At 39.2% G+C, this 231,001-nt stretch overlaps 4 protein-coding genes across 5 annotated transcripts; 3 read left to right on the plus strand and 1 right to left on the minus strand.

Annotated features, from left to right (window-relative positions):
* Window positions 1–4,243: 4,243 nt before the first annotated feature.
* Window positions 4,244–16,424, plus strand: LOC108432361 (hormonally up-regulated neu tumor-associated kinase homolog A). The gene is made up of 10 exons (XM_037541474.1): window positions 4,244–4,459; window positions 6,671–6,963; window positions 9,466–9,521; window positions 10,292–10,430; window positions 12,188–12,315; window positions 13,432–13,567; window positions 13,653–13,830; window positions 13,923–14,003; window positions 15,013–15,244; window positions 15,544–16,424. Exons 1-10 carry the CDS (start codon window positions 4,244–4,246, stop codon window positions 16,296–16,298), a joined length of 2,214 nt encoding a protein of 737 aa, XP_037397371.1. The 3' UTR covers window positions 16,299–16,424.
* Window positions 16,425–26,648: 10,224 nt separating this feature from the next.
* On the minus strand, window positions 26,649–109,287 carry adcy6b (adenylate cyclase 6b). Its single transcript, XM_017707493.2, has 23 exons — window positions 109,149–109,287; window positions 105,686–105,888; window positions 102,418–103,297; window positions 55,662–55,811; window positions 53,672–53,793; window positions 51,276–51,387; window positions 49,750–49,877; window positions 48,322–48,480; window positions 45,837–45,978; window positions 45,444–45,572; window positions 42,130–42,158; window positions 41,610–41,757; window positions 40,360–40,457; window positions 40,126–40,213; window positions 39,889–40,005; window positions 38,358–38,516; window positions 38,048–38,223; window positions 35,890–35,913; window positions 35,133–35,265; window positions 32,584–32,847; window positions 31,580–31,784; window positions 29,924–30,048; window positions 26,649–28,276 (listed from the first exon to the last, which is right to left on the minus strand). Exons 3-23 carry the CDS (start codon window positions 103,294–103,296, stop codon window positions 28,148–28,150), a joined length of 3,516 nt encoding a protein of 1,171 aa, XP_017562982.1. The 5' UTR covers window position 103,297; window positions 105,686–105,888; window positions 109,149–109,287; the 3' UTR covers window positions 26,649–28,147.
* A 9,002-nt stretch (window positions 109,288–118,289) lies between these two features.
* Window positions 118,290–161,218, plus strand: cacnb3b (calcium channel, voltage-dependent, beta 3b). 2 transcript variants are annotated; one of them, XM_037541614.1, is made up of 14 exons: window positions 118,290–118,545; window positions 149,259–149,378; window positions 149,460–149,582; window positions 150,298–150,419; window positions 152,557–152,591; window positions 152,726–152,745; window positions 153,005–153,085; window positions 155,573–155,631; window positions 155,716–155,816; window positions 156,975–157,126; window positions 157,434–157,529; window positions 157,612–157,782; window positions 158,668–158,715; window positions 158,864–161,218. In XM_037541614.1, the coding sequence occupies exons 1-13, from the start codon at window positions 118,507–118,509 to the stop codon at window positions 158,695–158,697; spliced, it is 1,149 nt and encodes a 382-aa protein (XP_037397511.1). In that variant the 5' UTR covers window positions 118,290–118,506; the 3' UTR covers window positions 158,698–158,715; window positions 158,864–161,218. The 2 variants fall into 2 exon arrangements, with proteins under 2 accessions (XP_037397511.1, XP_017561634.1); XM_017706145.2 differs by lacking the exon at window positions 118,290–118,545 and adding an exon at window positions 136,481–136,835.
* A 13,662-nt stretch (window positions 161,219–174,880) lies between these two features.
* rnd1b (Rho family GTPase 1b) lies at window positions 174,881–193,960 on the plus strand. The gene is made up of 5 exons (XM_017707506.2): window positions 174,881–175,110; window positions 175,525–175,612; window positions 187,910–188,019; window positions 188,747–188,881; window positions 190,964–193,960. The coding sequence occupies exons 1-5, from the start codon at window positions 174,991–174,993 to the stop codon at window positions 191,207–191,209; spliced, it is 699 nt and encodes a 232-aa protein (XP_017562995.1). The 5' UTR covers window positions 174,881–174,990; the 3' UTR covers window positions 191,210–193,960.
* Window positions 193,961–231,001: the final 37,041 nt, after the last annotated feature.

Consider the following 231,001-nt stretch of genomic DNA (forward strand, 5'->3'; position numbering starts at 1 on the left):
CCCACATACAGACCCTTTTAAGATATTAATGTTATAGTCTCTATGTTCATATGTATATTTTCTTTATATGTGTTTTTGTTTTACTTCTTCATCTTCATCTTTTATCTTGATAGCCAGAGTGGGATGTGTTTGCTTTTTGTCATTAGAATTGGTTTTGCATCACTGGAACCTGAGATGAAAGAGTGTGTGGTGCTGTTGTTGGCCTCACTGCCCAGTGAACGGTAGTGAGCCATGTCTCTGACCACGGACACAATCTCCCATCAAAAAACATAGAGATTCAGCTCATCAAATCTAGAGAGATCTACTTCAAAGCAAGGGTAATCCCAGCTAAAAGAGAGAGAGAAAGCGGGGGCAGAGTGGGGGAAGCAGAGAGACATGAGTATGAGAAAAGGTGGAAGTGAGTAAGAGAGACTAAAGGACCAGAAAAGGGGATTTATTTTTTTGTTGTAGTAAGAGAGGGAAGGAAAAGTGTCAGGGGCAATATAGGAGGCGGGAGAGGGAGAGAGAGATAGAGAGGGGAGTGAAAGAGAGAGAAAACAGTGGGAAAAAAGATGATCATTGGGAGGTAAAAGTTGAAAGAGAGGTGAAGAGCATTTTTATCAGAAAGCAAAGGGCTGTGTCAGCTGTCTCTGACAACGTGTTGTGGGCGTTTTGTGTTGTTTTAGGTATGTGCGTGCTGAGGTGCTATTTATAATTGAGATGACTGGGTCGTGTTCCGATCACTGTTTTAAATGTCAGTTATAGTTCTGAGCGGGCAGTATCAGCTTGGTTCTGTCCTGTTTTGTGGAGATGGGACATTATTAGTAGTAATCACATTAATCTAGTGCAGGGGTTGCAACCCAAATGTAAAGAAGATCCATTTTGTCCTCTCAAAAAAATCCAAACACCTTAGGAGCCACAACATGTTATGTTCATTTTACCATCTTGGCTGTAAATATGTCTCAGTACTAGTATCTACTACTATAGGCTGAAAATGTAATATAAACAAAACGCAGACTTACTTTGCTCTGCTTTAAACTTTACCTACAGCTGCATTTCACATCTTCATGTGAAACGCACATTTTGCTTTCACATCAAAATTTTTGTTCCACCTTAAATGGTGCAGCAGTTACATTCTGGCACCTCAGCCATCATTTAAGGGGGAACGGGTAAATTAGAGCAAGAAGTTGACTTCAGCTTCACAAATGTTCAGTGTACAGTTTCTCATTGCAGATTAAATATATAAGAAAACCAGCTGACTGCTTATAAATGCAAGTAAGTCCATTCATCTCCAAATTATTGATGTTCACCTTAAATCTCTCTTTGCCATTTCATTAGCTACTAGTTAGGCTAGACTGTTCTCTGTGTTGCTATGGAGACCAGCAGTCAGCAAGCCATCCTTCAGGGTTAAAGGGTGAATTAGCAGTTACATATTAACTCCAGCATTTGAGATCATTTATTGTTAAAACTGTGTTTGAATGATCAGCAGAGCTTTGTTTTACTGCAAAGTAGGATCATTTTATTTTTAACTAAAAATCTAATTCTGATATGGAGTTGCAAGAGGGTAAAAAAGCTGCATGTTGCCGACTCTTCGTCTGTGCCACATAGGCTGCAGTTTAAATGGGTTTTTCTCAGTAAAGACCGAAGGACTAATGAATAAGTTCATCTAGTTCATCTTACTATTAGGACTCTTAATCCAGAGTCTCTGTAGCTATTGCACTGATGTAGCGTGTACTCCAAAATTCAATGGAAACCTCAGCACAGGTTGGAGAAAAGTGACTGAAGAGTTATTTTGACAGTTAATGTCCTTAAATATATTAGCAAACCTATGACGATGGGTTGTTATAACTCTCCAAAGATAATGTCAACTAATAGTCGACTTAAATTGTTTCGAATTTATTGAATTTTAGCATTATTACCATCAGGCAGTCAATTTAGCCTGTCAGACTGTCTGAGGACATCTTCTGTAGTTACATACTGTGGTAGGTTTTAACTCTCAGGAGGTTGTTAAGTTTCATTTGGATATTTGAAAGGCAGTGGTGCAGTACATTAGCAAGTAAGTCTTAAATTAGACTGGTAAATTAGTTATTAACTCTGTACAAGCAACGTTAGGCTGTTAGCTTGTGTCTACTAGTTTGAATTCACTCTTAAAAATCAATGTATAGAACCAGTTTATGACTAAATGGTTCTTTTCATGGTGAAATGGTCCTTCAGATTGATGGAGGATGTAGTGTAACATTATATGATTCTTTAGGGAACAATTTTTTAAAAAACAGTTCTATATAGAACCAAACAGGGTTTATCTGTTGTTATGATGTCAAGCTTGTAACAATAGAAGAAGCTTGACATTGTAACAATAGAACAAAAGTGTTCTATATAGAACCACATACAACACATTCCCCAGCTGAAGACTTTTTCATCATGCAAAGAACCATTTAAGCATGAAATGGTTCTACATAAAACCATTCCTTTTACTAAAGAATCCTTAAAGAGATATTGTCTTTAAGGGTGTATCCATTACTCCAGAAGTGCCTTGGAAGTTAACCCATTCCAACAACTAAATTCAGTATATTAAGGAAATATGTGATATTTGTTCTGAACATGGAACCGCTCCACAGTAAAAATGATTTAGTTAATGACATGGTTGCCTTAAAACTTTCATTTCAAATATTTAATATATTGTTTCATATATTTAAATATGCCATAGAATGGAAAACTGGCACTGGCATTGTTTTGAATTGAGGAGAGTTCAGCATATGGAACCAGCATACCGTGAACCTCAAACACCGTTGTCTCCTTCAAATACAAATGCTGCACTTGTAAAAGATGGTGGTATTATGGGCCAATTCCACAATCCTAAACTGTTACATAGTTGCCAATATTGACTCATTAATATTCATGGCCCCAAATATGCATAAACCAGCCCTCCATCTAACCCTGCGAAACAACAACAGCAGAGCGACAGCAATGCAAATGGTGGACAGTTCGCAGAAATCGCCCTGATCCAGGCTGTGAAGATATGCTGGCACTTTTCATAACTTTCCCAGTGGACATGGCTAATGTTCATCTTTAAACAAGGCTGAAGTTGCCTTCCTATTTACCAGCTTTTTAATCGAATATTCTATTCCACCTTAAATGCTACAGCTTGTAAGTAGCTAGCCACAGTGTCTGAGTTTATCCACTTTTCCATGGTTGAAGCCTAACTAAATAGTACCTAGCTTATTTACATAGAGGTTCCTTTTAGTTTCCTGCCTGTTTCTACTTTAACATTTTGCCTCTGTGTGAGACATCAAGGTGCCTCTCTGTAAACCAGCAAATCGGAGCAGAGCCCATCAAATTATTCATGAGCCCACCAAAAAAGGGAAAAACTTTTTGTTTCATTCTAGGGGCAGATCACAGGGTTGAAAATTGCTGTGCAAAATGATCAGCAAAGATAGTAAATAAACAAGAAAAAGATACTTTGTGATTGCTCTGCATGTCACTCTGTCTAAAGCAGGATTGTCATTGTGAGCCTGTGTGTGTGTGTTGGTATGGGGTTATTATGGTGTAGTATGTCCTGTCTGTACTCTAAGCTGACTGCACTAACCTGAGACCAGATACGGTTAATTATCCACCACACAGACACACACGCGTCCACACACACACACACAAGCACATGAGGGGTGCATAATCCAACCAGACTGACAGTGGAACCTTCCCCTGGAGAAAAAATAGAGAGTGAGGAGCCAGTAGACGAAAGAGAGAGATTGAGAGTGAGAGGACCACACACCGAAGAAAAAATGTGGAGATTTGGTTCTTGTCACTGAAAGATACAGAGAGGAGCTACAAGAACTACGTCTAGAATTTGGACAGCGTAACTAAAAGACGCAACATCAATCAAGGGAATGGATTTTTTAACATCAGAGAAGGAATGAAAAATGGCAAACTAGGGACATTGGGCCATGCTCACCCATCCATCCTTTTGCCTGTCAGTCCCATTTGCCTTGTTCCTTTTTCTCCTTTCTTCCATCTGTTTTGCCACCTTAAAAGGCTGAGAACTGATGGGTGCAGGTGCGCTCTCAAAACAGATGTGTTAAAAACAAGATAGTTACAACACATTTAATGTTACTTTTAACACAGCCAACGTATGTTAAGATGTGTTGTAGTCACATAGCCTGTGTCAGAGGTATGCTGTGTTCTTGCAGCCTGACCCAAAACGTGTTAAAATAACAATAGCATAAAAAAAGTGTTGTTAATTAACACACTCTTTTGAGACTTTGGCACCATGCCAGCTGCAGTGAAGACATCTCTGGACAGTGTGATGTTGGACTCTGGGGAGCTGGAACGGGCTGTGCCCCCCTGTTTGGGGAAGTTGCCCAGAGAACTGGTCAGAAACTTCCCACACACTAAACGTGTGGGCAGCTACCTGGTGGGCAAGATGATCAACAAAGGTTCATTCGCCAAGGTGATGGAAGGAATGCACATTAGCACGGGGGAGAAGGTGAGAAGATGCACACATAAAATCATAAACAGAACAGAATAGAGTACTTTTAATGTCATTGTACATTTTATTGTCAGTGCAACCAGTTTCAATTTATGACTCCCTGAGTTTAATAATAAAAGATCTCACTGAAAATGTGCAGCTTTGAATTTATCTGATTTAAGTGTGTGTATAATTTTCACGTAAGTAAAATACACAGTACATATAACACAGTTATTGCCAAAAGTAAGTAAACTGAAATATAAACTTCTGTTGATCTAATACATTTTATTCATGTAGAAAAATGAAGTACATATTTGAATTTAATTATATTCCATACATCATTTTTTCAGTGCACAAACAAATTACAAAACTACAGCGTGTGTAACAACGTGTGCAGCAGCAGATTCAGGCAAAAGTAACAGTAAAACAGCAAAACACACACACACACACACACACACACACACACATCTCTGTCAATCAGAGTAGTAGCGTCAGGTAGTGAGAGGTGCCACTCATCACTGTATTGAAGGGCTGTCATCCATATTTTATGCTGTGTGTCTCTCAGTTTACGGTGAGGCTCACTCTGTCTACCTTCACGGCTGATACATAAAGCATTAATAAAGCAAGGCTAGACTGATGCTGAGAAAGACATTGATCAGATTCTTCTGATGTCAATTCTACTTTTACTGATAAGTAAAAAATAAATTCAGTTGGGTGGTAATAAATACAAATGCAAAAATGTTATATATTCCTCTTTCATTTTCCCTTATTACTTTTAGATATAATCTTCAGTATCTGCTATGAAATTAATATGTAAGCTCTGTACTTATGAACGAAGAAGTTATGTCTGGACCTGGTGATGGGTCCCTTACAGTTCAAGAGGTTAAAACCTTGCATAAATGTGGCATATAGATTTTTTGCCAATCTAGTTCATTCTCAAATTTTTAACATTCACCATCATTAAAGTTCACCAAAAAATGAGACAAAGTACATAGTCTCAGTAAAGATGATTTCTGGTCAGCTGGAGGACTGGATGACTGAATAATGGTTCTCTTGGGTGGCACTGGGTCACTGTAGTTTATGGTCAGTCTAGACTTCTGTGGTCTAAAGTGGATTTTGGATGATTTGTGGTGGAGTTGGGGTAAATTGGCTTGGCGGAGATTAGACAGCGGTTTAAATTACTTTGCGAGTTTTTTATATGACTGAGTTTGGGCACAGTCTGAAATAAGGTCATGCTTGTATCCTTAAATAACTTAAAGAACTTTACAGTGAAAACAGAACTGTAAGTTAAGAACATCTCTCATGCACATTGTGTCCGTGTCTAAAAGAATATGGAATATGAATGTGTGTCTTTCTCCTGATGCCCCTTTAGCTCACCTTGGTAATCATCTGTTTCATGGGTCACTGAATCCACTCATTATATCCTTGTGGGAACGTGTGTGTGTCAGTCCACCTCTAGCATGGGTCATTGAGTCCTCTCTGACCACTTTGTTTACCTGCCCAAGTTGCTATAGCGATGACCAAGAGTTTGATTGAAGAGCATGCATCACTTTCCTCTTTAGTCTGTTGGCTTCTACCCCCACCCCTTAACTGCCTAATACCCATCATTAATTTTGCATCCATAGCAACACAAATATATAGCAAAAATGCTGATTCATAGTGGTTTAATCATAATGTATGCTCAGCCCTGAGAGGCTGGGAAGGATCAGATGGTTCTCAGAGCCTCTACAGGGCTGTGTCCAATGTTCCAGACAGTCCCTTTAAGGTAAACTGCTTGACCTTAGAGGAAGTTTTTTTCTGCAATAAAGAGCCTAAATCAGAACTATATGGACTTGCAGGTCAAAAGTTTGAGTATGACTACCTTTTTACAAGGTTTTTCATACAAATATACTTGTACACTTCTTTCTTAGTTTGCAATACCTGTTTAGGACCAAAGCCAATGCATCCTCTTGTGATATCAGCACTCATCATCACTCCAGCCACTTTTAGGTCAAATGTGATTCAGTATGTGCTTTTTAACAACATTATGAAAAACGAAACTGTCAAGGCTACTCCTCATACCAAGGAAGACACTTTAATGAATGCATTAAAGTTTATTGTTTATTGGATATTTATTGGATAATAACAATGAAAAAGAAACATTACTTGGAATTACTTGAATCTTTCAATTGGAAGTGTTTGTCTGGTTTGTTGGACAGATTTTCATTTATTTGTCTTTCTGTGCATCAGGTAGCGATTAAAGTAATCGACAAGAAGAAAGCGCGGCAGGACTCATATGTGTTGAAGAACATGAAGCGTGAGCCGAGAATCCACCAGATGATTCGTCACCCCAACATTGTCTTGCTGCTGGAGACGCTGGAGACTGAGAATTGTTATTACATGGCCATGGAGCTGTGCTCTGGGGGGGATCTGATGGATAGAATCTGTGAGCGCAAACGTCTGGATGAGAGAGAGGTCCGCAGATACACTCGTCAGATACTGTCTGCTGTGGACCATCTACACACACATGGCATAGTGCACAGGTAAAGATGGAAGTGGAGTGCATACATACATAAGCTTGATCATACACACTGAACATCATGCACACATATACACATATGGTAGATAAATGGAATAGGTAAAGATGGGTATTGTCAGGTGTGTCTGCCTTGTAGCTACATGCATTCGCCATTTTATCAGATGCATCTCCTGTATAGGTACATTTAGGTAGGTTTGTAATAACTGACTGTAGTCTATATGTTACTTTACAATTTAGCAGCAGTCCTGTTTAGAGGGACCTTGTTGGTACACCTTGCTGGTGTACACTTACAGACCAAGGTGTGCCTGTTTCATGCACAGTTTGTATTAATCACCATCTAGCCCTTCATCTGCGGTATGTTTCTGACCACAGGGAACCGTGGGCTGGATATTTTTAGTTGGCAGGTTCTGACTTTTGCACTGATGTGTGTAAAAACCCCAGCAACACCACTGTGCCTGATAACATTTGTACCTGCACCACATACACTTACATCCCACTACAGCCTTTTTAATGCATTTTCGTGAAATAGATTTTATCAATCTGGTGGTTGCACCACATGATTGCAAGCAGTTGCCTTTCAGAGCTTGACAGTTGCTAGATTTCAAAATAGGTTTTTGTGATACATCACATCTTTAAAAGTTATTCAAGAGTTTTCTTTGAATCATTTAGTAGCTTTCAGTTTTGGCAATTTTGGCAAAATGCACCAGACTCTCTGAATGCAGACAGAAGTATAGCTTCTGAGTCTAGATCACCTCCCATATATCATCTGGTCAACACTGGTCATGTGGTAGTCCCTTTCCATGAATGGATGGGGTAAATGGCAGCTGGTAATAACCAACATCAAGTGTATACAAAAGAGCAGAGAATAATAGAAAAAGAAACAGTGAAAATGTTCACATTATGAGAAAGTAAAAATGAAGAAAATACATGAAAATAGAGTTGGGTTGTTGAGCTGTTTAACTGCAGAAATGGGCCTGAGGTGCTGTGTGGTGAAAGTGAATGTGTGTTTTAGGAATAAAGCTATGTGTGAACTGTGCTTGCAGTGTGTGTGTGGGCATGAGGCTGTTGGCTTTTGCAGAAGGCTCCACAGGGCGCCAGAGTTGGAATACTCTGAGCTTTTCAATGACCTCATCACTATGTGCCGCTATGGTTAACACATCATTCACACACTTCTGCACTAATGGAGTCCCACGATGAAGCCATGTAATGCAAAAATCAGATACACACTCTCTCTTTAATGAGACTGACAGAGTCCTCAGTTCTATAAGAAGACTCCTTAGTTCAAAGCATACACACACACACACACACTCACCACATTATTGGCTGTAGATCCATCAATATGGAGCAAAGGTTCCTGTCACACTGCAGGACAGGTCAGCACACATATTGCCTCCATAGTAACAGTGGTGTATGTTGAGGGCAAACCACAGGCAGGTCGATTTGACACTGATAAAGCCATAGCCAAGTTTGCTAACCTATGTAAACTCATTCTTATACACATGTACACAGACACATTCACAAAAGACCAAACCTTACAGTTAGGTCTTTTGGTTGTATTAGGCTCTACTATCTCTATGATAAAGTAAGGCGTTGTTTATACTCTTTAAGTTACTTTTAGGTTTCTTTTTTATTTTTGTGTGACATATGAGAAAGAGAGAGAAAGGAAGAGAGAAATGAGAAAGCCACTCAGCATGTTCTGAGATGTTGTTCGTGAGATTTAAAATATCTATTTATATATAGCGTCAGTGGTGGATGAAGTACACAAATTGTGTACTTGAGTTAAAGTAGAGATACCCAAGGTAAAATATTCCTCCAGTAAAAGTAGAAGTCCTCCACTTGAGCAAACATACAGAAGTATTTGCCTTCAAATCTGCTTAAGTATCGAAAGTCAAAGTACTAAAAGATTAATTATGACTCTAATGTCCTATTACTATTGCTGTAACAAGACTTTGGCTTCATTAACTCATTTTAGGTGAAAAGTGTCACACTTGGTAAACCAGTCTTTTAATAGAATGTCATTAAATAGTCTGACACTGATGTCTATTAAAATGATCATGAGCATAAAATGCTGAAAGCAAACAATTTCCATTAGATAGAACTGAGTGGCTGAAATAACTTTTTTCAAACAAGTAAAGTTTCAGTTTAAGATTTATTTGCAGTTACAAGTTTAAGTTTAATAAAAACTTGCTTTAAACCCAGCTTCACAAAATTTGTTTTGCTGTACCATATTGCATCCTGCTTCTTTCATTTGGACATTACGTTTTTATGCACACATAAGCCAAAAAAAACAACAGATTTTGCATAATGTAGTGCAGTAAAAAGTAAGATATTTGGCTTTGAAATGTAGTGGAGTGAAAGTAAATAGTCACCCAAAATGGAAATACTTCAGTAAAGATACAAAAATAAACTACTTAAGTACAGTAACACATTACATTTACTTAGTGGCTGTCCACCACCATATATAAAGCATTTTAACTATGCTCTGCTGTTTTCAATACTTGTGCAGAGACCTGAAGATTGAGAACTTCCTTCTGGATGAACACAACAACATTAAAATTGTTGGTAAGTGTGTTTTGCTGTGATCAGAGGCTTATAATAGTTGCTGTTTGGGGGTTTTGGAACCTTTTTTTGCAGAATTTACACTCCATGGGCCTGAATTTTGACCATATGTTCCAGCAATTATAGGAGTTACAGACCAATATAACCTCACACACATTTCCATATAAATAATAATCCAGACATGGCAGTATTATATTGTCAATAATATTCCACCTGTATATTCGACAAATCTTTTACAATGAAGAGATTGATTAGTAAACTAGCTTCTGTCAACTGTTCCATATCAGCCAATATTGTCCATAATGGGAAAACCAGGTCACAATACCTATACAGCAGGCAGGCAACAGTAGCAGTTTTCCAGTTTTAGCTATTTCAAGAACAGACTTAGTTTACCTCAGATGATCCACTAGACTGACAAAAATATAACCCATGAAAATGTATAATTTTTCAAGATCATGGGCTGAGAGAGGTGAAAAAAGGCATAATTATAGAACATAACAATAATTACATTATATTTTCCCCTTTATTGGCAAATAACATCAGCTATTTACATTTCCATATGTATGTGTGTGTCTGTGTGTGTGTGTGTGTGTGTGTGTGCGTGCGTGTGTGTGTGTGTGTGTGTGTGTGTGTGTGCATTTGCATAGGGCAGTTTAGCATAGGGCACTTTACTCTGTTTTCTGTTTCTTTTTTTTGTTGGGCACTGAGACAAATGCCTCTCCACAAGCCTTTCATTAAGAAAACAGAAATCCGTATTTGTGTGTTTCTAACAGATTTTGGTCTGAGTAACACTCTGAAGATAGATTCCCTCTCTCCGGAGCTGCTGAACACTCAGTGTGGAAGTCCAGCATATGCTGCCCCTGAGCTGCTGGCCCACAGAAAGTACGGCCCTAAAGTGGATGTATGGTCTGTGTGAGTACACATCAAGTGTGGGTTAGGGCTGTGGGTGAGATCAGCAAGAACTGTTTAAAAACTAAATTTACCTGCTTATAGTATTTACACATTTCTGTTTGAAGGCAAAGTAGACATGCAAAAATAGAGAAATCCTATTTGATCAAAATTGTCATGATTTGATAACTGATGTATGGCAGATACGCATTTTGACATCAAAGTACGCTGATACAGTTTGTCAAGAGGCAGCAGCATCTAGCTTTCTGAAAAACAAAAGAAAAAGAAGAGTTCTACTAATCATAGTGCTGGATTCATTCTCCTGGGATAACAAATGCGTAATGTCAATCATTTTAAGAGATTGCAAATCGATAGCAACACAAAATGTTTTCGTTCGCCCTTCTTGCTCCATCTAAAAGGATGGTGCTTTTAACTACTTTGCAAAGGTAAACATGCTGAAGTGAGTGTGGATGTTAGCCTAACCTTACATAATTTGCAAGTAAGTTTGCTTGTTCACCTGGTATTTAAGTTGGCAGAGTAATGTAAGGTTATATTGCAATATGTCGCACAAAGTTAAACGTGACTTTTCACAGTACTGTGTTCATTATTATTATTGCAGCCAAACCCATAGTTGTAATGAGCAGATTGTGGCAGTGAGTGAACGTGCCACAGAAATAACGTTACCTAGAAAGTTACAGGGTGTGTATGAGTTAAAACAAACAAGACTTCAGATGAGGAGGACACTGACAGGAAGGGGATAGAAAGCAGCTGACCCTGTTGAATAAGCAAATTTGATATAGTGGCGAGTGGAAAAATACCTTGTGTTAAGCAAAGTTTAATGGATGGATGTTTTGAAGCATTACGCTATTGTGCTATGCTAAACATTTTTCCAAGTTAGACAGGTCTGATGATGACAAAACAACAGTATGTTTCAAATCGGTTTTCAAGCTCATTTTACAAAAAGACATATAAAGTGCTATTTACAAATCGCTTTGAGTGCAGTAATCCTGTTGTAGCATCATCGTGTGACCACTGGAGAAAAACGACTTAAAATACTGCAGTACTTAGATCTACGTAAAAGATAGGTACTGATAAACAAGGTAATGCATATTACAGTCATATGAAGACAAATCTTCCATTGTTGAAAGGAAAAACCTACTAGCTATGATGCCAGCTAGACAGTGGGTTTGCAAAATAAAGTGTTGAAACTGCTCCCAAGTGGCACAACCGTCTAAGCGTTGGCCCTATCATCAGGAGATGGCGAGTTCGATCCCTGGTGATGCTACAGCCATCCGTAGCCAGGAGTCCAAGAGAGCACAATTGGCCTCACTCTCTCTGGGTGGGTAGGATGTTCCCTCTTCTCCCCCCATCACTTAATGTGATGCTAGTCAGCGCAGGCATCTGTTAGCTGACGTAACAGATCTGGCGATTGCTGCTCTCCTACGAGCACGTTCAGCTGTCCCATGACATTGGGTGAGCGATAGTTCGAAAAGAAGCGGTGGTTGGTTTCACAGGTCTCTGAGGAACCTTGTGCTAGCCTTCATCCTCCTAGTATTGGTAGTATCGTGTGATTGGGGGAGTCCTAACTAATGGGTGGAATTGGAAACAACTAAATTGGGGAGAAAATTGGGTAAAAACAACAACAAAAATAAAAGGTTGGAAATAAGAAATAAGGTGTCTGGCTTATTTTAGTTTAGTCTTGTGATGGGTTTATTGGGAATAAAAGTGTGTAAAAGTATAATCATGTCCTGTATTGATTGGGGTTTTGTTTGTGTGTGTAGGGGTGTGAGTATGTTTGCCATGCTGACTGGTACGCTGCCCTTCACAGTGGAGCCCTTCAACATAAAACAGCTTTATCAAAAAATGGTTAATGGAGAAATCAGCACTATTCCATCTGACATCAGTAAAGGTAAGTGCTGTTCCACACAACTATAAATATTTCAGTTAGACACATGAGGATATCCTAATATTCCATACAGCAGAATAGTCTTGTAAAGTGGAACAGATGTAATATATAGTATAAGTCTGGATTTACAAACTTGCTCCTAGACATAATTCATGGTTGCTTGTAACTGCAGTATTAAAATATCACATCACCATAAAAAAAAGTCACAGATGTTATACACTCATTTAAGTTTGTGTACCCAGGGAAAAAAAGGATTTCAGATACAAACAGAGAGAGAGAGAGAGAGAGAGAGAGAGAGAGACAGACAGAGTGGTGAGAGGTACTGGCAAGAGATAAGACAGTGCCAACTTCTTCACTGAGATTATCTGATCATTTGATACAACACATTAAATATTGATTAGGCCACAGTGGAGATTTAGCAATCACAATCACTCAGACACACCCTCACACACCCCGCTGTTTGCGTAACGGCCCACGAGGAACCTTTTTCCAGAACGGCACTGAAGATAATGAAATATTTATGGCAATGCTACAAATCAGCACAAACAAATTAACACATAGCTGGCCTTTGGGTTAAATCCTTAATTAGTGTAATACACTGAAAAAGAGGACACTCTTTTTATTTGGATATTAATTGTTCCTACATTTAAATGTATGTAAAAAGATACAGTGTGTCTTTAAAGGCCTAAACTTGTTTGCACCCAGAGGGTGTGTGTAGCACCCTAAGTGAATGAGTAAATGTGATCGTCACTGTCTTCTGACACTAACAGCACCTTCACCTGACCACACACGGGCACACACACAGACACACACACACACACACAACTGAGACAGCATGTGCAGTGCCAAGCTGACACACTGATCCTGGGTCATCCCTGGGCTGGTGATGGTAGTAAGAGAGAGGATTGCACCACTTTAATCTGATCTGCCATGATGCAAGAGAACTAAAGCCAGTAGACCTTAGAGAGAGACAAAAACACAGAGACAGAGGTCAAATGAGAGAAACAGACAGAGTATACACTGAGTTTCCAGTTTATTAGGGACAGTGAATGAAATTCACTGAAAAAAGGTGCAAATGAAATGTTGTAAATCCATCTGTCTGTCCTTCTTTATATATAGGGGCCATACAGTTTGTTTTGTCCCTGTTGGAGTCAGATCCAGTGAAAAGGCCAACAGTGAAAGCAGCCATGGAGGAGAAATGGCTCAATGAGGGCTATGCCAAGAGACCACTACATACTGTGGTTTACAAGAACAGGTCTGCATTATAAAGAGGTAAACCAGCTTTAAAGCATCATTCTACACACGGCAAAAGATTATAGCACATGTATGCATTTGCTTAGGTTGCGTCCTGAAGATCTCAACTCATCAGTACTAAACTACATGACCGAGTCTCTTGGCTTTGGTCTCTCAGACATCATCCACACTGTGATCACCAACAAACCCTCTGCCATCTTAGCTACCTACCAGCTACTGCTGAAAAAACTGATCAGGCACCAGAAAGGAGTCAAGACTATGAAGGTAATGTACCAAAACACACAAAAAAAAATATTACTAACACCAGCAAGTGCATATACATATAGATGAAATATGATCCATTATGATTCTTCCAGAGAGTGGACACCAGTGAGTGGAACCAAAATAAGCCTGTGTGGAAAGAGAGGAACAACACACCAGCAAAGGTTCAGCAACAGGTAATCTAGCAGTGGATGTTTAAAGCAATGGTTTGGCCAAAAATCTAATTTACAAATCTTTTTACGTCAAATGTAGGTGATCAACTAAGACATGTTTGACATCCTAAATTTCACTGATGTCGGAACAAAACCTTTTCATTTTTCAGTTTTTGGCATAATTTGAAAATGTATGTTGGCCTTTACATTGTATGTAAATCTCATGAAGGATGGATCAAAATAAATGGCCAAAAATGATGTGGAAAAAGTTCTGGTTCCATTGACTTACATTGAAAGTAAAGTAGGTTTTTTCCTTCTCCTGTAAAGTTGTCATTTTTGGATACACAAGGTTTTGTTCCAACAGAAGCGATTTGCTTCTTTAGTGTTGTATAGGAGCTGTTTCTAACTAGTAATGTGAGCCACCAGGTTGGCATAATGCAAAATGTATGCTTGAGTTATCGCTCAAGTTCTTCAGTCCTCAGAGTAATCTCAAACAGACTTGCTGATGTGATATCAGTTACTGCATGACATCTCAGAAGAAAATCATGTAATGCTGTGGCCAGATCATTGCACTAAGAACTTGCTGGTGCATAGTTTCATAGTCCAGATCTTCACCCACATGGACTGTTAGGAAACCTGCTAGGAAGTATGGTTTTTAAATTAGCTGCAAAATGTAGAAAGCCAAATCTTAGTTTGACTCGAGTTGACTCAGCTGAGTTTAGTTTGACTCAGTTGACTTGAGTTTAGATAGATTGCTTTGATGATCAGGAGCATTTAGCAGATAACTGTCACTTGAGAGACAACAAAGAACTAAGTGTCTTCCCTGGATGAGTTTGAGTCAATTTTATTGAATTTTGGAAATTTGAGTCTTGTTACAGTGACATAAGAATTCAAGTTCACCATGAAAGCACACAAACCATAGTTACATGTGAAAGAAAAACCAAACCATCAAAAGTAGGAACTTCCTCTGGATGAAGAGGGATAATTTTTTGCATCTTGGATTTATATGCATAAATAGTTTTTTGTCCCACAGAGTGAAACTACCAGTGACAGCCAGAGCCAGAGACAGTCTAGTAAAACTCATCATGTCCAGTCACAAGATAGAGATTCCCTCAGTGGCAGAAGGAGACCAGAGGTGGCCAGCAGACAGAAGCTGCCAAGCCCAGAGCACAGAGCATCTTTCCCATCCTCTCCACGTGCAGACACATTCAATGACGATGGCCTTGCAATCACCACAGAGACAAGAGATGGGCTATTTCCTGAAGGTAGCATAACCAGACTCTGTGTATTTCAAGGCGAAGGGGGCTACTTTGAAGAGTCTAAAACAAACTTGTTTCACTACATATCTCATCATATTGATGTCTTTGCTGTTTCATAGACCCTTTTATCACTGTAAATTTTGTAACGGTCACAGTACAAATAATAAGTAAAAATACAATGCAGACACAAAGCAATTTAAAAGTAGGAGTAGGAATTTTCTTAGCCTTATTTCAGTCTTATTATTCTTTTATCAGTGTACGTTTTTATTAATCATTTACTGTTTATGTCTTTGTGTGGGTTTCAGTCTCTGTGTTTGGTGAAAGGGAGCTCGTCCATGCTTCACCCCCAAAATGTTCTTGCAGGGAAGGGAGTGGCTCAAAGCTGTGTGACTCCACCCCCTGTGATGTTCCAGTAACTATGGAAAATAAAAAGGACTCCCAGTCCACCAAACCACCACCAAAACCTCATGACCTGAAAGCCACACACTCTGAAAACTATTCAGAGGAAGAACTAACACATCACCATGACAACAAGCTGGAGAAGTTACAGACGTTCTACTCAGAAAAAGGCGTGTCACCCAGAACGCACTTGGAGAGTAGAGCAGGGCAGCGGTTTAAGGACCTCCTGTTGGCCATAGAGGAAAAGTCCCACCCTGCCCATCACCTAAAAGTCGCAGAAACCACAGCACAAACCTCTCCGTTACCACGACTACGTCATGGAACTGTGTCGCCAAGGAAAGTAACTTGGGTGGGGCTTAAACATCAAGCTGGGACAAGCACAGGCTCCTCCCCCTTTCTGATCAATGGTTCAAAGCCACCCGTGTTTCCATCCCAAAGGCAGCAGGCTCTGGTCATCAAGACCCTGAGACATGCAAAAGAAAAGAGGAACGCAGGAGGAGCAGCAATTAGTGTCCCAGGAAACACAGTGAAAAGGAACTCAGTGCAGTTGCGGACATTCATCCAGCGCAGAGACAGAGACTTAAACCTGCCCATGCTGCCCTCCACATTCCCCAGCAAGGCTGACAAGAAAACAGAAATACTCAGGATGGACTTTGGTTAATAGAGGGATAGAGGGAGAGGGGAACAGAGGGTAATTTAATAATTCACAAATTTAAACTCTGGTGGCAAATTGTTCAATATGCATTTTACAAGACCCCCCCACCAAACTAATGAAAGTACTTTTGTACAATAGGAGCTGTTTAGTTGATGCTGGGTTAATATTTTAAAATATTTGTGTTTTATTTATTTTACTGCATTTGTAACCCTGCAGAAATAAGCGTTATTCTTCTGTAATGTTAGCTCATGTGGATCTAGCCCCAACTACATTTTAGAAATGCTTATGTACCGGCATCAGCATCAGCAGCTATATACGTGAAAAATGTCATCAGCCTACAATTCCCAGGTCAACCCTAAGCGATACCTCAGAACCAGTCAGCTGATGGCTCTTTAACACAGTGGCTTTGAAACTGGTCCTTAGGACTTTCTAAGTGGTCCTCACTTTAGCTTTGTTTATATGTGTTGGGAGTTAGGATCAAGCAAACATGTGGACTGTTTGAGGGGGTTCTGGGAACTGGTTTGTGAGCTTGTGCTTTAAAAACTTTAACAAACCTTCTGCATAACGTAAATGGTTCTAAACCATTTTTTCCAGAATTGTACGTCCATACCAGAACCACATAACCTTTATTTGTAAGAGAGTAAGGGCTGCATGTGAATATGCTCATCAGCTCATCAGCTCATCAGCTGTCTGTCAGACCCATGATTCTACTTTTCAAGCTTGATGAGGGTGCTTAGCTCATACCTGTCAAATCAGGGATAACAGGATTTTTTCAATAGTATTTCCTTACTTTATGCTCCAAATTTACACTACATCAACAGTCTCTTTCCTGCATGATCAGGGTTATTTTTATTGCATGTAGGAAATTTGAGTGCAGGAGAATGACATAACTAAACAAACTCCCTCTGAAAGTACACAGACTAAAGTCTAAAGAAACCGAACTCACTAGGAACATCTGTCGAGAATGAGACATTAGCTCTTTTGTTCCACTAGGATTATCCAAGCAAGCAATTAAAAGCTCTCCTCCCCTTCTCTCTGATCATTTACTCTTAAGCCAATTTAATTGTACTTGAGCTTCTTCATTATCTGCTCAGGGTCTGACTGATGCCTATTGTTTTCTTAAGCCTGTATCATGTTGCTGTTTATGAATGAATGTTGCTGAATGGCATCAATCAGTTGTGCCAGTCAGTGCCAAAAGGTGACGTTCCAATTGTTATTCCATGACATTGGATAATAAACAAGATTATACCACTGAGTGCCTGGGTAACACCCAATACTAGGACAGAGTTCAGCAAGCAAGCATTCTTTCAGAGCACAATGGCCTCTTGGCCTGTTTGTTCCTGTGTTAGAGATATCAGTAACTGTAGCCAAGTCATATTTAAATTCTGCTGATCTTAAAGAAAAGAGGAGATATAAGAATCTTCCACCTGCGGAAAAATAAAGATATTGTATAAATAAGTAAAATAAGTATATTGTTTCTCTCATAACAAAATGTTTTACCATCAAAATAGAAAATATAGTAGAGATGCTCCAAATATGAGAATTGTGTACTGATACTGATATTCAATAGTTGTCATGTACGTTCCTGCTGATGCCGATGCGTATAAAATGTAGAAACTGGGACTCTATCTACCTGGGTTAGCATTACAGAGAGTTACAGAGTGTTACAACTGCAGTAAAATGAATAAAATGTAAACATTTAGCACAGTAGCTTAGCATCACCTAAATCTGTTCTTCTGGAGTACAACATCAAATATAATACAAAATTAATACAAAACTAAACACTACTCCAATGCCAATCATTTGTTTAAATCATTTGCCATTATGATATGATATTATTGTGCAACCCAAAAATTACAAAATTTGCACAGCTCTGTGCTGACATTGATATAAAATTATACAGTCCACTGATGCGGCCCATTTTTATAATTTTCTGTAATCATTTTCATTATTGTTTTCTAGATTTTTTTCTATATTCTCATTTATGATTAAAATGTCTAAAAGTTCATTGCTGAGGCTGTATTTGTTTTTTTTTGTGCATTAGGATATGTGATGATTCCAAGCTTGCCTCGCTGACCAAGGTCCAGCATGTATGTGTGCAAGTGCATGTGTGTGTTATTGTGATGGGCATTACACATCAGCTCATAATACTCCATTGTAAATAATAGACGGGTAAAGGAATCTTTCCCTCTTTTCAGCCTATGAGAAGCTAATGAATAATTGAAAGCGTGTTGTGCTACTAGATACTGTGCTGAGTGGGCCTGGTGCGTGTATGAGAGTGTATGTGTGCGTATGGGTGTGTGTGTGTGTGTGTGTGTGTGTGTGTAATGATGGAGACAGACTGAGTAAGACTGACTGAGATGTCTCTGAGCAAGTTACTGTGGAAAAATGCACTTAAGACCGTATTGAAGGTACAATTAGAAACTTATACTCAACATATACAGTAGTCACTGCCTCATCTACGTCTGGACAAAGGACTTTTTATGATTAATTGATATTGTCTTAAACAGCCTATTCTGTATATTTTCAGTGTTTGTAGTATGCAGCTTTTTCAGATCCATGAGCTGCTGATGTTTATTTTAATTATTGTACCAAGAAAAAAAATTAACATGCAAAAGAAAACTTCTGTATCATAACTGGCCTAAAGACATACTGCTCTTACCTCGCGCTGTCAGCTATCAGTCAAATAAGCTAACTTAGCAACTGTTTTCTAGCTAATGCTAAAGCCTCTGAGTGCAGGGGCCAGTTGCACCAGCTGTACGCAAGTTCAAACTGTCTGTTATAACATAAGTGTTTACTAAGTTCAGTTTCAGACATCACTAAATCAAAACTGGTTGCACCACACAAACCAATATTCAGCTTAGTAGTTAGTCAACTTAACCACAACGCCTCTTTCATCAAAAGGAGAACTGTCACTTTCTGAGTGGCTACATCATCATCATCATCATCATCATCATAGAATGTAATATAATTGATCATTTACTGTTATTTCTTAAAATTAAGTTGTATTTTGCCATTTTAAAACTTTTTTCCTCTGGTTGGCTACAGTCAGGGACCACTCAGCCACTATTAGTCAGTCAGAAATGTAGGCGGACTCTGTTTACTGGAAACGGCCTTTTGGCTCTGTAGAAGTCGTTATGTTTAACATGCTGAAAGCAGTATTTTAATACCAGAGAAAATATGAAAGAGAGAATATTTTAATATGAAAGATTTGACAAAATGAGCTAAAATTGTGACTACTGAATCAGTCATTACTGAAACAGTCTCAGTGCTGTTAGGATTGTTTTAGTAGCGACAAATAGAATGTTGAGTGATTTATTTTATAAATTATTTTAACCATAATGAAGGTGGTCACTCAAAGCTAAAAGATTTAGTCTAAAGTCCAGTTAGTTAAGCTTTTTTAAATGTTAAAATCTGACTTGAATTCTCTTGAATATGACGACTGATTCATTCTGGCTAATGAGGTGAAACTGCACAAGTACTAAAGCTTGTCTTAAACATGCATATGAAGGGCACACACTTTGAGCACTGTTTCACTATGAGGCTGGCATTGTGAAAATAAGTTGGTTCATTTTATGTGTGTAAATGTAAAATGGCTAACAGCTGAGTCGGCGTGTCTAAGTGCTGAGTTATGGCAGAGGAGCGAGTTATTAACTCTGAGCTATCTCGTTGGTCTCTAAATAAACACTGGACACACTAAAAAAGGAGATGAGAGACAAGAAACATTAGAGCAGCAGAGAGATTTCAACAGAGCAAAGCAGAAACGGGTCTCCTTTAATCAACAGTTCAGTGATGAAGTACATCACTGAAGTGCATTACAATTTTAAAAAATGATTTTTTTATCTAATCCCCAAAATTGTACATTGAAAGGACATTAGTGACGTTTTCTCCTATAGCCTTGATTTCCAAAAGCCTGTACTGTGCACAGAGCACCACTGCGAGGGAATCTGAGAAAATAAAAACACCATCACCAACACACTGAATCTAAATGTTACTATGAACCTGTAACAATAGTGAAGTGTTACATAAAGCAGTTAACCTGAAGAAAATATGTATATGAAATTTTGAATTTATGCATATAAACATAAAGTATATGAAACATACCTTAAATGTCTCCTCTAGACTGTTACCACAGACACATGAACATTCAGCAACCAGTAACACGGGGCCGGATTCACCAAACGTTTTTAAGAAATTTCTTAAAATACACTTTTTAACTACACTACATTTTTCAATAAGATTCTGTCATACACCAGTGTTTTCCTATTCACGATTTGTTCTCACGTGAATCTACAAACACTCACGAGCAGGAAGAACATCAAGAATCTGACTTTTTCTTAGGACCTTCCTCAAAAACACATTCAGGAGGAAATTTGTGTTCTTAACCATTACATCTAAACATATACTTCCTACAGTCTAATGAACATTTCTAATGAATATACCTGCAACTTTAGTGAAAACCTTAATACCAGTAATGCTAAAATGGACAGCACTGACCAGGAAAGAAGAATAGAAACCTCTGCAGTGGTCACGTCAGTGGAAAAGGAAACCCAAATGAAGTCATCTCATTGCTGGCCCAAATATTATTCCAGGGTAAACTCATTTTAAATGCATGCTCTATGAATATGAGATTATTTATTATTATTATTTTACATTTTTTGGCAGTATATGCCAAATGACCAGTGGAATTTAATATATTTTGAATATATGTTTGCCTTGCGATTGACTGGCAACCCATCCAGGGTGTTTTATGCCTTCCTCCCATTGACCGCTGGGATAGGCTCCAAAGAGAATGTGTGTATCTGAATATATTTTGTTTTTTTTTTACTACCAACAATGATCTAAATGTCTGTAAGTTTTTTAAACAAATGAAAATGCGAATCAGGCTCACTAGTGAGGGTTTAAAGGGGAATTCCACTGATTGTTTTCATTTCTGCATAATTCAATCACTGAGATGATTTTAACAAACAAAGCCATTCAGGGTGGCTTACTGTGAAATGGTTCATTGTAGAGAAACTACATAGGAACCTGGTGTTGCAATGTCTACAACACAAATATAGCCATCTAATTTACTATCCAGGATGACCAGTGAACCTCCACATATCGTTTTTATATGTAGTGTTGATGGTAAAATAAATAGGCTTTATTTGGAAGGCATTTGCCTTGTAATAACCTCCATATACATCTCCACCATGAATGTGGTTATAATGTGGTTTAAGCCAAAAGCTTATTGCAAAACTATTGTTAAACCAATGCAATTTTCTTTACAGAGGTAGTGATAGGAACCAGGGGTCAACACACATATAACCATTTACTACCTATAACCAACCTGCGTGTCTTCTGAGTTGTTACATGTAACATTGATGTTGGTAAAGTAGAGGTCAGTTTTCTCTGGCATTATTTTGCCTTACAACACCCTGCATGTACCTCTCCACCAATAATATGTCTCAGGCACTAGACAGTGTATTCGTATGCACTTCATGTAATTGGTACCTAGCTTTGAAGAACATTACACTCTTCAGATGTCCGGTTCCTATCACCAACACTGTGAACAATTCTGACTGATTAAGTGTCTCTAGAACAGAGTGTTTTACACCAAACCGCTCTGAATGACTTTGTTTACATCTTAACAATGTAATTATGCAGACATTTCGAAAAATAATTGGAATTCCCCTTTAAGTAGCCACTCATTAGTTTCTGACCAGTGCAGCATGTTGACCAGGGCATGTCTGAACCTGCTTGTGACATCTCACTAAACTCAAGGACTTGAAAGAACGCAGACGCTTACATATTAAACCAAAAGATCATAATTTAGAGCTGATTCCATTCATGATTTATGCACAAGTAAAATGTCAGTTTAATGCAGAGACGTCTCCTAGTAACTAAACCCACAAGAAACCTAAAACTCATTTACTGCCATACAGACAGACTTATTAAAAAACAGGCCCAGTGGCTGCTTAAATGACCACAGTGGCTGTCCTCTGGCTGACTGCGAGCTACATTGCTAAACTGACCCAAATGTTCTGGCCCCTGTTTACAAAACACCGCACACAACCATGATCAGATAGAGCAGTGAGATTCAAAGCCCACTTGTTTGAGAATAGGGGCACAGTGTGTTTGAGCTGTTATTAACCACCCGTATCGGTGGATCGCCGGTGCCAGTGCTGCGCAGGCTGCAAATCCCCACTTAAATAAAAGATGAGGCTTTGACTTCTGGGTCAAGTAGAAGTGACACCAGTGACGCCTCTGCTCAGGGCTAAAAGCCACTCGTAGGCCATGACAGGGTAGAACGTTTAGCACTTCTCACCTGTCCTAAGTTATTGTCCTCAACTAGGCCGAATATGTCTTATGAGTTAGCAAAGCATGAACGAGTGGGGAATCATCTAATCTAGCTCAGCCATCTCATCTGTGCTCGACTCTCTCAATCTCCAAAGATTGCTGTGTGTAATGTGAGGTGCACCAAGCACAGGGCTGTCATCACCTCGCCCTGACTCGCATTTCCCAGGAAATAACAGTGAACTAACGGGCCCTCTCTGGTTTCTAATGACGCTCATGCATTATTGAGCAAGCCCTCCCAGGCAGCGCAGTGTGGTGGCACTGAGGGCCCACTGGACGCACAGGGTCAGTCGTGCACTAAACGGTCCAGCAGCGGCGCACTGACAATGACTCACTTTATATTCATGCAGCCGGGTTGGTAAAGATGACCGCTCATAACTTTAATGCATAGGGACACGGTCCCAATTAAGCATGCACAGCTTACACGTTTTAATTAAAAATCGAAATAATACTCAACATTAATTAGGTAATAGTAAAGAATTATTTATTTCAATTGTGTCATTATTATGTTTTATATTTTTTATTTCTAGCTTTTCTGTAAGTTTTCCATTTTGCATTGGCAAATCATTATTCATCACTTGTTTCGTCTCATTATTGTCATTATTAGCATCTTTATTTATTAATTAGCCTACCAGTTATTGTTTTTATAGCATGTCCATTAACAGACAGTAAAATGGAATTGAAAACTTCATTTGTGTTGGGATTTGCGTGTAAGATTATTCAGGGAAAAAATGAAAAACCACTGAAGAGTCATGGTTTTCCTCCTTTTTTCCTCTCAATTTTGAACCTGTCCACAGAGCACTTTCAGTACTGAATGTTTATTTCCCTACCAACAGCAGTCTGTTTGATTTTGTTAAGACTGTACATTGTTTGGTCTTAGAGCGCCTCCTACTGTCAGATAATTTACATGTTTTTAATCTTTAGGACTTTGTCCCTGTGAGTACATGAAAACCTACCCTGAATCAGGATTTTCAGCACCTCTGTCGTGAAATTCACACTGGAGCACTATTAGCTGTCAAACATTCATAAAATTCCCTGCAAGAATGAACTTAATCTACATGTGCCAAAAGGAACATTGTCTGTTGTAGTGTGTCATGACAAGGGACGTTAGACTGGCTTTACACAATGAACCTTTCATGCAACTTTACTGGCTCAATGATATATGAAACTAAATTGCACCAGAGGCGCCTCATGTTTTGTAGACCTACCTGCAACTCACTTGCAACTGTGTGAGTTTCATGAAACAACCCATCAAAATGCCAATAATGCATCACATGATCACTTTGCACAACATAACTTTCAATTGACTGGATCAGTGGACAAGCTGGTCATTTTTCATTTCGTCACCCCGAATTTCACACAGAGCTCAGATTTATTTGCGATGCAAACAATGAAAATTAGAAAAGGAGATCAAGTGGTCCTCAATGAACTTCAGCGTCTGTTAGCACAGGAGGAAGGAGACATCTAGAAGCCTATACTAAAAAGTTACACTATGTAACATTTGTGGATTTGGAGACCTCTCTGGTGGAAATGTGTAACTGCGAAATTTTTGTGAATTTTGTAACGCTGGTTGTGCTTCAGACCTCTACCTCAGGCGGATGAACCCGATGACTGAAGGGTGTTGAAAGAGAATTCAAAGAGAACTTTATAAAGAACTTCGCAGAATGTGAGAGATATCACAGGTGTTTGGTTCAAAAGTTAATGTGGTTTGTTCATCTGTAATAACGTCTTTAATCAACAACCACATAAATAAATGAATGACTGCATAAACAAAATAACTACACAAAACTCATTTGGAACAAACAACCTGGAATAAAGCGCACAGTTTATTGATCTGTCTTGTGGAAAATGTCCTGAATGTGGGACTCTAATGCTTTAACTTAAAGAGGACCATGTGCTTTATATGACGGAGAAAAGGATGTAAAATGGACATTTACATGGAAACCTGTTGAAAATGATGAGAATTGGGATCATGAGTCACCTTTTAATAGCACTATTACAAAGACACAGTCACGACTGCAGCAGCCCTAATCCTATGTGGTAATGGTAAATCCGTCCTGACGGCAACAGCTCGCAGAAATGATGAACACATCCGTGATTTGTCCACTGCTAGATCACATCATCACTTTAACACACTCTAAAACATGAAGCTGCTGAAAATGGAATGATTTTTTTTTTTCAAAATTTCTACATAATTCAGCCATTGAAACATAAACAAGGCATTTCAGGGTGATTTAAAACGGTTGATTGTAGAGAAATTTAGCAGTTCAGATTTCTTGACAGTGGTGGCAATAGGAACCAGGAATTACCACGTCTGCATATAAATACAGCCATTTTACTTACTTATACTGTGGTCATTAAAAAAAGCGCTCAGCTCATTTGTTTCGGCGTGGTTTGCTAACCGTATTCGGGACCACAGAACCGTTTGGTGGGATGACGTAGCTATGTAGCTATTGACTGACTGGTTCTGCGTTTATAGAGGAATTGCTCCACAGTATCCTGTGCATTATTTTAAACCAGAAAACAATCAAATAAGTTCTGTTCGCTCACACTGACGCCAAATAAATGAAAGCAGTGCATGACTTTAAATCCACCATTCAACAAACACCAAAGCTTCAATCTAACACCACTGTCTAATTTTCAAACAGCGCTGCTAACCAGGAGAGAGCGGCTGGTGAGCGTTAGGTTAGCTAGCATGCTGCCAGCTCTGCTCAGCACAGCTAACTTAGCTTAGCTAAAGAGATCCAAACACACCAGCATAGTTTCAATTTGACTAAGTATAGATGATAAAAACTTACTGCAGTGAGCAAAGGTTTGATTGATTGGCGGTGGAGTGACAGAAAGCTGAACTTGTACCGGTTCTGTAGTGCTTTAAGGTGTGGACTGCTAAGCTAAGCTAAGTGTACGGTGCCTCCCACTGTGGTACAGACTCGGTTCCCGAACCGATATTTAAAAATCACCTTGGACTATAAAGACTCATACATGAGAACACAAATTTGACAAGTGTTAAATTGAAGAAAATCCAAAAAAATATATAGAAAAGAAATAAAAATAGACTTAGAAAAAGAACAGGCTTTGTGGTGTTTTGAGCCGTACCCCGCTTGGTTACGCTAATTAAGATTAAATTACCCTTATTAGTCCCACAACGGGGAAATTTCACCTCCGCATTTAACCCATCCGTGAAACACTACAAACACTCTAGTGAGCACACTTGCCCAGAGCGGTGAGCAGACCAATCCACAGCGCCCGGGGAGCAGTTGGGGGTTAGGTGTCTTACTCTACACCTCAGTCATGTGCTGTCGGCTCCAGCGATCGAACCGGTGACCTTCTGGTAACGAGACTGGTTCCCTAACCTCCAGCCCATGACTGCCCCCTAATGCTAGTGTAGTTAGATGGCTACAGGTGTAACTCGCTGTAATACAGCCTCAGTTTCAGTAACTGATGCTCAAATAAAACCCATTTAGAGGGTAAAGAATCTGAGAGCATGGCATGAGACTGGAGTTGGAGTCACAGACGGAATAAATTTTTGTGGAGGGTGGTGTGTGTAGCTATTAACCTGTTGTGGCAGATAGCCACTCATTTGTGTAGATTTCTGGTTTAGTGGCACAACAGATGAAAAAAATGTAATCTGCCTTATGAGTCCCAACCAGCACAGAACGGCACAGTACAGCCCTGAGAAGCACCAGTCTGTCTGTCTGTCTGTCTGTCTATCTAATCTACGCTAAGCAGCTTTTACGGAATTAGGAGATTTCTTCGTGGAAATGTCTTCAAAATATGTCATTCTGATTAACAGAGATGAGTTTTTAGGGATTTCATCGATGCCTGAAAAGGGACAAATGTCAAAGGGACAACAATGTCTCAGACATCAGCCAGCGTATTCATAACCAGTTCATGGTTCCTTTTACCACTGTCAACAACTGTGACACATTCCCAATTCCACAAACAATTCTAGTTTTGCGTCAGACCTCTCAGAATGGCTTTGTTTACATCTCAATGATTTAATGAGGCAGAAACTTTGAATTAATGTTTCAAATGGGTTTAATTATGCCTAATGCCTTAACACTGGTTTGTTTACATTAAAGATTTTTACCAGCAACCATCTGCTAGGAACATAGTTACAAATGTTGGGCCTCATTCACCAATATCTTCCTAAATTTCCTCTTAAATGTGTTCTTGAGGAAAGTCCTAAGTAAAAGCCTTCGTCAGATTCATGACATGTTCTTAAATCGCAGAATTATTTGCACCTTTGCACTCTTGAGTGTGCGTAGGTTCTGTTCTTGCCTAAGAACAAACATTGGTGAATGTCAAAATCTTTGTAAAAACTGTTTATGTTTTAAGAAGAAATTTCTTCTTGAGAACAGTTGGTGAATGACACCCATTGTGAGGGCTTTCGGCATTAAAGCTGTATCTATTAAAGCAACACCTCCGCTCTGTCCCTACTAGAAATTTCTTTTGGAATGGAGGAAGGTGTTGGCATAAAACCATCAACTTTGGTGAGAGGGGAATTAAATCATTAAACCATTTAAGAGGAATGAACAAAAAATTATATATAGAAATATTGATAACAAAAGTCAGACATGCCTGGGAGCAGTCAATTTGGCAAGAAAGTGATTGCACATAGATTATAGAAACCTCACAGTGAGCAGTTTTGCCCTTTAAAGAAGACAGTATATTCTCTCAGACGCGTCAGCCCACTCTCTCTCTCTCTCTCTCTCTCTCTCTCTGTCTCTCTCACACACACACACACACACACACACACACACACACACACACACACACACACACACACACACACTTAACTTACAGGTTCAATAATAACATAAACAGTAAAATACATTTCTTGTGTCCAATGCCAACGCTCATCCTTCATAATTTCTTCACACCACTTCATCAAAACTCTTCAAAAACAATAAGAAGCATTGATAAGCTGTACGAATAAAAGTCATTACAGCCCCTCTCTGGTCTCTGAAGCCTTGATGGTATGTGGCGGGAACAAAAAGAAAAAAGTCTTAAGTGCCCATCAAAGAAAGCAGATCTTCAAGAGTTATAGAAAAAAGAAAAAGAAATCAGACAATAGCTCTGACATATCAAACACGCATGTAGTGTTCCTATATCAAACTTGTTTGTTCTTTGGTCATCTGCATTCTTATTCTTCATCCTTGCATATATATTTGTGTGTTGTGTGTCTTTAAAAATCAGTCAAACAGAAAATAAATAAAGAATCCACAATTTGGTGTTGAAACAAAAGAAATGAAAATGTAGCCTCTTCTGAAGTCACTTCCATCTAAGGCCAGTGCGCTTAGACAACTCGCTCTTTCAGACAGTCTATGAGAGCAGCTAAGAATGAGAACACGTTCTCAGTGTGTGCATATATTAAATACAATACCACCGTCAGGCTACTCATATCTGTGAGTCTCTCAGTGGTTTTAATCTGGAACGGCAAGAAAACATATTTCATTTACGCTCCGGAGCGCATCCTCCTCTTTCACTTCAGTGCAAACGGAGGCATTTGGTCAGTGTTAACTGCTAGAAGGGCCGGTGTTGAGAAAGTAAGTGGTCATTTCTCCTTTCCCCTTGACTTTGACAAGGCCACGGCACTCCAGCTGGTAGCCCTTGTTGGCCAGAACGTGGTACAGATCAGTCGTCACCTATGAGGAACACAGTGAAAGTGGGATTGTTATTTTAATGCTTGCGTGTTGGTTTTTTTCGGTGATAACAAAAGCATGGTGTCAATATTTATCACACTTCTTGTTACAAGAAAGCTTGTGTTTTATACATACTTTTGCATGTTACATTGAAATAATCAGTTTTGCTCTATTACACAAATCCACACACAGATTTAGTTGTTAAACATTTTTGTAATTTTCTGTTAAGTACAGCTGTACGCAAATGTTTGAACACCCTTGCCTGATTTCCTAAGTGCAAATAAGTCAAATAAAATACAATAAAAATAAACTAAATATAAAATGTACCATATCTTTTGCACTGGCCACACATTATGTTTTTATACCAATATGTTAAACTGAGTAAATAAACAGTAATCATGCATTAAAATGTGCAGAAGTTGTAAGGGTTGAGGCTGTGCCAACAGCTGCCTGCAGAGGGCAACAGCACCACCAGTTCCTAGAAGCCCTCTGGCTGATTAGGGCCAATCTGGCACAGCTGTGGGGTCCTCTACTCAAGGCATGGCAAACAACAGCCCTTTGTCACACCTTTGTACCGCGGTGCCACTTCAATCCCAACGTGCAGAAACTAATTTGCCCTGCATTAGTTCATTAGTACATTAGGCATCAGCTGCCCTGCGATGGACTGAGGACCTGTCCAGGGTGTATCCTGCCTTTCGCCTGATGACCGCTGGAATAGGCTCCAGCAAAAATTAATAGTGTCACCTACAGGCTTGAGAAAACAGGCTAACATCAATTATGAATTTCTAATGGGTGAGCATGTTACTGACAGAGGGTCTTGATTGAACTAAAAGGCTGACTGACCACGACACTTCTAGTACTTTTTCAGCACAAACTAAAGATTTATATTTTCTGGCAGTTAGTTAAGTGACAGTTAAGCAATGCAAGCCTAGTCATTAAATGAGCAGTTTTACTATTCAATTAATGTATAATTTCTTTAATGTGCGTATTGCTGTGTGGGGCGACCTGCAGGGCAAAGGAAGGGGGGTCACAAAGTAAAAATTGGCACACTGAAAAAAGGTTAATAACGCCTGCTGTAGAGGAATTAATATATTTTCACTTAGATTATTATTCATTCATTTTCACTTAAAAAAATTAACAAAATTAAGCCACACTTTTGCATATTATTTGCATGTATATGGATTCTTTTTTTTTCTCTCTGAAAATTGAACAGTTTATAGTAACATAATGGCAACTTACAGTTCATGAAAAAGATCTTCACTTTGATGAGAAAATTTAATCCTTAATTTACTATTAAATTATATAATTCTATTTGAACAGCACGCCAAAATGACAATAACAGCTCTCTACTTAATCTAAACCTTCCTGAAATATTCCAAGATTGCAGTTGCACTCAGAGGACATCAGATGGCAGTGTAACCTGCATGAAAATCACTGCCTGTAATCTGTATCTTCATTTTTTTGCCTGTTTCATTATCTACAGAATGCTATAATCAGACATTGGTATTAGACCTCTGTACAGTATTTTTTTGTATGAATGTTACTTTCTGTGGACATTTTATATGTTAATTGAACGATCCTTCAGAATGTGTCTATGCAGAGAATGTGCAGATGGCTTTGTGTACATAGAGGTTTTAACAGAAATGGTACCTGGATGCAGTCAGGTACTCCTGTGCTGTCCATGCGACTGGCCACATTCACTGTGTTCCCCCAGATGTCGTACTGAGGCTTTCTAGCTCCGATGACCCCAGCAACCACAGGCCCAATATTCAGACCTGTAGGGCACATACATGATCACTGCCTGCTTTCACACTTTCATAAGGTAAAGCCACAGCTGGCCTATTACAATGCCAGAGAGAAAATTAAATTATTTTTTCTTGGTCCCTAGGGGTGGGCTTGGTCTCTAGCGGTGGGTCACTTCAAAATACACTAGGATGCAAGTTACTGTTTCACATGAAGCACAATGGTGACATCTAACCCCAACTGCATATGGAAACAGATTTGTATAGTTCAAGTCTGTGACTCTGAGTTGTCAAACTAAAAGTCAACTGGTGCTGTTTAAGCAAATACACCCCAAAACACAAAGATAAATCACTAAATCAACCAAATGATCTGATACAGCTCTCTCATACCAATCTAATTTCTAACCAATAACCAATACTAATCTCTCATACCAGTGCTGGAGTGGGTAATCGGGAGTGTCAGAAGAATTGACATTTTGGGCCAGTTACTGTGACCTATTGTGTAAACTTATACATATAAGCACAAGAACGCTCAGATAATACATGTTTCTTCAATACATGTCAATACATGTTAATTCTCTTCACCCATTCCACCTTAAATGACACAGTAGTTAAATTCAGATGCTTTTACAAGCAGTTGTTTGTGACTATTTAAGGCAGAATGAAAATTCAAGTAAGAATCTAATATCTGCCTCAGGATGTTAGTGTATCAAATTCAGTGTAATGGTGTGAATCTGGTACTGACTGACACTGATGCTCTACAGAATTCATTACTTTTTCATTACCACTGTAGCATCTGTCATGGGTGAGTCATGTGAAGACGGACAGCAGTGGCAAAAACGATAAAAAAAAAAATATGGCCGTGTTAATGATAAAACTACTTCAGGAAGATGAGTACATATCTGAGCAGGGGTAGTGAGAAATGCTGACCTTAAACTAGACAGCATTTGTAGGACATTACCTGCGATGATTATGTCACATTTAAGATGAAAGCTTGATGTTTTTTCATATTTTAACACTAGCTAGCCACCAAGATTATCTTCTCCAATGTAGAGTAACAAACAAGAGTAAGGAATGAAGAAGATAAAAACAGGCAGATTTTGGAAAAAGTTATTTTGGACAAAGGCTATGCTGTAGGTGTGTGTGTGTGTGTGTGTGTGTAGGCCCTGTCATATACATATATATATATACACATATACAAAGTCATATTGCCCAGCCCTACCATACAGTCAAAAAAGTGGGTGCCTCTAGTCAAAGTTCTTCAAAACGCCTCTATTCACTCTGTTCATTTTTGGTTAATTTTAACAAATGAACACACATTTTAATACAAAATTGCACAGTATTTGTATTGTTATTTGTTTAAGTGGCACATTTTCTATATGCAAACACAACAAATAAACAGAATGCTCTAGAATTTGACATAGTTATTTTTGTTTTCCATAGAGAATGTGTCATCTTTATTTAAAAATAATATGACTCGGGGGTTTAAACATTTGCATACAACTGCATACAACTGAAATTACAAGCTGCTTTCTGGACACATCAGTTGAGGAGAGCTACTGACCGATCTTCATCTGGAAGTTGTTGAAGGAGTGCTCATTAATGTACTTCATCTGCTCACGGAGTCTCATGGCGTAGTCAGCCAGCGCTAAGATGTGTGAGCGGCCCTCTCTGTCATATGTAGAGTCGTTCAGCCCTGAAGCTGCCATGTAAGTGCTGCCTATTGTTTTGATCTTCTCCAGCTGCTTGAACTGGTCCTCGCTGATGATCTGAAAGTAAATGGGAAAATAATAAAAACATGAATGACAATCATAAGGAACACTTGAAAAAATTAATTTAGACAATTTCTCACTCACCCCAGATGTACCTGATCAGTCTAGACATGTTTGCTAACAAATAATAGAAGCTTTTTCCCTACCAATTGTAAAACTAAAGATAACTTGGGACATTAAACTTTAACTGATTGACATTTTGGCAAGAGGAAAATTACATCTTGTATCTGCTCTATGCAACACTTACATCCTTTGTGAGGTTTATGTACCAAAAAATTCATTTTTCAGTCCTTAGAATTAAACAGGCTGTTTTCTTACTTTGCCTTTAAGACTGATAAATGTGAATTATCTCTGTTCTGATTGGCTGGTTCTTTTTATTTTGATCAAAAAAAAGTCTGGGCTGAAACACTGCTTATAACTTAAGCATTAATGGACAGAGCTGAACTGCCGGCTGAATACGTGGATATATGTAAAAGCGAAAATTAAGTCCAAACGAGCTGTTATTGTTATATGAAGGGGAATATGTTATATGAACTGTGGCTTAACAGTAAGTTTTGAAACTTGTTTAATGTTTACACAATACATTACAAACATATGTATTTAAAAAAAGATAGGGATGATTCAGTTCTTCAGAAATATGGGCCCTTTAAGTCATAAAAACAGTTTTACATACTACAGTGATCAGAGTTGATGAAAAAGAAATGTTGATGCTAGTACAAAGGCTGTCATGCACCACACAGTCACCATCACTTTAGTCAATAAAGCTAACCATGGTGTCCTCATTTCCCCTCCTTACCTCATCAAAGTCAGCGATGATTTCGTTGAGTAGTCTCAGGCACTCCACGCCCTCATTATTAGCCTCCAGCTCTGTGTAGAACTCAGAGAAGTTACTGATGGAGGCAAACATCACAGCCACACACTCACATGACTGGTAGTAAAGCTCGTCATTGCGTCGCTCTCGGGCCAGGAAGTGGGCAGCCACGTCTTTTGGCAGGATGTTGTGAAGGAGACGACGGTTGTAGGCCTGCAGCTCCTCCATCTCCTCTTTCTCTTCAGTAGCCTAGGCAGCAGAACACAGCCATTAGTGAGGACTACTAGACGATGACATGCTGCAAGAAGGCATTTTAATAATAGTCTTAAATACTGCAGTAAAAAGTAAGTTTTAGTACTGGAAAACACTTTGAACTGTTCTAGTTTTTAAATATACTTTTTCACTGGTTGTACTTTAGTTGCTTTTCTCTTACTGTTTTAAAGCTGAGCTATTATGTTGTGAGTTACATTGTCAAAAGGTTTCAACACTTCTAATTAGAGACCTCTAGTGAGCTTCTTTCAGTTGCACCTATTACTGACACAGGTGTTCAACTGTGTATATAAAACGTAATCTCCATTTAAACAGCATCTACCAATAGAATAGGATGCTCTGTAGAAGTTACCAGGTAACTAGTCTAGCGCCAAGCCTCAGCTAGTGGAAATGGAGTGATGGAGCTCCAACCAGTACTACTGGAAGGGCTGGAGTGGAGTTTGTCACTAATGCTCTTGTGGCTGAATGCAATAAAATCCTCACAGAAATGTTTCAACATCCAATTTAAAGTCTTCTCAGAAGAGTAACAGCTGTTATAGCAGCAAAGAGGGACAAACTCTCTATTAATACCCTTCATTTCAGATGAAATACTGAACAAGCTCATGTCTAAACACCACCACGTCCGCCTTCCCTCTGTATTTGTGTATGTTGTATTAGACAGTGTCTCAGCCAAAGGGTTGTTATGACACAAATGAGGATTTGCACACAGATTTGTGTGCAATATTAATGAAAGTAAAGGCTAACTGACCACTTCATGTTTGCACAACTGTAGATGATGTAACAATGTACTCTTCCTTCCTTCTCAGTCACTAAGTTTCTTGAAATGACAGCTTTGTGACAGAATTGACAGGAACATGACTACAAACTGAAGCACAAACAAAGCCTTCGATTCCCAACACTCAGTTATGCAATCCTTTTGATTCTTACACAATTACGATGGCACCCACCAGTCTGTTTGTACTGGGCTGATACCAGCAGAAAATGCTGGACTGGAGAGAAAAAGCCAATTCTGTACCATATCTAGGAAATATTACAGAAAATAAATTAAGCCCTGAGACAAAAGCAGCCATGTGTATCTTAATGTTAATATAAAGCAAGGCAGGTTTGTATAACACAGATGCAAATGCAAGTGCTTTACATAATCAGAAAAGGAAAAATTGAGTGCTAAACATATAGAAAAATACAAGTATGCAATAAAAGCAATAAATTATTAGCAATCTAAAATTAAATTGGTTCAAAGTAAAATTAAATAAACGTCAATGCAGAAAGAAAATGTAATACAAACCAAAAGCAAGTTCTATGAGTTTAATGGAAGGTTTTAAAAGTTTTAACCTGATTTTTCTCTGTAAAGCTATACATTCTTTAAATATGGATCTGTATCTCTGTTTATGTACATTAAAAATGAGCAATTTTAAGCAGTTTGAGGATTCTATTTTTAGAAGACTATTTCAAGTAACACACTTCAATTAAAGACAAGATTAATAACTTCATATGTTTTTAAAGAAAAAACATTGGATCTGTTTTGGATCAAATTATCAAGGTTTAATTTGGGGATCAGAAATTGAACAGTAAGTGTAGTAAATGTTTTATATGCAAATTAGCTTCTCTAACTTTGCTTGTCCTGATGTTGAATATTGAATCAGATGAACTTTGAGCTCAGTGTTAAACCTGCATCTTACATATTGGTCAGTTTCTCATCTGTTTGGTCTGAAGAAGGATGAACAGAAAGACCACTGCAGCCAGCCGAAAGCTACCACAGACCAGAGGAGAAGCTCTGTGACATTAAGGCAGAGGGGCTCTGGGTCTTTAGGGTAGCAGCTAGAACAAAGTATGGCTACAGCACATAGCATTTAACACTCTACTTAAAAAGATTTAATGGAGTACACGTTGAACATTCTTTAATAAATGTATTACATTTGGTATCAGCTAATTCTTCATAAACCAGCTGTTTTGGAGCTAAAAGTTACAAGGTGAAATACAGTGTGTCTAGTAACTGTTAGCTGAGGTGAAAACAGACATTTAACATCTGTCTGTTCTTCAATCCACTATGTTCACTACTATGGATTTGAGGTCCAGTCTGTAAACGTAGTAGAATATTATGTAGTAGAGAATTCTTACGAATTAGAATATGATATGAATATACTGCCCATCACTAGCTTCATTATTGGTCTTGGTACTGGAAAAGGGAAAGTGGTTATCATGCCATCTCTACTCTTACACAGCTAAAGGACAATGTAATTCACAGCAACATGAGTATGGTCTACCTGAAGTTTCCACAGGAAGTCCAGGCGTGCAGTGGACTCAACCTGCTGGGCATGCAGATAGAGCGCCAACACAAACACAGTGAGGATTACTGGAGTCATCACCTTCAAGGACACCTTACTCATTCTTTCATGGCTATATGGAGAACAGGAAGCAGACATGAGCATGGACTCCGAGTCAATATACTGGCAGAAGTAGACACTGTTTGACAGCCACACTGATATTATCACTGTCCTAAAAAAACAAATATCTCACTTTTTCAAGTTTTCATTGTTTGACATAATGTGATCAAATCAGTTGCCTTTTAAATTGTGTGAAATTTTCATGACAGCAACAATAGATGTGCTCCACAACCAGTTGGAATAAAACCTCTTTACCTTAATTTATTTAAAAATTAAAATAAAATTAAAATTTTAATTCAATTTTTTAATTTTAAAGGTTTTGTCATCTCGTTGTCATGTGAAGTTCCATTTTGGAGTTTTTTTGGAAGTTTTCTTTGGACAGCAACAATAAGTAATAAAATGTATGTCCGTGTTTCTTGTCACCCAGTTACATTTTATCAGTCACTTCATCTCCTTATATGTCAGAGTTTTATGGGTGTTTATAAATGTGCAAACCTTTTAGACGGCAGGAGACAATAAAAAATGCCAAGATCAAATTAGATTCAAGGTTAGCTGGAACAACCTGGGCTCATTCTATCATTCTATCACTTTGACTTTGAACCATTTTTCACAATCAACGTTGGTGTCATGAACTTACCAATGTGTTTCATTGAAACTGGACCTGTATACAAAAATAGAAATATTCCCATTAGTGGCCAACATGACCCACAAAGAACACACAGACACGCAAAGCTAAGAACACAGCAGAGGCTCCTTTCCCTCAGAAAAGGAACTGAAAGGGAAGAACAAAATCACATGAAACAAAGCTACTTTGTGTGAACACAAAAATTTTTGTCTGTCTACAATGAAGGACATATTGGTGTAGCTACAACATGGAGAACTAACAGGTTCTCTAACAGTGTATGTAGTATATGTCTTTCTAACTTGTCTAGTGGAGAGCTAGTCTCAGTACCAGATGCAGTTCTGCAGTTACTCTGAAACTCAACATCCACTTCCGATGAGATTCCACTCTGGAAATGATGTTGCTAAAAGAGTAATATTAGCTTTAACAAAGACATTTACTTTATATTAAGGATTAGTATAAATGAATGTATTAAAGTGAAATGAATGCATCTGTTCAGAGTAGTGGCCAACCAACATATTACTTGAATGATACTGACGACCAGCTTTTTTAATGGTATCAGCAAAAATAACCGTGATAATTAAGGATTTTCTTTTGGCCAAAATACTGTCTTGGTTAGTATTACAAAAACAATTAAAATGTATCCAAACCAAACTTGAATATGAGAATAACACACACACACACACACACACACACACACACACACACACACACGTATACATGTTTATGAACAGAGCTAATGAAAAATAAGAAAAACAAGAAGAACAAGAGGAAAATAACAAAAAAACAAACAACTATGAGCAGCTGCAATTACAATATTTATGTTAGGTATTACTGTGGGATTCTGCTGTTTACTTGCAAACTTGCTCATTTCCCACCAACTGCTCCAGTGTAAAGCTAAAGAAGCAACTCAAACATGCCGACTGGCAACACTGAGGCAAAAAAAACAAAAACATTTTGTCAGTCCAGCTAAGCTGTTTCTTTAATTTTCTCCTATGTCCTACATTTACCTGTTTTGTTGAGATCCAAGCTTGTGTGATTTTATGTATCACAAACAGGGATTTTTACATGATCATTTTTCAACCTCTCTTTATCCCTTAGAATTAAAGAGGCAGTGTTTGTCATTGTGCTGTCCTATAATGTGTTTCATTCAAAACGTTTGGGCTGAAACGCTCAGTGAGAATAGGCAGGGCTAAACTGCTATAGGTTGAATAAGCATTAGCACAAATGCGTGAGTTTCAGTAACATCATAAAGACATATTCAAAAGGAACTGTAAACATGTTTACAACATACACTTAAATTCTTCAAAACTCTTCTTTTAAATTTTATACATTTTCATGGGCCCTTAAAGTAGCATGAGAACTGAGAACTTACAGCCACACTTGTTTATCTAGAAATACTGGAGTACAAAATTTTGCACAAATTTTGTTCATTTGCCCCAGTCAAATCACATTTTGTTGAATTGCAGTGATCAATGACCTGTTTTGTTGATTTTCTACATACAAATATGTTAACCCATCCTCTACAGAGAACACACACCCGCACGTTTTAATACAGACTTACTGATTATTTATTTGTTTGCTGCATTTAACATATTGGGAAAAAATGCACTTAAAATGTGGCCTGTGAATAAGTTATGGTACGTTTTTATATTTTAGGTCTACCCTTTTTTACATTATGTTAAACTCAGCTAATACTGCTATTGTTTTATTATAAATATTCAAATATTGAACAATGTCATATATAACTTTGTTCCCTGTAGCGGCTTTTTAACTTGATAAATATTATCTGACTGTGCATATTGAAACTTTTGCATACAACTTTAGGAGCCCTATTTCCAAGGTATTTACGATTATTTCAACTGACTTAAAAAGACAGATTAAACACCATCGTTTGCAGTTACTGCTTTTCTAAAAGAAAATTACATACCTGCATTTAAATTTCCTGTTTTTTTAACATGTCCTATCTGGTTGTGATATCCTAGCAAATTGAGACTCCCCTCAAGAAGGACAGCGGATTCTGCAGTAGTGCCTGTAGTATATGAATCTGAGACTGGTGGAGAGCTAACAAGCCCACTGTGTCTTTCTCCAGTGCTGTGTCTGCAGTGTGTATTTCTCCAGTGGAGAACTAGCCAATGTATCTTACATTAAAAAGATCTAATGGTGAACTCACAGAGCGTTAGCGGTGACCAGCAGGTCAGCGTTATCGAAAAGGACCACCAGAGGCCACTCGAGCAGCAGCAGGAAGGTGAGCTGAATGAGCAGCATCAGGGCCAGCTTGCCTATACTGCTGATGTGCAGGAACACAGAGCAGGCCAGCAGAGTCAGCAGCACACTGTAGGTGAAGTACTGGAGAAGAAAACACAACCATGAGCAGTCAGACCCTGGAGACTCTTCCAGACATGAACGTGCAAATATGAATGCAAAACTGAAGGCTACACATCAACACGCTCATTCAGTTTCATACACACACGTACACTGACCTCGGGGAAAGGACACGGGGTTTTCTGGCTTTGACAGAGTGATAGTGTGTCTCCTGCTGAGTGTGTGAGGTTGTGCAGCACACACAGCGTCACTGTGCTCTCTGAGATGTTCAGCTCCTCAGCTACACATTCAATCACACCCTCCTTCTCGCACATAAACTGCCAACAGATAAACCAGCACACTTTATCAGAGGCTAATAGAATTTAAATCCACATGCAGGAAGAAACGTCGAATTACACCATATTACTGCTAACATTAATAGCATTACACTGTCATACTGCAGTGAGACGTATTACTACTATTCAATATGAGTTAGTAAATGCTCGTTTACAATTCTGAAAACGGCCAAACTGGCTCATCCTGACTGAAGAGATTAATCAATTATTAGTTAATTAAGTTGATAATGACAAAATGTTGACTATTTTCTATTATTTGCATTAAAAATACATGTAATGATACACGTGGCCATTCTGACACAATTGCAGCAAGCTACAGGAAAAGTATTGGGTGACATGATTTCTACTGATTTAGAAAAGAAAAAAGAACTGGCAAGACGGCTGCACAAGCAACCAAAGAAACCCACACAGGTAAGTACTTTCTCCATTAAGAAATATGATAACCACTGTCTTAGTTTAACGTTGTTTTAATGCATAACAACAACCTAAAAAAATCTCGAATAGCATGCTATTGTCTCGGTAGCTCACTAGCTAAATTTCCTGTTCCACCTTAAATGGTCCAGCAGTACTACATCTGAAGGGCCAGAATGTAACCGCTGCTCCATTTAAGGTGGAATGTGAAAATTCAAACAAGAAGCTTGCGAACATCTGACTTCAGCATCATATCACTGAAGAATCAGGGGTGGGCGCTAGTAAATAGATAAAATAGATAAAAAATAAAAACCACCCCCCCCCCCTTTCTGAAGGCTTATGATGCCCTAAATGCAACTAAAGCCCAGCAGTGAGTAGCTGAACTTTACCCTCCTCTGCTGTCACTGCAGGCTGGCAGGGTCGTCTACAGAGCAGCACTGGTAGCTGTTAATGAAGTGATGCTCTATTTTATGTGAGCGTTGTCCCATTTCATAGGGGAAGATTTCACCCACTACTTGTTGTAAAAAAAAAAAAAAGACAGTCAGAATGTCTTTAGGTGATAAAGATATCCTTTGCTCCTCACAAAAAGACCAAAAAAGCCTGGATTGGCTACTTTCCGTTTTGGAAAAGCAAAAGGAGCACAGGGAGTTTCAGCTCCTAAATCAGGAGAGTAAACTTTGAGTGTTTCACACATGGCTGTAGTCCAATTTGAGCTGCTTTTGGAGATGTTGAATGAGAAAGCAGAGGACAAAGAAATACTTCTGTTAAAAAAACTCTTATTGCTGGGACGTGACCGTCCAGCTATGCCAGCTACAGACACAACAGTGATGCATTTAGTGAATTCATGTCACCTGTGAAAGTTTGCAAAAAAAGGGCAAATAATCAAAAAGGGGCCAAGCACAATTCAAATGCCATCCTAAGACTGAACAACAGCAGTACCCACCATGTTGGCAAAAGCAGAGATGAACAAAAGTAGGACAGTGAAGACCCCCACTAATGTGCTGTTGGTACGAGACTCCACTATCTTCTTCGACACGGTCTGCAAGGCAACAGGGAAGAGCTGAGAGAAAGAGAGAGAGAGAAAGAAAGAGTAAGCTTACCTCAATGACCCAAATAAACCATTTTAATGCAACGAAAATTCAACATTTTAAGGCTGACTGACTGATACTGCAGCACTAACCTTAACACAGGAGTAGATGGCACATATGAAAAGGATGTTGGCAAGAATTATAAAGATACTGATGAAGATGCCAAGCATTAGTGTTGTGCTGAAAGAGAGCAAAAATATGTAAGCATCATGTCTTTTACATAAAAGCTTATTATATATGTTTTTATATTATTACATATTAAGCTATAGGTAGCTTACATGTGGGATCATGATATATAATAATGATCAACCATTTTATGTACATACTGTGGAAGGACAGTGAGTTGAATGAAGCATATGAAGAAAAAGACCAGCAGGGTACAGGCCACATATCCCCCGAAGCGATCGTCCACCTTTTTAGAATACTATTGGAAAAAAGAGAACATGTTGAATTATATAATACAATTCAATTATAGTGTTGTGAGATTTTGGCTGGTTAGTACACAAACATGCTTTTGTTATAACAAGAAGTGATGAAGTGCTGTCGCTATGCCGACCAAGCTTGTGACATAGTAGGCTAATTTGAAACTACCCCCAGATTTAAGCAAAAAAAGTTTTGTCCTAGACTTCTTGGGTTGTTTTTGGAGCTGCTGTAGTTGCAATCATAGGTTTCCAGTCATGAACAGCTTCTCCCTCTCATTATGGAACTAATCTAAGCATGTATGTTTGATATTCTGGGTATACTCAGACACCTGTGAATAGACTACATAGTGTACAGTCAAAAAAACAGCTCCACTTGGTGTTTACAATGAAAAATGTGCACTGAATTGACTTGATTCAAATGTTTTACATTTCCACATTAATGAAATTATATTTTGGTGTGCGTTTGCCTTCTGACAACTGTAGTAGTCTTTCTATGTTTCCCTCTTTGAACTGAACAGACTAGAACCTCTAACCAAAATGTAAGACGCAGGCTCTACACTGCCCTCTGATGAAGTATATAATTCAGACTTCAGACTTCTATATTACATCAATTGTGTTGATCTAATATACTTTATTCAAGTACAAATTATTTTAATTAAAGATTAAATTACAGATTTTTTAGTGGTTAAATGTTCTACAGAACAGTCAGACTAGGAACTAGTGGTGATCATCATTCTTGGCTCTAAAAGATACCTCAAAAAAGTTATTACAGGAAATGGTTACGCTGCCACTGAATATGCTGCCTGTGTTTATGCTCCTTCATGCCTGAGACAATGTTTTAGAAGGTTTTGGCCTAAAAAATATATTTTTAAAATATATTCTTGCCATTGAGATAAATAAAATGGCTATATTTGTATTGTAGACACTGTGACCCCTGACTCCTATCACCATCACTGTTTATTTACAAAAAAAAACACTCTGGACGATGTTTATATCTTAGTGATTTTAATAATGTAGAAATTTGGAAAAATCTGTGAAATTTAAGCAAATTCAGTACATATTTTTTTCAGTGTGGCATCTGACTAGAATTCAGCATTAGCGGCTCAACTTATCTGCATCTGTTTTAAATGATGCACTATGAACTTTCTATGAACCTTTCTCTCCAGAAACGGCGCCTGAAATGTGAGCAGGAACTTTTTGACGTGGTCTTTTCGTAGTTGGTCGATGCTGCGGGCATCAATGGCACGTCCCAAAAACTCATCAACCTCATCCTCGGGATTCAGAGCCTCTTGAGCACAGTGACTAGAGAAATCAGAGCACACACAGACACCTCAGAGAGAGCAACAGGTCACACAGCTGTAGTGTAGGGTTTAAAGAGAGCTGTCAGAAACACTTCGTATGCAGCACATAGGGATCAAATAATGATCCCTCTCTGCATGGCAGCATAGTTTAAATCACTGTTCTGACATATCGCTAAAGCTTTTTAACTATTAATAGCAGTCAGCTCGGCTCTACCCAAAGCCACACAAAGGAAGGCTTTATTGGCCTTAACTTCCAACATGAATATTCACATCATGCAGGCTCCGCGCTATAGAGAGATGACCTGCTACTGTAAGAGCAGAGAAATCTAACCCAGTGTCTACAGCAAGGAGTACTAATAAAAGCACTACTCACTTGTCTTTGCTGGAGGCCTCGTCGATGCCCTGGGGACAAGCAGGACGCAGAGATTATTAGTTATTAGCGGCCAGTGCAAACAGAGCGAATAACAAAAACACAGATAACTTCAGCACAGCCAAGAAGACCTTTTCAGTCTGCCGCTTTAATTAGCAGTCCAGACTTCAAAATTCACCCAGAAAGAAAATAACAGAGAGACAGAGAGACACAACGACAGGGAGAGAATCTCAGACAGAAAAGAAATAACAGTCTAAAGCTGATTAGGATTACCACTGATAGGATGCCAGGTTTTGGTGTTGGGATGATATCAGCAGAAAATGCTGTAGTGGATGTTGGAGGGAAAAACAAATAAATCTGATCCAATCCTGTAACAAATCTGTCATGAAGTTGCTTCAATTAAAACAGCCCATATCTGAAATGCCTCATTTATTTTGTATAGAAATCGTTAATGACATTTGTGTCATTTTTAAATGACAATTTTCCAACTTCTCTTAAAATGAAACAGGATGTTTTTGTTACTGTGCCTTTAAGCCTGATATACACTACTCACAAAAAGTTAGAGATGTTTGGCTTTTGGGTGAAATTTATGGAAAACATAAAAAGTTCACACTACAGTGATATTGTATCATGAAAGTGGGGCATTTAAGTAGAAGCATGCAGTGGTGATTTCCTCATCTCAAACAATTTATTGAAACAAAAGCCAACAACAGTGGTGGGTGCAACGTTACCCCAACAAAAAATGTCAATGTCTCAGTAACTTGTCATGTGTCCTTGAGCATCAATTACAGCTTGACAACGACGTCTCATGCTGTTCACAAGTCGACTCATTGTCTGCTGAGGCATGGCATCCCACTCATCTTGAAGGGCGGCCCTCAGGTCATTGAGGTTCTGGGGTACAGAGTTACGAGCCTCTACACAGCAACTCAGCTGATCCCATAGGTTTTCTATGGGATTCAGGTCTGGAGAAAGTGCAGACCACTCCATTTGAGGTACCCCAGTCTCTAGCAGCTGTTCCCTATGATGCGACCTCGATGAGCTGGAGCATTGTCGTCCATGAAGATGTAATTAGGCCTGTGTTGTTCATGCAGAGGCACAGTGACTGGATTAGTGATGTTATTCAAGTAGTGTGGGCTTGTCACTGCACCATTCACAAAGTTAAGGGCAGTTCTGTATTGACTAAACACACCTGCCCACACTGTAACACCAACATCACCACCTTGCCGTTAAGGTCCTTGTTAGAGAACAGCCAGTTGTACAAAAAGTACTGAAACATTGAACAGTTGGACATGTGCATTCAAAGGTTTAGAGAAAGTCACATTAAGTTCACCTGTAAAGGTTAGAGTGTATTTTAGGTTCATCCTGAAATTTCACCCGAAAGCCAAACATCCCTAACTTTTTGTGAGTTGTGTATAATTATCTCTGTTCTGAATGGCTGCCCTGTATTGTACCTCCTTGGGAATGCAGCTCAGCTCGAAACACTCATAATTTCAGTGTAAATGAGCGGAGCTAAATCGCTAAAGTATGAACCGGCGAATGTATGTAAATACACTGGTTTTCATGATATTGCAAAAAGAATGAATTCAAAACAAGTTCAGTTTCCCTAAATGGACTGTGTGTACTTTGAAATTAACTTTTTCATTTTAAGTGATATGGTCCCTTTTTGTAAATGTTTCAAAAAAAAAAAAAAAAAGATTCAAGAGCAAAAAAAAAAAAAAAAAGCTAAAATATGGTGTCCAAATTTTATGGTGCAAGTTGCAGTGAAGCCTGAAATAGTAATTCGTTGGGAATTACAAATAGACTCATTAAGAAGGCTTGACTCGATGTTTAAGCCTCAAATGCAAGTTTAACAATATACTGATGAAGATGTGATGACAAGAGTAATTCACATAGATCCTCAGAAGACACATTCTTCAACAAGTTTTGACTGAGTTCTCTTTGAATTTCTTTTTCAATGCATTCACAATCAGATTCTTCCACTTGATGAAGGAGTCTGAAGCACAACCCATGTTATAAAATATTCTTCTACACCTTGCGCATTATACACTTTCACCAGAGAGATCCAAAATCCCCAAAACTTACATAGTGTAGCTTTAATCTTAATTCAGGTATTTGTATTCTTTTATTTTAATATACATGGACCACTCGACCAGATTAGATTGCTGTCCCACTGTAAGAAAATATTTTTGAAAAAGTATTCGGACTTCAGTTATTTACAATGATTATATCATGATTTATTTCTTACTAAGTAAAGCATTAACTGATACAGTAAAAAGTTAAATTTTCTTCTTAATTAAGAAGGTCATTTCTATTGTTTTTTGTATTTTTTCCCATTTTTAAAAGAGCTTTTTGATTTATTTCACAGTGGAGTAAATATTTATATTTATTATTAACATTTTTTAAATATTTAAATGTATTATTATTTATTAAAAAACTGTACTAAAAATACTGCCCCACATTTTCCTGTTTTAGTTCATAGGCAGAGCTTTATTGTGGCCATGCCCCTGAATTTTAAAGCAGGAAGTGAGACTGTACCCCTGTCCCTCTTGTGCACATGGTGAACAGTTAGAGTCCATTGTTTTGAATGTGTCCCAAATTCTGAAAATCAGTTTGTAACATTAAGAACGCTAATAATTGCTGAAACATATTTTTGCAGTCAAGTAACCTTTTTGGTTTTATAATACAATATTATGATTTTATGTGTGTACAGTTGTTCAAAGCTGTGTGTGCTAGTCATGTACTGGCTAGCATTTTTGAGCAAAATTAGCTAAATAGAATGTTCAATCGTTTATTTTAATAAAATGAACATAATGAAGGTATAGGTTCACTCAAAGCAAAAGACTTTAGCCTAAAGCCCATGTCAGTTAAAAGTCCAAAATGTGAAGTTTGACTTTGAAGCAGTTCAGTATAACGATCCATATACTTCCCTTTATTGTACCTAGTGTCTCTTGTCTGCTGATTTTACATTATTTACAGTTTAATATTTTGTAAAGATGCCTTGCCATACAGAACTCACTATCTAAATAAGGTCGAGTCCAACTGGGTTATCTGTTCTGTCATTGTGTCTCAGCTCACTGTTGGAGAGCCCCAGTGCTGATATAAGCCAGGATCCAGCAGAGGTAATTCACACTTAGGAACTGACTCAGAGCTGATGCAATTACAGCTTGTTGCTATCACTTCTGTTATTGCAAAATGCAGAAACATCATTCAACCGTGTGTGTGTGTGTGTGTGTGTGTGTGTGCGTGTGTGTGTGTGTGTGTGTGTGTGTGCGTGTGTGTGTTGAGGCTGAGTGTGTGAGTGGAGTGTGCAGGTTTACCATCTGTCTGAAGACTTTGGAGTCTTTGGTCCTGGAAAAGGATCGATCAGGCACCCAGCGGGGCATTAACCCATCAGAGGAGTTGGCTCTGGCACGCTGCATCTTAGCCATCATGGCCTTTTCCTCTTTCTGCAGGGTGTACACACACATACAAACACACACACACACACACATACAACACACACAAACAAACAAATTACACACTGCTACATACAGTACTAAACTAACATACATGTGACTAGAATAATAGAAGAACTATTAGAAAGTTGTGGAAACACTAACTTTAAAATCAATATATAATGCAATACACTGTGATATAATGCAGTTAAATAACCACATGCAGATCAATGCACCACAATGAATTCATAGCTGTGGTGTTTGTGCATAACTGACCCGTTTCTGGCTGCAGCCGAGCACCAGAAAGGTCTCTATGTTGTTGTCTTTGAGGTACACGTTCCTTTCTCCTCCGAAACCTGGCTCCACCTCATAGTCTCCATTCAGATACTGCAGTGTAGCTTTAGTGATGTGGATGCGCCTGTGGACAAAACTTAGGTTAACTGTTTCTTTATTAATTTCTTATTATTCATTATTCACCCTTTAAGAGTAGTGTCCATTTACAGTAAAAGTTAAACCATATCTGTTTGTGATTTTATCATGTACAGAAGGATGATGTATAAACATTTAAAAATAAACTGAAACAGTAGACAATTCTTGCCCCAAAAAGAAGCCGGGGGTATGAAGCCCCATGGTAAATCTGCCAGTTCGCAGAACTTAATCAAATTATCTTAATAAGTCCACTTCATTTGAGTAGTTCACTGTGTTTTTATGGTGAAACTTTAACTAAATAATATTTCTAATGAGAAAATACCTGAAAGAAATGAAACACATGCATATTTTTTAAATTTATTATCCCATTATTGTGATTACATGAATTAATTATATTATGTTAGTTAACTTTACTATTATTAATATTATTTTTATTATTATAATAATTATTATTATTGCAAACAATAATAGTGAAAAGTTAATGAAGCAACAGTCTTCAATGTTAAATTGTTCAGTGTAAATGATTATTGGACATTAAGCAGATAAAGAGTGGACAGAACTGAAAAACTCAGCAGGATGCTTAAAAATGCATATTAATTCTAGCTAACAAGTGCTGCAGCTAGCATGTAATGCTAATGCTACCTAGTCAGTGAGATGTCAGAGAAAAACTTGTTAGGTCTGAGGAAAAAAAATTAGAGGAGGCTTTTGCACCCTGTCTGGCAGGACGTCTCACCCCAAAGTTTACATTTTCAAGTTAAGCTGTCCTCTCGTAACCAAATGTACTAATCTTTACACAACCCCCATAATCACATATGTTTAAATCCCAGGAATGCAGACCAGATGTTCTGATGAACAGTGCTGAGATTATATTATCCCTATCATTTTCATCAGGACTCCCTCAATCATCAGGATACAATTAAGGGGAGGACTTCTTACCTTTGTCTTCCCCCAAATTATATATGTAATAGTTTAAGCGACAATCAAGTTACACTATATTTCCAAAAGTATTTGCTCATCTGCCTTCTCAAGCATATGTTCTTGAGTGACATCCCATTCTTAATCCATAGTGTTTAATATGATGTCAGTCCACCCTTTGCAGCTATAACAGTTTCAGCTTTTCTGGGAAGGCTTTCAAGAAGGTTTTTGAAAGTGTTTATGGGAATTTTTGACCATTCTTCCTGAATCGGATTTTTGAGGTCTGACACTGATGTTGGACGAGGAGTCCTGGCTCACTAATTCATCCCAAAGGTGTTCTGTCGGGCTGAGGTCAGGACTCTGTGCAGGCCAGTGAAGTTGTTCCACACCAAATTAGCTCACCAATGTCTTTATGCACCTTGCTTTGTGCAGTTTCAGTCATGTTGGAACAGGGAGGGGCAGTCCCCAAACTGTTCCCACAAAGTTGGGAGCATGAAATTGTCCAAAATCTCTTGGTCTGCTGAAGCATTAAGAGTTCCTTTCACTGGAACTAAGGGGCTGAGCCCAACTCCTGAAAAACAACACCACACCATAATCCCCCTCCACCAAACTTTACACTCGGCACAATGAAGTCAGACAAGTACTGTTCTCCTGGCAACCGCCAAACCCAGATCTGTCCATCGGATTGCCAGATGGGGAGGTGTGATTCGTCACTCCAGAGAACTTGTCTCCCCTGTTCTAGAGTCCAATGGCGGTGCTTTACACCACTGCATTCGACTCTTTGCACTGCGCTTGGTGATGTAAGGCTTGGATGCAGCTGCTTGGCCATGGAAATCCATTCCATGAAGCTCTCTACGCTGTTCTTGAGCTAATCTGAAGGCCACATGAAGTTTGGAGGTATTTGTAGTGACTGACTCTTGAGAAAGTTGGTGACCTCTGTGCATTATGTGCCTCAGCATCGGCTGTCATGTTACATGGCCTACCACTTCGTGGCTGAGTTGCTGTCATTCCCAGTCGCTTCAACTTTATTAAAATACCACTGACAGTTGACTGTGGAATATTTAGTAGCGAGGAAATTTCACGACTGGTCTTGTTGCGCAGGTGGCATCCTATCACAGTACCACGCTGGAATTCACTGAGCCCCTGAGAGTGACCCATTCTTTCACCAATGTTTGTAGAAGCAGTCTGCATGCGTAGGTGCTTGGTTTTATACACCTGTGGCCACAGAAGTGATTGGAACACCTGAATTCAATGATTTGGATGGGTGAGTGAATACTTTTGGCAATATAGTGTATATCAAGTATTATCATTCTTCAATATAAATGTTGTCCACAAGTGTCAGCCTGTTCAGAATGATCCATCACAGCACTGTAATGTGTCAGCGAGTCTGTTTTGGGTGGACGGTGCTAAGGCTCACCCTGCCTTGCCTCCAGCCTCCATCTGGTTGGCCAATGTGACGTCGTTGGACCACACATCAAACTGCCATTTACGCAGTCCCAGCACCCCGCAGTGCACACGCCCGCTGTGGATGCCCACCCGCATATTCACGTTCACGCCTGTTACCTCTCTCACCAAGCTACACACACACACACACACACACACATAAAGCATTCATTTATAAGAAGGGAAATAAGAACATATTAGCGATGCCATGATGTATTGATCTGAAGTTGGTAATTCAACTGCACTGAATTTAGAATATTAGAATTGATCGTGATTATAAATGATTTCTGCAAAATCAAAAGGAGTGTGTGCTAATTTTTTCACCCCACAAAAAATTGATTCCAATATATGTCCAGTATATTCCATTACACTCTTAACAAGAATGGTTTTACATGACAGTGGTTCTGAAACCAGTCATTAGGCACCCCCAGAGAGTCCACATTTTTGCTCTATTCCTATGTGTTGTAAGTAAGATTGGAGCAATAATCTCGATTATCAGTGGGTCTCTGGGGACTGGTTTGAGAATCATGGCTATTAAGTGCTAAAAAGTGTAAATAGTGGAACCCTTTCTTGGTGCTAGAGCTGGGCAATACTGGCAAAAATTTTATCACAAAAAAAAATTCATATAATTTGATATCGATATATATCGCGATAAATGTCAAATCGTTATTTCTTGCAAGTTTGAATCTGTCATGAGTGAGTGGGAGAAAGTTTCTGGTCAGCTGTTTTTACCAGTTGTAGAAGCATGGCATTCATAATTTAAGAAAGAAAACTGATTATTTTAGTTGTCTGGTGACGACTGTTAGGCTACCTGGTTACAAGTGCTAAACTGTTTCGTTTCTCAACAACATCAGCTTAATATGATATCTCGTCACTCACACTTGGTCACAAGAGAATAGACCACCGGTCGCTCCACTCAAACAGGGAATATATAACTGCACGTTTCAGATGTTGCTAAAGTACATATCTAATATTTATCCATTCATGCGAAAAACTCAGAAGTGCGAAAGCATAGTGTCGCTTTCCTTGCAGTAGAAAATGCCATGGCTGTCGGTAGAAGGTGGAAGTGTGAGAATGCTCTATTATATCAAACATTTATTGAAGATTTCTTACAGTTCTATCGAGAAAAGTTATGTCACGATAGTTATCATTATCTTTTTATCACACAGCCCTACTTGGTGCTAAATCAATCCATTTATAAAAGGTTCATTAACCCTTTTATGCAGGTTTCCTAGTGGCCATTTAAACATTCAGATGTTTCTTTGTCACCCCTTCTTTTAAACCTTTAAAGAACTACTTTTTTAAGATTGGACTGTGAACATAATAACCTCCATCATATTTGAGTACTTGTTTTTTTTTTTTTTTATTCATAAATTCAATAAAAGAAAAGCAGCAGACTCACGAGATGGCCTCAATCATGTCCACTCCCATCTCCACACAGCAGTGAGCATGGTCAGCTCTGGGCTCAGGTAAGCCTGACACACAGTAGTAACAGTCCCCCAGAATCTTTATCCTCAGACAGTGGTTCTCCTAACAACACACACACATACACAAGCACAAATGAGAACCTTTAAAGGGGAATTGTACCAATTTTTCCAAATGTCTGCATAATTACAGGGTTAAAATATAAACCAAGTCATTCAGAGTGGTTTGGTGTGAAATGCTTTGTTCTAGAAAAACTTAAAGTTTTCACTGTTTTCACAGTTGTTCACAGTGGTGACGACGGGAGGCAGACGTCTGAAGAGTTTCATGCTTCTAAAAGCTCCCTCGCTCAAAGGTTATTACAAAAAATGGTTAAGAATATGTTGCCTGATGCCTGAGATGTTGTTTTACAACAGTTTCGATGTAAGATTTTGGCCTTTACCTTCTATTTTAAAAGCCATTCATGGAGAGGTAGTGCATGCAGAGGGTTGTGAGCCAAAATACTCCCTGAAAAACATTCTTTCAGCTTTACCACTAATTTTATACTGATATTATATGTAAAGACTCAAAAGACGTGAAGGTTCACTGTTAGTTCTGGATTGCTAATAACATGAATATGTCTGTGTTGCAGACATTGCGACCCCCTAGTTCCTATCACCAACACTATAAAGAAATCTGTTTTTCTCCATAATCAAACCACTCTGAATCACTTAACATCTCAACCATTAAATTATGCAGAATGTTGAAAAATCCACTGAACGTCATTACAGGTCTTGAAGAGAACAGCTATTAACCCCTTAAAGTGCAGGTTCACTATTCAGTTATCAGTCTTAAAACTAAATCCTAATATTCATTACCTGCTATATAACAAATATACAAGTTCCTAGAGAAAGTTACTGACGTGTGGGATCTTGCAGTGGAAGTGATGATAATTTTGTTTAGATGTATTTCTGGTCTGCTGTAGATACTAATGCTGCTGACCAACCCACAGTAGCTGTAACTTTCTCCATAGCAGCCTTTCCAGTATCTTGTAGTCCTGTGCTGCTTCTCAGATATGCACAACACGTACAAACCTGTTTGTTTTTTTTTCCAGAAAGGCTATGTACTCTCAAATAAAGGCAGTAAAAGGCCGATGTGACCAGCTCAGAGCTTCACATACTAAAGGTTTAGCTCATATTAGCAACAGCTGAGCGAGTTATAACACAAAGCAGAAGTTCCTGCAAAAATAAGCCTCTTTTTACATGATATCAATAAGAAATTAGATCATCCTTTTCAAGTGATCCCTTAAAATGAAAACACTGGGCGAGCATATTGTATTTCAAGCACTGCGGCCATAACAACTATCAATACTGCATCAAGGAAAATGTTCAGGCTTGGATGTTGAATCATGAATTTGTAATAAAAGATGGATTTAATGGAGTAAAACCCACAGGACGAAAATATGGCAGCGTTAGAAGCTCAGCTCAGGCTTGTGGGCTTAATTGGGATTTGATGGCATTTGCTTACCCAGGCTAATTTGTCGAAACGAGCGAAAAGTTCATTAAGCGTCATCACCAGCTCCTGGGCAGTGCACTGCGATGCCAAACTCGTGAAGCCTTCAATGTCTGCAAAGAGGATGCTGCAAAAAAAGGGAAATAAAAACATGAAAAAGACAAGGACAAAAGACAGACAGAGGGACAAACTGGATCAATAACGGCACAAGTCCCTTGTCTGGGTCATGGTGGTTGGTGTGAAGGGTCTAATTGGAAAATCATAATTTCGGCTGTGGTACAGATTGGGGACGGGTCATTCTCAACGAAACGCTCCATTCCTCAATCAGGAAAAAAAAGGGACTGGCCGGCCTCTTTAAAGACCTCATATACACTGAGCCTGGAGGTGCTCATCAACAACAATTTAAAGGTGACAGAATGAAGCCAATGAGAGCACGGTTTGCTGAGGGGCAACAGATGGCACTGTTCCCTTCCTGCAGCCTGCTGCTGGGAAACTTTAAAACATTTGGCGAGAAGTGTCTCTGCCCTCGGAGTAAAACTGGCCAATTTTACACATTCGACTCTTCCTGAGCAAATGTGACACAGATGCTTCGAGCTGGAGTGGATAATATGGGCTCTCTCTTTACTCTCAAACAACTGCTGGATGTCTGTTCTTGAGGCTCGTAGCTCAAACTCACACTGCTGTTTTACTCGGCTCAGAACATTAGTCACTTAACTGACGAGTTAACACGAGAAGACAAAATATGGAGATATTGAAGGTACACATACTAAAAAAAGGACTCTCCAAAAAAAGGACTCTTAAATATACACTGAGAACTGCAGCCAAGTCTTTTAACTCTTTAATGCTGTTAAATATGCTCTTCTGTGATTTATGTGACTTCTCATAGCTCTTGTGTCAGTTATTTGATACATAAAAAATGCGAAACTTCTTATTTCACATTTCTAAACAAGTAAGTACAGTTAGGAATATATCTCACACATCAGTTGTAATCTATCATTACTCTGATTAACATCACAGCGCACTCAGCAATAAAGGGTATCTCATGCATCTTTTAAACAGTAATAGAAAATTACACAGACAACAGATTCTAGACATTGATATATTTTATTGATATATGCATGTACATCAGGCCGCAAATCTGAGGTATATATAGAGGACAAATCCTTTGGTATCACCAACAAGATGCTCAGTTAGTGCTAGATGCTCTAGTGTTAAGATGGAATAAATGTTAAAAAGAGACATTGTGTCCTTTCAACAAAAGACAAACCACTTTGGGAGCCACAACATTGTGGCTATAAATATGTCTCAGCATGAACTAATATCCTAGTATAGGCTGGAAATATAAATGAGAACACAGACTTACTTTGCTCTGCTTTAAGCTTTAGCTCAGCTATAGCCGCTTTTCTTTTCTTTTTCAAATTTTCCTGTTCCACCTTAAATGGTGCCAGAGGCACCAGGATGTAACTGCTATAACATTTAAGGTGGAACGGGAAAATTCGAAAAAGAAGCTGGCGAATGACAATCTGGCTACAATTTCATTACTTTTTAGTTTCTTGTTGCATTTTAAATCTACTGGAGTTAGAAATGCAAGTAAGTCCATTCATCCCTCCAGCGTTTAAGGCCATTTATTGTGAAAACTGTGTTTGAACAATCAGATGAGCTTTAACTTACTGCAAAGGAAGATTATTTGTTTTTACTTAAAATGAAGCCTCTGTGGAGCCACAACAGGGCAGTAAAAGAGCCGCATGCAGCGCCAAAGCCACATGTTGCCGACCCCAAGATAGCTAGACAAATGCTAAGTGTCTGTTCTGAAAGTGCTGCATTGCATCCAACAAAAAAGGCAGCCTGGAACATCTTTTATACAGTAATAGGAAACACAGCAGCACACAGACTCTTCCAATTCCCAAAGCTGGTCTATTTCCACATGAATGTTCACCAACTACACTGTAGACAGATTTTAATTAAAGGAGACAAATCGCTGTATCGCTGGAGAGACGTTGGGTAAGATAGGGTTAAAGTCACTGTCCAACTAGTTTCCATCTCTGGATGATTTCATTACTTATGCCATCTGGATACAACTAGCATTTTTGTCTGAGGTACAAAGCCTCAAATCACTCGATTTACAACATAACTGACTCAACGCTAACATAAAAACCAGATGTATTTCAAACAACTCAACTGGGTATCTGAGAACCCGTTTCCATTAGTGATTTGTGAGGAATACAGCAGTATTTACTTCTGTGAAGTGGATGGAACTGGTGTTCATGAGCCAATGTTTCCACCTATAGCCCTAGTCACCTTGACTGTGCCAACAGACTGAATAACGCCACACTCTTTCCTCTTACTCAGATGTAATGATATTAATGTTCCTTTTCCACAGCTGTGTCCTGCTCTCGAATAATTGTATTTACCTGACATTGTCGTGTTTCTGGATGTAGATCTTGTGGAACATCATATCTTCCTTCTTGGCATTGATATCTGCCTTCATCTCCATGGCAACATGCCTTGGCAACACTGAAAGCAGCAGGCGTTCCTGGAAAGAGTTACAGAGGGATCCTCAGTGAGCATGTGCTGATGCATATGGGAGCAGTTGGGTGAGAGTCCGGGAGTTTGAAATGTTTTCGTACTCTATGAGCTCCTGCTAAGGACTGCATTTGTTTGGGTTAGAAAATTATGGAGAGGAATTTTTGCTAAATCGGAAAGCAATTACTACAGTGGAAAACGTAAAATGCAATGTACACGTGACATAATTCCATAGTGACATGCAAAACGTGCGCCAAAATGAAAAACAATCCCTCTGTTACACTGTTTACACATCACTTGACCTCCTTAGTGAAAAACAGTGCATGATGGAGTTTAAAAAGGAAATGTTGAATTTATGTCACAACTGAATACAATCCACACTGAAATAGAAATAAAGGCACAACTATACTTTTTTCCACTGTGCAGTACTTCAAACTATGCTAAATCAACGTAATAGATCCTTTACTATTCATTTTGGCACGTTTTCCGTATGTTACTGTTTAAATGCAAGCAGCTGGGTGAGAGTCCGGGAGTTTGAATTGTTTTCGTACTCTATGAGCTCCTGCAAGGACTGCATGCATTTGTATGCAATGCATTTCAATGTTTTGGTTGCATTTCAATGATCAGATACAAAAAAGAGGTCAAATGACATGAAAACAATGTACTAGAGGGTTTGTTTTTCATTCTGGCATATTTTCTGCATGTCACTATGGAACAGCAATGTCATGTGTGCACTGAATTTCATGTTTTTCCACTGCAGCGGCTGCTATTCAATTTTGCATGAATTCCTCTACAAAAATACAGAGAGAAAGTGATGACATATGGAGTCAATGATTACTAAGCCTTTAAACCTTCAGCTGTATACAGTGTGGGAGTGCAGAGAAACAACATAAAATTAGGACTTTGAGATCAAAGTGTTTTTGAAAAAAGATTCATGCTACAATTTCTTTTTAATAAGGTGTTTTTGTTTACTGAGGTTAATTTTAGGATTAGGCTTAGATCATATTGATACTGACATATAAATACTACATATGAGACACACAGTATTGTGCAAAAGTCAGAGAACACCAACTCATGTTCAGACAAAATTGAGTACGAGTTATTCATTTGTCAGCCTCAAGAAGAAAGCAGAACACATTTATAACAGAAAATTGCACAGAAGCCTCAGTGACTAAAATATAATATTAAAAGTTGCATCTTTTTTGAGATTTGCTTTCAGGTTTTCAAAGAAACCTTCAGGGATATTCTTCCACAGCTCCAAAGTTCAGTCTCAGAAGTTGATTGCTTTGCTTCTCAACATCCAATTAAACTAAATCACATTCAGTGATGTTGACATCTGGACTCTGGGGTGGTCTGAGAACACCAGCAGCTTCTTTGTTTGATCTGCAAATTTCTTCTATTTCTCAGTAAGAGCTTCTTGGCAGCTACACATCCTTTCAGACTCATAGTGCTGAGTCGACATCTCACAGTGGAAGGATAGCTGTGTATTGTTTCAGATCTGAAGCCAGAGTGGGGTTTGATTTTTTTCTTCTTTCTCAAAGATGACAGCTTTAAGTGCTGTTTATCTGATAGGGACATCAGAGTGGTCTACTAGGTCTTGCATGGTTGTTAGGAGTCCCATTTTCTCTATTTGGAAACTCCTGGTTTTTTCAGTTATTTTTCTCTGACTTTCATCTTCCTTTCATCTCATCTACTTAGTACTACAAAAATCAAATAAACAATTTGTACTCATGGATATTTTGACTTAAAATTAAATAAATGAAGGGTCTCTGACTTCAGCACAGTCTTGTAATACTATTACATATAGTTATTATATATACTTGTATACACATGTACATATATATGACCTGTACGGCTCCATGTCCTGTTGTCATGTACCTGCTGCTGGTTCTCCCTCTGCAGGTGTATTCTGGCCTGTATGTATCCTCTGGTCTCTTTAAAGGCCTGTCTCTGAGACACCTCAGCTGGGTAGTGTGTGCAGATCCCGATGATGTTAGTACACAGAAAAACCAGTCCATTTGCACATAACTGCAGTCCAGCAGGCAGAATGAGAGAAAGAAAGAGAGGATGATAAGTAAATATGAGGCAACATGTTCTCTGAGTTTGTACTACTTTACATGTATGTTTACTGACAAAACATTAGTAGTGACATTTAGACTGCCAGTTAAATGTTTGAGAACAAGCAGCTTTCCAAACTGTTTCTACTAAATGAGCATGTTTTTTGTTGGTTCATGTCCACATCATGGAAAACCTTTCTCATTATTTTAGATCATTTTTTTAGATAATGCTAGTACTTTGTACTGCACTCCCCAGTCCACACAGTCCATATAGGGAAACTAGCCTGCAAAAACAGACTCTTTTGAATTAATTGATTCTGTGATGTCACAAAAACCAATACATTTACATGCGTCCACCTACTCAGTCTATAGCAGTTTATCCTTGCCCATGCTCGTTGAGGTTTGAGCCACAATACAGAGCAGCCAATCAGAGCATATATACATACACCATATTTCCAAAAGTATTCGGTCGTCTGCCGTCACACACATGAAATTGAGTGACATCCCATTCTTAATCCATAGGGTTTAATATGGTGTTGGCCCACCCTTTGCAGCTATAACAGCTTCAACTCTTCTGGGAAGGCTTTCCACAAGGTTTAGGAGTGTGTTTACGGGAATTTGTCTTCCAGAGGCGCATTTGTGAGGTCAGACACTGATGTTGGACGAGAAGACCTGGCACGCAGTCTCCACTCTAATTCATCCCAAAGGTGTTCTATCGGGTTGAGGTCAGGACTCTGTGCAGCCCACTCAAGTTCTTCTACACAAAACTCACTCATCCATGTCTTTATAGACCTTGCTTTGAGCACTGGTGCACAGTCATGTTGGAACAGGAAGGGGCCGTCCCCAAACTGTTCCCACAAAGTCGGGAGCATGAAATTGTCCAAAATCTCTTGGTCTAATGAAGCATAAAGAGTTCCTTTCACGGGAATCAAGGGGCCACATCTCATCCATCGGATTGCTCTAGAGTCCAGTGGCAGCGCTTTACACCACTGCATTAGATGCTTTGCTTTGCGCTTGGTGGTGTAAAGCTTGGATGCAGCTGCTTGGCTATCGAAACCTGTTCTATGACGTTGTCTACACTGTTCTTGAGCTAATCTGAAGGCCACGTGAAGTTTGGAGGTCTGTAGTGATTGACTCTGCAGAAAGTTGGTGACCTCTGCGCACTATGTGCCTCAGCATCCGCTTGTTGCACAGGTGGCATCCTATCATGGCACCATGTTGGAATTCACTGAGCCCCTGAGAGTGACCCATTCTTTCACAAATGTTTGTAGAAGTTTGTAGAAGCAGTCTGCATGTCTACGCGCTTGGTTTTATACACCTGTGGCCAAGGAAGTGATTGGAACACCTGAATTCAATGATTTGGATGGGTGACTGAATACTTTTGACAGTATAGTGTATATCAGTCTTAAAGGCACAGTCTCAAAACAACTTGTTTAACTCTAAAGGATGAAGAGAAGTTGGAAAATGATCCTGTAAAAATGAATTACATGAAACCACACTAATGTTTAAGGGCTCAGGAGTTAAAAAGAAAATGTAAGAAAAATGTAGCATGTGTGCCCTTTAACATTTTAAAGAACAGCTTTATTTAGAGCAGTGTTACATTACAACATTTACACTCCCGTTTAGATGCTCAGCTCTTTAAGGTCAACACAAAATATGGTTATTTTAACTGTTTAGACACCTTCACAGTGCATCTAGCAATAAAGACAGCATGGAGCTTCTTTAATACAGTGATAGGAAACTCATCAGCACACAGAAAGCTCCACATGCTGATCCATTTTACTATGGACATGCATGCACATCATCTGCTCTCTGGCAGTGGTGTACAGTAACGAAGTAAATGTAATTTTAGTTTTAGTAGTTTTCATTTTTGCTAGTTTATGTTCATGAACAGAGACCTACAGATGGAATATAGTAAAAGAAAACTCATTTGTGATCCTGAGTTTAAAGCCAGTTTTTAACTAATTTGCAAATAAATCTTAAACTGAAACTTTGCTTGTTTGCAAAAAGTTATTTCAGCCATTCGGTTCTACCAAATGGAAACTGTTTGCCTTCAATGTTTTGGTTTATGAGATTTTAATAGACGTCAGCGTCACTAATTAATGACATTCTATTAAAAGACTGGTTTACCAAGAATGATATTAGGGTATTTCCACCTAAAATGAGTTAATGAAGCAAGAGTCTTGTTACAACAATAGTAATAGGACATTAGAGTCATAATTAATCTTTTAGACTTGTAAGACTTTTATTTTCGATACTGAAGCACATTTGAAGGCAAATACTTTTGTACTTTTACTCAAGCAGAGGTCTAAAGGAGGAACTTCTACTTTTACTGGAGTAATATTTTACCTTGGGTATCTCTACTTTAACTCAAGTACATGATTTGTGTACTTCACCCAATACTGCTCTCTGGGTAGATTTTAATGAGTAAAAGTGGACACAGACGAACACTGAATCTATTTCAGGTGAGATAGATTATTGTTATTCTGCATTTACATGTTAGCTGTAGACAGATGATGGCAACCCGGATATTCTATTGTTTTCAATAATTCTGTGATGGTGATGTCTGCCACCTCCATCTGCAACTACACTACTGCAACTACAGCGGTGAGCAGAACACTGTCAAGAAATCAATTTCAATTCAACAGCAGTGGTGAAATAAATTGTAAGATGTTTTTTTGGGAGCCATGGATGTCAAATGTCTTGTTGTTGAAGTCCAGACAAATCCAGCATTATACAGCAAAATAAAAGAGTACGCTCTCAGAAAAAAGGTACTGAACTCTCACAAGTCCACACACCCTGTCTTGACTCCAGGGTTTTTGTTATGGATGGATGGATGGATGGATGGATGGATGGATAGATAGATAGATAGATAGATAGATAGATAGATGTTGTACATTTGAAAGCGCATTTACACACTGTTTGTGTATGACAAACCTCCAAAGTACCTTTTGTCTGACAGTATACAGAGCATCAGCTTGTCTTTTTCCACCTTAAATGAAAATGGTTGTGTACTGCTATGAGTCATGGAATGATGTTTTTTCCAACACTAATATGTGAACATAGCATTATGTTTCATAGAGTTAAACCACTTCTTTGCTGCTTTCATAAATTTTTGGAAGAGAAATGACCGTTTAGGCAAAACCTACTCAAAAAAGAAAGATGCCTTAAAGAACCAAAAGCTCTGAAACTCTCCTGCCTTTTTTTTTTAATTACAAAATAATAGCCCGAAAATTCAGACAGCAAAATAAAGCAAAGTGTGACAGGCAGTGTAGCTATGAAAGCACGGTCACTGAGACAGGCTAAACTGTCTGTGCACACTGGCTGTCAGGATGAAAAGTCACTTTCTTTGCTTAGATAAAAGCCCCAGTGCACAACACTAATAGGTGCTGACCTGGTTATCCACTAGAGCACTTGTAAACACAGTGAGCCTATTGGATTGAGAGTCGTGAGTATACAGAGTCAGTCAGGTGGAAAAAAAACTTGTTACACTGGTTCTATGACCCGGATCAGCACCTGCTGATGTCTATCAGCTTGAAGAGTTTGTTGCAGAGAAGGGAGGATCCAAGAAACTAACAGAAGGCTAACAGAGTAATGCTGGATGGTCTGTTAGCACTATATGAGTCAGTAAAAAGCTCCCTTTCCACTGCTAGATAAGACTACGACTACACACTGTCCTGGAGGCAAATATATTTCTAGCTCACATGGTGGAGAATTCAGAAGGCCACACGCAGCACAGGTTCTTCATCACAGGTGTATAGTGAGTGTCGGACAGCTGGTCGGTAGTGATTTTGATCCATTTGTATGCATGCGCTGTCTTTGTCCTGATGTACAGTATGACTTGCCTTTTTTGGTTGTGGACAACCATTAAAAAACACTGGATGACTTCCAGTGATAGCATACAGCACCAGCCTAAAGGTCTGGACACCTACTTATAGAAATGCTTTCCTTATTCTTATCATTTTGCACATTTTAGAATAAAACAGAACACATCAAAGCTTTTGAATAACACATACAGTGGCTAAAAAGTGTTAAACCAAAACAATCTTTTATTTTCGATTGCTCACTTTGCCTTCAAGCAACTTTACAAACTCTTGGCATTCTCTCAAGCTTCATGAGGAGCCACTGGAGATGATTTTCCAACAAGGTTGAAGAAGATGCTGAAACCTCGCTGGCTGCTGAAAACAACTTGAGGGCACTTTTAAAATTGTTGTTCTGGAAATAAATTAATAAATTCTCAGTGAATAGAACTTCACTGTTTTTCTATTTGTCTTTCAGACATAATTAAATCTTTAAGATGTAAACAAACTTTTTGATGTGAAATACACCATTCTAGAGAAACTCCTCAAGTCTGAAGTGTCCACACTGCTGGTGAATGGAACCAGACATCTGAAACGTTTAATGTCTGTAAAAGCTATACCACAGAAAGTAATTACATGAAATCATTATACTAATACTGGCCATAAATGTAAAAAACAGGGGAAAAGAAATGTCCTCAGCAATGCTAATTTCGGCTAGCGCCCCTATGAGATTGTAAATGTATGTAGGCACTAAACTAAATGTGATTTACATAACGTTGTTGGCTGCTGTAGTTTAAACATACACACATTTTTTTTATATATATCCAGCAGTTTTACAGTCTTTGAAAAGAGTTGTCGCTGCTGTTGCCGTTTCAAAAAAATTGACAGAAATCCACTTCATATTCACAGTCAGTGTATCTAGGATGTATCTAGGTCAAGGCCAAGTGTGCAGTTTTCTCACAAAATTGGTCTCACCCGCCATAATCCAAGAAATAACTGGTTGATTTACATTACAGTATAGTAGTAGTTAAACTCATATGTTCAGCTACTGAAGGCCTAACCACTGGAAGAGCTTGCATAACTGTATCTACCACAGAGAAAAAGAATCTGATTGGATCATTTCTGTTGGTAGATTTTTAGATTTTTTCTTTTCTTTTCTTTTTTAGAATTTTATCCCTTTATGTTTCCAACCAAAATGTAACATTAAAAGACATCATTTTTTTATTTCACAGAAAAAATCAGGCCTTCTCTGAAGTCCTAGAAGGGCCCCAGGGTCTGCATGAAGTGCTTATAAATATGCAGCAAGATGCCTTAGACATTGTTGTGCAATAGTTTTGAGAGAAGGCTTTGACCTAAAGGGTATTTCTTTAAAAATACATTCTTAGCAAAGAGGTACAATTTTTTTGTACTGTTGTCAGTGTTACATACAAACACATACGCTTATAGACACTTAGACTTGTGTAGATTCACTGGTGGTTTTGAAATTGAAATTGAATTTGAAATCATTAAAAACCCTGGTTCCTATCACCACCACTGTTCTCTACAATGAACCATCAAACCTCTCTGTAAGACTGAGTTATGCACAGAATTGGCTGAACTCTGCTTTAAGCACAGGCCTTTAGATCGAGAAGCCTTTATATCTGTCAAAAATATACATTATATCTGTTTTATCAGATGTGTCCAAATATTTGTAGATTTTGCATTTGTGACTAAATGTTTGCACTCTCTCTGTCTGACACTACAGCTTGGGAACAAACGTTTCCTCTGGGTGTAGAAGAAACCCTTTCCTATAAAAATGATATTGTCAGTATCATTTAATATCACGTGTGAAGAGCAAACAAATTCACATGTTTCAGTTTCCAGAGGCAGGGAAGGCCTCTATCGGATCAAATCTGACTGTCTGTCTGCATCTGACTGATTGTCTTTTAATCTATTTGGACTTTAATCAGGTGAAAAATTAACCCCTTCAGGACTGAGCGAATGTAAAATTCTCCTTGTATTTGTAGAATGTAAGGGGCCATGAGGGTGTCAGCTTCTCTCATCTCAGGCTTATTCCTTCTTTTCATTTCCTCTGCAGTGCTATTCATTATTCAGCATGTCAGTGTCCAACCCGTTGGAATTAGCACTTCATATAAACTTCAAACCCTGCACAGTATGTCCACTGAGAGCTGGCAGAAAAGAGGCCCTTCAGCTTCATGCACACAAACACAGAGGAGTAGAAAGCATAGCAGCAGGATGAGGTCATTCGGAATATAGCAGGGAAAAAGAGCCAACAGCAGTTCTTCTCCACCACTAAAGAACTTTCATTTAAGTGTATTACTGCAGTTTCAACCTTCGCATTTCCTGCTGCTGTGAAAGAGGTACAGGCTACAGCGAGCGAAACACAAAACCATTATCAGGCAGAGGAAGAATCACATTACTGAATAAACCAGAGAACTGTTATGCTGTAGATTCTTTAACGCAGTTTCCTTCCAGATGCACCACTGTTGTATACTACTGTGTGATAAAAACTATTCACAGCCCAGGGTGTCACCATATCTGCTCAATTCTACTGAAATCTATTGAAAGCACAAAAATGACGTAATGAGAAATGCACTTTAGCATTGCACACTGCTTCTTATCTGACTGCTAGCGTTTGGAGCGGTGAGATGGTGAGATGTTATGCAGCCGAACCTGTGAGTTTTGACAAAAAAAACGTTTGTGTGCATCTGCGTAGCTCCCAGGCTGAACAAATAGAGAGAACAGAGTTAAAGGTTACAATTTAGTGCTGCCCAGTGTTTTATTTATAGTTAATTCTTACCACATTTATTTAAATATATCGCACATATCCGTCTTTTTTTGAAGTCAAAGGGTTTGTTGTAGCATGTAAACCCAGTTTTAAAACACACCACTAACACCATTCAGTCCAAACAGGCCCTATTTAGATACTGTACAGAAACAGACCATTTTGACTATGTGTTGTTTCTGTGATGTCACAAAAAACAAAGCATTTACATGTTCTTCCCTCTTCAGGTTACAGCAGTTTAGCCCTGTCCATTCACAGTGAAGATGTAAGGAGTGTTTCAGCCCTAACTGCTTTCTGAGCACAGAGCACAGCTCATTTACATACATCAGGCTTCAAGGTACAGTAATAAAAACAGTATGTTTAATTGGAAGGAATAAAACCATGTTGAAAATTGGTCACGTAAAAATGTAAAAACACCATAACTGGACGTGAGGTGTTAAAATAACAAAACAAATATTTGCAGTATATGGGCTCTTTAAGTGACATTTTCATTGGATTTGTGCTTCTGAGTGGCACAACCATCAAGAGATCACAAGGTCAATGTCCTAGCCAACTGTGGTGAGAGCCCCGAGTGCATAATTATCCTAACTCTCACTTAGCATAACGTAAGCCAACGTGGGCATCTAACAGAGCTGCCTGTTAGTGTTATCCTTCAAGCATGTTGAGCTGGCCAGTGGTGTAGCATTAAAACATGTGGTGGAGCTTCACGTAACTCAGAGGACACATGTGCAAGCCTTCACCTTCCCAACTAGGTTGCACTGTGTGATGGGCAGACCTGGCCAATGGGCAGACGTAAACTGGAGGAAACCTGAACAAAATTCCTCTAGAAAGAAAATTACCTATGAATGTTTTTGTGACCAAAAACAGCACTATAAAGAAAATATTATCCTAGCAGCCACATAATAATCTAGTATCTTCCATGATGTGATTATGCGGCTAGACATTGAGATTACATTTCTAGATACCCTACAATACATTAAATCAACCTGCATTATTAATTGTTAGTTACATTTCAACTGTAACCCATATTGTTATAAAATACATACACTGTACATCCCTGTGCATAACCTTCATTTTATGTAATGACACATACACAAATAATTCAGACTGAGACAGTAAATCTCAAGCAGGCGACCTTTTCTGAGAGACAGCAGAGAAAAACATACCTCCTTTCTCTTTTAACAGCAGAAAAGTTTTTTTGGGTGGGTGTGAATAGGCAGGGGTGGGGGATGCCCCTTACACTCATTTCCTTTGGTTATTATTTTGGTGCTTTTGAAATTCTCTACACATTTTGGTCAGACTTTTGTTCTTATGTAGAATAAACTTTCTTTGTCTCTTTCTTTGACTTTTATATATATATATACATCAGCCCTGTAACTGTTTATGAGTAAACAGAGTTAATAGTCAGTGCTAGACTGAATATACCATCTATCCACATTGTTTCTGGGCCTGAGGATCAGCAACATTAAACATTCTTATAAAAATACGGGTGGCACAGAGGTTTCTTTGAATGGTGCCATAGAAGAACCTCTTTTCTTTCCTTAAAGAACCATGAAGAACTATTTAATGGTTTGAAGAACATTCAAATGAAGTAAAGTTCTTTAGATTAATGGTTCTTTCTAGAATCTTTATATTATATGAATAATGTTTAACCTTTGAAAAGTTTCTTCACACTCACATCTCATTTACAAACAATGGTTCTCTGAAGAATCATCCACTGAAAGGTGATTTAGGGAACCAAACATGGTTCTTCTATTTTCCTTGCACTAAGAATATTTTTGGCGCCTTTATTTTTAAGCGTGTAGGGCTAATTGATATTGATAAAAATATCTAATACAAATCTTAATTTGAGTGACAATGTCTAAGCTTTGAGAGCCTTTAAGTTCTGCACTAGGGCTGCAACAACGACTAATTTGACAGTAGAATAATCTATCAATTACTGAAACTAATAATTAATTATTCAGATTATGAACTATGGATTACTAGTCCCTACATTACCAAATAACTCATATGTAGCTATAAGCTTTTAAATGCTTTATGCATTTGCTAACAATAAAATGAAGATGAATAACTTATTTAAAAATTCAGTGTTTTAAAGAACCTTCCTGCAAATACAAAAGATAAACAAAACTCCAAAACCTTTTTCCTGTCAAAATTTTAAACCAAGGATGTGCAAAGAGCGACAGAGAGAGACGCGTAATGACGTCAACAACTAACTGACTATCAAATTAGTTGCAAACTAATTTGGTCACTGTTTTTAGTCAACTGAGTTATTCTGCTCTATTTCAGCACTGATAATTTGTTGGTATTTGTTGGCAGCACTCTGCTAAGATGGTCAACCTACTCTAATGAGGACAGAATATAATCCAATTACAGAAAAACAGAGTACAAACCCATTAAAATAGCCTGTTATCAGTAACCAGCGGTGCCACACTGCAAAATTCTTCACTTGGTTAACAGCTACAGGTAAAGAAAATGAAGTGAATAAAATGAGTGACAGGAATCTTTTACCATCAGTTACTCTTGAGCTTGTAAGACTATGTACAACCCCAATTCCAATGAAGTTGGGACATTGTGTAAAACATAAATAAAAACTGAATACGATGATTTGCAAATCCTTTTCAACCTATATTTAACTGAATACACTACAAATATATTTAATGTTCAAATGGATAACCTTTGTTTTTTGCAAATATTCACTTATTTTGAATTTGTTGCCTGCAACACGTTCCAAAGAAGTTGGGACAGGGGCAAAAAAAAAATGTTTGGTACATTCCACAGGTGAACAGGTTTATTGGAAACAGGTGAGTGTCATGATTGGGTATAAAGGGAGAACCCCTGAAAGTCATTCGCAATCAAGGATGAGGCAAGGTTCACCACTTTGTGAACAACTGCGTGAGCAAATAGTCCAACAGTTTAAGAACGTTTCTCAACATGTATTTTGCAAGGAATTTAGGGATTTCATCATCTACAGTCCATAAAATCATCAAAAGATTCAGAGAATCTGCCGAAATCTCTGCAAGTAAGCGACAAGGCAGAAAACCAACATTGAATGCCGATGACCTTCGATCCCTCAGGCGGCACTGCATTAAAAACCGACATCATTCTGTAACGGATATTACCACATGGGCTCAGGAACACTTCAGACAACCACTGTCAGTGAACACAGTTTGTCGCTCCGTCTAAAAGTGCAAGTTAAAACTGCCATGCAAAGCGAAAGCCATATATCAACACCACCCAGAAACGCTGCCGGCTTCTCTGGGCCCGAGCTCATCTGAGATCGACTGACGCAAAGTGGAAAAGTGTCCTGTGGTCTGACGAGTCCACATTTCAAATTGTTTTTGGAAATCATGGACATCGTGTCCTCCAGGCCAAAGAGGAAAAGGACTGTCCAGATTGTTATCAGTGCAAAGTTCAAAAGCCAGCATATCTGATGGTGTGGGGGTGTGTTAGTGCCCATGGCATGGGTAACTTGCACATCTGTGAAGGCATCATTAATGCTGAAAGGTACATACAGGTTTTGGAGCAACATATGCTGCCATCCAACCAATGTCTTTTTCAGGGACATCCCTGCTTATTTCAGCAAGACAATGCCAAGCCACAATCTGCACGTGTTACGACAGCATGGCATCGTAGTAAAAGAGTGTGGGTACTAGACTGGCCTGCCTGCAGTCCAGACCTGTCTCCCATTGAAAACGTGTGGCACATTATGAAGCACAAAATACGACAAAGGAGACCCCGGACTGTTGATCAACTGAAGTTGTACATCAAGCAAGAATGGGAAAGAATTCCACCTACAAAGCTTCAACAATTAGTGTCGTCCAAACACTTATTGAGTGTTGTTAAAAGGAAAGGTGATGTAACACAGTGGTAAACATGCCTCTGTCCCAACTTCTTTGGAATGTGTTGCAGGCATCAAATTCAAAATGAGTGAATATTTGCAAAAAACAATAAAGTTTATCCATTTGAACATGAAATATCTTCTCTTTGTAGTGTATTCAATTGAATATAGGTTGAAAAGGATGTGCAAATCATCGTATTCTGGTTTTATTTATGTTTTACACAACGTCCCAACTTCACTGGAATTGGGGCTGTACTGTTTCATTTACATTTATGGAATTTGGCTGACGCTCTTATCCAGAGCGACTTACAATTTGATCATTTTACACAGGCAGGCCAAGGTGGTGTTAGGAGTCTTGCCCAAGGACTCTTATTGGTATAGTGTAGGGTGTTTGCCCAGGTGAAAAACTTATTCAAGGTACCCAGTTTGACCTTAAAACCACCACTGTACCTTTGAGAGAACATTTTACATTGTTTGTGCCTTGATGATATTTTTTTGAGGCCAGTCAAAGAAAAATCTGATTTACTATGATTCATACGTATATGTCTTAGAGATCCAGGTCCACTATGATGGAAGGAAAGAAATAAGGAAACTGCACGTAGGAGCTCAGCAACGACCCAGTCTTACACAGCAGCCTCAATTTATCCCCTTGACAACTAATGACACAGCATTGAGTTCGGACAGAAAGCCTTGCTTTGGAAAAAATATATAGTGCACAAACATCTTCAGAGTTAAGGGTCCACGCAGGCAGGCAGAAGAGCAAAGCTCATCAGGCATCCATTTAGCTGAGATGACGCATTTGGCTCTCATAATCCCATCACGACCGTGGCTCGTGTTGTTCGAATTCTCTCTGGGCTTTTTCCGAAAAAAATCTCAATCAAGGAGCCTTCACTGAAGTAAACATGCGTAATTGGTGAGGGAAGCAGAAATTAGCTAAGATTCAAACTGCTTAAGAAGAGAAAGTGCTGCTTGATAGTTTGATGTTACTGGACGGAAGACACAACAAACAGCTGAATGAAAGATCTTTCTCAACAGTGGCTCGAGAAAGCTGGCAGGACTCTAATTAATCAGAGGCATGTTCTTCACAGCTGCAGTGAAAAAGAGTTTTCATTCATCCTCTTCAGCTGCAGAGAACCTTTAATATGCAAAGAATTCAAATATTTAGCACTCATTTATTTAAACATTGTAAAGACCACAGCTAGACCAATATATCAGGCCTTCTGAATATATCAGCATTGGTAAGATTCCCACAGATAAAGCGCCTGCATGATAACTGAACTGCAAAAGAGCTGTCAGACATCAATTATTATGAAACTGTTAATTTCAGTTTGAAACATTTTAACCACAAATAGTTGAGTCAGTAGTGACAAAAAGAAAAAAAACCACTAACCTGACCTGGAATCCGTTTCAACACTGTTATTATCAAATTGTAAGTCGCTCTGGATAAGAGCATCAGCCAAATGCCATAAATGTAAATGTATTATGATTGTATGATTTTGCAAGAACATCCAGATCAAAGTAAGAAATTTATGATGCAATACAAAAATGAAAAGATAAAAATAGATTCTCTATACAGTATATGTATGAAATTATCAGTCCTGTTATAATATAAAATAATATATTTTTTTAATGTTTTGCTATTGACAAACAAAGCGTGAAATATGAGTATGATAAGCATAATTGTAGGTTCACTTTGTTTACACAGTTTTATGTTTGAAATGCTGTATGTAAGATTTAGCCTCCTGATGTTGGTTTCTGACAACTGTCACACCAAATTTGCATCTCTGACTTAATGGACTGTTTGATGTTGTTATATTTTTTTGATATGTAAAAAAAGAAAAAAAGACAGTTTTATGGATCCGGTAATTTCTTAGTCTTTCTAAAGACAGCAATACAGCCTGAAATCAAAAAACACTGCAATGGATAAAAAATATTCAGTGCATTCAAATATAATGTCTTTTTATAAATATAACTGAAACTGAATGAATTCTGAGAAGCTATAATACTCACTGAGTTGTAAACATTCCTCCCACAGTTCAAAGACATGCAGTCAGACTGACCGGACACAGAAATAGAACCATTTTAAAACAATGTGTCAGACATCGGGTGTTGTACTCATAACCATTTTGTGCTTTTTAGGCACTGTGAACAATTTTGACTCAGTAAGTTTCTCCAGAATGGAGTATTTCACACCAAGCTACTCTGAATAAGTTTGTTTGTTTGAAGAAATTCAAGAAATGCGACAACTGACCGAGAATCATGTTAGCGATTAAAGTAGTCAGTTAAGTGAATTTTATGAACGGAACATTCTTGGTTGAAGACACAGTGCCCAAAAATTCAAAGTTGCAACCCTTTTTGATGCTCAACACAAAGAGTGAATATAAACGGATTGTCTTATGTCACAGAAACCAAAAAACTGTTTAACACAGACCGTATATTCACTGTTGGTCTGCTGTCACTCTGACTGTGTTTTTCATCAAAATATATTTCTAAAGTCTTACAATACACTGTGCTGTAGACATATTTAATCTTTTGGGGTTTTGGGCCAAAATGTTCTTTTTTCTTTTTTGAAAGTGGCATCACTTCTGTCTCATTTTCAGTGGCTTAAACTTAAAAAATAATTATAAATATACAATATATAGGGCGGCATGGCTTAGAAGAAGTGTGTGTGTTCAAGTGTAAAAAGTGTAATATAAATATTTATGATTAATTATTTATATTTTTATTCACTGTATGAAACTATGAAATCTGTGAAGTTGTATATTAGTAGCGCCACCTTACAATAATTTTATACTTTTACCTCCAACAAATTTGGTCACACCTTATTGATTCCAAACTTTTAAATGGTGATTCCAAAATTCAGACTGTATCAAACAAATTGAATCAGTTAATTCATTTTTCCTTCTTAAAATCAATATCAATATTGTTGTATCGCATGGGCTCCAATACAGACTAACTGACAACTTTCTGGAAGACAGCTGACATTCTGTCTTGTGCAAATTAAAATCATACACCTCTGAGCAAGACAGATTAAAAGAGATTTGTTTGGTGTTTTGTTTGTTTGTTTTGTAGCAGAGAGTCACATTCAGGTCAGTCAGCTGGTTGGTGTCAGTGGTGTTTTACCAGTTACCTGATCTTTCATCATGTTCTTTCTTAAATGTTTCATAATTTTATATTTAATTTGACAGTCATTTTAAACATGACTGCTGTTTTGCTTGTGCCACTTCTACCACTTCCAATTTTGGTAGAATAATTAAATATTGTAAATTCTAGCAGAATTCAATCAGTTAAATGTAAAAAAAGTAACTCATGGTGGTTTGATGTGAAGTAGTTAATTGTAATCAAACTCACAACCAGTTGTCGTGATGTCTATAACAGAAATAGAACCATTTTGCTATCCAAAATGACCAATGACCTGACACATCTCTGTAAACATAGTGATAAATCTGAAAACAAACAAAAGGTGCCCTGCATGCACCTTTACACCATGACTGGATTTAATAATACTAACATAAAACAATGCGTCTGTTGTAACTAATTCATATCACAGCTTTCTGTGAAGGAGCTTTTAGAGGCACTAAATGCTTCAGGCGTCTGATCCCTGTTACAACCACTGTGAACATTTCTGAGAGCTTTTCTAGAGCAGAACATTTCAAATCAAACCACCCTGAATGACTCTGTTTCCATCTTAACCATTTAAATATGCTACAATTTAGAAAAACTGATGGAATTCCACTTTAAATCTCATTTTGGAATTATATTCTTACACAATACAATTCAATATGGCTTTACCGTGTATGTATGGTGTGGTCTTAAGAAAACCTCATGCCTTTAACAAAAACATACCAAAGTGCATGAATGCCTGTGATTCAGAAGAGTTATTGGGAACTGTTCCCACAGTACACAATGCATCAGTCTGTTGTGCGTTACAGCACTCATTTTCTCTTGGTTTTTATGCCCAAGGCAAACTCCTAAAAAGAACTTTCACAGTATCACAAGGCACAGTCTTTAAAATAAAGGTGCTGAAAAGAGTTCTTTGGAGTGATGCTGTATAGCCCTAAAGCTTTAACCCTAAACCTTTCAATTAGTAGCTTTTTGTAAACAAGAACCTTTGTGAAGTTTAAAGATCCTCCATTTAACGTAACCTCTGAAAAACCAATTACAAACCACTGCTGAGAGTGTTATTTTGATAATGTTGCAATTTATGGTACATGCATAATAACACGCTGTCCCAGCTGAAGTGTTTTAAAGCAAATCTGTACAGGAGAGAGCAGAAATAGACGTAGGGTGTGGGTAATTCATTAGACAGGATAGAGGGAAAATGGTCCACAGCTTTGTTTATAATCGCACTGCGTCTAGGCCAGATTTTTTTGTCCTTCTGCATGATGTTGGATCAGTATTTACTTTTAGCAGAGCATCAATGACAGAACCATACAGAGAGTCCAACTCCAAACATCGACATATAAGGTGGTCAAAACTAACCTTGAACTACCATCAGTTAGAAACAACAGAGCCAAAGAACAGAGGAGGGTATTTTAGGAAAGAAGAGCTCAAAATAGAAGGTAAATGTTTCTTTCCAAATGGACAAATGCTGCATTGACTGAGAGCCTGCACTCAACCGCACAACTCATAACTACACTGAAAACAGTAAAGCATTAAAGCTTGATTTGAATGTACATAATTACATCAATGAAATACATCAACACAGTTTTGTCTTTCAGTTTACTTTCCTTTGAAAACAACTGGGTTGATGTAATATAAAATATTCAGGGGGGTAGTAAATAGATAATTTTACTCAAGTACATTGAGTACATGTACTTCAAGCAGCATTAAGCAAAAAATCTGTATTTTTTTGCTGCACTGCTCACACCACTGTCGTAAATACAAATCATGCTTTAAGCCTCCCTCCTGGACAGCTGTACAGAACCAGACAACAACAACAACAACGTCAAAGAACCACATCGACTGAAAAGGTGGAGTAATATTACAGGATTTTACTAAAATATGACTCTGCATAGTTTCATTTATTATGACATGGAAAATGAACACTAACATAAAAAGAATTAAAAAAACTGAATGACAAAGTTTAAGTTTTGCTGAAATACTGCTTTAAACCTACACAGGCTACACTGTTTGCTAAACATTTGAATGTGGAGAATGTGTGTAATCAAATAAAATCTTACTGAAGAAATGATAAAATAATAATATGTATTTTGCACAGTGTGATTTGGCGTGAGATTATTTCTGTGCATGCTGGCCTGAAACAGGGCTGAGGAAAAACTACAAAACTGTGAGACAGGGATGACACAGATAAGGTTACAGCCTACATCTTAGTCTTTTATAAATAACACTGGCAGGGATGAACACTCTGCTTTCAGATTTTCTTTGTTCCCCCGTTAGCCATGAAACAGATCACTACAGCTAACATGACCCATAGTTGTTGGTGTGTGATGTGGTGCCGTAAAGTGTTACACAGTTCTCACGAGAGGTCTAGTGCACGTCTCTCCAAAGTTACATAGTACTATAGCAGAGAAGAGATGCCATTATAAGAGTACCATCAAAAATGATGAAAATGGTAAACTGTTATTGACTTATTACTAATTTGTTATTAATTTCATTATGTTTTGTTGGTGACAACATTTGTACTACTCTGAGATTGGTCTCATCTTTGATTCCTTATTTAATTTAGTACTTAATTTTACACCAAAGGAACCCTAAAAAGAGAAGAATAGCACGCAACTTTCACTTCCTCTGCTGATAGATGCTGGATCTGCTAAGTTCCAGTGCAATTCTATGTTATTCAGGGCTTAGTTTTTGACCCAGTATGTGTGTACTTCTACTTAAGTTGTTTTTTGGGAATATCCTTTATCCTATTACTTAAGTCCTTACATTTTAAGATTTACAATTTACTTTACAATTGCCAGACAATTATTCAGAGCAACTTAAAATTTGATCTTTTTACACATGTAGGCGAATGCACTGTTAGTCTTGCCCAAGAATTCTTACTGATATAGTGTAGGATGCTTGAACCACAGTCTACAGTGTAGAAGACAAAGGTGTTACACTATAACAATGATCATTATTACACCAACTAAATCAATTTTCAGCCTTAAACACCTTATCAGCAAAGAAAAATCATAGATAAAGCCACACTTCTCTATGATAAGAAGCAAAGCCATCGTAGAAAAAGTATTACATTAGTTTTAGTGCCGGCACTTTTTCTAGCACGGCTTGGCCTGAACGTGCAATCTGAGTTTTTACAGGATGCATGTGTGAGAGTGCAATGTGGAGTGTGAGGTGGGGAGGGGGGGTGAGTGCGAGGGTGTCCAACCTGGACATGGGCCATCTGGAAGCTAAGCTAAGTTTAAGTCATGGTTTGGCTCAAACCAGACGTGGCCTCAGCCGAGTGGTAAGGCAGCGGAGCGGTCTTTGGGGAAAACTGCGTGTAATTCCAAGCGCTCAGCACACTTGGACCACAACCTCACAGTACATCTGTCATTGGAGCTGCAGAGGGAAAAGCAAGCTTTTCGAAACAAGTGGAAAAGCTCCAAGCTAATGATCGTCAAAATAAAGTCCTGACAGGACTAACCTTCAGTTATTAATATCACTGGGACTGAAACAATTTTCTGACAGTGCCAATATTGGCAATAATAAAAAGTCGTCAACAGATATTTCCTTTCTCTTATTTTTTGTGTTTACATTTTTAAAATGAGGACCCACCTAGACTGAGTTAACAACTGAACCTGAATCAACTACAGTGTCGTACCAGCGTGAGCAGTCAGCAAAACAAAAAGGACAAGAGTACAAAAAGGACAAAAGTAGAACAATCTGGACGCATTTTCTTAAAATGAAGAATAAATTACTCATATTGTCGCTGTTGAGATTGAAAACTCTAGTTATCATTTGAATTGTGTCAAAATTTCACCATGAACAGATCAACAGAAATGGTCCCAAATGACTTGAAAATTGCACTCATTTTCATCAAATGTTACAAGGTTTTTCCTTCTCTTGCGATGTTGCCATCTTGAAGATGCAGGGCATAATCTCAAACCGACAGAAAAGAAAATACACTGGCGTCGAGAGTTTGCATATTAGAGCATGTAAGTGCTCTGTCAAAACAAACTACTGTACACTAAGTGATTTGTCGGAAGGAGCAAAGGTTCCTTTAAAAAAAATCACTGCAGCTCATCATGTCACATTAGTAACATTTGTTATTGGAATATTCTATCAGTCATTGTTAATTAGCCATGTTTAGCAGCTTCTTCAAAACACCACTGAATATTTAGCAGTTTGTCTTGTCCCAGCGTTACATATATTAGCTAGCTAACAACACCAGACCTAATAATCTTAAAATACAACATGGACAGAGATTTCATGGGAAACACTGCACTCTGCTTGTCGTGGAAACATACTCACACAGCGCTTATCCAGTGAACTGGCACACTAAAATGATAAGCTGGTTAATTGATGTTGCAGCCTGAAGAGGTGTGATGTTAATCTACATATTTACTATTATGTCACTTATTTTCAGCTAATGCTTATAACTTACTGTAGCTCAAAATTATCATTATGTTTTTCTGTAATGAAAATTTGACTGTAGGTGAACGGTACCTCAGCTCGGCAAAACACTGCCAAATACTGCACTGTTACAGATTTCACAGTTTCAGGCCACATTTAAGCCAAATAATCTATTATAGGTCGCACATGAATTGATTCAAAAAACTGTTCATATGTGCAATAACAACAATTGTGTGTGTAGAGTACTTAAATCTGGTGTACATACTGTAAATTCTATATATTGTCTTAAATTATTAGTAAAGTGTTTATTTTTACATAAATGGCTGCAACTGTAACAACTGCAATTTCCCCCTGGGATCAATAAAGGAATCTGAATCTGAATCTGAATGAATAATCAAATATGAAAATATTCCATTTTTGCAAAACTAACTTGGTTGTTTCTGTGTGCTCAGCAATTTGGGATGATCTGGCAGTGACAATTTATAAGTGAAAATATATATACAGTCTATAGGCAGGTGGAACAGATGACAAAGGGGCAAGACCAAGGAAGAGACAGATGAAAACCATAGCACAATGCACAAGAAAACAAAGGTACAAGGAAAAAGAGGAAACAAAGGCAAATACAAAGCACGACATGGACAAGGCACAAGAGGATGTTACAGTACTGCTCTCAGAACCTGAAATGAGATGTTCAACTCTATTGTAAATATTAAAAATACCTCAGTGATACCAAAGAAATACGACTTGATGATCATTAATGTCTTTATAAATATCTGGCTACATTTGGACAAACAATGGAACTGGATCAACTACAGAAATGGTATTAATTACACAATATCAAGCCATGCTGAGACTTTTCAGGCTCATGTAATTGATTCCATCTGTCCAGACTGTTTCTTATTGAAAGTAGTAGGAAATTTAAACTATGCATTATTACCATGCACCGCATCCCTATCTAGACAAAGCGGTTAACGATGATGATGGTGATGATGATGATTATTATTATTATCACCATGCAAACTGCACAAAATTTTGAATTTATAATTGAGTTCAATTAAGTAATTGAGTTGAACTGTTCAATCGTAACAGGAAAGAATAGTCAGTGCCAATCATGCTATATTCAACACAATAATCCATCTCAAGCAGTAAAGCAATCCCACCATTAGACCCCATGGGAAAGAACATGCCTTCGATCTATTCCTCTCCAAGCTAAGGCATGCAGAAAACTCCCCATTCAGCCCCTAATAAGGCCTCTGGTCACACTCACCAACTGTCCTCTCGCTCTGAAATTCACCCAAATAATAAATCTGCTTCTACAAAATGTCAAAACATGGAATGTACAGCTAACATGGATCTGAAACAGTACCAGTTCAGTTTCCCAGCAGGGGTCAGAAGCTGACTGTTTTGCTTAAAGCGTGCTGTCACTATCCTCCCCTTCCCCTCCCCTTGTGTCCGCCCTCTATCCCCTCCAGTTGGCTCATTCCACACGTTATACCTGATTAAAACTCTACCCTTTTTGGATGAGACATAACAGAAATATTCTTGCCTGCTTTCTGTCAGCTGTCCCAGCATCAGCTCTCTCGCTCTCCCTCACTGAACTGCGCTGTAGATATATGTTCAGTGTATCTAGAACCCGAATGATATGAACATTGATATGAACATGGCCGATATAGATATTGATTTTAAGGGGCTAAAATATAAATGATAAAATCAGCCAATTTTCTACGTATAGTTTAATTTACTCCAACATTAATCATTAAATCCACTCAAATAACCAGCAGAAAGTCACAGGGTTAAATATAATAAATGTTGCAGCACTGGAGGTGGAGCTACCCAGAATTCCTTTAAATCAATGTTTTATTTTTCTTTTTTTCCCATCTGTTTTTATTCATTTTTTGTGTGTTAACATGTTGCTGTCTTAAAGGTGTGGCTTATGAAAATGTTACATGTCTTTATGATATTTAGTGTTCAGATTCAGCAGATCTGCCTGTATCGCTGTCGCACAGTTAGAGATACCTCAGCTAATCATTAGGAGAAAATTCAGTAATTACTGCACATTTTGTCTGATATTTTTGTTGATACAGATAAAGCTGTGATTCATCAATATCAGTTGATATTTATAGCTATAATGAAGATAAAACGAAGTCCACTGAGACTGTCCACTGAGTTGAGAGTTATTACTTTTTTACGCTGCTATACTGGCATACAGTATACAGGGTGGGCCATTTATATGGATACACCCAAATAAAATGGGAATGGTTGGTGATATTAACCATGGTGGCCATTTTGAAGTCGTCATTTTGGATCCAACTTTAGTTTTTTCAATGGGAAGAGGGTCATGTGACAGATCAAATTTATTGAGAATTACACAAGAAAAACAATGGTGTGCTTGGTTTTAATGTAACGTTATTCTTTCATGAGTTATTTACAAGTTTCTGACCACTTATAAAATGTGTTCAATGTGCTGCCCATTGTGTTGGATTGTCAGCGCAACCCTCTTATCCCACTCTTCACACACTGATAGCAACACCACAGAAGAAATGCTAGCACAGGCTTCCAGGATCCATAGTTTCAGGTGCTGCACATCTCGTATCTTCACAGCATAGACAACTGCCTTCAGATGACCCCAAAGATAAAAGTGTAAGGGGGTCAGATCGGGAGACCTTGGGGGCCATTCAACCGGCCCACGACGACCAATCCACTTTCCAGGAAACTGTTCATATAGGAATGCTCGGACTTGACATCCATAATGTGGTGGTGCACCATCTTGCTGGAAAAACTCAGGGAACGTGCCAGCTTCCAAAGTGGATTGGTCGTCGTGGGCCAGTTGAATGGCCCCCAAGGTCTCCCAATCTGACCCCCTTAGACTTTTATCTTTGGGGTCATCTGAAGGCAATTGTCTATGCTGTGAAGATACGAGATCCATATAAATGGCCCACCCTGTACATTATCTACTTATTAAATTACGTACTCACACAAAATACTTTTTACATTCAATTTGCATTCTATACAAAACAAGACAAGCTAACAGTGAGCTGCTAATCAACATAATCAAATATCACAATCATATAAAAAGGTGCCAATACTGTGCAAATGTTTATTTGTTTTGTTTTACTTTTTTACTTTTTATTTTAGGGCTTTGCCTTTATAAACTGTTCCATTTGTTCAGTCATACTAATCTATAAATAGTTCAAAACATATATGTTAGGAGTGCGCTGATCTCATAGCACTTATTTAAAAGCATATACAAACAAAACATCACAAACAAATTAATAGATTTTTAGCCTGGCAAAGAATGCTGGGGAATACTCAAATTAAACAAAGAGACTTCATTGCACAGCTGTGTTCCAATTCAGGGGCTACACTCTACAGAGGCTGAATTTGATGGCCGATTGCGTCACAGCGGCGCGACTATGCTGTCCCATTTCAAAGCATCCTTCATAGGCGGCCGAGAAACGTGTCCTTTTTTCCACGCTAATGGAACCAACCAACATATTCCAAGATTCATTGCATGCCGGCAAGGATTTTAGGAACGGCGGACAGTTTACAATACAAATGTTGAAAAAAGACAATGTGGTCTGAAGCAAAACACTAATCCACAGGTGCCAGTGGTGAAGCATCTCCAGCTCTAATAAATCAAAAAATAAAAAAAGAATAAAATCAAAGTTTTTGGTTCAATCTTTAAATAACTAGACAGGAGCGGTGTTTTGTGATGCAACAGTAAGGAGAGGAAATCTGCCATAGAGCAGACCGTCTCATTTCAGATCAGCCTTCATGGGTCTTTGCAGCCTTCAAAGGACACACTTTTGTAGACCTCGTCCTTCGAAGGATGCAGCCCCTGAATTGGGACGCAGACCTACTATCCGGTAGAGAGCAAAAAATGGAAAAAAGCACCAGTGTGTCAGTTTGGCAATATTTTGGTTTCTAACCAAATGAACATGGGAAGCAAGTTAACTGTGTTAGATGCCATCTGAGCAGAATATGGTGTTTATTGTCGACAGTTACGTAATAGCAGAAGCTTGTCCAGTTGGTAATGATATGGTAATTATATTACCATCAGGATAAGGCTGTGTACCGCCTCACATGCTGTATTCGATAACCAAATTTGGATTGCAATGATATTGTTTATCTCAATAATTCTGACAATCACACATCCAAATTTTCATTTTTGGCCATTCCATTTTGTGGTATTGATTGAGAGTTTAGAAACTGCAATTTCAACAGAATTCCTCTGCTTGATTCAGCGAACTAAGAGTGAGAAATAATTCATAGCACGCTTTTGTTATCTCTGACATTACCTGTAAATTCTAAGAGTTAGCAAAACTCCATATAAAGATACTATATTTTCTACATTCCAAGCCTTCAATGTACCAAGCCGCTGCTGTACCGAGTAAAGAAAAGAAAAGAGCAGGTAAGAAGAGAGGGAGAGGTAAAGTTGAGAGGGAAGGAGAGGATAAACTAGATCAATAGATAAGTAGAACAGAGAGTCAGGTTCTGGGAAGCCAGGGTTGTTAGAGAGCTCTTGTTTCACAGCTCTTTTACAGAAGAGATTAAGCACTCTACTCACTAAAGTGCACCCAGACAAGGAGTAGCATAGCCACAACTCTATATGCACAGCAATGCACTAGCAAAGCTCAACAGTTTTCCCTTAATGAGCAAGAAATCCCCTATGCTTTAAAACCTTCCACCCACATGTAAGAGGAGACTTTAGCATGTTCAATGCTGACATTAAATCAACTATGAAATCAACTTGCTGGTCCAGGCACAAAACTTTCTTATTCTGACAGCAAATTCATCTGTTTATGGCAAATAAAATGCTGTTTTTGCCCCATGAGGAATGCACAGAGGCCAGCTGATCCATCTGATAAAGCCACAGCATTCAGCAGAAAGATAAGAGACATACAGGACTGAGGAGAAATCCTGAGCTCCTTTGGGAAAGTTCTCGTACAACGACGAAGACCTACTTTGCCGGACCATTTAATATCAAGGCTCTCTTCATTCATCTCAACTTATTTCTCTTTCTGTGTTTTCCACTCTAGAAAGGCTTATTTCTTCATCATTCACAGCAGTTTAAGCCCGGGGGGCTGCTGATAAATTACCATGTCATTGAGAGGGAAAGAGCAAATGTACAAACAGGCCATGGACTCTCTGATTGTAGACTATAATACAGCCTTCAGCATCGCAACAGTTGCATTTCTTCTTTATAGCACTATAATTAGCTCTTCCTTGGGAATATCAAAACAAACAGGCGCATTCAAAAATGGTGTTTGGTTCAGCCTTCAGGCTAACGCCATGTGAGGAGTAGGGCAGGCCAATTATGATCATTCATGACCGACACAGATTTTTTAATTTCCAACAAGCACTGGCACTATTATAAGGAGTTTGTGGATTTGATCTCCGGGCATGCCACAGCCATCTGAGGTCAGGAGTCCAGGAGAGTCACCCCATCACTCAGAACTATGTTAGCCAACATCTGCTAGCTGAGGTAACAGAAATGGCAGTTAGTGTTCTCCTCCAAGCGTGAACAGCTGTCCAATAACGCTCCATTAGCAGCAGTTTGAAAAGATACAGTGTTGCCTCATGTGATTCAGCAACGCTCACCTTCTCCCTTCAAACTTGCCATTTCTGTGATAAGTGGAGACCTAGTTAGTGGGTTGGATTTTACATACCTAAATTGGAGAGAAAATTGGGTGAAAAAGAAAACAGTTTCATCCAATGTAAACTCAGTGCCTTTATGAAATAATCTTTAAACCCAAATAAACAGAAACTTTCATTTATTTGTAGGTTTTGTAGTGTTAAGTGCTGAGCTACCCAGAGTAATTATCAGTTTTGCTATTCTCTGTTAACAAACCCTTATTGCATCAAAACTTTAGATCCTCCAAAGTGAAGATTTCCTCACATCAGATTAGTCTGGTCGAAAACAGGTCACAACATGTTGATGCACAGGAAGAAATCAGAAAACACATTTAACAAAAAATTCAACAGAAGCATTACAGCTAAATATAGTACCACATTTTCAGCATTCAGTGTGTCCACTCTTTGCCTTTATTATCACTTCCATTCTTTTCAAGAGGCTAACATCCACTTTGTCAAAGGAATCTGCAGGGCTATTTTTCCACACCTCCAAAGTTCAGTCTTAGAAGTTGACTACATTATCTGCTTCACTCAAGCTAATTAATATGGACTCATTACTGCACATCTCAGATGTTCCTCTTTTTCATATCACTGTTGTCAGATCAAAACCTCCAAAACAGTAACTTTACAGGAGAAGGCAAAAACATACAGCAGTTTTAATGTAAGTCAATGGAACCAGGCATCTTTCCAAGTCATTTTAGGCCGTTTCTTTTGGTTCGTTCATAATGAAATTTACAGAAAATGTAAAGAGCAACATGTCCTTTGAAATTATGCCAGAAACTGAAAAATGACAAAAATGGAGATACAAGGTTTTCTTCTGAAAGCAGCGATATGTTTCTTTCCACAATACCAACTTCTTGACAGTTGCACATCCTTTTGGACTCATAGTCCTCACAGTGGAAGGATGGACAGAAACACCTGTGGATTGTTTCAGATCTGAAGCAGCTTGATTTTCTCCTCTTTCTCACAGATGAAAGCTTTAAGTGCTGCTTATCTGATGGGGACAGTCTTTTGGTCTACCAGGTCCTGCATGGTTGTAGTCCCATTTTCTCTACGTCTTGTAATGATTTTTTGAACTCTAGTTTTGGAAACTTTTTTTTTTAAACTTATGTCTCATGAAATGCATAGCTGTGATACAGCCGAGGCTGATATGTGCTGATAAATGTAAATCACAATTATTATTACTGGCCTGATACTGAAATTATGACCGCTATTTGTATTTGTAGTTGCATTTGTCGTAATTTAGACAGCCAATCAGCAGTCTAGATTTTGGGGAAAAAAAATACTTGCTTATTGGCTCAGTAACTCATTTTTTTGTTAGTTTTTGTTGCGGGTATTTTCTCCCCAATTTAGTCATCTCCAATTCCACCCACTAGATAGGACTCCCCCAATCAAACGATGCTATCAACGTTAGGACGTTAGTCATCTAACAGACACCTGCGCTGACTAGAATTGTGTTGAGTGATGGGGGGGCGAAGGGGGGCCATCCTACCCACCCAGAGAGAGCTAGGCCAATTGTGCTCTCTTGGACTCCTGGCTACGGATGGCTGTAGCATCACCAGGGATCGAACTCACAATCTCCTGGTGATAGGGCCAACCCTTAGACGGTTCCGCCACTCGGCAGCCCTGGCTCAGTAACTAAGAATACTGACCACTTAGCTACTGAAATTTGGTACTGAATAGTATATACTTTTTCAATGCTTGTAGGTACTGAAGGAAGTAAACTGAATCATGATACAAAGTTGTAATACCAAAGGGCCCCAACATCAGCTAATATTACTGGCCAACCGATATATTGGTGGTTTCATGTCCCTAACGAGGACATTAGCAAAATTTCATGATTGACAAATGGACAAAACATATGGTTATATTAGTAAGAGGGGTTATTCGTGGACACCGTAAAAGACTAACACTGTAGATGCATTCATCTCACCTGTTAAGATAATACCTAACAATACAGAAAATGTTGGGCTAATGGCATCTAATGGCTCATTCAATACAGATGCATGTGCTTTCCATCTTGCATCCCCTCTCATTTGTATTCTGAGCAGTCAGACTGTAATGTGTTCTCGGACTGAACACAGACTGTCCCTCACAAGCACAAGGTCAGTCAAGCACAGTAATGCATGTGGCAGTCCACGTGGCTACAGTCCGAACATGATGTATCGTTTACACAAACACACAAAGCAGTGTCTCCCAGCAGAGGACTCTACACCTGGAGCAGGGCCATGTTTCTGGGACAAGCTGCAGAGTGAGCTGCCAATAACTCCAAGATAATATGGCAAGGACTTTTTCATCCTAATGAACTTAAAAGGGGTGAACTGCCACAAGAATCAGGCTGGAGTCCTTCAGGTTACCAACACAAACAGCTTGAACAAGCAATTCAGTCTCGCTCAGCCAAAGGAAAACAGAATTAATCCACATGTTAGACACTGAGGTGATGTCATTCCAATCTTGGTGGCGTCACAGGCTCCGTTCTGGGCACCAGCCTGAAATTCTGCCTCTCAACTGTCTCAAAATCTGGCATAGTCAAAGCCCAATGCAATCATCTCATAAGGCCAGTAAACATGTCCTGTAAGACGCATCCAGACACACTAGTCTGAAACTGCGACAGCTTTCCAAGTGAACATCTTATTGACGACCTAACCCAGGGGTCGCATGTGGCTCTTTTACTGCTTTGTTGTGGCTCCACAGCACAATCAGACTTTTAGGTAAAAATAAAATGATGCTCCTTTGCAGTAAAATAAAGCTCTGCTGATCGTTCTAACACAGTTAATGTACAACTGCTGATTCACCCTGTAACCCTGAAGACTGCTGGTCACCATAGCAACACAGACAACATCTCACATAGCTACTAGCTAACAAACAAGGCAGAGATTTAAGACGAACATTGATAATCTGGAGACAAACTGACTTATTTGCGTTTTTATTTTTAATCTGCATTGAGAAAATGTTAAACACTAAAGGTGAAGTCATTTTCTCATTCACCAGTATCTTGTTCGAATTCTCCTGTTCACCCTTAAATGGTGCAGCAGTTACATTCTGAAGCCTCAGCCACCATTTAAGGTGGAACGGAAAAATTTGAACAAGAAGCTGGTAAATGAGAAGCTGACTTTCACGTTGTATACAACTGACTGTTGAGAGACATTTTACAAGAAACTGTTTGACTTCTGCAGAAAAGTTTCCTGCTGGAATTACGAGAAAAGAGGATTTGGCTGAGCTTAAGCTTAAAGCAGAGTAACGTAAGTCTACATTTGTGTTTATATTATTTTTATCCTATACTAGTAAATTAGCACGTACTGAGACATACTTACAGCCAAGACAGTGTAACGTTACTTCAATGAAATAAAAATGTTGGCTCCCAAAGTGGTTTGATTTTTGTTGAAAGAACAAAATGGCTCTTCTCAAAGTTTGGGTTGCCATCCCTGAGCTAAACAATCTCTAAAACATGAGTACACACAAGGCTACCCTTAAGGCAAATATAAAGAAATGATACTTCTAGCCAATTCTAGCCAAGCTGCACATGATAATTATGTTATCCTGATAAATTCCAGTGATGCTCTAAATGAGGAGCATAAAACATCATGATGACAACTAACTGATAAGAAGATTCTCTGCTGATTATATTTTATTACTGAAATTATCGACAGTCGATTAGTTGCTGCAGTCCTACTTAGAACATTTTTATGAACTTAATGTTGGATAAATAAATAAAATTGTCAGATTTATGTGTGAACAATAAAATGACACTTCAGTGTCTACAGTGATCATCTCTGATGTCTCATCTCAGTGTGCATCAATATGATGAGGTTACACAGAAATGTATCTATACAGCTTTTTGATTGGATGTACCGTTTTCATTGTTAAATGACATTTTTTTTTCCTGTGGGAATGAAGGGGGTTCAAATGTTTGTGCACCCAACTTATATCATATAGCAACCTCCTAACATCACCCTTGCAACCACCCAGCAACACCATAGCAACCACCTGGCACAACATTGCAATCACCCAAGCTTCCTCTTTTCAACACTTTTGCAACCACATAAAATACCATAGTAACCGACCAGCAACAGCCTGGCAACCTCATGGGAACTGCTAAAGCTGCACAATTTCTTCAGAAAATGCACTTTTCAAGGAACTACTGTAAATTTTGGCAGGTTATTGTTGTACAGGCTCTCTATAAGAGGTCTAAATCTGTCTTTCATGAAGCAGTTGTTCAGTGTTCATTAAGTACTGAGAAACACTAGGCTGACGAAATACTAGAGGTCTATAGTGACGTAATGTATCACCATACCGTCCACCCTTAAGTACACAGCTTACCACGCTCTTCCAAAGTCCGAACAGTCAGGAAGACAAATATCACAGGATCACCCCCAGCTCATAAGCCATAATTCAATTGGCTTGTATGATTCAACAGTATGAAATAGTCTAGCCTAGATATGACTCACCCTCTTCTAAAAACACTCATAACACTCTAACATAATACTTCAGTCACATGTCATTAAATAGCCATAATCGAGTGTAACAGAAAAAATACAGAGACAAGATTTTTCCTGAGAGGAATCGACTATTTTGCTCAGTATGGTCTATATGCTGTAGCTGCAGGGTGCAGGGGGCTGTGGGTCCCTCATCTCCCTTATGTTTACAAGCAACTTTTACAGTAGGTCAAAGTCTTACATAATGGTTTAGCATAAAACAAATCTTTTAACATCAAACTAACTTTTCACGAATGGCGTTTATTATAAGTTATACATTTTCAGGAGATGTAACTGATGAGATTAGATAAGATTGAATTAGGAAGAGGAAAGGCAAATGAAAATAAGTGAAAAAACTAGAGCTCAAAAATTATTCAAATAGAAAATGGCTCCTAACAATGATGGAAGATCATCAAAACAGTCTCCATCAAATAAACTGCACTTAAAGCTTTCAGCTTTAAGAGAGAGGAGGAAATCAAGCTGCTTCAGATCTGACAACATCCACAGATGTTTCTGTCCATCCTTCCACTGTGAGAAGACAACTCAGTGCTTACTAAGCAAAGGGAACAGACAAAAGAGGAAAACATTTGAGAGTTGATGGACTGACCACCCCAGAGCCCAAACCTTAACATCACTGAATGTGTTGGGAATTAATTAGATAGTGAGTATTGAAAAAGCAACCAACTTTTAAGACTGAACTTTGGAAAATTCAAAATCAAGCCTCCTGCAAAGAACAGAAGCTTCAATACAGGTGAAAAGTGGACACTAACTCCAAGTTTGTTATTATATCAGTTGTTGAGGCCACTGTGTAATTTATCTGTTAAATATGTTTTTCCTGATGATAAAAACAAGTACTTTCTGTCCATTTTGAGTGAAAATTACATCAATGAAGGATATTTTCTGACTGTATTTACCTTCATTAATTTATTAACATGTTTTATTATACTCATATGTATAACATACAAACCAAGCCAATTATCACAGACGTATTATCAGTTCAATACATAACTAAACAGAAACTGGGACATTCAGAGAGAGAGAGAGAGAGAGAGAGAGAGAGAGAGAGAGAGAGCGCACAGGGTGCTGGAGGTGAAGGAGTGAACATTCCCCAGGGCTTACATGCCACGAAAATCAACACATCACTCCATTAATGGAGTCCTAATACGTAGCAGTTGGCAGTGTCCAGCCTAGCGCTCTGCTCTAAACCCCTGTATTTAATGTGAGATAAAGCAGCGGTCATTAGCACACCATGCAGAGTCTGCTATTAGAGGTTTTAGTGTGATCCTCTGTTCAATTGCTATTATTAGACATGCTATTATTACTCTTATCACTGCAGTTATTTCAAGTGTAGTATTCCACTTATCATTAATCCTCATTTATATCACCCACTGTGCTGACTTTACAAGCCAGACTGCACCAGGCAGCATGAAGGCTAATTTGAGGCACAGCCAGTGTTCTCTGCCCTTGGCTGCTGGTCTAGGGCCAGTTCCTTGTCCAGTATACTACAGATCGTGGTATGAGAACTGGTTTTAGATCAGCTTTAGGATGAAAGCACTCAGGTGGTCATTTAAACAAGCTTTTTTCAGAGTTCCTCAATATGCTGCAGTGTTGTTTTCTAATTTGAGTCAGTTACTATTGTTTCCTTCGCAGAAGAAAAGCTGGGGAGCACTGTGAGAACCCTACAGTCTCACGCTCAGGAACACATGCTGAGGTTCGGGTTACATAAATAACACATTTAATGGCTCTGTCACATTTTCTTTGACGAAACACTGCTGCTTAAGAGGACTGAACAAGGCGTCTTTTTCCACTGTTCATAGTGCCTGAGTGGTGCATCGATTTAAGCACTGGCGTTATCGTCAAAAGATCATACATTTTGATCCCACAGCCATCCATAGCTCGGGGTCCAAGACAACATAATTGACCTCGCACTCTCTAGGCAGGTGGGATGGACCTGCTTCTCCTGTAATTCACCTAGTGCAATGTTAGCTAACATCCATTAGCCACACTGCAAAAATAGTATCTTGTCAAGCAAAATTATCCTAAATATAGTCAATAAATCCAATATTTCTCCAGTTGAGATTGGTGTAAACTTATGGTAAGATTATTTAACTTGCAAATGTTTTTACTTGTTTTAAGTACTTTCACTTTCTTAACTTGTTTTAAGTAATTAGGTAAAATTATCTCACTATACTGGCAGATCATTTTGTTTGTCTTAAGAAATGTGCTTGAAACCAGCAAAATTATCTGCAAGTATAGTGAGATTATTTTACTTAATAAAATTACTTAAAACAGGTAAAAAAAAAGTCCAAAGATAAACTGAATAATCTTATAATAAGTGCACAACAATCTCAAAATAAGAAATATTAGATATATCAACTAGAAGAAGATCATCTCATTTGACATGATACTATTTTTTGCAGTGTAGTAGAACAGCATTAGCAGTTAGTATTCTCCTGCAGGCGTGCTGAGCTGTCTAACTTGCATTACCAGCAGTTGGAGGAGATGCAGAGGTGTTTCCTGTGTCTTGGAGAAAACACATGCTATATTCTTAAGGACTGACAGGATTCCACAATATTAAACACTTAAATAATGCATTTATTATTTTATTGTGAAATCAACTCAACTAATAACACTGCAGATTACTGTGAGGTTGATGTTGCTGTACCACACAGCATTATACCGCACAACGATTGAAAAGGCATAAACATTTCAATAAAATGAGTTTTTATTCTGATGGCGAAGTCTTCAGTGTTTTAAAGACTTTTTAAATATTAAATTCTTTATTTATGTATTATTTATTTGCTTGTTAGTTTAAAACACTGAGCTGTTGACAAAAATCTTAGCGCTTTCAGTATGGCCAAATATACATTTTTGGTCATGTTTGTGCAAATAATGAGCAAAGTTAGAAATTTAAAAAACACATGTTTGGAGATATTCAAGCCATATGGTGAATAAATATGTTCATTAATATTGTATTTTGTGTTATTTAATTAACATATATAAGTAAGTCTAGTAAAATAAAGAATGTTTATACATAAATTTACAATAAATTAATTGTTGCATTACTTTTACAGTTGTTATGTAAAAATATCAAATTATTTTAATTCCAGTTTATTACTGTAAGAGTACAGCAGAACACAGCCACATCACAGGCATCTTGTGGTGCAGGTAACTGTGACGTCACAGTGTACAACTGTTATTTTATTGTTATCTACTGTTAATATGCTACAGTACATTATTGTGAAACTAAGGCTAGTAAACTGTGATTTACTGTAATTTTACAGTAAAATTTTTAAATGAAAAATATTTCACCGATAACAATACAACTATTATACGTCAATAGCATCAATAGCGTCTGATCATGCACCATGACTAATCACCTTTTTAGCTTTGTGTGATCATATTCTTTACATATCAAAGAAAATGCAACTGCAGCATTGAGACAACGGGCAACTAATATAGAACAGAACATTAAAAGGCAGAAATAGGTGCATTTTTACAAAGTTGTAAAGTAAAAAAATCAACAAGTCATTTCCTTCACAATGAGGCCTGCATTATTGTCATGAGTAGCACTTTCACTGGTTCTTAAAGAAAAGGCTTTCCACACTCGTGGCGTATGCAACCAAACACGCTCCACTCAATTCCAGTCAAACTGCAGTGCATCCAGATTTGACTGCAGAGCTGACAGTAACTCCTAAACACCTGTCATTTAAACTCTGGTTGACACTAGCACTGGTGAGCACCTGACTGGACAGCATGTAAGGAATGCCCCTAAACTAAAGGCACCACGTGCACCTCTAACCCATGACTAAGCTGTTCGTAAACCCTTATCTCTGCTGCTATCTGCTACGGTATGATATCAGCAGCATCTCTGTGCATCTGCACTGGGCCAACTTCATAACAGCCTATGGTGACAGGAACTGGTTTTTCCACCCGGACCAGCCAGTGTACAAACCACAGGGATCCTCATGTTTAATTAGCACTTAAACATTTCAGCAGCTCTGTTGACAAGACAGTATACTGCCACAAAAACATTGACAGTGTAAATATCACAAACGGCTGCAACATGCAAAAGAGTCTTCAAACAAATTACTGCTTTGTTTAATTGTGTGCTGTGAACTTTCTGGCCAAACTCAAAAGTTCCAGATGAGCTGCTGTGAGTGTGAGGCATTCAAGCCAATACAGGCCGATCTATATCGTATCACTCATTTACACAAATTAATAAGAATCATCCAAGACATGTATTGCTTTTTTAGTTTAGCACTGGAGGCTAACATCACTAACAAACACTAGAAGTCAATAGTCACCCAAATCTTGTTATATGGACACTATGGATGTTCATGATTTCTCTTGTTTCTGTTACTAATTTCACTTTGAAAATAAACATCAGAAATAGCCAATGTAATTTGCTGCATTCATATGTTTACATGTGCATGAAAGAGAGTCGAAATTCAGCACAACAGCCCCGCTGTCTAAAATATCTGCCCTCAGGACTCAGCTACATTTTTCACTCAGCTCATTTTTTTAAGTTGACAGTAAATCATACTGTTCGTTAAACCACTCTGATAATGTGCAGTTTTCATGAAGAGCTGGATACGTCTCATGCAGTGTGAAAGACATTTTGAGACGTATTTACAGAAATGATTTGGGGAACTATTGAGTACTTGGGTAGCAGCATTTGCCTCGTAGCTCCAGGTTTATGTAGCATAATCCTAAAAATTCATACATAAATATATACATCCTCTATAGGGAACAAAGGCAGTTTCAGCAACCGAGGATCAGAACGCCAAGGCCCACGCCTTCGGACACTGCCCCATCCACAAAGCACTGAACCCCTACTACTGCCCCTCCCATTGGTGGTGGGTCGATGGGAGGGGAGACTCATGTAACTCCTTCGGGCTGGGCCCGGCCGGGCACCATGAGTAAATGGAACAAGCTTGTGGATGGCATTTTCTGCTACTTTTAGTGCATTTTAGTTTTAACATAATCAGTTTAACATAATCAGAAGAAAATAAAACATAACTTTTGCACAGGCCACATTAATGTTTTATTTTTTTACACTCAGCAAATGATTCTGCATATAACTGCATGCAGTACACACAAACACACACACACACACATACAAACACACACACACACACACACACACACACACATATATATATATAAATATATAGATAGATATAGATATAAATATATAGATATAGATATAGATACAGATATATACGTGTGTGTGTTTTACACACATATTCACACTATGTTTTCAGTACAAACAAAGAAGGAAAGTATTTTAATTCCAAATCACATGGTGCCTACAGGGCTTGCTAATTTAGCTCTGACTCACGCCTCATGCAGAAAGATGCTCGGAGGATTATGACTAACTTGTCCATCACATGACACACGTCTGTCATTTCACAAATGCAGTGCTTGGCAACCTGACAGATTTTTAGTTCTGATGTTTTGTCCCACATAAGATTTAAAGACTTTTGTGTTAACACTGCTGTGTTACAATGTCTGCTGAAGTTATTCAGAGTGCTTTGATGTGAAATGCTCTTTTCTAGATAAACTTACTGAGTCTATTCATAGTGGTGGTGATAGGAACCAGACGCCATTATTGACATTTCCAAAAAAGATTGAAATATTGAATAAAACTCCTGATATTTGTTCTGGTCTCTATTTCAGTCTACACTGTTATATACTGTTCAGTATTTTATGTACTGTTCAGTTTACAGGTTATTATTGAATAAATCAACAATTATGAATATGAGAGATGACACATCCTGCTAGTGTAAATTCATACATTTCAAGCTTTTAAGCAAAAGGCATTCGATCACAATATTTACACACTTAAAAATGATGGCTCTTCAAAGGGTTCTTTAGTATATAGAAATATAGTCTATTTATTTATTTAAGCATCCAAAGTGGTTTTATTTTAAGAAATACATAAATACTCTATACTGTGATACATACCGAAACTCTCAGTAATCTTAAATATACCGCAAAGTACATTTTTGCCCATACCGCCTACAACTAATCGGTTTATGTTCAGCTTTTAACTGATTTTTCCTGCATACAGTCAAGCCTAATTTGAACAATATAATTTAACAAGTGTCACTCTTACCATCAAAGTAATTCTCAGAGGTATAAAATGTGATCTAAAAGAAATCTGGAGACCTCCTTTTGCAGGTTCCAAGCTGGAAACAGCTGAAAAAGATGTTTCCATGGTCTGGAGTTCCACCAAACCACAATCAAAACACCACTGTCTGAATGAAGACATTTTGGGATGCCAGTGAATCATCTGGGTGCAAAAGACGCGGGTAAAGCTGGAACTGATTTCAGCACAGCTAGGAGAAAGCACTGTTGTCTATAAGGAACATGAATGCTTATCTCAAGTTTGCCAGAAAGGCCAGGGATAATCCTCCAGAGTTGGGAGAACAAGTCCTGAATGGACAGATGAATCAGAGTTTAAGTGGACAGCATGTTAGTCAAACATGATGTCCTTCAGTTACTATAGGAAGCACTAATCCTGCGTGATTCCAGCAGAGAGGCTCAGTGGGCATTTTCAGCATCATATCTAAAGTCAAAATTTTGTTTTATTGAAGGCCCAACCAATATATCAGCTGGCTTATCAAAACGGTATCATATTAAGGCACCACAGATTTATGATGATCTTGTATTGTGATGAACCACTGACTTTTACTCTTGAAGATTTAATGGTTTCTTACTTACAGCGTTTATATAGAGTCTATATAAAGGAAAATATGAAAACATGTTCAGTCAGAGTGGTTCAATGTGAAATACTAGAAGTCCTGTTTCTAAAACCTGCATCTTTTTCTTTTAGTCTTTGAAAAACCAAAATGTTTTAATCGATTCATGACAGAGATGTACTACATGGAGCTGCTGGGCAAAATAGTCATAATATACATATGTAATAAGATGTTACCACTATTTAATCAGTATTATACATTTAAAAACTTACAAGACATATGTAGAGTCACTGGCCATTTTAGATTGAAAATAAAATGGTTACATTATGACCCCTGGTTCCTATCATCACCACTATAAAGAAACATGTGTGTGTACGTTTCTCTCCAGCGAACCATTTCACACAAAACCACTCTGAATGTTTACATTTCACTGTGTGAATTATTCAAAAATTTGGTTAAAAATAGTAGAATTCCCGGCTCACTTCTATGACAGCAAAACAGGCTGAAATGACAATTTGAGCATAAAGAACAACAGATAAAATATGAAACATGCAGCCAAACCTATATAAGGATACCACGCTGTTACAAAATTAAGACATAAGAAAGAAAAATAACAGCTAACTAACAATATTTCTGGATCATTCTGCTGAACTGGTTCAAAGTAAGATCTGAAAACACATTTCCGACTTTTAACTGACTTGGACTTCAGACTAAAATCCTTTTGCTTTGAGTGACCCTATATCTTAATTATGCTCATTTTATTAGAAAAAATTATTTACCATTCCATTCAGTCACTTCCATCACAACGGTATTGAAACTCTACCAAATGTTTCAGTAATGACCGTTTCAGTAGTCACCATTTTTGCTAATTTTGAGCAGAACTCAAAAATGCTCTGAACAGTTAATCACACATAAAATCATAATCTTTTCATTAAAAAGACACAGAAAAAAGCTTTTGCAGAAAATGTTTTTCAGTAGTGACAATTGTTAACGTTACACTTTGGGACACATTTACTTCAAAACAATGGGATCTAACTGCTCACCATATGGCTACGAGGAACAGGAATGTAGTCTCACCACATGCTCTAAAATACAGGGGTGTAGCTAAAACCAGGTTCCACCTATGGACTAAAACTCTTTGTGTTTCGGGGGTGACATGAAAATGTGGGACAACATTCTTTTAGAACTACTTTTTTAAATCAAAATTAAAATCAAGATAAATTTAAATATGTCAGCCACTTTAAAATAAATCATTTTAAAAATCTCAACCTCCCGCACAAGCTCCGGCTCCTTCCCCCCCGGTGAGGTTACATTCCACAAGCCAGTTTCTGCCGCAAGGGCCTAGGCTGCCAAGGGCCCCAAGCAATCTCCCACTGCACCGCTCCGCTATGCTGGACCTTGCGGGCGGTGGGCCCGCATGGTCCCCCCATGTTGCCTCTTCGGGCTGAGCCCGATGGACGAGAGGATCACCTCAATGTGAATTACAATCGCAGACAGGAAAACTCTGACTGTTGTGTGTGCTTATGCACCAAACAACAGGTCACAGTATTCAGCCTTCTTGGAGCGAGTGGGCAGGGTTCTGGAAAGGGTCCCGTCTACAGACTCCATAGTCTTACCAGTGGACTTTAATGCTCATGTTGGCAATGACTGGGAGACCTGGAGAGGTGTGATTGGGAAGAACGGCCTGCCCAATCTAAACCCAAATGGTGAGTTGTTATTGTCCATAATGAACACCAAGTTCGAACACAAGGATATTCATAAGTGTACATAGTACCAGAGCTCCTTGGGTCAAAGGTCAATGGTCAACTTTGTTGTCGTTTCATCTGACTTGGGACCGTACGTTCTGGACACTCGGGTAAAGAGAGGTGCTAAGCTGTCAACTGATCACCATCTGGTGGTGAGTTGGATCAGATGGCAAGGAAAACTGATGGTCAGACCTAGTAGGCCCAAGCGAATAGTGAGGGTGTGCTGAGAACGACTGTCGGAGGCCCCTGTTCAGAATGATTTCAACTCTCACCTCCGGGATAGCTTTTCTCATGTCCTGGGGGAGGTAGGGGACATGGAGTCCGAATGGACCCTGTTCAAAACCTCCATTGTGGAAGCTGCCAGGCATAACAGTACCCTTGGACTGGCAGACCGGGGTGGTGGTCCCCATTTTTGAAAAAGGGAACCGGAGGGTGTGTGCCAACTATTGGGGTATCACCTTGCTCAGCCTCCCTGGGAAAGTCTATGCCAAGGTGCTGGAAAGGAGACTCTGACCGATAGTTGAACCTCAGATTGAGGAGGAACAATGCCGATTCCGTCCCAGCCATGGAACAATGGACCAGCTTTTCACCCTCTCGCGGATTGCTGAGGGGGCATGGGAGTTAGCCAACTCAGTCTACATGTGTTTTGAGGATTTGGAGAAGGCTTACGACCGGGTTACCCGAGATATCTTGTGGGAGGTCCTCCGGGAGTATGGGGTACTGGGGCTACTACTCTGGGCCATTCGACCTCTGTACTCCCAGAGTGAGAGCTCTGTTCGTATACGCAGCATTAAGTCAGACACTTTCAGTGTTAGCATTGGGCTGCGGCAGGGTTGTGCCCTGTCTCCACTCCTGTTCGTGATATTCATGAACAGGGTGTCAAGGCACAGCCAAGGTCAGAAGGGCATTATGTGTGAAGGCCGGAGGGTGGCGTCTCTGCTATTTGCAGACAATGTTGTTCTTTTGGCTGAATCCCATGGATGCCTCCAGTGCTCACTGGAGCGGTTTGCAGAGTGTGAAGTGGTTGGTATGCGGATCAGCACCTCCAAATCTGAGTCCATGGTCTTAGCCCGGAAAAGGATGGCATGCCCACTCCAGGTAAAGGGAAAGGACTTGCCCCAGGTGGAGGAGTTTAAGTATCTTGTGGTCTTGTTCCCGAGCGATGGGAAGAGGGATTGTGAGATCGGCAGCAGTAATGCGGTCACTGTACTGGACTGTAGTGGTGAAGAGGGAGCTGAGCCATAAGGCAAAGCTCTCTATTTACCGGTCGGTCTACATCCCGACCCTCACCTATGGTCATGAGCTGTGGGTAATGACCAAAAAAAGATTGCGAATACAAGCGGCGGAAATGAGCTTTCTTCGCAGGGTGACGGGCTGCACTGTATTTAATAGGGTGAGGAGCTCAGCCATCTGGGAGGAGCTTGGAGTACAACCGCTACTCCTCCGCATTGAGAGGAGCCAGCTGAGGTGGTTCGAGCATCTGATTCGGAAGCCCCCTGGATGCCTCCCGGTGGGGATGTACCAAGCACGGCCTACCGGGATAAGACCCCGGGGTCATCCTAGAACCAACTGGAGGGATTACATCTACAAGTTGGCCTGGCAGCAGCTTGGGGTCCCTGGGAATGAGCTGGAGGAAGTTGCGGGGGACAGGATCATCTGGGATTCTCTGCTCTCCCAACTGCTACCGCGACCCTATCTGAATTAAGCAGTTAACGACGACGATGATGATGGTCTTTAAAAAATAATTTAGGGGTCGCGGTTTGGAACAGCCACCTCTCAATAGACCTATAAATCATGATCCTGTATATATTTAACTTATTATCTCAATAATCATGTTTAAATAGATCATTATATAATACATGTAAATATCTAAGCTTTGAAAACATGTTTTGTTTTTACTGTGGGACAGTAATTTGAGCCTTTTCTGTAGGTCCATTACAGAGGATTTGTGATTTTCTTCTGGTTCTGAGTTTAAGAACTTTGATAAGTGAGAATCACATCTGACAATTAACAGTTGACAAGTCACAAATATATCAAACAGTAAATATCTACACTAAACAAAACATGCTGGCTGCTATAACCTGTTAATAGAATTCTGAACCCCTTAAAACTGATATTGTTAAAATTTTCACATCAGTCAGGCTCTGTTTCTACTAGTGCTGCACATCATATACATCACAAACACAAGCTAAAATCATCCTCACTGGTCTTTACACTCCTTTGCGATGCACTGTGCTGTTGTAAATGAGTTTTTCAAGACACACTGTCCACTAAACACACTATCACTTCTAGCATGGTTAGCACATTGTCCAGCACATTCTTTGCATAATTTATTTAGCAACAAGTTGCAACTCATTTTCCAAACGAGATCTGTCAAGACCCAATCACTCCGCTGCAGCAGAAAGGAGAGCCAGCCTGCTGCAGTTTATAATGGCAGAGGAGACGGAAGAAAGAACTCTGCAGTTAGGAAAAGGACAGATACATTCAATGCATCAGATTAGCACAACACAAGTGAACAGGAGCAGCCACAATTCTCCACCGCTGCACTAATGATTTTTTTTCCATGTACGCAATAAGACCTGTCAGTCAATGCAGTGTTTGATTTTAATCCTGCATTACGTAGGCTGGGTTTTGTGCCAAGGCTGACATTAGGTGCTATTTTTAGGGCTGTCACTAATCAAATAATAGGGTTAAAAAAACAGGCAATAAAACAATATGGACTTCAACAAGGATATATATATGTTTGACTTTTATATATGTTGATCTTTTAACATTTTAAAATCTGCTGCCAGAGTAGTTGGTGAGTGTGTACATCCACGCTGGACAGTAAAATGCAACATCATGTGGAATTAGAGATTTCAATGCTATAATTGTTAGATGCACTGTAATCTTAGCACGCAAATACATTCAGAACAGTTCACATCACTACAGAAATTATTGTTTTTGGTTGGTTTAATCAGAGTTATATATAAAAGGCAAAAAATATTCCTATTTCTTGTCAAAGGTAGTTTGTGTCACAAACAAAATACAAAACAATGAATATTAAGCTTTGAGAAATAATTTTGACAATAATAACAAGCCATGCTCAGCATTACATAAACAATAATATATATATATATATATATATATATATATATATATATATATATATATATACACACACACACACACACATTTATATATATATATAGAAATAGATACAGAGATACAAGGTTTTGTTCTGATAGAGGGAACATAAATATGTATGTATATATACATATATAAATTGTTGTTATATTGTTGGGAAAATATGCACAGTTACGAATGAATTACATCATATATATGGCACAAATAAAAATGAGAAGAAAAAACTAAAAATTCCTTCATCACAAATGAAAACATCTTCAATCTAGTTAATACATCTACTATTTCTCATCATGTGACAGCTGTAAAAATGTAATAAAATGTTTTATGTATTTCTGGATATTTTACTTTTTCTACTGTAAAAAAATGATTAGACAGATCATTTTGCTTGTTTCAGATTCAGGTATTTACCAAAAGAATAAGTTCATTACACTAAATAAAATTACTTAAAAGATGTAAAAACTACACATAGGGTCAGTGTTAATATCTTACCTCATGATGAGAAAAATCAGATATAGCAGTACATAAAAGCCTGCATGTTTTATATTTTATGCATATTTGATCTTGCTTTGGAGTGTATTTATACGTAGGTGTGCTCATCAGGCTCAGTGTCTTACTGTAAAAGTGTCTTACTGTAAAACATGCATTATCATCTCGTAAATGGCCAGTTATTAAGTGCTGTAATTTCATTTTATAGGTAAGATCAGTAGGTCCAGTCATGTGTTATCCAACCGCATGTCTGAAGAAAACTGGCTGAATCTGATTAGAAATCACATATTTAATCAGACACTTGGTTGCTTTCAAATCATAACATTTCAACCCTAGTCACTGTAAAAGCCTCCCAAATAGAATTCCTTTAATTGAATGCATTCACTGCAACAGGTTCCCACAGAACGGCACAATCGGTTCTGTCAGCTACACGCAGAGCATTACGAGGCCATCAGCAGGGGTTCTTTCTCCATACAAGGTGCTGAGAAGAGAAATTGGCTATGGAGTAGCTACGCTGTGAATAAATCCCACATATGGCCACAAAACTCACACTTTAATCCTGTGGGGGAAATCAAAGTCGCCGCCACCTCAAACGCTGACTCGTGAAAAACAGACTAGTGTGAAAGAGCGAGTGAGAGAAGGAAAATGGAGTAGGAAACACAATAAAGGGGTAAAAAGAGTCTCCTTTTTCATCCGTAGACGTCAGAACAGTGCTGTTCTGCTGCCATCATAACTCAACCCCATCATGGCATTTCTGCACAAAGACGACTATTGTCTCTACAGACATCCGACCTCTGAACTGCTCATACCCTCAACCAGAGAGAGAGAGAGAGAGAGAGAGAGAGAGAGAGAGAGAGAGAGAGAGAGAGAGAGAGAACAGCAAAAGAAACAGAAAGAGGGGTGGCAGAGAGAGATGGAGAGAGGGGCAGAGAGCAAGAGCATGAGAGAAAGAGAGAACAAGAGAGAGAGAGAGAGAGAGAGACAGAGAGAGAAGACACAGAAAAGTAGGAAGAAGAGAAAGCGAGAGAGAGGCGCAAAACAGACAAGGAAGGCAGAGACTGTGAGAGAGAGAAAACAGAGAGAAAGATGGAGGGAAAGACAGAAAAAGAACCAAAGAAAGAAAGAGAAAAAGAGAGAAAAGAACCAAAGAAAGAAAGAAAGAAAATGAGAGAAAAAGAACCAAAGAAAAAGAGAAAAAGAAGCAAAGAAAGAGAGAAGAGAGAAAAAGAAGCAAAGAAATAAAGAAAATGAGAGAAAAAGAACCAAAAAAAGAGAAGGAGGGTGAAAGACAGAGAGAGAGAGAGACAGACAGAGTGAGTTAGGGAGAAAAAGAGGGAAAGAGTGAAGTGTGATAAACCCATAAAATGAAATAAAAGTGAGAGAGAGACAGAAAGAAATGGAGGTAGAGAGGCAGAGAAAGGTAGAGAGGCAGAGAAAGAGAAAAAGATAATGAGACAAAGATAGATAAGGAGATAGAGATAGAGAGAGCGAGAGAGAGAGGGAACTTATTGACGATCTCTCAGTAGATGACTGGCCTTCTCAGATTTGCCCCTGTGGCTGTACGACGACTGTGAGGTGAATGTCCACACTGCTGCCCTCATATACAGACAAACAGACAGGCAGACAGACAGACAGGCTCGCTGTCTCGGATGGGCCTGAATAGGGCCTCATATTCACAGCGTTAGTGGGCGAGGGGAAAGAATGAGCGTCTGAATGCCTTTTCATTAAGTCAAATGGACCCTTACAGCCTCTCTTTTACTGCCAAACCGCTGCGTAAGAGGGCTTTTTAACCTGTAAACACACCAAACTGAGGAGCTAATTCTCCACTGAGGAAGCTGGACCTGAAACTGATCATGTGGAGGAGGGGGTGACTGAGATATGAAATCATAAAAATAATAGGAAATTTGAGTCTATTCCTCTTGCAGCCTAGCAAATAAAAATAATTGGTCCTTTTTAGTAAATTTATCCCAGTTACATTGATGCTTGTGTTCAGATTTTCATTGAACATTATGGCATACAGTCGACAGCCAAAACCGACATACAGGATGGCCAATGATGTTGGCCGATCTAGACCAGTGGGTTATTGTGCACCAGCCTATCCTTTAGCATGAGAATAAACACTTATTTTATGAAGAGAAAGAATAAAAACACAAGAAAATTCTGGAAATTCACTTTTTTTAAATCCACAGAGCTTACTGCAGGTTGCTGAACTAAGTCACTTAACAGTTAAAAGGATGTTTCCATGGTGTGGACTTCCACCAAACCTCAATCAGAGCACTACTGTCCAAACAAAGACGATTTGGGACACTGAATCATCCAAAAAGATCACACTGGTAACACATGGGCTGCAAACCATGCACTGTCCAGACACCACCGACTGAGCTGATTCCTCATCACTTTCCGTGTTGTGTGTTGTGAGTTCTGCACTGGGTCACAGGCCTGCCACCTAGGCCAAAACCATAGAGAGCATAACATCGGAATGGCCAGTGGACTTTAATCCCCGCATCGATTGCCTGCAGGGTTTGAACTTGATCCCAAATGTCGATGACGAAAATCTACCAGCACATGCTGCAGGACATGGGGACAGTCAATCAGCAACCATTATCTCGATCCATTCCCACCATACTGAGTGCCAAGCAGGAGCCCATGGCTCAGCTTTCCAAGGAACAAACCCGCTAAAGCACAAGCTCAGTGAACCAGCATTAACCTGCACAGCATCAGCACTGGAGCCCACTGCTCACGGCTCGAAATGCGGACATGTGCCGGATGGAGTTTTGAAGAAAAGAATTAATGGATCCATATGCCTCACTATTCTGGTAGTTTACTGTTAGATGTTTTATGTACCAAAAACAGTCATAATTAATTTTATCTGACCATTCAGCCTTTCTGTATCCTTCTCTCTCACTGTTGTTGTGACTGTGCCTTTAAAGGGCCCATATCATGGCAAAATATTTTTTTCCTTTTTTTTAAATAAAAAAGATTTTATATATATATGTATATATATATATATATATATATATATATATATATATATATATATATATTTCTTATTAAGAATAATTAATATATTCTTAGTATATTTTTCTCCCCCCAAAAGTATTCACTTGCCCATACAAATCATTGAATTCAGGTGTGCCATCATCATTTGTGAAAGAATGGGTCACTCCAGCGTGGTACCGTGAGAGGATGCCACCTGTGCAACTAGTCCAGTCATGAAATTTCTTCGTTATTAAATATTCCACAGTCAACTGTCAGTGGTATTATAACAAAGGGGAAGTGTTTGGGAACAATAGCAACTCAGGCCACGTAAAGTGTAAAATGCAAAAAGTGCAAAGTTTGGTGGAGGGGGGATTATGGCATGTGGTTGTTTTTCAGGAGTTGGGCTCGGACCCTTAGTTCTAGTGAAAGGAACTCTTAAAGCTTCAGCAGACCAAGAGATTTTGCACAATTTGTACACAAACCAGTGCACAAAGCAAGTTCCATAAAGACATGGATGAGTGAGTTTGGTGTGGAAGAACTTGACTGGCCTGAGTGTGTAATATGTATGTCAGTTGAAGTAAATTGGGGCTGTTTCATTTGGGCCATTCATCATGATCTTATGTCAAAAACTAAGAAGAACAACAGCAATATATATGTATATTAAAAAGCTCCTGGGGAGGTGGGGCAATATGTGCTGAATATGTGCATATGCGCATGTAACTGTTGTTTTCTGTGCCATCGCAAAAACATCTCACTCAGAAGTTGCTTTTGTAGCTTACTTACTATCTATGGAGCTAATGGACTGATGCTTTTTGAAACTTTTACAATGTTTGCATACATAAACCCTAAAAACCAGCCAAAAAATTCTGTTTTCCCTCATGCATGCCCTCTAAAACAGAATTAAGATCAAAGTGAAGCACTCTCTTTCTGCTTTTCGTAAGACCTGGAGATGCGAGTTAATTGGTCCTCACAGGGCTCTGCTCAGGCAGGCACCTTTTAAAGATTTCTCCAGTTCATCACTTACAGATGAGCGAGTAATATGTGAGGTCCGTGATTATTTTATTGATGATCTAGTACAGATTTTTGCACTGAAACATAAAGTGGATTAGAAGAAAAATCATCAAGCAGCCCATTCATGTGAGTCAGTTGCATTTATCAAAAACATCCCCAGGATTACATATAAAATAAAAACCATGTATGAAACTATGGAATAAATAACTATGTATTAAGTATCTGTGAAATTAATGAAATAAGTAAATATTTTTATGTATAAAATAAAAACATGACTTTCTCTTTAGTGCATCCAATTTTAAGAATGCCTTTTGTTAGGACTGCTAGCTGCTTAGTCTAGGCAGACAGCAAACAGCATTATGCTATTATCTGTCACCAAGTTGTCGGCTAAACAGGCTGGCTGGCACTGTCGTATGACAGCCACTGAGCTTAGAGAGAGGAGCAGCATTAATTTTAGCACTGAAAAGAGGAAAGAATGTAAAGTGTGTCACTGCCTTACACACACTGACATAATGTACACGACTCAAGGTTACTGAACCTAGTGATAAGATTATGTAACACAAACATGTTCCAAAGAACTGCTTTGGATGTCAAAATGTTCCTGCACATTAGTTCTAGGTAACTTAATAACACTATTAGAAGGCTCACTACAACGTAATTAACAATAGTTACAGCAGGGAATCTTAACTCTCTCTCTCTCTCTCTCTCTCTCTCTCTCTCTCTTGTTCTCTCTCACTCTCTCCTACTCTCTCTCTCTCTCTTTCTCTCTCTCTCTCTTTCTATCTCTCTCTCTCTTTCTCTCTCACTCTCTTCTACTCTCTCTCTTTCTCCCTCTCTTTCTCTCACTCTCTCTCGTTCTCTCTCACTCTCTCCTACTCTCTCTCTTTCTCTCTCTCTTTCTATCTCTCTCTCTCACTCTTTCCTACTCTCTCTCTTTCTCTCTCTCTCTCTCTCTTTCTCTCTCTCTCTCTCTTCTCTCTCACTCTCTCCTACTCTCTCTCTCTCTCTATCTCTCTCTCTCTCTCCCTCTCTTTCTCTCTCACTCTCTCCTACTTTCTCTCTTGCTCTCTCTCTCTCTCTCTCTTTCTCTCTCTTCTCTCTCTCTCGCTCTCTATAGAGAGAGAGAGAGAGAGAGAGAGAGAGAGAGAGAGAGAGAGAGAGAGAGAAATTTTATTTACACAATTTTTTCCTTAAATTTGAATGTACTATACCTTTTGGTGTCTGATGTTTGCGTCATACAAAATGTCACTGGATTTAAAATGGAGTTAACATGCCTATAGTGCATTTGAGAAGCTCAGTGCTAGCTGGCCTAGTTAGATACAGTGATCTTAACTGTTGATAGTGAATCTCTCAAATGACTGTGAATCAAATAGATTTGTAATTCATTTTCCATTCAATTCAAAAGCATTTTTTGCAAATTAAGAATGCTTTGATAGGAATGGGCCATTCCACTTTATTATTGGCCCTTTAAGAAATATTGTGATGCCTTAAAAGTAGGGATGCATCGATACCAAAGCTGGTACTGGGTATCAGGCGGATACCATGTTAATTTACTTGTACTCATAAAAATTCACAGATGCTGACATTCCGATACCCATTGTGATGTAAGCTGAGCGTACAGTGCTGTTCTAAAGCACAAACACAGTGAAGGAAGCTCTGCTAACATAGAGAAGAGTTACAGACTCCGTCACAGTTCAACACAAAGCCGTCGATCACTTTCAACACTCCACCTTTGTACATCCACACCAGGCATACACTGTGTGAGTTTAGCCCATTTCAAACATACGCACTCACACAAACACAATCACAACCACTTCCACAAAGCAGGTGAAGACACGCAGGTCAACTAAACAAAAAAAGCCGAATTTGTGACCAAATCACTGTTAATACAGTGATTTTTTTTGTAAATTAAGTTGTATTTTCCTATCGTGCACGTCGTTGCCTAGCTTTAGCTTTAGTGCACAGTAAGCAGTGCTGCTCAGTTTCTCAGCCAGTTTGTTCAGTACTCAGTACACAGTGTGTACATTACAACTTGTACTTTACTTACATCTGTACAGAAGCGTTTTTCTGCGCACTCTTTACCAAAAATCCCAAACTTATTACATCCTTAGGCTCATTGCTCAGTAACATGGACTGCAACGCAAAATTATTCCTGGGAATGTTAGAAAACAACCTATTTAAGGGGCTAAAAATGTTATGTTCAACAATAACATCTAAAAACACCTGCTAAGCACTTAGTGGACCACTACACACATCGAAAAGAGCAGTTAGATGAAAACTAATTGATTATTGGCAATTACAAATAACAGTAATTAGGCCTAATGATAAACAGCCCTTTGCTTGCCAGACAAGGACGAGGTTGAGGTTGTGCCCGCTGTAGAAATGTTCTATGGACCACTGATCTATAACAATGCAGGTCTTATTATAAAAGTTTTAAATACAATTGTCTTTCCTAAGGCATGTCCCTTACCTGTTTCCAGATGAAGTCGTCCTCCAGGTTGAGCCTCCAGGCTGTGATGAGGTGGATAGAGGAGAGCACGGCTCCACTCAGCACTGCCGCCCTCATGCGCACCGGCAGTAGCGTATAGATGATGTAGACAAAGAAGATGGACCACCAGACACCTTCTGAGGCACTGCGGGGGGCTACCATGAACACCCCAAACGCTTGCACCACTACCAGTACAGCCATCACCAGGTAACTCACAATCCACATGTAGTCTTGGTGGAAGCCGTTGCGGTTGCAGACCACCATCATGGTCAGGAAAAGGGCCATGGCCACCGAGAGCACTGAGACGTAGGCCACGTTGGGAAGTCCATGGACACAGTGAAAGGCCAACATGACCCCACATACAAGCACCAGCACTCCCATCAGCATGGTCAAAGAGCTTTGGTTCAGTCTGAAGAAATAGCGTTGATAGAGCCTTTCCAGTTTGGCTGACCGGAACTGCTTGGACTGGAAAACGTGGGCCAGTCGCCTCAGGCACCCTAAAACAATCCTAGCCACTAACCCCCTCTTCTCCTCCTCCTCACCTTCCTCACCCCCCTCTTCCTCCTTCATCCTCTTGGACTCGCCATCCTCAAAAGCCAGGTCCACCGCCCTGGATCCCACATAGTGGTCCTCCTGCCAGACACACCGTGTGCTGAAGTTGCTGCTGTTGGCTCCATGTGGGTGGGGCTGGACAGCCTGGGCCGGACCCTCCGTGCTCTCGGGGTCGCGCAGACAGCTCATGTAGCGCGGGCTCCAGAGTGACGAGCCCCTCTTGCGTCGCCACTTGCGGCCATTGCGCTCACCCCACGCCGTTTTGTGGTCGTCCGCTCTGGCAACTAAAAAGCCACTGACCCAAGACATCCTGCGAGAAAGGAAGAGCAGAGGTTCTTCAAGAAAGGGTTCTTCAGATTGATGGAAAATGTGCTGTAGATCATTCTATAGAACCTTTTTCAAAAGTGTTAGCTCCAAAAAGGGTTCCACTACTGTTTCAAGAACCCTTTTTGGCTACTATATGAAATTGTTTTCATGAAGAGTGTAGAGTTAACAGTGATCTGCACTATCAAAGTTTTTTGTATGTTTTAGTATCAAATAACAAGAAATTAATTTTTTTTTTATTCTGCAAAAAAAGACTGTACCAGTGTCCTTCTAGCAAAGTGTGCCATCTTGGCGATGTCCCCGGGCAGTTATTTCCAATTGTTATTACAGTTATTACAGGATTAGTCTCCTTGAATGTGGAGAGACCTTTAAACCTCAAACTAAAAGCCACATAAACATTTTTAAAAAATTGAAATCACTGGTAAAAATCTGACAAAGATCGCTTAAAGGGGGTCAGTCACGTGAGGCTATTTTTGAATGTCAGGTGATGCCAGAGGTAAAATCACAGTGATGATTTTAAAAAAAGCAGTGATGGCTTTGGCTATGACAGCTATGTTTCATATAGAGAGAAAACACAGCTCCCAAGAATCACTGTTACTGTATAATGTGTACGGCCTTCAGCCTCTAAAACAGAATCAATCTGACCACAACATTCACTAGCTATCTCCTAGTAAACTTTCTGCAAACACATCCAACCAGGAACACAGATTTAACCACAGCAGTTGAGGGAGCAGAGTACACATCTCTGATATGACAGAGCCTTGCAGAGAGTTTACATTTTCTGAGTTGATAGCTGGAGAATATAAAACATTTGATTCTGAAACAACCATGAAACCAACTGATAGAGATAAGCAATAGCAAGCTAGCCTTAAGCATGAGGGCAAAACACCTACTCAAGTCTCAAGAGTTTAACTTATGATTTTGGCTCTGTTTAATTCCAGTAGCTTTGCTGAGATAAACACATTGTAATGTTATAAAGCAAGCAGTACACACACATTATCTAAACCGCTTATCCTTCTGGGTCGCAGGGGGTGCTGGATGGGCAGTCAGAACTCGCCCATCTATCGCAGAGTAGACAGACACATTCACACCTAGGGACGATTTAGCATGCCCAATTGGCCTTACTGCACGTCTTTGGACTGTGGGAGGAAACCAAAACACTTAAACGAAACCCATGCAGACAGAAAGAGAACATGCAAACTCCACACAGAAAGGGCCCTGGCCAGGGAATCAAACCCAGAACCACTGCGCCACTGTGACTCACAAACAAGCAGTAGCTAAACCATACCTGCCAGTGCCGTGCTGACTCAGTTGTTAGTTAACATTTACTGATGGCCTACCTTTAGCGCTGGTTTTCCCATTTTGGCGATGTTTTCTCATTAGTCTACAGAATGAATAAGCTCTAGCTTGGACTGGATATCCACAAAGTTCAATCCTTAAATCTTTCTTGAAAAAAAGCGTGTTTTAAACACATCTGTTCTCATTACATCTACTGCTGTGTTTCTGTTTTGAGTTAAGGTTATTTACAGGAGCCAGGTACTCATTACCTGCTCATTCCTCAACAGCTCAGAGTAAATATGTTCATTAATTTAACAGTAAACACAGCTATTTAACGACAGTAGCACTATTTTGACTGAACTCATGGTTGATGAGGGGATGTGGCCACAGCACAGATGAACTCTGGGAAATGTAGGAATCAACCTCTGTAGGTTCTGGAATAAAATAGTTCAATCTCTCTATAACTACGCAAATGTCATGATTTTTTGTTCTGAATGTTTAGGTAGAGGACTGTAAAATGGATAATGCCTAGTCCTAAGTGTGACTGATCCCCTTTAAACAATTCTTTTGCAATGATGCTTAAATAACACACAAAAAACATGCTCTTCAGATTGTTTTGTTACGGTACATGCATGTCTTTGCAACAAGGCAGGGCTCTTCCCACTTGTGGCTTTACCAGCAAGCCAACTGGCTCTTTATTAAAGGGTAGGGCTATCCTCTTCCCATTTCTCAAACACTGAACAGTCTCCTCCTCCTTTATAAGTTCTCTGACTGTATGTTATTAGGCCTCATCATTTTTCATCTAATTCAAATCAGAATAAAAATACACTCTCTTCAGAAATTTTGGAATCTGTTCTTTCGACAATCTGTAATTTCTCCAATCTCTAAGAGAAATAATCAGTATGGAACTGCATTAACTATTTGTCATGTTTTTGCTCCTTTAATTATTTAACTTCTAAAAGTTAAATATAATCAGTGGCACAATGGTCTAAGCTCTAGCTTTACTCAGTGGTCCACTCTAGCCTTCCAAACATGTAAAATAAACCAGGCCTCTAAAACACATGAAAGCTTAGCGTTCTTGGAGAGGTCACATTACCTGTGTGGCTTCCTCCTGGTGTTGCAGTGTTGCTCTCCTCAACCAGGTCCAGCATTTAAGCCAGCGTGCAGAGCTGATGGCACCAACTTGCTCTGAATACACACTGGGTGTGACTGAAAGATCCAAGACACCCACTTAAGCAGATGGTCAATAATAGAATCTTGCTGAGCACCAAGAACTCTGCATCTTTGAGCAAGCTGAGTCTGTCCGTACAAACAGAGAGGGAGAACAAGAACACGCGATTAGATCTGGACAAGAGAGCGGCATATATTGTGTGTTATGGGTAAACATAGCAAGTCGCTATCATTGCAAGGCTAAACTGAAGCAGGAAAAAGCTCCCCTAGCTTTAACACACCACTAAGTTACACTGTCAGCAAAAGGACACAGATCACTTGCAGCTGCTTTGACTTTCAAAGACCAAAGTCAGCCTAATGAGTGCATCTCAAAGCATCTCAGAGATTCTCCCCCAAAACATCCAGAACATGAAGCCAGTGTGGAAAATAGAGCCCTCAATGTCTAAGAGGGTTTTCAGACATCCAAATCATTGAGTCTGATGAAGCTCTCAGAGATGCAAAATGTCCTCAAGATTATTTTGCATGTAGAACTGCACTATATATATAAACAGTTACATCACAGCGTAATTAACATTGCTGATAATTTAACACATCCTCTACAGGAAACAAACTTAAATATGGCATTTTCTGCAAATATTGTTGCACAATTTCTATTTATTTACTGAATGTAACATATTAAATAAAACACAAGATATAAAATGTACCATAACTTTTACACAGGCCACAATCTATGTTATGTTCAGCAAATAAACAGTAACTGTCAAGTTGGCTTCTTATTCAGCATCTCTTCTGGTACACAGAATATTCTGGTGTCCCCGAAGTGTCTTTGGGGACAATGCCTTGCACTGTTTGTACACTGCATTAAATGAAATTATTGGTGACATCATACTGAACCAATTTAACACACTAAAGACCTTTGTTTGTTTGTGTGATTTATTGGGACATTAATAAATTAATCTGAACACATGTATCTCATTACATCTTGCACACTAAACACAAAGAAGATTTGTTTGTAGGGCAAAAATGCGACATTATCTCAGCTGCCCTCTGCGATGACGAATTGGTTGTGTGTTATCGATAAAGGTTCTATAGGTCCCAAAGGATCAGTTTCCCTTCTGCTTTTTCCTCTGGAGGTGCTACGATTAAAACAACCCACATTTTGATATGGGCTTCAGATTTGTGAAAGCACACTCAGTTTTTAGTTAAAAGTAGCCCACTCAATAGCAGTGTTCACCCATTCTGTGAGGCGCAAAAAGGATATCTTTCTGCACACAAAGACATTCTGCTCATTTTGTTGAAATAAAATAAATAACTGTCAGAATATTTAGCAGTATCGTGTCACGTTAGCCTTAATCTTCATTACAGTTCTTTTTTTCTTAGTTTTTGCCATTTTTCCCCGAATTTGGTTACACAATTCAATCTACTAGCTAGATCTCCTCCCATAACCCATCTCACGCCTTCCAGGAAGACTTAGGCCAATTACGGCCAGGCCACAGATGGATGGGGCACTGCTGGGGATGAATTTTGATATCTTGACTATAGCACTGAAGCAGTTCACAAGCCACATGAGTTTTTATTTCAATAATAATTTGTTGGGCTGGCTGTTTTGCGATTATTTTTTTTTGCCATGGTATCATTTTTGTAACACACATGTTATTACCGTTGTTAAAGTTCTAGTATCTTAACCACAAGTCCAGTAGCCTTGACCTACTACTAGACAAGATCATGCTGATAAAATGCCAGTCACTAAACTTTTCCATTTCTTCCCTGCTCTAACATATCTGACTCACCTCACGTAAGACATGATAGTCGCATAATTATTACTATTATTATAATAATTATTGTGATCAGTATTAGCACACTGTTATAAATAAGGGTTCTCTGCAGGGACATTCTCCGTTCATCAAGCTACAAACAATGCAAATGTGGTTCCAGTTGTGTACCTTAAAGTTGTGCAAGGTTTTTTCCAGGTGAAAAGGACGTATTTACGCCTTTTCATATCTAATGTTTTAAAACAAAACAATAAAATAGAAGCCTGGAGACGAAACGGGGTGCGTGGAGTTAATACCGTTTCAATGGATTATGGTACAATTATGTTCCCTGACTAAAGGTACAGACATGCACCCTTGAGGATACCACCCCAGTGACAAGAGGACCACTGCTCCAGTCACAGTTTCAGGCCTTTATATCTGGGAGTGTAGTAGTAATATAGTAGTAGTAGTGATGGTGGTGACAGAGGACCTGCCCAAAAACACTGCATACATTATGTAGTAAAGATTCATAATCATGAAAAGGCACTTTTCACTGCATTTTTTAATCCAGCTCCCCTTACAGAAGACCACCTGGCTAGTGCCCCCTACGTGATTTGAGTTTGAGACCCCTCCATGTAGGTTATGGTACCTTCAAAACGGTTATTCTTCCCATTCTGCAAGTGTAGCAAAGCCTGTTAGTGCCCTGTTCAGTAATTCAGTGCAAACACACGCATCACAGCTTGAATTACATAAGCCACCATAACACCAGCTACCAGGATGAACTGGAAGTCTACGCCAAAACTCATAGGAGAAGAACGTAGGACACTTTACAGAGAGAAAAGGCGGGGCTAACACTATTACAGCTGATTTATAGCCCACATTCAAGCCATGAGCAACAGCACTCTGCTGCACTGGTACTAAACGACTCTTAAGTTGGCTTTTTAAGACGAATTTTCCAGTCCACCTTAAACAGCGCGGCATTAACATTCCGAAGCCCAGTCGCCACACTGTAGCTGCGGCGCTATTTAAGGTGGAACGGAAAATTTGAACTTCAGTCTCCTTACAACTAGCAGCATCGGCTGAACAGTGCCTGGAGTTTAGGGGCTCTATTTTTTCGCAAAGACTGAAAACGCTTCTAGCAAACGTAAGTTTTCATGGGCACCAGGTACAGAGCGACACTCGTGGATGCCTAATGGCAGCTCTTCGTGTGAATTCCAAACTCCAAACTTGCCCACGAAGCTAATTCACCCACATTTGCGTCCTGTCTTATTCCAGCCCAGCAGCACCAGCAACCAGCGGTCCCTGCTGTGTCCTGCAAAATCGAGATGCCTCGACTTGAAGTGAATCCTCCTGAGAGTAACGCAGCAGTGTTTGCATTCAGAAAGCACGCCTTCCTTCTGTTTTCTAGTACACAGCGTGTTTAGCCTCCCTGCGCCTTTTGTTAGCATGTAATAAGTGAAATGTGATCTGTTGGTTCAGATGGTGCTGCTGTGGCTGCTAAACCACAACACAGCCTACTGCAAACCGAGCACACACACACACACACACACACACACACACACACACACCGCCTGCTCATACACCCAGATACGCGCACCGTCACATATATCGAGGGTACACACATACAGTAGCACTCACCAAGATGCAGCTCAGCGTGTTTCATGCCTTAAATACACACATTCACGGTTTCTGCTGGCCTCGCAGGACACAACACACACACCGAGGGAGAGAGAGCGATATCCTCTGGTTGTGATTTTGCAGTGTGCAGTCCCGTCCGTCTCTCTCTCTCTCTCTCTCTCTCTCTCTCTCTCTCTCTCTGTAAAAGCTGGACCAGAGCCGGGAGGCCACCTACAGGCCGATGTCTGCATGGCTGCCTGATGACGGGCCACTACAGACCAGTGTTGATGTTAGAATCGAGTGATTCCAGTTCCCCTTCCTGATCGATACACAGACCAGGGTTCGGAACATGCGGCTCTTTTACTGCTCTTTTGCGGCTCCACAGCAGAATCAGAATTTTAGGTAAAAGTAAAATAATCCTACTTGTCAAAATAAAGCTCTGCTGATCATTCTGACACACATTTAACAATAAATTTCCTTAAACGCTGAAGTTAATGTAAAGCTGCTAATTCACCCTTTAACCCTGAAGATGGGCGCGATCGCCATAGCAACACAGACAGCAGTGTCGCCTACGTTAGCTAGTAGCTAACGAAAAAGGCAAAGAGTGAGAGAGATTTAAGACAAATGGACTGGTTTGCATTTATAAGCACTCCGACTGATTACCTGATACGATTTTACCTGATTCTGCAATGAGAAACCGCCAAACGCTAATAATTCTTTTTCGAATTTTCACGTTTCACCTTAAATGGTGCAGCAGTTAGCAGTTAGCTACATTGTTAGCTACATTCTGACGCCTCAGGCACCATTGAAGGTGGGACGGGAAAATCCGAACAATAAGCTGGAGAATGGGAAGCTGATTTCAGCCGTGTAAAAAGTCAATTGGTAAGCAACATTTTACAAGAAACTAGTCTACTTTTTGAGGAAAAGTGTCCTTAGCGTGATGCGAGAAAAGCAGTTATAGCAGAGCTAAGGTTCCACCAGATGAGGGAAGAGTAACCTAAACCCAAACTCAAGTAAAAAGTAATAACTCAAGTAAAAGTAACAGCACCTTCCTAAACAGTTAGAGGAGAAGTACACAAGTATTTGGTCAAAAAACTACTCAATAACTTCTTAGAACTGCAGGGGACGTCTTACTAAGGTCAAGTAGCACCTTAAACAAGTTCTTCCCAGTGGAAAAGTATCGTCTTTTCATAAATTAATGTTTTAAAACAGAACAATAAAAAGCCTGGAGATGAGATGTGTGTGTGGAGTCAATACAACGTAGAAAATGCAATTTCAATTGATTACGACACAATCATGTTCCCTGACTAAAGGTACTGATATTTACCCTAGGGGATCCCACCCCAGTGACACAGTTTAGTACCTTTATTTCTGGAAGCCTGCTAGAGTAGAAGTAAAGGATTCTTATTTGAAAAGACTCAGGAGAGTACAAATCCACAAAACCAGTACAATCCACTACTCTGATCATGAGACCATGCTTCAGTTTACTGGTTTCCCATAGTATAAGTTATTGATCTTTCAGCATTATGGAAAAAGCAGAAAACACATATTGGTCTTATGAGGCCCTTTGGCACAAGTGTCTTTGGAGTGCCCCCCATCCCCACATTCTGACTATACCACAAAAAAAAAGTGAATAACTTAAATGAGCCAATAGTTAAAGTATCTAAATGTACTACATTCAAATCAAAGTTTATTTATATAGCACGTTTTACAACATATGTTGTTACAAAGCAGCTTTACAGAAAAATCCAGGTCTGAGCCCTCATGAGCATCGAAAATGGTCAGAGTGGCAAAGAAAAACTCCCTAAAAGCAGGAGGAAGCAACCTTGAGAGGAACCAAGACTCAAAAGGGGAACCCACCCTCCTCTGGTCAACACCAGATAGCAAACGACGTCAGTATAAAATGATAAAATACATGAACTATTCACAAATGCCATAAATGGACTTTAAGGAAAAATACAAATTACGAGAAAAGTGTTAGATATGTTCAATTCATGTTCAGTAAAAAAAAATGTAATGTAACATAACCAGAATAATTCATTCTCAAATAACATGCAATAGCCTTGAGCCTTCTGGTCCCCAAGGCCCTTGGCCATCAGAGGCCAAGGGCACTGGTCCCAATGGCCCCAATGGAGTCTCACTGGCCTGGCCAGTGATCCAGTCTTTGATTTCTAATAGCTTCCATTCTTTTTATTTTGATTATTTGTTGTTTATGTGCTACGAGCTAACAGTAGTTAACATGCTAACATGATTGTATGCATGGCTATTTGAATGATGAATTATGACACATTTGACTGCTGTTGGAACAAAACCCCACATTCCCCATAATGAGAATTTTACAGAAGAAGGACAAAACATACTTTACTTTTAATGTATGTCAATGGAAATATACTTTTTGCTACATAATTGTGCGCCATTTGCTTTGGTTCACTCATCATAAAATTTACACACGATGTGCAGGGCAGCGAGCATTTTCAAATTAGATTACAACTGAAAAATGACAAACGGAGATACGAGGGTTTGTTCCAACAGCAGCGATTTACTGAGGCAAAGAATAAACACTATCACTTTCCAGGGCACATTAGGAGTGTGGTGTTAAGCAGATAATTGCAGGGTTTTTTCACAGCTTGCTGCCTTATTTTTGTGTCAACGTGTAATAACTTGTCACAATCCATAAATTGACAGCAAAAGTAAGGCAAACAGTGAAAAAGCCTCCAGACATGAGGACAGGAAGTGGATTAAGTCCTTAAAGCCATGGCAATCTTCAAAATGAACCTCTATAACCTCTATAAGAGCACATAGTTCATGATTCTCTCCGAGCTGTGTGGAAGGTAGGTGGCTTTACATTTAAAAGATCATCAAGGGTCGAGATAATAGTGAGATAATGTGCACCAGCATGCCTGCGCGTCTACAGGGCTTTAGCACCGACAGATCACACGAATTTTGGGTAGACTTAAAGTGCAATCATTGATACGTTAAACTCTTCATGGTTCATCATTCTGATGCATGCTTTCTGAGATCTCACTCCAAAATCCCAATTCTTCCACATTCAGAACCAAAATCATGAAATTCCTCATGTTCATTCCTAAAAATATTCTAGGCATATTCTAAGTTATTACAGAGGGATTATTCACTAATATACTGCTAACAGCTGGATTCATGGTAGATATTGTAATGCAAAATGACATAATAATTTCAGTACTTAATCTGTCCACGCTTTGCTTTGCTTTGGTTTTGGTTTTTCAAAGAAATCTGCAGGGATATTTTTCCACACTTTCAAAGTTGAGTCTTAGAAGTTGGTTGCATTTTATGTTACTCGTGATCACAGTAATCACAAATACATTCAGTGATGTTGAGGTCTGGACTCTGGGGAAGTCAGACCATTGTATTGAGAACAGCAGCAGCAGCTTCTTTGTTTGATTGGCAAATTCTGAGGTTCTTGGCAGCTACACATCCTTTCAGACCCACATCACTGAGTAGTCTTCTCACAGTGGAAGGATGGAAAGAAACACCTGTGGATGTTTTCAGATCTGAAGCAGCTTGATTTTCTCCTCTCTCTCAAAGATGAAAGCTTTCAGTGCTTTTTATCCAATGAGGACAGTTTTGGTGGTCTACCAGACCTTGCATGACTCATTTTTATCTACATCTTTTAATCTTTTTTTAAATACTAGTAAACTTAAATTTTATGTTTTTCATTATTTCCTTTGGCTACTGTTTTAGTTAATGGGTCTAGAAGATAGTAATAGAACTAGATGACTGTAGTGCTGGAGAGGCACTGTGTGTGGATGCAAATCTGGGCAAATCTGTGGGATTTTCTGTGTGAACAAGTGAAAAGGTCCAGGAGACAAAACATCCAACTAACACAGCTTTCTAACCAGCATTAGAGTTACAATACACATGATTATTAATGTTAACCCCTTAACATTTGAATTTTCAAAACAGTTAAAATCCCAGGCTTATTGCATCTTAGTGTTTGTTACACGGTAATTACGTAATCACTAAGCAAATTGGAGTCATTCTCAAAGACGCACAGTTGCTTTTTCATTTCTGTTAGAAAGATCAAACAATGCCAAACCTTCTTCAAACAAAACAATGAAACAAATGTTTATTTTTCCCTTTCTCTGTTTACTTTACTCAATTTCAGGGATGATTATACAGATACAGAACACACATTAAGGATGAGCTTGGTTATTTGAATATATGAATCATCTGAACTCATCTTTGATATTAAAGGCCTAAAACAGTACTAAAGAAACTGCTAAAAAAGACAATGGTTTTGTTTAACTCCATTAAAGGCCAGGGGTCCACTAGCAGGCCCAAAGCTGTATTACACGCTTCTATAACCTAAGAATAACCTAAGAGTCCCTTTACTGAATAATGAGCCGTAGTATGAATAAGGCTGGTATTTAAGGGGTTAATTAACAAATTACTGAGTTAATTTAAGTCAGCAAACTGAAATATAGAATGTTAAGAGATTAATCTCCTCTTCTTGCAGACAAGCTGGGATGTGTAGAAGATTCCCAGAGCCTCAGCATTTTTCCAGTGAAGAATATCTTAAGTACTGAGAAATGACAAAACCCAGAGTGCTTGTAGGCTAAAGAGAGGGAGAAAAAAGAGTCGGCGGACAAACAGTCCAAACAATTCTTCAAAACCTTGGCTGATTTCTCCCGTCTGTTTTGTGTTATGAGGCCTGTTTTGAGGATTCTGCCAATTTCCACTGCTGTAAACAGCGTGTGTGAGGCTACAGGCCCCACCAAGCAAATAGGCCTGTGTTTGCTTTGCGTACGGACAGTGCCCTCTGAACAGTGTGAAGCTCCAGCCTGTGCTCTGTGTCTAGTTTGCTGGTTGTTGAGCTCAAAACTACTAAATTGTGTTTTGTTGATGTTGTCTGTCGCTCACTTGTTTACTGAGATATTGCTTGCTAGCTACTAGATACTGGTGCTACACAGCACCAGCCTTTGTGATTGGCTGCAATATGCAAAAGAGCTTTCTAACAAGTCACTACATTTTTCATTGCATGCCATGAGCGTCCTGACCAAACCTCGGACCTTCTGTGGATGCTTTCACCAGTCACAGCACTTACATGATCCAACAACTGAACATTTTGTTCAAAATAATGTTGAGACTTTTTAATATACTAATAGGCATATATATTTAATATAATAGGCATATCACTATCACAATATGGCACAATATAATGGTGAAATCACCTTGTGGATTTGAGACACACCCTGTTTCCTGATAAAGATAAGTAAATAGGTAATGATGAAGATTGTGTCTGTTATTGCATGGGCAATAAGAAACTGAACAAGCCTAAAATACCCAGTATCCCAAACTGAGGCTGTTATGTAATGTTTTGGTGTTTATTTTTGATGCTACACTTTGCTGTAGGCCTCACACTGTTTGCAAGCAATGGTGCATACACAAAATTTCCCTAGAGAGCCTCAGTTATGGATATCAGAGCAGTGTGGTAGCACTGTAGAACATTTTTTTTATAGGCTGAATGCCAAATGCATGACTAATAACCAAACACAAGTAAATGAAATAAATAATCGCTGTCATGCAAAACCTTCCATCTCTTTTTGTTGTTGTCTACTTTTTAAATATTATGTTCAAATTTCATGATGAATGGACCAATACAAACAGTCTGAAATTATTTATGACATTAACTTCCATTACAAGTGAATGGGGACCTATTATGCTTTTCTGGTTTTTCCCTCTCGTTTTGTGTATTAGATACCTTTTGTGCAGTCTTCAAAGTTACAAAGCACAAAGTACACACCAGAGGGAGAATCTCTCTCACACAGACACCACTTTTCTCAGCTATCTCATTGGAATTCCAGCACTTTTCCTTTGTTACAAGATTATGCAATCTCATAACACAACCCTTATTGCCTCCCTGCCAGCATGCTTGGCATGCCCTCACACCCTGCACAGCAACTATTGGAGGCTGGGAAGAGTTTGTTCAGTTTTGCAGCCATGCCAAGAAGATGCTGAGCTGACTTTCAGGATCTGAGACTGGCTCAAACCAATACTGCAGAACTGACTGGAAAAACAGACACACCAGTGTTTACAGTTGCTCAGTAGAGAAAGGCCTGCCTGCAGGCTGTAAGACAGGGGCAGAACATGTAGGGGTAGTGGACCAATCAGAACAGAGTAGGTGAGCTCACCAATCGGGGTATACTGGGCTCATCAGGAGGCGGGGCTTAAAGATGCAGGCGCTCTAACAAACAGAAGGTGAATAGAGATGCACAGTTAGGGAAAAATAATGTTTTTGGAACACTAAAGAATGTAAATTTATTCTAGTAGACCCCAAAAATAAAATTATGAACTATGAAATTGAGCACAATAGGTCATCTTTATGAATGCACTTTCTTTCTCCTGTAAAGTTTCCAATTTCAAAGTGTGAGGTTTTATTCCAGCAGCGACAAAATAAATAAACACATGAAGCTGAAATATTTAATTATTTATGGAAATCTAACACAAGCTCCTATTTTGGCTCACAATAAAGCCACAAAATCCAAGCAACTTGAACATACATGGATCAGAGATACTTGCCTAGTTTCAGTTGTAGTACATTTATTTACATATACATAGTCGTGTGCAAAAGTTTGAACACCCTTGGTCAAGCGACATGTTTTGTTGATTTTCTAACTGAGAATAAGTCAACACATCCTCCACTGAGAACACCATATGTCATTTCCTGCTAATTTAGTGCATTTCTATTGATTTGCTGAGTTTTACATCTGAGAAAAATACAACATAAAAAAGAAAACGTGCCAGAGCTTTTGCACAGGCCTAGTTTATTTATTATTATTATTATATATTTTTTTTTTTTCCAATTTGTTAAACTCAGTAAATAAACAGTAATTGTTAACTTCTTTCCAGTTAGAAAACCAACAAAATTTGTCGTCTGACCAAACGTTTGCATTTGACTGTAATTTACATAACATTGAATTATATTGTTATAAAGCAAAAACCATGAAAATCAACATCCAAGTAGACACACTTGCGTGTTACATCTTTGTCCAATGTTGATACTTAATGAGGTTAATGTTTACAAATGCGGAAAAGAAATAAATAAGGCTGAAAAGACTAGTTTAAGGTTTGTTTGCAGCATTGAGCCACAGCTCCTGTTTCATCTCATCTACCTCTCAAGTCTCAGGTAACTGCTGTCAACATGCTGTCATTTCTGCCATGAAAGTATTTGTATTACAAACATTACACACAATTCCTGGGTATAATTTTACTTATTTCTGCCATCTAGTGGTGAAAACATAAAAACACACAAAAGGTACTTCATACTACTACTACTACTACTTCTCCTACTGATGATAATAATAATAATAATAATAATAGTTAAGCATCAAAACTTTGCATACTGTATAAAACACTTTCACACAGGTTTCCAGGGATTAAATAATACAGTCAAAGTTGAATAACATGCAGTCAAAAGTAGCTGAAAATAAATGACATTAAAATAAAGCAGGGAGGAGAAAACTGAGCAACCTGAACACACACCAACCAGAGATTTTGTACTCAGTGTGTGGTGTGAAAGAGGCACTATTTACATATTAAACTTTAGATTCCACTGTGAAGCAGCCGCTATTGAATTTGAAGTCTGTTGATATCTGATAATTGTTAAAAAGTTTAGGTTTCAACAAGACACGCTGTAACCATGTCACCAGTAGGCTGTTTGTTCTTAAAGACTTTAACAGTAGGCTGTTATTATTGATCTAACCTAACCCTGTGATGTCTCAGAACTCTGCTGACTACAGCAGGTCAGCCTATCTTTCTGATATTGATGTAATCTGCCCTTACAGGTCAACAGTGCACATGAAAATAGATAGAGTTGCAAAACCACCTCAAAAGTGCCACATCAGTGAAAACTGAGAAGAGAGCATGGCTCTGTTCTCCTCTCTGGACTCTCAGGACTTCACACTGCAGACTATTTAAAGGCTGGGATTTTAAGATCTCAAATAAATACGTTCATAAATGACTATCTTGTTCGTTGTGTTATCGTGGAGTACAGAAAGATGGTCCCTTATTTCAGTATTTCCTGATTTTCCTGCTTTTTTTGTCTGTGTAAGGTCAATAAAAAGCTTCGACTTTGACTTTCCTGGATGTGTTTGGTAAAGGGACATTAAACTTCTACTAAATTTCTATACATTTCTGCATAATTCAGTGACAAAGATGTAAATAAAGTCATTCAGAGTGGTTTGGTGGAGTCAGAGCTGTTCACAGTGGTGATGATAGAAACCAGATGTCCTAAGATATCATTCCCTCTCAAAGCTACCTCACAGAAAGCTATTACAAAAAGAGTTATGATGATACTGAGATACCTGCCGGCCACCACTTAGTAAGGCATGGGAACGAGAGCCTAATGCGTGACCATGACTTACTAAGACGTGGAAATGAGATAATTAGCTCTTGACCACAGCTTAATAAGACATATGACAGGGCCCTGCTGCAGACAGTTCATTAAAATAAAAAACGACTTAGTAAGGAGTAGGAACAAGATAATAAAATAGTGGCTACGACTTAGTAAGGTGTGGAGACAAGCCTAATAGATGGCCACGAATAATTTTTGGGAACGACATCCGGCTTTAAGCTGTGGTCAAGGCTTAATTATCTCGATTCCATGCCTTACTAAATTGTAGCTTCACATTTGGATCCCGTTCCTGCACCTTATAAGTTGTGGGCAAGCTTTACTAAGACGTGACCGCTCATTATTACTATTAATACAGTATGTCACCAGCAGGGCTCTGTCATTTTTCAGTTAATGTGAATACATCACATATAAAAATTCTGGACATGCATAGGTTCGCTGGTCATTTTGGATAATAGATCAAATGGCCACAACTGCACTGCGGACACCGCTATCAGCACCACTGCGAACAGTTCTGACTATAAACAGTTCTCTAAAATGGTGCATTTCACACTTGAATGGCTCGATTATTCCGTTCCACCTTAAATGGTGCTGTACGTCCACTCAGGCGCAGAGTCTCAGGCTGCACCTGCTACACCATTTAAGGCAGTAGTGAAAAATTCGAATAAGGAATGAAGTTCACGGCTGCCCGTTTACACACAGGCACTGTCCGCTTTGTGCTGAGGGCAGAACGAGCACCGACCCGCCACAGGAACCCGTCTTAACCACTTCAGCTGATAAAGCTAACGAGCTACACGCTCAGCAGAGCGCGCGGTAATGTGGCTGTGCAGGCTCGAGCGACTACAGGCAGGTTAGCGTAGCATCACCAACTCTGAGCCATTTCACACAGCATGGTTCGACGGACAGAACAGCTCGCGGCTCGGAGCTTCTCTCTAACTGTAGCTCCTCGTTGAAGTTGGGCTGTGGTAACAGAGACCTCCTAAATCACGGATGTCCCTTTCCAATTCGAGCGTCTTTTTGCTAAAAGAGGTTAGTTCGGTCTCTTCACCGTATTGTTTGTTTCTGTGGTGCTGAGGGACGATTACAGAGCGGCTGCCGAGCAGCAGTCAGCAGAGATGTGAGTGCTGGTCAGTTTGGGGGGGCGTTTGCTGCAACAAGACACAGAAGGGGGGTTTTGGTCGACATGGACAGTGGGTTTTATTCCTCTGCCATGCCATTTATCAGCTGCCATGAAAATGATACAGTTCTTTAGCTTATGAGAGCCGAACAGCTTAGTTAAAACGGTGAGCTGTTATTGTAGAGATATGAGTTTATTATATTGAGGGCTGAGGTTTTTCATTCAAATCTAGCGTTATTGTAGTGATCAAAGTTGAATGAAGTGAGTTCTTCTATCTATCTATCTATCTATCTATCTATCTATCTATCTATCTATCTTTCTGTTTCCACCTTTCTTTCTTTCTTTCTTTCTTTCTTTCTTTCTTCTTATCCTCTGACAAAAGTGTCAAAACACAGTATAGACCCTCTGTATCACCAACGTGCTATACCTATAAGCAAAACTGACCTTTTGTCCCTTGTTAGCTCATGGTAATATCAAACCATATTACATCACCGTGCACCAGTGGGCGGGGAAATACAACAATAACCAATAAAATCATGTTTTATCTCTCCTTCCCACATAATCCTTCCCAGAAAATGCTTGGTTAGCGCAAAGACGCTAACATTACTGAAAGAAAACGGGTTTTGGATTCTGATTCACATAGACTTAAAGGTGCAGTGTGTAAGATTCAGAGCGATCTTGTAGCAGAAATGGAATATAGTAAACACAGTTTTGAATTTATTACTGTACAATCACCTGTTACTATGAACCTTTGTGTTTTCATTAGCTGAGAATGAGCCCTTCTTGTCTACATAGTACTGCCATGTTTCTACAGTAGCCCAGAATGGACAAACCAAACACCCCAGAGAGGGCATTTTGTGTTTTTACACTGATGCAGCAGCTTGAGGTTGGTGTCACTGTAATACCGGTTGGAAGATGTAAAAAGAAGAAGAACCAGTGGTTGCTGCCTGGCCTGGCTAACCGTTTTGCATCTTGAGAAGTTTGAGAACCTACATTTTGACAAATGGAGGATCATAATGATTATTTAGCACAAGAAAATGCTAGGAAGGGTTAAGCGTCATCATCAAAGAAGTGAAAAGAAGCAAAATAAAATTGGGACAGGCAATGGCAGAAAACCTGATGGTTCCACTACACACTTGGAAAAGGCAGGGTGAGGGAGGGGTGTTCAGTCAGTTGCCATGTGCAACCTCACAGCTAGGTTACCCCTTTAAAGTATTAAAATCTTCTTGCAGTATGTAGTATTTTTAAAGCAGTGTTGCTGGTTTACTTTTCAAATATAAGTTTCTAAAGTTGGGCCTACACTACAGAATTTTTTGCTTGATCGTAACCCTGATTTGTCCTGCCAAATTGACACGATTTGTAGTGATTTTCCCACTCAAGAGCTCAACCACAAGTGTTTGGTGATGCAGATGATCTGGTGCTGCGAGAGGGGATCAGGAGCCTTCATTTCAAAGATTTTACTCACTTGAAGTGTTCACAAGTCCTGTAGTGTGAGATCATCTACAAGAGATTGTTAAGTAGTAAAAATATGAACATTACAACATCCCTGTTAATAGCAAGCTGCGTTTCCTCCACATTGTAATGCTGTTGCATAAAAGTAAGTCTGTTATTATATTGAAAACGCCAACAGTGTGTGTGCCCTCATGATATAAAGGCATTTATTATGGCTGTCTTTATTTATGTATTTATTTATTTCTCCAAAGTTACTTCTCATCCTCTTAAAGAAGTGCTAAGCCACATAAACCTTTCAGTGCAGACCACCTGTATCACCAAAATGAGTACTTTCTGGCCTGTGTTTAAACCATTTACACGCAGCTGCTGTCTTGTCCATTTTTTTCCTGTTCCTCCCTTGCTCTGCCTCATTAAAGGACCATTTTCCCTAAAAAACAGACTTTTCTAGTTTTCACTCTTCCAAAAGATGTAGCAGGTTTGTTTACGAAATAAGTGTTCTTCATATCTATACACATAAATGAAACTGTTCAGAAATGACCTCCCATAGGCTTTGAGAGAGCATATACCTTATATACTGCTATTGCAGTGATGCAGTATTGTCCAGTGCCTGAACCAATATATTCTTATTAGTCACTTGGGACCGTTTAACTACTCCATGCTCTTTTGAATGGCAAGGGTAATGATGTTAGCTTGATAGCTATTGGCTGCTTGTACAGCCAATATCCATCAAGCTAACAAGTAAATGATGTTTTAATGCAAAAGGTTGTTGGTCTGTGTGTTGCTGGATGTTTCTGATAATTCAGAATCTGAAACCGTGTGTAGTTCTATTACTCATTTCACAGAAATTCTTCATAATTGTCTAATAACACAGCCAGCAATGATAGGTGAGCTAGTCACAAAATTGAAAAGCTGAGAATCACAGATATAGCCTGCTTCTAAGAAAAAGGGTGAATCTTGTTGACGCTGCCCCATCACAAAATACATACATTATTTTTACTTGTAGCAGTCCTGTTACCCTCAGTGTAATATGCATGGCAGATGTTTCCTGTGTGGAGACTGCATGGAGTCAGCTGTGTGCAGTGCTTGATGTGAGGAGTTTCATGCGTGTTGTGCGTGTTCCTCTTTCCTCTCCAGTATGTGCTCCTGTGGGAGACAGTAGAAGAAAACAAACACACGTTACACAGCACCTGACTCATGCTGTGTTATGACCTCAATTTCATGCAAGACAGTTGATTTCAGACAGCACAGGAACACTTGCAATCATCTCACAAGCCAGACTTGCGCCTATCGCTAAAGACTCCGGGGGTTTAATCGCTTAAGATAGCCAGGAACCACTTTCATTAACAGGGGAAGGCAGTTTGACTGGCATGACCAAAATGACCAACTGCAAACCATGTATGTAAAAACATTCTGCAACAAAAACAGACCCAAATTGAACAAAGGAGTGTTCCAGTCTGTAGTCTCAGCCTTCATTTTTAGCATGAAGCTTGTTTCCTGTAAGTGTCTTTGTTGTAGCCTTATTTTGAACATCACACTAAAACAATGGCTGTCTTTGGTTAGTTACTTTGCATGTCAGTCAACGGTCCTTTACTGTCAAAGTGGGTGAGTCTTGGCTACTGTAAGCAATTAAATGCCTCTGTACTGTTATCAGGGTCTCAGCCCAACTCAGTGTTCATTTACTTGTACTTGTAAAAATGCACCAATAGCAACATCCAATACCACCAGATAACGTGATTTTAGCCTAGTGAACACTGGTGCACTAATGAACAAAAGGAAAAAAGCTGGCAGTGAACGAGGGTCTGCATGCACAGCGAAGTGTTTTTAATGCCGCGTCAGGAAAGACTTTGGTCCATTTAAACAATCTGCCATGGCATATTCCCACCAGACACACAGTGCATGATTTTAGCCTGTTTTTCAGTGCAGACAATAATGTGTAAGGATGTGTAAGGAGTCACTACCAAAACACATTCCCTGCAATTAAGTTAACTTTTTTGTGTTTTAATAAAAATGTTATGATTTTACAGAACTGTTTGTACAGCTGTTCAAAGCTAGCATTTCTGAGTCCTACTTAACAAAACTAAAATTGTCACTACTGATACATTTCATAAAGTTAGTGTTAAAATTAGTATTTGTGGGTAAACATTAGTTATAATTAGTATTAGTAGTGTTATAAATGTTTTGTTACTGCCAAAAAATGGAATATTTGTTATACATAATTAAAGTCACTCAAAGTATAAAATATTTAAGTTGAAGTTGGTTAAGAGTCCCAAATGTGTCTTCAAGTCTTCAATGAGTCTTATAAGTAACAACTGAATACTAAGCCTTTGCTTTAAACACAGTTAGTATACAGCAGGCATCCTTAGTTTTCTTGATCTAAGGTAAGGGTTCAAGCACGGTTTAAGAGTGTGACTATGACTGCAAAAGGCCTTGTAGTGTCAAAGTATTTAATTACAGAACTGCAACTGACTTGTTAAAGCAAGCAGGTGTCACCTCTTGTTTTAACTCCAGAGCTCTTTAAAACTGTACTTGAATGCATAATGCATGTGAAAGGGTCAGCCCAGTGAGCAGAAGCCAGGGACAGACTGACAGACACTGCTACTGAATGCTTCAGAGGAGAGGAGCATCTTTCTCTGTCTCTCCTGCTCTCTCTCTCTCTCTCTCTGCTCTGATAACATTCTGGATTTTTTAGCTTTCAAGCCCCTCTGTTCATGTTTTATTCACGTGCACTGTGCACTCATGGAATCTGAATTGATGGCCTGCTCTTCTCCTTGCCTGACTTTTCTCAGCAACATATCCTCATCTATTATAGATCTTAGATTCAGTGGAGATTGAAAATGGACCATGCTAACTGCTATGTGCGTTCCATCTATTACACCTCCCTTTGTGATATGACTGTCCGTTATTGTGATATTTTTCATTTGAACCTTTTTCAATTTGCATAGTTGTGTGCTATAACATAAGCTCTGTAAAGCAGAAGACATCTTTACTGTTTTTTCTTATTAGATTTTAAAGCGATAGTTTGGCAGCAAACAAAATGTACACAGTCGTCTACTTATTCCAAACACAATAAATCAGCCAAGACATGTTTGATGTCTGAAGTTTGCTTGTTTGATTTTGCCCTGGAGTTACAAGGCTAGCACAGCTTACAAGCAATGGAAGCTTATAGCTAAAAATATTATAAAGGAGGAGGAGACAAACATGGCATCTGTTTATGGGGAAAGTCACTGCTTGTAAAGCTGCAAGTGGGAAAGAGCTATGATATATCATTATGTATATAAATAGCCAAAGTATGTTGCATACCTTAAAGCAGTAGTAGTAGTCATCTAGACTTTTGTCTAGATATGTATTATAGATAACACTATCATGAAGTGTTAGGAACTGCATAAGCAGGTCTGCTTGAGAGTACTTAACAGTTTGGCATGGTTTAAAGCAAATGCATTTGAAATGTTTTTTGAAATATGTTTTAGAAACGTTAAAGCAGCACTATGTAAGATTCTTTTGTTTGAATTGAAAGCATTAATGACTCAGCAGAAAAAGAAACATGCTAAAATATGGTGCAGGTGCACTGCAGTGAGTCACACTGTAAAGCCTGAAATAGTCATTTAAAAGTCAGAGACATCAGGTTAGATTCTATGAGAGTCATCATACATCTTTAAGAATTTACATTCACACATGGCCTCAAAAAGAAAGCCAGACTCAATGTTTAGGTTTCAAATGCAAATGTATTATTATATTGGGGCAGTGGTGGGCTGGAGTTTAGGGATCTGGCCCTGTGACCGGAAGGTTGCCGGTTCGATCCCAAGGGCCGACAGTCCATGACTGATGTGTCCTTGAGCAAGACACCTAACCCCCAACTGCTCGCCGGGCGCGGTGGATAGGGCTGCCCACCGCTCCGGCCAAGTGTGCTCACTGCCCCCTAGTGTGTGTGTTCACTAGTGTGTATGTGGTGTTTCACTTCACGGATGGGTTAAATGCGGAGGTGGAATTTCCCCGGTTGTGGGATCAAAAAAGTATCACTTATCACTTATACAGTTGAAGATGACTATAGTCAATAATTCACTCACATCCTCAGAAGAAACATCCTCAACTAAGTTTTGACTTGAGTTCTTTCTGAATACTCTTTAAACATGGTCACATTCATCCATTCAGTGAAGGGGTTAGGAGCTGCATGATTAAGCATATTTTTATTATCATCACAATATGAGTTTATGCATTTCTGCAATGACAGAACGTATCCAATTACACACACGCAGCACAAGAGTGACATAATTAGACTGTCAGGAATGTAGCTTTAGGAGCAGTGAATAAGCACTCGCCTCCTGCATTTAGTCCAATATATAAGACAAGTACATAGCACACCCACATTCACAGTTCAAGGACTTCTCAGTCCTTACTCCTTATTAACACTGGCCTGAAAAACATTTTTTGAATGCAATTATTATTTCACTCAGAATGTTGTAGGTAAAATGTGTGAAGCTAAAATGGATTATATTATAAACCTGCAACAACCATGAGGATCAATTCAAGGAATTATATATGTATTATATTAAATATAAATTTGACCTATCTTGTAACGAAATATATACAATGTTTTGTTAGCTGTTCTAACAGCCTTACAGTGCACAAAAAAGTGCTTCTAAGTGTTGTTAGCGTTTCATTCTTTTTATTTTTCAGTTAGCACAATAGTGAGTGGTGCTTTTATAATTTTGGATTTTGTAGTTTTTTTTAGTCATCTATGCTTTTGTTCATTCTATACAACCCCATTTCCAAAAAAGTTGGAACGCTGTGTAGAATGTAAATAAAAATAGAATGCAATGATTTGCAAATCAAGTAAACCATATTTTTAAAGGAAAATAGTACAAAGACAACATATCAAATGTTGAAACTGAGAAATGTTATTGTTTTTTGGCAAATATTTGCCCATTTTGAATTTGATGCCAACAAAATGTTCCAAAAACGTTGGGATGGGGACATGTTTACCACTGTGTTTCATCACCTCTTCTTTTAACAACACTCTTAAGCGTTTGGGAACTGAGGAAACCGAACACTATAGATTTGAAAGTGAAATGTTTTCCTGTTCTTGTTTGACATAGAATTTCAGCTGCTCAGAGTCTCCTTTGTTATATTTTTCATTTCATTATGTGGCAAATGTTGTCAGTGGGTAACAGATCTGGACTGCAGGCAGGCCACTTTAGCACCCGGACTCTTAATGTGGAGCAATGCTGCTGTAATACATGCAGAATGTCTGTTTTGCTGGCCATTGTTTTGCTCAAATAGGCAAGGCCTTCACTGAAAAAGATGTCATCTGGACGTCCTCCTCATCTTTACTTCTGAAGTCCTAATCAATAGGAGAGCTTGCTGTACCTAAATTCCACAGGGTTACACCTCGACATACACTGTTGAATTAGCAGCCGAATTCTTTACTGAAGCTCATATGTACACAAATGCTGTAGGAGCCTATTCAGCCCTGTTGCTCTGCCTGCTGAAAGTTTTTGTGGTGTGACGTGCCTGTCCAGAGTGTTCTTCTGTTCAGCTTAGTGTTGTCAGTACTGCAGGAGTACAGAGGCTGTCCTGACAGCACACACACATGGGACCCCTCCATATATCTGACACAAACACTGCAAAAAACGATGCACCTGGCAACCCAGCAGCTCCCAAACCACAACCCTGCCAATACAGCTCACCCACTACTGCCCTGCGAGTTGGCACATGAAAGTGTAAAAGCAGTGCTGGCTTCTTTAATGCTGTTGAGCAAGTGTGTGAGAATACCAAGTGCAGTACAGGGCTGATACCTGCACGTTTCAGATGTGCGTAAGCGTTGTGAGATGGTGTGGAGTGTAAGTGGATTGAAGGTTTTGGTTCAGACATATCTCCTGTCATGTCTGGATACCGAGCTGAGCAAATTTCTATAAGTGACACTATATATATATATCGCCTTTTATTATTTCAGAGCATTAACTAACCAGTCCCACTTTATGTGATGGAAATAAAATGTTCCTATATTTGTGTTTTCTAACTAAAAAGGCAAATAATTTCTAATTTCTTACTGAAGTTAAAGTTAGCATTATATAAATGTCATATATAAACACCAGCTTGTCTTTACAGTGTGTAAAAAATTCATGCTGAATATAACAATGGGAATGGTCCAAAATTAGTTGGAAAAAGTCTTTTTATATCAATGTCTATTATAAGGTAAGAGCTTTTTTTGTGAGATACAAAGTTTTGCCCTGACAATGACAGCCAATTTGAGTGATGTCTTTTGGTCCACTTGTCATTTTGGCACAGTGTCAACACCTTGTGTGTGACAAGAGTGACCAAGAGATTTTGGACAATTTCATGCTCCCAACTTTATGGGAACAGTTTGGGGATGGCCCCTTCCTGTTCCAACATGACAGTGCACCAGTGCACAAAGCAAGGTCCATTGATGAGCGAGTTTGGTGTGGAAGAACTTGAGCGGCCTGCACAGACTCCTGACATCAACCCGATAGAACACCTTTGGGATGAGTTAGAGCAGAGACTGTGAGTCAGGCCTTCTCGTCCAACATCACTGTCTGACCACACAAATGTGCTTCTGGAAGAATGGTCAAAATTCCCATGAGCACACTCCTAGCCCTTGTGGAAAGCCTTCCCAGAGGAGTTGCTGTTATAGCTGTATACGGTGGGCTGACATCATATTAAACCCTATGAATTAAGAATGGGATGTCACTCAAGTTCATATGTGTGTGAAGGCAGATGACCAAATACTTTTGGGAATATAGTGTATATGAGTCCACATATGACACTATATGTCACATCCTGACACTATAAAAACAAGACGTTATGTGATAGACAGAGCAGTGCAGTGGCAAAAGAATTGAGAGTGTACATGCATGGCAGAGAGTGTGTGTGAGAGAGTGTGTCAGAGAGAGAGACAGAGAGAGAGAGAGAGAGAGAGAGAGAGAGAGACTATACGTAGACAAGCAGCCTGCTAATGGCTTACCACAGGCTCAGTACGTAGAGAGAGAGAGAGAGAGAGAGAGAGAGAGAGAGAGAGAGAGAGAGAGAGAAAGAGAGACTTAGCCTGCATGCATGCTACAGTACACTTCACTTCTACCCAGGAGAGCAAGCGCACCATGACTGACTAGCAGGGAAACAGAGAGAGAGAGAGACAGAGAGCGCTCTCCGTACCTCCCAATGAGTGAGTATCCAAACATTCATCACTTTCCTCCTGCTTTGAGGCAGTTTAAGGTATCTGTACTGAATTACCTGCTGTTTAATGAAATAGTGAACATACACTGTCTATTCAAAGCTGCTACGCTCTGAAATAATTTCAGCAGTCTATGAAATATTCATCACAATAAATTTTGAATGAAACGCACCAAAGGAAAGGAGTGCAGGATGCTATGCGCTTTTCTTTGGTTCCTTTCTAAATGTTGATTTCTTTAGAATTACTTTAAAGCTGGAGCGTGGCTAGAATAGTACAATGTTTAGAAATGGCATGTATGTCAGTGTTATTTTGACTTTTTGTCAGTGCAGATTTGCTGTTTGTCTGTTTTTTGAGTGAATTTGTTCACTATATATATATACATATATAAAACATAAATACATTGGTAATAATTGCAATTGCATTTTGTGTTTGCATTGAGGATATCTGAAGTAACTCATAAAGCAGTGTAATTATTTATTACTTTTGAAAAGTTGCATGTTTTAAATTTGAATTTAAAGTGCTGCTTGAATATTATGATCTTTTCAGTATGTTGTGCATCTGAGATCTGAGAAAAGTATAGTCAAATATTCACTTTTCTGAGAAGATTTACTGTATTTCACACTGAAAAAATTATATATTGAACTGACTTGATATATTCATATCAAATATGATTATTTCCATATAAATAGAAATATTATGTGGAATTAGGGGTGAGTGAAATGGCAAAAATATTCTAATAAGAAAATCCATGACGCACAATGTGCGTCACAATATTTATATATTTAAATATTTATATATATATATTTTATTTATGATTTATGATTTGGAATGGACAAATAGGTACCAGTGGTGCTGCGTTTTAAAAAATCACAATCAAAACTATAAATACAGTCACTTTAGAGGACTAACACAACCCGGACTACTTATGCTTGGATAAATATAATTGAATATTGAATATAATTATGAATGCAAACGTGCAGGTTAGAAGCACTGCTGTTATCCACAGTCTGCTCAGACAAATATATTGTGACATAATGAGAGGTGATGTGTCATGATAATGCTAAATGGCATCATATTGACCACACTTATGTAGAAACGATGCACATATTTCCATCATGTAAACTCAATGCAGCACTTTTTGCACTTTTCCAGTGCAGTTCTGAGTAATTCTGCGTTCAGAGGAGCATGTTTAGATGGTGTGGAGATGAGTGTGTGTGTTTGTGACAGCAGGAGCAGCAGCAGACTGACTCTCTGGCTCTCAGGGTTTTTCTTGTGTGCTGAGGGAGGAGTGCATTTGGAACCGCTGGGCTTTCTGAGTGTGGGGTCAATTAAATACTGCATGAGACAGAGCACTAAAAGCCTGTCCCGCGAGGAAAAGAGTGCTCCATGTGTGTAGTGAAGCATCAGTGCACAGTGCTTTGATTAAATTTGATGAACCAGCAGAGTTTTTTGTGAAGTGGAGGCTCCATTTTTCTTCTCTTTATAAAGATAGACTAGAGACACTGTCCCTCGTCGCACTCACAGTCAGTTTGAATGGAGTGTCGTAGTAAATGTGTATAGGATTGTCTGTGCTTCAGCCCGCATGTGAATGTTGCACTGTACTGTTTTTGCGTATGGTCGCTGTCGCATCTCCAAAACAGTAACAGTACACGAGAAGGAGAAACAATCTTAAATAATAATGGAATTAAAAGCTACAGTATTTTGTCCCATAATTTTATGCCTTTTCTATTATTCCATTAGTGATGAAATTTCGACACGACTGAAATGTTCAAATATTTGCCTAAGCAAAAAGTGATAGCAATCGAGATGCAGGTCTTGTGAAACAAAGCAGATTTCACTGATTTCAACTGTACGTCTCTGAAACACAAATGATCTGAACTAAGGGTGGACAATAAGGCAAAAATAACACAATGACACTTGTTATTTTCATGATATAGAATATGCATCATGGTATTTAGTTTTTCTGAGGTTGCCTACCCAGGAACTGTATGAAAAATCAAATAACTGGAAAAAAAACTGGATCATGGCATAATAGAGTGACTTCTATTCGGTTACTTGTTACAGTTCATGCAGTTACCATACACTGGTTGTTGTTAAATGTAAAACGTTTTGTTATTTTTACCATGATGGTGTTTTGTGTTTAAACTGATTCAGATTCAGATTCAGCTTGTATTGCAGTCATGTAAGTAAACAGGGGATTACTCACAATGGGTAGGTTTTGACATACAGTTTTTTACAAGATACAAGATTTTATATCAATTTTACCATCTTAGCTGTAAATATGTCTCAGTATGTGCTAATCTACTAGTATAGGCTAAAAATACAATAATATAAATGCACAGCTATAGTCGCTTTTCTCGCATCTCCGACAGGAAACAAAAGTAGAGTAGTTTCTTGTAAAACAAGGCTAAAGTCAGCTTCGCATTTGCCAGCTTCTTGTTCAAATTTTCCAGTTCCACCTTAAATGGAAGTGGAACAGGACAATTTGAACAAGAAGCTGATGAAGAAGTTGAATTTAGCTTCGCTTTTTTAGTGTTTGACAGTTCCTTGTTAGACATTAAACATATCACGAAACCAACTGGAGTATCCAAATCATCAATGCGCTCTTAAGCCTTTCTCTTTGCCGTTTCATTAGCTACTAGCTCGGCGAGTATATGGTGTATTTTATATGTATGTATAGGCTACGTTAACTCCAGCATTTAAGACCATTTATTTCTTACACTGTGTTAGAACAATCAGCAGAGCCTTATATTCCGCAAAAGAGGAATATTTCAACAGGGCAGTGAAATAGCCGCTGATTTAGCACATGGTCTTATCCAGTTCAACCTACAGGATGCCCACAGACTAGGGGTTCATGACCTGAAAGACAAAGAGCGCTAATGTAGCGTGATCTTGACCTCCATATAATCAGAAGGTTTTGTGACAGTCATCAAGACCTGCTACGCTCTGTGCTGAGTGTTGTGGAGTCGTTGTGTAGCTATTAGCGCAATCACCAGCATATCAGTGTCAGTTAATTTCACATCATTCCATTGTCCTCATTGCATCCTCATCATTCATGCTTGCAATGTGAGATGCTTCTCCTATTTTTACCATTGCATGCGAACAACAGAGGCACGGAGTCTTTGTTGGGACTTGGTGTCCAATGACAAGACCATTAGAAGCATGCTTAGCCTCTGCTAAGTATTGTATAACTGTGGTGGAGGCTAACACCAGAGAGCTTATTTTAGAATGAAGAGGTAGTGCTAGCTGCTTATTGAAGACAAACAGAGAGGTAACTTAAGAGGAAAGGAGGAGAGGAAGTGCTCTCTGGGACAGGATGAGCTATCAGTGCGTGTGTTGCTGCTATATTGATTGGCTCAGTGACTAGCGGGGGCTAGCTGAACCTGCTCTGCAATCCAGATGGAAGGTTATTGAAGTACATGATTTTTCTGCTGGATTGGCTTTCAGCGCCTCAGAGAAATATCTCCAGGCTTCAGCCTCACGTGTACCACGCAGTCGTGTGAAATCACCTATGGCTTCTTGTGAGCTCTTCTGGTGGGTGTTTGAAGAGCAGAACAGTGTATGGGTCTATTTTAGAAACTAGGCATCAGTAATAGAGAATACTTTGATCCTCTGTACTGAAATAGCTACTCCAGACGTTCTGTATTTGAAAGTGAATCTCTGCAGTCCATCAACTGTAATGCCAGACATAATGGAATGTCTTGAAGCACCTCTTTGTACATTTTATTTAATGGGCAAATTGCTTTCCCTTTTTTTTTAAAATCTAAATTGGTGTAGTATGTACAGATTGTGGGAATTTAAAAGCATTCCGTTTGCAACCCATATATGGAAAATGAGGTGCAAAAAGAACCCATTTTAAATTCATTGTCTTTGTGATGTCACAAAAAAAACAGTTCATTTACACTTTCATGTCCTCCAATTTAGCCCATAGCAAGTCAGCTCCTCCTCTTCATTCTATAGTTATAGGAGTGTTTCAGCCTGGACTGCTTTTTGATGAGGCATAGTACAGGGCAGCCAATCAGGGGTCATTTACATATATCAGTCTTAAAGGCACAGCCATAAAAACAGGCTGTTTAATTACAAGGCCTAAAGAGGCTTGAAATGTTCATATAAATTACTTATGACTATTTTTGGTGCCCACACAAATGTCAAATGTGGACCTAATAGAAAAAGTACTCTAAAAATGCACAATGTGAACCCTTTAATCTGTCCCGCATAGCTCATCAAAACAAAGAAATTTTGTTAAAGGCACAAATTCTAATACACATTTTATTTGTACAATACAGTATGAGTACAATACTAGTACAATGGAAGATATTTTATTATTATTGTCGTTATTATGATTATTGTTATATTTTATTTGAATGTAATAAAAAAATGTTTTCTGCAGTATTGTTTTCTATTTACATTCATATTCTTTACATTTTTGCCACATTGTAATTTTGTAAATGTTGACACAAACAGAAAAAGGTGTGACCTGCAGACTTGCTCAAAATGTCAATTCAAAAATGAAATTGTTCCATAAATAATCATGTAACTAATTGTGCAAGAAAGAAAGTACATACGATAATCTGTACGATAATCTGAAGCTGTTAGGTGAATAAACGGCCACAGAAAGTCGTGTCATTTGTTTTCTTCTGTTTTAAAGAGGAAATTTACATAGTTGGTCAGATCCCCCGTGAGCACCTTCCACCCTGCCCCGGCCCACCCTCCACGTTAGAACGCTTCATCAGCCAGCACCCAGGCACTACAGGAAGAGAGAGAGAGAGAGAGAGAGAGAGAGAGAGAGAGAGAGAGAGAGAGCGGAATATAAGAACAGCTATATTTAGAGACAGAGCGAAAAACAGTCTTCTTCCTCTCAAGTCCAAAGGCTGAGAGAGAGAGTTTCCTTTTCTGTCCGTTCACTCACCCTACTCTCTTGCTCATTCTGTACATTCTTTGACTTACATATTTGTCTGTCTTTCTCAATCCACAGATCATATTACAGTAATTAAGCATAAAATAACTCATCAAAGAGTAAAATACAACACAAATAACAGTAAAAGACTTTCCATCTGTAAAATATGTGGTCTATATCTTGTGTATCTGAGGTCTATATCTTGTCTCATCTGTAAAATAACAGACTGCAAGATATAAGAAATACAGTCAAAACAGCCATTAAGTACAAGTTTTTCAAGGTTCAGGTGATTCTGATGTTTCAAATTCTGGAGTTCAAAAAATTATTTTAAAAAACTGTCAGTAAAAACAGCACCAAATCTTTCATGTTTAAGAGTGAGGAGAAAATCAAGCTGCTTCAGATCTGAAAACTGACCACCTAACAGTCCAGACCTCAACATCAGTGAATGTGTTTGGATCACAAAATGCAGTTCCTAAGAATGAACTTTGGAGTTGAGGAAAAATATTCCTTCAGATTTCTTTGAAGAACTGAATGCAAGTCACCTGAAAAGAATTGAAGCTATAATAAAGGCAAAGAATGAACACACTAAAATATTGATAAAAAAAGAGATATTGCATTGAGTTGTTTAGGCTTATGTGTTAAATAAATGGTTTAGGCTTGTTTCTTAACACTAAAGAATGAAAAGCTTGTAATTAAAGGCAGTTTTGACTGAAAACTAAATGACAGGAGTGGTCTCTGGCTTTAGCGCAGCACTGTAGGAATAAACTAAAACATGTTTAGGGATCATGTAGTATTTGGGAAAAGCAGGAGGTTTTAATTGGGTATGAACCAACATGGTTACTTGTGTCCGATACCAATTTTAAAGGGATTAAAAGTCCATTAACTGTTAACATATTGAGCTGCCCAGTGGTGCTAAAGGTTTAAGGGTTGGCCTTATAACCAGGAGATAACAAGTTTGTAATCCAGTGATGCTACAGCCAAAAGTTATCAGTATATCACAGATACCCCGATAGCCCATCTTGCGTGCACCATTTTCAAATGAATAAAACATTATACCAACTATATATCAATGTATATATTATATCAACACAATTGCAGTCAAACATTAGTAAACTGTAAGAAAAGCCTGTAATAAATGTATTCGTTCAATTCAATTCAATATACATTTTTCAGTGAGATGTCAGAGATATTGAGGAAGGGACTAAATGGTCTTATAATAATCCCTGTGTGAGGTAAATGCAGAGCTGTAATGAAGTATGCAGTCATTCTGCTATAAAAGGCTCTTTTTGGTTGCCTCCAGCTTCAGCGTGTATGTATGCGTTGAATGCACTCGCGTGTTCGGGTTTTTTCCTCAAGCCTTGGACGCACACACGAGCACATGTCTTAAATGCAGAAAGAAAGCATTGCCCCGGGACATTACGGGCCAGAAGCTGTGTTGGAGTGCACTTAATTCTCCGGCAGGCCGAGCTCAATGAGCGAGCGCACATGCTGCCAGGATAATGGACTCCAAAGTAGGGTCCTTACAGCCGAGGGCAGCCTGTAGGCCTGCGCAGCCACATGGACTGAGCAGAGCCTGGAGAAGGAGAGGACAGTAATGTGGCTCTGCTGGAGTTTGTGTGGCCCTGCTGAGAGGTTGCGTAGATGCCTGGCTGCTGACTCACCTTGTGTTTCTGGAGCATGGTGCATCACTGTGTTGTCAGAATTACGCTGCAAAGGCATCTGTCCCAGTGGGACCTGCCCTCTTATCAGCATGTCTCCATTGTGGGAGTTATGACCATTTTTCAGCCTCTATCTTTTATTGCATAGATTTACTCGGGTTGTTTTTGTGGTGCCCCTGTTTAAATGACATGCTTTGTTGATTTTCTAAGGGAAAATAAATGAACATGTTATCTACTAAGAACACACTTCTGCACATTTCGGAGTACAATAACTGTTTATTTGCTGAATATAACATTAGAAAAAAAGAGGCCTGTGCAAAAGTTATGGTATATTTTATATTTTACATTTTATTTTTTCAGCCTGTTCACCTCTTCAAATAAATAAACATTGTGCTCTACAATTTCTACTTACATTTGTTCCTTGTAGACATCAACACAACTTCACTTGACCAGGGGCCCCAAACATTTTATATGCTGTAAATGTAATTTTAAAAAGCAGTCTGAGCTGAAACAGTCAGCATGTCCAGCAAGAATGAGCAGGGCTAAACTGCTAAAGGTTGAAGGTGTATGTAAATGCTATGGTTTTCATGACATTGCGAAAACATTTCAAAACAGGTCTTTTTTGGAGTTTAGTTTTCATGCAGACTGAAGAGAGCAGTACCTTATGAGACTGTAAAAACGTTTACATACTACATTAAACTTTTTTTTTTCATTTGATTTTCCATGGTCCATCATGCAAAGAACCCAGTTCTGTGACGATCTTACCTATTGTGCAAGGAGGAGCGAACTTTCAAGTGAGACTGCAACTTTAGATCTCTGTGGGATCAGGCCTGAGGCAGCCGTTCCCGCTGGGGTCCTATTAGAATATAATGCGAAAGTTGAGTGGCGTAAAGCACTCATACAGAGACCAGTAGTGTGATGTCATAACAACCATATGTCTGAGATGAAGAGATTCATTTCAAGTGTGATGGTGGTTAAAAATGCTAAAATCTAAAATCTTTTTGAATTTATGCTGATGATCAGTAGAACACCACCTAGAAATGCTGAAAGCGCAATGTTGAAAATAGAATGATTCTGAGAAATGGGAGCTGTTTTTCAGTTTACTATAAAAACAATATTTTTCCAAAAAAATTTGATGAAAATTTTTATCAAATCCTCTTATCCTAAATGTAGTTGACTAGCCAAGACATGTTGGTGTCTCAAGTTGGCTTCTTACATGCCTTAAACGGCATTGTGGCCGATTCACACCAAGTCATCTCATTTTTATTTTTTTATTATAAAGCAGCTTAAGTTTGAAACTTGACAGACTGCGATACTGCATGCAAAACTGTATGAATAGGTGCATGTTTATGAATGAGTATGAATGTTTATAGACATTTTTTGTTAGTTTATCCAAGTGTATCCTAGTCAGTTTATGACCAGGTAGAACTATTTGCTCTTAATGTAATGCAGTGGTCACCAACCCTGGTCCTGGAGATCTACTTTCCTGAATAGAGTCCAGTTCCAACCACAATCTGCCGCACCTGCTCCAGCTAATTAACGTGCTCAAAGGTCCCTGATTACCTGGATCAGATGCAGCTGGTTAGATGTAGTTTGAATCTACAGATCTCTAGATCTACAGGAGGAGAGTTGGTGACCACTGATAGAATCATAGTGTCTTAATGTCTTTTTGTAGTTAATGATATTAAAAACTTGATATAATCTCACATTCGCAGAGTGCTTAAAATGCATCAGACTTATGTGCATTCTTACAAACTGTCCAACCTGAAGGTGCAGGGTTTGAGCCCCACGTCAGAGTAGTGGAATCAGTGCCTGGATTTGCTTAATTGTCACCGTTCGTCTTTTGAGCAAGGCACTCGTTCCTCTCTGCTCAGGAGGGGGCCTTACTGTGTAAAAAGTCAGAGACCAGTTTTAATTTCCAGTCAAATGGCCATTACAAACAAAGAGAAGTTAGAAATCTTTCTGAGGAGAGAAGATATAAGACACTCGACTAGCATAAGGAGGTAAAAGTTAAAGGAGAATAAGTACAAAAAATAGAAATTACCTAAACAGGTGCCCTGTTTGACCACCAAAACTGACCACATCAGATAAACAGCACTTAAAGCTTTTGTCTTTGAGAGAGAGGATCATATCAAGCTGCTTCAAATCTGAAAACATCCACAGGTGTTTCTCTCCATCCTTCCACTGTGAGAAGACAACTCAGCGCTGTGAGTCTGATTGGATGTATAGCTGTTAAGAAGCCCTAATTGAAAAAAAGGAGACAGACACACAACGGACTGAGCAGCCCTGAGTCCAGACCTCAACATCACTGAATGTGTTTGGATTATTTAGATTGAGAGAAGCAGAAAATGCAGTGACTTTGAGGACTGAACTTTGGAGGTGTGTAAAATATCCCTGCAGATTTCTTTGAAAACCTAAAAGCAAGTCTAATGAAATGAATGGAAGACAAAGAGTGGACATACTACTGAAAAAATTGATTCTATTTAGTTGTTGAAGCAAATTTTAAAGTTTGTTTTCTGAAATAAATGAATGCGGGTCTTGGACTTTTGCACATTACTGTATGCCTGGTCTGCATATGAACCCTCCCTCCATCTCTTACTGTAAGAAACCCATCTCTGAATCTTCCTGGGCTATAAGGAGGACGTCTCAAGCTGGAGCCTGTGTGAGTCTGTGTGAAGGGAGGCAGCAGAAAGCAGAAGCAGTGGGAGGGTGTGTGTGCGTGTGTGTGCTCTCGATCGGCTCGGTGCGGCTCCACTGCTGCAGTCAGGACATCAATTTTGTATAGACACTGAGTGGAGTGCTCACTAGCATCAGGCCCTGCTTTCTTCCTGCACTCTCTCTATTCCTCTCCGCTCTGCTACATACTGCTCCGTCCGCCAGCCTGCTGCTGCTGCTAACGCTGCTCCTGCTGGCCATGGAGAGCAGCTCCATCAGCCTCTGAGCCATGGAGCTGAGAGTAGAAGCAGCATGTCTGCATCTGACTCTAGTGCAGCGCTTCTCAGCGGCAAGGTAAGATCATCTCTCTCTCGCTCTCTCTCTCACTCTCTCTCACTCTCTCTCTCTCTCTTTCTGTATCTTACTGTCACTCACATATGCACACAGTCTATCATCCTCTCTCTCTCTCTCACTCACTCTCTAGGCTTCTCGCTCGCTGTCTTAATTTCTTCCTCTCTTTCTCCAGCTCTGTCTGACTCTCTCCCTCATCTTTCAGTCTTACACACAATGTACCATTCTCTTCTCTCTCTCTCCTAGCTCTGTCTGTGACTCTCTCTTTCTAGCTCTCAGTCTTTCTTTCGCCCTCTTTCTCTCCTTCATTGTCTACATCTTTCTGCCTTACTCACATGTATGCGCACAATCTATCACTCTTTTTTCTTTCCCGTTTCTCATTCTGACTGTCTGTCTCTCCCTTTGTCTGTCTGTCTCTCTCACGCTCTGCTTTCCTGCCTTACTGTCTTACATACATGCACACTCTCTCTCTCTCTCTCTCTCTCTCTCTCTCTGCTATTGTCTAATCCATCATGTTCAGAGGTTCCATGCTGCAGAGAATGAATGTTTGCCTGCATTAGGTGCTATATAATAAGTAATGAAAGTCTCAGTTTCACAAGTTATGACCGTTCCAAATTTATGCATAACAGAGTCTTATATAAGACAATGCTTGAGCATCAGAGCCATGCGAGCATCTGATTCATGACTGGGCCATTGACTATTGACTGATGTTTGGCTTCATTGAGAGTTTTCCTCCACCACCTTCTGTCCATTCTGTCCTGATTAGATTCCATTTTTTCTAGTGGTTAAAAGGCATTTTACCATTTCACTACTCTGGGTTACAGGTTGTTTATTCTCAGCTTCATGTAAAACAAGGCGGCAGTGCTGTAGAGCTTAAAGGCACATACCACCACTTTTTAAAAAGGCATAATTCAACCACTAAGGTGTAAACAAAGTCACACAGAGAGGTTTCATTTGAAATGGTTTGTTGCAGAGAAACGTACTAATTCAGATTTCTTTACAGATTTCTGTGCGGTTGTATGCAAAGGTTTGCATAGGTTGTGTGTAGATTTTCTAAGGGAAAATAAGTTAACATATTAACACAACCTCTACTAAGAACACCCTTCTACTAAGAACACTCTGTGATCTGCACACATACTGTTTATTGAATATAACATATTAGAAAAAAAAGCATAAACAGCACATAAAATGTGGCCTGCATGAAAGTGATGCCACATTTTATATTTCATGCCTTATTCTTTTTGAATATGTTATACTCACTTAGAAAATCAACTAAACATGTAATGTGGAAGGGAAGGGCTGGACGATTTCGGCAAAATATCTAATTGTGATTGACCAGCATTGCGATTTCAATTTAAATTGCGGTTGTTTTCTATAAACTGTGTATATTTTTAAAAATTGTTTTATATAAAGGTATGGGCCTTCCTTTGTGGCTAAGAAGACCAGCCTGCTAATGGTTGTGATGTGACAGTTTGGTTGCTTCTGATTAGTCGGATGAATCCAAAAGCAGTTCAATCCAAGCTTGGGTTGGGTTGCAGTGTATCCACGTTGACTATAATTAAAATTGCAGCTCTTGCGATCTGAAAATTGCTCTTTTTTAAAAATGTGACTTCAATATAAAAATGATGAATCTTTCAGCCCTAGTCCAGAGGTATTCATACTTTTACATACAACTTTTATTTACCATTAAACAGTGCCGCCAGTAAAGCTACACATCTTAGGAGTTGATCTTGGACAAATAGTGGAAAAAAATTCTTTGGGAATTATTTTGCCTGACAATACCCTGCTTGTAACTCTCTGCCGTGAATGGATTTTCGAATGTAAAAAAAAAGTCTCAAGTATCACGCAGAGTAATCATAGCCATTTCATGCAAGAGCTTTCTGTGAGGGAGCTTTTAGAGGTATTACATGCTCACCATCACTGTGGGCAACTCTGACTCTGTAAGTTTCTCTAGAACAAGGCATTTCACATCAAATCCGTCTGAATGACCGTTCAACCTCTGTTCAAGCTTAATGATTGAATTATGCGGACATTTTGAAAAACTGGAGGAATTCTCCCTCAAGTCCTTCTGTGACTAGAGCATGGATGAATTTTCTATTGAACAAACTTTATTTTTATTAATACCAGCATACATGACGATTCAGTAGTCTATCTCAGTTAGTATTTCTTTTAAAGTACATTGTTTGTCCTGTATATTAAGAGGATAAAGGCCATGTTACTACCATTCATTTCAGAAGCGTTAGATGAGCGGATATCTGCAAACTTCTGAACATACATTGTTGAGGTGGGCAATATTCCAGAGATATAACAAAATGGAAATTGACATTAAAATGATATTTAGACAAATAGTTTTAGACAAGACTTATTATGCTCTCTTAGTATTGAAACATGCAACAGCTATTGTCCAATAAGTGCTGACAACATGCGCAGTCTACTCAGAAAGCACATGATTTTCTCACAATAGCAGTGTCGTATCATATTGCCCACTCCTCATGTTATGTATATCCACATTGAAGCATATTATTTAGTAACAATATAACATGTTGATTTATTGCAATGCAAATAGAAACAATGCAAAGCTGATTAGTGCTCTCACTAATGATTATGCAGGAGGAGAAATTCAATGTGCATTATCATCATGCAAATTTGCAACTAATTTCTGCTGAATTGTTGAGAAGGAAAAACTTGATTAATCGAGCTTAACTAATACGGTATGGCAGCTTTAAATACAATTATATTAATTATTTAGACACAAAGAGGATAAGAGCACAAATAAATAATAATTGATGTTATTATTAAGTTATAAGAGTGAGTAATAGACTTCAATCTTTGAAGACTGCAGATGCAATTTGTCTCTCATTTTACCCAACTATGAGAAAGTAATGATATGTGAATGTGTAAATGGTGTATACTGATGTAGCTCTGAACACATCTGTGTAGGCTGATCCTCTTTCTGCTCTCCTCTTATTATGAGCATGAAGCCACTGACTGTCATCTCCTCATACTACATATAAGCTGAGCAGCATGTGGCTGTGACTCTGGGAATCAGATTCTGAGCATGTGAATGAAAATAGGGCATGAAAGTGTTTGAAGTGCTGATGAATGAATGTTTGTGTTATCTAACAAGCTGTGTACAAACAGAGAGGTTGGGCTGTTTGTGTGAGCGGCTCCCTCTGCTGGTTGTATTGCAATTGTGGTATCTGGGTGCACTGGACTTGGAGTTGAAAGTTCGTTATAGTGTCCGTTGGCGCTTACAAAGAGCCATTTTAATCAGAGAGAGAAAAAGAGAACATTATCTTCATCTGATGAAGGCTTAATTTATGCCTTCATGTTATTCTTTTAACCGGGTGTAAAAATGCATCGGTGCATCTGAAAGTGATGTTAATGGAGCGATTCAACTCAGATTGATATTTTGGAAAGCTACAGTCAATTATAGTCATACTGAATACATTATGTGCTTATATGTTAAAATATGAAAATTTAAACAGAGCTGACCATTTTGACAATTAAAATGGCACTTCAGCTAAAATGCAAAGTGTAATTATTAGTACACCTGTCATAATTGTGCCCAGTCGCCTCCTATTGTGGTGCTACAGTAGGCTCCAGAGTGAGAGTTCCCAGTTTAAAGACCAAAAATGCCCAGCATCAGTCTGTGTCTATTTCGCTTGTACAGGATGCCATCTCTACCTAATAAGCGACATAAGCAGCTGTTTATGTATTAAGTGTATTTAATCATGTTTAAATAAGAATGTAAGTATCTGGAGCCAAAAATAGGAAAAAGAAAAAGAAGATGGAGAGTAGCTTAAAGATAAAGGTATGTAATATTTTTGTGATGTTAACGTTATGCCTTAGTTTTAGCTTGTAGTCAACAAGAAGTAGTGGATCTGCAACCTGAGTTTCAACTTCATGAAACCTAACAAACACGGACACAGTTAACTGATTTTACAACAACTTTCTGTGTTAATCTAGATTTAGCTTTGCAGGTTGGGATTAATCCTCATGCAGTGGCACATGATAGTATTTATGACAGTCAGTTGTGCAAAACATAAGGAAGAGATGCCAGAGAAAGAAAAAGAAATCATATTACAATCATGTTACAATTATCCGTAATTTAAACTGTAACATATTAGAAGCCCAACAAGCATCCAGTCAACAGCAATACACAACTAGCTAGTCATAAATGTATGTAATTCAGACAGCTTGTGGTAGTCTTTGATATTAGCTAGCCTTTTACAGTACATCAGCTAGCAGGATGGGAGACCTCAAAATAATGCTTAGGGACCACAAAGGCTTACCTTTAATGCCACAGGGAGATTTCTAATGGTTGTAGGATGTGCAAGCATTTGCTTGCTGATTATTGTAGTGAGGGAACAGTGATGAATAAGTGCACAAAAAGAGTACAACGTCTTGACTTCTCTCTAGTGAACAAAAATATATGTGTACTGTACACCTTTTTCTGACAGCGTAATAGCTTTGCTTCTTTCTCACCTGAGACGATATCTGTTTTATTTTGTTTGTGTACAGCATGAACACAACCACTACTTTTCACATAAATCTGAATACGTCACTTTTACATGCAGTATAACAAAAAGGGAAAAACAAATCAGAACCAGACAGAATTATGGATGTTAATTGTCTAAAGTACATGGGCAAAATTATATCAGATTAATTATCCATATTCCACCTTTAATCCTTCTTCCTTGTTCAGGTCAAAATGATGAAAATACTTGACCAAGAGTTTTCATGAATGTGCAAAAGTTAAAAAGGACAGTCATGCACAAAGGTTTGAATACCTGTTCTATGGTCAGATGAGAACAACATAGAGGTTTTTGGCAGACACCAGAAGTGAGTTTGGCATAGACACAAACATAACTATGCAGGAAAGTACCTCATTCCCACTGGCTGTTTTTTTTCTTGGTGTCAAATAAATATCAAAGGCTCAATCGAGTACCAGCAAAAATAAAATGCAGACAGGCAGTTTGAACTGGGCCATAGCTTTGATCTTCCAACACAAAAATGGCTAACTGACCACAGATTTGAGTCCCCTGATCTAAACCCTAAAGAAAACCTGAGGAATGAGCTGAAGTGGAGAGTCCACAAGCATGGCCTCGGAATCTGAAGGATTTGGAGAGGTTCTGTATGGACGAATGGTCCAGCGTCATTAAACATTGTTAGATAGATAGATAGATAGATAGATAGATAGATAGATAGATAGATAGATAGATAGATAGATAGATAGAATGTATAAAATTACAATAACACATAAAACGAATAAAATATTCTATATAAAATATAACAGAACATAAGGGTTAAACTACCATAAACCTTCCAATCTATCTAGAAAACAGTTATAATGTTGCATATTGTAATGTGCAAGTCAACTTGTATATCTGGAGATGTATGATCTCCAGAAGTGGAGATGTGCGAGTTATGGAAACGCTCTTAGCAGATGAAGTTGCTGTGCTGTGTGTCTTTTAAGAGATTGCATTACTCTATTGATCGCACTCTTGCACGGCTAACTGCTGCGTTTGTCGGGTCATCTAAAAAAGGCTGGCCATTAATGCACAGTATGTGTATGGAATACAGAATGTGAGTGTGTGGTCTCGGCTCTGCTTCAGTTCATGCTCGCTGTTCCTTCTGCTTGCTTTGTATGGCTTACTGGAATTGCAGCGCTCTTAATGAGGTTCTGGATGATGCGATCTTGTAAACTACATGGCTGCCCTTTTCGGTACTGATCTTGACTTTGCTGTTACAACTAATCTATTTCCTCAGTTTTTAATAAAAACCTGCACTTTCTTCTTGAAGTCCACTGATTATGTTTATGCATTTTTATATGGACTACAGTGCCCTCCATAATTATTGGCACCCCTGGTTAAGATGTGTTCTTTAGCTTCTAATAAATTGAGGGTTTTTTTAAATAATATAGGACCACGATGGAAAAAAGAGCAAAATCCAACCTTTATCTCAAGTGCATTTATTCATTAGGAAAAAAATCCCACATTAAGAAATAATTGTTTAACATCAAATAATGTGTGCCACAATTATTAGCACCCCTGATGTTAATACTTTGTACAACCCCCCTTTGCCAACAAAACAGCACCTAATCTTCTCCTATAATGTTTCACAAGATGGGAGAACACAGAAAGAGGTATCTTCGACCATTCCTCTTTGCACAATCTCTCTAAATCATCCAGCGACCTGGGTCCTCTCCTCTGCACTCTCCTCTTCAGCTCACCCCACAGGTTTTCAATGGGGTTAAGGTCTGGGGACTGAGATGGCCATGGGAGGAGCTTGATTCTGTGTGTGGTCAACCATTTCTGTGTAGATCTTGCCATATGTTTAGGGTCATTATCTTGCTGAAAGACCCAGTGACGACCCATCTTCAGCTTTCGGGCAGAAGCCACCAGATTTTGTTTTAAAATGTCCTGGTATTTCAAAGCATTCATGATGCCATGCACCCTAACAAGGTTCCCTGGGCCTTTGGAAGAAAAGCAGGCCCACAGCATCACTGATCCTCCCCCGTATTTCACAGTGGGCATGAGGTGCTTATCTGCATACTCAGCTCTTGTGTTACGCCAGACCCACTTACAGCATTTGTTGCCAAAAAGCTCTATCTTTGTTTCATCTGACCAAAGCACACGGTCCCAGTTGAAGTCCCAGTACTGCTTAGCAAACTCCAAACGTTTACGTTTATGATTGTGAGTGAGAAAAGGTTTTTTCCGTGCATGCCTCCCAAACAGCTTGTTGGCGTGTAGATAGCGTCTGATGGTTGTTTTGGAGACTTCGTGACCCCAAGATGCTACCATTTGTTGCAGTTCCGTAACAGTGAGCTTTGGAGAACTTTTTATTTCTCTTATCATCCTCCTCACTGTGCGTGGTGGCAAAATAAACTTGCGTCCTCGTCCAGACTTGTTTACCACTGTTCCAGTTGTTTTAAACTTCTTAATAATTCCTCTGACAGTAGATACGGACAGGTGTAGGTGAGTGGCTATTTTCTTGTAGCCATTGCCTGACCTGTGAAGGTCAACACACATCTGCCTTACTTGAATGCTATGTTCCTTTGTCTTTCCCATGTTGAAGAGAAATGGCCTCTGTGTCACGTCATAATTATACCCCAGGGAAACAGGAAGTTGTGAATTGCTAATTAAATGTTCCTACATACTTTGATTAACTTCGTAAACTACTGTAGAAGTGACAGAAATTCTTTAATTACATTTATTTCCTAAGAATTGTTAGGGGTGCCAATAATTGTGGAACAGGTGATTTTATGAAGAAAAATTATTTCTTAGTCAGGGATTTTATTTTCCCCCTAAAACTCTACTTGAGTTAAAGGTTACATTTTTCTACAATTTTCAGTGTGACAGTATGTTTCCACAATAAAAACTGAATTTATTTTAAGGCTTTTGACACATCTTAACCAGGGGTGCCAATAATTATGGAGGGCACTGTATATTGAATTCAAACTGTTCAAACTGCAGATCCACAATAAAATAGCAATTAAAAAACAGTTAAGTATTTAGAACTTAGATGTTTACAAGGGTTATCTACACATTATAAACATAAATATTCCTCTGTGATACCAATCCAATGTGAATGTAATCACAATTGTTTATAGTCATTTTATAAATCTTTATGTATTGTGTCTGACAATATGATTATATGTTGGAAGCCACATCTGTGCAGTGATTTTTTTAGCCAATGTTAAACCTGTGAGCCATATCTTCCTTTGCTTTCCTGGGCAGATAATTTGGGAGTGACATTTATTTAGAAGTCAAGAACATCCATGCGTTCCCACACCACATTCTAAAATGTTTCTACTTCTTGTTGTGGGCAGTGGTAACAGTCAGTGTCCCATGTTGGCTGGCTTCTCCAGTGTTGGCCAGCTGTTAATTGCCATATCAATGCTGGCTTTAATGGCAACAAAGTGTCTAGTTTCACTTGAAGGTTTTGAGGAGCAGGTGGTTGAACCAATTGGCCAACCCTGAGGTAGACCAGTGCTGCATCTCTACTTAGTTAGGAATATCAATGACAGATGCTGATTGTGGGTGATGCAGCTAAACAATTTTTGATTTTGAAACATTCAGGGGATCCAAGTGGTTAATTAGATGGTCCCGGACCACCCAAGACACCCTGTATTTTGCACCTTGAAATAGTGTTGATTAAAACATGCTTTGAATGCTCTTTCAGAGTACTCATAATCATAAGATTCATCCACTTGGGGAAGAGTTTCGAGGCACAACCTTCTTCACAAAATCTTTTACATATGTTACATGCAATTACATATTTCTACCAGAGAGGTCTCCATATACCCAACACTTACACAGTGCAGCTTTAAAGAAGTGTATCTACATGCAAAACAATAATACAGTCTTTGTAAGATTTCTGATTATTCAAGTGCTCATGTAAACAGCATAGAACAATTTTTATATCAGATTAAGAAACCTGGATTTTAGTTCAGTAAATGGGTTTTTCAGTTCATCTGTACCCTTACTCTGGTTTTGCATTGTTGATTCTCAATGTTTTTCCCATTATCTGAGTTCCCAAGTGTATGTCAACACGTTGAACAAATTACTGACAAAATTCTGTCAAAACTTTTCAAGCCACAGAAAAATGTAATGTCATGATACATGCCGTAAATCAAAAAAACGCTTGCAAGTATTGTTAACAATTTTGTAATGTCGCACAGCCAGAAACTGCACTGCTGGAACTCTGTATAAGAGGCCAGTAGTTCCTACAAGGTTCATCTGATACGGATATGCATGTGAATTAAAGGTCTATAAGTTGTACTTAAACCTCATACTGACTGTTTTTGATTTACTGTGCTGGAGTACAGAAGCAAAACAACAAAAACTATTTCACTGTCCAATTTCTTACTCGCTGCATTGTAGCTCTGTTGTTACAGTGGCTGTTGTAAAAAGAAGTGAGAGAACCAAGGCCATTTAAAAATCCCTCTCTATCTTTCATCTCTGTTTTTTCTTCTCCTCAGTGACTCCAAGCTGTGTAAAGATGGCGAACAGACGTGCTGGTGAAATTCAGCCTTATTCTTGTTATTCTCAGAGTGTGCTGTGTGGAATAGGGAAGGGTGCTTTTGCAGGGCTAGCGCCTTTTTAAATTAAGCCGTTCATTTAGAGGGGGGGATGTATTTTAATCATACATAAGAATCTTCTATCTCATGTGCGTGTCTAGCTAATTATGCTTTGTCTCTTCCGGTGGTGGAAACATGAGGCCCTGGGGCCGTCTTTGATATTTAAATGATATCCACAGCCTGGGCGAGATGAAGAGACGAGAGGATTTTTTGGAAGTTTGAGAGAAATGGGGGGGGGGGGGGGGGGGGCGGGGGTAGAAGTGGAAAGAGGGAAGGAAAGCAAAAAAGAAAAGAGAAGAAAGAGAGGGAGGGGATGGAGAAAAAAGAGAGTGTAAGGAGAGACAAAGAGAGAAAGAGGGAGGGGAGAATGATATAGAGAGAGAAAATGAGAGGGAGAAGGATAGAGAGAGAGAGAGAGAGAGAGAGAGAAGGATAAAGAATGCACAGGAAGAGAACGGGAGGTGCTGGAGACAGGTACAGAAAAGGCTGCAGTAGATACAGGACTATATTTAGGAGTATAATGTGACTTCTGCTTTGTGATTTGTGAGGAGTTCCACCTCTGTGTCCTGCTGCGATTGTACAGCCTTTTGGAAGCCTCTGCCAGGCTGAGTAACTCTGCTGGACACACGCAGGTGAAGCAGGATTTGGTGTGACGGAGTTTTGACAGGGTGCTCCACTAGATCTGTCTGCTGTAAGGTTAATGTAAAATGAAGCTCTGTCTGGACCCATGAGATACACTCGGGTTATCCAGTCTCTTCTGAGTGAAAATGCTGTCTGTGTACCACAGATTATCATGAGTTACATGATCTTCATGAAGTACTGACAAAGTTCTGGCTTTAACATAACTGCTACTACGGTTTTAGCTATGTAACATGCTTTTGTCAATTTTTGTAGATAATTGTATGTCATGCAGTGTCAGAAACCACATAAACAAGTCTGTTTGAGGTCTGAGGTGTTTGAAGTGTGTCTTGTCTATGACTTTCAATTGGCTACATTCAAAATAATGCAGTAAACTACTATCTGTTTGTTACTTTACTATGCTAGCTTGCTAGTTAGCCAACTAAGAGCTGCACAACTAACAATGCCAAAGCAATGCACCACACTTAAGCCAGACAAAGGATTTATTCCAAAAGTGTATTCATTATAAAGTCTAATGTGTCAAAAAAAGGGTTACATTACAAAGTTTGCTTAGCTAGCTAATTAGCTCATTAAAGCTAGTCTAGCCGAGGGCATGTCCATTCCTATTGAAAATCCTACTTCTTTTTGTCGGCTCTGTCACCTTTGGTGACCCCAAGAACCTAACAATGATATAAGCAACCCTTTTATAAGGTTTTTAATGTATTTTATTGAAGTCTGCTGTATCATATAAAGAGCTGGGAGAACACAAGGTCTTGGGAGCATAGAGATGCTTCCATTACTTGTTAGCTAAATTAGCCTCTTGGCTTCAGGTCAAAATTTTGTAAGCAAACTTTAAACACCAAAAGTCTTGGCTGATCAAATACATTTGAAATAAGCATAAAATTGTTTACATTTTATGTTTTGTAGCACTGTGCCTTATCATAGTCCACATTCAGTGAAGCATAATTGTGTTTTCTTTTAGCAAAAGGCATCTACACCCATTAGCCATAACATTACAACCTTGTTTCTACATTTATTGTCAATTTTATCAGCTCTACTTACTATATAGATGAGCTTTGTAGTTCTATTATTACAAACTGTAGTCCATCTGTGCCATCACCACATCAGTGTCACTACAGTGCTGAGAATGGCCTACCACTCAAATAATACCTGCTCTTTGGTGGTCTTGTGGGAGTCCTGATCTCGGAAAAACAGAGTAAAATGGGGCTAACAAAGTATGCAGAGAAACAGATGGACTACAGTCTGTAATTGTAGAACTACAAAGTGCACCTATATGGTAAATGGAGCTGATAAAATGGACAATAAGTGTAGAAACATGGTGGTTTTAATGTTATGGCTGATTGGTGTATGCACCTAGGGTGAGTTTTTGATACTTTATCATTTGATTTCTCTGTAATGTCTGTGTCTATTACTTTCTATACCACAGCAAAATTTTCCACCAATGTCACGTTCTTTTAAAAAGACAATTCACAATTAACACTTCTCCAGAGTGGGCCGTATCTACAGGCAGAAGAGAGGAAGATGGAAAAATGGAGAAATGTGCTGTGTCGCTGCCAAGAGAGAATGTGCTTATCTGGCCACTTTGTCATTCTCCCTGGCACATGCCATCAATAATACATTACAATAGAGTGCATAGCCTCCATGACTGGTTAGTGTTTCTACTCCAACACTCTTATATAAAGCACTTCAGCATTTAAGTTGCTAATGCTCAAACACTCTGAAGTGTTTCTCTGCTTTAGCTCCACTAGTGCTCTGGTGTGGCATCACTTCTGCTTTAACACAACTTTAATTCTTCAGCTTATTACAAAAGACGTCGCTGCTCATTTTTCCTTCATCACAGGAGCTACATGGCTAACATTGCTAACACTATAAATCAATAGTCACCCAAATATATTCTGTTAATACAACCCCGAAGATTCTCTCAACCCACTATAACCACATCCAGTGTTAAAGTTATGCCATTTGTTTTGACTCTTGTCTGGACAACAAAAAATGGGGTCTGTTTTATGAAGCACATTCAACTTACATAGGGTTCTTGCTCAAGTTTCAGCTTAACTAAACCTAACCAACACAGCTGGAATTAACTTGTAGTTAACAATTTTGTCTGTTAACCCAGATTTTGATACTCAGGCTATGATTAAAAAAACCTTTATAATGGTAAAAAGCAACACAGTCTCCACTGCCACTGTTAATGCTTATTGCCCTGGAGCAAGGTAAGTATGTTAGAGGTGATGTATCTTGGTAAAAAGTGATCTGACAGGATTATTGCGGTCTACACCAAAAGTTAGCTGGGTAAGCAAGAAATCCTGCTTTGTGAGACACATACCTGAATACAGAATGCTGAGACGGTTATCTGTAAGCAAGACAGATAACCCAAAAATAGTCTTACTTAGGGCCCCAAAAGGTTAGAGCCAGCCCTGCACATGTTAGGTCACCATGCCCAATGCCAAACATTGGCTAGAGGGGCATAAAAACCCCAACCACAGGGTTATGGAGCAGTGGAACTGCATTCTGAGTGATGGAGCTCAATCCAGTACCTTTGGGATGAGTTGGAGTGATCCAGAACCAATCATCCACCATCATCCTGTTGGATCAGCAGTTGTCTAGAAATCTTTGGACATGTACTGTAGCTTTGAGTGCTCAGTACGAATAACTGATAATGAATCTCAAAACTTTTTTCTCCCTCTTCCTCTCTCTGACAGGGTTCGGCTGATTCCTACACTAGTAGACCCTCGGATTCCGACCTGTCCCTGGAGGAGGATAAGGAGGCGTCTCGGCGAGAAGCCGAGCGCCAGGCCCTGCTGCAGCTCGAAAGAGCCAAGGTTAGCTTAACTCACCTTTCATACTGACATACTCCTGCATTCACTGTCCACTTAGTGTGCTTTTTCTCCTCTTCTATGCAGACCAAACCTGTGGCTTTTGCAGTGAGAACCAATGTCAGCTACTGTGGGGCCTTAGATGAGGACTGTCCTGTGCAGGGCGCTGCCATCAACTTTGAAACCAAAGACTTTCTACACATAAAGGAGGTGAAATTTAGTATTTGGTTGCTAGCAAGTCACAGCTATAATGTTGACAAAACTAAACTGAGGACATGTCTGTGGTTTGATTTTTTTGGTTCAGCAGCATTTTAGTTGAGGCATTCTATCATTGCCTCAAACGACTAAGAATGCTGATATGATTCAAGAGTAAAACATAGTCTGGTATATTGAACAACACCAGTAACACCACAGAAAAAGTTACTGATTGAAACCTTTTTAAAATATAGTCCATGACTTATGAAGCTATCAGTATTTTAGCAAAATTTTTGTGGACTTCTCAGACTTCATCTTTCTGGAGATATCCATACAAGAAGCAGTTTAAAAATCTTCCTGATTTTTTGTTTCTGACATTTTAAAAGTTTATGTAAATGCAGACCACCAATTTGTATTTAAAATATATTTAACATTTAACAGACATTTTATTGTATTTTACAATTGAAACTGGAAAAACATCAAAATGTTTGATTCACATTAAAAAAAAAATACTTCAGCATTTGTGAAAATGGGCTAAAATAGAAATTCAAAATCAATAATTACCATAGTTTTTGTTGGTTAATATAAGTATAAAAAAAGAATACACTGACATAAATTTTTGGGGTTTTTTTCTTATATTGAGCTCATTTTTATGTCTTCAGATTTGTGAGACACCATTTTGTTTTGCTGGTGAGCTGAGGTTTAAGAGCAGTGCTTCCTCTCTGTGCAGAAGTTCAACAATGACTGGTGGATCGGGCGGCTGGTGAAGGAGGGGGCTGATATCAGCTTTATCCCCAGCCCCGTCAAACTTGAGGCCATGCGCCTCAAACAGGAGCTGAAAGCTGCACAGAGGTACATCAGCTTTTTTTTATTTACAGGACCTTCCTGAAAGCAGCTTGTACATTGTCATGACTTATAGTCGATACCCATCACCAGCATGTTTCAGTAAGGAGGCCAAAGAACTTTCTGCTGCACATTCAATGTGACTCACTGAGTTAAGCCTCACAAAGCAATTGCTCATTTTTTCATATCAAACCAAGTCGAAGATTATTTTATATCTTACGTAGGTTCAAGTTCACACTGTATTTATAAGTTGGGTGTTTGTGCAATTGGGGTGTCACCTAGTCCTAACTTGTGTAGTGGACAAAAACAAAAAACTAGTAGTCCTTTTCACTCGTTATCAAGCAGAAAACAAATGTCCATACCAGGATACTTTTAGGTATGCCAGTATATTTGGTGTCCATCCATGAGGTTCCTGTGAGTAGATATTTCAAATTCCAACAGTGAATTATGGCAAACACTGTTGCTCTGAACAAATTCAAATATGCCTGCTTTCTGTGGACTTCCATACCACTGCTCACTGCTGACCAGAACTCACATTGGTGTTCTTTACAGCACCACCAAGTGGTCAAAAATAAAAAATGGCAGTGAGAAAGAGAACAAAACGTAAATGATTTCAACATAACTCTTAAAATAGACTCACTTTTCAGACCAATGTAGATTACGTCTACAAAAAGGCAAGGCTCTCTCTCCTTAGGAGTTTTAACACCAGCAACAATACTTTGATCATGGTCTACAGGTCACTTCCCAGTTCTCAATTCAACATTGTGCCCTGGTACAAGAACCCAGTTAAGCAAAGAAACAACCAGGCCCAAGGGGTCAACCAGGCCAGTAAGACCAATGGAAACAAACAAGTGTCACTCCAGAGCTTATACATCCAATTCATAACCAAAAAGACAACCCAGGTCAAAAAGGAGACTACACTCACCCCCTTCATTCATTTTTCCAGCTGCTACCATCAGGCAAGAGATTTAAGGTCCTGCTGCCTAGGAAGAATGAGTGGAAAACATCATTTGTGCCCTCTGCTGTCAGCATTTAGAACAAGGATATAATAAACACCCCCCTACATAGTTAATGTGCATTGTTGCTGTAAGGATTTTAAGTGTTTTAAGTATTTGTCTTTGTATTTATGTGCCAGATTGCCAAAAACAAATTTCCATTTTATGCAAATTTAATGGATAATGAAGGTTTAACCCATCTCAGAAATAGTGTCTTTACAGGGTTTCTTTTCTGACAGAAAATTAGTAACAGGTTTATAAGTAACAGGGTTGAGTTTTTCAGCAAAAAATGAGCAAATACAGAAAATATGATTAACTAGCACCCATGCTAATGCCGTCATCATATTAAGAACATTCTAATGTTTTATTTTTTTTTTAAATGTACATTTTACTCGAAGTCTATATTTTAGGTACCAAGTCTGTACATTCATTTTTTAACCTATATTGGATGACTCAGTAAAAAAGATGCTTCAGGCATGAAATGTTAAATGGATTCACACAGTACTGCAACAATAACATAATTTTTGAAGTATGTTTATGATAATATTTCAATATAAACTGCGACAGGGCAGTACCCCTCTTGTCACTGGGGTGGTATCCTCAAGGGGACATCTTAGTACCTTTAGTCAGGGAACATAATTCTACCATAATCCTTTCAAATTATATGTTAAACTATAAGAAGTATTGACTCCGCACACCCAGTCTCGTCTCCAGCCTTTTTATTTTATTGTATTTTATATCTGTTTAATAACTTTAGGTCATGAAAAGGTACCAATATGTTCTTTTCACCTGGAAAAGCCTTATTTGTGGTGCACAATTGGACCTTAAAACCACTGTTGTACCTTTGAGAGAACATTTACATTGTTTGTGCCTTGATGCACAAACTGCACATGTACCTGCACAGAACCCTTATTTCTGACAGGGTAAGTTGGGAAGGACAATTTATCTGTGTTTAAAATGTGTTTTAACTCGACTCCACATACATATTTTTGAAAGTAACATCAGTGGAACACAAATGGAACTCTGTTTGTGGACTCACCCAGTTGTTATTGGTGGTGTGTGTGTGTGTGTGTGTGTGTGTGTGTGTGTGTGTGTGTGCGCGCTTGACTCTTCTCACATTCCCCATGTAACTGTGCTGTGATATCTTACAGAAAACCAGGAGGGAGGCCTACACCTCCATCTTCAGGTAAAAAAACAGCAAACAGTCCAAATTCCACAGTTAACATTGTGTTGGTAGCTGTGCTGCATGCCTGTTTACATCAAATAGCCTGTTTTACCTGCAAACATTCCTTAAATGTTTGTCTTCTTGCTCTCTGAAAGCTAAACAGAAACAAAAGCAGGTAAGTTGTTCTTGTTGTTTTTTAAGGTTTAGAGCAGAATAGACTGCAGTATTGCACACACACACACACACACGCACGCTTCTTCCTCAGCTTCTCTCTCTATAAGACAAGTTTGCAAGAGATCCTTCTGTATATCATTACTGAGGCTGGAAGGCCAGAGGCGACTCATTAGTTGTTGGAGGATGTTAGTTAAGATTCAGAGTGTACACTAAGCTATGAGGCTTCAAAGAGGCTGTTTTTGTGTGCTTGATTATTTCAGACAGAGCATGTTCCACCCTACGATGTCGTACCCTCCATGAGGCCTGTGGTGCTGGTTGGGCCTTCGCTGAAAGGCTATGAGGTACTGCACACTCAGTTGCATTACACATTGTGTGACTTCAGTCGTTGAGATGTAAACAGTCATTCAGACTGGTTTGATGTGAAAAGGTTCTTTGTAGAGAAACATAGGGACCGAGATTTCTTTACAGCGGTGGTGATAGGAACCAGAGGTCTCAGTGTCTACAGCACAAATATAGACATTTTATTTGCTATCCAAAATGACCAGTGATCCCACACATGTCTTCTGAGTTTTTATATGAGATGTTGATGATGGTAAATAGTGGTTAATACCCTGCACCCCAAAAAATATGTTTTAAGCCAAAACTTTATCTCAAAACTATCATGAAACAATTTCTCAGGTGTCAGGCAGCATATTTATAATCATTTCATGAAGTAACTTTCTGTGAGGGAGCTTTTAAAGGTGTTAAACTCTTCAGATGTCTGGTTCCTATCACCACCACTGTGAACAATTCTGACTGTTTTTGTTTTCTGTATGTTTTTGTTTTGACTTTGTTTATATCTGAACAATTAAATTGTGTAGATATTAAAAATAAATCTGTGGAATTCTCATTGAATACATTATGATAACTAGGGGTGATACTCTTTCACAATGAATCACTTTGTTTGTTATTACAGATTTTTTTATAACACTGAACACAGAAACTGTTTATGCAGTAGCAAAATATATATGACAAAACCAATACAGCATTTTTGTTTAGCCTAGATTTTTAAATGAACACATTCTGTATGGAATCTTATTATAATGAACCTTCAGAACACAGTAATGCATTTCCATACCCTGGAGATATCTATTCAGTGACCCTGTTTTCAGTATCTTTATTAATTTCTAAGAACTACTCCTGATGCAAATATTAACATAAATTTACATAAAATAAAACACATAACATACATAATGCACAGTATAACTCTACAGCGGGCATGTCAAACTGGGGATTTTCTGGGCCAAAGTGCTTCTGATATTAGCATTTACCTCATCTAACACTCTGAATTCAGCTTATGAAGGCCTTGCTAATTAGCCGATGAGCTGAATCTGGTGTGTTTATTAAGGCACCCTGCTAAAGTCTGCAGTGTTTTGGCCTGCAAGGACTGAAGCCTGACACATGTGCTCTACAGAAAGCATAAAAGGTGAAATAGGTATAAAATGTACAATTACATAATAATAATTGAAGATGTGTACAGTTATACAATATGTTAAAGATGTGTAGGCCTATGTTGTATTACACAAAAGCCTTAGCAACTAAATTTAATATCAACATTTTCAGTATTTAGTGTGTCTACTCTCTGCCTTTATTACAGTTTCTGTTCTTTTCAAAAGGTTCATTTTCAGTTTTTCAAACCTCCAAAGTTTAGTCTTGGATTGCATTTTCTGATTCTCACTGTCCAAATAAACCCAGTTAAAATTTAGACACATCAGTCCTTAAAACCTTACTACACATCTCAAATGTCTAGTTTTTGTGTTTTAGTGCAGATTTTTATCCATTTTGTGGGTTTCCTTTTCTCAATAAAGACTTCCTGACAGCTACATCCTTTCAGACCCATTGCACTGAGCTGTTCTCTCACAGTGAAAGAATGGACAGAAACACCTGTAGATGTTTTCAGATCTGAAGCAGCTTGATTTTCTCTTCTCTCATAAAGATGAAAGCTTTAAGTACTGTTTATTTGATGGGGATAGATTTGGTGGTCTACTAGACCTTGCACGGTTGGAGTCTGGTAGACCACCAGTGAAGTCCATTTTCATTATCGTTTAATAGTTTTTTGAGCTCCAGTTTTGGAAATTCATGTTTCTTGCTTATACATGTGTAATATTTTATAATTAATCTCCTCAGAAACATCTGAAAAATTAATAAGATGTATTTAATATCCTTGACTGACTAGAAAATTAAGGAATGCAGGTCTCTAACCTTTGCAGAATATTGTACTTTTTTGGTTCTTTTCATGGCAAGTGTATATTCAATGGATCACAGAATAGGGATGTAGGAAGAGGCCTTACTTAAGAGGATTAGGGCTTTAGGGCATAACCGCTACTTGTATTTGCATGCATTGAATCTTTGAAACTTCGTGTTGACGTAAGGATCTTTTTGTGTGGAGCTTCTGTGTAAAATATTGATGCATGTCTGTGGCTCCGTAGCTCAGAAATGCTCTGGAGACCTAAGCCGCTCTTGCTCTGACACAGCAGAGAGTTGAAGCTGTTCTGCTGCATTCGCTGCTGCCTCTCTATTTCAGGAGCCATCCATTTTTCAGCCTGAGTCTAAATTAAAGCACATCGCTTCAACAGGCCACATTAAACTTTCACATGGCTCTTGTCCAAAGCCCCTCTGCTGCTGCTCTTTACCCTCCTGCTGAAGTCTGCCCCTGTACATCTCTATAGTCATGCGCCAGCTGTACATCCCAGCAGTAAAGCACCTCATTTTAGTCATCAATCAGGTTGGCCTTGCCTTACTGAGGTAAATGTATTGAAAACATATTTCTTTTCTCTCCTCTCGTCCAGGTGACAGATATGATGCAGAAAGCACTGTTTGACTTCCTCAAGCACAGGTTTGATGGAAGGTAAGTCCAAAAGCAGGTTATTATCTTCTAAGTGTGTTGAGATGGATGCTTTGGAGGTCTTCCAACACCTTTTACCATTGGCAGGATCTCTATCACACGAGTGACTGCGGATCTGTCTCTAGCCAAGAGGTCTGTGCTAAACAAGAAGGCCATCATGGAGAGGTCCAACACACGCTCCAGCTTAGGTGAGTGAGGGAACTTAGGCTCTGTTTAAACCTGGCGTTAACAGGTGTCCTGAGTGATTCCCCAGATCACATGCAAAATGTGGGCTACTTATGGCAAACATACAGTACCACTAACCCACTGACTGCACTGGCAAACTGAATATGTAGTTTGTTCACACAACCACTATGTTGGCCTATGGCAGTATGTTAGCCTATGTTTTTGTATGATATGTATTTTTTATTAACTGAAAAAACACAATCTGCTGAATAGTTTGCAATGTAATTTTAATGTGGTATAAAATGATTCATTTTTAACTTATAAAGTTAGAAGCAGCTGTGAAAGGATAGGGTAGTGTAGTGGGTAACACCATTGCCTTCTTCACAGTAGACTGGGGTTCAGTCTCCTGCGTTGGTAAGCACCATACACTATACCAAGAGTCCTTGAGCAAGACTCCTAACAATACCTCACCTACCTGTGTAACATGATCAAACTGTAAGTCACTCTGGATAAGAGCATCTGCCAAATTGCCATCATTCCACAGTGGCATGTGGGCCAGATGAAAGATTTTAAATTTGAGCCAGTTTCTGTCTGGGTAGTGCAGATGTGTACAGGGTAAACGTAGTGATCCGACCACTCGGGCCCTCTCTTGAAATGATCAGGGATGCATATGACTATATAACATTTGGAATGTGAACATAAAAGCTTACTCAACAGCATCAAAGGACGTCCTTAATTAGCTGCATCATCACAGCACAGACGAAAGAAGCTGTCTAAAGTAAAAGTAGTGTAATCTTTATGGGAGAAACAAATCAAAGAAATAAGTTAACAAGTGTGCTGCCATATGTTTTTTTCAATTTGAGTGTATCACATTCTTTTTGAATCATTAGACACATGAAATTTTCTCTCAATTCAGAGTAACAAAAATTAACATGTGCTGCTGGAAGTAGAGGAGTGAATAGTAGGAAATTTTATTTTTAAAAAGTAATGTAATATGTGAGAAAATAACAGTTTAAATTACATTCAATTCATTACACTTACTCAGAAATTCCCACTGGGCTTTTCAAAGAACATTACTGTCATAATAGCATTGTAAATTTTTATACTTTACTTTCATGCAAAAATAATTCCCTTTTGTTTTTGCTTTTGTCAGTGATTACATGCTTGTCTTGTGTTTTTAGCGGAGGTCCAGAGTGAGATAGAGAGGATATTTGAGTTGGCAAAGTCTTTGCAGTTGGTGGTCTTAGACGCAGACACCATTAACCATCCAGCACAACTGACCAAGACATCACTCGCCCCCATCATCGTCTATGTAAAGGTGTCTTCCCCAAAGGTACAGCACAGGAGATATGATGAGTCTCCCAGGCACTTAAATACCTCATATACAGCTGACACTTTCACATATTGCAGTTCCACTACTTGCAAGAATAAATGGGAACATTTTCGAAGTAACATTGCTTTTGTTTTGAGTACTAATGGTGTAACTAGCTATCTGTCCTCACATCAGCTTATTTCAGTTATGATTATTTAGGAAACAATTTGATGCAGCATGAATTCCCGGCATGCTTTTGATGGGCATCTCATTTCTGAATGATTCTGAATGTTTCCTTGCCTCAATTATTCATCGTGCTCTTTCGTAGGTCCTCCAAAGACTCATCAAGTCCAGGGGCAAGTCTCAAAGCAAACATCTAAATGTGCAGATGATGGCAGGAGATAAACTCGCACAGTGCCCACCAGTGAGTGTGAATAGAACAGCGTCAGTGCTCTACTGACTGGCCCAGTTTGACTTCTCTCATCCTTCATTTTTTCCTACACCAGGAAATGTTTGATGTCATCCTGGATGAGAATCAGCTGGAAGATGCGTGTGAACATCTGGCTGAGTATCTGGACATCTACTGGCGTGCCACTCATCTGCCAGGTTCAGCCCCTGTGAACCCCCTATTGGAGCAAAATGTGGTAACCCCACCCTCAGCTAACTCCAGTCAACAGGTAAGCACACTCAAACCACATATTCATAACAGATATTAAGGGGTATAAAACTCTGAACTCAGAAGAGTTATTCTTTATCAAATTGTTGATTGCATCGTAATATCTATAATTCAATTCAAGTTGATTATTTTGGAACAATTCAGCATTATTTCTAAAAATACAGGGGTGTTACAATTCTATTTTTGATGATTTTGTTCGACAAAGCAAAAAGAAGATATGTCTGAACATTTGCAGTCCATTAATATGTTAATATTTCCATTTTCAGTTTTTTGACTGTAAAAGTCCAATATGTAAAACAAATGCAGTGCATTATAATGTCCAGGTCTAACACTCTAGCCACAAGCTAAGCCAGCATGCCAATCACAATACAGTCCAATTCATTACATTACAATACAATATGTTGTGTTGCAACATCCTTAATATTTACATAGAAGTGAAATAGAGCTCATAAAAAACAATAAGACAGTGTTTTTTGGGTTTAAATAACAGCACAGGAATTTTATTTTGGCCCTTTTAATTAATTTCTGATATGACAAATGAATCACCACCTTTGTTCTAATGCATCACAATGCATCAACGCTTTTTTACACCATATTTGTAGATGTATCACTGTCGAAGTAAAACCATGTATGTCCAAACTGGTAACTTTACAGGAGAAGGAAAAAGTGTTCTTAACTTTGAATGTAAGCTAATGTAAAGATACTTTATCACAAAGAATTTTGGAGAATTTCTATTGATCTAGTTCACATAATGTTAAGGAGAACTGGTATTTTTGTAAATTTATGTCACAAAAATATAAAATGACAAAAATGTAGATACAAGGTTTTATTCACAACGATATATTACACATTTCACCAGGCTATGTCACAATCTTTGTTCCCCCAGTTCTCTGAGACTCAAGAACTGATTGAATGAGTGCTGCCATAGACCTGGGTAAGTAATGGAACATGTCAGATGTGTATTTGGTTATTTGTTGCTCTGTGCATTTTAGCATTGCTGCATGTGGATCTAATAAGTGAGAAAACAAAATGCAGCATCATCCAGCCCTGCTGAGTCCATTCTGACTCCAGTCTATTCTTAGCTTGTACTAAGGTTGGTCAGAGTGGTGCGGATCATTCCGGCGCCTCCCTCAGTCCATCTCTCAGAGGCCAGCCACTCTCTGCCCCTGAGCGGGAGGAGCTAGAGCAGCTGCCCCCTGAGGAGGAAGAGGAGGAGGAGGAGAAAGAGATGAGGGTAAATGAGGAAGAGGACCAACCCCACCATCCTGAGCACACAGGAGGTGCAGCTCAAAGCCCACCCAGCACAGCCACGTGTGCCAGCCGCCACGTCTCAGGACCGCTCCGCTGCAGCATAATGCATACAAAAACACACACAACCAACAATGTATGTGGAAGCACACACTCACAGACGTGCACTCCATGTCCAAAAGTGTCCATACGCTCCTAGTTAATGTATTGGGGCATTTGAAGCACGATCATTGCTGACACAGATGATCGGTTGTGCACATGCAGCTTAGAAAGGTACTGCTAATAAGAACCCACTGGATCAATCACAGATAAGTTTAGCTTTACACAGTGAAACTTTTATGCAACCTGAGTTCTATGTAAAATTAAGGTGCATAAAAAAGGAGAAAATAAATCTAGTTATGTTGGTCAAAGTTACAGCAGGTTGAAGAGGATTGATTGGTGGCACAAGCATCCGTTTAGACAGCTGTTGCTGGTAGTGGACTAGTTAAGGCAGCTCTGTATGTAAACATTGGCTTTGAGCAACTCTAACTTGTTTGTTACCAACCACATGCCAGCCTTGCAAAAAGTTGATCAGGGGATCTCCTTTTTAACCGTTCAGTAAACCATCTTCTGTTTCAGTGTCTTGTACAACTGATCCGGTGAAATCAGGCGATTGAAATGACACTGTTTGATATGATCACATGGTGTTATTAGTGATTTGATTTGCTGTTTCATGAAACTTGTTCCACAAAGTTAAGATGCTTTGCAGGACACTTTATGCAGGTCAAGCATTAATTAGTTTCATGTAGGTTGCATGATAGTTTCACCATGTGAAGCCAGGCTGAAATCACCACATGCAGTGCCATTCAGCAGCTACAGGGGAGTAATGTTGTTTGGCATTGGATTGTAGAGCAGTGGAATCACATTTTCTGGCATGATGAAGACAAATATCTTGAGTTGGAGTGCTGTTTGTGATCCAGACGAGTTACCTCCGCAAAGGAAGGACAAACTCCCTATTAGTTTAGCAAAAAAATAATTTACTTTGCCCAGTTTACCATTATTCCAAGTGTAGTCAGTATGTCAGACCCTACAAAGCTAAAAGACTAATGTACCCACACAGGAAAAAATGATATCTTGGCAAGTGAGATCACCTTAAATCTTAAATCTAAACCTTTTAGATGAAACAAACACTCAACAGACTCAGTGACATGTCAAAAACATATGAGTGTGAGGGTTAGGTTTTGGGTTGAAGTTGAGGTCAAGGCTAGGATTAGGGCCAGGGTGAAGGTTAGGGTTAGGTTTTGGGTTGGGGTTAAGGTTAGGGTTAGGATTTGGCCCAGGGTCAGGATTTGGTGTTGGTAAGGTTGGTAAATTTAGGTTTTGCATAATGGAAGTAACATATCAACAATACATCTACTTAATGTGATGTATCAACAGTACATCTACAAGACATTTACTTCAGTGTATTCAAATGCTTTACTACTGCTACTTCACTTATATGTTGTTGATGTGTTACTGATCATCTATTAAAGAGTTTATTAATCATTAACAAACTACCACTGCAAATAAAGTGTTACAAATATATCTAATATTTCTAAATATGACAGTTGTGTGAGAATATTACAAGTTTGGATACTTTATCAAGTGAAATTGTCGTATTCCATTGGCAGATCATTTTGCTTGCGTCAAGTATTGCTTTTGAAACAAGCAAAATAATCTGCATTATTTCTTGAAACAATCAAATTGATATGCTAATGTGAATTACAGTTTCTAAAGATAAAATGATTTAAAACACACAAAAAAATGAATTAGTTCAGTAATCTTATAACATTCTTAGAGCAATCTCATGACAAGCTATATAGACTGGTTTTAAGATGTTTTCACTTGCCAAGATATAATTTTTGTAATGTAGTGAAAGACAATTATGTATTTACACCATGCATAATGCATCGTAATCATTCCACCTTTGCCTCAGACCTTTTTTGTCCATTTTTATGGACAATCATGTGTTACACAGCAATGGAAACCACATAAGCATGTCTTTTTAAGATTGATTTGCTTCTTTCGGAAGAATCATGTCTGGATACTTTTGGACATACAATGTACAAAAACACATACACAGCTGGTCTTAGCAGCCCTGCTGTGACTTGAAGTGAGACCCACAGGTGTTTTCCCCACTTCCTGGGTGAAGCCTTCTGTCAGACAGGCTCTGCCAACCTAGCACTACTCTCTGGGGTGAAGTTGGCACCAGCATCAGAGGGTCAGTACCATTCTGTCCCACAGAGAACACCACCCCTCACGCACCACATCGTCCCACCCTCCTGCCGCTCCATCACACATAAACCACCGCCTCCTGCACTGCCTTGCTGGCTGTCTAAGTTTGCCATTGCCAGTCTTACAGCTCAGTACAATTCTCTTCAGTTATTTTAATTTATTTTCTCAAACGACCTTTAACTTCATTAATGCACGTAGCTCAAGTGATTTATCCGTTGCTTTATCTCCAAATTCCTTCTGTGAAGTTTTGAATTTAGAGCTGGAAATGAATAAGTCTTCAGCTCTTTCATAATGACAACAAAGCCTGGAGAAATCTAGGTAGAGTAAGAGTCATTTAGGAAGTCTTATCCATTTCTGTCTTTTTACCACTCATGCATCCCTCACTGGCCTAGACTACTTATTATAATTGATCATTTTGCTTTGCATTCCCATGTCCAAGCATTTTAGAACTAAAAAAGATAAGTAAAAGGGGGCTAGATTAATGTTTTACTTCTTTTTCGTAGATCTTAGCCCCCTTGAGTACAGCCTTAATGCTTGTGAAATATCAAAGTATCTGGATGACACTATTTCTGAGATTACAGTGACCTCTAGTGGTTACTCGTCACTATGGATCTCTGGGAAAAAAGGTAATGCAGAGGCAATGTGACAGAATAAGCTCTCAGTGTTAGCGCTGCACAAGACAAGCTTCATGCAGTTTAACACCATGCTATTCTATATTCTATAGTCAGTATTTCAAGAGCTGAGTTTCTAATGAACCACAAAGGGAAAGGTATAATGATCTTCTTCCACATTGGCACTCATACCTCCATACTCTGATCCCTACATATTGTTTCCAGCGCCGCAGCCCTTAATAACTTCATCTTTAAGGATTATAAGAGTCTTCATATATTACAGAGCATTCCAGATGCTGGTTCTATCCATAGTTACACATATTAGAGACCTAGACATTCAGTAGAGGGCACATCACTGAACGCTGTGCCAAATGAAATGTATTTTTTGCTTTCTGAAAAGGATGACATGATTTCTCTGAATATAAACTTTTGTCTTTGGAAAGAACAAAAACCCAAACTCACATTGTTGAGTCTATAGTACACTGTGAACTATAGTTTCTTAGGATCCTATGTGTAAACACAGTCATTAGTTTAGGTTGTTTATAATCTTATCTAGCATGCTAACATAGCCAGCTAGCATTAGCAAAGCAAACTGACTGTTGGCAAAATTCTGAAGAATTCGTGGCTCCCTTAGTTACTGTTGTTATGTCTGTTAAACCTTCAACTCAGGTCACTTTGCAGCATCTGTAGCACTTGTGCTAACAGACTAAAACCCTCAGTATCACAAAGAAAAATTTAGAGTTACACAGAGAACATCTGAAAACTTTTTTTAAAAAAGAAACTGTCTTTACAAGATGTTCAGTGCAGACGTACATGTTTGAGATTGATACGAATGTAGGCCAACACAGGCTGAAGGATTCTGGAAGTCACGTTTGCAATTATCAGACCAGAGAAATCTTTCAGTGCATGTCAAAGCAACAGTCTGCCTAAAATTGAGGAGGTTTAAAGGAATAAAGCTGCCCCTTCAGATGAGCTAATGCTAAAGCTATCACTAGAGCTAGAGACATTATAAATGAGGAGACCTGCCACTGGTTGAAATTTTAATGGGAAATCTTATAACACTCAACATGGCATCCAACTTCCCACCATTGTAATCTGTGAAAGCACAGTAGCCAGAACAACTCGAAAAAACACATAACTGAGCCAAACGCTTTAAAATATTTTTGTCAGATTTTATCAGTAATTTCAAATATGTTTTTGAAATGGTAATTTCACCTTCAGTTTTGATTATTTTGGTATCACCCATACAAAGAGGAGCCCGGTCTGGTATGACTTATTTAACTGCCCAGTGGTGTTGCAGTAACGGCCGCCAAGTGAACATATCAGAGAATTTTTGTGAGGAGAGTTGCTATTCAATAATGCAGAGAATTGCCACTCAATAATGTCTTCCAGGTTTGTCGAACACTAGAGGGCGCTCCCGAGCAAGTCCATAATGAATGAGTTAAGTAAGTAAGTAAGTGATACTTTTTTGATTCCACCTCCGCATTTAACCCATCTGTGAAGTGAAACACCACATACACACCAGTGAACACACACACTAGGGGCCCAGAGCGGTGGGCAGCCATTGGGGGTTAGGTGTCTTGCTCAAGGACACCTCAGTCATGGACTGTCGGCCCTGGGGATCGAACCGGCAACCTTCTGGTCACAGGGCCAGATCCCTAACCTCCAGCCCACGACTGCCCCTAATTAATATGGAGCATTTGAGCAAAATCATAGTTTGTAAATGCTTCAGCATTTTTATATAGAAGAACACATTCATTCAAAATTCATTTCCTGAACACAGAACAGTATATAAAACATTTAATGCTGCTGTTATTTTTAAGCGCTTTTCAACTCCAGTTTTAGGACTTTATAACACAACCTCATGTACTTTCATGAGCGCAAACTGCTTCATTCAGCCAATGAGCTGATCTGCCCGCCAAACCAGTCGGCACCTAGTAGCAATAATCCTAGCGTTCTACTGACTGAAACCCGTTTGTTATGGAAAAAAGGAAATATACACTTAAGTTTTCTTTGCTTTTTTAATACATCCTTTTGCTTTTTTGTTGAAGGTAGATCCTGGACAAGTGGTGAGAAGCTATTTAAGTTTTTGTAACTACTTGTTTAGCTCCATTAGCCCCCATTCATTCAGGACTGACTCGAGAGCGCCTTCTGGAATTTTCCAGTCATGTTTTTGATATACCAGGAGAAATTGTAAGTGGCCAGGCTCTTGAACCTGCTCTGGAACAGACTCTCCTACATGGTCTTAGTTAAAGCCTTTAATGAAGCAAACACTGGAGCCAATAAAATGTATGTTTCTATAATGTTATTTATCTGTAGGCATGATATTAAAATGAGTGTCAGCAGACACAGTAACACAGTCAGCTTATCCTGGACCTTGTTAATATTGTCGAGTAGTGACTGTGCTTCCAAAGTTTATACCAAAACTTCAGAAATTAAATAAAAAAGACATTACCAGATGATCATGATAACATGTTAGCTAGCTGACTTAGCTAATGACTCTTTGAGTAGCTAACCATAGATTGTATAGAAAAATCTCATCATTTTTAAAGCTAAAAGTCTTTTACATGGATATTTAGACATGACATGTCTTACAGCATCCCCCCGCGACCCTGACGGAGAAGCGGCTTAGAAAATGGATGGATGGATGGATGTCTTACCTCAAACAGGAAAGCTATTTAGTTTACATAAAGACTAAATTTGGCAGTCAGTTGGCTGCACATAAATGTTTGAAAATGCCATCTTGCTGTCTAGGCCTCTAATATGTATGTCTGGTTTTATTATCACCAAATTTCCATGATTTCTCACCACCTCCCTCACACATTTGACGCTCTTGTTTCTAAATCTTCGCCTGCTGTTTTCGCACAACGTAATAGCACAGTGGCATTGTTTTAGACCAACACACAACAGAATAAATCATATCTTATTTGCAAGACAATCTTCAAGCTAATGTACCACTAGTGTCACCCACTGTATACATGCTTATCAGGTCATCTTGTATAGTATAGATAATTACAAACTTGCATGGCAACTGTATTTCCTGTCACTAGGGGGATTTGTAGGATTACTATCTGCCCTGAAAGAATAGAAAGAGCCTGCCACAATCATCAGAGCTAACTCATTAAAACCATGCTTGTGTATATGCAGGTTCAGCATTAAAGGAATATTTCACCTACAGGTGTTAGCTTGGCTAATGATAGCAGAAAGCTAAATGGTTCCAGTTCTCATGACATCGCTTTCATAATGTTAACTGGCCTCCATTAGCTTTCACAGATTATTTAGCAACATTAGCATTTCTGAGTAAAATATTCCTTGAATATTCATTGCACGTGCATCAATGCTTAAAAGCACATCAGAAATTGCAAATAGTCGACTTCTTTCTAGTGCAAGCTGTACATATTTACTGAATCTTTACTTCTGTTTGGCGCTAAAGTTGTTCGGGACCATGCAGAATCTATTGCAACTACTAAATCTTCCTATGAAATCACACAGTGACACTATGTGGTTTTAAAAAAGCAACATTCAAGTGACACTAAGCACAGTGAAAATCTGTTCTTCCTGCTCAAAGATATGACTGATTTCCTACTAGAGTATTTCTACTATATACGACAAAGGCTGATGTCTCTTGCGACGCTAAGTAGGTTTATTTTATTAATCTGTGACGTGACACAACTAAATTCTGTATGCAATACAAAGTCAAGCAGAGAGAAACAGATACTCAGACTATCAAGTGAATCTCCTCTAATGAGATGATGGAAATCAATACAATTGCACTATGTTTCTTTTTTCTTTTTTAAACTTCTGCTTTATAATGCAATAAATGCACTATGTAAGTGTGTATATCCTTTATATGATGTCTGAGAAAAGGCATTCACTCTGTACCCACTTCCCTGAAATGATAATAAACTAACACATTTTCAGTAACAAACTATACTACCCAACACCTACACTGTATGATTCTCTGCTCTGGAAGGAAAAAACAATAAAGGGTTACAGTGAGATAAATGCGTTTGTTTCTGTATTTACATATATTCATCTGTCCAGCCTACAGCAGTTCAGCCCCACTCATTCACATTGAAATTATAGGCCCCTGTAGTTGTGTAGTCATTCTGTAGTTTGCGTCATGCCCATGTTAGGAACTCCAGGTCCTCTGAGCTGATTTTCCAATGGGGAACATGAATGATGTTTTCAAAAATTTGTGCTCTCATTCAGGGTTTCTCCACCACTGGGCCATGGACCACCATCTTGTGGTCCTTGGGCCTTTACTTAGGAGGAGCAAGTGGTCCTTAGTGGGACAGTAAAGGCACTTTTTCTCATAAAAATCAGTTAACAATACTGAATAAATATGAAATAATTTATAAAAAATTATAAAAACTGTGAAGCAGCTTTATCTGTTTATTGCCACCTGTGAAGTTCCACTTGTCCACTGACATAAAAATGGGAAGCAGAAACTCTTTTGCAAGCTTGCTTTAGTCTAATCCGCTCATGTTATGTTCACAGTTAGATGCTGCATATTGATGTGCTGAAAAAGTCAACGACAACAGCCTTAATATCACAATTTTAAAAAAAAAGATTTGTTCAGAATGTTTGAAATAAGACTAGATAACGAAAGGAAAAACGGATCACCGCTGAAAAACAGATCTTGCGGCTTCTAGAAAGTGGTGCAATCTAGCCGATGAGAGCAGAAGTGATTTAAGCATGTAAGTCCTAAAGGCATTGTAACAAAAGCAACCTGTTCACTTCTAAGGGATAAATTAGGTTGTAAATCATAATGTAAAAATACATTTTGACTGTTTTTGGTACACATGTAAGGCACATGTAAGCTGAACTCTGGTGAAATAAAATACAAGAAAATATAGGGTATGGGGTGGGTTTAGGTGCTGCTAAGGCCTCAAGCAAAATATACTATTCTGCATACATCAGCTAGGTGGCGGTGTGTGAGCAATTTAATGTTGGCCTGCATCTTTAGAGGAGATTTACAAACCTAAGAATCACAGCAAATGCTACAGGAATTGTAATAAGAATCATAGAAATTGGAGGCATTTACCATAGTTGACTACAGAAGTATTATAATGTAGCATCAGTGGAGAATAAGACAAAGACGAGGTCGTGATTCTGCTGTGAGAAGCGTTCTGTTTTTTGTTTTTTTTTAAACCAGCAGAAATGTGCATGCCAGCACAGCCTGAATAGCAAGGAGGTCATCACCAGCCAGATGCTCAATCCAAATACCTGAGCCCACTGCCCAAGACACAACACAGGTAATACAGACCACATCTTTACAGACAACAACATAAACAACAACGATAAGTCCCTTTCCTGCAGGCGCTCACCTGCCATGGGCCTCTGCTGGCGTGAACCAGTAGTGGGGATACTACCATAGACTACTGTAAGACAATACTATAGGAACATCATACAAGAGTGAAGCTATTGTACAATATTAGTGAAATTTTATGGTTTTCTATCACAATACTAGAGTTCTTTTTCAAGGTAAAGCTTGTGTGCCTGTAACTGGCCCTCTGTGGTTTGTTCATGGCTCAATAACCTGCATTAACATGGAGAGGAAAAGACGTAACCTGCCAGTTTATCTTTCCAGAAATGATCCTTCTTGAAGTCTTGCACCAAATCTTGCACCAAATTCTACACCAAATACAAAGACAATGCTACAGATAAAACTGTGCCCTATTCTCTCAACAATGCCCTGTTTGGGGAATCTGTCCAAAAGCATACATTGAAAAACAGTATTTGATTCAAATGTATGCATCTCCATATTTATGCACATTCATCTCCACATTATTAAAATGTCTCACATCAACATACATCCCGCTGAAAATAAGTCAACTGAAAAAAATGTTGATGTATTCATGCGGACATGCCGTACACATCGAGTAAATTAAATGCATCGCTTTATTTAGTGTAGCGGAAAATACAGTGCACTCTAGAAATCCCACAGTGCAGTGCTATAGGTATTGGGAAAAACAATGGACCTCTAAAGTTGTTGAAGTTTCATAAATCGGTGCAATTGTGCACTGTTTAACACTAAAACATTCCAAATCCGAGATGCTAACATTAGCCCCCAAATATCACTGGATCCTCGTAGTTACAAGGTTGTTAAGGAGTTGAAATATGAACATTACTATGCTGCCACTTTAATGCTAAATATAAGTCATGTTGCATAAAAGTAAGGCTAGTACTGTACAAAAGCAGCTTAAGCTGAGTATTTTGACTGCTTAAAAATCGTACACAGGACAAAACATATTGAGTTTGGAACATAAACGTCATTCATTTTCTCTATAGAGAAAAACCTGCTTAGACCACAGGGGTGCAGAACTTTTTGTAACTTGCAGTCCACAAAACTGATCACCAACACTTTTGCATCCCACAGGAAGATTTAATCAACCCGCTCATTTCAAATATAACACCATAGTCAATGTAGACTGTATAATCAGGCAGCATAGTAGCAGCAGAAATTCCAAAAATGTTATGTTTGTAGCAATTTTTTCATGACAGGTGAATTAAGTAGCATCAAAACGAGAAATGTTTTGCATTAACATGCACTGATAACATGACCATATCTAGCTGGCTGTGTTGATCATGCATTTTGCCAGATCAATCAATGAGCTGCACCAAATGTTTGTTTTTGTTTTTTTTTTTTACAAATAATAATTTTACAAATAGATCTTCTGTGCTTTAAAGAATTAAATAAAAATTAATGCCAACCTAGCAGTATCACCATGGCCCTCCAAGGGCCTGCAGCCCACAGGTTGAAAGTCATGGCCCTACCGAAAATGCACTGTATCATCTGTGACTACCATCACAAACCTTAGGGTATGAAATTGTCTACTTGAGTTAGTAGCTGTTAATTATTATTTTACTGTTGTACAGCACTTCAGCCAACACTTGTTTTTAAATGGGCTTCACAAACTTAGCTTGGCGTGTTGTGGCTGTAGTAGTGTCTGTAGAGCACTCCTGACTTTGTGATACAGTGATTAACAGATCATTTTGGTGTTGAGTTTCATTAGAATTTGACTATAACTCTTTTTGAAGGGTGTAGAGAGAGACAGTGGGGTTGTGTTTCAGATTCGCCCTTTCAGTAAGTAAGCTGCCCTCCTGGTTTGCCACTGGGTTTACACATGCGGAGCAGAGCTGTGGTACCTGTGCTCGTCTCCGCTGTACAGCAGGTCACCCCGGCCCAGATCTCATTAGCATGCTAATTAGCTCCCCACTGTGTTTCTGCTGGAGCAGGTGGGAGGTTACTGGCAGGTCAGGGGGGCTGCTGGGATCTATCACATACACTACCCCACCTCTCTCTCCTCCTTTTCTCTCTCCCTCCCTCTTTCATTCGCACTTGCACTCTCTCTATTATTCTTGCTTTCTCTCGCTCTTATTCTTTCCCACTTTCACTCCCACCCTCTCTCTCTCTCTCTCTCTCTCTTTATCTTTGTTATTTTTCCTCTTTTCTCTCTCTCACACCCACCCTCCTTTCATTTTTTCTATCGCTTTCCTTCTCTCTTCCTTCTCTTTTCATTCTCTTTCTTGCTTTTGTTTTTCTGCTTTCTCTCCCTCACTCCTTCCCTCATCTCTTATCTCTCTTTCTCCATCTCCCTCCCTCTCTTCTTTTTTCACTTTCTCTTTCTCTTATTCTTCCTCCTTTCTCTCTCTCACCCTATTCCTCCTTTCATTCATTCTCTTTATTCCCTTTTGATTCTCTCTTTCTTGCTCTCATTTTTCTGCTTTCTCTCCCTCCGCCTCGGTCCTTCCCCCTCTCTCTCTTTCTCTTTCTCTCTCTCTCTCCCTTATTCTTCCCTTTCCCATCTACATCCCTCTTTCATTATTTAATTTTCTCTCTTTCATTCTCTCTCACACACTACATGGCTTTCTCATATTCTTTTCCTTCTGTCTCTCTCCATCCTTCTTTTATTCTCTCTATCCCTCTCTCTCTCTCTCTCTCTCTGTGTGTGTGTGTGTGTGTGTGTGTGTGTGTGTGTGTGTGTGTGTGTGTAACAGAAGCTGATTATCTGCTGTTGCCTGAAATGCACTCTGTCTTGTGCCCCCAACAAAAGCACACGGCTCCAGTTGGGCCGGACAGTGGGATTTAATCACTGGAGCATAGGAGTCAGGTAGAGAGGAGAGAGAGAGAGAGAGAGAGAGAGAGAGAGAGAGAGAGAGAGAGAGAGAGAGAGAGAGAGAGAGAGAGAGAGAGAGAGAGTGAGAGAGAGAGAGAGAGAAATAGAGCGAGAGTCAGAATGAGGAAGGACAGAAAAATTCCTTTGACCCTCATTACTGATCCCTGCACACTGTTCCTCTTCATAGCTTCACATGGACCACAGCAGCTGATCACCGCAGCTGCCCATATGCCACATTTCCATCGCGCATTCGTTACTGTTCTGTTGTCTTACTCAGGGTGACAGCTAGAACGCTTACTTTCAGAGCCACATGATAGAACCATCTGTCACATGTGTGAGAGAGATTTATTCTTTATTTTCACTGTATTGTTGGCCATAACAGACTGTGTACATCAGGGGAAAGTAGGGAATTTTTGTCTAAACTGACTGTTATGGTGAACAAAAAACTGAACTGATCATTAGTAGGTTACAAATTAAATATCATTTGTTACTTTTTTGCAAATGTATTTGTAAAGCATGCTACTAAAGGGACACTACAGCAATGTTTCTACTTTCTCTGTCTGCTGCTGCCACGGCATACGACTGGTGATCACGCCATTCCCTGTGCAAAAACCTACCTACACACTTACAGTTGTGTACAAAACTTTGGGCACACAAATTCTTTTCAAATGTATTGAATTATTATTATTATTATTATTATTATTAGTTAAAAATGAGGTGTCAACTATGGACATGGACCAGTCTTCAACCCCATTTTTACTGCCAGACTGTGTGGTGACATTTGAAGCTGATGATTATTCAGCTGCATCTGGCCCTCTGTGCGCTGCTCTGTCTCTGAGGGCAGGAGAGGCTTCTCTCTGCACACTTCAGTAGCTCTTTATCTGCCTTAGCCATTGCAGTCATATTATTTTTATAAAATGAAAAATAGAAGTTGCTTCTTGCACTCTTAGCTGACGAAAATGTTCAAGCTATGTTCACCCACTCGTATCATAACTGGGAAAAAGTGAACAAAAAAGGGAGAAAAAGTGAACAGGAAATCAGTAACGGTACGTTTTGAGATTTTGCACAGAGAAAGTAGAATCGGATCTCATCTGCTCGTGATGGGAATGCATTTCAGTGAAAGATGTAGATAGAATCTACTTTGGAAATGGCCAAAGTTTATTAAGCACAGGTCAGTGCAAGGTGTAAACAGGGGGCATGTTAATTTGACAGCAGTAAATTAAATTTAAAGTCAATGGGAATCATAATGCAGTTTCCTTCTGTGACACATTTCTGAGAGAAACATCTTGGTCTCTCTAGCTGAATGCTTTATCTCAATGATAGGTGGGTAATATATTAATGTAGAAGATATATATTGATGTGTCCCTACTCTGGAGGCATGGCCATGCATGAGGAGCTGCTTTCCCTGCAGGAGAGATGTTTATTGTGGTTAAGTTGTGAATTTTGGTTTAACGTGTTTATGTGTTGTGTGCTTTATTGTGCTGGCCAGTGGAGTTATTTAATGATGTTAAATGTCCACTATAGAGAGGAATTCTATAGCTAAAAGTGAAGAGCGACTGCACTCCCTTGTTGCCTCCTCAGTAAAAAGAGCATTCACATTTAAATCACAATGCATTCCCCGTCTTCTTCTTCACTGACACCACAATATTATTCGTTAATATTATTTTTCCCCACTCACTGATACACACTGATCTAATCAAAACTAAGATGAAGTTTTTGAGGCAGACAAAAGTCATTAAATTATCATCACAGATTAAACAAGAATTTTGTCTTTAAAATAATAAATGATGAATTGTGGCTACAAATATGGCTACAAACATAAACTAACTGAAAAATGGTCTATTTTGATTTTAGGCTTTTCCTCCAGGAATGACTGGTCTGAATCAAAGAGGATTTGTTGATTATTGTGATTCAACTAAGTTCTAGAGATGCCTGTTCTGGCTCTTTTTCCAATTGTGAGTTGATCAGCAAGAGCCTCTGTGGCTCCCAGCAGCAGGGGTAAAGAATCTTTAACCTGGAATCTTAGTGTTTACAGCTATGGCCTACTAATAGCTGTTGAGAGAGCCCTTGAATGAGTGAATGGATGAGGAGGGAGGCTCTGAGTGTCTCTAAATAAAAGTTTATGTAATATGCGTGCGTGCGTATATATATAATTTTTCTAATGTGTGGAATGTAGTGTCATAACTTTAAACAGGCAGCACAGTGAATTTGTCACTCCTAAATGAACCCTAGTTCAACAGAAAACAGAAAACAGCAAGAATTAACAAGATCTGAATGAAAACTGTAACATTTAAAGTAATCATTTGGTTATAAATCAAATCACAATTTTGCTATTACCCCAGTTTGCACTGGAGGTACAAGATGAACCTAGCTAAGAAGTAATGGAAGCTTGTAGCCACCAACAAGCAGACAAACTGCATGCCTACATCATTACATACTTGCTTCAAATCACATGAGGTTAGCGATCTCAAACAGTCTTACTTACGGTTTCTGAAATTACATTGCATCATTAAAGCTAAATGAGAGAGACAGTTAAGCAATGATATTACAGAGGAAGAGTGGAGTGAAATGTGTGTAACACACCACATGACCACTACTTCAAGGATATGGAAAGAATTTGGATGGAACAATTTAACCAATTATTTTAAATACTCTTGAAATACAGAGTAAACTAATTGGTTATCATTGGTCAGCCATGTTGGAGGATGTGCAGAAGTGAGGAGGCTAATCATACAAATATCTTTGGGAAATGTGATAAACTGTACTCTATTTGGGAAAATGTGTATGATATGGTTATAGATGTATATTATATATGTTATTTAGTTCCCAAACAGCCAAGCTGTCTCTTTAATTCATCATTCAGGTTATAAATAGTATAACAGTTGGTTCAAATAAATTGGACTCCAACACAGAAGGCAAAAGTGAACTACAGATAACTACACATCGGATTAAATTGCAGTAGATAAGTAGTGTTAATTCAATCCACTTTGAGACTTAATTCATTGGGGAGGGGTGTTAATGTGCTCTTATGGGCAGAGTAGTCTAGACAGCTCCATGGGAATCAACTGCTCTAACGACCTCGTCAACGTCAATATACTAACAATAGTTTACCCATGCATAGACAGACACAGGGCAAAGTGCGAATTGTGAAATATTCCAGTCGGTGAGGCACATGAAAGACCCAGCTTTCATTAAACGATGAGTCAAAGGACTTTTAAAGTGTTTCATCACTGCGGAGTTCACTGTGGCCAGTCACATGACACAGAAATGTAGAGAGTAGCCACAGTACAGAGATTATAATGAAGGATAATGTTCTATAAAATAAAGGAGAAGCATCAAAACTAGCACATTAATATGAGGTGCAGATGTAGCTGATTTTTGTTGACTTGATATAGTATGGAATTCAAAGTCCAGAAAGCAAAGTAATAAAGAAAAGAAGACTCTTTTCCCAGACAGCATCAGGACATTTGTTTCATGCAGCAAATAGAGCAAGTGCTACTAGTGGGATTCCAGGATGTTGATGGGTGGGTGTGTACTTTAAAATTGCCTGAAGCTCCAGTGCTGACACACTTTGGTGGTTTCCCTGCTCAGACACACCTCATCACTTAATTCTCAGGTATTGTATTGTAGATGTGTGAGCATGGAAATCTCTAAACTGGTGGACGTCTCTAAAATGCTTTCTGTAGCCAGCATCATGTCCATATAAAGAACTCCAGATCTAAGCTATTTTGATCAGGGAAAACAGAACTTTTTGCACATCTTTTGGTAAACAAATATGTTTTGAAGCTGATACATTTTGGTGTACGTACATTTTTCCTCCAAATGTTCCTAGATTTTTGGAATTTCAGTGTTATTAACAACCCAAATGTAAATATTGCTGTCAACCTCAAAATACCCTGAGCAAACCAGCCAGCTTTGTAAAATATGGTAGCCAGGTAGCAGTAGTTGCCTACAGTAAGAGTAGCTGGTGTTGTTATATAGTGGACGGCAGGCAACATCATTTCAATACGCAAGAGAGAAATTCAGTGTGTCCAGTGTTATTCAGGTGAAAACGGATCATTTTTGTTCACTACAAACTGCAACGTTGATTTTTAAACCCTATTCATTTCCCATAGAGAAACTCTGATTAGATTCTTAATATTGGCATGACTTCAGACCGCTGTCCAACCAATCAGCTCTCAGTTAACTCTACAGCAAACTTCTTGTGTACAGAACTGCAGTATAAAGACTGGAACTGTTTAGCAATATTGTGTAAATTACTCTTACAAAACCAAGTACTGGCCCGGCTGCATGATGTAACACTGGCTACAAGCACAAAATACATCACTGAAAAAGTACCAGTCTTATTAATCTTAAATGATTCAGGTTCCTAATATAGCAATTCATTTCCCAGACCCCAAACAATGTAGTGAGTCATTACACCTTGTTGCGGAAAAGCGAAACTTTATCAAGCGTTTTCAGCAGTTTAGCCAACCGAGTCTTCGATTCTTTTGAACGGTACGATACATTTTCGTACCCGATATAGTAGTACGAAGTGCTACAAGCCTCATTTAATTAAAAAAAACATTACAAAAGAGGACATATAGCTATGGTTTGGCAGAATTCATATGCTTAACTTGCTTTTATTGCACAATGTTAAATTGTGCATTATTATTATTATTATTATTATTATTATTATTATTATTATTATTATTATTGCTGTTGTTGTTGTAACCCTCCAGTCCGCTGTACGGGCGTAAATATTGCATGTAAGTTACAAAAATTTCGATTAATTTAAGTCTCAGCCACTGATTCACTAAAAGGAACCGGTACAGACGAATCGATTCCTTCCCGAGTCGAACGTCGCTGGTATAAAAGCACACGGCGCCTCAGTTCAGGCACATCAGCTGTGGGCAACGAGCGGAGAGGCTGGGACCTGCCATCGTTTGCTCTTTTTCGGATCTTGTTTTTGCTTTAAAACCCTCGACAGTAAGCATGAAGGAAAGAAGGAACACGCAGCCTTTGGTGGTCAGATGTAAACTGGTTCTGGTGGGGGATGTACAGTGTGGGAAGACCGCCATGCTGCAGGTTTTGGCGAAGGACTGCTATCCAGAGGTTGGTGCTGCATGCGTTAACAAGGGACTGTGCACGTCCTGACGTGCGTTCCCTCAGCTAACCTGTTGTTTTAGAGTCAGGGTGACAGTCTTGACAGTTTAATGGATCTAGTTGCTCAATAGCATGAGTTTTTTGAGCTACAGTTGCCTGTCTATAGACATTAAGATTAAAAGAAATTACATATTTATTTATATTATTATTATTATTTTAAAGTTTGCCTGCTATTGCTTTCAAGTGCTAAAGCCTATCTCCAACATTCTTATTATTGCATGCATTAGCTCGTATGTGCTTATTTTCAAAGATAAGGAGAATGCATGTAAAATTGTAGTGCCCTGTATCTGAGCCCCTCATCAACTGTCTGCTGGGTTGCTGGGTAGTTGTGTTGCACTGATAGGGGTGTGATTTGTTCCGCAGACATATGTACCCACCGTGTTTGAGAATTACACAGCATGTCTGGAGCTGGATGACCAGCGTGTGGAACTGAGTTTGTGGGACACATCAGGTAAGACCTAACCTGCCAATCTGGATGTATAAATGACTGCAAAATGTCTGTGTTTTATTATAATGGTGTCATCCCTTATCAGTTGGTTATGCAAGTGGAAGTGCATTACAAGGTTCCCAGTGAGATTTTTCTATCGATTTGATGCCGCAGTGCATATTGTGGGGAATCAGCATGATCACAGTTCATCTTGTCGCAGCCTGTAGCTATTGAGCATTAATGGAATAGTGATGCACTACTTAAAAATATGAAACCGTCTTGACCAAGACAGCCAACATGATGTGATGGTAAACGCATTCAATATCAGTTGAGGTCTCATGCTGCAGTACATAAATGAATAAGTGCATCAGGTCTGAATGATGGCTTTAGTGGCCCTCATCTGCAAGCATGTTATCAGTTCAAGTGACCTTTGAAGTGAGCTAGTACGCCGTGGTGAGAATGCCAATTTGTGCACGCCGTCGCTTCACACCAATCTGTGGATGATCTTCGGAGTGCGTTTGTATACACACGTAATGGATGCAGCGTTTCAAATGCCCTACACTGGTGAGCTTGTGCATTTATGAACATTTGGAATCTGGTTGGTTTGTGATTACTAGCAGATTGATTGAGGTGTAAGGTGGGCTTTCTGAAGCGTACACCCTTAAAAAGGGGGTCTTCATTGATTCTTCAGTATATGGAACCATGCCAACTCAAAAATCCATTTAAAAGTTTAAATGTTTCCTTGCATTTTCCTCGCTGATGGAGACACTGCTAAATATTGTTCTTAGAACCATACGTGGTTAAAATGGTTCCAACAAGGGCTCCAATATTGTTAAAGGTCAAAGAATATGTTAAATATAAATAATGTAAAAATTTGAAGCACAGAAATGATGTCAGTGGATGGAAAAGTGAATGAAAATGAGACCTTATTAACGTCATTAACATCAGATAAATTAATTCTCTGGACAGTTTTGAATATTTCTTTGTCACTAATTAAATGCATGTTCCTCTTAATTTACAAATGCTGAATTGTAATGGCTGCTCCAGCAGGCAACAGTCTTACTGTATTTAAATTAGGTGGGTCCACCCCAGCCGTCTTCATTTCAGTAGACAAACAGCTTAAACTGGTTTGCACAGCAAGCCTGAATAGTAACACTAGCACTCATTATCTATGCTAATGCAAGTCTCCTGCTGCTGGAGAGTAGCAGGCACAAATGCAACAGATGCTCTTTGTGCAGTAATAGCTGATGTATAAGCCCAGGCAGTAGGTAGTTTAATAAAGAAGGGAGTCTTCAGTTCGTCGTTTATTAGTAGGGAAATCACTAACTGATATTTTTCTTTAATATTTTTTTCAAAGGTTTACATTTGTGTGGGTTTACGTACCAAAAACAGCCCTAATTAATTTTCACATGAATTTTCCAACTTCTCTTTATGCTTTATTTAGAATTAAACAGGCTACATAGACATAGGCTACAGTTTATGGAAATGACTGATAGGCTGTCCTGTATTATTGTGCTACACTACTTATAACATGAGCGTCAGTGGGTGGGGCTAAACTGCTGTAGGCTGAATAGGCAGGTTGTTGGGCTATCGCAAAAACATTATCATTTTGCTGCTTAGTTTCTATATACAGTTATATGCAGAACGTTTGGGCACCCCAGGCCAAATTACATGTTTTGTTAATTTTCTGAGTGGAAGTAATTTAACACAACCTCTATAAAGAACACACTTCTGCACATTTTAATGCACCGTTACTGTTTGCTGAATTAAAAAATGATAAATAAATAAGATGTGGCCTGTGCAAAAGATGATGTGCATGTTTGAATTTTTCAGTTTTTCCAATATGCTAAATTCAGTAAATCTTGCACTAAAAATTTCTGAATAATAATTTGAGTTTTAATATTTGAGTTTGATCCCTGTAGAGGACGAACTTACTTTCACATAGAAAATCAGCAAGACATGTAATTTGACAGGGGTGTTCAAACATTTGCACACAACTGTATGGATTGGGGAGCCATCAAATTCTTCAAAGAATAAAGTGTAGAAAGGACTGTTTTCAATTATATAGACCCAGTTGACAGTAGAATAGTGCTGCACAATATATTGTTTGGTAATTATAATATTGCCCATATATCACAGAAGGATGTGATACTTACAGGGGCCCTCTAACCAATCACAGGTTTATCAATCACAGTATAAGTGATACTTTTTTAAACCCACAAACGGAGAAATTCCCCATCCATGAAGTGAAAAACCACATACACACTAGTGAATACACACACTAGGGGGCAGTGAGCACACTTGCCCAGAGCGGTGGGCAGCCCTATCCTCGGCACCCGGGGAGCAATTGGGGGTTAGGTGTCTTGCTCAAGGACACCTCAGTCATGGACTGTCAGCTCTGGGGATCGAACCGGCGACCTTACAGTCACGGGGCCAGTTCCCTAACCTCCAGCCCATGACTGCCCCAATGCAGCCCATCCTGACCAATCAGGGTGAATGTTACTATGTGCATTTTCATGATTTAAGCATTTCATACAAATCAACAAAAATATTTGATTGTTTCGCTTAAAATGACGCAGGCCAACGTTAATTTACGTTCTTTTTACGACAACATTCACAGCATATTGCAATTTAAACATGCAGTGACATAATCGCAATGTTAGTACAGAACCAAACGCAATGTCTGTGGTCATGAGAAAACTCTGCATGGGTGGTGTGTAGTTCTGTATTCAGTGTATTCGTGTTTGTTGTGCTATCAGCTGTTGAGAGAGTGCATGGGCATTGAGTCTGTATGTCCCGAGGGCTTCCTGTTGTAGCCTGTTGACCTGATTACAGTGAACTGTGTTAGTGCGTGTTAGTCTGCGGCGCTTGTATCGGCATCCCTAGTGTTGGCACATGACACGTCTGGAATTTCTAGTGGATCTGTGCAGAATGCACAGCCTGGGCGATATGGTGAAAATAGAATATCACAATACCTGCAGGGATTTTTACAATACATGATATGTATCACAATATGTAGTTTGGAGTAAGTTGGAACAGACACAATGAACCAATTTTAGAAAATGCTAAAAACCTAAACCTCTGTATGGTGAGCCTGTAAACAACCATTGTATAGTAACTATATAGTAACAGGCCAGCTCATTATGACATCTTATTTCAGATAGTCTTCTTTTTTTAGTTTATATATATAGTTATATATTTTTTACATTTGACTTTACTGTTTTACTGTCAGTTCCAGCTTGTTTGCAAATTCAGAAAAATGAAGTATCGCAGAGCATATCATGTGTTGTGAAAATGCCTTGGAAGTTTGTAAATAAACTTTAAATAATAACCACAATATTATTAGAATAGCTTATTTTGATACAACTTAGCATGATAACCGTGTGATATTGTTATGTTGCTGAGCCCCAAAGGGAACAACAGTATGCCTTTTATTAGAATGTTGTCTGGTGTCTGCAGACAGTTCATTTTCTGTGTTTAAGTCTTCTGTATGCGTGTATGTGCAGGCTTTTGTGCGTGTGTCTCCTACTAATTCAGCATCCATGCGCCAATATCAAAAAGGCTGAATGAAATGCGGGCCGCTGGGACACCTCCTGTCTTTAATCTCGCCCCTCGTTCTTTGATCTGATTGGTGTGTTTGGAGATGCGCCAGCGGAGGGGCAGAATGCGCTTTAAGGGATGAGCGCGAGGTTTGGGAGAGGATGAGAGGGCAGAGCCGGGATCCAGACAGCTTTCAGACACTCGTTCAGCCTGTGAGCACAGAATTAGAACAGTTGTCCTCACTGGCTTTTTGTTTCAAGTCATTTTTGTTGTTCATCCAAATAATTCAAATCCAGGCTCCTCCAGCTCGATGCAGTAGGGGTGGATGATATGGCAGAAATAGATCATGATATTTCAAGATATTTTTTATCAGTACACAGTGAATATCACAGTGTTTATTTTTTCAAGTTGGAATGGGCAAAAAAGAGCCAGTGATTTAGAAGGTTATGTCAATAACTACTGCAGTGTTATAGTTCTTAAAAAACATGTTTTAAACATCAAGCAGTATTTTTGTTCAGTATTTCATATATTGCACTAAGTCCAATTAAACAAGCCTAATGATGCTCTCTTTGTAGTTTTCTTTAGGTAGTGATGATGTGTGTCATTGCATTGCTCATCCCAATATGCAGAATAGAAGTGAAATCATTAATTTATTCATTTCTTACTTTCAATTATAAGAGCAGGCAATATAACAAAAATACAACATCACTATACTTAAAGACAGTGGTGGGCGATATGGCAAAAAAAAAAATGACATCATGATACTTTGATAAATTGTTTTTTCCGAGGTTTGAAATGGATGAAATGCACGAACATAAAAGTACAGGCACATTTCTGAAAAGCTATGAAAAACTATGAATACAGTGATTTTTTAAATTGAAATATAAAATGCAGAAAGATGAAAGAGAATACATCAAAGGAATTGGTAAAACTAAATAAGTAAAATATGATGGTGTCACAATGGACTGACATCCAATCTGCCACTTTTTACTATACAGTTACTATACACTGGTTGTTGTTTACAGGTCCCCTATAAATGGCCCAAATCTGTCTTTTTATGATCCAGGTGAGTTTAGTGTTCTAGAAATACTAGCAATCCCATGATATACTGAGAAAAGCACACTGTGATGTAATTAATTACGATAACATTAACGTAAGTAAGGGAGATGCTCAGTAATGCAATGGAGCAACAAAACCATCAGCTATTTTATTACTGTTATTTTATATATATTTTATTATTTTATATATATTTTATATATTTTATTACTGTTGTTTTTTTATAGCCTAAACTGGCTATATAACAGTACTGGTTTATGGCCTTTATATACTTCAAATTGTGTTATGCATGAGTCCAGACTGAATACTTAATGAGTGCAGCAGAGTGAATTATGTGGCCTGGACAAAAATGGACAAAATGACATAGAGAGATGTTTAGTGCTCGGCAGCAATCAAATTGACCTGAATATCAATATTTAATTTATTCTACGTCTATTATTTCTTTAAGAATTACATTGGTTAGTGACTTTTATTTGAAAAGAATACAGTGCAAACTGTAGATGGCAAAACTCAACGAAGCAATGAAACACTTATTACTGAGGCATTTACAAATGTAGCATTTTATTCAACCAGTTTGCACCACTCTGTTCATTATTCATTTATTAAATAAGTATTTACTGTTACGGCTAAATGAGTATTATTTTTATTTTCATTTTTATTGTCATTTTTATATTAAGATAACAATTTGAAAGAGTGCAGTTTTTACATAATATTCATTTGTCAAAAAAACTCTACATTTTGGTCAGAAAAATCACAATATCCACATAAATCCCAATAAAAAATGATATTTTCTCCAAATAAGCCCTGTTTACCACATTACGATCATTTACTGGAATTTATGAACATCGCAATAGCATTGTATGCTGTTTCCATCATTCAGGGATGCACCAATATGGGAATTGAAGGCTGATGCTGATATCCGATATCACGATATTAGTTCCTCTTCTTCTCTTAAATGTTGCAAAATAATTTTTACTTTTTTCCATGTCACCCAGCACTACAGAGATTCATTCTACAGCTTAAATCCATGCAGACTGTCCACAGTGACTGTGATGTGTTCTTTTTCACTCAGTAGATTTGCTCACCCCATATTTGCCAGTGTGTTGAGAGGATCGAATGAAGCTTCCTTATTTGGCTTCTTCACGTTGATTGAACTCATCATCAGGCTTCCAAACAGTTCTCTTTGAGACTCAGCACGCATTTATGGGTGAATCTCTATTCCCTCACTAAATCGGGGTGGCCAACTGGACCTGCCAAAGGCTGTGCGGGAAGATGGCCCACAGTTGTAGTCTAAATATGGAGCCTGTATATCACTTGTAGCAGGGTATTAGCGCTAGACTGGCTGTTATTATGTTAATGGAAATACATGTCTGTAAATGTGAACTCGTGTGGATTATAAATGATGACCAAGTGGAGGTGTATAGTGCTCCATTGTCACATTAGCACGTTGAGTAGATTAATGAGCGCTTTTCTAATGTAGGTGCTGATGGGCTGAGAGGAGGGAACGCAAAAGCATCTCACAGATGACCCCTGTGAGGGGGAATCCCGAAAGGTCACGGCTAGCCCCTTCACAGCAAGAGGGGGCATTCTTTGTTCAATTCCCAGTGGGGACCATGGTGGAGTCTTGGCCATGCTGTATCTTGGAGAAGATCGTTGGCTGCTTTGGAGGGGGTCTTGTGGGGGAATGTGTCAGGACTTGTTCCCATCGGCCTTTAATGGCCAGGGGGAGGGGACGGGCTGTGCTCACCATTTTGTACTCTTCACCCTGACACTCAGCGCCTTTGTAACTGCTGACCTCCCCCAGCCCTCTCCGCCTGCATTTAGATGAGCTCTGAGCTCTTGAGTGCTGATTAATTCCCAGAGATTTTAGCACTGGATGGTGTCTGACTCTTGGGCATCTTTTCATCTGCACTTAAACGCTTGAGGAGTCCATACATGAGTGCAAACTTTCGCGGATTTATAAATATATAACTCACATATTAGGTTAGTCCTCAAATAATTAACAGTTACCTAAAAATAATACTTTAATACTTATAACTCAATAATATGGTGTGAAGTTAACAGGTTTCAGCTGAGGGCACGTTTAGTCTCTCAACAGACTTAGGTTTTTGTATAGAATCATGTATTTCTTTTTAATGATCAAAGCTGATTTTAGGGATCAATCAGCTAACACTGAGACCATGATGGGTTCTGAAGTCACTGTGTAAGACTTAAAATCAACATCATGAGCACCATTTATCTTTTACTGTTATCTGTGCACAACATCTGTGTGTGTGTGTGTGTGTGGAAATTATGTATGTTCGAAGTAAATTCAGTGCATCCTGCTTTTACCTGTATGTAATTAAATAACCTCAATAACATATAGATGCAAAGATGATGGAATATGTAGGTAGGGGTCTATTGCCCAGTGCCCCTAGTATTCATTTCATTTCAGTTTTTGTTGAAAATGCAGAGCCTTTTAATAAACCACCAGTTAAATGTTCACACATTCACAAAAATATCCACCACTAATGACAACTCAACTACTTTTCACCATTCCACATGAGATTCATGGCCTATTTGGTCAGGCACAGAACTGTTGGAATTTGCCAACTGAATGTTACTGAGTGATCGAGCACTTTTGAAAGTTTAGAGTCGATTGGAAGAATTAATTTGTGACTGGACTTTTAAAAAGTTTAGTGATCAAGCCGCCTTAAATGAGTTAATTAAACTTTGAATAGTAGGTTAACAAAACAAGAATCTGTGTTTTATGCCCTCTCGAGTTATTATTTGAAGTTCAAATCATTACAGTTTTTAAGGCAGCCTGGTATCATTTTTTAAAAAGTGTTGAGTATGATTTTAAAGTGAGCAAGATCAGGTTGGATTGGCATAATAAAAAAAAATGAAGTGGATGTGCAGGCCTTGTAGTAAAAAAGCAACATCTGACTGTTTTTTTGGTACTGAAGCTTGCTTGTTACTTGTAAATACAAAGTATTACATACAACAAACATAATTCTGGTCACCAAATATCAACACTGGCTACAGGCTAATTGCCTTGGTGGCCCAAGAGGTCACCCCGTACCCCTGGACGTAGGCCTACAAGGTCCTGGAGTCTTTACCAAGTCTGATCTCATTAGCCTGAGCAATGGCAATAGACAAAGGGGTTAAACAGATGGAATTCACTGTGATAAGACACAGTGTTTATCATTGCCACACATAAAAGCAGCCGACTCCACCTCCATCTGTTCTTTATAAGGCTCTTCCTGTGCCCTAGGAGAAAGCCATGTGTTTTAATCACATGTGCGCACTGGTCTGCCATACACTGGCCTACTTTCACCTTTACACCTCCCTCAGTCATGGCACTACCACAGAAACAGGATTTAGCCAGGTCAGAAGAATTTGCCTGTTTTTTCCCCTTCACTGTCTTTTCATGCTTCACAAACCCTCCATCTGGTAGCGTGAGGGACGCTGAAAGAGTAGCATCTTGTTCAGTTGAGGAACATGTGGCAGTGGGTTTGAGTAAACCCTGGAGGACAAAGGGCTTCTAATCATTAATTGACATTATTTTTCATAGCCAGGAATCTAATGTTTGTAGTGGTCTGCCACACATATTGGCCTAATGACATGTTTTATTCACTAGTAATCTAGTAACTGTTCATTAATCCTGATTGGTAAATCATGGCAGATGATATGTTGCTTTGACTTTTCTATCAGTGATTGGTCAATGCAAACTAGGTTAACTTGGCCACTCTTTTTTAGGTACGCTAAAGCTTTAGTCTCAAGAACAAAGTACATAAAAGGCACATGTTAGCTTGCCATGGCAAATTTCTGGTCTAATGATATGTTGTTTTGACTTAGCTATCAACTATTGATTAATACAACCTAGGTTAACATGGCAACGTTTTCTAGCTATGCTGAAGCTTCAGTCTCAAGAACACAGTACATTAAAGGCACATGTTAGCTTTCCATGGCAAATTTCTTGGCCTAATGATGTAATTTTTTCTTAGCTATTAATCATTTTAGCTAACTAACCAAGTTAACTTAGCAATGTTTTTTTCTAGCTATGCTAATATGTCAACTTCAAGAACACAGCATATCTAAAAGGGACATATTAGCTTGTTTTGGCACATTTTTGTCATATGACATGTTACCTTTACTGCCTGGCAAAAACAAAAATAGCATAGGCCAGTATATATGTCTAATCAACAGCATCTGTTGTTCTGGATGCAGGTAGTCAGGTGAACTAGCATGAGGTTGCTGTGACCAGTGCTAGACCAGCAAAAAGCTGGTTTTTGGCAGGGTTAGCAATCAATTATTGGTTAATGCTGACAAACTAGGCTAACTTGGCAACTGTTATCAAGTTTTATTAAAGCTTCAGCTGTACAGACTGTACTTAAAGGGATTTGTCATCTTGCCATGGCACATTTCATTACCAGAATTAATTGTTACATTACATGCATATTTGATCTTCTTTTTTTTTTAATCATTTTTCAAAATTATTCGTGAGTCATTGGCCAGATGTTACAGGTACGAATATGCCAGTGTGCAAATTCTTGCAGAACATTGTGTTAGATATTGCTGCCCTGTGATCCTAGACTGCGGGAGGTGGAGGATTAATGCTTGGAGAGCACTTACTGCCACAGCTGAGTCTAATGCTCTCTGCCCTTGCTGCTTTCACATTCCTACAGTTCTTGAAGAGCCTATAGAGCATTATCTGTGGGTTTGGAGGGTTTGGATAATTACACGCGGTGCGCGAGCGGGTCAGCCGTGTCCTCTGTCTGTCTCTGTTTGACTTTTGGGATGTTGTAATTTGTCAGCTTTAATTGAAAATGGCTCTGTGGTTACTTTGGTGTGCATGTCCATCGATTGCTGCATTCAGGCCTGCGGCAATTGAATGCATCCTCACACCCAGGTCTGCATGTCCGTGACTTTGTCAGAGAGACAGGGAGAGGCAGTCAGTGGTCTTTCAGAGAACAACAGTCTCTGTGGCAGGTGTGATTAGCAGTTAGAATGCCAACAATATCTGTGCCCATTGATTTGACTGGCATAGGAATGTTTGTGCACATTTGCTAATGCCAGCTTAGCTTCAAGCTGCGTGGTGCTTTTGTAGGCTATTTTTGTCCAACACTATGTACATTTTGTTACTCACTTTTTGTTACTGTGGTATTTTAATCATTAGCCAAATTCTCTCTTTTCCTGCACTATTAACATTGCACAGATGTAGCAGTTGCACTTACAGCAGTCTTAAGCCACAGTCAGCTGAGAAAATTGCATCTCTTTGTGAAATGGGCATGACAAAGAATGGACTAGAAGAGTAGCAAAGAAAAAAAAATCATTATGGTGCAGTTTGCAAACTGGCCTAGTCACCAGCCATAAACAGTAAAAACACAAACAATAAATGAAACCATAAGGTTTTATTTCCTTATAGGAAAGTCTGGCTACTACTGGTTTCAAATAAAGCGCAAAAGCACACATTTTCAGTCTGTTTTTGCTACTTCACATACACATATCTACACACCGAGAGGGAGGTTTTCATGACCCAGGCTTTACCAGCAAGCCAAGGATGCCATGTCATTATGAGCTTTTCCATTCATTTTCCTACAACTTACCTATCTCCTCCTTTATAATGTCTCTGGTGACGTCTAATCCAGCCTGCTGACTGACTGCGCACCATGTTGCCTTTCTTATGTATGAATTCATAGCTAGTCAAGAAGAAAGAGGTTAGGGGATTCTGCTTAGACACTGCTAAAATGAACATTTCCATGATTTTGGACCTAGGATGTGATTTTTGGACCTAGGATACTTCAAAAACACCTCTTTACATGTATTCAGTACAACTAGTATTGAAAGTTAAGAATGCTTTTGCCATCTCCTGTGAAGTTACTGTCTTGGAGATATAGATTTTCCTTTGGGCAGCAGCAAACAGAATGTGCCATTTCATCATTGGGTTACACCTTTAGAGAGCAGCAGTGAATAATGTGTTTGTTTGAGCTTGACCCGTGCCTGTCACAGGATGGAAGCTGCAAAGCATCGCCAGCTAGGGGGTAAGACAGGTAGTAGCTAGTTTTAACACTTTAGGCTTGTACTTTGCTAGACCAGTTAATAAACAAAATAAGACAGTTCAATTGTTAATCACTTGTTTTTATGGCATCTAATTGGCAGCTAAAATTTTATGTCAGGTCTGTTCAGATTCTCAATACTGCCATATGAAGGACTGACACTTTAGTCCTCAGTGTAGCTCAATCGGTTATGCTGAATTCACATGACTGAATCTAGAACATGAAATAATATGTAGATCTAGTAATTGTTCTACTCAACGTATTAGCCACTGGCTGTACTTCATCAAATATACAAACTCAAAGATCATCCTTGCAACTTTATCATTTTACCAAAGTCAAAGTCATTTCCCATGAATCTCTGTGATCTTATTTCACACCCAGTTCTAATCACTTTCTAATCTAATCACACTCGCTTAACAAAGGACTTACACAGAGGAAGGTTTTGGTGCACGCATCAACAATGCCTGGGTTGAATGCATACTGTTCAACCCAGGCATTGCTTCACCAAGTGGGTGGGCACGTATCTGTTTCTAATGATTGGCAGTTAAGGGAAGCCTTTATGGAGGGGTGGGCGGAAGGCACTCCGCAGATGGTAGATTCCGAGGCTGTTGCTGTGGAAACAGGGGGACTAGAGGTATTGCGCGTGTAGGGCGGATGCAGGGCAGTGGGTGGCTTACTTAAGGATTCTGAGTAAGAGTGGGAGCGCCTTTCTGCCCCCAGCTCCACTGTTCCCATTGCATAAGCCATATAAAAAACCTGGAGAGAAAAGAGAGTGATAGATCGATGAGGATTTAGGGCTCAATTGTCATTTTCTTCTCCTTTAAAATGCCAGTAGTGCAAACTGGAAAGTGGAAGGGTGTGCTTTCCTAGCAGGATGTGCTGAGCTGCGTGTGAAGTGAAGCTCAGGAGGAAAGGCCATCTCTACTAGGGCTGCATGATAATGACTAACACGATAATCATGATTGTTTTGCTCAATACTGAAATTATGATTTTTTTTATCACTGTTGTTCAGCCAATTAAGGAAAACATTTTATTGGACTTGATTTAAATCAACAGAAACAGCCTTTTGTTTGACTTTATACAGTACATTAAAAGATATATAGATTTAAATATAATAACATTGCTTAGTGCAAATACAAGGCAATGAAATGCAGTAATAAACTATCAGAGCAAGGCTTGTCCACAGCCACATTGAGCATATATTTTAAATACTAAATAAAAGCAAAAGTGCACTTTTGCAAAAATATAACATCACAATAATGTAAGATATTTTATAGTACACAGCATGCATCATAATATTTAGTTTTTCTGAGGTTTGATAAGTTAATAATGCACTAGTAGTGGCAAATATTAAAAAGGCTATTAATGATTTTTTCACAGTGTTCTGCATTATATCGAAGGCCGAATTGTGGTATGTAGTGAAACATACATGAGTAGTGTTCTTTAAGTATTAACAGCATCCATGATGTACCTATGAAAGTGTATGGTTAATTTCAATATCAAGGTCCATTTTACCTAATTAATTGAGAAAACCAAAACCACAGTATTCACAGTTAAATACGATTAATTTTGCAGCCATAATCACCACGTCCTCTGGCCTGGGACTCCTCCACCATGCTGCAAGGCTCACAGATTTGGTCGCTCTTCTTTCTTCACTGATTCATTTAAACCTTTTGTCTCGTTTCAGGATCTCCCTACTATGACAACGTGCGGCCACTTTGCTACAGTGACTCTGATGCAGTGCTGCTGTGCTTCGATATCAGCCGTCCGGACATTGTGGAGAGTGGACTAAAGAAGGTGTTGTGCTATCACTGTAAAACTCTGCACTTTCCCCTTAATGCACAAAAGAATTGAATGATTTAGTTTAATGATTCTTTAGGACACCATTTAGTGCACCACAGCTCAAATCGATTTATTCTGGCATGATTTACTGTAATTTTTAACAATTTCACAGTGTCATTGATGAGAAGCTCTGCCCTGAGAGAGCAGAGAGAACAGAGAAAAGACAGTTTTATGATATGACATAAAATACAGAGACAAATATGCCTGGAGGAACTATTGACAGAGTAGTGACAAAAAAGTAAAACACATCTTTACTGAATTGGTATGTTTCAAATGAATGAAAATTTTGTTATGGTTCAAACAGTGAGTGCGTAGTGACTATTAAAATTTTTTATGTTCCTTTATACCAACATCAATGCAGATCAGTTATATCATTGTACTTTTACAATCTCTTTTTACACCTTAACCTGTATCTTCAGTTCATAGTCAGGGGTTCCTCCACAATCTGGAAACTCACAACAAATCTTTGAAGGGTCACTTAACAAATTGGTAGATGTTAAAGATGTTAACATTGACGAGGAATTCAGAGCCCTTCACTGATCTTAGTAATAGTACTTTATTTTCTCCAATAGTACTTGACAGAAGGCCTTAGCTCTCAATAATAACAATTATGAAGCTGATGCTTATGCAACTGTTCTCTGTTGTTCTACATGTTATATCTTTTTTTATTGTCTCTATGCAGTGGAGGACTGAGATCATGGACTTTTGCCCTAACACCCGCATTCTCCTCATCGGCTGCAAAACAGACCTACGCACAGATGTCTGTACACTGATGGAACTCTCCAATCAGAAACAGACACCAATAACTCACGAGCAGGTGTGCTTTTCATATGTCTAGCTGATGCTTATTTCAAAAAATATTTCAGAAATAATTTTAAACTTACCAGCCCCTGGAACTGTAGGCTGATTCTCCAGTTGTTAATCTGGATAGTGAAAAGCTGCTCTATGTAAGATATTTTTGTTAAAATTGAAAGTAGCATTTACTAAAAAGTCTGAAATAATCATTCAAAAGTCAGAAGCATTGGGTCAGATTTCAGAGGTTTTTCAGTTCACTTCATACATCTTTGCATTATAACATCACGCATAATTTCAAAAGGAATATCTGACTTTATGTTTAAGTCTCAAATGCAAAATCAACTTTACACCCAAGGAAGATTTAAAGACAACAGTAAATAATTCACTTACATCTTCAGAAGACATGTCCTTCACTAAGTGTTGACTCTTTTCTTTGAATACTCTTTCAATGTGCATGCAGTTGTCAGAAGTATCTGCTCTGGAAAGCACTCCAAAATACAACAAAATTGTCTCCTGTATGTTGCATGTAATTACACTTTTCTACCACCAAAGTCTCAAAATCCCCCAAACTCACATAGTGCAGCTTTGAGACTCATTATCCTGTAGCTACTTTGAAGTACTAAATTCAGCAAACACAAAGCCTGTGGGTCAGATTAGGCCTGTGAAATTATTTTTATTTTCTATTAATATTAGCTGATTTAACAATGTGCTGCACTACAATCCTCAACATGCAATGCAATAATAATGTGCACTCCCACCCTCCTCCCTCAACAATCTATGGGACAACGGTTCTACCACACCAGTCATATCACACACATATCCACATTTCAGCTACAGTTCAACCAGTAAAAACACTTAGCTCAGCAGCTCAGAAATTGATCCCAAGAATGAATTAACTTGCGCTAAAGAAAAGATGCCAGGTATCTATTTTATAGGGCTATCCTGAGTTGGGCTCTGGAGCTCCAGCAGGACTCAACAGCAAATATTCAAAGCCTTGCCCTGAAGGGTGGTGCAGTCATTCTGAAAATCTGCGTCTGATACCCAAGTTAAACGCGCTTTCATCCTCTTTAAAATCCTGATCTCCAGGCCAACTGCCTTCCCTGCAGAGCAGTGCGGCAATTGCAGAGTGGTGCAGTGCTTGCAAAGCAGCTTTGCTCAGTCTACTAGGCCCGTTATCCTCTCCTAGGGGCTAGAGGGTAATAGTGCATGCATAGGTTAACCAGCGCTTCAAGGAGGAGGTCTAACTAGAGGTCTGATGGGCATACATCATGGTCCTATTAGGGGTCCAGTATAGTGGGGCACTGTTTAAGTGAGAATGAAGTTGAGATGTATATATTTCCACAACTGAACAGTACAATTAAAAAGTATAACTGTAGTACAAGAATGTACTGATAAAATGTGTTGTGGTGTCATTGAAGAACAGTTTTTTAACAAGAAGAAATGTTTGTGTTGGGATGTTTTAGGTTCCTTTGTACAAGGACTTTTATGTTGAAGAGACTGAATATGGAGTACAGAGGGCTGTGTTTTTAACTGTTGAGAGCTGGAGAGGCTGTGTTTCCTCTTGCCATGTTTGATGCTGTAAATAAAGCTGTGTTATGGACTGTAACCGAGTCGTTTCTTGAGAAACCAGAACGTTACAGTTTTTTGCAGTTTACCATTATTAATAGCCTACATTTAAAGCCAGCCAATATCCGAATCCCACTATTAAAAACCATTTACTTACCCAACAAATATCCAAACAGTCGATTATTCTGGTCCAGCCCTACTATTTTGCTGTTGGATGTTTTGGCATATTTTGAATAAACAGTGCCAATACAGGTTATAGCAAAATGTTATTAAAAACAAAATAGGTGTTCTCTGGCCCATAGATTTGTTGAGATTTGTTAATAAGGCGCTTTTAGTGGTTGATTGTGACATCCCTTATTTAAAGCGTTTGTGATTTATTGTTTAGTTATTATTATTAATTATCATTTAGAAACTACTATGAAACTAACTAATCAGACCTGAAGGGTGGGCTTTTAAGAGTCAGAATCATTTGAAGGAATTGGATGGTTTTGGAGCCAAGAACTTTAAGCTGAGTTTCTCTTCTTCTCTCCTGTCCCAGGGATTGGCCATGGCCAAGCAGCTGGGGGCCGAAACCTACCTGGAATGCTCAGCTTTCACCTCGGAGAAGAGCATCCACAGCGTGTTCCGCACGGCCGCGATGGCCTGCATCAACAAGCTGCAGCCGCTGGCCAAGCCCAGCCCCAGTCGTCGCCTCTCCAAGCGCCTACTGCACCTGCCCAGCCGGTCCGAGCTGCTCTCCTCCACCTTCAAGAAGGAGAAGGCCAAGAGCTGCTCCATCATGTGAGCGGAGAGGAGGGGCTTCAACTCCCCACCAAAAAAAGCTTCTCTTTCCCCTGCGCTTTGGTCTGGGGAAGGGGGGTGGGTTCTGATGTCCTCATCAATGAAGGCTTCACTGTGGAATCCTTCCTCACCCCCCAAAAGAAATGTTTCAGAACAAGTGGACACCTCGCTGTCCAGCTTGTCCTGATTTCTACAGCAGTGCATATCCGTTTTACCTAGTACCGTATCTTGTATTTCTCAAACCAAGATTTGATCATTCAGCCATTCATTGCGTCATTCATCACCGTATCAAGAGAATTGTTCTTTTGCTTCAATGTAATTGTGACATTAAAGTTCACAATGAGTCAGCTTAGTAGATAAGGAACAAGTGTTCAGAAAATGGCCGTCAGTAAGGTGATATAACTGCCTTTTGAACCGTTTGGTGTATTATTGGCTCTCTAGTGTCGGATATATCTGAAAAACTAATTTAAAACATATGTAGAATATGCACTGAAGAGTAGGTGAGAGGATGGCTCTTGTAGGCAGAGCATTGGAAAGCTGTGTAAGGCCCAGGCCTTGTGGAGATGTTGGAGGAAGGGGGCTGTTAGCATTGTTAACAGGCATTAAAGTGCTAAAGGAATTGGCTGCTGTGCAGACTGAATACTGTAATGTAATTTCTATTGGAACCTGCCTATTATATCAGGCTTAAGATAGGCAAACATTGTAATTAATTAAAAAAAAAAACAATAGAGGGAGGGGCAAAACAAACAGACAAGACATTTCAGACAGTGAATTGTAAAGCTACCAAAGACATGTTTCCAATTTCATCTGCTCTCTGATGATTAAACACCAACGTGACGTACGTGCTTCTATTTTTAAAGAGGCAATAACTGTCCGAAGGAGAGAGGAGGGCCTTCAGTGACAGACCACTGGCATCCTGCTCTTCTGCAGTGTAGAGAACCATGCATCTGTGAGCTAAGGCCAGAGACTGTGGGAACTCTAACATAAAACTGAATTGGACTTTCATGCTCTTGGTCTTCAGAAAGCTGTTGTAGCACCATGTTGATGTTTGTCAAATCAACAAGGATTCACAAAAACTAAATGTATGCAGCAAAGTTAGCCTTTTCAGTCAGCTTTCTTTAAATCTCAGCTTGTAATTTAAACAAGACCATCACCATACGCCACTCCAAATGGTTTTATATGCATTTTCTTCAGATTCCTGATGTAGCATTCCATCTTCCACCAGTAGATCTCTCTCTCTCTCCTGTGTACAGGTTTTCTCGCCTTCATGTCCCTGAGCTCCTGCACAAGTGTTACAACCCTTTTTTGCGATGGGCTCCTTTGCAGGCAGTTCAGTGTGTATCTAAAAGTGGTTCCTTCTGACTAAATTCTTAAGCTTCTCGGTTTTTTGAGTGCAAAGTGCTGATATCAAAACACGCTTTTGACCACAAAGCAATAACAATTGACATGCTTGTGACGCAAAATATATAGAGTGGCAATAAAAAAACTGCTTTGTGATTAACTTCATGTGACAGCTTTGTGGACGTGTGCGGCCGTGCCTCCATTACTGTTGTGAAAAAAAAAATCAATAAATTTAAAAAACTGTAATTCAGTTGAACTGTAATGCTGTTAAGCCCTCCTTGTAGCCAGGGTTGTTGTGGAGTAAACCGTGACGTCTTTGTGTCACAAATCTAATGTGGGACTTTAGGAGTACAAGCGTTTAAGTGCAACACAGTCACCAGACGCATAGGCATATGGGCTCCATGTCAGCACCATTGGGAGATGAAGGCATTGAGGACTTTAGCAGGGAGATGAGAAAAGCCAAAGGCATGCAGGATCATTCATGGGTCTCTGAATTCAGACAAGGCTGTTTTAACGTATGGAACAATCGACTCATGACAATGGCTTGGGGGTGCATCCTGCTGAAAATGGAAAGGGGGGATAAAAGGACTTCTGGGATTTAAAAAAATGAACAGGCTGGACCTGTTTACAGAAAGCTATTTTTCCATTTTTCAGATTCAACCATTGTGCTGTTTGTTTTTATTGTTTTTGTTGTTCTCTTTACTCGTGTTTACCTGAAATCAATATTTATTTCATTTGGTTCAGTCCACTGTTATCTACGGCTTCAGGTGGTGATTTGCAAGCTCCGATTCTCTGGTCACGCACCGAATTCTTCAGCATTGCCTAGCAACAGTTCAAGTAAAGAAAGTGAGGGAATGAATGCCTCTTTGGGGCTGGAGACCTTGAAAAAGGAGGGACTTCACAACAATAGCCAGTCACTGTAGCTGCAGACATACCAATATAATCTATTTCCTGCCTGGAGATTCAAAAGAATTGATCGGTATCTCATGTTTTAATGGTCTGTTTGTCAGATCTTTGGTTACGATACACACACACACCAAGGCTTTTACATGAGACAGTATAGTTTCCTGACATTCCACCATGACGCTGCCGTTGTGTACTAGTGGGCACAGTTATACTTCTAAGCATGTCTTCTGATAATGATCCGAGTTGTACATATCTTCTTTTATAATCTTTGTAAGACATCCAAAAGAATGCCATAAGGTGACTATTTGTTCTTGTTGTGGGTTGACCAAGATGTTGTGATTGATGTATAATAATTCAGTCCTATTTATTTGAGTACATTGAAGACTGATATTTTTGTTTTGTGTTTTACATGTACTTATGTACTTTTTTTCATAAAGTTATTTTTGACATGACTTCCTCTTCCTTTTGTCTTTCCAGTAATAAAGCTTGCCTTGTGTGGCACTCATGACACTGGGCTTTGTTTTGGTCTGTTCTGGGTTTTATTTTTTGGTGGGTGAGCCTTCTAATGAGCGAAAAGAAGAAGACATAGCTCATTGTGGGGTTGGCTTCATGCCCGTATTAGGATCTCCAGGCCCAAGCTTGTTTTCTCACTAACAAAAATGAAAACACCAATGTCGTTTTTCAAAAATCAGCACTGGTGTGTGCTGTGGCAGACAAAAATTAATCAAACCCAATGCATTTCGTCCTGTATACAGCTAAGTAAGTTGCCAGCTGCCGCCTAACCGTATACAGGAATAGTTCAGTGAAAAATGTAAATAATTTGTCACCTCTAGATGCAGTCAATATGCCTAGACTACTTTGGCATCCTTAGTTTGCTTCTTGTTTATACCAGGAGATGCTAAGCTAACATTGCTAACACTGGGCTTACAATGTCACCAAATATCCAAATATATGCCAAAATCCAAATGCCAAATTTATTTGCCTCAAAAACCTATCTAGAATATATGTAAACAAACTAAAAATACAACTTAGTGGAAAGGCATAGACCTCAATGAATGGGGTGAAAGAAACTAGATGGCTACAAATAAAAAGTTAAAATAATTTCTAATCACTCAGAACGTTCTATAGTTTTAGAAAGCAGAAGGATGTATGTCTCTAGAACAGTAAAGAAAAGTTGCTTATATATTTCCATTTTTCTACAGCAAACAGGTTTTGGCGAGCAGGACGCCAGCATTACTGCAACTGGTTGGTCAGTGGAGCAGCTCATTAGCTCTTGGTGCTCAATGATGTCATGAACATACATCAGGCGCCGTTTTAAACTCCTAGAATTCGAGTTGAAAAGCTCTTAAAAATATAACAGCGGGGCTACATTGGCTTGAACGCATTCTTTTACATTAAAAATGTTTACGCACTTATAAACTGTTTTTTTTCTCAAACGCTCCAGCTTAATCCATTCATTTTGGACTCGCACTAGAGCGCCCTCTAGCGTTTGAGAAACCTGGAAGACACTCCAGAGAGGGAGTTCTCCACTCTACAAGATCTCGGGTTGTACGTCAACAACGTCGCTACGCATGTAACCAGTTAGGTGTCTTAGTTTAGCGAAGACTTTCTAATGTAACCAGTTAGGTGTCTTAGTTTAGCGAAGACTTTCTAGCCGGTTTCTAATGTAACCAGTTAGGTGTCTTAGTTTAGCGAAGACTTTCTAGCCGTGAGGCGGTTAACAAGAAGTTGTAGAAGGTTTGGCATTCCTTTTTGTGTAAACAGTCAACAAAAGAAAGAAAGTAGTGTGGTATTTCACCACTGAATGATGCAGAAACCAACAAACTGGCTATCGGCAGTCAACCACAAACTAGCAAAATCTCTGTATGCAGTGAATTTTCCACCTGACGGTTAGAAGAAAGACCGAAAGCGGGATCATCTAAAATCTGCAGCTGTCGCCGGTCCATTTCTGCAGATGAGAGGTGGATTTGAGGTAGGCTGTGTTTACTTTTCCTCTGTCTTTGCTGCCCATTTTGTGCTTTATTACTGCCCATCCCAGAGTTGTGGATACATTCCAAGTATAGAAGCAGAACAAAAATAGCAATGTTTTTTTTTTCCCAACAACCTTTTTTTCAGTATTTATTGATGTTAAACTTGTAAGATTTAAAATATTTATTCTGAAAAACAATATATACAAATATATACAGTTAACCAATGTGATATAGGCTACTTAAAAACCATGTCATCCCTGAGAGAACTTTTGTGTGTATGTCAAGTCTAATAAGATTGATATTCAATTTATCAGCAGGAAAACATCTAATGATCATTTTTAAAGCAAAACATTGCACACAGAGCTGAACATTGATGATAACAGAGTTTCCATCATTTTGACCACCCAGTTAAAAGAACAAAAATAATATTTTCTGCCATACTCAATAACTTTAAAAACGTTTTTAAATGTAAAAATAATTATTCAATCCTAAGTAATACATCGATATAACAAAACTTTAATGATATTGAATAATAACTACATGCATTTCATGCATTATGGATCTCTAAGATAATGACTTTTAAAACTTTTTTTCTGGTGAGCATCATATTGTGGAAAATTCAGGGGCAGCAAGGAGTTGCCCAGACTGTAGGCAAGCACACCAACCAGGGTCCAACTATTAGTCAAAGGCTAGAGAGCTTACACATCCATGGCTATTATGTAGCCCCTTCAAGTGGCGTGCCCCCCATGCTTCACCATACCAGCTATACCTCACGCCTGCAGAGCGGAGATGGGCATGTGAATCAGTCACTTATTTGTTTTTGTTTATTTCTACATGATGACCTATCACTGAGGTTGGTTGTGGGATGGCTCATCAAAGAGGTACCACAAAGTATCCTCATGGTTTGTGAGTTTTGCATGTGTCTCATTGACCTCAACAATGGTCTTAGGACAAATCTCATCATATTTGATCTCACACCACTGTCCAGTAATACGTTTGCTTTCCCAGTTGATTTCATCTGTTGTCTGGGCTTGTTGCTCTTCAGTGGTGTCAGAGAGGCTGTGCCTCTCTCCAACACCTACGCTTGTACCTTTGCTCCCTTTCAACTAGATTGGCCACTCTGCTTGTCTGCCCTGCATTTCTTCTTTTGTGCCACCTATTTCTGTCTTTTTGCAAATTTTCTGCCCTCTTACTGTGTCAGCACCTTGCCATGCCCTGTATTGGCATTGCCTTTCTGCTGCTGACAGCTTCATCTGCCAAGAACAGAAATTATTCAGTTTCTTTAACCTGAAATGGTATCACAAATGTACCCTTCACAATAAAACCGAGAATCCATAGTAAATGTAAAATCATACAAAATGCATAAGTATAATTAAGAACATTTGACTCGGTAGCTTATCATCAACTCACACACACACAAACACACACATTATCTGTGTCACTTATGCTCCTGTGTCACAGGGGTGCTGGAGCCTATCCTAGCGGTCATTGGGCAGAAGGCAGGAAACATCCTGGACAAGTATCTCCAGTTCGCCTGACTGCATATCACTGGACTGTGGGAGGACATCCTCATCTTTCATATTTGAAATCATAGATAAAGTCTGAAAAAAACATCATAAATTGTTTGCACAGCCGGTTTAAGGGGAGCCTGGCCGCTTCTTATTTCTCCCATTATATCAAAACATGACTGCAAAACGCCTTAGGACATGGGATGTATGGAGCTTAATAGCTAAAAATGAAAAAAATTAAACATGTTGCTAACCACTTGTGTGGTTCATTAAAAATAATTAAAGACAACTTTCATGAATGTGTCGCACTTCCTGGTTCTCAGTCGGACACTCGTACCATCAAGGACTCCACTTCCTAGAATCCTTCTGTCAGTCATGAGACTCTTCCAGCCAATCGCAAACCACTCAGCACATCACAATCACTTGAATCACCTGAATACTAATCATTTCCACCTGTTTTGCCCTGAATATATACCAGTCTGTTTGAACCATGTCCTTGTGAAGTATTGCCTTTGTTTCGTCAGTGCTTACCAAGCCGTTTGTTTTTCCTGATTGCTGTTCCGTGTTTCGACCTTGCTTTGTTTCCTCCGGTTTCCGATTCTCGCTCCTGCTTTTGGCTTTGTTGTTTGTATGATTCTTCTATGGTGATGACCCTTGCCTGTTTTGGATTCTGTTTTCGCCTACCCCTATGTATTGTATCTGGCTCTTCTGAATATTGACCTGGTCTGGTGTTAACCCTGTTCATCTCCTTTAAAAAAAATCCTCTGGGTCATTTGTATCTGCACATGTCTGAGTTGTAAACTCAGTGTTATAGAATGTTTCTATTTATCTGCAGCAAACTTTTGGGCAGCAGGATGCTAGCATTACTACCACTCAGTGTTAATTGGTTGGTGAGCTGATCAGCTCATTGACGTTCGTGCTCACTAATGTTATGAATATATACTGGCCTAAAGTGCGTGGGCACCTCTCTTAATTGTGGAATTAATGTGTTTTAGACACACTCATTCCTAACAGATATATAAAAATAAGCATATAGCCATGCAGTGTCCATAGATAAAAGTTGGTAATATTGGTCATACAATAAAGCTTGATGACTTTAAATGTGCCACTGACATTAGAATTTCTGCCCTGCTAGATCCACCCTGGTCAACTGTAAGTGTTGTTATTGTGAAAAAGAAATGTCTACAAGCAACAACAGCTCAGCCATAAAGCAATAGACCATGAAAGCACTCAGAATCCCTGATTTCACTGTTAGTTTGTGATATAAACAAAGCTGGACTGCACCCACAGGAAGCAGCATGAAAACACAAACTGGGGATAAATATAAGGTTGAAAAGCAGATGGCAGTCAGAGCTGGAGAAATATTTTACTACAAACTGGCAGCTCACTTGAAATTATAAAGAGTGATTATTTGCCTGAATTCAACAAGCAGCTCCTCTGTCTCCTCAGTCTGCTGCACATGTGGCACAGTGCATGCAGGTCTCTTCACATTTTCTCTCTCTTTCTCTCTTTGCTCTCTCGTTGGCTGTTATCATTCAATTACATTGCTTACCATATTTTACTGCAGGACTCATCTGTGCACTCAGTTGCTTCAAATCAAGCTCCTGACCTGGAAAATTTCTTCAGGCTGTGAAAATTTGTCAAAAGTGGCAAAGTGGGGTAGAAATCGGGCTAAAAATTGTGTGTTGTAGGCCCAACTTAAAGAAAGTCATACGAAGGTCTAAACTGTGTCCATTTGTCTGGGCGAACATCTGAAGATCTTGATGTATTTTAAGCAGGTTGAGAGACGTTTTTGGAAATGTATTTATAGAGATCAGTTTAGTGACAGCCCTGCGATGGACTGGCGACCTGTATCCTGCCTTTCACCTGATGACCACTGGGATGGGCTCCAGTTCTCCCTGCGACCCAGAAGGAGAAGTGGCTTAGATGATTGTGTGTGTGTGTGTGTGCGTGTGTGTGTGTGTGTGCGTGTGTGTGTGCGTGTGTGGTGCGCATGTGGGTTTAATGACAGTGTAAGTAATTAAGAGTGTTTGTTAGCAACATTAGCCTAGCATCTCCCACACTAAACATGTCTCAGCTGATCAACTGCAGATGATAAATCATGTTCATTTGAATTTTCACCAGACTGTTTCTTTAACTGGGCATCGTCACTCCCAGCTTCCATTTCCCAAGTCTTTTGCTTGCATCCCCCACACGCTAATGTTATTTCTCCTAATTACCAGCCACACATTCAGCACTGTCTCCTAATAAGTCCTGCCATCACTGCAGAGTTTTATTTGACAGGCCTTCATCAACATTAACTTGCAGGCAATGAGAGGGACTGAGGGGAGAACGTGTCTGCAGTGTCCAGTATTTTTTTTTTGTAATTCTCATCAATGAAACCGTAGTTTTACAGTTACAATAAATGAGGCATTATGCTAGTTAATACTAACATTAATGAACCTTTGGAATGCCTGTATCTGTATCTAAAAACAACAACATATTCTTAATAGAATAACAATAGAAACCAAAGCTAAAAAGAAGTTAAGACAGTATTTAGGAAATGTTGTCATGTTAGAATACCTTTTATGTGGAGTTGTGATGATAATGATAATGAAATAATGAACAATGAGCAAATGCTACTCAGTAACAGGTATTGTTCTAAATTCAGTCCTAACTGAAGGTCACAGTGACTAAACAGATAAGATTTCAGAGCTCAGATGTTTCTGTAATACTGCCTCTGTGCTGCATTTTGGGAAGTATAACCACTGTTGTTAAAGACTAATGTTCTTCTGTTGTTCCTGTCAGGAGTTTCTCGGTTTCTAATGTGCATCTTAATTGCAAGCCTTAATGTCTTTCCTACTGAACATGTGTGTATTCAGGAGGTGAGTGTGAAACAGCTGCATTTAATGATAAAGCACATTCAAGAAAGACAGACGGGGAGTCTGGGGGGGGACACACTCATGATTATCACTTTAAACCATCTGAGGATAATGTGTTGTGCTTCCATGCAGGCACACTGCATGATGCATTTAAGCGATTAACATCATACAGTGGATGCAGTGGGTAGTGCTGTTGCCTCACAGCAAGAACGGCCTGGGTTTGATTCCTGGCCGGGCAACCAGGAGTTTGCATGTAGTGTCTGTATCCATGTCTGCGTAGGTTTCCTCCGGGTGCTCTGGTTTTCCACTGTCCACAGACATGCAGTCAGGCTAATTGGATGCACTAACATGAAGATGTGTGATTGTATATGTCTGTGTGTCTGCTCTACGATGGACGGGCAGCCTGTCCAGGGTGTTTCTTTCCTTCTGCCCAGTGACCACTGGGATAGGCTCCAACACCCAGAAGGATAAGTGACTTGATATAGTGTGTGTGTGTGTGTGTGGGTGTGTGTGTGTGAGAACGAGTGTCCATTATTGGGACATGGTTGGCAAGAGCTTCACTTACAATGGCTGCTGAACTGACTACTGTTTTAGCAGAAACAGTGACTGGAGAGATTATCTTGGCGAAAGACATCTGTAAACAGGCTTAGAAATTGTTGTTGAAAACCTGCATTCAGTGACTGATTTTTTTGGTTTCATTTAAGAAAAATAAAAAAATATCATACTGTATATGTTACTTTACCGGTCTTCGTGGTTTAATCTGTGGACATTTCATTTGGACTTTACCAGGTAAGATGTGTGCGCAAAGACCATGAAGGATCCTCTAGTTCTCAAAAATCATTGGAATGTTTGGAATTTTTTTTTTTTTTTTTGTTGCTATTTTCAAAGGAGTATTCTGACTGAGAAAGCCTTGAATGACAGTGGTCTAGAAATGCAGTCTACCTGGCCACAGCCTAGCTTATTCAGTGCAGCTAGGAGCTAACTAAACTTGCCATTCTGATACATCAACAGTTCCCAGATTTTGGTGAACAGATGTCTCCTCTTTAGATTTTGGAGTTGGTCTGATGTTAAAACATTTAAGACTGTAGTTCTTATCATTTTATAATTGTGTAATAAGTTAAAGGAAATATCATAATGAAACCAGGTTAGTCGGGGGAGGAGTGGGATATAGTGGGAGGGCATTGGGGCATTTCAAATTTGCATAATCATGCATATTCATAGCTATTTTGAGAGTAAAGGTGTGTAGATGCTCCTAGGCAATTTTCATTCCCTTCTTGGACGCAACAAGTAATAAATGTATTCCACAATTTATTTATTTGCATAGAATATTTAATATTATAAATTACACCTTTAGGGGTACATTTATGTCAAAGTAATATAAATATTTTAGCTGACATAACCTTTCAGTTCATCACAGCTCATTATGTATTCCACGACATTAAAATAAATATGACTAACATTTTCAATTCTGTCTAATCAAAGATAATAGCTCAGCAAAGGGGTTTAAACATGGTGGGCCTAACAATTTCAAGCCCTTTATTTGTTCCAATATCACCTTGTTATGAATCGCAGTATTAACTCAGGATACCTGTGGGTCCTTTACTGCACATATTGTGTTTATAACGCTATCAGTTAGAGACTGCAGAAAGGCAGGGGTGGTAGGCAGGTCCCCACAGTGCCAGGCAGGCTGTGACCTTGGCACACTGAACCAGCTCAGCAGCCAGCAGGAGATGTCTCCTCCCCAGCTCAATCTCAGACTCTCCAGGGTCCTTCACACGCTTTGGGACAGGATGCACATCTGTCTCAAGACGCAGCATCTGGGAGAGGCGTGGGCCACAAGCTGTCGATGGCGGCCAAGACAGGAGCACTGCCAGGGAACATGTGGCTCAGGTGAGGACCCTGAATCTGCCAGCCAAGACAATGTATTAGCAATCAGACTTCACGTTCACATTACAAGCCTCATTGCTCGATTACAATTTTTTGCTCAGATCTGCTCTTTCTAACTGGTTAACATTGAAATGATCCGCATATGGACATCCTACCAACAGAACAAGGCTTCACCAAAAAGATAATTTGCTCTGAGCAGCTTTCACCTGTTCATTATTGACTAATATGAAGGGTCAGATGCATTGCTTTTGCACTGTTCACTGACCTTAACTTCAGTCAGAGGTCAGCAACCCAAATGTCCTTTCAACAAAAATCAATCTGCCTTGGGAACCGCAACATTTTATATCCATTTATTGAAGTGGCATTTTACCATTGTGGCTGTAAATATGTCTCAGTATGTGCTAATGTGCTAGCAAAAAAAAAAAAAAAAAAAAAAAATATATATATATATATATATATATATATATATATATATATATATATATATATATATATATATATATGAAAACTAAAACTAAATATAAAATAATTTTTTTAAGCTTTAGCTCAGCTATAACTTCTAAACGCCAACCGCCAAATCTTCAGCTAACAGACGCCTGCACGGACTAGCATCACGCTGAGTGATAGGGGGAGAAGGAGGGGCCATCCAGAGAGTGCGAGGCCAATTGTGCTCTCTTGGACTCCCGGGTACGGATGGCCGTAGCATCACCAGGGATCGTACTAATGATGGGGCCAACACTTAGATGATTGCGCCACTTGGGAGCCCACATCAATGTCCATCTTAAATCTCTCTCTTTGCCTTTTTGTTAGCTACTAGAAATATTATATATAATTAAAAAAATATACTAATATTGAAAAGAGATATACTCAATGAAAATAGAAATGCTAAAAACATCAGAAATTGCAAATTCATAAATGAATGGCCATTATCAATGAAATACAAGCTAAACAACTTGCTTGCTGTATGTATATATTACATAAGTATGCAATCACCAAAGCACGTTAGCTGTAGAAGTTACACTGCTGCTTCACTCATGTAATGCAGAAGTAGTATGTATAGAACAGAGTAGACTGAGCTTTTCGAGTGGGATATAGTTGCTGGATTGAAACCTGTTTGTGACTGTGCTGTGTCTGCAGACCTAAGGGAATGTCCACTGCACATGCAATGATCCCTACATGAGGAACAATTATGGACAGATTTTCTCTGCTGTCATCTAACAGATCTTTAATACACGATTGCAGAGGGATATTAGTAAGGAAAGAGTGCTTGCAGCTTATCACAAACTCGACTCACAGGCCATCTGTGAAATGACTTCTCGTGCATTGTTTTGTTGCGTTGTAATCCAGCATCATTCGGCACGAGAGCTGAGCCAAGCATTTCTCTGAGGATTAATCTCCCAAAACAAGCAAACAGATGACAACCAGTGCCCTAGATGAGTTGGGAGCACACCAGTGGTGCAGTGGAGCACTGTTTCATACATTTTTAGCAGAACTGGGCATAAAGCACTGATCTCCAGGCCCACATATGGGAGTTCACTGGGTCTCTGGCCGCTGGCACACAGCCACATGAAAGCACAGACGTGGTATCTGGGCTAGCGGCATGCTAGCTCAATAGTAGTGATGATTAGCAACATGCTTACCTAATTGTACTGACCACCAGAAGCCTGGAGCATAACTTTGTTTAGGTGTATGTCAACCCGGCTAGGTGGCCCATGCATCATCCAACGCAAAGTCGGCTGCCCCTAAACTGGACAAGCTCACATAGGCCATCTTACTCATACACAGGGTGAGGGGGAAGCCGTGGAGCACATACGCCAACAGTCAGGGCAAATTAGGCCAACATCTGGACGGGCACAGGGAGAGGAATTGCTCACTCAGCCATGGATGGCACCTCCAGGGTATAGTTCAGGGGCATTGGCACCGTGCCACAGTCCAATGAATTGCCAGGAAGGCCACTAAGATTGCTTTGTTTAGTTTGCTGTGTTTTGGTGTAGCTGTGCTGTTCTCTGTAGCAGACCTGCATTCAAAAGTGCTGAAAAAAAAAAAATCAATGCGTTTAGGTTTTATGACCAATTAACAGATTTTTACTAGGCTTTCTGAAAAGAGCACCCAACTAAGGCCTGTTATAGAAGAAAATATGTTCAATAGCCTTTGTGCATACTGTTTACCGGAATCAGAAACTAAGCATGCTGGGTTGTTTTTTTACAGAGTTGCTTTTGGTTTCATAAATCTGACACTAATGATAAATATGATGTTATACGAATGGATTTGACTTGTGTAACCAAAGAGGACAAAAGAATCAGCCTGAATGGATCATGTAAAAGGGCATTAACATTACAAGCTAAATGGAAACGAACTAATGGTTCTTTGTGAAAGGGTTCTATGGTAGCAGCATTAGTGTTGCGCTAGTTCAGTTTGGAAAGGATTCTGCTTCAAAGTGAACCAACAATTCAGCCTTCAGCCAAAGGCCTCAATGCTCTGCACATATAATAAGATTGCCAGGTTTCCAGTTTTGCGTCAGTCCAGTTTTCAGATGTCCAGTTGGTACTGGCAGCTATGCAATAAAATATCCAGCCAGGTTTTACTCTACATGTATTCCGTTTGTTGAAGCAAAGTGTCGTTCTCTGTCTATCTCTCCCTCATTCTCACTCCCCTCTCTCATGTCACATTCTAGGCTTTAGGTGCATTTTGCATCTCAAACCACATAGAGCCCCCAGCGTCAAATTAGTACTCTGTAGAACTTACTCTTTATACTGCTTCTACATTTTCCTTATATGCTTTAGTTTAAACCTCTAGACATCAGCACTGAATGAAAGTGTTGCAGCTTGTTCTGCCATCTTGGCAAATCCTCCTGATTAGGGCAAATACTTGAATATGATTAGTCGGAATGACCTGTGCCTCTGTAAAATTAAATATATCTTTCCAGCTCATTTGTTTATTCTAAAGCATATGTTAACTAATGGTTGCATTATAGCTGCCAAATTTGTCTTGCCTTCACCAATTAAATGTAGTAGTAGCTTCATGACAGCAGAGTTTCACCAGGCCAAGAACCAGCAACTTTGCATTCTGACAACAGAGTTTGAGTATGGCCTGTCGTTTTTGGCTGCTACTCTGGTCCAGATACACAACTTTTAATTGATGGTTTAAATGGTGCAGTTTGAATGCTGCTTATTTTATACGTACTGGATGCTTTTTGGACGCTTTTTGAATGCTATCCCCCCTTCCCCCTCCCCCATGCCCTATCCCGACCTGTTCAGTTTTGCCACAGCATCTGGCAAATCTGTGCACAAAGTGAGCATTGTATGGGTTAGGATTTTACACTTGTCAGTGTGTGTGTATGTGTATATGTATTCATATGTATGTGTATGTAAGTGTGTGTGTGTGCATGTGTACTGCCTGTGGTGGAGAAGCAAGCGTCGCTCTCTGATTACTGATGAGCTGTCTGCCTCTGCAGCATGCCCACAGACACACACAGACACACACACACACACACACACACACTGCCGCAGTGCAGGGCCCAGCCAGCACATTCACAACCATCAGCATCCCCCAGACCACTATCTCTTTCTCTCTCTCTCTCTCTCTCTCTCTCTCTCTCTCTCTCTCTCTCTCTCTCTCTCTCTCTCTCTGTGTCTCTGTCTCTGTCTGTCCCTCTCTCTTTCTCTCTCTCTCTCTCTTTGCTCCCCACTCTCTCAAAGTCTCTCTTCTCTCTCCCCTTCTCTTACAATGTGTCTCTCTCCCCTTCTTTGTTTCTCACCCTTTTTCTCTTTAGCTCTCTTTTTTCTCTCCATCTCTCTTTTTACTCCCTACTCTCTCACCCACATACTCTATAGTTTTCTATAGTCTCTTCTATCTCTCTCTCCCCTTCTTTTTCAGTCTCTCCTTTTTCTCTCGCTGTTTATTTTTCTCTCTCCTTTCTCTATTTGTATCTTCTGTATCTATTTTTCTGTCTGTCTGTTTCTCTCTCTCTCTCTCTCTCTCTCTGTTTCTCTCCTTCTGGTTTTGGCATGTGATGGCAGTGCTACAACACTGTAGTGCTGCACAAACACACACACACACAGCGTAAAAGAACAGCCTGTGCTCCTGGGCTCTCTGGCTCGGTTCAGTTCAGGCCATTTGTCTAAGTGTGTTTGCGTTTAGTGCTTGTTTAAGGACTGTAGGTGAAACACAGACGTTTCTCAGGTTCGCACAAATGAACAAACTTCCCCGGCTGCTTCGTTCTAAATGGTAATATGACATATTTGATATGGCACCCCATTTGCGGTGGTTCATACAAGTCTGTGTGCTGTGGGCAGACTAATGAAGCATACACAGCTCTCGGGCGAACATGTGCCCTCGTTTTACCCTGATAGATATGAATATTAATCAGATTCACAAGCAATGATTAATCATTACAGAAGAATAACTAATGCGCCTCAGTGGAGATGCTGCAGCTAATGATATTAATTCTAATAAACTACTATTGTTTTCAAAAAATGAAAAGATTAGTGCAGATAACAGAGAACAGTGCAGTTATTATACAAATAGGTATTTTAAATATTAACATGAAATGGTTATTCTTGTGTAACTGAGTCTCAAAAGTAATCCAAATCATGTCCCTGTGATTTGTACTGCCATCATAACATTATTTGTGATTATTCCTATAATAATCACACCATAAAGCTGCAGCTTATCTGCACTGCTTTGTTATTATTTACATTACTGTGCAATAGTCAGAAACCACCCTTTAATTAATGTAATATCCCATCAGACTTTTTTGACACTTATTTTGTGTCCGCTCTTTGTCAGCTTTAGTTCTTTTCAGGAGACTTACTATGAGTTGTTTTTTTTTTAAAGAAACCTGCAGGGATATTTTTCCAAGGTTGGTCTCGTCACCTCCAAAGTTCAGTCTTAGAAGTTGGTTGCATTTTTAAAATCCAAATAATCCAAACCACATTCAGTGATGTTGAGGTCTGGACTCTGGGGTGGTCAATCCATTGTTCTTTGTTTGATATGTTTTGATTGTTTTTTTTTTGTTTTTTTTCTATTTCCTTTTCTAAGCAAATTGAGTTGTTTTCTCACAGTGCAAGGATAGACAGAAACATCTGTGGGGTTTTTTTTTTTTCAGATCTGAAGCAAGAGAGGTTCATCTGATAGTGACAAATTTGGTCGTCTGTTAGGTCTTGCATGGTTGTTTGCAGTCTCCTTTTGCCCATATCATTTAATCATTTTCTAAACTTTTTAGACTTTTGGAAACTTTTTGTTTTTTTTTACTTTGTGTCACTTATTCTACTCTGACTTTGTTGTCATTGTTACAGCCTGGTAGTCTGCTTATTGACAACCACAACACTATAAAGCTGCCCCATTTCTGTCCAGTTTTAAGTATTTAATTGAGCCATTTGACTGTACTGACCCTGTGTTCCCTCTTGGCCGTCCAGAACCATTGTCTCTCCCACACAGCCAGACCTGAGCAATTGTTCAGTGTTTCCTTGTAGCACTGACAGAACCATTCTTACCTGTTTTGTTTAGAAACAGCAGTCCAAAAAAATTACCTCTGCATTTCTTGGTTGTTTCCAAATGCTTTCAAATGGAGGAAAAAAACATGTCTGTGAAATCAGTCATGCAAGTCAAGCGCTTCTGCCTTTCCTGCTGACCTGGATGAGTAATTGTGAGTCCTGGGCAAATCCTTTTTTATTCAAGTGTATTTATGTGTGCAATTACTCACGTTGTTGTATATACTAACTGTCTAAATTAAACATTACTCATAGACATGATGACATCTCCTGCTTTCCTTGCCTGAGTGAGATAACTAATTGAGCAATAAAGCTTAAAAAATATTGCACAGATCATAAACGCAGACAGGCATACAAAGATGTACATGTAGAAATACAGGCACATACACTGTTTTAAACAAACATTGTCAGGGCATTTGGGTCATAGATATAAGAGATATGCATTTTATATACACACATGCACAAACACAATATGGACAAAAATATTGGGACACCCATGCATTACACAGATTCTAAATCCATAGCCATTAAAATGGAGTTGCAGGACTAGCAGTTTATGTAATTCACAAACAGACTTGTGGCATAATCTGGTGCCCTGTTTAGTCACTGAGCTCTGCACTGTGACCAATTCTACTGCCATTGTCTGTCTGTGGAGATTACATGGCTATGTGCTTGATTTTGTACACCTGTTAGCAGTGAGTAAGAGAGCAAAACACTTGAACTCTAAGTGTGTTGTCCATATCCTTTTGGCCATATAGTGTCTGTGTGTAAGACTCACCTTTTAAAGCTACATCCACCATGAGAATTGTGACCATGTCACAAAGCAAAAGTCGTCTCAAACTGGTTTTATGAACATGATAGTGAGTTCAGTGTTCTTCAGTGGCCTTCCCAACAACCGGATCTGAATACAGCTGAACACCTTTGGAATGTGGAAGAATGAGAGATTTGCAGCATGAATCTGCAGGAATTGCATAATGCAGTTATGTTAGCATGAACTAGAATCTCAAAGGAATGTTTACAACAATTTGTGGAATCCATGTCTTGCCATTTGTATAGTATTCCTAATAAAGTGCCTAATAAATGTATATAATGATTCATAAAGAGCTGCCCCGTATGGGGTAGTCCCTCAGTTGAACTCTGCATTTTGTTAATAAAGTTTATGAACTATATTTTGATAGAAATCTGGATGATTTACATTTAAATTGGAAGCATTGGAATTGGAAACTTTGTAGTGAATCAAACAAGTCAGCATTTGTAATCGTTTTGTTTGTTTGTTTGTTTGTTTGTTGTTTTTACTGTGGCAGCAATACATTATTTTTTTCCTAATGAGAAAGCTGCAAATGTGTTGTCTGTTTTATCTCAACCTGGCCATCTTTGTGAAGAGCTTTACAGCAGGAGGTTCTCACCCCTCCTCTTTAACCCCTCATTGCTCGCTAGTAGCTCAACACAGTCACATTTCACACACAGGGAGATGTATTACTATATACTGTGGATTATATGAAATAAAAACTTAAATGATGGGGATGCTAATTTGTGTCTTGGATACCTAAATATATGGGTAGTGCCCCTGTCCATGTGTCCTGTTTGTATATATCATCGCTGTCTGAACAAAACCACATTTCTCTGAAAAATTGACATTAATGTAGATATAATTTTTTCCAAGTATTTTTGGACCTTTGATTTTTTTGCAATATAAAAAACACTTGTGTTCAAAGTTTTCAAAGTATACAAAAAAAGTAAAAAATGACAAAAAAAAGATATATGAGGTTTTGCACCAATAGTGACCAGATACATGTAATGACAATTTTCTAATCCTTCACCTAATCCTAACCCTAAACTCAGTAACTCAGTTTTGTTCTTTTAGTTTCAAGAAATTAAGTACTGACTTCACAAAGTGAGGACTGTTTTGTTGATCATGTAGGTTCACACTGTTTTTCTCTGGTTTTCCTCCAGTGCCAGGACATTTGTATGACACAAACATACATTCTGTCTCTGCTCTTGCCATCACCAGGCAACAGGGCACACACAAAGGCAGCGATGGCGCTGTGTGTGTCTGAGATGCTCACACACACCCTCAGCTCTACACTGCTGGCCTCTCGCCATCTCCTACTGCAGCACCGGCCAAACAACACGCAGTGAAGCGGGCCTGTGTGTGCTAAACAGGGACAGAACAACTCATGTCCAACTCATCCGTACACACAAACACGTGCTCTTCCATCCTGAGCTGTGTGCTGCAGGAACAGGCAGGTAGAACCCAAAAGCTACTTATTATCTAGATCTCTCAAACATTGATGCTCATATTGAAAGCAATAGTTCAGCAAATCTACTAAATTTTTTACCATTTTCCTATTAACCCAAATGGAGCTGATCAGTCAAGATATGTTTTGTGCAGTGGTGTAACAAGTCATGCCCAGGCCTGAATGCAGTGTTTTTGGGCCGGACCCCCTTATTCCTTATGTCATTATGATATAAAGAGAAAGCATATAAGGTGTGTCTTTGTGTAATATAGGAGCACTACTGGAGAACACCTCCTTATAATGCAACCTCATCATACTTAACCATTAAATAAATACATATACAGTATCTCACAAAAGTCACCCCTCACATTGGGTGATTAATTGGATTAGGGTTGGAACTGAACTCTACAGGCTGGTAGATCAACAGAGTCAGGACTTCGCACCCTTGAAAGATGACAAATAAGAAAAATTCAGTTCATTGAGCTCCAAAACGTTAGGAATTTAAGTCCAGTCAAAAACGTTCAGGTTTTTAAAAAAAAATTTCTTTAAAAAAACCTAATGCTCACCATACCATGTCAGTGTGTATGACATCTGGCAAAATGATTCCTCCTCAATAGTTATCATATAGAGGGCATTTTAAAAACACATTGTCATTTGTGGTGTACTTGCTGAAAGGCCATAAAGCACTAAATGCTTGGACCCCTAAGATTGCCACTTATGATGCAATTTGCAGATGATCACTTCAGCTCTCAGAGGGAATTCAGTAGACAGAAATCAACATGTTCCTACATCAATTTCAGATGAAAATATAGTGGTACCTGCTGACATTATGCTTGTGTTTGTTGGAGAATGTTGGATAAGTATGCCATTACTTTAGAACAGCGTATTTTATAGGGGGAACACTGTGTTTGCTGGAGAATGCTGGGCTGGTAGATGGTCGCACAGAGTAGCACAGCTGTATTGTGGTGAACTTGGTGGATCAAGCATCTTGCTAAAGACGAAGGGGGTTGGGCTGTTTTTGGAATAGATGCTGGTACAGAGAGCACATAATGATGGGTCTTGTGAGTGCATGGAAGAGCTTGAACAGCAGACTGAAAGTTTGTCTCATGCTTCTCTTCTTCACAAAGGTGCTTCCTTTGTCTCACAGACATAGTGTCCTATTGCTGTGACGGGGAAAATAAGATGGGCAGAAAGAGGCCTGTTCTTGCCTATATTGCACCCCTCCTCCCCCACCCCATGCTCATTATTGGTGTAGCCTGAGGGCCCTCAGCACATATCAGGTCCATAAGTGACTGTGACATGCACTGTCTCAGTCTACAGAGTCAGTGTGTGACAACACAGCGTGGAAAAGCACACACCGCAGTGCTGTTTGCATCAGCCCTATGAGGATTATTGACTTATCGAGCATGTTCTGAATAAAAGCAGGGAAGCAGTGTACTTCCTTATCACAAAATCATATCTTTCAGAGCACCTGAAGAAAAAAAAGACAGAATCTGTTAGCTTTATAGCTCCATTACAACACTAAAGAAGCAAACATCACACACAAAACCAGTGGTGCACCTGGATACAGGTCTTTGTTTTAGGGGGCCCATAAATTGTCCTAGCTTATATGTTATTAATATATAATTGCTTCTGCTTCTTATGAATGAATACTTGACTGATTTCAAGCCCCAGCTATATGCACACAGGCAGCACCCAAATATTCACCACCATTGTTTGGTTTGTTCCCATTCTGCAATTCCAGGCTCTCCACTATTTCTCTAAAAAGCTACATTGCATTTTGTTATTGCAATAAGTTTATATGCGCTCAACTCAACAATCTGATAGAAATCTCTGTTCAGAGGCACACTACAAGTAATCTGATCTAAAATACCTACATGCAAAGACTAACACGTAGTGTAGATGTTCCCACGACAGCGAGCATCACGTTAGCCCAGTCAGAGTGAGACGAGGAGCAGTGAGCAGTGCTTGTGTCATGCATCCCTCAGGTGCAGAGGTCTTTAGGGACTCCATTTCCCAGAAGCCACAGGGGGATCACAAGATTCGCAGCCCTCCATCTTGCTCCAATCACTGCTCACCTGAGTACAAACTGGTTACACCTGTTCGGAGAATATTAGCCTAGTATAAAGCTCGGGCTTTTAATCTAGTTCGATGTGAAGAATTTCTTCTCATTCAAGAGCTACTGAGCGGTATTTTCTTCTGTCTATTGTGATTTTGCAGTTTCTGACTCTGCTTTGTTTTTGACTTTTGCCCTTTTTGCCTCTGCCCTTTGGACTTTTTTTGCCTTGTTACGTTTGTGTTTTTGTGTTTCTTGCCTTTGCTGGATTTGATCTTTGACTGTTTTTTGACCACAATTTTGGATTATGGTTCAAACATTAAAGCCTGACTCTCACGAGCGTCTGAGTTATACCTCGCCTAACATGGCAGACAGCGGATTCTGAGGCTTTTCAGAAAGCTCTTGTTGAGCAGGGCCATTTGCTTGGTCGTCACCAGCAAGTGTTAGCTCGGATCAGGCTAAGATATTGTTCGTAGTCTGACGTTTGGCCGATAGAGTACTAGAATGGGCAACTGTGAGCTGGCAAAGAATCCACTCTGTTTTATATGCTCAGTTTTTGAAAGAATTTAAGCTGGTTTTCGATCACCCACATGATGGCAAAGTAAGAGCAGAACTGTTGTCTAAGCTGTATCATGGAAATCGCTCTGTAGGTGATTATGCTTTAGTGGTTCACACCCTCGCAGCTGGCAATGGGTGGAACAAGGCTGCTCTTTTGATTATGTTTTGTCAAGGACTCAACTCAGATCCTGACCAAATTGGCGTGTAGAGATGATAACTTGGCGTTAGATCAATTTATTACTCTGTCTATACGTCTAGATTAGCTCACAAATGACCATGGCAAGTGTAAAATTAAACAAGGCGACAGAATGACTGCAAGAACATGGATAGCCCATGAGCCTATTGAGAAGAAAGAAGTCATTGCAACCCATGAAGCGAGACTCTTCACGTCTGTCAAAGGAAGGGAGGCTTCATTGGCTGACAAAGGGCCTACGTCTATACTATGGTGGTGCTGGTCATCTCCTCTGTGACTGCCAAGTCTGTCCACATAAAACCGACCCCTGGCTAGCACGTGGAGACTACTCCACGTGCTAATATGGTGAGTGTTCCCACAAAGGGGTTGGTTTGAAAATCATTTGTGTTACCTGTTATTGTTGGTTGCCCAGGTTTCTCTTGTTGTTTCAGTTCTGATAGATTCTGGTGCTGAGGGTAACTTTATCCACACTCATCTGGTCGAACAACTACAAATCCCAGTGGAGCCCCTTAGAACACCATTGAAGATGGCAGCCCTGAATGGAGGTCCTGTTGGAGCTGGATCCATCACTACACAAAATGAACCTGTGCTTCTGGATAGAAGCACTCTTCACAGTGAACTCATCTCCTTTTTGCTCCATTTTGGACCATTTTGAATTTGAAATTATTCTAGGTTTGCCATGGTTGGAGAAACATGACCCCACAATTTCCTGACCTGAACATGACATTTTAAAATAGTCTGAACAATGTTTTTGAGGTTATATTACAACCCCTTTGGTACATTGCTCCAATTCTGATACATCTGTTAACATTCCCCCTGAATACTCTGATTTACAGGAGGTATTTAGCAAGAACAATGCCACCAAATTACCCCCTCATCGCCCCTATGATTATGTAATGATTTAGTTGAAACCCCGTTCTGTCCAAATCCCAAGTTTACCCTCTGACACAAGAAGAAGGGCGAGCTATGGGTATATATTCAAGAAGCATTAGACAAAGGTTTCACTCAACCCTCCACTTCGCTCACAGCTTCAGGTTTCTTTTTTGTGAAGAAAAAAGATGGATGTTTGCGCCCCTGTATAGATTATAGGGCTCTCAACCAGATCACTAAGACCTATCCATATCTTCTTCCTCTCATTCCAATTACACTAAAACAGTTAAAAGGGGCCAAATATTTAACTAAATCAGATCTCCGTAGTGCATACAATCTGATCAGAATTAGAGAACGTGATGAGTGGAAAACTGCCTTCGTGACCACTACGGGGCACTATGAGTACTTGGTAATGCCTTTCGGCCTCTCTATTGCCCCTTCCGTCTTTCATGCCTTCATTAACAACGTTAAGAAATGTGAGTTTTATTTGCAATCAGTCATGTTATTGGATTATGTCTCTAGTTCCAATGGGGTGATAATGGACGACAATAAAGTGGCAGCAGTGGTGAATTGGCCTACTCCTATGGTCGTGAGAGAGTCGCAAAGATTCTTGGGGTTTGCTCATTTTGATCAACACTTCATCCAAAATTTTAGCAGTATTTCTGCCCCCCATGACGACCTAACTCAAAGGCAATCCAAGAAAACAGACTTTGCAAGCTTGAGAAGCTTTTGTAAAATCAAAAGATGCCTTCACTACTGCTCCTATTTTAAAGCACCCGATCCTTCTGAACCATTTGTAGTAGAGGTAGATGTTTCTGAGACTGGCATCAGGGCCCTGCTTTCTCAGAGGTCTGGCAACCAACTCCAACAAGTGGCCTTCACACAAGCTCACACCCGCAGAAAAGAATTATGGCATAGGTGATCGAGAGTTGCTTGTAGTCAAGTTAGCATTAGAAGAATGGAGGCACTGGTTGGAGGGAGCTAATCACCCCTTTGTGGTTTTGACAGATCATAAAAATCTAGAGTATTTACGCAATGTGAAATGCCTTAACTCTTGCCAAGCTAGATGGTCTCTCTTCTTTTCTTGATTCCGATTTAGTATAACTTATTGTCCTGGCTCTCGAAATACTAAGGTAGATGCCCTTTCTAGAATATATCAAGAGAATACAGTAGAGACAACCCAATCTAAAAATGAACCCATTCTTCCTCCACATGTAAACATAGCATCTATGCAATGGGATATTAGATTATGAGATTGAAGAGGCCTTAAGGGATAGCCAAGTACCCATTCAGTGTCCCCTTGAAAAGCTATATGTCCACAGCCAGTTCTGCAATAGACTCATCACCTGGGAACATTCCTCTCTCACTTCAGGTCGCCCGAGGGAGACACGCACACAGAAATTATTAGCCAACTGTTATTGGTGGAGAGCATGAACAAGGACATTCATTCATTTGTGTCCTCATGTTCTATTTTTTCTCAGTGTAAAACTCTGAAGATCTTACCCGCTGGTAAACTTGTTCCCTTGCCTGTATGACCCTGGTCCCACATAGCATTAGACTCCGTAACTGACCATCCTGAATCACAAGGCTTTACCACAATTCTCAGTGTAGTTGATTGGTTTTCACGTGGTGTCAGATTCATCCCTTTTCCATCACTCCCTATGGCTTTTCAGACAGCTGAGACTTTGTTTAACCAGGTCTTTCATTATTTTGGCATCCTGGAAGACATTCTCTCTGCAAAAATTTCTAAGATTATTCTGCTTCAATAAAGTTCAATAACCTGTCATATTGGTCCAGACTCCTCTTGTGGGCAGAGGTAGCCTAGAACTCACTTATCAGATTCCTTTTCAGTGCATCCTGGGATACCAACCTCCTATAGCGCCTTGGACAGATATAACACCTGGATGACTAGGAACAAGAAGGTCTGGGAGGAGACGCATCAGAAAATCGAGGTGGCACTCCAACGGAAAAAAGAACAAGCGGACTGCCACCGTGTGATACCCCTGTTTACCAACCTGGAGATCACATATGATTGTCCACTAGAGACTTCAGAGGCATTGAGGGGATTAAAAAAACTCCAAAATAAGTACATTGGTCCACTTAAAATGCTTGAGAAAATTAATGAAGTAACATAAACTTTATTTGCCCCCTCATTTTCGAGTTTCACATTCATTTCATATTTCTTTGTTAAAAAATGTTTCAGGGTCTTTGAACGAGGCTACGCCTGACATCACTCCGACCCTGGCAGGGGAGATATATGGAGCACACATTTATGCTGTCCATCGGCTGCTGGATTCCTGGAGACGTGGAGGAGAGCACCAGTATCTGGTTGACTGGGAGGGCCAAGAGGAGCAGTGTTGAGTCTCGGCTTGAGACATTCTGGATCCAGGTCTGATTGCTGATGTTAATAGTCAGCATCCCGATAAACCTGCTCCGCGTCCCAGGGGTCGATCTAGGAAAGCGCTTTCCAGCTCACTCCCCGCTCGTCTTCTGTTCAGTGCCGCGGCAGATTTAGGCCCGCTCCTGTTCAGATCTCTGGCTGGGGCGTGATGTTCGTCCTGGCCGACCACCCCGGACTCCTTGGGGTACTGTCACACATCCCTCAAACTCAGAGTTCTCTAGGGACTCAATTTTCCAGAAGCCATAGGGCGATCACATGATTCACAGCCCTCCATCTTGCTCTAATCACCGCTCTCCGTCACCTGTGTAGTAACCACGATTTTGGATTACGACTCTGCTTAACTGTGAGCGTCTGAGTTATTCTGTCTCATTATAGCTTGAGTTTTTAATTACTTCAAAATTATATCAGACTCAGGAAAACGTACTTTACGTGTACTCATTAAAGAATGGTGAGAGGAAAGACGTCATGCTCTGAGACACATAAGCTGGCTACCTATCCCACCACCGCCTTTTAAGGTTCAAAGCATAAACATGTTGAATGTTATAAACCTTATGGTGCAAATGCACAAGTACAGAACATACTTAAACTTCCCAATTGGAAATGTGATTGGGTACAGGCATTTACATAGTTATTATTCTTCTATTCAACATATTATTTACAGTAATACCCACCTCTTTCATTTGGATAGAAATTGTATTCTGAATAGCCTCAATTAGACTTGTTCTGACTGAGCTATGAGCCAGATTATTAATGGATTACGAAGCTGCATGTAAACATGGCTACTGTAAAGTGAATGTGAGCTTCTTGTTCTACTGTGCTTTACTATGATGCTTCCTATGTGTTACAGCCGCATAGCAACGCACTTCTTATGTGTGGAGTCAAAACCGGGAACAGGTACATCATTGCTGTCAGAACAAAATCTTGTATCATCACTCTTTACTTCATTTTTTTAAATTTTATTACAGAATTCGAAAATGCCAATTGGTCTGTATACTGTGTTCAAATTTCAAGATGAACGGTGTAATAGAAATAGTCCCAAATTAATTTTTTTTCTTTTTTCAATTCAAAGTTAGGAAGTGTTTACCTTCTCCTGCAAAGTTATAATTTTGGAAATTGAAGGTTTTGTTGCAACATCAACATGAAATCTTTCTGCTAATTTTAGTTCACAATTCCTATTTATGTGTGCACTATTTTGCACAGGCCACAGATTGATGTTTTGTGTTTTTTCAATATGTTAAATTGAGCAAAAACAGCAACTGTGTATTAAAATGTGCTGAAGTGTGTTCTCTGTAGGAGATGTGTTAATGTATTTTCACAAAATGTTTGACTGAGGTGCCCAAATGTTCGCAAACAACTACATATTTAATATACAGTATCTCACAAAAGTGAGTACATCCCTCACATTTAGGCAAATATGTTATATATTTTCCTGAGACAACACTATAGAAATGAAACTTGGATATAACTTAAAGTAGTCAGTGTCCAGCTTGTATAGCAGTATAGATTTACTGTCCTCTGAAAATAACACACAGCCATTCTTGTCTAAATAGCTGGCAACACAAGTGAGTACATCTCACAGTGAACATGTCCAAATTGTGCTCATTCACCAGAGCTGCACAGCTTGCTACTGGAATCCTCTTCCACTCCTCCATGACATCACAGAGCTGGAGGATGCTAGACACCTTGCGCTCCTCCTCCTTCCACTTGAGCATGCCCCACTGGTGCTCAATTGGGTTTAGGTCTGGAGACATACTTGGCCAGTCCATCACCTCTACCTTCAGCAAGGCAGTCATCTTGAGGATGTGTTTGGAGATTATTGTGTTGAAAACTGCCATGAGGCGCATTTTCCAAAGGGAGGGGATTATGCTCTGCTTCAGAATGTCATGTTGGAATTCATGTTTCCCTAAATGAACCGCAGCTCCCTAGCACTGGCAGCACTCATGCGGCTCCAGACCATGATGCTACCACCACCATCCTTGACTGTAGGCAAGAGACAGTTGTCTTGGTACTCCTCACCACGGCACCACCACACATGCTGGACACCATCTGAGCCAAACAAGTTTATCTTGGTCTCGTCAAACCACAGGGAATGGTTCCAGTAATCCATGTTCTTGGACTACTTCTCTTCAGCAAACTGTTTCCAGAATTTCTTGTGCTTCAACTTCCGAATAGGCTTCCTTCTTGGACAACGGCCAGTTGATGCATTGTGCTGTGTATGGTCTGAACACTGACAGGCTGACCTCTCACTTCTTCAACATCTGCAGCAATGCTGTCAGCACTCATGCATCTATTTTTGTAAGATAACCTCTGCATAGGACTCTGAACATGTGTACTCAACTTCTTTGGTCGACCCTGGAGAGGCTTGTCTTGGAAAACCGCTGTATGACCTTGGCCACTGTGCTATAGCTCAGTGTCAGGGCAATCTTTTTATAGCCTAGCCCATCTTTGTGGAGAGCAATTTCTTATATCCTCAGAGAATTGCCATGAAGTGCCATGTTGAATATCCAGTGCCAGTATAAGTGAGCTGTACCCAAAACACCAAATTTAACAGCCCTGCTCCCCATTCACACCTGGAACCTTGTAACTCTTAATGAGTCACATGACACCAGGGTGGGACAACACAATTGGGCACAATTTGAACATGTTCACTATGAGGTGTACTCACTTATGTTGCCAGCTATTTAGACAATAATGACTGTGTGTTATTTTCAGAGGACAGTAAATCTATACTGCTATACAAGCTGTACGCCGACTACTTTAAGTTACATCCAAGTTTCATTTCTATAGTGCTGTCCCATGAAAAGATATCATAAAAATCACACTGAATAATATATGTGTATAATGTGAATAATATATACAAATATATTACACAGATATTGGAAGTTCTTTAGAATTTAAAGACATTCATTTGGCCCATAAACTGTGACCCCATGATAGCCCAACCAAAACAAAATATAGAATCACCAATAAAGGCAACTTTTGCAAAAATGTGAATTCAGAGAACATTGCTGAACACTGTAAATGAAGGAGCCATTTTAGAACCACATGAATAGAGAAGAACATTAAAAAACCATGTGAATATTTTGAACAATCAATAGAAAAGAATATTCTAGAACCATTAAAGAAGATTCAAGGTACTTCCAAAAGCCCCACAAGGTTTTAGCAAACAAACTATACTAAACAAATATTTGGGTTTGTTGGGGTTTCATTGTGTTTATTGGTGTTTGTTCGTATTTCTTGGGGTTTGATGGAGATGGCTGGTGTTTTTGTAGTTTATTAGTGTTTTTTGGTAATTACTTGGTAATTTAGTTACTAGAGTATTGCTGTGATTGCAGTGACCATTTTGGAGTGGTAACTTTCAACAGCTCAATTCAGTTTTACTTTTTTTGACTCTAAACCAAACACTCATGGAAACCCAACCCTAATCTCAGAACCCACCCCTAAACTAACTTAACCCTAACTTTGGTTCTAATTCTTAACCTAATAGTGTAGAAAATTAACTGATTTATTTTGTAGGAGACCATCAGTATAAATTGTGAGCAAATTTGGTGACATGAGGTTTTCCTGTTCTGGGCCTAGTGAGACTGGGGTCTAAAGCAGCAGTGTCAGAGAGGCTTGGAATGAAGGAGTGGTCCAGTGGAGCTGATCCTGAAGATCACTGACAGGATTGGGGTCAGGGAAAACACTCCATCAACACACACTCTGAGGATGCTCCTCCATGTTCTCATGACGGCTGTGAGATGTGAGGCATGAAGCAGTCTTAATGTGGGTTATGTAAGAAATGCACTGGGACTGAGGGCACTGTGTTGTGCAAACTGGATGGCTTGGAAACAGAGAAATGAGGCGTAGGTATCACTCAGTGTTGGGCTGTTTACAGTTGATAGGCTTCTGGTACAGGAGTTAGTTTAATGTACAGACAAAGAAAAATAATCATTTTATCCCACTTAGGGGAAATATCCCTCTGCAGAGTGAAAACATCTTTATTTGCCTGCACCCCGTTTTTTTTGTTCAATATTCCGATATGGAGCAAATAAGCAGAACTGGATTTCTTCGCCTAGGAACAAATACTCTCTCCATCTTCCCTGCTGTAAGCCTGTTGTCATGGGAACATGAACTAAGAAATGAGATTGCCCCCCACCCCCCAAGTCCTTCTCAAACATCTTCAGTCAATGTGAAACTGAACAGCACATCAATTCACCCTGAGTATAAAGTACAAACACTATCTCATATGATATTATCTCAAAATGTGGCATTATACTTTCACTTCATTGTCATTTTTTAGCAAAGATGAATTTTGCAGTGAGTAGTGGAAGATAAAGGTAGATATGAGTGCAGGTTGTCATGTGGGGTCATCTTTAAAAATTTAAATGCACTTTTACAGCATATGCTAAGCACTCCACAGTGGCGTAGCTTTGCCCACATTATTATGTTGCCCTGTGCACCATGAAAGCAGCATCTGTGGAGTAATAGTTCAGAGAATCCAAGTGTAATTAACCAAGACATGTTTGCTTCTTTAATTTTGCACCAGAGTTACACATATAACAAGTAAGGGAAGCTTAATCTCAACCATTTGCATGCCTAAATCATCACACACTTTCCCCAAACCATGCCAGGTTTTCAAGTAAACTTAAATAAACTTGCTAACATGGTGTCTGATAGAGATTGAGCTCCACTCTCTCCGTCAGAAACTTGACTGCGAAATGATATGGACTTACTCTTAATTAACTCGTACCTGAACTTGAAATTTCAGCCTGAGGAATAAAAACTGGTTAAATTAGCTAACCTTAATGTGGTAAAAGAACAGAACTTTATAATTCTTTACATCATGATATCAACCAAGAAAAGTCAAAAGAGCTTACAAAACCAACAGAAACACTAAATGGATTTTTTGGATTTTTCAGCAGGGCGGTCATGCCTGGTCATTATTGCAATGCTGTTTTCCCACAGCTTCCAGGTTTTAGTAAATTTTATCATTCCTTTACAACTTATTAAAACATCAGTTGGACAGGGGCATAGGCAAGGAGTGGCCAGAAGGGTGTACAGTGCCACACTCCTGTGAAGCATGGCCATCATTCTGGCCACTCCTTGTCTGCGTCCCCGTCCAACTGGTGTTTTAAAGAAAAGCCCAGCTGGCCACTTTATTAGTAAAAAGTAAAGTAAAAGTAGTAATACTAGTAAATGTTTGGACCCCCTTTTGCCTTCAGAACTGCCTTAATTCTTCGTGGCATACTTTCAACAAGGTGTTGGAAACATTCCTCAGAGATTTTGGTCCAAATTGACATGATAGCATCACGCAGTTGCTGCAGATTTGTCGGCCGCACATCTGTGATGCGACTCTCCCGTTCCAGTACATCCCAAAGGTGCTCTATTGGATTGAGATCAGGTGACTGTGGAGGCCATTGGAGTACAGTGAACTCATTGTCATGTTCAAGAAACCAGTTTGAGATTATATGAACTTTGTGACATGGTGCATTATCCTGCTGGAAGTAGCCATCAGAAGATGGATACACTGCGGTCATAAAGGGGTGGACAGGGTCAGCAACAATACTCAGGTAGGCTGCGGCATTTAAACGATGCTCAATTGGTACTAAGGGGGCCTAAAATGTGCCAAGAAAACATCCCTCACACCATTACACCACCACCAGCAGCCTGAACTGTTGATACAACACAGGATGGATCCATGCTTTCATGTTGTTTATTCCAAATTCGGGCTTTTGGTGAGCCCGTGCGAATTGTAGTCTCAGTTTCCTGTTCTTAGCTGACAGGAGTGGCATCCGGCGGTCTGCTGCTGTAGCCCATCTTCTTCAAGGTTCATTGTGTTGTGCGTTCAGAGATGGTTGTAACAAGTGCTTATTTGAGTTAGTGTTGCATTTCTATCATCTCGAACCACTCTGCCCTTTCTCCTCTGACCTCTCACATCAACAAGGCATTTTCGTCCACACAACTGCTGCTCACTGGATATTTTCTCTTTTTTTGACCAATCTCTGTAAACCCTAGAGATGGTTGTGCGTGAAAATCCCAGTAGATCAGCAGTTTCTGAAATACTCAGACCAGCCCGTCTGGCACCAATAACCACGGCATGTTCAAAGTCACTTAAATCACCTTTCTTGCCCATTCTGATGCTCGGTCTGCACTTCAGCAAGTTGTCTTGACCACCTCTACATGCCTAAATGCATTGAGTTGCTGCTATTTGTGTTAACAAGCAATTGAACAGGTGTGTGTATATATATATAATCATCATTTAACATAATGAAAAATGGGACAAATATCATTTTCAGCTTGGTTAACCAGTTAATTAAGCAGGCTATATGATGGTAAAATAAGGTAAGAATCAAAATTTTGCAACTACTGTTATTTACTGTCATGTAGTAACACCTTGTATCAAGTCAAGTCAAGAGGCTTTTGTCATTCCTTCTGTGTACAAGTACACATCCATCCATCCATCCATCCATTTTCTAAGCCGCTTCTCCGTCAGGGTCGCGGGACAAGTACACAGTGGAGTGAAATTACATTCCTACAGCAACATTACGGTGCAAAAAGGAGCAAAAAGTATGAAGTGCCAACATGCAGACATGGTGTGCCAACAAAAAATTTTGCTAGAAACAATATTATAAATACAATAAATTAAACAGACATTAGACACAGTAAACAGACAGGACAGTGTAACACCGACACAGCACACATTTCTGGACATGAGGTAGTGACAATAAGGTGCAGAGATATTTAACATGCTGTGATCTGCAAGTCGTGCAGTCAGGTAACATACAAAAACACAGCAGTTACTGAGGTAATAAAACCTGAGTAAATGAGTGTAAACAGTGTTCGCAGCAATGTTCCAGATGCAAGTAGAGTGCAAGTAGAGTGCAAGTAGAGCATCAAAAGAGGTGTGTATAGAGTATGTGTGTGAGGAGGGGCAGGGGTTAGTTCAGTCCTTGTGAGTTTAAAAGCCTGATCGCTTGAGGAGCAAAGCTGTTGCAGAGTCTGGCAGTGGTGGCACGGATGCTCCGGTACCTTCTGCCAGATGGTAGCAGTGAAGAAAGTCAGTGTGTGAGGGATGGATGGGGTCGTCCACAATGTTTTTGCTTTGGCAAAACGGGTGGTATAGATTTCCATGATGGAGGGGAGAGAGACCCCAATGATCTTCTCAGCTGTTCTCACTATACGCTGTAAGGTCTTGCGATCCGAGGCAGTGCAATTCCCAAACCAAGCAATGATGCAGCTGCTCAGGATCCTCTCCACAGTCCCCCTATAGAACATGGTGAGGATGGAAGATGAGTCTTCTTCAGTCTCCGCAGGAAGTAGAGGTGCTGCTGGGCTCTCTTGGCTATGGAGTTGGTGTTGAGTGACCAAGTGAAGTTCTCTGTGATATGGACACCAAGGAACTTGGTGCTCCTGATTATTTCCACAGCAGAGCCAGTGATGTTCAGTGGGGGGTGGTCACCTCGCACTCTTCAGAAGTCAACAACCATCTCCTTAGTTTTGTCTACATTCAGAGACAGGCTGTTGGCTCTGCAACAGTCTGATAGCTGCTGCACCTCCTCTCTGTACGCTGACTCATCATTCTTGCTGATCAGACCCACCACAGTTGTGTCATCAGCAAACTTGATGATGTGGTTTGAGCTGTACTTTGCAGTACAGTCATAAGTCAGCAGAGTAAACAGCAGCAAACTCAGCACACAGCCCTGAGGGGCACCGGTGCTCAGTATGGTGGTGCTGGAGATGTTATTACCTATCCTGACTAAATGAGGTCTCTCAGTCAGGAAATCCAGGATCCAGTTACAGAGGGAAATGTTCAGGCCCAGCACGCTCAGTTTTCCAATCAGCTGCTGAGGGATGATGGTGTTGAATGCTGAACTGAAGTCTATGAACAGTAGTCATTGAGGCAGGACACTGGAGACTTCTTGGGCACAGAGATGATGATGGTGGACTTGAAGCACGTTGGAATGACTGCAGTGCTCAGAGAGATGTTGAATATGTTTGTGAGAATATCAGCCAGCTGTTCGGTGCATTCTCTGAGCACTCTGTCCAGTATGCTGTCGGATCCTGGTGCTTTTTGTGGGTTGACTCTTTGTAGAGTTCTCTGCACATCAGCAGTGGACAGATACAGTACCTGTTCACTTGGAGGAGGTGTGGATTTCATCACTGTCATGCCGTTCTGTGCCTCAAATCGAGCATAGAAGTTATTAAGCGTGACTGGAAGGGAGGCATCACTGTCACAAGCAGGTGGAGGTGGCTTGTAGTTGGTGATAGCCTGGTTGCCCTGCCACATGCAACATGTGTCAGCAGTGTTTTGAAAATGACTGTGGATTTTCTTTGAGTAGGCACGCCTAGCCTCATTGATGGCCTGGGAAAGCTTGCTTTGTCCCTTGACCTCAAAGCCTTTTCGTGGGTTCTCAGCAGCATGCGCACCTCTGCAGTCATCCATGGTTTCTGGTTGGGGTGAGTTGTGATGGGTTTGGAGACAGTAACATCATCATTGCACTTGCCGATGTAGCCAGTCACTGATTCTGTATACTATTCCAGGTTGATGGAGTCACCGGAGGTTGCTGCTTCTCTGAACATCTCCCAGTCAGTGTGCTCAAAACAGTCCTGAAGAGCAGAGATAGCCCCTGGCAGCCAGGTTCTCACTTGCTTCTGGTCTGGTTTGGCACATCTGATGAGTGGTCAGTATGCTGGGATGAGCATCACAGAGATGTGGTCTGAGTATCCGTAGTGGGGGTGGGGCTCAGCCCTGTATGCGCTGCAGATGTTTTTTGAGCTAAATCATGCAATCATGCGAGCTAAATACTTTTTGCAGTTGAGTACACACATGTATTTAATAATGCAGGCTAGATTTTAGATCAGAGGTGAATCAAGTGCTAGTAAATATACATTCCTGCTAATGCTACATCAAGTTAGCTTGATACCCAGCAAAATATTATTCTCTGATAATCGTTTGTCACTGAGTCTATCCTGGCCACCCCATTGAAAAGGTTATGGCTACACTCCTGCAGTTGGATTAGCTAGTATGCTAGCTAGCATACTAGCTATAGATTAAGCAAGTTGTTTTTCAGATGGAAGGTTTTTGTTTAATGGCAGCTCATTCATCTTGAACTTTAGTATGGGTTTACTTTTGCATAAGGACTGCAGATAATTACTAAGCTAAAATTCTCTACTAGACTCAGATTCACACATCAAGAGACTCAAGACTTGACTCAGACGTGCATGAAGTGATGTGTGAACATCTCTGTAGTATGACATACTTTTATCTAGAAAAATTTTTTTAAAGTACAGAAAATATTCAGACTTGCAGTTGGCAAGTACTACTTTTTTAGCTATGCAATCAATTTTTGCCTATTTTTATAAACAACAGCATGTCATAAAGTGTCATAAGCAACATAAGCAAGTCTAATTTCATGTGTAGGGTTGGGGTAAAATTGTGGTAATGTAATTATGCACTGCACTTTTCCTTTAAATTGCATAGCAGTCTAATAATTATCAGCACTTTCTCTAATAGTGAAGAACATCATCATCTTATGATGCTTTGAAGAAGCTTGATGTAGATCTGTTTCCCTATTACCTTTAAAGCACCATCCCCAGATTGACCCGGGAGTACAGGCCAAGGGCTAAACATGCAGAGCCAGATTCCATCGTTATTGTCCTGTGACAGGGCTACAGTTAGGTGACATTTATATGGCCTCTCCTCAGGACAGGCTGCATGGGTCATGACATTTAAATTTGCTGGTGGTTGTGATCTTTTCAGGCACATCCTACAGCTTGACCTTGCTGTGCTATGCGTCAAAATGGCTGCACAACCCAGAATACAGGAATAGATCCAGCAGGTGCTGAGAATGTGGGTTTGGGCAAGGATTTTACACACACTGTAGCAGAGCACAAAGGAGAAAACTTGAGATCTGGCTGTCTTAATCAGTAAATGTGCTGGATTTCTGGGGTACAGAGTAGAATCCTAGTTATTGTTATTTACATCATTCATTCATTTATTATATTGTTATGTATGTAATGAATTACATTTACATTCAATTTACAGTCTGTATCTGTAGTTGTAAGTCTGACTTTTTTTTGTTTTTTTTGACATCATTAAAATGACCAATGCTTGTTTTTAAATTTTAAATTTAAATTTAAATGATCAACAGTTTTTCTCTGATTGTTTATATGCAAAATGAATAATTAATAAGAATAACAACCTGCTTTTGTTGTCACCAGTGATAACCAGGGAACTTAAAAAGGCTTTTTTTAGTGCAGCATCCTCCCTGGCTGTTGATCTTGCCTTAATCCTTGACTGAAGAAAATAGCTTGTTATGTTATATTTTGTCATATTTTCTTAGTATCTTCATAATCCTAACAGTAACAAGACAGTTGATCCTTCCCTTCTGTCCTGTAGGTTTGTATGGCCGGTTATCTGTCCAGCTCTGATGGTCATATCTCCCATCCGCTGCATTGCTCATTAGGCTGAAGGCCTTTCTAATGGTGGCCCGGTAATTGGTGCCATAAATAAGGCGACCTCCTCCAAGCCTCCATCACCACACCACAAAAGGAATGCCAGTGGCAGATAAAAGAGATGTGTTTAATCAACGGCACAGTCAGGTAGGACGATAAAATCCCCCGTTACTATGCAACACAGAAGCCGGGAGACAGCCGTGCCTGGTATTGTGTCTCTCCGAAGCAGAGATTTTTCACCTCGCTCAATGAGTGCCGACATCACAGACTGCACAACACCGACAAACGGCACTCTCTCAAGGCTGAATATAAAACGATGATGCAGCTACAGGTATAACACATTCTTACAAAGGCACTGCAGAATGTGCTTGCCAGATATTGTGGCACGGCTTTCTTGACTGCCTGCCAGGCTGATAATTGCTACACTGAAAACGTGCTGCTCTGAATTTACTTGTTTCAAACGTATACTTCAATTTCACATGAATAAAATACACTCACTTTCTTAGAGACACCATTCTAATAATGGGTAAAACTCCCATTTGCTCTCAGAACAGCCTGGATTCTTTTTGGTGTGGATTTCACAAGGTCCTGGAAACATACGCTAGACATTCTGGTCCATGATTGCATCACAGAATCCATAATCGTGCTTTAAATCTCTCATTCTACTACATCCCAAAGGTACCCTATTGGATTCAGATCCGGAGACTGGGAAGACTATTGAGGTTCATTGACCTATTGTCATATTCATGGAACCAGTTTGAGATGATATGCTTTTTATGAAGATAAAGACCAAATACATTGAGAGATGCAATACAATGGTTATTGCATTTTTAACAGAGAAAACACATTTGTGGGTTTCTTTTGTCACTCGCGCAGCCATCTTGCCAGTTTTTCTTTTTTTCTCATAACATTTCATTTTTTAAAAACTTCAGTTTGGAGGGTCATGTAGCCCTAACATTTCACCTTACCCCTCTATTTCAACAAAAAATGGGACACCCTACTCCTAGACATGAATACGCAAAACAGAGGGCTAAGGGCTAAGTGGTAGGGGCAAGGGGTGAAATGTGATTGGGATAAGCCATTATTTTGACCTAATGAGTCAAAGTTTGAACCTGAAACAAAGAAGGATTAAAAAAAATCCCCAATTTAGTGGATACAGCCTTTCATGCAAAAAGCATGTGTCAAACACGTGGTTATATTGTGCTGCTCATATGTTAATTACAAAGTTGTAACTGTGTTCATTTGCATGAAAATTAGTTTGATAACCTGTTAAACCACCCACCCCCACTGGTGCAAAGTACCGGTAGACTGTCAGTAATTATTGTCTCTCTTAGTAAATCTGCCTCTAAGACTTCCTGCACTGGTTACACAATAACTGGCACCATTCACTCCTATTGCTGCCTCAAATTCCTCAAAAATCTTTTCTCCATTGGGTCAAGACTTACTGCTCACTCTAATTGTGTAACTTTTAGAAGCATTTAGAATTTCTTAGACAAGTTGCTGCACAAACTACAGTGTGCAATCCTATTTACTTTCACTAAACAGTATATAAAAGATGATGAGTGGGCATTTGCAGTGATGTGTTGCCATCTGTGTCCTGTGGAGTAAATTAAGGGAGGCAATATTTGGTCTCATGACAGTGTTTTGAAAAATTCCTCCTGTATGCTTTCACGTGAGGATATGCAGATACAGGAATGGAGGCTGACACAAAAATGTTGTCTAGAGAAGAAAAACGTTCAGTGCTCATGGAAAAATGCCTTTATTGACAACTGAACAATGAATTGCAACTAATTAGTCCTCTTCACAATAAGATAAATGTCTTACCTGCAAATGTTTCATATAAAACATTCATATTTTAGTGCATAAAACTGCCTCTTTTGGTGCAACCAGGAAATGTCTTTAGCATTTACAGTTTATTTCCATAGCACTCCATTCCATTAAGAAGACACTCATATTTGGAATATGCTATTAAATATTCATTTTTACAGCTGCATGAAGTGAATCTGCATAAACTAAAATCAATGCATTTCTACAGCTGCACAAACACTACAGTCTCATGAATGCACATGATTTATATATCACAGACTAGGAGTGCGAATGATTACAGTATGTTATCATTATTGCGATGAATTATGTCACAATGCACTTTTCTAAGCATAACATGGGTGTCATTAGTGGACACTGAGCCGGTGCATGTATCATAATAAAGAGAGAAGTTATTTGTGACTGTGAAGGACTTTCACATTATGTAGAATTTCTATACTCATTTAAGGGTTCTTCCTACAGTCTTTCTACACCGTTCAAACAGTTCATCATAGAGTGTTGCTTCAGCAGTCAAGATGCAACAGTTTTGAAAAGCAACAAATTTTTGTCTCGGCCAGCAGATTATATTTTATGAACGTTCTGTCATCTTACTCATATTCACAGCGTGTTGCATGCTGAGTAAATAAGTCGGAATAATGGAGTTACAACACAAAAAAAGTAGCGTGGTTAAAAAACGTTTGTGTTTTAGTGTTGTGACAAGTCCTAAGGGAAATAGTGCATGAAATTTTCATGGGGCCTAAATTTCTTCTCAGTGCTTCTGGATACATTCATTGTACACTGATAGCGCTTTTCTCAACTTCTCTATTTAGCTCCACTCTGCTCAACTCCACCTTGCTGATATCAGCAAGATACCAATACCCATCAATACTAACATGCATAGGTGCCAACAGTCTGAAAACAGCTACTGTAGTAAAATTCCATTCAACAGTTGAAACAAGTAGGGATTTCTAGAGCTAGAAAACCTCTCACTAAAGAGTGAAAACTTTTTCACTCTTTCACTGGTTAAGGGTTGCCAGATTTGGGTTTTTAGGCTAGTTTGACAGTGCAAGCGCTGGTGGAAATTTGTAGGGTATGTTTTTTTGGGGCTACTGTCTAAATGCACTGAGGCTGCTTAAAAAGGTTTCATACTTTGCAGAAATGAAAATAAATGATCTTATGAATGTGTATCGATCCTAGTGTTGAAAAGCTAACAACATCGACACAAACAGCAAGAGAAGAGGCAGAAGAGTGAGGCATGGTTTGTTGGCATGTTGCTGGTAGCCAATTTAGGCCATACACTCAGAAAATACAAATGAAACTCTCACTGGGGCAGTACCTTCAAGGGTACATCTTTGATACCTTTAGACTGGGAAACTAATTGTACCATAATCCATTGCGCTTATGTGTTTTTGTTGTACTGACTCATGCACCCTGTCTCATTTCTTTGTATTTTATTGTTCTGTATTGAAACGTTAGGCTATGAAAAGGGTTATAGATACACAGCTGAACCTTAAAGCCACTGCTGCACCTTTTAGGGTACACTTGCATTGTTTGTACTTTAATGAATGAAAAATGTACCTGTACAGTACCTTTGTTTCTAACAGTACACATACTGACCATTCTAAACTTGGAAAAGGGCATATGTGCAAACAGTTTCACAGAAAGAGAACTCTTCTTCTAACAGCAGGTGAAAACACCAGTATAGCACGAGGGTCATCTTAAAGTAAATTTTGTGTTTTTATTGTGTTTGAATTTTTTTTATTTTCATTTTGTAATGACATTCTCATTTGAATGAATGATTGTTTTCTCCTTTTTTGCAAGTATATGATCTGCTCATCATATTATGAGACGACAAAGCGGCCATGTTACCTATGTGATTTTTCTGGTAGTTTATAAGAACTTTGTTGGTAAATTATAAAAGCTAATCAGAGTTGACTGGAATATATTTTGATTTACTCTGTTGGTTGGAGTTTTTTACTTGGCTCTAATGAAGCAAAGTCTGTTTTGTAGTGAAGATGAATATTGAGGGAGAAGATCTAAACTAAAAACAGTGCTGTTTATCAGAGTAAAAGTAAACAGTGAGCAGAAAGGAAATCAGGCTATATATGAAAACTAAACCTAAATTGACCATTGGTGGCAGAAGTACTCGAGCACCTTAAAGTACTCTCAAAAAAAAATCTAAAATATAAATTACTTACTTTACTCAAGTAAAAGTACTCTAGATGTACTTAAAGTAAAAAAGAAAGTATTTATTACTTACTTTTATCTCTTTTGGCACTTCACTGCAAGACTTTCACAGTGTTTATTAATAAAAAAAGCACAATTATTACTGCAGCTGTAGACCAACAGCTGGTGATTACTGTATTGCTCTATGCCTAATGGCTGTACAGTTGTTGTATATTGTACAGATTATCTGTCTCATTTGCTGACTCTCTATACAGCCTTTTCTCACATTCCTGTTAGCTGTGGAAGCAACCAATCACAGGCAACCTGTAGAAATGAGCAGATATGCCTCTCTAGGGATCGTATTCCTCTCTCATCTCCCCCCATTTTGAAAAGTAGTGTGTACGATTAAAAAGCATTAAGTGACAGAAATACTCAAGTAAAGAATAGATGCTTAAAATTCTACCAATAAAGTATTTATACATCATTACTTCCCACCCCTGGAACTGACGTGTGCTGAGTTTAATGCGTTCACTTCTCTATATGCAGTGTAAGGAAAAGGATGGGGAGGGGGGGTGTAGAGGCATTACTACTATATGGCTTTTAATAAACACCACATAATTTATCTAACACAAAAGCATATGATAACAAAATAACTCATTTGCTCCCCCTCCAGTGTTAAACCAATCTTGGTGCCCGTGCTATGTCATCTCTACAAAGAAAGTAACTTACTTTTCTAAGCATCATCAGGTATTTTTGGCAGAGATGTAATCTAATCTCATTACTGCATCACTAATGTGGCCTAGTCCCATAAAAACTGGCCTGTCACACCTACATCTAAATTAAAGTGTCTTAAGCAGTTCCTTCCCACATTATAATAAACAGCCCATGCCAACAATAGCCTCCTACAGTTATTTATGTGAGAGTGACTTTAAGCAGTAATTACAGGCCGCCATTTTAATCTCCCTCCCTCCCTCACACACACACACACACACACACACACACACACTCTGAGGAGCGATGATACTGCTGTAACTCTCACAAGTGGAAGCGCTGGCTTTCACTAATGAAGAACAGCTTGGGCAGAGCCTTCAATCTGTCTGCTGGAAATGG

This window comes from Pygocentrus nattereri, chromosome 9 (genome assembly GCF_015220715.1).
Source record: "Pygocentrus nattereri isolate fPygNat1 chromosome 9, fPygNat1.pri, whole genome shotgun sequence".
Classification (NCBI taxonomy): domain Eukaryota; kingdom Metazoa; phylum Chordata; class Actinopteri; order Characiformes; family Serrasalmidae; genus Pygocentrus; species Pygocentrus nattereri.

Bases quoted from the DNA above. Each gene is read 5' to 3' on its own strand.
- LOC108432361 (XM_037541474.1), top strand. From the start codon at position 4,244: ATGCCAGCTGCAGTGAAGACATCTCTGGACAGTGTGATGTTGGACTCT. The intron at 6,964-9,465 runs GTAAAGATGGAA...ATACTTGTGCAG, and splicing joins ACACATGGCATAGTGCACAG to AGACCTGAAGATTGAGAACT. The intron at 15,245-15,543 runs GTAGCATAACCA...TGTGGGTTTCAG, and splicing joins AGATGGGCTATTTCCTGAAG to TCTCTGTGTTTGGTGAAAGG.
- cacnb3b (XM_017706145.2), top strand. From the start codon at position 136,794: ATGTCTGCATCTGACTCTAGTGCAGCGCTTCTCAGCGGCAAG. The intron at 149,379-149,459 runs GTTAGCTTAACT...TCTTCTATGCAG, and splicing joins TGCAGCTCGAAAGAGCCAAG to ACCAAACCTGTGGCTTTTGC. The intron at 155,817-156,974 runs GTGAGTGAGGGA...TTGTGTTTTTAG, and splicing joins CAACACACGCTCCAGCTTAG to CGGAGGTCCAGAGTGAGATA.
- adcy6b (XM_017707493.2), bottom strand. From the start codon at position 103,296: ATGTCTTGGGTCAGTGGCTTTTTAGTTGCCAGAGCGGACGACCACAAA. The intron at 53,794-55,661 runs GTACATGACAAC...AACTCTTTCCAG, and splicing joins AGAGGGAGAACCAGCAGCAG to GAACGCCTGCTGCTTTCAGT. The intron at 28,277-29,923 runs GTACCATTTCTG...TGTTCCTCATAG, and splicing joins GAGTACCTGACTGCATCCAG to GTGACGACTGATCTGTACCA.
- rnd1b (XM_017707506.2), top strand. From the start codon at position 174,991: ATGAAGGAAAGAAGGAACACGCAGCCTTTGGTGGTCAGATGTAAACTG. The intron at 175,111-175,524 runs GTTGGTGCTGCA...TTTGTTCCGCAG, and splicing joins CGAAGGACTGCTATCCAGAG to ACATATGTACCCACCGTGTT. The intron at 188,882-190,963 runs GTGTGCTTTTCA...CTCCTGTCCCAG, and splicing joins CACCAATAACTCACGAGCAG to GGATTGGCCATGGCCAAGCA.